This window comes from Sarcophilus harrisii, chromosome 5 (genome assembly GCF_902635505.1).
Source record: "Sarcophilus harrisii chromosome 5, mSarHar1.11, whole genome shotgun sequence".
In the NCBI taxonomy this organism is placed as follows: domain Eukaryota; kingdom Metazoa; phylum Chordata; class Mammalia; order Dasyuromorphia; family Dasyuridae; genus Sarcophilus; species Sarcophilus harrisii.
The window spans coordinates 200,508,578-200,752,370 of NC_045430.1; the positions used below are offsets into that span (position 1 = coordinate 200,508,578).

At 44.3% G+C, this 243,793-nt stretch overlaps 7 protein-coding genes across 14 annotated transcripts; 4 read left to right on the forward strand and 3 right to left on the reverse strand.

Annotated features, from left to right (window-relative positions):
* The first annotated feature begins 11,205 nt into the window (after positions 1–11,205).
* AOC1 (amine oxidase copper containing 1) lies at positions 11,206–28,776 on the forward strand. The gene is made up of 5 exons (XM_003771766.4): positions 11,206–11,316; positions 14,000–15,588; positions 18,306–18,591; positions 27,605–27,737; positions 28,350–28,776. Exons 2-5 carry the CDS (start codon positions 14,004–14,006, stop codon positions 28,617–28,619), a joined length of 2,274 nt encoding a protein of 757 aa, XP_003771814.1. The 5' UTR covers positions 11,206–11,316; positions 14,000–14,003; the 3' UTR covers positions 28,620–28,776.
* Positions 28,777–96,789: 68,013 nt separating this feature from the next.
* Positions 96,790–188,468, reverse strand: KCNH2 (potassium voltage-gated channel subfamily H member 2). 5 transcript variants are annotated; one of them, XM_031939413.1, is made up of 15 exons: positions 187,348–188,468; positions 146,835–147,065; positions 124,373–124,537; positions 122,877–123,314; positions 121,773–121,984; positions 114,675–115,097; positions 113,440–113,827; positions 112,203–112,402; positions 109,805–110,057; positions 105,575–105,768; positions 104,355–104,454; positions 101,472–101,747; positions 101,163–101,355; positions 100,647–100,824; positions 96,792–98,657 (listed from the first exon to the last, which is right to left on the reverse strand). In XM_031939413.1, exons 1-15 carry the CDS (start codon positions 187,412–187,414, stop codon positions 98,508–98,510), a joined length of 3,468 nt encoding a protein of 1,155 aa, XP_031795273.1. In that variant the 5' UTR covers positions 187,415–188,468; the 3' UTR covers positions 96,792–98,507. The 5 variants fall into 5 exon arrangements, 4 of the variants coding, with proteins under 4 accessions (XP_031795275.1, XP_031795273.1, XP_031795272.1 ...); XM_031939412.1 differs by lacking the exon at positions 187,348–188,468 and adding an exon at positions 151,021–151,563; XM_031939414.1 differs by lacking the exons at positions 146,835–147,065; positions 187,348–188,468 and adding an exon at positions 126,986–127,054.
* NOS3 (nitric oxide synthase 3) lies at positions 170,523–189,496 on the forward strand. The gene is made up of 26 exons (XM_031939411.1): positions 170,523–170,709; positions 172,492–172,594; positions 173,708–173,856; positions 174,518–174,680; positions 176,317–176,408; positions 177,051–177,192; positions 177,611–177,750; positions 178,824–178,998; positions 179,466–179,567; positions 180,519–180,713; positions 180,800–180,873; positions 181,135–181,279; positions 181,649–181,753; positions 183,050–183,117; positions 183,590–183,706; positions 183,830–184,004; positions 184,551–184,683; positions 184,803–184,881; positions 185,059–185,246; positions 186,418–186,590; positions 186,709–186,919; positions 187,043–187,130; positions 188,463–188,584; positions 188,673–188,821; positions 188,988–189,182; positions 189,281–189,496. Exons 1-26 carry the CDS (start codon positions 170,573–170,575, stop codon positions 189,440–189,442), a joined length of 3,582 nt encoding a protein of 1,193 aa, XP_031795271.1. The 5' UTR covers positions 170,523–170,572; the 3' UTR covers positions 189,443–189,496.
* Positions 189,497–190,002: 506 nt separating this feature from the next.
* On the reverse strand, positions 190,003–201,769 carry ATG9B (autophagy related 9B). 3 transcript variants are annotated; one of them, XM_031939417.1, is made up of 16 exons: positions 201,682–201,769; positions 199,123–199,185; positions 198,576–198,744; positions 198,182–198,225; positions 197,876–197,940; positions 197,445–197,633; positions 196,900–197,041; positions 194,231–194,985; positions 193,563–193,716; positions 193,124–193,303; positions 192,141–192,386; positions 191,805–191,950; positions 191,462–191,558; positions 191,154–191,277; positions 190,796–190,951; positions 190,003–190,604 (listed from the first exon to the last, which is right to left on the reverse strand). In XM_031939417.1, exons 1-15 carry the CDS (start codon positions 201,715–201,717, stop codon positions 190,812–190,814), a joined length of 2,550 nt encoding a protein of 849 aa, XP_031795277.1. In that variant the 5' UTR covers positions 201,718–201,769; the 3' UTR covers positions 190,003–190,604; positions 190,796–190,811. The 3 variants fall into 3 exon arrangements, with proteins under 3 accessions (XP_031795277.1, XP_031795278.1, XP_031795276.1); XM_031939418.1 differs by lacking the exon at positions 201,682–201,769 and having other exon boundaries at positions 199,123–200,062; XM_031939416.1 differs by lacking the exon at positions 201,682–201,769 and having other exon boundaries at positions 198,576–200,063.
* Positions 201,770–201,893: 124 nt separating this feature from the next.
* ABCB8 (ATP binding cassette subfamily B member 8) lies at positions 201,894–221,954 on the forward strand. 2 transcript variants are annotated; one of them, XM_003771769.4, is made up of 16 exons: positions 201,894–202,101; positions 203,548–203,842; positions 204,311–204,466; positions 204,678–204,772; positions 205,501–205,606; positions 206,352–206,513; positions 206,641–206,726; positions 206,808–206,905; positions 207,160–207,265; positions 209,879–209,912; positions 210,422–210,558; positions 210,872–210,966; positions 211,138–211,271; positions 212,649–212,796; positions 215,135–215,385; positions 216,602–221,954. In XM_003771769.4, exons 1-16 carry the CDS (start codon positions 202,007–202,009, stop codon positions 216,707–216,709), a joined length of 2,106 nt encoding a protein of 701 aa, XP_003771817.1. In that variant the 5' UTR covers positions 201,894–202,006; the 3' UTR covers positions 216,710–221,954. The 2 variants fall into 2 exon arrangements, with proteins under 2 accessions (XP_003771817.1, XP_031795280.1); XM_031939420.1 differs by lacking the exon at positions 201,894–202,101 and adding an exon at positions 202,137–203,201.
* Positions 221,955–225,697: 3,743 nt separating this feature from the next.
* On the forward strand, positions 225,698–232,779 carry ASIC3 (acid sensing ion channel subunit 3). The gene is made up of 11 exons (XM_031939421.1): positions 225,698–226,285; positions 228,300–228,450; positions 229,172–229,299; positions 229,671–229,869; positions 230,007–230,063; positions 230,226–230,376; positions 230,843–230,934; positions 231,108–231,187; positions 231,321–231,392; positions 232,079–232,137; positions 232,333–232,779. Exons 1-11 carry the CDS (start codon positions 225,740–225,742, stop codon positions 232,409–232,411), a joined length of 1,614 nt encoding a protein of 537 aa, XP_031795281.1. The 5' UTR covers positions 225,698–225,739; the 3' UTR covers positions 232,412–232,779.
* A 1,258-nt stretch (positions 232,780–234,037) lies between these two features.
* CDK5 (cyclin dependent kinase 5) lies at positions 234,038–242,022 on the reverse strand. Its single transcript, XM_031940236.1, has 11 exons — positions 241,931–242,022; positions 240,872–240,924; positions 240,053–240,105; positions 239,907–239,963; positions 238,945–239,040; positions 238,483–238,557; positions 238,185–238,281; positions 237,849–237,918; positions 235,619–235,679; positions 235,320–235,400; positions 234,038–235,119 (listed from the first exon to the last, which is right to left on the reverse strand). The coding sequence occupies exons 1-11, from the start codon at positions 242,020–242,022 to the stop codon at positions 235,033–235,035; spliced, it is 822 nt and encodes a 273-aa protein (XP_031796096.1). The 3' UTR covers positions 234,038–235,032.
* Positions 242,023–243,793: the final 1,771 nt, after the last annotated feature.

A 243,793-nucleotide genomic window follows, 5' to 3' on the forward strand; every position in this document is an offset into this window, starting at 1 on the left:
ATTTGAAGAGATCTCAGTGGACAAATAAGAGGGAGAGGATTGAATGATACAGAAGAGATCTTTAAAAGATTGTTATGAAAATCAAAGAAGGCTTCATCTACACCACAGGTGGAGTAAGCCTGAAGGTCCTTGGGCATTGACTCGAGAACATACCTTCTTCCCCTTCCTGCTATTCTTCCATGACATCATTTCCTTCCTATCTCAACCAAATATGGGCAGTTATCTACTTACTGGCCAATTTCCTGGGTAGTTCCTAGGTTGAGGATGAGGGTCAGTGGTGAGATGGGATTTTGTGTTACAGACTATTTAAACTGCTGATCTGTCTCTAAGGTGCCTCCTCCCTTTGATTGTTTGCTGAATCTGGAGTGATCCTCAATTCTGGGAGAATATATAATAAACCTTCATTTTGTGCCTAGAGCTATCTCCAACTTTTTTGTTATATGGTGGTCACTCACCTCTCTGAACTACCCACTTTTTTCTTTTTTTTTTTCTTTTTTTTTAATTATAGCTTTTTATTTACAAGATATATGCATGGGTAATTTTTCAGCATTGACAATTGCAAAACCTTGTTTCAATTTTTCCTCTCTTTCCCCCCACCCCCTCCCCAGATGGCAGGTAGACCAATACATGTTGGATATGTTAAATTATTTGTTAAACACAATATATGTGTATATATCCATACAGTTATTTTGCTGCACAAGAAAAATCAGACTTAGAAATAAGGTAAAATTAACCTGAGAAGGAAATCAAAAATGCAAATGGACAAAAACAGAGGGATTGGAAATGCTATGTTGTGGTTCACACTCATTTCCCAGAGTTCTTTCGCTGGGTGTAGCTGGTTCTCTTCATTATTGAACAAATAGGACTGATTTGGTTCACCTCATTGTTGAAGATGGCCACATCCATCAGAATTGATTCTCATATAGTATTGTTGTTGAAGTATATAATGATCTCCTGGTCCTGCTCATTTCACTCAGCATCAGTTCATGTAAGTCTCTCCAGGCCTTTCTGAAATCATCCTGCTCGTCATTTCTTACAGAACAATAACATTCCATCCATGCAACATGCTATAATTGAATTGTTATTGCCAGTCTCTCCTAATTCCCAGGGCGTCAGAGAAATCTCTGGTAAATATTAATATCATTCTTATCTCTTCCTGAGGCCTTCAGAAATCCTTTGGGTGCTATCTCATTCATATGGATGTGGTTTAAGCACAATAGAGCACCCAAGAGTTTTGGCAGGCAAACTTAAAGACTTTATTCACGTAGTTTACATCTTATTCTAAGACCTCCTGCACTCTCTTAGTCTCTCTTCCCCTACCAAGATCCAGGAGAAAGGGGTTGGGCGGGTTCCTCCCCCACTGAGTTTATATCGGGTACATGAGGTCACAGGAACAGCTAATCAGTGATGGAGACACTTCCTATCCCTGACATGATTTCAGAGTGTTCAGAATTCCCTCCGTGGCTGGAGATCCCACCACAAAAGTATTCCCTATGTACTCATAACCAATCATATCCAGGGATCTCCAGGCCATAGGCTTGTGTTACATCCTAATTGTGCTCACCTGGCCTCTCTAATGGACCCTTACATTCCATAACATTCATATACCACAATTTATTCAGCCATTCTCCAACTGATGGGCATTCATTCAGTTTCCAGTTTTTAGCCACTACAAAGAGGGCTGCCACAAACATTCTTGCACATACGGGTCCCTTTCCCTTCTTTAAAACCTCTGGGATATAAGCCCAGTAGAGACACTGCTGGATCAAAGGGTACACAGTTTGATAGCTTTTTGAGCATAGTTCCAGATTGCTCTCCAGAATGGTTGGATCCATTCATAACTCCACCAACAATGTATCAGTGTCCCAGTTTTCCCACATCCCCTCCAACATTCCACATTATGTTTTCCTGTCATCTTAGCCAGTTTGAGAGGTGTGTGGTGATAGTTCAGAGTAATCTTAATTTGAATTTCTCTGATCAATAATGATTTGGAGCATATTTTCATAAGGCTAGAAATAGTTTCTATTTCTTCATCTGAAAATTGCCTGTTTATATCCTTTGACCATTTATTAACTGGAGAATGGCTTGACTTCTTATAAATTAGAGACAATTCTCTATATATTTTGGAAATGAGTCCTTTATCAGAACCTTTGACTATAAAAATGTTTTCCCAGTTTATTGCTTCCCTTCTAATCTCTACACACCTTTTTCTAACAGAATCAAAAAAGAGTAACATATCAATGGGTAAGAAAATATTAACCAAAGTAGGGCTTTAAATAACTTAACCCTAGAAATAGCTAGCTGGTTTGAACAAGTTCCAAGCTGGAAATCAGAAGCAGAGGGAAAATTAGGTCAATCGAAAAGCATTTGATGGAGATGATGAGGCTGCTCTCTTCTCAGTGACCCAGGCCTCCCCTCTTCCTCAGTCAGCTAAGTCACTTAGTAGCAGGGCTATTCAGCCAGTTAAAAACACTGAATTCAGGAGGGAACAGATGGCAGAGTGGAGCACATACTACAATGTGATACAAGAGAGAGATAGTTACTCAAAGGAGGAAGCAACTTCAAGAAAAGCATCTTGGCAACAAATAAGGTTAACAAAGAATCAGCTTAGAAGAACAGACTTTGGTAAATTATCTAAGTAATCCAGCCAGCAGTGAAACTATACCCAAGAGGACCTATGTGATAACTCCACAAAGAGATAATATACTTTCAAGTCCTATCATACTAAGAAATGTATATTGTCACACATTTATCCTACACATGATATTCTAAATTTGAGCCTACTCCTCCCATGGACAGTGTGTGTGTGTGTGTAATAGTATTACAACAGGTAAATGGGAGGAGAGAATGTTTTGTATTATTCTTTCTAAACTATCTTAGAAAATGTCTTTTCTAGAGTTAATTGTATCCACTGGTTGATGTTAATTAGAAGCACACCAATTAAGGATCATTAACTTTAGTGCTAGGAATGTAGATCCAAAGAGTTACCCCTAAACATTGAGGCAGTAATATCTTCCTGAAGACCCAACCCATGGAGAACAAATTCAAATTGGGGTAGTATTCTAGAAGGTATACTACATGAGGAAAAGTTTCTATTTTTAAAAAGAAAAGAAAGAAAACTGCAACAATGAAGCCTAAAAAAATATGCAAAAGAAAACAGAAGAAAATTCAGAAGATTGTATTAAATTTAATATGTTTTTTAAAAATACTAAACACAGCAGACATTCATGAGTTTATGTAGAATCCTCTTTTTATTTTTTGTATATTAAAATATCATGCTTATTTATGGTTAAGTTCACAATAAATAAGCTAATTTTTAAAGCAAAAAAAATTGTATTTCTACAGAGCATATTGTTTCAAATTCTACTCTTTCTCTTTCTTTTCTGTTCTCAAGTGTAATCCTTGTTTGTGTCAGAATTTAAAGCCCACTTGGAAATGAGACAAGTCATATTAGGAGTGGCCAGAATCCAAAACTAGATGGAACCCTCTAGGTAACATAGAAAGATCCCATCAATGAGCACTAAGAGGATATATAAAAATTTGGGTGAAGAGTCAGGGAAATTTGGCAATATGTAATAGTAACCCAGGCAACTATAGCATCAGGAAACTCTAATCGTGGGAAGGAGGTAAAGGTCCAAGCATTTAAGTAGCTAAAATCAGTAAAAACTGGTTGTAGGAATGCAAGACTCTATTCCTAAATATTACAGCAAAACTAGTATAAAAGATGAATGGGATGACCCATTCATGCTATATAGCACATCACACCTCTAATTTTCTTTTACCTAATCTGTTCACTTCAACATACTCCCACACTAACAGATCTAGGTTAACAGAGAAGGAACATTATTACACAGTTGCATTATAATTCTCCCAGGGTCCTAAGTAATCCCGTTTAAAAGAAATACACTCCCCTTCCTCACTAATCTAGTTCTTGAACCTTCTTCAACCAGGCACTCCTAATAATAATCTTTTAGATCTTAAAAATAAGCATGTTCTTAACAATAAGACAAAAAATCACAGGTACTCATATATTAAAGTAAATATATACTTACATATATCACAATCCTCACATAAATTTGGATCATACTTTCCCCCCAATGCACTTGTTCAGAAACTTTTCATAAAAACACTTCAATGAATATAGCTTCTCCATTGAACAAGTGGTTCCACCACTAAGCTGAATACTAACACTTCACTGGACCTGAAATCGCAGACAAACTAGTTGAATCACTGAGCAACTTCTCTAATTATCTGCTTCCAATGTATTCTCTGTTCAATTAAACTTACTTATCAACAGCAAATTTAATATACATCACTTCCAACTTCAAACTTAGATGACATATTTCTGAAATGTGTCCTTTCACCTTGCTCTCTCTTATCTTATCTTTGTAAGTTCAAATTCTGAATTCTTCCTGCAAAAACCCCACCTTACCCTAGGGTTAGTAATTAAAATTTTCATTTTCTTTGCATAATCAAATAAATAACATTTTCCCATAATCATACAACCGTCATGATGCCCATGTCTCCCCAGTGCACTGCAGTTTGTTGTAGAGGCACAGGCAGTGGGGGAACTCTGGGTAAGGTATAAGACCCTTCAGCCCAGAGGGAATCTGCTGACAATATCTGGTTTGGCTCTAGTATTCCCTTGGAGACATCTCAGCCTTCCTGAGAAGTCAGGGGGCATGACCTTGAGTGCTCTACTTCAAGCAGAGATACTTGCAGCAAAGAGGTATCTACATAATAATAGCAAGATGCTTATGTGGCCCCACGTGCTCAGCATCCTATAGTTGGTACATGTCTAGCATAGTTAGCACATGCTCAGGGTGCTGTAGTGGCATATTTGTACTAAAGTATATAAGGGCTAAGAGCACTTGAAATAAATGGACTCCATGTTTGATCATCCACATGTTTGATCGTCCCCCCTTTTCACTCCTCTCCCAAGACCAAGGACTCGGACTGGTACCAAGACCCTCCAGAGAGCTAGTCCAGATGATATAGCTTGTCACATTCTAAACAACAACAACAACAAACAACTATCACAGAATTTTGGGTCAAATAGTAATTATTTCAGTTACTATTAGTTTCTTAGAAGCCCAAGCAAGCCTAACTGAGCAACAAACCTTATCAAAATCCTATACTAGATAGGATGCCATAATAAGTATTGCAGATACTCAAACTGGGGCACAAAGCAGAGGTTTGCTCATAGTGAATGAGGAAAGAAACTAGTTACTAAGACTAGAACAGAAGGTGAAAACAAAAGCCAACTTGATACTGGGTTGCTTAAGTTCTTTAGGTCCCACCTTCTTAAACTGTGGGTCAGGACCCTATATGGGGTCTCATAAATGAATGTAGAATCACAAAACTATAATTTATTATAAGTAAGTGTTTGATTTGTATACCTACATTACATATCTATCTACCCACGATCACATAAAAATCTCTTGGATGAAAAGGAGATGTTAGTGGGAAATGTTTAAGAAGCACTGCTTTAAAATATCCCTAAATGAGTGCCTGGGGTAGAACCAAAACAATTTTCTCATCTGTAAAATGAGGAGGGAAAATCTAGATAATTCCTAAGGTCCCTTTCAGTTATAAACTCTATTATTTATATTCTGTGATTTGTTGAGGGATGGAAGAAATTAAACAGCCTAACCAAGAGAATCAAAAGTTTAGACCAGAAAACCACTCCTGTACTACAAACAATTGACTTATACTCATCTAAAATTACTATTCCCTCTCCCTTCACAAATATTTCTTTTTTTTTTTTTGCTTTACTCTTTGTGCTAGGTCTTGTGTCCCCATTCCTGTCCAATTCCCTTATCACCAGATGCTTAGCCACCGTTTACATCCATGCTTCTGTACAAAAAGTATGGTAAATACTTCATAAATATCTTTTCAGTCATTTATTCATCCTTTTGTTTTGATGTCTTGGTCTCTGACTTCTTTTGAGTCTTCATTTCTATTTGCACCCATTTGTAGAAGAGCAATAGGGTGTAGTAGGAAGAGTCCTGGGGGTCATGTAGTCAAAGAACTTCAGTTTGAGTTCTGATTGTAAATTTTACTAATTTTATCATCTTAAGCTTCTACTGAAATCTTACTCCAATACCTTTCTGAGGTATAAAAGTGACCTAGGTTCTCAAAAGCTAAGCCAGCAGAGTATAAACTCTAATAGATCCATGATTACAAAAAAAAAAAAAAAAAGGCTTTCCTTATGTCTAATGATGGACTCCTCTCTTTTTCAAGTACCAACCAGCTTCTCTCTGTTTTAATTTCCTCATCTGCAAATGAAGATAAGACTTCTATTTCCCACTCCAAGATTCATTATGAAGAAAGAACTTTGTAAATTGAACTATAAAATTGTTTTCAATGTCTGAAAGACTAGCATGTAAAAGGAGGAATTAGCCTTGTTTTGCATGGTTGCAGAAGGGAAAATTAGGCACAATGAGAAACAAGTATTGATTTGTAGAGGGCTAAAATTCTTGAGTTGTTGCACTGAGGTTGGTTCAAGCACTTAAGGCTAACTACTGATTGGACAATACTCTATGGGTATATGCTTGGAAAATGGCCCTTCCCACTATTCTGTGCTGGCTCAATGGTTGGTATATACATAGGATTATAGGAGGGACTAGGAAGTGGAGTAAGACAAGCCAGAGTCACTTTTTGCGGTGGACGAGGAAGAAGGCGGTTGCAGAAATTCTCTTCCATCCCCTTCACTTCTACCCCTAAAGACCAAGAATAAAGACTAAGGACTTTTGCTTATCCTGACTCCAGCTGATTCTAAGGTATCGTGGGTGCTAGTGCAGTCATCACATTTGGCACCCACGTGTGGGACTCAAGGACCCTAACTTCATTGAAGAAGTCTCCAGTGACCAGGAAATAGGGTGAGTATTTTAATAGACAAATAGGGAACTTACTTTGTTAAGGGCTAAACTAGTAACCTTTTCTAGCTGAAATGGGGCAGATGTTAGAAAAAGATTCTCCCCTGTCCCCAGGCCCACTCCCACTTCCAACCCCAACCCCACCCCAAAGGAGATCTGCAGGAAGCATACTCAGACTGATAAAGAGACAGATGACTTGGGAGCAGATTGATAGATTCCTGGATACATTAGAACGGATAGCCCCTTGGTTCTTTGAGGAAGAAGAGATAAGCCTAGATATGGAAATTTGTAGGAGATCAACTCTGCAAATATTATGATGATAATGGTTTTCAGTCACTTTCCAAAGAAACACTATATATATATATATATACAACATAATACAATTGGCCTTTAAAAATCCTGCAAGTTATAGAAAAAAGAAAAGTTTTCAGAATGGCCAGATGAGGAAGTATCAAGAAAATGAGGAGGACAAAGGAGGGATTAAAAGTGATATCATTGGAGGGCATGGGAGTTAAGTGAGGATGAAGGGTATGGTGAATGGCGTGGTGATTCTCCCTCTCACAAAGCAGCTTCAACCCCACCTAAACTGGAACTGGTTCTTGACATGCCCCCATCAACTTCACCTTCTGGGATGGAGGGGGGAGGAATAGTGGGAAGGGCAGTGACACCACCAGCACTTCCCCCCCAAAAATCAGTTGTAGTATGCAATCATACTAGCTCTTACTTATTATCCAGGAGATATAAATATAATATTTGATTCAGCCTGTTCAATAGGTGTGGTACAAAGAATTGCCACAGCCCAAATAAAATTTGTAGCCTCTAATATATATCAACTCTTTAAGGAATTTCAAGAGCAAGTGAGAAAGCATCTAGGTAAGATTTATATCTTGTATGTCCACTCACATAGTGGACTTCCAGGTCCTATTTTTGATGATAATTCAAAGGCAGATAGCCTTCTTACTATGCTGGCCAATACTCCTTTATTTCAAGAAGCCCAAGAATCTCATTTTAAGTATCATCAGGCTGCTTGAGCTTTATGTTTGCAATTTGGAATAACAAGAGAAGAAGCTAGGAGCATAGTAAAAGCCTGTACAGTTTGTTTTCCTTTCCATGCTCCTACACTGCCTCCAGGGAAGAATCCTCATGGTTTGAGACCCAATGAAATTTGGCAAATGGATGTGATCCATTATAAATCTTTTGGTCGTCTGTCTTTTATCCATGTTGTGGTAGACACTTTTTCAGAATTCACTTTTGCAATACCAGCAGCAAAAGAGACAGTCCAAGTGGTCACTGAATTCCTTATACAAGCATTTGCAATTATGGGTGTGCCACAAGCAATAAAAACAGACAATGGATCTGCATATATATATATATATACTTCTAAACATTTTGCACACTTTTGTGCACAGTATAAGATTTTACACACCACTGGCACACCCTTTAATCCTCAAGGACAGGCAATAGTAGAGAGGAGAAACAGAGACATTAAGACGTTCCTCCAAAAACAAAAGAAAGGGGGAGTCACAGGTAACCCTGGAGAACTTCTAAATTTAGCTCTTTATACTATTAACTTCTTGATTTTTGACAAAGATGCACTGGCTCCAGCAGAAAGGTTTTATAACCCACAGTGTGAGCAGCTCCACTATCTTTAGATAATCGTCAGGTGATGTGGAGAGACTCAGAAAGTGGTGAATGGAAGGGACCAGATAAGTTAACTGCTTGGGGAAGAGGGTTTGCTTGTATCTCCACAGATGGAGAAGGAAACAGATGGGTGCCAACAAGCCGTATTCACCTTGTCCATCAGAGAGAGACGAGCAGACCCTTGAAACAAAGATGACCCAAGAAACATCGGGTGGTTCCATTGCTGACTGTGCCCACCACTGAATGAGCATAGCAGTTCTAGTGTTTGACTCATGGACATCAAAAATTGTTAGACTTCAAAACCTTCAGGAATCACTGGATTCTCTGAGACATGATAAGATTGTTGTAGGACTTGAAAACCCTCAGGAATCATTAGATTCTCTGAGACATGGTAAGATTGTTGTAGGACTTCAAAACCCTCAGGAATCATTGGATTCTCTGAGACATGATAAGACTGTTGTAGGACTTCAAAACCCTCAGGAATTATTGTATTTTCTGAGAAATGATAAGACTGTTGCAGGACTTCAGAATCTGCTGGAATCATTGGATTCCCTAACACATAAAAAGACTGTTGCAGGAGTTCAAAAACTTAGATTCCCTGACATGTAAAGCAATGGTCAATAGATTGGTTTTGGACTATCTCTTGGCTGCTGAAGAAGGTGTATGTGTGACTGTTGTTTATATATCCTCCTTCTAGGACTTCTGGAAATCTCTTATAATACCATATTGATTTGTATTGTTTGTCATATCACTACTTGCGTGTACAATTCATGTTTGTTGCACCACATTGAACCTGCACTGGTTGTGAGGAGAGTCATCACTAATAGCCTGTGTGTTATTGCTATGTGCTTGTGTAATATCTCCCATGCTGATGGGTTTGTGCATACCTATTTCTAATAAGACCCTTCAGTACAGAAACCCACTAGCAATCCCCACTTCCCTTTGGTGCTTTTCATCTTCCTTCCTGAGATGTCAGAGAGGGCATGATCATCTTTTTAGTGCTTTCACTTCCCTTTCTGAGAAGTCAGGGGAGGGGGGTTGTGATCACCTCCTTTTTGGTGTTTTCACCTCCTTTCCTGATAAATCAGGTAGGGCATGATCACCTCCTTTTGGGGACTCTCACCTCCCTGAGAAGTCAGGGATGGTGTCACAACCTGTGTTCTAAAACAAAAGAAAGCGGGAGATGTAGAGGGCTGAAACTCTTGAGTTGTTGCACTGAGATCAGTTCAAGCACTTAGGGCTAATTACTGATTGGACAATACTCTATGGGCATATGCTTAGAAAATGGTCCCTCCCACTATCCTGTGCTGGCTCAATTACTGGTGTATACAGAGGATTGTAGGAGGAACTAGGGGGTGGAATAAGACAAGCCAGGGTCACTTTAGCAGTAGACAAGGAAGAAGATGGTTGCAGAGATTTCTGCTTCCATCCTGTTCACTTCTATCCCTAAAGACCAAGAATAAAGACTAAGGACTTTTGCTTATCCTGACTCCGGCTGATTCTGGGGTGTCCTGGGTGCTAGCATGGTCACCACATTTATTAAGTGCCTACTATCTTCTAAACCCTGTGCCAAATGTCATATTTGATCTTTATGACAACTGGGAGGTCGGTGTTATTATCTCCATTTTACAATTGAGAAACTGAGGCAGAGAGAAATTAAGTGACTTTCCCAAAGAAACACTGCTAGAAAGTATGTAAGACTGGATTTGAACTCAGATTTTTCTGAATTCAGACCTATGACTCTATCCACTGCACCACCTACCTGCAGTCAGGGAAGTCAGGGAAGAGCTCCTCAGTTGACATGTTAGAAAAGGAGTTTGGACTGTGTCAGAGAAAAATGGGATCCCCTTCACTAGAGAGGGCTTCAAGCAAAGGCAACATAACCACTTAGCAGCTAGTCAAAATTCTCCATGAATTAGGAGCTATTTGAGAATTTCTATGACCAAAATATTTACTACCATTGAGCCAAACTAGTGATAAACTCCTTTGAATTTAGCTAGGATAGTCCTTGAAAAAGAGATGAGTTCATCATTAGACCTAGAAAGCTTTCTTAGCATGAATCTGTTAGTTGGTATTCTGCCAATTGTAGATATGGTAGAGAGTATTGTTATTCAGGTACAGTTTAGATTAAAGGGCATCTGGTGCACTGAGATCCTACAATTCTGATATAAATTCTAATGATGATGATAATGATGATGATGATGATGATGATGATGATGATGATGAAGTGACAATGATGACATCCATTTTAGTCAAGATTGCTCAGTAAAATGTTGACCATTACTCTAGTCTCTGAAAACTTCAGTACAACTCTATGGCACAATTCAGAAAGGGAAAAACAAGAATGCTTCTTTGAGTTGGGGCACAGCGATAGGAAAAAGAGGACAGTGAGCCATCAGGGAGGGAACAATGAAAATACAAGATGAACAAGGATATGTCTGTTGGAGAGAAATGACTGCCATTGGAAATGATGAAGTGGGAGGTGTTCTCAAAAGTAGGGCAGGTAGAAGTTTTCCAGGAGAGGGGGAAATAAGTGCCAGGAGACAGGGTGAGACTGTCTTACTTACCCTCTGACTTCCTCATTCTGCAGTGTTTGTAGACCTTGCTACCTCTTGAGCCACATGTACCCAACTTGGCCCCATGCCTCACCCTGTCCTTCTCTTCCTGGGCGGGGTCTTGTAAAGTTATATACCTCAGAGTAAGGGTGAGGATACAGGCAGGTATCAAGCATTCGGGGACAAAGATTGTCAGTAATAGCAGCAAATTCAAAAACAGAGTGTCTGAGCAGAACACCCAGGTATGTTTTAATGGGGTATAGGGCCACTATTGAGAAGAAATTTATGAGATTGAAAGTGAGAGAAAAAACCAATGAGGGTAAAAGGGATAGAGCTAAAAGAGCTGGGGAAACCAGAGGAGTAAGGAATGATCAGAAGAAAAATTAGAGAGAATTGGGGAACTAAGAGGTGTTCCTATGTTTAGGGGACTAAGAATGGGATAATATGGGGAAATAAGAGAATTGCCTGCATAGGGTGTGGGGAAGATGGAATTGGGAGTGAAAGGAAGTCCAAATTCATGTTTTCCTATTGTTTTCTTGATAACTAAGTTTTCCATATTGTATACTCACTCCCACCCTACTTGCATAATTCAACTGAGCTAGAAAGCAGAGAGGTGTGGGAGTGGGAGTGAGAGAACGTGGACAGAGTTAAGTGGCAGAGCTCAGATCCAGGGAGCGTTCAGTTGGTCAGGTTAAAGCTGCAAAGAAGACTAGAGGCTGTGAGTTTCCCAGAAGTAATAGTCAAGGTCTGGTCTCCATTGGCATGGAGGTTAGAAGTATCTGGGTTAATATTCCCAGACACTTTCTCTTGTGATTCCTTTACACCTCTCCATCCACAAAAAGAGAGATACTCCTTTGGGTCAGCTACAATCCAACATTCTGAATTGGGGAATCAAGAGCAGTAGAATCCAAATGGAATGAGGATTAGATTCTCTCAAAGTCTCTTTGTCTCTGCCTCTCTCTCTCTCTGTCTCTCTCTCTTTTTATATATGTGTGTGTGTGTGTGTGTGTGTGTGTGTGTGTATACATGTATATATAACTATATATAATACATTGTACATAATAATATTGTATATTATAATATATCATTATATATATTATATTGTATACTATATATAAAACTTTATAGATAGATATAGCATTTAAGGAAGTGTAAGACCTCTATATGAGGATCAGTTACAATATTTTGGGGGAGAGAAGGAATAGAGGACCAGACCTGCAATTTCATTAGTGTTGGGAACACCAGTGAAGAAACTCGCTCAACCAATGGTAGACTGCTGAGTCTATGAGAGTTGGCATTGAACGATAAAGTGGCCTGCCCAAAGTAAACAACCAGGAAGTGATGTTCACAGACTTGAACTCACATCTTCCTAACTATGAATCTAGCTCTCTGCTACTCTGCCCCAACTACCTTAGCCTCTCAATTCCCTAAGCAGCTTCTTAAGACCACATGTTGCAGAACAGGTGCCAACCTGCATTACTAGAGGGAATTTATTTAGCCTATTTCAGTGAGAAATGACCAAACTAGTCCCTATTCTCTACTTGAGGTAGCTGGTGCAGCAGTGGCTAGGGCACTAAACCTAGAGTAAGGAAAACCTGAGTTCAAAAACATCCTCTAGCATTCGTAGCCATGTGATCCTGGGCAAGTTACTTAGCTTCTCAGTAATGAACTGAACCAGCTACGCCCAGAGAAAAAACTCTGGGAGATGACTAAAAACCATTACATTGAATTCCCAATCCCTATATTTATGCCCAACTGCATTTTTGATTTCCTTCAAAAGCTAATTGTACAATATTTCAGAGTCTGATTCTTTTTATACAGCAAAATAATGTTTTGGTCATGTATACTTATTGTGTATCTAATTTATATTTTAATGTATTTAACATCTACTGGTCATCCTGCCATCTAGGGGAGGAGTGGGGGGTAAGAGGTGAAAAATTGGAACAAGAGGTTTGGCAATTGTTAACGCTGTAAAGTTACCCATGCATATAACCTGTAAATAAAAGACTATTAAATTTAAAAAAAAAAAGTTACTTAGCTTCTGTATAACTCAATTTCCTCCATTGTAAAAAAAGGACAATGGTATCACCCACCTCCCAGGTTTGGTGTGAGGATTAAATAAGATAATATTTGCAAAATGCTTAATAGAGGGTCTAGCACATAAATGCTTTATAAATGCTTGATCCCTCCCATCTCTTCCCATTCCTGTCCCTAATAGCAGGCATTTATATAGGTCATTTAGGTTTGGAAAGACCAAATTATTGATGGAGGATGCCAAAAATTATCTTGAGAAACTTTGGCCAAGCTTAATGGATAATAAAGAATCGGCATCAGAAAAGTCTTCTAACAAGTGAATAGCATGATTAAATGGTATTTAGGGGATTTTTTTCTTGCAATGGTAAGCAGTAATATCAAGTAGGAGACCAGCTGAGTTTAGATGACATCTTACACTGATAGAGAGGCTATGGAAATGGGAGATAGAGGCTGAACCAGGAAAACAATTACTAGGCTCTATCAGGTGATAGAGCCATTTGAATGGCAGGGAAAGTGAGGAAAGGCAATTGAAGCTGATAAAGGGAGTGGATTAGAGACAGGAGTCTTAGCAGTACAAAAAGATCAGGGTACTAGGAATGAAAATTCTAATTCTAATTCCACCTTCACTAAGTAATACTATGTGACCTTAGGCAAGTCACTCCCCCAATTAGGGCTCAGTTTCATCATTTGTAAAGTAAGGGGGTTAGACCTTTCTCCCTAAGGTCCCTTCCTAACACTCCTATGATTCAATAGAAGGGTACCAGTGGGAGTTATATTCAGGGTGGGGAATGACATCTTCAGCTTTGCAAAGCATGGCTGGGGCAGAAAATGTGATATTCTAATGATCTGACTTGATAGGAATCTATCCTTTCTACCTCTGTTATGTTTCAGAGCAATGGCACCCAGGCCCCTGGGCTTTCCCTGGCTGCTTGCAGGGCTGCTGCTGTTTCTGACAGTAGCAATGGCAGAACACTCCCACTGGAATTTGAGGAACAAGGCCAGTGTATTTGCAGACCTGAGTGCAGATGAGCTGCGGACAGTGCAGAGTTTCCTGAGGGCCAAAAAAGAGCTGAAGCTATCATCCTCTAAGGGGGGCACCATAGCCAAGAACTCCATATTCCTCATTGAGTTGCTGCTTCCCAAAAAGTACCAGGTGTTGAAATTTTTGGATGAGAACGGAAGTCGACCGGTGCGAGAGGCTCGCGCTGTCATCTTCTTTGGGGCCCAGGAATCTCCCAACATCACTGAGTTTGCTGTGGGACCCCTGCCTTGGCCCACTTACATGAGAGTGCTACCCCCCAGGCCTGACCATAATCCTTCCTGGGGATCAAGACCCATCTCATCTACTGAATATGATTTTTTGTACCACACTTTGATGGAAGCCATTGCACCCTTACATCATTTCCTCCAGGATACCAAAAGCTTCTGGCTCCCTAATTGCACTTACCACTGCCTGACCTTCACCGATGTGTCCCCCAGAGGCCTGGCTTCCGGCCAGCGCTGTTCTTGGTTTATTATGCAGCGCTTTGTGGAGGGCTACTTCTTACACCCCACAGGACTGGAGCTCCTTGTGGACCATGAGAGTTCAGATCCCCAAGAGTGGCAGGTTGAACGGGTCTGGTACAACGGGAAATTCTATGACAGCATAAAGGATTTGGCAGAAAAATATGAAGAAGGGAAGGTGGACGTGGTGGTCCTTGAAGATCTCCTTGCTAAGGAAGAGAGGAGAGGGGATTCAGAGGAACGGCCCCTCTTTTCCTCCTACCAGCCCCGAGGCGAGTTCCAAACACCCACCGCTGTGCCTGGTCCTCAACTGGTGGAACCCCGGGGCCCACGCTACCGGGTGGAGGGCAACGCTGTGCTCTATGGGGGGTGGAGCTTCGCCTTTCGGATGCGTTCCTCCACTGGGCTGCAGATTCTGAACCTGCGCTTCGGGGGCGAGCACATCGCCTATGAGGTGAGTGTGCAGGAGGCGGTGGCCCTATATGGGGGCCACACACCTGCAGGCATGCAGACCAAATACATCGATGTGGGCTGGGGCTTGGGCAGTGTCACTCACGAGCTGGCCCCCGGCATAGACTGTCCCTCCACGGCCACTTTCCTGGACGCCCACCACTTTTATGACTCCGACGCCCCCACCCACTACCCCAATGCCCTCTGCATATTTGAGATGCCCACAGGGGTGCCCCTTCGACGTCATTTTGACTCCAACTTCCGTGGTGGCTTCAACTTCTACGCGGGCCTCGAGGGCCAAGTGCTCGTCCTTCGGACAACCTCAACTGTCTACAACTATGACTACCTGTGGGACTTCATCTTTCACCACAATGGAGTGATGGAGGCCAAGATGCATGCTACAGGCTACGTCCACGCTACCTTCTTCACACCTGAAGGGCTGCGCCATGGAACCCGCCTCCATACCAACCTGCTGGGCAACATACACACTCACTTAGTGCACTACCGCGTTGACCTGGATGTAGCAGGTGGGACTTGGGGTGGGGGGAGGGGAAGTAAATAAAACATGCTAAAGGGCAATTAGCCAATCTAGTCCCTTGGACTTTTGATAATTTTTCGGTAAGAGGGAAAGCACAACAGTGGATGCTCCTAAAAAACTCTCCATAATATCCTTGAATGTAGCATTCAATTTTTTTGATCAAGATTGATCATCTCCCTGAATGACAATGAGAAAGAATATATTAATAGAATCCTCCAGTATGCTCTTTGGTGGTATACATTGTAGCCTGAGAGAATTAGATAGATTTACAAAGTATTCTCCTCACCACCATTCTGTGAAAGTTTAATTGAGGAGTTTTTAAAGGGGACCTTTTAACTGAATAGGTGATCTTTTGGTTATGGGAGAATTCCCTGGTATGGCAACTTTCTCTAATGATGAAGATCAACAAATTTTCTTTATAGTGTACAGAGTTGCCTCAAGCAAAGAAAAGTTTCCCATGATCACATAAGTAGTATGTCAAGTCAAGACAAGTCAATAAGGATTTGTTAAGTACTTACTATGTGCTACACCTTGGTTAGCTAGATAGTGCAGTAGGATACAGCACCAAGCCTGAAGTCAGGAGGAGCTGAGTTCAAATTTGACCTCAGATACTTTCTGGCCATATGACCCAGGACAATCTGAAAAAATGACCTGGAGAAGGAAATGACAAATTATTTCAGTGTTTTTGCCAAGAAAAGCCTAAATGGATTCATGAACTGAAATTCCATGATTTAATAACTAAAAAATTACTGAATACATATGCTAGGGACTGTGCTAAGCTCTGGGAATATAAAGAAAGGCAAAAACAGTCTTTGTGTCAGAGGTAAATTTGAACCCAGGACTTCCTATTCTCAAGACTAGCCTACTATTCATTACAACACACTGTCTCCCTTTTCCACATAATTACCATATTCCATTTTATACATTTGTACATGTGTTTTCTTCCCTGGTAAATTGTATGATCTTTGAGGGCAGGAATTATATATCTTATTAATCTTTGTAACTCCCTCAGAACTTAGCAAAATGCCTTGCGCCAACAGGTGCTTTACTAATGTGTAAACTGAATTAGAGCAGGAGTTTTTAATATTGTGTGTGTCTGTATATATGACAGACCACTTTGATAATCTGATGAATACTAGAGACTCCTCAGAATAATGTATGCTGATTTTAGAGATGATGAAACTGCGATTCATTGACTCCCAATGGTAGCCCAGCTCATAAGCATCAGAGTTGGATCCACACTCAAGTATCCTGATTCAAAGTTGAATAACATAGTATAGAAATAAAATCATTTCCAGATGGAGACTTCACATATAGGGAGCTTTGTTCTTCTCTTTGCTCTCTGAGTAAGCAACTAATTTTGTATCATTTTTAACACAATTTTTAACACAAAAGATGGAATCATAATCTGGCTTTTGTGCCCAGAGAAATTCAAACAAATGAAGCAATGAAACAGCTTAGTGACAATCTCAGTGCCTTGAGATGGATTTTTTGGGAGAGTTGGCCAGAATAACAGCAGAATCACTCTAGCTGAGAATCTTTAAAGAGCTGCCCTGTCCAGCCCAGATTCCTACATGGTAGAGTTAATTGTCATCCCCTGTAATAGAGCCAGGGAAGCTAAGGTCATATAAATCATATGGTACATATAGAGTTATAGAGTTCTAAACTAAAAGCTTAAAGACAGCATTGAGATTAGGCCTGAAATTAAGTAGAAATGCTAAGTGGGGAAAACTGGGGCACAAGTTTATGGAAATCAAGTTTTATTCTGTGAAAATCAGACTAATTACCTAATCTAGGTAACTAGAGAATATATATTGACAATGAAGAGGAGGAGGAGGAGTATATACATATACATGCAAGTGTGTGCATGTATTTGTGTGTATGTGAACATATGTATAGATACACACATGGCAAGGGGACGTATTGCTAGGCACTGTGCTAACTACTTTGCAAATATTCTTATTTGATCCTCATTACAACGGTGATAAGTAGATGCTATTATTAATGCTATTTTGAAAAAGAGGGAACTGCAGGAAACACATCAAAACCTTGTCCCAGGTCACAGAGCAAATAAGGATCTGAAGTAGCTTGTGATTTGAATAGGGACAATTATCTCACATAAATTGTTATTCCTCCTATATTCTGATCTCACAGTCCCCAAGAAAGGCCTCTGGACGTAGAAAATGTTCAGTTGCTGTGATCAAGCTGGTTATATTATATGCATTGTGAATGAGATCATAGGTTAAGATGGAAAGGATCTCAAAGACAGGGGGGTACTTGTAAACATTTGATCACCAGTCCTTTGAGGAAGAAAAAAAAATTGCAGAGGACACAATGAGCACTATTAACCTTTTCTCCATCACTTTTTTAAGGGTAGATAACCAGCAAGATAATAAACCAAGCTGGATTAATAGTTTTTGGTAATATTTGAGTTGTAAGTGCTCACACTGAAAATGTAACAATGGACTCCCCTAAGCCAGATCCAGTAGGCTCCTGCTTTAAAAATGTCAAAACTAGCCCCTCTCGTTCTACAAAACAAGAAAATATAGAACAACTGGGTGAGTTTCTTCAGAATTACATAATGAAGTTTTTGAAGAACTTAAAACATCATATTTCTGCCTCTAGGGAGGATTTGTAATATGCTGCACTTTAGTGAGACCAAGGATCTTCTCATGTTCCTCTTCATTTTTCTTTCACACCACCCAGGCACTAAGAATGCTTTCGAGACAATGGGGACCAAGCTAGAGAACATCACCAACCCCTGGAGCCCTGGACACCATGTGGTGCAGCCAGTTTTGGAAAGGACACACCGTCACCGGGAACGTCAAGCAGCCTTCCGCTTTGGCCGGAAGCTCCCCAAGTTCCTGCTGTTCACTAGCCCCAAGAAGAACCCTTGGGGTCATAACCGTAGTTACCGCATACAACTCCATTCCATGGCTGACCAAGTGCTCCCTCCAGACTGGCAAGAAGAACGAGCAGTCACTTGGGCCAGGTGAGAGAAGAATTTGAGCATTTGGTGATGGAAAGTTTCCCTTTTTGAGGTTTTTTCGGGGTTTGGTGCCAAGAATTTTTAAAATGGAAAAAGTTCTTTCCTTTTGGTTTTTTAATTCTTTTTTTTTTTGTTTTAAATTTTAAAATTCAAACCTTGGTCGGGGGGTTTTTTGAATTTTTTGTTTTTTGCCACTGGTAAAGTTACTTGTCGGTTTGTGTGCTTGGGGGAATTACGGTAAGTTTCCGCCCCGAGCATATAATTTATTTTTTTTTTTTTTAAAAGTTTTTTGGTTTAAAGGGGTAATTTCAGATTAAAAGCCAAATTTTTTTTTTACCTTTACCCCCCCCCAAAGGCAGGATGGTGATTTAAATAATTAAAAACGCTAATATAATAAAAAAATTATTTTGTGTAAAAAGGCTTTTTTGTTTGGCTTGTGAAGGAAATAAAGAGCGGTGTGTAAAAAGGGGATTTCAATTTGGTTTTGTTTCCCGGTTTTTTTTGGGGTAATGTTGTTTTATGCTTTAGAAATGTTTGGTTTTGTTGCTGGGGTGGTGATCCCTGGACTGGTTCTTTTTGTTGTTGAAGTTAAATATTTTGGTTCTTTTTTGCATGTTTTGGGTTTCGGTTTTTGAAATTTTTGGCTTTCCAGAAAGTTTTCCTTTTTTTTTTTTGTTTCCAATGAGGACATTTGTTTAGTTTTTAACCCTGGGTGCCACAAAATTCGTGCATAAGGTTTTTTTTTAATTTTTGGGAATTAATGTGTAACTTGGATGGATTAAGTTTGATAATTTTGAGATGTTTCAAATACCCCAAAAGGTTGGATTGTTCCAATACCCAAAATGTCAATGTTTTTTTCCCTTCAAAATATCTTTTTTTTCCTGCTTTGCCAATGCAGGTGTGTGGTTTTTAGAGTTGTTTAACTTTTTGTTTTGGGATTGGAGATTTTTATATGACTAGAAATGTTAATTTTTCATTGAGAATTGTTTTTTTTCCTTTACCATTTTTTTGGAGAAGGCTTTTTTTTTAGGGTTAACTTTATATTTTGGAAATGGGTTTTATGAACCTTTGATGTAAAAATATTTTCCCGTTTTTGTTTTTAACTTGTTTTTTTTTTTTGTGAAAATTTTTTTTTAACAATTTTTTTTTTTGTGACAGTGCCTTTTTGTTTGCTTAAAAATTTTCCCGGGTTGAGAGGTTATTTTTTTTTTATTTTTTCTTTTTGCCTTTGAAATTTTTATTTTTGGTGTTGGCGTTGGTATGGATCAATGCCTAGTTTTGTTTTTTTCCTTTTCCGGCAATTTTTCAAAATAAGTTTTATCCCAAAAGTGGGATTTTGGGTTTACAAAGACGGTTGTTATTTTTGATTTTTTTTGGCCCTACATTCCTTTTTTTAGAATCAAATAGTTTTTGGTAATTTTTTATAGTTTTAGATTTAAAGTTTAAAACTTTGATTTTTTTTTTTTTGGGGAAATTTGGTTTTTTTATATGAATTTTTTTTTTTTTTAGGTTTAAAATGTTTTTGGGAGTTGATTGGTTGGCAAATAAATAATTGGGTTTTGTTCTTTTTTAGCCGCCTTCCAGGCATTTTTTTTCTTGGGTTTCAGATTAATTTTGGGGTGGGGTTGTAATTTTGTAAAAGTTTTTTTTCCCTTGGCAATGATTTTTTTTATATTATGTGTTATTTAAATGGAATTTTTTTTAAATTGCTGTTGGATTTGTTAGTGATAAGAATGTGTGACTTTGGGTTTTTTAAAGCAATTTCAAAGTTTTGGTTTTTCAATTTTTTTAGTTTAGGGTTTTTAAAACCATGTTGGCGGTGATAATTTGGCTTCCTTTGCCTTTCTTTTTTTTTTTACTTTTTTTAAGTGCTTTTAATCAATTTAAATAAAGTGATGTGGGAAATTGTTTCCTGTTTTTTGGATGGTTGGGTTGTTCCATTAATATGATGTCTGAGGTTTTAAATAGATGCTTGATTATTTTAAAGGAAAGTTTTTTTTTATCTGTGTTTTTAATAGGGGAGGGATTTTTTTCTGCATTTTGAGATGACTTGGTTTTTTAATTTGGTTTTGGGTAAAATTTTTTTTTAAATTTTGGCCCCATTTGGTAAAACCTCTTGATTATGTTTTTTGGGATGTTTTTTGGGCTTTTTTAATATTTATTTTTTGCTAAAAAGGGTTGGCATTTTTCTTTTTTTTTCTCCTGGTTTGGTTCCCATGTTTTGTATGAAGGGAATTTGTGGGAAATTTTTTTATTTTTCAAATAATTTATATAGATTGGGGCCAATTGTTTTTAAATGTTTGGTTTCATTAAATCATTGGTCCTGGGATTTTTTTTAGGGATTGTTTTTGCCTTTTGCTTTTTTCTGAAATGGGATTTCAAAATTTTCTTTTCCTCTGTTGTTGGGAATCTGTTTTTTGGGGTGTCATCCATTTCATTGGGTTTCAAATTTTTTGGATTGTTGAGAAAATAACCCTTTTTTTCTCTTTTTCTTTTGGTGGAAAGTTTCCTTTTCTTTTTTAAGATCTAATTTATTTTTCCTCCTTTTTTAATCAGATTTATAAAGGTTATTTTTTATTGGCTTTTTTTTAGAACCAACTTTGTTTATTAATTATTCAATAGTTTTTTTATTTCAATATTTTTAATTTCCTTTTAATTTTAAATTTCAATTTAGTATTTGTTGGGGTTTTAATTTGGTTTTTTTTGTTTTTTAGTTCAACCCAATTAAACTTTTTTTTCTGTTTTATTGTAAGCCTTGGATAAAATTCTCTTATTACCCTTTGGCTGATCCCCAAATTTTGGTATGATGTCTCATCATTGTATTATCTTGGTGAAATTATTAATTGTATCATAATTTGCTTCACCCAATCATTCTTTAAATAGTTGTTGTTTCCCAATTACTTTTGGTCTATTTCCCCAACTTTTTGTTGAATGGTTTTTATTTATGATCTGAAAAGATTTCTATTTCTGCTTTCTTGATTTAATTTAGGTCTTTATGTCCCTAATATATGGTCAATTTTTTGAATAGGTTCCATGAACTGTGAGAAGAAAGTTATTCTCTTTTCCCATTAATTTTCTCCAAAGATCCAACATACCTAATTTTTCTAATATTATATTTACTTTTTAATTTTTTTCTTATTTGTTTTGGGTTTGATTTTGTCTAATTCTGAGAGTGCAATTGAGATCTCCTTTACAGTTTTTTGTTTTTTTCTTGCAATCCCTCTTCTTCCTTTAGGAAGCTAGTGATACCCTTTGGGGAATATGTTTAATTTGATACTTCGTTGTTTATTACCCTTTAGCAGGATTGTTTCCTTCCTTATCTCTTTTAATTAGATCAATTTTACTTTTGCTTGATCAGATAAGGATGGCTCCCTTTTTTGACTTCCCTGAAAGCATAATAATTTTGCTCCAGCCTTTTTACCTTTACTTATATGTATCCCTCTTTTGTGTTTTTGTAAACAACATATTTGGGTTCTGACTTTTGATCCAGTCTGCTATCTGCCTCCTCATGGGGGAGTTCATCCCATTCACATTTACGGTTAGAATTACTAAATCTTATTTCTCCATCCCCAAAACAGTTGGTTTTATTCTTGCCCCCCAACCTTTTCCCCTTTTAAACTTATTTCCCTCTTGTACGATCTTATCCTCTTTATAATCCCTCCCTCCCCCTTTGAGTTTTTTTTCCCTTATTTTTTTTCTTTTCCCTTTTTCCCTCCCCGTTTTAAGGGAGAGAGTTTTTTAAAAAATGTTTTTTTTTGGAGAACTTGATGGGTAAGATTCCACAATGTTTTTCAAATTTGATTGATAAGTTTTTAGTTTTTTGGGAGGGTTTTTTTTTTCCTTCCCACCTTTTTGCCATCTCCCTTTTCCATATTTCCCCTTTTTTTATTTATATAATTATTCAAGTTTTTTTTTTTTTTTGTTAACAAAATCAATTTCAAAAGTTTTTTTTTCTGCATTTTGGGTTTTTCTTGGAACTTTTTTTTTGTTTGTTTTTTCGAAAAAATGGAATTCTTGTTTATTAAAATCATTTTTCCTGGAAGAAATGTCGCTTAGGGGTGTTTTTTTGGCGATCCCGTTTTGTGCCTTTAATATCATTTCCATTTTTCCTTTAATGTGAGGCAGCCAGATCTTGGTATCTTTTGTACCTCCGGTTTTAAAGGTTTTTTTTTTGGCTGCTTGTAAAATTTTTTCCTTAACATAGTTCTGAAATTTTAAATATTCCTTGGTTTTTATTTTGGGTTTCTTTCGAAGGTGTTCATGAATTTTTCAATTATTTCCTTCTGATTTATTACATCGGGCAGTTTTTTGATTTCTTGTAAAATAGATTGGCTCTTTTTTTTTTCATCTAGTTTTCGGAAAGTCCAATCCTCAGATTATTCTCCTAGACTATTTTAATTTTTATTTAAAGTAGATAATTTTTTTTCAGTTTGCTTTTTTTGGTTTTGCTTGACTATTCTTGCTGTCTTTGATCATTAGTTTCAATTTGTTCGTTCAATTTTAAAAAATTATTTTCTTCTTGTTTTTACTTTTTCTATATGTCCAATTAGTTTTGTGTATTGTTTTGGTTGTGTTTTTTCCATTTCACTTTTTTTTTATGAATTATTTTTTTTCAACAAGATCCTCTTTTTCGGTTCTTTGTCTTTTTCCAAATCCACAAATCCTCTTTGTAGTGAATTCTTTATTTTTTCCATTTATTTGGAAGTTTTGCCTTTGTTTCTTTTCCTTTCCCATTTTCTTTTAACTCTCTTTTTGAGCTTTTTAATGGCCTTTCTATGAAACATTTGTAAAGGAGGAGTTATTTCTTTTTTGCTGTTTGAGGTCTCTTCAGGTTTGCTATTTTTTTCTGCATAGAAGCTGTCGATTGTTTTTTCATCTTTTTTATTCATGTTTTTAAAGCCTTTAGGGTAGGTCTCCTAGGCGGGGGCCACTTCCCTGCAGACGGGAAAGATGTAAACCCATTTCCTCAGTTGGGGTGTCGGTGAGAGTTTTCCCTTCCCCAAGAGAAGTGGGATTCAGCCCGGCCGAGCTTCAAACTTTAGACGGTGGATTATCGTTGCCTCTTTAGGTGTGGTGAAATGTCCCGGGCGGGCCTCTTTGGGGACTTGGTGCAGCTGGAGGGGGAACCACAAACCTGGTTCTGCCTGATGCAAATCGGCCCCTGGAAAAATCTATGGCCCAAGCCGAGCTCCCCTCGGTTGGGGCTAACCCGGGCTGTCTCCTGCCGTGGGATCACAACTCCCCAAAGGCCTTACTGCGGTTGGGGATGCGCTTTTGAGATCGTGCCTTCACCCTGGGTTTGAGATTCCTGGAACCAATTTCTCTGTCTGGCCAATTCTCCCCCTGGCCCGGAACCAACCTTTTTGGAGACTGCAGATTTTCTTGCCGGTGGTTGTTCTACCCTTATTTTAAATTGTAGCAGTCGACTTTTTTGATCGATATAATTTGATGGGTAAAGAAGAGCTTAGAAAACGCGGTTCTTTCCCCATCTTGTCCGCCCCTCGAGCATATAATTTATTAAGAGAAAAGTGATATGCACAAATACTGTTAATATAAAATGATAAATGGGAAAACTCCAAGGAATGAAAAGTTCTATGATGAGCCTGAAGGAGAGATTAATTCAAGCAAGGGAGGATCTGAGAAAATTCAACCTTGAAGAATAAATAACATTTCAGTAGTCCAAGATGGTAAAAGCCTTAAAAGATTTAAAATATTAAAAGCAAATTCATGGAAGCAGCAAAATGTGAAGGCAGTTAAGGAGACGGTGAACAATCCAGTTTGATAAAATCAAAAGGTATGGTCATCCTTTCCTCATCACAGGGATTAGAGGTGGTATCCCTGAAATTTGGATAATCTGCACATAATTTTTTGGTCTTCCCTTTGTACCAGCAAACCTGATTTTTCTTCTTTTTTCTTTTATGGAATATTTACAGTACCTTATTATGAAATTTGGGTTGATATTACACAAGACATATATATAGTATGTATTTCTGAGTTTCTGAATGTTTCATTATGTGAAGGATAGAAAGACAAAAATCTCCAGCCCTCAAGAACATGGTATTTGGAGAAGGTCAATATGCATATATATGTGAGTGTGTGTGTGTGTGTGTGTGTGTGTGTGTGTATACATATATATACATATACATATGGGGCTAGAGACAGGATCTGTGATTTCATTGTTGTAAAAAATTTCCTGGTGATGAAACTCCTAATCAGCATATTCTCTTCAGTTATCTTCTTGGAATACCTAGAGCATTGAGAGATTAAGAGATCAGTCCAGGATCACACAGCCTATATGTGTCAAAGATGGAACTTATACTTGAGTCTTCTTGACTTTAAGATCAGCTCTCACTCTTCTAATCATTAAAATAATGGGATGGAAGACAACCAGGAGGTGCAGTAGACTGAATACTAGACCTAGTGTTGGGAAAACCTGAATTCAAATCTAGTTTCAGAAATTTACTGTGATCCTGATTAAGTTTGTTAAGTGTTATTTTCCTGTTTCCTCAATCATAAAATGGAAATAATATAGCATCTACTTTCAGGATTATTGTGAGGAACAGATGAGATAATATTTATAAAGCACCTAGGCACAATGTCTGGCACATAAAATATTATATAAATGTTAACTGCTTTTTAAAAATTTTTCTATCATTACATAGCCACTGAGGGGATTAGAAAAAGTCTTTATGGAGAAACTAGCACTCTGAACTCTGAAGAAAGCTATGGATTCTAAGAGGCAGAAATTAGTATAGAGTACATTTCAAACATGTGCAAAAGCCCAAAGGTGGGAAATGGGGTTCTGTTTATGAACAACAATGGTAAAGACAGTTGGACTGTACTGTAGAATTATCAAGGGGAGCAATTTTTAATAAGACCTGAAAGATAAATTGGGACCAGATTTTCATGGGTTCTCAGATGCTAGAGCAATTTCTGTTTGTTCTTGGAGATAATAAGAAGCTGTTCTTTAATAAGTAGGGGAGTGATAATTAATAGTCAGGTGTGAACTTTGATTGTGGAAGGCCTTGAATGCTACTAGAAAAAGTTCTTGGATACTATTCTGGACACAATTCAAGTGAAGTTCTTGGGACAGAGAATTTATATGAGCAGAATTTCATATTTAAAAAATGATTTTTAAAATAATAGTTTAGCCTGGAAAGACTTACATGAACTGATGATAAGTGAAGTGAGCAGAATCAAAAGAACATTGTACACAGTATCAGCAAGATTATGTGATGATCAACTATGATGGACTTGGTTCTTTTCAACAATGAGATGATTCAAGGCAATTCTAATAGACTTGTGATGGAAAGTGCCATCTGCATCCAGAGAGAGAACTATAGAGATGTGAATCAAAGCATAGTATTTTCCCCTTTCTGTTGTTATTATTTATTTGCCTGGTTTTTTTTTCTTTCTCAGATTTTTTTCCCCTTTTTGACTTTTTTGCACAGTATGAAAAATATGGGAATATGTTTAGAAGAACTATACATTTTTAACCTATATTGGATTGCTTTCTGTTTTGGGGAAGGAGGAGAGAGGAAGAGAGGGAGAAAAATGTAGAACACAAAGTTTTACAAAGATGGATGTTAAAACTATCTTTATATGTATTTGCAAAAATAAAATACTATTAAAAATAAAATAAAATAGTATCTTAATTTTTTCCAATTATATATAAAGACAATTTTAGCATTCATCTTTACTAAATTTTGAGTTCGAATTTTTTCTCTCCCTCCTACCTCTCCCCTCTTCCTAAAATGGTAAGCAATTTAATACAGGTTACATATGTGCAATCATGTAAAATATAGTTCCATATCAATCATAATTGTGAAAAAAGAAACAGAACAAAAAAGGAATAAACACACACACAAATAAAGTGAAAATATAATCTTCAATCTGTATTCAGAATCCATATATTCTTTTTCTAGTTATGGATAGCATTTTCCATCATGAGTTCTTTGTAATTGACAGTACCATCTGGAAGTGTCCAGGCCAACTGTATTCACTCATCGCCCCAGGTCTTTTTCTGCCAATCCCCAAAACAAGCACTTACTCCCTTTTCCCACTTCACTTTTTTCAGCTTCCTTTTATGGTTATCTTCCCAATGGAAATATAAGCTCATTAAAGGCAAGGATAATCTTTTTTATTTTTATTTTTTTGCTTGTATTTGTATTCCTAGCTCTTAGCATAGCAACTCACACATGGTAAGTAATAAATGTTTGCTAATATGACTCTAACAATAGTAGAAAGACAAAATTGGATTAAAGAAAACCCAAAGTCAGAGAAAACAATCACAAGGAAATTGAAACATTTTTGGTTTTGTTGATTGGATTTGTTTGGGAAGCTTTTTACTTTTAATTTTAGAAATGTATTATGTTTAATCTACACACTTAGTTTAGCATTAATTTTTTTAAGCCAAGCCATTTTTAAAAAGTGAAAAACAACAAAATCTGAACCCCTCCACTTTTCAGAGTTCTGAAAATCCCATATACTAAATGGAAGAAATATAACAAGATAGTAATTAAACCACTAAAATAAAATGTAAGCCTGATCTAGAATGAGAAGGAAAGGGAATAGGAAGGAATGGACAAAGGTTAGGGACACTACAGACACTATAGAAATAGATTAACTAGGACTTGATTAGCTGATTAGAAATGAGAAATGAAAGAAAAAAAGAATTCATAAATAAATTACCTAGTTTTGAGTCTAGGTAACTTGGAAAAGAGGGGGAGACAGGTTAAGATTGTGAAGGGACTATATTATTTTGGACATGTTGGGTTAACTGAAAGACATCCAAGTAGGGCTTTCTATCAGGAAGTTAGTGGGAAAGAGAATAAGGCTGGAAATTAGGGAGGCATCTACATAGAGATGAGGGAAAGAACATGAGATTGGAGAGAAGTCCATAGCCTCAGAATGGGCATGTAGCTCTCTCATTAATAGCAGCCTCCTTGACTTAGAAGGGAATCTTAATTTGACTGGGAAACAACCTAAACTTCTTGGCTTCCCTCCTGGCTTGCAGGTACCCTTTGGCAGTGACCAAGTACCGGGAGTCTGAGCTGGTCAGTAGCAGCATCTACAACCAGAATGATCCCTGGGACCCACCTGTGGTTTTTGAAGAATTTCTTCGTAACAATGAGAACATTGAGAATGAGGTACAAATCCCATTCCATCCTTGCCTCATCCTTTATAAACCCTGCCTTGAAGTCTAACTCTTTGGCTTGAACCAGTTCCCTCTTTTTGGGTAGTAAAACCAACCAGTATGTCTGGCATCCAAAAAAGAAAAAAAAAAGCATTTTGGCTTTGGATTGAGAAAAACTTAATTCAAATCCTTCCTCAGATGCTTATTACTTGTTTGAACTTAGAAAAGTCAGACTCCATGGCCCTCAATTTCCCCATCTGTTCAAAAATGCAGATGGACTCCAATGCTCCTTTCAGCTCCAGATCTATGATCCCAAATCTCTCTCTGAAGGACTTTGGAAACTCCAATTTTATTATCAAGGCAAAGGACTGAAACAGGGTTGGGAAGAAGTGTGTTAGGCATATCTATTAACCCTGATATTTATATAAGGTCCAGAGGTCATAAAAGGTCTGACTCTTAATATAAGGTGGAGCCTAGATATCAATATAGAAAGTCCTGGATGTTAATGAGATATTTTCTGAAAGTCATGCTCATCAACGTACTATTGCCCAAATCCCATTATCCTGCTTTCTCTTTGTTGCCAACCTTAAACACCTAATTGATTCCCATTCCTTTTTCCCCACAGGACCTGGTCGCCTGGGTAACAGTGGGTTTCCTCCACATCCCCCACTCTGAGGACATCCCTAATACAGCCACACCTGGCAATTCTGTGGGCTTCCTACTCCGCCCTTTCAATTTCTTCCCTGAGGACCCATCTCTGGCTTCCCGAGGGACTGTCATCGTGCGTCCTCAAGCTAAAGGACCCAACCACATCCAACGATGGACCCCAGATAATGTGGAAGTCTGTTGGAAAGCCTCCCCATTCAACTATAATGGAACCTACAGTCCTGTGTGATGGGGTCTCTCAACTCTCATATAGAAGCCTAAGCCTCTTCCTACATCTGTCAATAAACACAGTCAGAGTTCAGCTTCATGTATGGCTTTAAGAAAAGGAGAGATGTATGCATACACATGCTCACAGAAGAAATACATATCAAATACATAAATCCAGAAAGGGAGGAGAAGGGGGAGGAAAAGAGAAAGAGAAGGAGGGAGGGAGGAAATAAGGGAGAAAGGGTAAGAAGAAGGGAGGAATGGACCGAGGAAGGGAGGAAGGAAGGGAAGGAGAGATTATAGCCTCACCTGAGACTATACAGTAGTTAACAGGAAACTCTCTGATCCCACTCTGATTGCACTCTTTTGATCTTTCTGTCGAACTTAAACTCCTTACTATGCATTTTTTCCTCACTCTCTTCTCTAGTCACTTTCACCTTTGATCTGTTCCTCTGCCTGCATCATCAATCAAATCTTCCTGGCATTTTTTGCTGATTCCTCTTTCCTCTTTACTCTCTGATCCTTCATCCATTTTGTTCTCACTTAAACAAGCTGATCTTCCCTCATATGTCAAGCTGTATTATTCTCTATTGTACAACTGGGCTCCTTCAGCCCCTTGGGGACTCTGACTAAACAGAAACCCCAATCGGAAACATACACTTAAATTTACCTCCTCCAACAAAGCAAGCCCCTTCCCCCAAATCAGTAAGTGCATATATGAGAATTGTTCCTTCCCTGTGTTAATTGTATAGTGAACAATATCTTGGAGGAAGAGGCAGGAAGAAATACTGACAGAAAAACAAAGAATTAAAGGATAAGGAAATAATTCTGCACATCAAGACACCCATTGGGTATGTTGGATATCAAATTTCATCTTATTCTGTTATTCCATGTGATCCCTTTCACAAAAGGAACTCTCCTAGACATAGTGTCTATTGTCTATTGTCATTGTTTTATTATTCCTATTATCTTCCTAATTTCTTTTAATCATGTGCTGATGAAAAGAACTGGAGGAAATCATAAATCTATATCAGGAAGTGAGTCTACTATAAATTTATATTGTCTATTTCAGTTGGACCCTCACTTCAGAAAAGCAAATATTTTATTCCTTTCTAACTAATTTGCTTTCACTCTTCAAGAAACTATTCCAAATCTTCTCTTCTTCCTTCATGACTACAAGTCCAGTATTTTGATTCACAGACCAATTCTACACCATATTTCCTCCTTCTCTCAGACATAACAAAAAACATAGACCCATCCTGAGTCCCTACTACTGTACAACTTAGATGACTATCCTATCTCTCCATTTCAAAAAGATATTTGCTCTCACCTCAATCCATGGTTCCTTGTCCTTGTTACTCAACCACTAGTTTATGTATTTAAATATCTTTCACAACTAGAAATTAGCATGCCTATATTATTTACTAGTAATTTTTCCAAATACCAAATATCCACCTTTCACTGAGCAACTACACATTCTGTAACAAATAACACTGGCTTTCTGATCATGAATCCATGTGGAAGTTCTTTTCTTGCTTCTTTGCTCAACTCTCATTGATCTCTAGCTTTATTGTCCCAAGTTTTTAACTTCCTTTCTAATACCTGACTTCTATTCCATATACTTCTTTTAATAGACTTTCATTGGACAGTCTACCATCTAAATGCAATTTTTATTCCTTCAAAAGTTTATTTGGATGGCATCTGAGTTGCAGTGACTCCAGCAAATTCCACTCCATGCTTGGGGGGTTTTTCCACTCATTGTCCTCTTCTTTATCAAAGAGTCAGTTCACCCTGAAATCCTCTTTCTCCTTCTCTTTCATTTCTTAGGACGAGGAGCTCACTTAGAGCCCAGAATTCTGACACTATATGTTAGCAGAAAACTTGTAGCCATGTATGCTTAAGAATCTACTGGCATTATTTCAGGAAGAGTGTGTTGTTCTTGGAGCTTAATAGTTCATGGTACATTTGAAAACAATACCAATTCAGCATTAGAAGACGTTTCTAGGGTACTAAATTGAAGGTTCAACAGAATAGACCTATTGATTATACAATGTGTATTCTGGGCATGCCAAAAGATATGACTCTTCCAACTCTTTCAGAAACCAAGTACTCTTAGACTAGATGAGGATGTTTCCATCTCCAAAGATAAGGGAAACATCTGTATTAAACTCATTTCAATTGACATCTAGATAGAGACTAAAACCATGCAACTAAGTCTAGATTTCAGAACAATGACCTTACTTAACCTTCATTCAGAAGCTATCAGGAAACTTCACTCATTGAGAACTATCCAAAGTACTGGAGACAGCATCTCATGATTCTAGGTCTAATTTGATTGAACCTTACCTTGTTAAAATCAATTAATCCTTAAATCAGTCATCTGCTTAAACCCATTTTGAGTCTGATCTAACATATTCTGTGTCACTGCCCTATGATAACTTATGTCTCTTTGGATTTTGGCTACTGTCTACATCTGGGTTTTTTTTCTTTTCTTGATTGCTTTTTCCCTCTCTCCCTTTAACTTGGAGAATCATTCCTTACATATGAGTGCTCTGCCCAAAGGAATATAAATTTTAATAACTTAAACCTCACAAGATATCTTGGGATATAAGGACTAGATTTTTTTCCTCTTCCCTACTTATTTATTCTATCATTTAAAAGAAAACTGGAACAATTAACTCTTTTGTCCCATGCAGTTTCATTTATGATTTCTTGAAATAGATTTGAAAATGATTTCTGAAAAGCCAGGCTTCAGTAAAGCTCATTGGGATTCAGATGGAGCTATTTGACTAGACCCAAATCATTCTGGTTCTCACTGGTCATTGTTTGGCTTTTGATGACTTAGAGTGAGTATAAAGAGCAATTGTTTTTGTTCTGGCCAAAAACCTAGAAATTTTTTCCCTCCCATAATGATTTTTTTATTTAAGTGGTAGAAAAGGGGAAAAAGTTACTAAGAATCAGAGTTTGGGGGACTGCCTATGAATTATAATTTAGCTGTTGGTAGTCTGCTTAATTTTTTGTCCAGTGCTTAAGATTTTTGTCCAGTGACAAACAAGTAGACATATACTAGACAAATTAAATCATATCAATCTTGATATTTCTCACTAAAAAATAAAACCAGATTTAAAAAGGTAGCTACGACTAAATAGAAACATGGCTCACAATTTCTCCTTATAGAGGCAAAGAATTTACAAAAAGGAATAGATGACATGTGTATAATTGTTTAACCAAAGGCAACCAGAAATACCACTTCCCAGATACTTGGCCGTTTCATATTATTGTAGGAGTGGTAGTTGTTCTTGTTGTTTAGTAGCAGTAATAGTTGAATAGTAATAGTAGCCGTAGTAGTAATAATAACACTAATTGTGATAGTAAATAATAGTAATAATAGTTAACATTTATATAACTTTACAAAGTTATATAAAGGTTTACAAAGTGCTTTACAAATAACTCATATGACCTTCATAACAACCCTGGTAGATAAGTGATATGATTATCCCATTTCACAAATGAGGAAAATAAATAAGGGACTAAGTTACTTTTCCAACATCACCCTGTTAGTTGGTGTCCCAGACCAGTTAGTGTCTGAGGTTTTGCTGACACCATGATAAGCATGAAGAAAGACCACCATGAAGACAATTACAGCTTGTGGCAATATCTGATGCATAAAATGAGATGGTAAAAGAAATTCTATGAAGAAATCAACAAGAATCTCCCCAAATATGTTAGCAATACTTTAGTACTCAATGACTTTAATTCAAAAGTGGTTATATAGGAAGATTCTAAATATATTTATAGATACATACATATATATATATATATATATATATATATATGAAACAGTTTGTGTGTGTATGTGTGTGTGTGTGTGTGTGTGTGTGTGTGTGTACAGAGAGACAAAGACAAAAAGACAGGGATAATTCAATAGTAATAAATGAGAAAGGAAAGACCAAAACATATAGACAATATATAAGTTTCACTTTATATCTATAAATGTCGAATGCTTTCTTCAAGAAGACAGTCATGGTAATATCACCAAAACAATTCTCATTTTCTAAGATAAGAAACAACTAGTTATCAATGTGGGATTTATTTCAAAGTCAGATATTTAAGTTCAGTAAGACTATCAACTTGTTAGAGTAATGATCAAAATCAATGCCAAATGAAAAGAAAAAAGAAAAAATGAGAATCAGATATGACTTGCATCTGAGACAGCTCTAACCTGAACTATATAATAAGATATAAATGCTGAAAATTGGAAAATAACTAAAAGAATGAAAGCCAATATAAACTATTACTATTTCCTTTAAAGCTTTAACTACTATAAATAAATTGCCACAAGGAAACCAAAAAAGACTAGTAACTGCTTCAGTCAGAAAATGCTTAATTTCCTAGCAAAAAAGAAATATAGTAGTCAAGATCAACAGTAGATTAGAATATAAACATGTTTACAAATTTTTACATTGATGATGACAGAAATTATGAGCAAAATAATTTTATAAAGCAGTGAGAATCTGTAAAAGAAAAAACAAATTTACCCAAAAAAACCCTTGTTGAGAGACCCAGTTAAGCAGATCAGTTAAGGGTATTTCAGGAGGAAACTAGGTAGAGAAGAAACAAGGGGAAATTGGGTGAGGGTGGAATCTGACAACAGTTTTATAAGTCTTTTCTCCAACAATTACAGTGGAGTCACTACATTTGAACCCCACATCATAGTCTCCAGTGTTTTGCATAAGCACGTAAAAATTATACAAAAGAAACAAATATGAGAAAAGTGGCTAGACCAGGCCTGTTACATAAAGAGGCAGTCAGTGTTGGTCATTTAATGGCAATGAGGAATATAAATGCCTGAAATGAGGAAAGATAGCAAATGCTTGGAAAAATCATGGAACTTATAATTACCATGCAGTGAATGCCATGAAATGCAGTGAAAAAATATCAGTCAATATTGAATCACATGCTTATTTTGCTGTCACTACAAAATCTTCAGGAAAATTATGTTTAAAAGTATCAAAGGCATTCTTGATGAAAGGAACTGTCAGAGTGATATGATGATAGTTTACATCAAAGAATGCCTTTACAGTCACTGAAGGATATAGAAAATATAAGCTCCCACTGTGCCTGTTTGCTTACTTTTTAAGAAAGACATTATTATTTATTAAAATCTCTCCTTCAACAATTCCCATGCACACATCATTAAAAATCATATAATTCATATTGTGATGTGACAACAAAGATAATTTTGTCTAATTCAAGTATGATATAAAACAGAGAAACATGCTTTGCCACTGTTGTGGAGAGTGATAAAAACAGATTCTTTATTAATCAACTAAAGAGCTATATGAATGATAATAATATATATTGGATATCTTTTGATAATGAAGAATAATAATAGACAATACATATTTTTCCACTGGTATCCACTCAAAGTCAAGATCACTAGACTGAAAGTCCCAGAATGCCAGGTGGAACTTAAGGAGGATTTATGATCATAGATAGATAAGAATGGCATATAAATGTTGATAAATTGTAATCTGATTGAAGGATTATACTAAAGAAAAATCCACCAAAATAACAATCTCCACTGACTTTGATTAATTAGGAAGGGAACCTCAGAGTTCTTTTAGTTTCCTTGTTTAATGATTTGGAGTATGTTTTCATACGATCATTGATCGCATTTTTTCCTCTGAAAATTTCTTATTCACAGAATTAAACCTCAAATTACAAAGTTGCAATTATTAAAAAATAAAAACAAAAACAAAAAGCATGATACATATTTAACCTATATTAGATTTCTTGTTGTTTGGGGGAGGAGAGGAGAAAGAGAGAAAAATTTGGAATTTTGGAAAGTTTTGCAAAAGTGAATGCTGAAAACTGCATATATTTAGAAAAATAAAATACTATAATTTGTTTTTAAACTTTACTTGCATGCATCCATGCTTTCTCAGATTCTAGAATGTAAATTCCTTCAGTGCAGGGATTGTTTTCTTTTTGTCTTTATTTCCTTAATGACTAACATATTGCCTTAAACATAAGTACATGCTTCTTGATTGGTTGACTTGAGTGGCAATCCATAATCTCTTGTTTTTGACAACTTATCTACCTTCTTTTTTTTTATCATAATTGATGGAGTAAATTTTGTGAATTCTAGTGCAAAAAATGTAATATTAGATAAGAAATACATAGGTTGATCAATAGAGCAGATTACGTATATAATATACAGAAGAAAATGAGCACAGTAACCTAGTATTTGATAAATCCAAAGATCCCAAATATTGAAGCAAAAACTCACCATGACAAAAACTGTCAGGAACGCTGAAAAGTAGTCTGTTAGAAACTAACCTAGACTAAAATCTCGCACCATATGCCAAAATAAATTGAAAATGGGTACATGATTTAACCATAAAGAGTGATTTCATAAGCAGATTGATGGAACATGGAAAAACATTACCTGTCAGATCTGTTGATAAGAGAAGAGTTCATGACCAAAGAGATAGAGAAGTTCATGAGAATTAAAACGAATAATTTTGATTACATAAAATTATAAAGTTTTTGAACACTTTTCTATTAATGATCTCTCTGATACATCACAGTTCACTACCAAGAGTTTCTTTCTTAAAGACAAATTTGATAAAAGAGAAAAAAGAAAAGTTTTTTTTAAGTAAGAAGTTGAAGTTATATTTTAGTTTGAATTTTTTATATACTGATTTAAAGATAGAGTGTCTTAGATTAGTATTTCAAAGAGGTATGATATTCTTCATTTCTGCCTTTAAATTTACAGTGTTGAAGCAATGATGACATAGAGCATGTCCTTTTGTCCCAATAAGATATCTATATATATTTGAATTTGTAGTTAAATTCAGGAAAACATTATATATACCATTGAACTCAAACATCTGCATTATTTCTTTAATTATTCAGTTAAATTAAATCTATCCTCAAAATGTAAAACAGTCTAAGACAGTTTGGAGCTTGGGAGTAGGAGAGTTTGTATTTAACAGAATTTTATTCAATATTCATGATTATTGTCTAGGGAAGATTAATAATGATATCCCATACTATCCTAGACCATGTGAATTATACTAAAGATGTTTTTTGGTTCTACATCATAATGACTTACCCCCAAATTTCTACCTTCCATCCCTCTGAGGCACATTTTTCTGTAGCAGCTGTCTCTTGAATTGTATTGTTCTGACAGTTGTAATTTGAATCAGTTCTGAAAGAGGTCCAAAATAAAATATATTTTGATATTGAAAAAAAAACTTTTTTGTACAAGCAAAAGCAATATAACTAAAATTAGAAAAAAATCAGGAAACTGGATAAAAAAATCTTTGCAACAAATTTCTCTGACAAATGTTTCATTTCTCAACTATCCAGGGAACTAAGCCAAATTTATAATTAGTTCCAACTGGTCAATAGCCAAAAGACATACATCATTTTTCAGTGAAAACAATCAAAGCTATCAATAGTCATGTGAAAAATTTCTGTAAATAACTAATAATTAAATAAATGAAATTAAAATAATTCTGACGTACCATCCGACAGATTGACAGATTAAGATGATTTTTTTTAATTACATGGTGGAAGGGATGTGGAAAAATGGTAAACTAATATACTGTGAGTAGACTTATGAACTAATCTAACCATCCTGGAAAACAATTTGAACCCATAGCTCCAAAGCTATTAAACTGTATATATCATTTGACCCAGCAATTCTACTATTAAGTCTATATCCCCAAGGAGTTAAGAAAAGAACAAAAATATGTGTACAAAAATATGTACAAAATTGTAAAAAAATGTTTATAGTGTACAAAATGTACAAAATGTTTATGTATGTACAAAAATATTTATAGTAGATCATTTTGTGGTAACAAAGAATTGGAAACTGAGGGGATGTCCCTCAGTTAGAATGGTTAACAAGTTATGATATATGAGTGTAATTGAATACTATTTTACTCTAAGAAATGATCAAGGGAATAGTTTTAGAAAAAAAAATCTGGGAAGATTTATATGAACTAAAGCAAAGTGAAATAAGCAGAACCAGAAAAAAAATCTATACAGTAACAACAGTATCATGAAGACAAAGTAATGAAAAATGCTATCCATCTCTGTGTAGAAAATTGATGGTCTCAAAGCACAGATTGAAGCTTTTTTTTCTCTTTATTTTTCTTATTTTTTTCAGAACATTGCTAATGAAGAAATTTGTTTTGCATAACTTCATATTTGTAGTAGGTTTTTGTATTTCTTGCCTTCTTAATGGATAGATGAAGGGAGAGAATTTGTAACAACATAAAACTGAATTTTAATTTTAATAAGCAATAAAAATTGATTGGAATTTTTTTTTTTTTTTTTTTTTTTTTTTTTTTTGCTGAGGCAATTGGGGTTAAGTGATTGCCCAGGGTCACACAACTAGAAAGTGTTAAGTATGATTGGAAATTTTAACAGCAACACCAAGAAAAGATACTAGATGTTATTTTCTTTCCCAGATTTAATGAGAAGTGAAACAATGGGAGTGACTTGAGAGATGTAAAAAAAAAAAAAATGTTCTTTATCACTACAGCTTGTCTATGTAGTTGGAACCACAGCAAAAGCAGGTGCTTTATGGGGAATGTGGAGGAATTCCTTCCTTATCCTCATTTCTTTTTCTCCTGAATGCTATTGTCACCTGTTTTTCAGTTTGTTTATTTTATCTACTATAAGTCCCCCACTGCCATCATAGGAACAAGTATTTATTACTTTATGACCATTTGTCTTTGCTTTGATTTTGCAGTGGCACAGCTATGGTAGTTCTAGCAATATAGTAAATGTCTCATCAATTAACTAGAAGCTTCCTTCCTGGCTCAATTCTAGGAATCTCAAGCCCTGGCCCATTGTTAGAGAATCTCTACATAGGGACATTTTCAAGGCATAGGTCCTGGATATTTATTAAAAAGTTATGAACTTTAAAAATGAAACTTTAAGGAATTCAGGCCTCTCAAGACACACTCCCCAAGACTAAAGACCCTAACTTTCCTTAGTGGTCTTTTCATGTGGTTTTAGGAAGGAAGGGGGGAAGAATAAAAGGATCTGTTCAGACTTTCAGTTTCATGGTTCACTCTGACCTCCCAATTCTTGCTATTCAATGATCTCTAATACTCCACATTTTTCTTTCTACTCTCCTTCTTCTAGGAGAAGATAATAAATTACCCTGATTCTGAAACAAAGTTTTGTCCTAGACAATCCAAAAATATTTAGAGGGAATGGGCTTTCTCCTGCCCCAAGGGGAAATAAACATCTTCTTTCCAGTTCCTAATAACTCTTAAGAATTCCTTATGTCTGTCTAACCTTAATTCATCTTGCCCCAGTATAAGCCCAGACACTCCAATTCTGACTTCACCATCTTCATCTATGGTATAGTTTCCATATCCAAGAATCATTTCAAGGTCCTGCTTATTTTTTTGTCCTACCTATGCCCATGGTTACAATCATGTCCTTTTTGGGTCCTGATTTCCAACTTCCAGTTATCTCTGCGATTTTTCTATAAGCATTCTCCAAAAATTTTTACCCTTCTGAAGAAAGAAAACTTCAACTATGACTTGTTATGGCAGAAAGAACACTGAACAGAAATTCAGAAGACCTATATCATAGTTCTGCCATTTGTTAACTGTGTCATCTATCACCCCTGAGATCACAAGGTTCCTTGTCTCATCATCTATAAAATAAAGGTGAATAAAATAATTTAAAAATCCCCTTCAACTTCTAAAAATCACAAGGTCATAAATTTAAAGCTAAAAGGGAATTTAGAGGCTCAGTCCAACCCTCTCACTTTTTCATGTATTTATCACTTATTTTTATGAGTATTATCTCCTCTCACTGGGGGATATCTTCACCACAAATATGTGCAATGCAGCAAAACTAATTCCAATACTAGCCATAACAAAAATAAAATAAAAAGATACATCTCATTTGTTTTTTTTTTTAAGTCTTCTACCTCTTTATCAGTGTGTTTCATCTTCTGTTCTCTCTAAATTTGTGCTAATCCCCTTGTTTTATAGATAAAGAAACTGAGATTGGGGGAGATTAAATGATCTGCCCAGGGTCACAGGGCAAGCAGATACCTGAGGCAGGATTTGAGCTCACTTCTATATAGACACCAAGCCTAACGTTTTATCCACTATCAATGAGGTACAACAAATCATGGTGAACTACAAATCACAAAGTAGGGGAGTTATCCAGAATAAATTTACAAGCTCACATTATCTCCAGTTCAAGGAGCCAAACTTAATTATAACACCACAAAATAGGCAAAATTCCTAATGAGCTAGCAATTAGCAAGGTGAAAAAGGACCCAAAACAAGATATGATAACTATGCTAATTGTGTACATCAGTAAATCAATTAATTGATGGTTGTGGCTGTCCTGTTTATATAAGATAGACTTGCGAGTTGACATCTTTAGTTTAATCTCCGTATGTGGTAACAAAATAGCTCTATCTATACATGATAATGTTGTTACAAGATAATTCTGCTTTTTTCTCACTGGGATTCACTCAGACTAAGAACAGATTTTCCAGATTCATGTGTGATAAATGAATAGATAAATGATATCTATAAAAAATAAATGAAATCAGGTTAGTGATTTCTCAAGCCTTCATTTAAGGCATTATTTTCATCTTCTAAGAATCTCTAGCTTTTTCCAGCTGCCTTTTTTCTAAACTCTCTCTTCCCTATGGGAGAATTACCTATGAGCCAGGGAATAACCTAAAGACAAAGAGCAGTTGGAAGAAAGAAAAGCAAAAAGCCTAGAGATATGGATGTGGATATAATTATAGATATATATACATACACAGATATATATGTATACATTTGTATGTGTATATATATATATATATATATATATGGAGAAAGAGAGAACTTGAAGTCCCTGAGTAATTGAGAACTGTTCAAAATGAACTTTTTCTTGGAATTTCCACTGGACAGACTACTCTAGATATAGAACTCTCTTCATCCTACCACTATCCTCTGTCCAAACACCATTTCTACTCCTCCTATATTTCTGTTCTTTCCTGTCTGCATAACATGTTTGCCTCTTCCTATCCCTAATGTCCTTCTCTTCCAGCTTCACTTTAGGCAATTATATGACACAGTGGATAGAGTTCTTGACCAGAGTTCAAATTTAATTTCAGATACCTACTACAAACTATATGATTCTGTGTCACTCATTTAATTGCTACTTGTTTCAGTTTCCTCAACTGTAAAATGGTGATGATAATAGCATCTATCTTCTATAGCACTACTAAGTGAATCTTTAGCACATATCATTCATCCCACTTGTAATATATATATGTAATTTATGGGAAATCATCAGGCTAATGTGAGGATCAATTAAGGTAATGTTTGTTAAGTTTGTGGCACTATACCTAACTTATAATAAACATTTGATAAATGATTCTTTCCTTTCTTCTCTCTGTGCTATGACCTCAAACTATCCAGGGCCAAGCATGAATCACACTGTCACTCTCTTTCCTTATGAGTTCTGGCAGGGTCCTAAAGATGTAGGACAAGGTCTCTGCCATTTTGCTAGTAACAGCTTCTCCTGAGAAAATCTCTCTCTCCCTTTACCACTTCATACTTCTCTCTAACTCTTCATGTCTTTTTATCTATCTATCTCCTGGCTTCTTTCAGTCCTTGTTTATCCCCGTGTATTAAGTTAGATTAGACTACCACTCAGTAAGTCTGGTTAACAATTAACTTATTTAGTCAATGTGTTCATTAATTTAGCTTATTTAGTAACATCAATTTAGCTTGGTTAATTTATTGATTTAGCTTATTTAGTTGACATTAATTTAGCTTATGTGGTTAACTTACTGATTTAGCCTATTTAGTTGATTTAGTTAATGCCTAAAGTTGCCCTAATTTTTTTGCTTGAAGATCTTCAGGTGCTCCCACAAGTTATGTATGTGGTGTGAGAGAATGATACCTATGACTGTGCTTTGTAGGACAAGTGTATTGTCCGCCCACCCTGCTCATTTCCTCTGTCTGCAATTTCATAGAGCAGAGAACAGGCTCATTCATGACTAATTGATGTGCTAAATAAGTAATTAATGAACTGAGATTATCTATTATTTGGCCACCAGATGGCACTCTGAATACTTTACAAGTAAACTATTCTTCCTTGAGAGCTTTCAACTGAGCAACTTCTCAGGTTAATAGGAACATAAATGAAGAGCTGGAAAGTTCATCTAGTCCAACCTTCTTGATTTATAGATGTAAAACTGAGGCTAAAAGAGAGCAAGTGATTTGCCTAAGATCACACAGCTATTAAGTGTCCAAGCAGGGATTTGAACCCAGCTTCTTTTACCCCAAATACAGAATTATTTCTATGTTTTAGTAGAGGTCTAGAGAGATATGATCTGGAATATATTCCCAAATATTTGTGTTCTTTAAGCCTCCGTGCTATATTTGGATTCTTCCTTCTTCAATCACAGTCCACCTGAAGGGAAAAACTCCTGAGCATTAAGTTGGAATAAAACATACTGTTGAGGTCCAAAAGAGACCTCAAAAGATTGGGGTTGCAGACCAGTATCACGCGAGGTGTCTCAAAAGAATTTGCAGGCTTTGACCCATCTCCAAGTCAAGGGCCAAGGTTTATTTATAATTATAATACCAGTTGAAGTGTGCCAAGTTACAAAAGGATTTTAGCAAAGAACCAGGAGCAAGAAGATAAATTTACAGAAAAAGATAAAGAGATTTGGTTCTTCATATCACTGATATGCTAATTTTATGGCCCAGAGGTAGAAGTGAGGAGTAGTCTGATAGGCATCTCAACATTATCACTGAACAACATCTTGTTTTCTGGCAGTCAGCAATGTTTCTAGGACTCTAATACAGGGTTCCTAAAGCCAGAAGACTTTAGGATCATTGACAAACAGATTGTTAGAACAAAAGAACTGCTAACGTCTGGGTCTTCAGGATTCCTGGTATATTTCTCCTAGAAGCTGCACCCTATCAATATCTTCATGCCTCTTGTTATAGGATTGACCCAAGTGCTTCATTTCTATCTTCACCATCCTTATCTATGATATAGTGTCCATGTATAACAGTTTCAGAGGTCTCATTGCTTTGGTTTTAATTCTATTTGTACTGATAGAAACAATCAGATCCTTCCGTGTGGGTTCTGGTTTTCTGTCTCTAGTATTTTCCTCAGAACATTTTCTAAATTAGTGATATCGAGATCAAATCCAAATGGAGAGCACGGGACCATACACTCATAGACCATAGGTAAGAATATCTGCAGGCTACATATTAACTTTAAAAACAACATATTAACATTATCTTTGCTTTATTATGTGGGAAGTTAGGTGGCATAGTGGATAAAATGCTGGGCCTGGAGTCAGGAAGACACATTGTCCTGAGTCCAAATTAGGTCTCAGACATTTATTGGCCATGTGATCCTGGACAAGTAATCCAATCCTGTTTGCTTTGGTTTCTTCATCCATAAAGCGAACTGGAGATGGAAATGGCAAACTACTCCAGTATTTCTGCCAAAAAAACCCAAATGGAGTCACAAAGAGTCAGACATGACTGAAAAATGACTAAACAATATAGGAAGTTTTACAAAGAAATATTTACTTCTGAAATGATCATTAATAACTAATGATTTGGGGAAATCTCGAATTCCCCATTATTTAATAGTTATCATTTCAAAGTTCAATTTGTTGAAGGGCATTGAATTAACTCTCCCAAATCTCCTCAAGATCCTACCCAGTCTTGCAAGGAATCTCTAAGGTGAATTCTATTTAATCAAGCTTGGTTGGAGATAGATCCTTTAGTAAAGATTGCCCAAGACTGTAACTTAGAAGTAAATGATACAAAGTTCAATAAAATAGGTCCAGTCCCCATTGCAATAATCATTGCTCATTAATTGTTTTAACTAATCAGAGTTGATTGCCACCCTTAGAAATACCACTCTTCCAAAGATATATAAACCTGTGAGGTGAAGCTATGATTGTCTTTGTCGCTTGAGAGTCCCCACTGACTTCTTTTTATTAAAATGCTAGTATTATTTAAAAATTATTAACTACCTAAAAATTATGTATCTTTAACTTTGAAACATTACACTTCAAAAGTATAATCACAAATATACAAATTTAGTACTCCTTCTCCCAACATGGGGAAGACATAATTCCCTTCCCCCTTTTTGTACCTTAGTCTCTGGGGAAGGGAAGGGGATTAAGTTCATAACTAAGGATCAGTTCCCATAAAGCCCATTTCCAGTTCTAAGTCCAAAAACTGCTCTCAGGATTGAATCCAGGCATTCTCATTTCTAAGAGCTTCCGCAACAGCCTGACTCATGAACCACTCTTTCTGTAATTCAGACTCCATGGTCACCAAGGCTAAAACTCTTGGGTCCCATGGAGATCACTTCCAGCAGTTGAAACTTGAGGACAAACAACAGAAACAGAAAAAAATAATGCCAGAATCATTCCTTTGAGCCAGGGATAAAAAAAAGAGGGAAGCAAATCCTTCTTTCATGGTTCAATTCAAGGCATCCATGCTGGGCAAAGCAGATAAGAGTGCAGTCAAAAAAGATGGCAAGAGGGAAAGCAAATGCCTCAGTCTAACCAGTTTTACAGACACAGACAGCCAAAGAAAGAAGGCTTTCCCCCCCTCCCAGATGGTGGGGGACTCTGAAAGCATCATGTAGGCAAACTGAGCAAGCTCAAAAGGTCCCTGAGAGAAACCTGGCTTACATCTCCTTCTCTCTTTTTTTCTGGACTCTTTTGAGCCCCTTGGCCAAGGATATGCTAGAGCCAGCTTCAATCTTTGAAAACTGGTTGTTGAGTTTTCAGTGTAAGTATCTATACTTTGAAAAATCAACAAGTGATATAAATTAGGGCTTAATTTATTTTTACGTTATTGTTTAGACTTAAGAAAGTGATGGAGAAAATGTTAATAATAGGCTACTATTTAAATTGTGTCCTGCATGCTTTTTTTTTTTTTTTTTTGGAGAGACAATTGTTAAACATTTACCAATACACCCCTGCCCCTTGACCCGCCGGAATAGACTAGCATCATAAATAGAAATTGCATAAATCAGTGGCAGTAACTTAAATATAAAGACTTTTCTTCCCAGGAGGAAGAATTATATCAATGCCACACCCCTTTAGGGTTTTAGGATTAAGCCTAACACATAGTTTTATTACAACATTTCCTTGAGACGTTCAGGGAGAGAACTCTCTTTGATAAATGAAGATATAAATGAATGATAGAATGAATGATTTTTTAAAGATTTCATTTATTCAGACCTGCAGATTATACTTCCCCTCCCTTACCAGGATGGTGAAGAACCTTGAGTTCATACCCTATAAGGATCTATTTTAAAAACTGGGGACAGTTAGCTCAGAAAAGAGGAGACTTGGAGGGGATATGATTTATAGCAGTCTTCAAGTCCTTGAAAGACTGTCATATGGATGAGGTATTAGATTTGTTCTGTTAGGTCCTGTTCAGCAGAACTAAGAACAGTCAGAGAGTAGCAATGAGGCAAGTCTTGGTTTCGTGTCAGGGGGAAAAATATCCTAAAATTATGATCTCTCAAAAAGTGGAATGGTCTGCCCCGCCCCAGGTATAGTGCTTCTCCATATCTGAGTGCTGCAAGCAAAGGCTGAAAAGCCACTTATTAGCTTGCTGGTGGAGATCCTTTTTTTGGATATGAGTTAAATGGTGGATGGCCCCAAGCTCTTCTAACTCTGAAATTCTGTGATTCTAATCTAAGATTCCTCTTCACTTTAAAACTTTCCCCCAGTCATCTTTGGAAATAAATCTAGCAGTGGTATTGCTAGATCCAAGGATATAGACAGTTTAACAACCCTTTGGGCATAATTCTAGATTTCTCTCCTAAACTGTTGTATCAGTTTACAATTCCACAACAATGAACTGGTGTCTCACACCTTCTACATCTCTTCCACTATTTGACTGGGGAAAAAGAAAAAGAACCTATATGTTTTAAAATATTTATAGCAGCTCTCTTTGTGGTGGCAAAGAACTGAAAATTGTGGGGATGCCCATCAACTGGGGAATGGCTGAATAAGTTGTGGTATATGATGGAGTACTATTGTGCTTAAAAAATGTTGAGCTCGATGATATTAAAAAAAAAAAAAAAACATGGATAGACTTGCACAAAATAATGAAGAGAGAAATGAGCAGAACTAAAAGAACATTGTAAACAGTTACAAAACAAGAACAATTTTGACTAAGTCACTTTGACTAATATAAATATCCAAATTAACTATAAAGGACCTATGAATGAAGGTGCTGCTTGCATTCAGAGAGAGAACAGATAAATAGAAGGATGTATAGAATGAATTATATGTATATATTGTATGTATGTGTATTTGTGTCTAATGGTGGGGTAGAGAGAGAAATTTATGTTCTAATTTTATTATATATTTAAAAGGAATAGTACTTTGTACATAATAGATTCACAGTTTCATATGCAATCATTTTATATTCCTCTATGTTATGGAAATGTCTACTAAAAATAAAATAAAACTTTTATTGCTTTTTAAAGCCTTTTATTCCCTCCTTGTAATTAGTAGAAATGATAACTTTATTTTCTTTCTTTCTCCTTGTAACTAGTAGAAATGATAACTTTATAGGAGCAAATTTATAACTTTACAGAATGGTTGCTTGAAGAAAAGAAAGTTAAAAGAAAAATCAATAAGAGTGGTTGCCTTCTTTATTTTTTTTCTCCAAGAAGAAGAAAAACCTGGGCAAGAGCTAGAAACACATTTCCAATCAAAACTGATGCCCAAATAGATTCGAATTCTTAAGTCAATTTTTCTTAAACCCATACAAGATTTTGCTGGTCTTTTCTAAAAATCCCTACTAAATTATTTTGTGTCCCAGTATCCTGATCTATCAAGATGTAAGAGGATAAAGAACTAATTTTGGTGGCAGAAAACCTGACCTTGCAATAAAGGATAAATCTCAGTTTCCTCTTTTATAAAATGGGTGCATACTATTCCACTTATTTTACAAAGTTGTTATAAGGGTAGTAGTTTGCAAACCTTAGTTTGTAGAAATGAAAGCTATTATTATACAGGAAAAGCTTTGCCTGATATTCATTAGAATGGAAATGAAGTTAAGCATGTTCTCCCTTAATTCTTCTCTTAGTTTTTTGTTTTTTGTTTTTGTTTTTTTTTTTAGTTCTTTATCTTGTTCAACTCCCTGCCCAGAATTATAACCTAGGAAGTAGTCGGGGTTTATCCCAGAGTGATGACATGAGGAGGGTTGGAAAGAGGTGCTTTCTTTCCAATGTAACTGCTGTCCCTTTGCCTTTCCTGAAGATCCCTTGCCAACTTGTACCATTACACCATGTACCCGTTCACAAGCCGCCAGTCCCAGGGTCCCTTCTCCCAAGGTATATCTTCTCCCTCCACCCTGGCTGTGGACATGAGCCAGACTCTGAGAAACACTCACCATCCCCTAGCTTAATGTCACCTGTGGTCGACTGTCATGTGTCACTGCCAATGTACCCACCCCAAATAAATTTGCCCCAGCTGTTAAGAACTCCTATAGTTACAGCTCTGTTTTTTGTTTTTTATTACCAGGGCTCATATTCCTTGGTTCTTCTTGTTGTTGTTCAGTCATGTCCTATTCTTTGTACACTGGAGTCTTTGCCATTTTCTTCCTCTGCTCATTTTGCAGATGAGGAAAATGAGGCAAACGGGCTTGAGTGACCTGTCCGGGATCATCCACCTAGCAAGTTTTGGAGAACAGGTTTGAATTGAGATCTTCCTGACTCAAGCCTAACCGGTTCTTACCCACCTTCAATAATTAAGTTTCCATCCATCAACCCTAACCCTAAATACTCTCTGCCCCCAAGCACTCCCATTCACATTAGCCCCTGTGACTATGGGTGCAACTAGTGGGTCTTTGAAAGGTGCACGAAAAACTCAAGAGGAAACTTCAGATAGTCTTTCTCTAAGTAAGCATCTTCCTGCTTCAGTGGGGAAAGTCATCTTAGGTCATTCCCTGACAATTGCTTCCTCTTCATTTAAAAATAAAGTCTCACCACTGAGTTTATTTTTAACCTTCTCTCCCTCAAAGTCAGTAGACAAAGGTCTTTAAAAGCTCTGGAAGAGGCTGCCTGGGACCATGTCGGTTGTTTAAGCACATGTTCAATATCTGTGCCCAACTCCCACAACCGCCTTTCTGCATCATAGAACTCTTCCTAATTTTCACCCAGGCCACAGTTCTATGATAAAACACAAAAAAGAGTCAGATAAGCAGCCAACCATGACTCGTTCGCTGCGGTCAGAATTTCTGTCCTCTGGGTAGCAATTTCCTCCTAAGAAACTAAGGGAAATTTCTGTCTATTTTCTCTCCCGTTCATCAGCAGACCCCCCGAGGCCATGCTCAGAGGCATCTGTGGCTACACAGAACATTGTGTTATAATCAGGTACCCTCAGAACATTGCCTCCTGGCAAGCTGGCTTTTAATTGAGCAGAACCCTCCTGACTCTGGAGAGTCCAGAGGCACTTTATGGGGCTTCCCTCAACCAAAAGATTGATTTGAAGAGAGAACTTGCTTAAAGGTTTGAGCAAATGATTTCACCATTTTTTGCCTCAGTTTCCTCATCTGAAACTGAAGATAAGAATAAATGTAAGATCTACCTCTAAGGATTGCATGAGGTTTAAGTGAAATGATGCATATAAAAGAGTTTTGCTCATTTTAAAATGCGATATAAATCTCAGTTACTATTTATTGAATGAAACTAAGTGAGTATAGCAGCTGCGGTCCACCCCACCCCAGTCAAGGAAGCCCCACCCCTACTTTTCCATCGCTGACGTTCCTCATGTTAAAATGGCCTTGAATTTATCTCAAAGGAAGACAATTCTCTTCTTCCTTACTCTTTGACCCTCAGATATTGTCATTGCCATTTCTGATCTCAGCCAGCTTGCAGAGTTGCCTGGAGAGCATCCTGTAATTGTCCCAGATGTGATTCCATATCTGTACTAAAAATAGCCATGGCATCAGCAATTGCCATTGCAGAGGATTTGATTCCAGTCTACAAACTATTGACCAGATGCTGAAAGAAAGGGAACTGGCTTCATCTCTGGGAGGGTAAAGAACACAGCTGTCTCTGGGGCTTCTTCTGGGGCTTGATATATTCTCCCCAGTTCCCTCCATAGAAGTCTCCAATGGTTTCCCGAGTTCTTGACGTGGGCCAAGTGTCCAGCCTGAGAACATTATTGTTTGGGTTTTTTCTCCTATAATCTGGATTTGACATCAATAGAGATTGTTGTTGTTGTTGTTCAGTTGAGTCCAATTCTAGGAAGGCAGGGGTGAGGAGGGTGGGGAGTGTTTCTTAGCAAAGATACTTGAATGATTTGCTCTTTCTTTCTCCAGCATTTACAGATGTGGAAACCGAGATAAATAAATTTAAGTGACTTGCCCAGGACCTGATTTGAACTCAATTTCCTAACTCCAGTCCCAGAACTCTATCCATTATGTAAGTCATTCAGGGAAGAGAAGTTCAAATCCTGTCTCCATCACTTAGTTGTGTGAGTATGACCAAGCCACAAGATCAGACTAGGAGCTAAAAGGGATCTATCTCATTTTGCAGAAGTGAAAACTGGGACTCACAGAAATTAGGTGATCCACTCAAGATCACACGGTAGTTAGCAGGAAAAATAGAAATTAAATCCAGGTCTATTGACTCTAAATCCAGTGGGTTTTTTCCCAATGCATCAAGTCACCACCTCTCTGAGACTCAGTTTTCTCATCTGCAAAATGGGAGGTCACAATACCTAGAGTGCCTCCCTCACAATATTGTGAAAATCAAAAGAACTAATGAATATGTAAAGTACTTTGCCATATGTGAAGCATTTTTTATACATCACCTATAATAATTTTTATGATGATCCACATGAAATTGTATTGTTCTATATAGACTGAGTACTCTAGGTTATGCAACTTACTACCCATGAGACAGCCAGGTGAGGCAATAGATAGACATAGAGTCAAGAAGATCTGTCTCAGGTACTTGTGAATTGTTTGACCTTGAACAACCCCTAACTTTTCTCAGCCTCATTTTCTCATCTGTACAATGGGAAAAATAACAGTACCTATCTCCCAAGTTTGTGGTGAGGGTCATATGATAGATGGTAAGTAAAATATATAGGGTTATATGAATGCTAATGGTTATTATTAACTTCTCCAAATCTCACTTTCATCATCTATAAAATGAAGGGATTATACCAGACTCAAGATCCCATGAACTACTAATGACCAAGATGGCCATGGCATGAACATTGTGGCAATTCATCCAAAATGGAAGTACCTTGATCTAGTATGTGAAAGACCAAGTCTATTTTACTTTGTTTTCCCTGAAAAACATATTGGAAGTGGATTGGTACAGTCATTAACTCTCTTCTTTATCTGCAAAATATAAGAAGCAGTCTTATGGAGAAAGGGGCCATTGCCCAGGACTCACTTCCCCGCCAATGCTTTCCTAAGGGGCCACTCTCCCAAAATTCTCCAGGAGATTTCAGATCCTCTCCCATTCATATTCCCCTCCCCTGGACAAAATTTCCTCTTCTTCTTTTGAGTCACCTGAGACAAAGACTGCATTGTTCAAAGGAAAAAAAAGAATTTTACTAGCAACTAAGAATAACAAATTAATAAAACTACTTTCATGGGGCAGAGTTGAAGAGTTACAGAGTCCAGATGGGAATCTCATACTAAGATATCTCTAAACTAACCGTATACGGCCAACAGAGCTTCTCAGGGTTCATTAACCCTATTGCCACCCACCATCTAAGCCTGGCCTCTGTGAACAGTTAAATGTCACAAATCCTCGGAAGAAAGTCTAGAATATGATCATCAGTCTGCCAAGTTTTCTTCCCTTCCATCCTTATGTCCCATCTTACCATTCTCATAAGTCTTAGCTTCAGGGCACTTTCAGCTCTCAGTTCGTTAGCTGGACTAATTAATAACTTCAATTAAACATTTCACTTAATTTATCCAAATCTACACACAGCAAGAACTGGTTAGTTGTTGTTCCTTCTTGAAGAAGACCCAAATGGCATCACTAAGTTAGAGTCAATGGTCCAACTCTGGCTCATCAGACCAGTATGAGCTCAGAATACCCTGCCAACACCCACAGTGATAATATTGTAACAGCAACAGAGGAATCATTATGTATTACTTTGCCATTACTTTTTCCATCCACTTCGTTTGCTCAAAACCATTTTTCTCTTTAACTTCAGAAATCGTGTCTGATCCCAACTTCTCCTCCCTCATTTCCTAAGCAAGATGTGATTAAGACACTAAAGTTAACAATGCATCAATAGTTTTAGGAATGTGTGTCACTGGGGGAATAAAAATCCGTGCAACTTACAGAACCTTTCTGAATTTCACTTAGAATTGGGCTGCATTGTACAGGCAAGGACAGTTTTCAAAGCCTCCTCAATGGTTCAATATATCAAGTCTAAAGTCATTCCTGAAGCCTCCTCAATGGTTCAATATATCAAGTCTAAAGTCATTCCTGAACTTCCACCTGGAACTGGAAGATTATATTCATACATCTCAGCAAGGAATTTTCTTGAAAAAATGCTCTTCTTTTCTCATATTGCAACATTCCCTAACAGGCTAACTCCAGATCAAGACTTACTTCTCCCTGTGTAACAGGGACCCTTAGTTGTATGAACCAGGTTATATAGCATATAGAGTCCTGAATTTGGAATCAAGAAGTCCCTGATTCAAATCCTACTACCCCCTTTATTAGCTGTACAAGTTATATTATCACTCTAAACCTCTATAAAATGGGAACAGAGGCACCTCATTGGATTGCCATAAGGATCAAATAAGATGTTTGTAAAGCTAAAAGCATGATATAAATTGTTTATAATTTATCATTGTGACTGGAGAAGCACAGGAGATAACATCACTTAGAAATTCATTGTCAAAGCTATTGCTCAATAGACACTGAAGGGTAAAGCAGGAGGGTACTTCCCAGCTCTTTGGTTTTGAAAGCAAAAGACTTAGTATTCAGGTAGTTCTAAATATTTTCATATATCATAGAGGATACAACATTTAGTGATGGAGTAGGAACAGTCCAGCTCACAGACAAAACTGAGGTGCCCAAAGATAAATTTTCAGAGGGCATGGGACTACTTCTGTGCCATATTCAGGGTTCTTGGGCACCTGAGCAGAGTATCTCCAAACATTGAGATCCCTGCTTCATTGGCAAGTCTGGTTTTTCCTCTCTCACATCTATGATGATGGGGCTGGAAAAGAATCACAGGGTTTTAGCATCATCCAAATTTCACTTCCTACTCCTGTTTCATACAAACCTAGTCTCAAAATCTTGGGTAGCATGGACCCATCATCTACAACTACCTCCAAGCCCTTCTTTCCCACCTAATCTAATAGTTAAGGTGAGCAGTTTTAAGGGTGACCAAATTCATCTCTCAGTTTGCTTCCATCTCCCCAACTCCTACCTCACAGGATAATTTCTTTAGACCAGTGGTTCTCAAAGTATGGTCTAGAGAATCCTGGGAATCTCTGAAACCCTTTTAGAGGGTCTACAAATTCAAAAATAGTTTGTATTTGCAATATGGTAAATGCCTATAAATATAATCCAGATAAACAAAAACTCTTTGGAGAGATCCTCAATAATTTTTAATAGGATAAAGATACAGAAAACAAAAGTTTGAGAACCACTGCTTTAGACGGCAACCAGCTTTTTCAACTTATGATACTTCTTACCTACTCATTAATTGTACTTAAATTGTAGTTAAAAACACTAAAATTCAAGTTTTGGGGGTATTGTGAAGGGTTATCTTCAGTATATCATAAAGCTTCCCCCTTCTCTTTTCTCTTTTTTATTGTTTCTCATGATATGGAATGGCTGAGATGAAGAAGATTAAATTAGTTTTGCCAGTCATGGTCTCTGCAGGGCATTTGTCTAAGTGGCACAGTGGAGTAGAGAGCTAGGATTGAAGTATGAGTTCAAATCTAATCAGTTATGTGACCCTAGGCAAGTCACTTAAGTTCTGTTTGCCTCAGTTGCCTCCTCTGTAAAATGGGGATGATAATAGCATCTGCCTCCCAGAATTATTGGGAAGACCAAGTGAGATAATAATCACAAAGCACTTAGAACAGTGGCTAGCACAGAGTAAGCTTTGTATAAATGCTGATGATTGTAGTTAGCTATTATTATTTCACATGTCCTGGTTTCTCATATCATAACATAAATACCACATTTGAATGTCCAGTTGTCTTCGTACCAGCTTTCACCACTGATGTTCCTGGTTCCTGTTCCCAAAGGATCGTCCTACCTCAATAATAAGTGTCCCATTTCCTCCCTCTCTCTTAGAAGACTGGGTTCACTTTGAACCTCCGCTGCTCTAAAAATACATGCAGGCTCCTCTCCCTGCAAGCCAGGATTGAGTTTCTAGTCAATTGTCAAATGATGCGGCTCTCAGGAGAGAAGTTGCAGATGTCAATAGCCATTTAGTCTAAAGCTTTGACCAAAGGGGTATTGCATCACTGGCATGCTGTCTCTTGCTTTTAATACCACTGATCCCCCCTCAGGGCATAGTGAGCAGCTTGCTCCAGAAATATACCTGGTTAAATGTAAACCTCCTGCACGCAGCTGTTTGGGGATTCATCTACTTTCTGGAAGGACAGCTGGAATTTTAATTCTCATGATAAGCAAGAGTTAGTGCATATGTTCTTGGATATTGTCCAAAATTCCATCTGTTCAAAGCACAGTAATACATGGGGTCATTTAAAATACATGTGGACAGCAATACAGTGATCCAGGACTACTCTGAAGGACTTATGAGGAAAATTACTATCTGTACCCAGAGAGAGAACTGATTGTGTCTAAATATAGATTAAAGCATACTTTTTTAAATTTATTTTTAAGCGGGTTTTGTTTTTTTGGTTTTTTTGGAAGGAGGAAATCTGTTTTCTTTTGCAACCTGACTTTTATGGAAATATCTTGCATAACTTCACATTTATTTCTCAATGAGGGAAGTAGTAAAGAGGGAGGAAGGGAGAGAATCTGGAACTCAAAGTTTTAAAAACAAATGTTTAAAAAATTTGTTTTACATGTAACTGGGGAAAACAAAATATCAAAATAAAATAAAATACATAAGCAGACATACTTTGTGCATGAATTTCCCCAGTTTAGCTCTTGGTTAAATTCAAGTAATCTATAGTCAGGCTCCTTCTACAATTCTATTTCTCTAGTTGTATCTTATATACAACTTTTTTCTTTTTCCCTTTATGTTTCCCTTGATGTTTTAAATTGTAACAGAACTCCTATATTTTAAGAGAATAAAGGAATGAAAAAGCATCTAATAAGTACTCGTTAAGTGCCAGGTACTGTTTAAGGGCTGGGGATACAAATATAAAAATAAAGTCCCTTATCTCATGGAACTTATGTTCTTACAGGGGAAGAGATCATATACAAGGGAATAATGAATAGGAGGAATGGTTTGGTCACAGAAGTTATAAAACAATTGATTAGCATTCTTTCCTGCAATGGCAATATTAGTTTTATTATAGTACCCAAAGTTAAAGATGGAAAACAGAATATAAGGGGGAGACAGAAGGAGATGGGAAAGGAGGGAAGGAGCTCAGAGGATCAGATTGGTAACACTAGGGATCAAGGTGTGGTATTAAATGACCAGAGAGCAAAAGCATGGTAGGGTTCAGCCAAGCTTTCATTGTTTTTATCATCGTTGTTGTTCAGTTGTTCCAATCATGTCCAACTCCTCATATTAGCAAAGATACTGGAATTTTGTCATTTCCTTCCTTTCAGAGGAGAAAACTGAGGCTAACAGTTAAGTGGTCACACGTGGCTTGTAAGAATCTGAGGCCAGATTTGAATTCAGGAAGATGAGTCTTCATGATTTCAGTCCAGCCACTCTATCCACTGGGTCAAGCCAGAAATGGCAACATTTCACTCTTCAGAAGCCTAGCTCCCCTCCATCTATCTCAAGATTAACTTGCTGGGGGCTGATGTTCAGCTAAGCTCTTGGAACTTGTCAATTAGCTGACAGCACCCCTCCAAGTGTGTTCTCCATTATCACCAGTCTATTATCCAAAGGTCCCCATTTCTCCCCTGATCTGAGGACTTCTCTGTACCCGATTTCCATGGCTGAGTAGACTTTGTTCTCCATTCCAGCCCTTTCTGTGAATGGATGGATCTTCAGACCCCTCATCAAATTCGACCTGAGAATGTCCCTTTGAAGTAGCTGGTGGTCCTCAAACTCCTGGTAAAGGCATTCCCATGTATTTTTTCACTCTAGCTATTGCTTTGACTACATGACCCCGGATTGCTTTCCCCTCTGGTTTCAGCGTGCTAGAGGGATTAACACGATGATCACTGTAACCACAGCTTTTTTCAAGTTTACAAGACACTTTAGTTATTTGATACCTTTGTGATCTCCTTAGACCCACAACATGTGGAGTAGACATTACACAAGTAGACTCAGACTCAGTAATTAAATGACCTGCCCAATGTCACAGTTAATAAGTGAAGAAAGCCAAATCTTAACTAAGATTTTCCTAAGGTCAATCCAGATCTGGAATCACTAATTCCTCTGTTCTGTCCCCCATTCTCTCTCCCATTCTCTGGAGTTGCAGACATCTCCCAGCATTCTAGTACCTCTGTTGTTTGAGATGTTGACCACTTCTCAGTCCACATCAAAGCAATTTCAACCCCGCAGTCAGATCATGTGCTCAGTATTTACTTTGTTGTCCCTTTCATTCCTCTTGCCCCCACCACCATACCACTTTGGACCATATCTACTTTCATAAAGTCTCTCCCACCCATTGCTTCCGAAAAAGGTTTTTCTCCTCCTTAGCCCACTAGGACTCTGCCTTTTCTTTACCATACTGTCTTTGAAGCACATACAGCTGGTCTATCACTTTTCTATTTCTATGGTAACTCAAGGAGCCAGGAAGTTCCCACAGAGGAAGAAAAATAGAGCAAAGTTTGCGATACATTCTCTTAGAAGTGAGACTGTTCCAATCCTCTCTAGGACAGAGAGAGGAGAGCAAAAACTCTCCTGGTCTGAGTGACCTTTGGGACAGGAAACTATGTGAAAGGAGGAAGGGGACATATCTATCTGCTACAGCATCCAGGGATGACCTCCACTCTTCCTTCCGTTGACCTTAAATCATATTTTTAGGGCCACCATGAGGTTAATAGGTACAGGCAGCAGGGTTTGGTCTTTGGGGTTTCTGAAACAGAGATATGGCTATAGTGGCCAGTCATTCCTGCTGTCATTGCAAGGAGAGATACCAGCCACCAAAGGCAATGGCAGCAGGGGAGAAGAAAAAGATTCTAACTAACTTGCTCGCTATTATAAATCCCATTGGGCTGGGGAACTGTGAAGAAACAACTGATTGATACCATCATTTCATCTCACCTACTTTCCTTTGTTTATAGTCAATGATCCTGGATGGGATGTGGATATCCCCTTCCATTATTCCTTTCAACATGCTGGAATATTGGGGGGTAAGGAATCCCCAACACCATACTTAAAGAACTTCAATGACAATGCTAGGAAATGGCTAGGGACTGATTTCACCATGCAAGAGAATTTGACCTAATTTCTCTTTTGTTAATACTATGAATAATATGTAATCACAATATGCCAAGTCTTTGAATTCACAAATGTAGGGGATGTCATAAGCTGAGGGAGAAGAATCCAAATGGGTATTGATTAAGAATTTTACATTTTACAATTTAATATTATGAGTAGGGCAGCTAGGTGGTGCAGTGAATAGAACACCAGCCCTGAAGTCAGGAGGACCTGAGTTCAAATAATGCCTCAGACACTTAACATTTCCTAGCTGTGTGACCCTGGGCAAGTCACTTAACCCCAATTGCCTCAGGGGGGAAAAAACATATATATATATATATATATATATATATATATATATATATATCCTCCATATTTTAGATCTGACTGGTGAAGGTTGAAACAAATTGCTTAACACAACCTATTTATTAAGAGCTTCCTATTACCTTTTTTTAATAAAGCTTTTTATTTTCAAAAATATATGCAGGGATAATTTGACAACATTGACCCTTGCATAGCCTTGTGTTTCAGATTTTCTCTTCCTTCTTCTCACCCCCTCCCATAGATAGCAAGCAATCCAATATATGTTGAACACATTAAAATATATGTTAAATCCAATATGTATAAACATATTTATACAATTCTCTTGCTGCATAAGAAAAATCAGATCAAAAAAAGAAAGTAAATGAATAAGAAAACAAAATGCAGACCTTCCTGTTACTACTACCATTCAGTTATGAGCTCTCTAGGTAAGACATTGTCTTTTGTCTTCCTTTGTACACCCAGCACTTAGCACAGTGCCTATTAGCACTGTTTGATAAATGCTTAATAAATGCCTGGCTCTGCACTTTAGAAATATTACCTCTTTTGATTCTCACATCTTACCTCTATGAGAGGTAAATGCTATTATTCTCCCAGGTTAAGAGACCTGGCTATGGTCACATTGATGGTGTGCAGCTTCTAGGGGAGATGTAGCAATAACCCAAGTCCCCTGACCTTGGAAGAGCTATAGCTCTACCAATATTGCTGGCTGTTAGATAACAATCTGGTCTATAATCTTGAGGTCTCTTGCCTTGGGAGTGATATAATTCCACAAACATGGCTGGTCTTCAGATAACAATCTGTTGGTTGGTGATGACAAAATTTTCTGAGACAATATTAAAGTGCATACCACACCACTCCTCAAATAGACCTGCAGGCTATAAAATTAGCATATCAATGACATGATCACCTGATCTTTCTAATTTTTTCCTACAAATTTATTTTCTTGCTCCTGGTTCTTTGCTAAATTCTTTTGAAACTCACCCCACAGTAATAAGTGTTAAAAATTATAATAATATTTGCCCCTTGACTTGGAGATGGGTTAAAGCCTGCAAATTCTTTTTTTTTTCCTTAAGCAATTGGGGTTAAGTGACTTGCCCAGGGTCACACAGCTATTGTCTTTAAGTGTCTGAGGTTAGATTTGAACTCAGGTCCTCTTGACTTCAGGGTTAGTGCTTTATCCACGGCACCACCTAACTGCCCCTTTTCTCATTAATTGTTAATTAGATAAAGGCCTCATTTCCAAAATATATAGAGCATTGACTCTAATTTATAAGAAATAAAGCTATTCTCCAGTTGATAAATTGTAAAAGGATATGAACAGACAATTTTCAGATGATGAAATTGAAACTATTTCTAGTCATATGAAAAGATTCTCCAAATCATTATTGATTAGAGAAATGCAAATTAAGACAACTCTGAGATACCACTACACACCTGTCAGACTGGCTAAGATGAAAGGAAAAAATAATGATGAATGTTGAAGGGGATGTGGGAAAACTGGGACGCTGATACATTATTGGTGGAGTTGTGAACGAATCCAATCATTCTGGAGAGCAATCTGGAATTATGCCCAAAAAATTATCAAACTGTGCATACCCTTTGACCCAGCAGTGCTACTACTGGGCTTATACCCCAAGGAGATACTAAAGAAGGGAAAGGGACCTGTATGTGCCAAAATGTTTGTGGCAGCCCTGTTTGTAGTGGCCAGAAACTGGAAACTGAGTGGATGCCCATCAATTGGAGAATGGTTGGGTAAATTGTGGCATATGAATGTTATGGAATATTATTGTTCTGTAAGAAATGACCAGCAGGATAATTTCAGAGAGGCCTGGAAAGACTTGCATGAACTGATGTTGAGTGAAATAAGCAGAACCAAGAGATCATTACACATGTCAACAATACTGTATGAGGATGTATTCTGATGGAAGTGGATTTCTTTGACAAAGAGAAGATCTAATTCAAATCCAATTGATCAATGGTGGACAGAAGCAGCTACACCCAAAGAAAGAACACTGGGAAATAAGTGTGAACTGCTTGCATTTTTGTTTTTATTCCCAGGTTATTTTTACCTTCTGAATCCAATTCTTCCTGTGCAACAAGAGAACTGTTCGGTTCTGCACACATATATTGTATCTAGGATAGACTGTAACATATTTAAGACTGCTTGCCATCTGGGGGAAGGGAGGGAAAGAGGGAAGGGAAAAGTCAGAACAGAAGTGAGTACAAGGGATAATGTTATAAAAAATTACCCAGGTGTATGTACTGTCAATAAAAAATTATAATAAAATAAAATAAAATAAAAAATTGTTCATCAGAGTTTATTTCTGTCAGTGGGGAACTCCACTCTTCCAAGGACTTATAAGCATTAAGTGGTTTCTATAATTCATCTTTATAAGAGAAAACCAAATGGTCATCATTTTATGAATTATCTGCTAGCTATAATTAATAAAACCGATTATTAATTACCCAGAAATTACTCAGACATTTCATTCACCACAGATGACGCTTAAGAAATGTTTGGCTGTCGTAACTGTAAGCACAAGGAAGGCAGCCCTCAAGTCACATAATCAGTTTAGGACTGTGTATACCACACTCACAGTATCACAGGTATCACAAAAACATGGGGTGCATCTGATGTTTTCCAAAGGCTTTTACTGCCTGTGAGAGATAGGAAAACAAAGCAGATAACAAAAACCAGCATGTGGAAAATTATAAGAACTCTTAACAATTTTCTCCAGTGTTCATGCAAATTTTAATAGATGTAAACTGGCACACCCAGGGCCCATCCTTCCTGTCAGCCTAGCTCCTATTTTATCACCAGAGCTGGTACTTTTAAGATTCATTTACATCTCAAGGGAAACTCCAATCTGTTTGTCTCTCAAAGTCTTTTCACAGAGGAAGGACATTTCCTGACGAAAAAGTAAAAGGAATCACATTTCATGTTCTGCTCATGCAGAAATTTTCCAGCCTCCAGATGCTCCTTTTCCCATCTTGCTCACTTTTCTTTTCCCAGTTTTCTCCTTCTATGACATCCCCACCCCCAGACTTATTCAATCCATTTGATCTGAGAACTGAGGTCAAATTGAGGGTCATAGGTCATAAGATCCTAGATTTAGAGTGGAAAGAGTTCATCTGATTCAACCACTGTGCAGATAAAACCCAAAGAGATAAGGCTTTTTAGTATTTTTGAGTACTTAAAATTACTAAAGTAGCAAAAACAAATAAAAAAAAAACAGCTCTAGGACTGACTTTGAAAATAGTGCTCTTTTCCACTATCCAATGCTGCAAGTCAAATGGAGCAGTTGGGAGGAACATCTGGTGCTGTTCCCCATTGCACCCATCTGATTCATGTCAAAGAAATGTGGCGCAATTTTTAGGACCTTGCCTACCCTAAATGGTCTACCTCACAAGTCATCAGGCAAGAAGAATATAATGTTGTTTCTGGAAGGCCCCAGGGTTTTCACAGTTTGATGAAGTCCCCTTCTCCCATTATTGAGTTGCTTGTGGAGCCTTCCTTTTAAGAAAGTTCCTTGCTCAGCCATCCTTCACTCTTCTCCCAATATTGCTCCTAACTCTTTAGGCTTCAGTACCTCACTCCTACACAAATTTTCATCTTTCTTTTGTGTATATATGTGTGTGCATATTATATAAGCTCCTTGAATAATAAATAAAAACATTTATTATTTTATAATTATTTTATAAAAATTTGTATATTTTATTTATCATTTATTTATATTTATAATTTATTTTAAAAAAAGAAAAGAAAAGAAAGAAAGAAACTTATTTGTAAGTATATTCCTAGAGTTTTATGCAACATCTGGCACATAGGATGTACTGAACAAATGTTTGTTGACTTGTTAACCTGCTGTTATCATTGCCAACAAAAGGTAATAAAAAAAAAAGTTCCACTCTCTAAGAAGATTGGAAATTATACGAACATAAATTTGTGGCTAGAATGGACCTTATTCCCAAATCTATCATTTTCCAGAGTAAGAAACTGTAACCAAGAACGATTGTAATTCATTCAAGGTCACACAGCATTAAGAAGCAGAGTGAAGATCTGAACCGATGTTCTCTGCTCTCCCTCTCTTTTCACTGCACCATGTCGTTCAAGACCTGAGTTCTAAGGGGCACAAAACTTCCCGTGGAGGCAGAAAGGATTGTAGCAGCTAGCAAAGCACAGCATCATAGACCAAGGCTCCCAAGATGCTGGTGTCCTGAAAGCAGCAGGCGCTGACGTTTGTGATGCCCTCCAGGAGGGGCTGGAGCTACTATCTTGTTTGAAGCTCAGCAATAGCCCAACACAAGAGTCTTCTCTGTTCGAGTGCTGTCCCCCACCCAGTCAATGCCTCCTAGAGACAGGTATGACATCTCCTAGAGAGCAAAGCAATTCCATTGTCAAGAGCCTCCTCCAGTATTATATTTCACAGGATGTGGAGAGTGACTTCTCCCTTGACAACATCATGGATGTATGATTCCACAATTGGACAGTTAGCTCTCTGACTGTCTCTCCCACACCACGAGGTTTGGGGTCTGGCAGAACCATTCTTGGTTTATCATATGACCCTTTGTAAAAGATTGCTTCTCATATCCCACAAGACTTGAGACCCCCAAGGACCATGGGAATTCAGATGCTCAGGAATGACAAGACGGTGTAAAGCAAAAATCAGGGAGAGCACAGAGAGCTGGGCAGGGTGGGCCAGTCAGTCGGTCAACACGCAGCACATACTGTGGGACCACAGGTCAACATGCCTACAAATATAAAGATGTGTACTGGAGTCTGGGCAGTATCCGCCATGACTGCCCAGAATCACCAGTTTTTTGACACTGATGGCTCCCACTTAGAATCCTCTACTTATTCCAGAGGTCCAAAGGCACCACTCCCAATTTCCTGTTGGCTCCAATCTCTGGTAGGGACTGGATGACTGAGTGATGGTGCTGCGGACAGCAGGCTACGTCTGTGCCGTATTCTCTCTACCAGGAGCTCTGCCATCTGCCAGCAAATGGTTCATTACCAAGTGGATCGGGGTCTGACAGGCAGGATTTGGAAGTAAAAACAGGGAGACACAAGGTCACAACCATACATAATCTTGTCACATGTATTATCTCACAGGGTATTAATACTGGGATGGGCCACTTCAGTGGTGGGCACATCAATACCCTTACAAGGCTGACTTCCAGCTATGGCATGAGGACCGGCGGATGGCCCCAGGATCACAATTTTTATATCTAGATGTGATCTTCTACCCCAACCATGTCATTTTTCAGATGAAGGAACTGAAGCCCAGAAAGGAGAAATTTGGACACATATAAAAAGTAGCAGAATTGGGATTTGAACCCATGTCTCCTGATTTTAATTCTAATGTTCTTTCCATTGGTTACCACATAGTCCTGCCATCTGTTGTGTTATGGCAGCATTAACATCATCAAATATTTATAGAACCACCCTTTGCTGTGATAGTCTTCAGACAGACAGAGTAGTATCCCTAGCACCCACTGGTTCCCAACCCACTCAACCACACACTTGTTCATTCTGCCATCTTCCTCTGGCTCCTTAGCTACAGCATTGATAAATTCATTGCTATCATTATACTCAGCCAGCAGGAATACCCTGGCTCCTTCACACACTCAAATAGTTAAACTTTGTAAAAAAAAATATATTTTTTTATTAAGAAGTAAAGCTTTAACTTAGGAACTCTGATCAACATAATAAGCTATCACAGTTCCAGAAGACTGATGATGAAGCATACTATCCATCTCCAGATAGAAAGGTATTGAACTCAGTGCAGATTAAAGCTTATGGGCTGAGAGGAAACAAGGCTGACAGAAATTTGTTTCTTTGACATGTTGTTTTAATGGGCTTTATTTTTCTTGCTTGCTCAATGGCAAAAGAAGAAGTGAGAGGGAAAGAATTTAGAGCTAGAAATAAAATAAAATTTAAAAAATTTAAAGTGAAAAAAGTAGGGCTTTAAAGAGCATTAAATATCAAGTTGATGAGTTTTGTTTTTCTTGCTTGCTCAATGGCAAAAGAAGAAGTGAAAGGGAAAGAATTCAGAGCTAGAAATAAAATAAAATTTAAAAAATTAAAGTGAGAAAAGTAAGGCTTTAAAGAGCATTAAATATTAAGTTGATGAGTTTTGTTTTTCTTGTTTGCTCGATGGCAAAAGAATAAGTGAGAGGGAGAGAAGTCAGAGCTAGAAATAAAATGAAATGTTAAAAATTAAGAAAAGTAAGGTTTTAAAAAAACATTGAATATTAAGTATATTAAATATTAATACATTAAATGCATTTTAAAAGGAAGTTATTTTAAAAAGCAAGTATTTTCAAGCTATCTGGATACCAAAAAAAATTTATTCCTGAGATAGTAGTTCTGCTGTCTCCAGTCTTCTATCTGAAAATAAGGATTAGGTTTGGAGTCCTGATCCAAATGGATAAACAAAAAAGGCAGCTTAATGTGCTAAAAGTTATTAACCCAGACCATAAAAGATGACAACTCACTTATATAATATCTCATCATTTTAGCAGATTTTACATCCCCCACACCATAGTGTATTTCTTTTCCCTCAACAGCCCTTTCTTGCCTGTGGGTGAAGTTCAGAGGGGAGACATCTCAACATTACTCCAAAGCTCTCCCTCTCCAATTTACCAAGTGAAGAGAAATGCCTTTCTGCTCTTCCATCTCTCTGAAAATTCCTGGCTTATCAATCCCTAGTGACTTCTGGAGAAGGAATACAGCAGACCAGTGATGAGCCCCATCTCCAGCAGGAATTCACGAAGTTTCCAGGCTTATTTCTGCAGGCTGAAGTTCAAGCTCACCCTCAGGTTTGGCTACTTCAGTGCTCTCAGATCAGTCAGCAAAATGAGCAATTATCCCCTTACATATATAAAAGCAATTTTTCCAGGACTGAAATGATATGCAAAGCCTTCTTTTCTACACTATCATTAAGTTGTATAGCTTGTGATCCCTAATTATTCAACCCTGACCAAGAGAAGGATAAGACACTCTCTCCCTTATTTTTCCATATAGTGTGCCAAGAATAGGTACTGAGGCAACAATGGTCAGACAGAACTTTTTGAATATAATCTGGAGCTCTTAGAATAGTGTTCTCACTGGTTTTCAGTGGATATTTTAACCAGTTTTATTTTAAATTAAAAACCACTTAAGTGATTAAACAAAGTTACCACCGGGAGCCCAAGTGGCTATAGTTACATATTCTATGACAATTTTATGGTATGGACTCATGTCATCCCAAGGAGATAAAGATGGATTCTTCAAACCTGGCTGGATGTGGAAGGCTGCTTGATGCCATGGGGGAGAGTTATTTTTCCATTCCCCACTAGGTGGCCCAATTACAACACTTAGGGTAATTCAAACTGTCTTCCAACAGCTGCAGCCATCATCCTCTTGCTTAATGGCATTGAGAACAGATTGCAAATGCCCAGGCTGTGATTTCATAACTGGACTAAATATAGCAAAAACAGCAATATGTGCAACCAAAGATTCCCCCATACTAGTCAAGAGATCATTCCCAAATGCGGCAAAGCGATCAGGGCATTTCTCAGTCAAAAGGGAAGGATAATCGATTCATACAGGTTCCTAGGGATAATAAAAGTCTTTTTTTTTTTTTAAGTTAATGTCTTTTTTTTTCTTTTACAAGACAGTTGCCCAGAGTCACATAGTTAGGAAGTGTTAATGTCTGAGGCCAGGTTTGGACTCAGGTCCTCCTAACTCCAAGGCTCTATCCACTGTACCATCCAGCTGTCCCCCAAGAAAAGTCTTTTTGAGGCTTCAACCAAGGTATCAATTCCATTTACTAGGATCCCTAGGATTTCCCAAAGTGTGCTCATTGTGAGTCATGTCTACAAATCTAACTTAATCATCACACCTAGAACTGATAACCTTCCGATTTCAAGGCTAGTATAGTGGATAGAAGCACCAGCCCAGAAGTCAGGAGGACATGAATTCAAATCTGACCTCAGACACTTAACATTTCCTAGCTGGGAAGTCACTTAACCCCAATTACCTCAGTTTAAAAAAAAATGTATCTCAGAGAAAATTAGGCAAAATAAACAAAATCCTACTAGTGCTAGAATTTCCTGATTTTTTTTTTTTTTTTGCTATTAGCCTGAAGAGTTCCATTTTTCTGGCAGAGAAAAGCCCTGACAGGAGTTTCTTCTCCAATGTCATCCTTCTGGATACCCAGGCAATCAATCAGGCCCCAGGTATTTATTAAGCACCACTGTGTGTGCTAGTACTAATTATATTTTACATTCACAGGTTGAAACAGAGTTACTGCTGACAAGATCCTGATTTCAATTATACATGCAAAATCTTCTAGCAGCCAGTATGATAAGGTGGCAAGAGCAATTCTGGATTCAGAAAACTTGGAGGCAAAGCTTGCTCTTAATGCTTACCTAAGTAACCTTGTCCCAACTTTCCTGGACCCTGGTTTTCTTTTTTGTAAAATAAGGGGCTAGACTAGATGGCTCCTCCGTGTCCCCTTAAAGCTCTAGGTTGATGACCTCTACAAGGAGGAAGTGGGAATCAATGATCCCTAAGTTCCCTTCCAAAGAGATTCCTCTTCTCTGCTCCTACCAGGATGTAATAAGGAAAATGCCTTCATTCAATGAACATTTATCAGCCAGCCTTGTACTGAGCATTAAAATACTATTACATTAATAACAACGATGCTAAACCACAGTGTCTTTATTCAATGTGTGTATTATTACATTACATATATAAAATATGCATGCCCAGAGATTTTTTAAGAAGCATAATATGATAACTAAATGAGAGATACAAACAAGGGGCCCCAAGTGGTACCCAGGAGGCAGTCCTTCTTGGAAGAGCTGGCATTGAATCAGAATGAAAAGATGAGTAGTATTTCTTTCTCATTTGCCAGTCCCAAATTCTTCTCCCTTCCCTTACTCAGCAGGAGGTTGCCAATGCAAACAGAAGTTGAATGACCATCTGTCATAAATTCTTAGATTTGATAAAGCAGATTGACCTCTACAGTTCCCACTTCATACAAGGCACATACACCAAAAAGGCCAAAAACAGAAAGAAAAGTTGTGATATATACCAAAATATCCAAAGCAGCACTTTTCGTGATTGCTGCGAACTGGAAGCGAAAGAAATACCCATCAATTGAGGAATGGGCTGAACAAATTGTGGTACATATAGTGCAATTTCACTGCACTGTAAGAAACAGTAAATATAAAGAATTCAAAGAAGCATTAAGAGATTATATGAACTGATGCAGAGTGAAAAAAAAGTATAACCAGAAAAGCCATATATACAATGATTACAACAGAAATGGAAAAAAAAAAGAAAGAAACTGAATGTTACATAATTATATTTAGAGGCAGCTAGATAACACAGTGGATCGCACACTGGTCCTGGAGTCAGAAGGACCTGAATTCAAATCCAGTCTTAGACACTTATTAGCTGTATGATCCTGAGCAAATCACTTAATCTCAATTGCTTGCACACACACACACACACACACACACACACACACATACACATACACATACACACACAATGACCAATATTGTCTCTGGAAAAGAAAATAACTCCTCTCTTCAAGTTGCAGGAGTGGGTTGCTAAGAATATGAAATATCACATATGTTGTCAGATTTAGTTGTCATGTTGGTCGGTTTTACTGAACTTAATTTTTTTTCTCCTTTTTAATCTTCCTTACAAAAAAAAGTTTCACTAGCTTGCAAAGGTTAGAAAAAATACTATACAAACTGCAACCATTCCCAATAAGATCTGGAGTGAAACAAGGTTCCCCACTATCACCGTTACTATTTAATATTGTATTAGAAACACTAGCTATAGCAATAAGAGCTGAGAAAAAGATTAAAGGAATAAGAATAGGCAATGAGGAAGCCAAATTATCACTCTTTGCCGATGACATGATGGTATACTTAGAGAACCCCAGAGATTCTGCTAAAAAGTTATTAGAAATAATCCACAACTTTAGCAAAGTTGCTGGTTATAAAATAAACCCACATAAGTCATCAGCATTCTTATATATCACTAACAAAATCCAACAGTCAGAGTTACAAAGAGAAATTCCATTTAAAGTAACTACTGATAATATAAAATATTTAGGAATCTATCTGCCAAGGGAAAATCAGAAACTTTATGAGCAAAATTACAGACCACTTTTCACACAAATTAAGTCTGATCTAACCAATTGGAAAAATATTAAATGCTCTTGGATAGGGCGAGCAAATATAATAAAGATGACAATATTACCTAAACTAATCTATTTATTTAGCGCTATACCAATCAGACTCCCAAAAAACTATTTTAATGACCTAGAAAAAATAACAACAAAGTTCATATGGAAAAACAAAAGGTCAAGAATTTCAAGGGAATTAATGAAAAAAAAATCAAATGATGGTGGCTTAGCTGTACCAGATCTAAAATTATATTATAGAGCAGCAGTTACCAAAACTATTTGGTATTGGCTAAGGAATAGATTAGTTGATCAGTGGAATAGATTAGGTTCAAGGGATAAAACAGTCAACAAATATAGCAACCTAGTCTTTGACAAACCCAAAGATCCCAGCTTTTGGGATAAGAACTTACTGTTTGATAAAAATTGCTGGGAAAATTGGAAACTAATATGGCAGAAACTAGGCATTGATCCATACTTAACGCCGTACACCAAGATAAGGTCAAAATGGGTTCATGACCTAGGCATAAAGAATGAAATTATTAATAAATTAGAGGAACATAGGATAGTTTACCTCTCAGACCTGTGGAAGGGGAAGGTCTTTATGACCAAAGCAGAACTAGAGATCATTACTGATCACAAAATAGAAAATTTCGATTATACCAAACTGAAAAGTTTTTGTACAAACAAAACTAATGCAGACAAGATTAGAAGGGAAGCAATAAACTGGGAAAATATTTTTACAGTCAAAGGTTCTGATAAAGGCCTCATTTCCAAAATATATAGAGAATTAACTCTAATTTATAAAAAATCAAGCCATTCTCCAATTGAAAAATGGTCAAAGGATATGAACAGACAATTCTCAGATGAAGAAATTGAAACTATTTCTAGTCATATGAAAAGATGCTCCAAGTCATTATTAATCAGAGAAATGCAAATTAAGACAACTCTAAGATACCACTACACACCTGTCAGATTGGCTAAGATGACAGGAAAAAATAATGATGATTGTTGGAGGGGATGTGGGAAAACTGGGACATTGATTCATTGTTGGTGGAGTTGTGAACGAATCCAACCATTTTGGAGAGTAGTTTGGAACTATGCTCAAAAAGTTATCAAACTGTGCATACCCTTTGATCCAGCAGTGTTACTACTGGGATTATATCCCAAAGAGATTATAAAGAAGGGAAAGGGACCTGTATGTGCACGAATGTTTGTGGCAGCCCTTTTTGTAGTGGCTAGAAACTGGAAACTGAATGGATGTCCATCAGTTGGAGAATGGCTGAATAAATTGTGGTATATGAAAATTATGGAATATTACTGTTCTGTAAGAAATGACCAACAGGATGATTTCAGAAAGGCCTGGAGAGACTTACACGAACTGATGCTGAGTGAAATGAGCAGGACCAGGAGATCATTATATACTTCAACAACAATACTAGATGATGACCAGTTCTGATGGATCAGGCCATCCTCAGCAACGAGATCAACCAAATCATTTCTAATGGAGCAGTAATGAACTGAACTAGCTATGCCCAGAAAAATAACTCTGGGAGATGACTAAAAACCATTACATTAAATTCCCAATCCCTATATTTATGCACGCATGCATTTTTTATTTCCTTCACAAGCTAATTGTACAATAATTCAGAGCCTGATTCTTTTTGTACAGCAAAATAATGTTTTGGTCATGTATACTTATTGTGTATCTAAGTTCTATTTTAATATATTTAACATCTACTGGTCATCCTGCCATCTAGGGGAGGGGGTGGGGGGGGGTAAGAGGTGAAAAATTGGAACAAGAGGTTTGGCAATTGTTAATGCTGTAAAGTTACTCATGTATATATCCTGTAAATAAAAGGCTATTAAATAAAAAAAAAAAAAAGAAAAAATACTATACTGGATGGAAGACAGGGTGAAATCACAAGTCTGGAAAATAGGAGAGCATTCAATAATTCAGTACAATACACATTTGTCAAGTACAACTTGCTAAAGCAGAATACTAGGCATTGGGGATAGAAAGACAAAAAGGAAAAATAATGCCTCTTCTTAAGGAATTTACATTCTATGAATTTTAGCCTTGGTCCTGCTACTAATTTTTGTGTTTTTTATTTTGTTTTTGTTGTTTTATTTTGCTATTTTTATTTTGTATTTTATTTAATAGCAATTATAAATTGCTATTTATTTATTTGCTATTTTTATTTTATTTTTTATTTTAGCGATCAGGATTAAGTGACTTACCCAAGATCACACAGTTTATAAGTATATGAGGTCAAATTTGAATTCAGATCCCCTTGACTCCAGAGCTGGTACTCTATCCACTGTTCACCTAGCCTTCTATTATTAACTAAATCACCCTAGGCAAATCATTTAATTCCCTGAGTCTTGTTTGTGACTAGACATAAAAATCTTTCCAAATGCTTTTTCAAATTGCTCTTGGAGGCAGCTATGCTATCACTCAGTACCCTGCCTGGAATTTCCCAGATCTGGCTGATTTACCATATCTAGGCTTTTGTTTCTCCTGGCTAGAGGCTTAATTTTCCTCTACAGATTCTATCGCTTTTGCCAAATTATATCTCATTGCCAGAACATACCCAGATTTTAACTGCTTTGAAAATGTTCCTTGAACAGAGAAATGTAGATTTCCTACAGAATATTGGTATAAAAGAGAGAAAAGTGGAAAAGCTCTGGACTGATTCTAAATATTGAAACCCTAAAGAGAAGTACTTGTCTTCCAACTGATTATAAAGATTCCATTGAAACTTTATACCCAAACTATGATTTGGGGGTTAAAAAAAAAACTATGATTGTGAGTGATGTAATTTTTTTAATTCTACAATATTATTTCAATCAATAAACAGTGCCTACTATTTTCCAAGTATTATGTTAGGCACTGAGAATATAAAGAAAAAAAGCCCCTGTTCTTTTGTTTTATTGTATTTTATTTTTGCCCAATTATATATAAAGACAATTTTAATATTCATTTTTTTATTCATTTCATTCAGATTTTGAGATCCAATTTTTTCTTCCTCCCTTCTACTCCTTTGATATAGGTTATAAATAAATATATATATATACACAACCATGTAAAACATTTCCATATTAGTCACACAATGAAAGAAGAAACAACCAAAATGAAAAAAAAGATGAAAAAAGTAAGCTTTTATCTGTATTCAAAGTCCAACAGTTCTTTCTCTGGAGATGGATAGTATTTTCCATCATGAGTCCTTTGTAACTGTCTTAGACCTTTGTATTGCTGAGAAGACTTAAGTCATCAATAGTTGCTCTTTACAAAGTGTTGTTGTTACTGTGAACAATGTTTTCCTGGTTCTGCTCATTTCACTTTGCATCAATTTATACAAGTCTTTCCATTTTTTTCTAAAATCTGTCTGCTCATCATTTCTTTTTGCACAATAATATTCCATTACATTCATACACCACAACTTGTTCAGCCATTCCCCATTTAATGAACATCCTCTCAGTTTCCAGTATTTTACCACCACAAAGAAAACTGTCATAAATATTTTTTGTACGTGTAGGTCCTTCCCTTTTTTATGATCTCTTTGGTATAAAAACAGAGTAATGGTATTGCAAGATCAAAGGCTATGCACAGTTTGCTTGTCCTTTGAACTTAGCCCATTGTTTCTAGAATGATTGGATCAATTCTCAACTCCACCAACAGGGTATTAGTGTCTCAATTTCCCCACAACCTATTTATCTTCCTTTTTTGTCATAATAGCCAATTTGATAGTTGTGAGGTAATACTTCAGAATTGTTTTAATTTGTATTTCGCTAATTAAAAGTGATTTAGAGCACTTTTTCATATGACTGTAGATAGTTTTGATTTCTTGATCTGAAACCTGCCTATTCATATCATTTGACCATTTATTACCTGGGGAATGGCTGGTATTCTTATAAATTTGACTCCATTTTCTATAGATCTGAGAAATGAGATGTCAGAGATACTTGCTGTAAATATTGTTTCCCAGCTTTCTAATTTCCTTCTAATCTTGGTAGCATTGGTTTTGTGCAAAAGCGATTTAATATAATCAAAATTATCTATTTAACATTTCAAATCCCTGATCTTAAAAAGCTTATATCCAATGGGGTGGGGAGAGGGGAAAAGGAAATAATATGCATGTATATTGTTGTTGCTGTTGTTCAGTCATTTCAATCATTTCTGACTCTTAATGACTCCATTTGTGGTTTACTTGGCAAAGAGACTGGAGTGGTTTGCCATTTCCTTCTTTAGCTCATTTTCTAGATGAGCAAACTGAGGCAAAAAGTGATCTGTCCATGTCACATATCTAATAAGTATCTGATGCCAAATTTGAATCCAAGATGATGAGTTTGATTGATTCCTGTTCGGGTACCCTATCCACTGAGCACCTACCTGCCCATTATAATAGTAGGGAATATAAATACAAGAACAAAATTTCATCAAGGAGTTTACTTTCTAATGAGGGATGATAATACATAAATGGAAGCTGAAAGGGGGGGGGGGAGAATCCACCTCAAGGCATGATCAGTCTGGACCTTTCCTCAAAATGGAAGTTCCAAAAAATACACCAGTTGGAGAAAGGGTCTTGGGGGTAGAGGGAGAAAGCAACTCATACATGCTTTCTGATTTGCTTGACTTTTCCAATTTCTGTTTATTGTTTACTTAGACAAATGTGTTACTCAATATCTAAGGTTTATTTATGACCAACGTTTGGTATGAGGCAGCTAAACCAATTGAGTAAGCTACCTGTTATCTTCCCTCCCTGTTAGAGCAACCAAGAAAATCAGCCTTTATTATGGTCCCCCTATGAATATTTGATTTGCTGTGTAGCTGCTTTTGTTTTCTTCCCTGAGTGCAAGTCAGCAATTGGCAATCCTGAGAAACTGACATCTTCAGGTTCAGAGACTACCTTATAAATTCAAGACATCCTTAAGGCAAAGGCTGGCTGCCTATAGGGGAGCAAATTCCTTAAAAGTTCATTTCTCAGTTAAGATATTAACCATCAGGATGTGCCTCCTGCAACAATGAAGATGAAGCAAATCAGTTCCAATAGAGCAGTAATGAACTGAATCAGCTATACCCAGGGAAAGAACTCTGGGAGATGACTATGAACCACTACATAAAATTCCCAATCCCTCTATTTTTGCCCACCTGCATTTTTTATTTCCTTCACAGGCTAATTGTACACTATTTCAAAGTCCAACTCTTTTTATACAGCAAAATAACTGTTTGGACATGTATACTTACATTGTATTTAACTTATACTTTAACATATTTAATATGTACTGGTCAACCTGCCATCTGGGGAAAGGGGTGGGGAGAAGGAGGGAAAAAGTTGGAACAAAAGGATTTGCAACTGTCAATGCTGAAAAATTACCCATGCATATATCTTGTAAATAAAAAGCTATATAAAATTTTTTTTAAAAAATCCTTAAAAAAAAAAAAAAAGATATTAACCATCAGGAAGATCCTACCTGGCTAGTCAGGAGATCTGAATCCTTGGTCAGATACTGTAGATCACAGGAAAATGCAAGCCCATAAAATGGCCTTTACCTTCCAGAATTTGTGGGGGGAGACAGAAAGTTGTGGGGAAAGAGATAGAAATGTGTATAATGTACTATTTGAGATTTCTAATGTTTTTCTGTATGTTTGTACATGCCTGTAAATCTTTTGTGTTTTAAATATTTTCCCTGGTTGAGAAAAGAACTGTCCTATATTATGCATGCAGTACCTTTTCTGGGGACATCAAGGTGTTATAATGAATAAAGTGCCAGGCATGAAGTCGATGCACATTTGTGAGTTCAAATCTGGCCATAGACAATTACTAGCTGTGTGACCTTGAACAAATCACTTAATCCTATTTGCCTTAGTTCCCTCTGTAAAATAAGAAGGAAATGAAAAACCACTCTGGTATCTTTGCCAAGAAAACCCCTAAAATGGAGTCTACAGAAAAAGCCTTTTGTACAAAAGACTCTTTTACCATATTTTCAGAAGATGCTATCTGTGAGCCATTCCTAAATTTTGTTTTGCAAATTTCTCCAGGACTAAATTTTGGGGAGGAGCAGAGCCAAAGAAATGAGAACCTGAGGAAGGATGGATGGATTGCTCCCCTCATGTGAACATTGCTCCCTCACCTTGTAGAGAGGTCCTTTGGTCCAAGGAGGACAATGATTAACCAAAAACAAATGAGCACAGAGTTCTTATGTCTTTCATCAAAGACTCTTTTCAAGGGGTCATCAATCTATTAATTGCCATTCTTAGGGTGCGATTATGCAACCAGTTCTAAATCAATATAACTGTAGTACCATCTAGTCCACATTTCTCCATTTTATCCAGAAGGATCAAGTGAAGAACAATCAAATTTCTTTTTGAATATAAACATAACTAACAACTGATTGCAGCAATCTTTTGCAAGCCACACATACTCAACATTTTCCTTATCTCTAAGGTGCTAAAGAAATGCAGAGGAATGGGAATTGAATTGGCCAGGTCTTTTAACCAAAAAAAAAAAAAAATACTTAAGATCATGTAATATCACAAAGTAGCAGAGCATTTACAAAACAAAGAGAATCAACTGCTTCTTAGGGAATACATCAAGGTGTCACATCACCTTGATGTGACAACATGGGAGAAACCCACAAGGCATGCCTTCCAGAGAAAGAAAGCAGGATCAGTGAACCTGAAGCATGAATTTTTAAGGGTGTGCTATCAACATCAATGGTCCTTAGGGAAAGGCAGAACTATGGCCTTGTAACCTCCTGTGACAATCATGTTGATCATCAGATTCCACCTTTCATGTAGCAGGAGACAAGAAAGTGAAAGCTCTCCCTACAGAAATAAGAATGGAATACTGTGGGAGCTCCCTTTTAATTTTTCACCCTTCTTAGTTTGATATTGGAGTAAAGAGAGAAATGATAAATGGGGCTTTCTTCATAGACCATTTGTTCCCTTGACCAAAGGAACATGCAAATATTGACAACAATGGCAGCAACTGATGAAAAGTTGATATGTCAGACTTCTTTAGGAGTGTTTCTTTAATGCTGTATCTTTTACTTTTGATTCCATTGGCTAGAATTCATTTAACCTATATGTATAAGGAATCCTGTGGGAATGAGGGAAGAAGCCATTTTGATAAAATAAAAATTGTTCCCAGTGATTGCTATTTTCCTTTCTAAGCACTCCAAAACTATCCATTTAATAGCTTCTTCTAGAATTTTTCATGGGCTTAAAGTCAGGTTCTTTGTTTCAAGAATATTCTTTTTTATTTTTATTTATATTTAATTTTATTTTTTATTAAAGCTTTTAATTTACAAAACATATGCATGGGTAATTTTTCAACACTGACCCTTACAAAACTTTCAGTTCCAAATTTTTCCCTCCTTCCCCCCATCTCCTCCCCTAGATGGCAGGTAGTCCAATACATGTTAAATATGTTTACAAATATATATGTTAAATCCAATATATATATTTATACAGTGATCTTGCTGCACAAGAAAAATTAGATCCAGAAAAAAACCTGAGAAGGAAAACAAAATGCAAGCAAACATCAAAAGAAAGTGTGAAAATGCTATGTTGTAGTCCACACTCAGTTCCCACAGGCCTCTCTCTGAGTGTAGATGACTATCTTCATCATTAAACAATTGGAACTGATTTGAATCATCTCATTGTTGAAGAGAGTCACCTCCATCAGAATTGATCATCATATAATCTTCTTGTTGCCGTGTATAAAGATCTTGTGGTTCTGCTCATTCACTTAGCATCATCTCACTTGACCCTTCTGGATAAAATGGAAAAATTGTGGACTGGATGTTACTACAATTATATTGATTCAGAATTGGTTGCACAATCAAACCCTAACTTAGCATCAGAGAAGTTTCTCCAGGCTTCTCTGTATTCATCCTGCTGGTCATTTCTTACAGAACAATAATATTCCATAATATTCATATACCATAACTTATTCAGCCATTCTCCAATTGACGGGCATCCACTCAGTTTCCAATTTCTTGCCACTGCAAAAGGGCTGCCACAAACATTTTTGCACATTCGGGTCTCTTTCCTTACTTTAAGGAAGGAAAATCCTCTTTGGGATATAATCCCAGTAATAACACTGCTGGATCAAAGGGTATGCACAGTTTGATAGCTTTTTGAGCATAGCTCCAAACTGTTCTCCAGAATGGTTGGATCCATTCACAGTTCCACCAACAATGTATCAGTGTCCCAGTTTTCCCACATCCCCTCCAAAATTTGTCATTATCTTTTCCTGACATCTTAGCCAATCTGAGAGGTATGTAGCAGTATCTCAGAGTTGTCTTAATTTGCATTTCTCTGATCAATAGTGATTTGGAACATCTTTTCATATGAGTAGAAATAGTCTCAATTTCTTCATCTGAGAATTGTCTTCATATCTTTGATCATCTGTCAATTGGAAAATGGCTTGAATTCTTATGAATTAGAGTTAATTCTCTATATATTTTAGAAATGAGGCCTTTATCAGAACCCTTGAATGTAAAAATATTTTCCCAGTTTATTGCTTCCCTTCTAATCTTGTTTGAATTAGTTTTGTTTGTACAAAAACTTTTTAACTTAATATAATCAAAATTTTCTATTTTGTGATCAATGATGAGCTTTCTAGTTCATCTTTGGTCACAAATTCCTTCCTCCTCCACAAGTCTGAGAGGTGAACTATCCTATGTTCTTCTAATCTGTTTATAATATCATGTTTTACGTCTAGATCATGAACCCATTTCTACCTTATCTTGGTATATGGTGTTAGGTGTGGGTCAGTGCCTAATTTCTGCCATATTAGTTTCCAATTTTCCAAACATTTTTTGTCAGATAGTGAATTCTTATCCCAAAAGTTGGGGTCTTTGAGTTTGTCAAATACTAGATTGTTACAATCATTGACTATTTTGTCCTGTGAACCTAACCTATGCCACTGATCAACTAATCTATTTTTTTAGCCAATACCAAATGGTTTTGATGACCACTGCTTTATAATATAGTTTTAGATCTGGTACAGCTAGGCCACTTTCTGTTGTGTCCTACTTTCTAGAGCCCCCAAGTTGGGGTGACAAAATGTACCATTGCTTTCTAGAGCCCCCATGCCAGGATGATTAAAATATACTCTCCTAGTGGAGAAGTGATGAGGTGAGACTCCCAATTGAGTCCATTTATTTCAAGGGCTTTCCCAGTTTTATAATGAAACAAAAACAACACTGAGCACGTGGGACCACATAAACAACTTGCTGTTGTATATAGTTTGTCATCTGGTTATCACTCTGCCTCAATCTCCACACAGGTTGTCACTGCCCCCTGACTTCTCAGGAAGGCCGAGAGCCCTTAGGGGAGATGGGGAGCCAAACCAGACATTGTCAACAGGTTTCCTCTGGACTAAAGGATCTTAAACCTCACCTAGAGTTCCCCCATTGACTGTGACCCTCTACAACCTTCATTTGCTTTTTTTTTTTTCATTAATTCCCTTGAAATTCTTGGCCTTTTGTTCTTTCAGATGAATTTTTTGTTGTTGTTTTTTTCTAAGTCAGTAAAACAGTTTCTTGGGAATTTGACTGGTATAGCACTAAATAAATAGATTAGTTTAGGTAGTATTGTCATCTTTATTATATTTGTTCAACCTATTCAAGAGCATTTGATGTTGTTCTGATTGTTTATATCTGACTTTATTTGTGTGGAAAGTGTTTTGTAGTTTTGCTTATATAGTTCCTGATTTTCCCTTGGCAGATAGATTCTCAAATATTTTATATTATTGACAGTTATTTTATTTTTTAAAAAATAATTATAACTTTTTATTGACAGAATCCATGCCTGGGTAATTTTTTACAACATTATCCCTTGCACTCATTTCTGTTCTGATTTTTCCCCTCCCTCCCTCCACCCCCTCCCCCAGATGGCAAGCAGTCCCATACATGTTAAATATTTGACAGTTATTTTAAATAGAATTTCCCTTTGTATCTCTTACTGTTAGATTTTGTTAATGATGTATAAAAATGCTGGTGATTTGTGTGGATTTATTTTGCATCCTGCAACTTGGCTAAAGTTGTGGATTATTTCTAATAGTTTTTTTGGTTGATTCTCTAGGGTCCTTTAAGTAAAGGATATTCTTAATGGATGAGTTTTTTCATCATCTTGTTCTTTTTTAAAATTTCATCTTATTTTGAAAATTAAATTTCTTCTGTTATTGAAAATTCTTACTCAACCTGAATTGATATTATTTGATATGTGATGCTTTTCTTTCTTGGGTGCTGGTAAAGCTACTCCTTTATCATTATGGTCTTGATATTGAGGAGAGAGAGAGAGAAAGAGAAAGTGTTGAATTTACTATCTACCCAAAATAACATCCTGTAAATTCTATCAGCTTATCATACAACATTCTTTTTCAATATTTCTGAGTAATTTTCTTATACATCCTAAAATATAATGAACCAGTTATTTTCTTCTCAGTTTTGGGAAAAGTCCGTACATCTTAAATTTTTTTTCTCTTTGACCTTAACTCTAGATCAATCACTTGTATAAATTTCCAATCTTTCTATATTTCTATAATTTTTCTAGGACTTTAGGGGGGTTGTTTTTTTCTCTATTATTTCTTTCATCTTGATCTTCAATGAACCAATTCTGTTTTTCTTTGAGTTTACAATATGGTTTCTATTTTCCACAAATATTTTAATGGATTAAAATCTTTATCATTTTGAATTGAGATTTCTTAGTCATAGTCAATTCCTTCGTTATTTTTTAAATAATATTTTTGCTAATTAAATTTCTTCTTTAATTCCTTCTGTGAGTTTCTAATCCATTTTGCTATCTTGAAAAAATTCTCATTTTACTTCTGGTGCTTCTGTTGATATTACTTAAGTATAATTTTCTCCTAAACTTTCTGTCCCTGCTTCTTTTTAATCTATCAATATATATGCTAACATATATTGGCCATATCAGGTCTTCGTAATCTTCAAGAGGGAGTAATCAATCATGGCAATAGCACGCTTCCTCTTGGGACTAATAACTAATTCAGTGTAAGACAATTTAGCTCAACAAATATTATTAATTATATACTGCATCAATGCACAGGCTAGACTCTAGCCATTTAAGTTGCAATATGATATTGGTAGCTATTTCATAGGAGTATATGGTATAGTTTAGAATTAGATGTTATATAATAGTGAACTTATAAAAAATGTAGATCTGCATTGAAGCCCCCTACCTATCCTCACCCATTCTCTAACACTATCAGACACCAAGGAAAGGTTCGAGTCTCCAGAAATGAAATTAAAGATTGCAACCAATATCTTGCTATCATAGATTATGTTCAACCTGCAGTACCAGTCAGTCTTGAGCTATACCCAAAAGTTGTCCACCACTATTCACCAGCCCAACCACTGGGGCCAAATCTACTATATGCTGCTCAGTTCTATGACCGACCAAATGATTCCAGTCTCTTTCCATTTCCAGTGTCCTAGAAGATTAGGGTAGCACTCTGGACAGATGAGGGTAGGTTTTAGGGCATACTGGAAGTATGGAATTTTTCTCAGGAGAAAAAGTTTTCAAGGACCAAAAACCTCTGATAATAGGAATACCTGAGAGGATTTAAAGGACTCCAAAGATGTTGTCAAGAAACAATTGTTATTGACTTTGTAACAGTATCAACATAGCCTAATTTCTAGGTATCCTGTTTGTACAAGACCACAGGCACAACCCCATGAACAAAATTTCTTTAGGAACAAATGCACAACAAGACCAACATAGGGAAAGCCAAGAGTCAAACTTCTCTGCCTCGAGGAGATTTTATTTGGCTTTTGTTTTTCTTCCTTCCAACATACAAACCTGCCACCGGAATATGACATGCCAGGCTAAACACTAGCTCAGAGATTTCATCTCCCCATATTAGAGAATTAGAGAAATTCTAATTACTCTAATATATCTAGAAATTAGAGAAAAGCTGATATCTTAAATGGGGTTTTTGGTCCTAACAAGGGCATTTCTCCCCAACTGATCAACTTCCTTCTTTCCATGACTAGTAACATAAATTATTATGAGTTCAAAAATTTTTTAATTTAATTGATGATTATGATTTATAATCCTTGTCTCCTCCTTCCATCTGAGCAAGAGATTCCTATTCTTTCCTAACAGTCCATGATCTAGCAACAGCATAAGGGAGAAATAACATTTTGCTAGAATAGTCAAGGGAGACTTTTTAAAAAGAGGGAGGATTTTAGTGGAGCCTTGAATGATGTATAGGATTTAGCTAAAGGGAAAGGGGAAGACATGGTATTCCAGGAGAAAGATGACAAGCAAAAACAAGTAGATGAAAAGAGAAAATGAGTAGATCAATATGGTTTAAGGTTAGGGGTATATAGAGGAATAATAAATGATAAAGCTGTAAAATTAATTTGGGAGCCCCACAACTATACAGAGATTTCAACATAAGACAAGTGGTTTGGACTTAACTTTGTAAGCAATAGGAAGCCTTAGAATTTTTGAACAAGGCAGAGAACATGATCCAAGTTATATTTTTAAAAGATTAAATCCAGACATATACAAGTGATCAGAGACTAGAAGTAGGACACCTATACAGGAGACTTTTAAAGTAGTCCAGGCATGAGGGGATCAAGACTACACTAGAGTGGTAACAAGGAGAATGGGACCATGACCTATGTTGTTGAAACAATTTGAATTTCTCACCACTGTAATTTCCTGTATCTTTTAAGTACCAAACAAAAATGGGAAATGTGGGCACAGAAATTGAATTGCCTGAAATTGTTAACCTAAAGGGAGTTGCATAAGACTGCTAATGTCCCACTAAAATGGGGTATTTAAAACAGAGGCAATTAGATGCTTTACAGTAACCATACCAGACACCCCAAGGAGAGATCCAGGATGGGTAGCATCCTAGTGAGGCTGTCATGTAGCTCAGGGTGGGGGTCACACCATCAAGGTATACACAATGACCCAAACACATGCACACACCCCTTCACATCATCACTGACTCTAGCTCTCTGCAGCCTCTTCATGGGAGTTGGCAAGCCCTGGAAGTTTTCATAGCTATTTTGGCTCACTTTCTCATTGCTCAGCCAGCAGCCTCCTCAGCAAGCTTATCAGCAGCCCTGTTCCTGGTTGGCTCCATTAGTCAGGACCCCTTGCTGTCTCTGCTGTATGGCTTAGCTTCTATTTCTCTCTCCCAACCTTCTCTATTACATTCCTGATGCAATTACTCTGTAGCACAGGGGCACGGTCACACAAGAATTGAAGTCCTGGAAACCAATAATATCAAGCTTGTCCCGAGTCACATAGGAAATATAGTCTTCTCCTTTAGTCGTATCCCAATTATAGGAGATTGGATGTTGGGAGATATTAGGCAAGTGGAGAAAGTTTGGAACAAATATGCAAGGGAATCCACACAAGATGAATAAAAGCAATTTCTAACAGTGAGGACGGAGTTGAAATTAAATGACATAAATTCCTAGGAGGTCCACTACTATGGCAGCTAGGTGACACAATGGACAGAGTATCAAGCCTGAAGTCAGAAAGACTCATCTTTTTTAGTTTAAATCTCTCCTCCAATACTTACTAGCTATGTGACCTTGAGCAAGTGACTTAATCCTTCTTGCCTCGGTTTCCTCATCTGTAAAATGAACTGAAAAAGAAATGGCAAATCACTTTGGTATCTTTGCCAAGAAAATCCCAAAGGGGATCACAAAGAATTGGACACAACAGAACAACAAGTAACTATGATTCTGTGACTTCCTCTAGCAACACTTTGTATCTTAGAACAGAGAAACCCAATGAAGATGAACAATAGTTAGAAATCAATATAAGATACTCTGATAGATGGTTAGGAGTCAAGGAAGTCCAAAGGAAGGGCTATACTACCCAGCTAAGTGACAAAGCCATCCAGGAAAGTAAAAATGAGGCCTGGGGAGCAGTAGTGATTTGAAGAGAGTGGGACAGATAAATGTGTACTTTAAATGATAGTGTTTCATTGTCCAAAATTGACTTGGAGAACAAAGGTCAACCTCCCCTACTAATTCCATTGAATGGCGAGATCTCCATAGGCAAGAACAGTATATAATGTTTTCAGAGGAGAGCCAAGTTTATTTTAGAGTAGGTTAAAGGAGAAAAAAATATGAGGAAAATAGAATTAAAGGAATTTTGCTTATCTTAGATGATAGATGAGGGAGGAATAATCAGAAACTAGTGGGAAGAAGCAATGGTGGGAAGTGGGAAGTCTAGGGGTGGGGTGGAGTGAGAGTTTGAAGATTGTGAGATTGGAGGTTCATGTCCAGAGTGGCTGTGTACTTACCACCAATTAACAATTGTAGAATGGTGGAGATGAAAATGACTAAATTATCAGCTAGCCCCTTGTTGACAGCCTGCTGTGAAAAATGAATTACAGGATAAGGCTCTAAGGGTGGAGATGAGGTACCAGAAGGAAAGGGAGGGTGAACACGTAGAGCTTCTGATAGAGACTGTAGAAGGAAAGAGTCAAAGACATAGTCGAGCACTTCTCTTCACAGTATCCAATGCTCTATGCATGGATAGCCCCAAAAAGAGACAGAGACAGAGAGATAGACAGACACAAGGAGAGACAGACATACAGAAGTGGGGGGGGTGCAGATTTGATCTCAGGAAGATGAGTCTTCCTGATTTCAGGGTCAGCACTCTATCTACTATCCACTTCAACAGCCGGCTGAACTCTCTGGGTGAGAATCTTCAAGCAACAAAATAGGCACAATTTGCCCTCAAGCTCTTTCCCTCCAAGACTACTATTTTCTATCCAGTCCCTCAACTCAGCATGTTGTTATTGTTTTGTCCTTCATTCTCAAAGAGGACCATGACATCAGGGAGGTGATATTATGACATGCAAGTAAATTGGATTTAAGTTAGGGAGGGTTGTACAAAGCCACCTGCCTCACTTTCCTCTCCAATACCTCTCATCTCAGTGGATTTCCCCTAGCTCACAATCTTTGGTCATACCTAAAGGGGCAATGTCTCAAGAACCTTGGGAATTTCCCCCCCCGGACTGAATGTCCAATTCCCTCTCCCTACCCAAAGTTCTTAGTTTATTTGTCCTCTAGGGGCAAGGCCAAAGACAGATTATAATAAGATAGTGATAGTCTTTTTTATACTTATATGAGAGAAATGAAGAGAAAGCAGAAAAAAAATTGGAGCATAATAAGGAAACTTCTATAGCATATAATACCCTGGACCATTTAGATCCTTATCCTAAATGATCCAAATCTAACCAAAAATTACTTTTGAACCTGCCTGGATTTTGGTTCTGTACAGTTCATCCTAGAGGTTTCGTTCCTCTCATTCTGTCCTCTTCAAGACCCCATTAAAAAAATTAATAATAATTAACCAATCAATAAGTAAAACATCATGATACAGTAGAAAGAATGCTGGCTCTGCAGCTATAGGGCCACTTCCTTACATTATTATTGTCTCAATCCATAAAAAAAAAAATCAAAGAACAGTCCATTCATCAGGGAAATAGGCCAAAAAGGAACTCTGACCTACAGAAGGAATCAGGAAATAGACATGATGATAGAAAGTTGACAAAGGCAGACAAGTAAAACTTGAGTTAAAGGTTGTTTGGGGGAAGGAATAGAAGAGATAAAGGGAGAGAATGGCTTGGAAGGAGGGAGAGTCACCAGAAAAAAAAAGCTGGTTGTAGGGTATAAAATGAAGGAGATTCATTTCTCCCACACATCTCAGTTCATATGCTCATGGGATATAATCACATATTACCATATATTAAATTAGAACCAGAAGAATAACACCTAATAATTTTTTCCAAAATATGAACATTTTTCTCTGATAGGATTAAGGGATTCTGAGCTATTGAACAAACAAAAAAAAATTCTTTTCTGTAGTAATTCTTAATAGTGTAAATAGTGTCAGGTTGCTTGGAAATTGGAGGCAGTATGGAGAAATTGTGGAATGTTACCCTTATACCTATGTCAGAGTCAACAGTAGGAGAAAAGAGTTTCTATCTCATCTCCCCATCCATTGTATCTAATAGGAGAGCTACTAGGAGCCTAGGAGCCTCCTCATAAAAGAGTTGGAGAAGCAGTTCAAAAGAGTTTGCGGTACAGTTAAATGAACAGAGATATACTCTACAAACAAAAATGGATGCAGAAAGATAGTCACCTGAATGAGGACCCAATAGGATTTCTGACAGCAGAAAAGAGAGCAGGCTATTGACTCAAAAGAGAGCTGACCCTGTTGGTTGAGATTTAAGCTGTGGAGAGAAATGGACCCTGGGAACTCAGTTAAATTACCTGCCTTTCAGAGATGACTTAATCCATCTTCCTGTGAACTCTACAAGAAGAGAAAGGACATGGAGGCCTTTTAATTCCAGTGGTATGTGTTTCCTTTGTTGTAAATGTTCCCTACAGCTGTGTCTCACTACCATAGTATTCTAAGTATTAAGGAATATCATTGTACTCCTGATTCCTTCAGTCATTATAGTACCAAGTTAAAGAATATCTTCATGGATTCTCATTAGTCCTGGGAAAATACCATACCTTCCTTTGGAGAAAAGATCTCTGAGAGAACTCTAAAACCACCCTGTCACTCCAAAATCTTTTATGGATAGGGAGAATAAATATTTTAACAGAAAATTCTAGAGATCTTTAAGAAAGCCCAGAAGAAAATAACCAAGGTAATTGAGGACATTAGAGAAGAAAGGATCAATAAAAGGGATAGGATTGCTGCTCACAGTAGATGGGGAAATGATAAACAACTGAGAAAAGGCAAAGCTGGTTACTTATTTTGCTTCAGTTTTCTCTGCCAAGAAGGATGATCCTTGTTTTGGAAAAAAACAAAACAAAAAAGTACTAACAGGACATTGATATCCATGATAACTTGGGAAATAGTAAGAGAGCCCCTCATTGCCCTAGATAAGTTCAGGTCAACAAGGCCAGATAAACTGAAACTTTAGCAACTGATACGAGTTACCAATAGGGTTGCTAAGCCATCATCAGTGATCTTTGAAAGATTATGGAGAATTGATACCACAAAACTGGAGAAGGGTAAATATATGTAGGAAGAAAGAAAGAAAGAAAGAAAGAAAGAAAGAAAGAAAGAAAGAAAGAAAGAAAGAAAGAAAGAAAGAAAGAAAGAAAGAAAGAAAGAAAGAAAGAAAGAAAAGAGGGAGAGAAAGAAAGGGAGGGAAAGAAAGAAAGGGAAGGAAAGAAAGAAAGAGAAAGAGGAGAGAAAAAAGGAGAGGAAAGGAAGGAAGGAAGGAAGGAAGGAAGGAAGGAAGGAAGGAAGGAAGGAAGGAAGGAAGGAAGGAAGGAAAGAAGGAAAGAAGGAAGGAAGGAAGGAAAGAAGGAAAGAAGGAAGGAAGGAAGGAAAGGAGGGAGAGAGGGAGGGAGGGAGGAAGAAAGAAAGAAAGAAAGAAAGAAAGAAAGAAAGAAAGAAAGAAAGAAAGAAAGAAAGAAAGAAAGAAAGAAAGGAAGGAAGGAAGGAAGGAAGGAAGAAAAGAGGGAGAGAAAGAAAGGGAGGGAAAGAAAGAAAGGGAAGGAAAGAAAGAAGGGAGAGAAAGAAAGGGAGGGAAAGAAAGAAAGGGAAGGAAAGAAAGAAGGGAGAGAAGGAGGGAGGGGGAGAAAGAGAGAGAGAGCAAGAATACTCACAACTTACAGTTTTAAATACCACTCTGACCATACTACTCTTTGTCTCAAAAATTGTAAGTGCTTCTCTAAAGGACAAAATACAAACTCCTCGACTTTTCATTAAAGACACACACACACACACGCACATACACACACACTAAGTGGCTCCCAATTACCTTTCCCAACTCATTTCATATTTCCTCCACACACTTCACTTTTCAGTCAATGGCTTATTTGCGATTTCTCTTACATGGCATTTCATCTCCCATCTCCAAGTCTTTGTAAAGATTGTTGCCAATGCCTATGATGCCCTGCTTCACATCTTGGAATCCCAAGCTTCCTTCAAGGTTCAGCTCAAACATTATCTCCTCCACAAGGTCTTTCCTGAATTTTCCTGGTGCTTCATCTTCTCCCAAGCACCATATACATAGAAGTTTCTTGAGGGAAATGACCATTTGTTGTCATATTTTTCCCAGCACTCAACACAGTGCATTGAACATAAATAAGATTCTAGTCACCATCAGAAGTTTATTGAATTAAAGGAGGAGGTGTCATAGAGAGTTTCTTAACACTCGAAAAGTTAAATGACTTGCCCAAGATCAAACAGCCAGTATAAGAGACAAGAGTTGAATCCAGCCAAGTCTTACTGATTATGAGCTATTCACTATCCACTATACCATGTTGTCTCTCCTAGTATATTAAAGGAATAACCAAGGAAGGAACACCTACAAAAGGAAGCTGTGTTCACAAAATAATAAGTGAATAAACCAAGAGTGGCTTCTTAAAGAACATCATGCCAAATTTTTCTTTTGTGAACAAATTAATAGGAGCTCATGGGAATTTCTATCTCAGACACCATTTAACTAGATTTTAAGCAAAACAACTGACAGGGCTCTCATGCTATTCTTAGTTGAAGCTGAAGAGTTGAAAGTTGAAGAGAATGTGTTCTAGAAGATATCAAAATTAAGTGAAGTCAAAAGTGGTTGAATGACAAAATCCAAAGAGCACATCATTAATAATTTGAGAGTAACTTAGAAGTAGATCCTTGGTGGAGTATTCTATGAATATGTACTTAGCCCTGTGCTAGTAAATATTTTTATCAGTAACTCAAATGTAGGCATCAAGTTCATCAAATTTGTACAAGATATATAGCCGGGGAGAATGCTAGCTCTGTGGGTGACAAAGTTGGGGTTCAAAAAGATCTTTAAGGGCTAGAACATATATATAAATAAATATGTTCTATATGTTTATATACATATATATACATACATACATACATAATACATATACATATATATTAATACACACATATGCATATATACATATATACATATTGTGTATTAATATATATGTGTTTGTATATGTATAAATCTAAAATTATGAAATTTAATAGAGATGAATAGAAACTTACACAGGTTTGGGTTGGGTTTTTGTTGTTATCGTTGTTTTAAATCAGTTTCATAACTAGACAACAGCTCCTCTGAAAAAAAATCTGGGAATTTTAGTGGACTACAAGTTCATTATGATTCAAAAGGGTTATACAATAGGTAAAAATGTTAATGCATCTTAGGTGAACATAGTGTCCCATAATAAGGTAATGATAATCTAGCTGGATGAAAGCTCTTCCTCCTCAGCATTTTCTGACTCTCTAAAACTAAAATCCCATTTTTTTTAACTAAAATCTTTCCCAACCACTCTTAACTCTAGTGTCTTCCCTTTCTTAACTATTTCCCATTTATGCCATATATAGCTTGCTTTTTATATGTTTGTTTACATATTGTCTCCCCTACCAGAGTATAATTTCCTTTAGGGCAAGGACTGGTTTTTTTACCTTTTTTTTTAATATCTCCATACGTGCCCCCATGGCACATAATAGAAAGGTTAATAAAAGTTTATTGATTTATTGTATTCTCCCCTGACCAAATCACATCTGGAGCATTAGCTCAGGTTCTTGGAATTACATCTTAAAGTGATCATTGATAAGCTTATCAATTATGTCTAGAAGAAAATAACCAGAATGGTGGAGGGCCTTGAATTAACATCCTATGAGAATCAGATGAAGACACTGACAGTGTTTTAGCCTGAAGAAAATACATGAGAATTGAGATATTCGATGGGAATGATTTAAGGCTGGAGACTGCTACAGAATACCTGGAGAGGGAGAAGCATTCTTAGCACACTCCCCACATCCATTTCAAATTTTCTCTGCTTTCCTCAAATCTTCAAGTATTTCAAGGGTTGTTTCAGTATTTGAAAGGCGTATGAGAGAAGAAATATTTATTAAGGTCTACTGCCATGTAAAATAAGCTACTTCTTCCTTTAAAAGGTAAGGAGGTTATCATTAAAATTTGAATGGTCCAGGGCCTAAAGCCTAGTCACCAAAAGACACCAAAAGTTCCCATGAGGTCGATACCCTTCAGATATGGGGATATGTCCTCTGAGGGCTCTCACCTCACCACACTCTGCCCTTCTAACTAAATTCTTTTTACATAAAGACAAAGAAGTAGGGGACCAATATCTACCCAAGACAAGAGCCACATTTTTGTTGAATATCCATTCCACGATATGGCTTAAGTAAACCTCATTTTGCCATCTCCTAAATGTTTCACAATGTTTCATTTCATTCCAGTTCCATGTCCAAGTTCCGTGTCAGAACTGGTCTGTTGTACACTGTCTCATGGAAAAAGGATTAGACTTATTCTGCTTGCACCCAGAGGGCAGCAGTAGGAACATTGGGAAGGAATTCACAGAGGCAAATTTAGGTTTGATTTAAGAACAAATTTCTCAATGGAGCTATCCAAGAGTAGAATAGATTGTTTCAGGGACCGATGGGTTCTCCTGTCCCTGGAAAACTTCAAGCTAAGGCTGGAGGTTCATTTGTTAGATATGTTGTAGAAAGGGATTCTTGCTCAGGCATAGGTTGAATTAAGTATCCTCTTCCAACTCTGAGATTCTGTGATAAAAGACAAAGGGGAGGGAGGGAGAAATATGTACACAAAGTCACAAGCACAGTATTAATTTTGATTCATTGTTTTGGAGTGATTATTTTGGGAGGTTAGTTTATAAAGAGGTGTTCATTGCACCTAAATAAAATTTATTAATAATTTTTTAATAAGTCAAATAGGAAGAAACTTATAAACTTGGATTGTTTGGCCTGAAAAAAAGCCCAGGGAAGGACTAATTCACTATTTCTAATGTACAAAGATTCTCTCCAGTCTCACTCCAGATGAATTAACCTTTAACAGGAAAGAATTAAGTTAAATATATATATAATTAAGTTAATCATAAAGAATCCTAATTTCCCAATACTAAATTCTATGATGGCCACTCTGGATGAAATAATCTTTAAGAGGGAGGAATTAGGGGCAGCTAGGTGGTGCAGTGGATAGAGCACCAGCCCTAAAATCAGGAGGACCTGAGTTCAAATCTGACCTTCAGACATTTAACATTTCCTACCTGTGTGACTCTGGGCAAGTCACTTAACCCCAATTGCCTCAAGAGAAAAAAAGGAGGGAGGAATTAAGTTAGTCATAAAGAAGAAAACCCCAATTAGAAAATTACAGATTTATTGCTCTTCCCTGGACATCTTAAAGAATGGGTGTGAAGAATTGATATTCCTGCCTGGAGGTAGGATGGAAGACAAGATGATTTTGTCCAATCCCTCCTAACCCTGTGATTTTTCTGGTTGAGCTGATAGCCAACCAATCAATAAGCATTTATTAAACATCAACTATAAATCATACACTCTGTTCACTGTTGGGGTTTACAAAGACAAAAGCAAAGCAACCCCTGTTCCCAAGAAACTTTCATTCTAAGGAAAGCCTCTGTAACCAGACCCAACTAGCAGTCAACCAGTGCTCAGAAAGTTTAGTTAAAATCAGTAAGAAAGGGGAAACTGGGGCAACTGGAGAAAATGAGGGTTGTTGGAAATTCTAACTACTTCCCCTCATTTACAAAGTTGTTTTTGATCACTGGTGAGAAAGGATAAGAGCGTGAACAAGTTAGCACAAGTGGGTGACTATCACCACCACTAGACTCTAAGCCATAGTAAGGGTTAGTCAGCTGCGGTCTTCACATAAAAAGAACAGGGCACTCATTCATATGTAAGGTTTTATTTGCTCACTCGGGGAGCCTTTCATAAGTGCCTTGTGGACACAGCTGGTAAAAGACTGTGGGTTAGGGAGGAAACAAAGGACATAGTTCCCTCGGGGAGCTTATGGCCTTATTGAGACCATCCATCCTTCATGACAGGAAAGAACATTCAAACTGTGTTATCCTCCCGACATTATTTGTACCTAAGGACAGCTCAGACTCACACAGACCCTGTTGGCAAATCCACCTTGGCCTTATTCCCTCCTCTCTTGTTCTACTCTATGGGTTCTAATAATAGCTGGCATTTAAGTAGGCTTACAAAAGACTTTCTCATGCATTACAGCCATTTTTACAAATGAGGGATCTGAAGTTGAGAGAGGTTAAGGCACCTGCCCCCAAATCCCATGTACAGCAAGGGGCAGAACTGGGATCCAAACATAAATCCTTAAACTCCAAGTCTCAAAGTCCTATGCCATAACCAGAGCAATAAATAACAAAGGGTTACAGATAAATGGGCACATGGGGCTGGGAATGAGGTGATTTTCCTGCAAACAATAGTTCTCCCTACACCTTGCCCCTCAGCCTTCACTTGACAGGAGACAAAGGCATCCCAAACCGCCACCCCAGGGTCTTGCCAACTGGGTGCCCTCTCTCTCTAGACATCCACCCCTCCACAATCTCCTTCCTGAAGGACTTCTCCCTTCTCCCACTATGATTTTGCCTTTGGTCAGACTGAGTTCAATATAATATTGTCCTTCCCTCTCTGCGTCATGTCCACCACCCGCCCCTGTCCCTCAACTGAATTTGTCACAGACAGAACTATAGCTAGTAGCCTCTCTGATTGCAAGTTTCTAACAGCTGATCACCAGACTTGGCTGATTTCCTAACCCATCCCCCACTGCTGCTTACCCATACTACCCATTCTCTGCTTCCCATTATCCCCTTCTCTAATATCTTCAATCAATCTCTAGTAGTCTATCAAGTGCCTACTGTATATCGAACCCCATGTCTAGAGAAGAATAAAATGTAAAAGAGTCTGCCAACAATATCTTCTGCCCTGGGGGAGATTTATTCTGAAGGTTGAATTAAGGACAAAATAAAATCACGAGGTTTCTATTTTCCATAATCAGGGAGAAAGAGTGGAGGATTTGAGCCGGAATTACTGAGACGCCTCCCTCCATTGCCCATGGCTCAGTTCCATCTCAAACAGTCTCTTTTTTTCCATTCTAATTCCAAAACCTAGTCCTCGCTGCAGCCAAACTAGATTACATGCTGTTCCCCAATCTCATCCTTCCCTCTCCTGATTCCATATATTTGTACATTTTGTCCTTGGAACAGATGCCTATCCCTGCCATATCTTTGCCTGCAGAAAGCCTTTCCTTCCTTTGAAGGAAAGATTGCCTCTGTATCCATGAAGCCTTTGTCTGTCACCAGTTAAAAGTGGCCCCTGCCTCCTGGAACTTTTTCATTCCACTTTTTTTTAACCTTTCCTATGTACTAAATCACTTTCTAACTTCTATTGCACCTGAATATAAGCTCTTTGAGATCAGGAACTAATGTCTTATCTAGCTTTATCTCCTCACTCTGCAGCCCAGAACCCTGCACACAGCAAACACTTAATAAATGTTTATTGAATTTAATTTAATTGCCCTCAAGGGGGCTATAATTTTAAGCCTTTCACATAAACTAGGAGAGCACATCAAGATAGTATCCCTCTCTTAAGATTACTTTGTGTTATTTGGATTCACTTGGAAGGCAAATAGAATGAAAGTTTCTGGAGAATAAAGACTGTTTCATTTTTGTTTTTGTATCCCAATGTAACTCAAGGCTTTTGTTACTTTGTAGGTGCTTAGTAAATATCGATTGAGCTGGATTGAATTATGCCAAATTATGTGGAGCAAATAAATTCTGTAGTTGAGAAAAGGCAGAGATCAGGGTTGGACAGTACCATGCTATAGCCCCGATGTGTGACAACTCTATTTAAACTTAGGCAAATTATTTACATTTCTTTGAGAAGTTCTCCTCTGTTGAATGTGTATGCCCATGGTTACTTTATCCCTCACTATGCAAATGAAGTCCAAGTTTTAGTGGGCTCTACCAAGCTGGAAAGGTTTTGAGGACTTGATCCAGTGACAACTTGGGTATTTGTTTTGCAAAGACCAACCTTAGCTAAACTTTAGTAGATTCATCATCTACTACTTACTACACTAGTTACAGATTGGTGCTGATATTTTTGCCCAAAGCAGTTTTCAAAGACCATCTTCTTAGGTAGGAATGGGGTTAGATCCTTGAAGGCCTGGAGGAAGTACCAACCTCACAGGGTGGTTATATGGTTGTAAGCTTTACCCATTGGGCTGTGGCTCAACACATTATAGTTTGTCAATATAATGAAAAATTATTTCTCTATAAGAAATTATGACGTCTCAGAGAACAAACTAGGAAGAGCTGCATGAACTGATGCAAAGTGAAGTGAACAGAACCAAGAGAACAATTTATACTAGAACAATACTGCAAAGACAATTTGGAAAGACTCAAGAACTCATGTTAACATGATGATCATCCAGGTTTCCAAAAGGTTTGAGATGAAAAATGCTACCCACCTCCTGACGGAGAAATAGCCAAATTAAAGAAACACCCATTTTAGGTGCATGACCAATATGGGAATTTGTTTTGCTTGACTATGCATATTTACTACAAGGTTTTGTTTCACTTTTTTTCTTTCTTTTCAAGGAGAAAATTATATATTTGATAATTTCCCCAAAAAAATATTAAATGAAAGATATGAAAATATCCTTTGTAAGTGCTAAAACACTTATAGAAACTCTGAACTACTCATCATTTCTACTCCAAACACTACCTACTACCTGTGTATGTATCATCTAGGCCTAGTTTCCTTATTTGTTGGACTAAATGAACACCAAGGTCCCAGTCAACGCCACCTCATAAGATCTGTAATCCTTTCCTGAAACTTATAATTGACAAGAATCAGACATCTTCTTGGCAGATGCAGTATCAGGTTCCTGTTAATTCCCAAGAGGGCTTTTTTATATCAATTGGTTGAGACAAGTCAATTTGGAGTATATACTTCCAAACTCTTTCACCACTATGGAGACCAGTCATGGGAACTACTGACATAAGGAGTCACAGAGTAATTATGATCTCTAAAGAAATATGATGTCATAAAGAACAAGATTATAAACAAATTGATAGGATAGTTTATCTCTCAGACTTGTGGAAGAGGAAGAAATTTGTGACTAAAGACGAACTAGAGACCATTATTGATCACAAAATACAAAATTTTGATTACATCAAATTAAAAAGCTTTTGTACAAACAAAACTAATGCAAACAAGATTAGAAGGAAAGCAACAAACTGGGAAAACATCTTCACAGTTAAAGGTTCTGATAAAGGCCTCATTTCCAAAATATATAGAGAATTGACTCTAATTTATAAAAAACCAAGCCATTCTCCAATTGATAAATGGTCAAAGGATATGAACAGACAATTTTCAGATGATGAAATTGAAATGATTACCACTTATATGAAAGTGTTCCAAATCACTATTAATCAGAGAAATGCAAATTAAGGCAACTCTGAGATACCGCTACACACCTGTCAGATTAGCTAAGATGACAGGAAAAAATAATGATGATTGTTGGAGGGGATGCAGGAAAACTGGGACACTGATACATTGTTGGTGGAGCTGTGAACGAATCCAACCATTCTGGAGAGCAATCTGGAATTATGCCCAAAAAGTTATCAAACTGTGCATACCCTTTGACCCAGCAGTGCTACTACTGGGCTTATATCCCAAAGAGATTATAAAGAAGGGAAAGGGACCAGTATGTGCCAAAATGTTTGTGGCAGCCCTGTTTGTAGTGGCTAGAAGCTAGAAACTGAGTGGATGCCCATCAATTGGAGAATGGTTGGGTAAATTGTGGTATATGAATGTTATGGAATATTATTGTTCTGTAAAAAATGACCAGCAGGATGAATACAGAGAGGCTTGGAGAGACTTACATGAACTGATGCTAAATGAAATGAGCAAAACCAAGAGATCATTATATACGTCAACAATGATACTGTATGAAGATGTATTCTGATGGAAGTGGATTTCTTTGACAAAGAGACCTAATTCAGTTTCAATTGATCAATGATAGACAGAAGCAGCTACACCCAAAGCAAAAACACTAGGAAATGAATGTAAACTGTTTGCATTTTTGTTTTTCTTCCCAGGTTATTTTTACCTTCTGAATCCAATTCTCCCTGTGCAACAAGAAAACTGTTTGGATCTACACACATACATTGTATCTAGGATATACTAGGACATATTCAACACATATAGGACAGCTTGCCATCTAGGGGAGGGGGTGGAGGGTGGGAGGGAAAAATCGGAACAGAAGTGAGTGCAAGGGACAATGTTGTAAAAAAAAATTACTCTGGCATGGATTCTGTCAATTAAAAGTTACTATAATAATAAAAAAAAAGAAATATGATGTCATCCTTCACTAGGGCAGAGCTTGTACTGACATCCATAGTAAGTGAAAACATCTGTAGACTGAAGGGATCATCAATAGTCTAAAGTAGTATTAAGGAGACTTTAATGTGGGATGGTGAAGTGTTGAAATATGCAATGAGATGCCAGAAACTTCAAAGAGCAAGAATTATAATGATGATCCTAACTGGGTCCTTCCTCTTTCCAAGTCTCTCAATCATTAATTTTCTTTGCCTCCTCAATTTATCCTATATTTAATTATAAAAATGTAGGCTCCTTGAGGGCCAGAACTGATTCAATATTTTTTTTTCTTTTTTCATATCCCAGATAGACCCTAACTTCTTGGAGACAGATGGGTGTGTGCAGGGCTAGTTTGGAAGCTCAGATCTCTTTCTGGGACTCCAGGCACAGAAAAGATGGTGTGCAATGCCCACTCTGGAAAAGCTTTATTATTACTCCTACCATGCTGAGGGACTGTCTCCCTCACTTGGCAGCTAAGAAGTAGAGGGCAAAAGGTAAGGGTAAAAATCCCTGATTGACCATAGGGTGGGGCTACATACCTGGAGCTACAGTTTCAACCAATTTATAGAAACATTATATACTGGGTTCTAGAGAGCTGGATGGTACCATGGATAGCATATCCAAACTAGAATCAGGAAGATCTGAATTCAAATTTGACCTCAGACAAGATAGACTTACTAGCTATGTGACCCTGAGTAAGTCACTTCACCTGTTTGCCTCAATTTTCTTCAGTTGTAAAATGAGCTGGAGAAGGAAATGGCCAACCAGTCCAGTATCTCCACCAAAATAAAACCAAAAATAAAATTCAGAGGGAGTTGGACATGACTGAAAAGACTGAACAACAACCAAAAATACTAGATGTTGGAGAATCATAGGATCATAAATTTTTGAATTAGAAAACATCTTAGATGTCATTGAATCTACCTCTCTCATTTTACTGATGAGAAAACTGAGACCTAAAAAGTGACTTAACTCAGATTCACACCTATTAAATGGAAGAGTCACGTTTTGGATTCTGGTTCTCTCGTCTCAAATCTTGAGACCTTTTCCATGGCTCCATGCTGTATGTTTCATCTTCTTCCCTCAGAAGCCCCATTACTTTGCTAGGGAACAATGTATTCAGCCAAAATCAGCACTTGTTCCAAAAACAAGGAGGGACTAGGGAAGCAGACGGTTTTTAACATAGGATTTTAATTTCTGAAAGCCTTTAAAAACTATCCTTTCATTTGGTCCTCATAACACCTCCATGAGGAAATAAGAATAAAACTGACTTCAGTGCTTCACCAGGGTATGGGCATTCTTCCCAAGAGTGATGGCCACAGAGCTTTCCAAGTTATCATCAGCTTAATGACTTTCTATGGCCACAAAAATGCTCTGCTTCCTTGGCTGACCCTCTGGAGACCAGCCTCTTCAAATTGAATTCCTGCCTGTCCTCAGGTGCCAGACATCATTGGGATCAAACTTCAGGCCATCTTAGAATTTGCCAGGGCTTATGCTCCCTGGCATAATCTTCAGGAACCCAGAACTACCTTTAAGCCTGACAACTTTAGAGAAGAAATAAGAACAACGGATACATTATCATTTCTAACAATTCCCATTTCTATAGTGTTTTTCAGTTTTAGTAAGCAATGGCTCTGCAGGTTATATATTATAACTATACTGCTATAGAGGTTACATACTATAACCTGGAGTCCATGAACTTTTTTTTAAATATTTAGATACCTATATTTTAATATAATTATTTCCTATCTATTTTATTCCTTTTGTTTTGCATGACTACACATGTATAATCTATGTCAAATTGCTTGTCTTCTCAATGAGGACTGAAGGAGAGAATCTGGAACTCAAATTTTAAATTCTATATGGAAAATCATTTTTACATGTAATTAAGGGGAAATAAAATACTAATTTTTTTAAAAACATTATTCTGAGTCCACAGGTTTCACCAGATTGCCAAATTCATCCCGACACCAAAGCAAACCAAGAACCTGGGCTTACAAGAAGACTGTAAGGGAAGTGTGCAAATATTTGCACACACACTTGTGTGTACAGACCACACTCACATGCACACACATCCTTGCACAGAAATGCTGTGACTTGCCTGCGGTCACAGGTCACATACACGGATATCATTATCTCTATTTGACAGAGAAAGAAATTATTCTCCAGAGAAGCTGATAGATTCATTCTAGGTGTCAGGTGTCAGGTGTCAGGATCTATATGCCAGTTCCTAGGGCCTTGCCCGCCAATTAGCTGGAAGACTAAAAGTGCCTTATATACAGTGACGTGTTTCTGCTGCTGGCATCTACCACCCCACTCCCCCCTTACCACACACATCTCTCTCTTGGCACCCCAGCTTGCTATGCCAGATCATGAGGTTTTCTAGTGGGAAAGGAAACCAGCTAGCTACCCATCTTGCTCCTTTTACAAACCAGGAAACTGAGACCCAGAGTCAGATGAAACAACTTGCCTAAGATCCCACACAAGTAGTAATTGGTATGGCAGAGATTAGAATCCAGATCCACACCAGGCTTTTTGCTCCCCTACAATTATATACCTGTCAAGTGCCTACACTGAGCTTCCAAATGATTTGCATAATAACAGTTGTAAGCAGCTCTCCTTGCCTAGACATCTGGCTCGCCCTTCCAGCTTGTGTGATTTTTCTGTGCCCTTTCTGCAGAATTGTTTCACCATTAGTCAAAGAGCCTAGAGGATTAGGGGGAGGGAGAGATAGTGCTTTAGTTTGTCCATGGTGTTACCAAGGCCTAATGGTCAGCTATCACTGATCCAGAAAGTCAAGTTGAGAGATTTGGAGATTATCCTATAGGATTCTGAAACTTCCTGCTTCTGATACACCCCACTTCCCTTTCCCTCTCCTTCACTTTTTCTCCCTCTTCCCCCCCTCCAGTCCAGTGAGTGACAGAAACAAGACTGAAAAATCACTTGAGCCCCATACCAGCCTGGATCTCAGCACCTGTGGTAATGAGCTGTTAACATAACAGAGGACCTTTGAGATCCAAACCTCTTACACTGTAAATGCCCCGAGGGTAGGTTTTGTGCCTTATTTTATTTTTGCAGCCTTAGCACCTATGCTAGAGTCTTGAATCTACTAGACATTTTAAACATTTTGGGGAATTAAATTAAGTGATTGAGACCCAGAGAGCTAAGTCTCATTCCTTCCTTATCTAGCTGCACTACTCTGGGATTTTTCCTTCATGCCTCAGGAAGCTCATTATCTGGGGGAGAATGGGGGACATCTTTATCCTTCAAGATCTCATCAGACTTGGTACTTTTCTCATCACCACTCTTCGTCCTCCAGGTTGGTGGGGGGAGCCATGAACTCCAAAACCTCCATTTAAGGAGGAAGTTAGACACCAACTCTGTTTCTCATCCCACTTTTCAGCCTCCTTTTCAGCTCCTTGGAAGCTTCCTCCATAGCCTTCAGTATGTTGTCATCTTCCTCAATTAGATTGTAAGCTCCTTAAGGGCAAGAACTGTCCCCAGCATTCAGCACAGACAAATGTTGATTGATTAAAAATCTTGAACCTTCCCCCTTCCCTCTCTCCATGCTCCCACCCCTCAATCTTTTTTAAAATTTTATTTGCAGCACAAATATTCTGGACACAGAGAGAGTAGTCCAGTCGGGTAAAAGTGGTCAAAAGAACATGAGATCGGTTCCTGAGTGAAGCTAAGACAAAATTCAGACATTTACCTCAGTTCAAATATGATGTATACTTCAAATCTTTGCTGTGTCACTTGGTAATTGGTTTCCTTCTCTGGACCTCAATTTCCTCAAGTATAAAATGGACTAGATGACCTCTAAGGTTCCTTGTAGCTTTAAATATATTCCCCTGTCTTACTTGTGCCTATAAGAATAAAGTCTTGTTTGGTGAGGTGAAGGAAAATTACATAGGCGAGGATTCCACAAAGAAACAGAGTCTCCAAGGCTGTCTTGTTCTGCCTATCTCTTTGTCTCTGTTTCTTTGTCTGTTTGTCATCACTTTATTTGGGAAACCAGCCTCTACTTCCAGAAGACAGATGTACTCAGTAGCTTGGTCCCCCTGCCCACCCCTCCGACATCTCCCTGTGAAAATGCTGTCAGGACTGCGCAGAGGCTAAGCCTCTTTGAACACGGTGAAGATGATCTGGAAAGAACACCAGCCTGGGAATCAGACAACAGAGATCCTGGTCTTTACCCTGCCCTTCATATGGCAACATCCTTGTCCTATGTCGGTGAACCTCCCCGATCTCTTATCCACATAATGGGCCAGTTTTAATGGGTTCCCTGCAAACACCAACATCTTAAGAGTCTATGAATTTCTTTCCCAACATCCTCAGGTCAGCCAGGGCTAGAGATTAGAGCCAAACAACCAGATATTAGCTCCCTCTAGTAGCCAAACCTCTCCTCAGGTTCTGGGTCCTAAAAAGATGTTACTAGTGGAGGCTCATGTTCCCAATTTTCAGCTCCCTTAACAGGAGGGACCATGGGGAAGTTCAGAGACCTTAGCCAGTGAGAATCAACCAATTCAGGTCAGCCTCACCACACACAGAAGCCCGAGACTGTATCCCTGTACCAAAGGAGCTTTCAGGCTGGTTCTCCCGAACTGAGAGGTTGAAGGGTCACAGATCTAGAGTTAATGGGGCTCTTGGAGGACATCTGACAGCATAGGAAATGAGATGTGAGCATATATATATATATATGTATGTGTATCTTACTTTGTGTAGATTTGTTTGTATATTGTCTCCCCTGTTAGAATGTAAGCCCCAGGAACTGTCTTTATCTTTTTTTTTTATCTCCCCAGCATTTAATGCCAGTATCTGGCACATAGGAAGTATTTAATAACTGTTTGTTGATTGAGAGTATAATGGGAAGGCATTATGATCCCATCAGCTCCAGCAGAAGGGATAGCTGGCAAACTGGACAAGAGCTCCTTAATCACCACTGACATCAGTCCACGTCCCTTCAGACCCTCAGGAAAACCTTCAGTTTAAGTGTTGGAGTAAAATGTTGGGTCTTCAGTCAAAGAACTCTGATTCTGCCACTTACTACCTGCAACCCACCTTGGCCATTTAATCTTTCCTTTTCTATGAAATGGGGAGGGAGGTAGGAAGAGGGGATTGGATGGACTCAATAATCACTAAACTCCCTTATAATTCTAAATTAAATTAATAATCCTATGAGTTGTTTATCCAATAGTACAAATGGACAACAATGAGCCATCTACAGTTCCTTTTAATGACCAAAGGGAAAGAATTTGTGGAGGCAGCTGGATGGGATTGGGGTCACTCAAGTGTCTAGAATTTGGGAATCATTTTCTGACCAGGGTCAGGCACCAGTAAATAGTCAGGGTCAGGGGTTTAATCTGTGTCTATTGGCAGAATTAGGTCAGTCTTTGAAGAGAGCAGGGGCTCAGCCTGTGGCCAGGCTTAAGGGTTAGTAGATGGCAGGGATTAGCAGTAAATCAGAACATCCATTAAGAATCAGCCCTAGGTAGGTAGATAGGATTAGTGAGTCAGCCAGGGGTTGGGTTAGGAGGTAAATCTCTGGTTGGAATTAGAAATCAATGCATGGAAGAAATGAAGAGTCACTTGGTGGTCAGTCACTAGCCAGAGTTAGAGGAGTGATTTCCTGGACAAGTCAGGAATCCAGCAGCAGATAAAGTGGAGAGTAGCCAGGATTACAAGGTCAGCATATGAAGAGTTAGCGTCAGTCCCTGGCTGGGCTTAGCTCCAGGCTAGCAATCAGATACTGGCTAAAGGGAAGGGGGCAGTTGGTGGCCAGTGAGATGGAAGTTTCATTAGTACCCTTCTCTAAGTCACTGAGTTATGGAGATTTCATGAAAGTCTTCAACCCAATAAAAATGGGAGAAGTGGGAGGACACTGTTAGGGATCACAGATGTCTTCTAGGGGGATCACACCAAGTCTTGCCTCCTCCCTTCTGGAACCATAGGCAGGATGCTGCCCCAGGCCGTAAATCTTGAGACATACATGTGACACCCCCGGTTTGAAAAGTCCTGAGAGTCTATATGGACATAAAGCCATGCAGACCTAATGCCCGGCAACATCACTGGTTTCTCCTCAGGATAATTATTTATTATTCATATTCATCAGCATCTTCATTAATGATTCATAATGATCCTTAATTATTATCCTTAACAATAAGAGCAGTAAATAGCAGTAGAGTCCTTGAGGTGCCTGAGGCCCCAGGGCCATATCCCTCCCGGGCAGTTAGACCAGCTAATGCCCCCAGGGCAGCCGGGGGGAGGATGGGGAGGACCAGAGACCCTCTGTCCAATGCCCCCAAGAGGGTGCCACAGCCTGGTCCCTGGGGCCCCAACCCTCTCCCTGGGGGGTGGGGGTGGGGGAGGTGGGGCAAGGGGAACCTGGTGGGAGTAAAATATCCCAAGCTTTGAGGGAAAGGAAAACGACCCCATTGCTCCCCTCAACTCCTCCCATTCTGACCTTCCCCAGTCTCCTCCCCAGGGGAGTGAAGACTGTCTAGGGGAGAGGGCCCAGAGTTGTGCAGGGCCACAGGGGCCTGGGCTGAGCCACATGTCCGCCTAGCTACCCCACTAACTGCCCGGGTCTGAGCCGTGTCTGTGCAGGGGCTGGGAGGTCAGGGCCCCCAGCTGCCCGGGCAGGGAGAGGCGTCGGGCAGGGCCGTCGTGGGGAAGCTCTGAAGCCCCTGGAGGGAGCTCCTCACACGCCAGGAACTGGGAAACCTGTAGAGAACAAAGAGAAGGGTGGGAGACAGAAAGAGGAATCAGAAGGACATAGAAGATCTGATGTCAGGAAGATTTAAGAGGAACAAAGAAAAATCAAGAATGGGAGAGGAAGATGGGAAAGAGGGTGGCTAAGAGACAGGAGGGGAATGGGGTGGGGGGAGTGAAAGGAAAGTCAGGAAGACCAGATACAGGATAAGAAGGCAAAGAGCTGAGAAGCAGAAGGGAGAATCTGGGCTAAGAAGGACAAGGGTGGGGAGGGGAGGAGGTAAGGGGCTAGCAGGAAGATGGATATCCCTGAAAGGGGAGCCACAGGCAGAAGAGTGGGTACCCACAATGATGATTTCAAGATGGTCAGGAAGGGGCTACCTGAGATAGATCTGGGGGAAAGTCTGAATACTGGAAAGCCCTAAGCAGTTTTCCCTCCATCCTCCAGGACTAGAGAGAGTCAGAATGGTATAAAGAGGAAAGTTCAGAACCAGCTTCTGGGCAAAAAAGTCACTAAACTGTGCGAGCTCTGAACCCAGCAAGATCATCACTGGGCCTATACCCTAAAAGGTCAAAGACAGAGGGAAAGGACTCACGTAAACAAAAAATATTATAGTGGCATTTTTTGTTGTTGCAAATCACTGGGAACAAAGTAGATGCCCATCAAATGGGGAATGGCTACAAATAAAATCACAATACTAAGCCTAAGGAGACTAAACGCGGGCCTCTGCCGAGGTCTGGGAGGCAGGCCGGTGAGAAGGGAGGAGTTGGGCCATGGCCGCAGCTGGTCCTGGACCAGGGTGAGCTCCGAGCAGGAATGGAGCCCTGGGGGGGACACACACTTCCCTGCTCCCTCCTCTGACCAAGAGACAAAACAGAGGGCCCAGAAGTGGCTCCCACATCCCAACAAAGGCCGCAGGGAGCTGGGAGGGCCAAGAAGAAGCAAGGGAGGAGAAAGGGGAGCGCTCTGCGGATGCAACAGGTTCCTTGGAGAGATCTCTGCGGGGGAGGCCGAGAATGGAGACTGGCACATTGGCTGATGTGGCTTCTGGTGTCGGCAAACAGACGCAGACAGCAGATGGGAGGGGAGGGAGTGGGTGCCAGCCACAGGGGAGAGGGAGGCAAGGGAGTGGGTGAGGGCTGCCTCAGGCTCCGGGTCAGAGAGACTGGCCGGGGTGGCCTGGCCTACGCTCGGGGTACCGCGGCCTGCAGCCCAGAGGGGGGATGTGGGGCTCCCTCGTTCTCCCTCAGCCCGGGGCCGGAACCAAGCCAGGCGGGCCCACCGGGTGTCCAGGGCCTCAGGGGGTTTGTGGGGAGCACCCTTCGGATGGGTTAGTCCGGCCCTCTCTGGGCATGGTTGATCAGAGGGAAAGAAACAAGGGACAGGTGCACCCTTGCCAGTGCGGGGCGGGGACAAGCCAGGGCGCAGACTATTGCCGGCGCCTTCTCCCCAGCCCTAACCAGGGCCCAGGCCCCCTTCTCTTCTCCCACCAACCCTCACACAGTCACAGTGTGATTAAGAGAAGAATGAATCAATCAGTACACACATGAGCTATCAGAAACCTGAACTGGTCAGTTGAGTTCAGGGACAAAAACACAAGCAAACAAAAGTAAAACTGGTCACTCAGATGCAAGATTGGCTTTCTGAATTCCCAGCAGCTCTGTGTCTCCCCGGCCTCCTGCAGCCCCCTCCTCTCCCTCTCCACCTTCCCCTCCCCCTTCCTTTCTGCGCCCTCCCCATTGAGGTCCTGGGCTGCTAAGGGACTGGCCGTGGCTCTGCTGCTAATGGGGTTAATGAGCCGCCCCGTCTTGGGCCAATGCACTGAGGAGGCTGCGAGCAAGGGATGGGGAGGGGGCGAGATCCCAGGGCTCAGGAAGCAGAACTAGGTGAGAACTCAGAGGCCTCCCCGGTCCCTGGCAGGTGAAGCAGCCAAAGCCTGACGGGAGATGGAAGGGGGCTCAGGAGGGAGGCCACTGCAGGCTGTGCCGAACCCAACATACCTGAGAGAGAGAGTCGAGGGTGAGAGTGGGGACAGGGCTGACGGGCAACAAGGGGGAGTCGGATGAGAGCGCGGGGGCGGGGGGAGTCACGGTGCTGTAGGCCGGGGGCACCAGCGTCATCTGTCTCTGCAGCAGCTGCAGCACCGCCGCCATGTCTGTGCTGAGGCGGGTCTCCAGCCTGGGGGTGAGAGGGGACGCGCGCCATGGGGACAGAGCGGGCAAGGGTAGGGCCCGAGGCCCAGAGAGATGGGCACCAGCCCCTAGAGGGGGCCGGCTCCCACCTCGGAGGCTGGTTCAGTGGGGAAGGGGGCCGGAGGGGAGCGCCCACTTCCACCCTGCTCTCCCTCCCCCGGATCTGCACCTGCCCCCTCATAAGAAGGGGACACACATGCTTGTCTCTGCTGGGCCAAACTCCTACCCCCACCCTCACACACACCACACAGAACATACAGAAATAAAAGCAAGTACAAGGGATGTGGGGCCTCCCGGAGGTCATGGGGACAAGGGCTGAAGTACCTGTTGAGCTGTCTCTGGAGGGCATCGAGCCTGCTGTCCACGTCGCCTCGGGGCCGGCGCCCAGGGCTGGCCAGGGGGATGTTGAGGAGCCCGGTGGTAGGTGTTGGGGTTGGACATCTCGGCAGCTCCTGGTACTGGCGACTCCGACTGTCCCCCCAGAAACTAAAGATGTTGGACACCCCTGAGAAGGCACCTGGAGTCAGAGGGACAGGACGAGGGGCCATGAGTAGGGCAGAAGCCCAGGCCTGCCCGGGGAGGACAAGAACCAAACGAGTGACCCCTCCGGTCCCTCCCCACCCCCACCCGTACCTGACAAGGGATTACAGGTGTCGCTGCCCTTCTCGGCCTCCTCAGCCACGGGCTCCCCACCCAGCAGGTCCCGGGGAGGTTGGGGGCTGGGGAAGGGCACCAGGCGGAGAGGGCTGGAACTGGGCCCTCGGGTCTCCTCTTCCTCACTGCTCTCTGGGCTGGAGGGACCGCTGGAAGGACTCTCATCCCACGGCCCCCCTGACCGTGCCCGGCCGCCGGCTCCCGCACCTTCTCGGCCCGTGCCCACCACTGAGCCTTCTCCTGACTGCTCTGCATCTGAGACAAATGGAGAACAAGAGAGAAGGATCCGTCCCATGTCCTGGAGCAGAAGTGTCAGGGGGTGTGGAGGGAGAAGTTAAAAAACAAGGGTTCGGAGTCTGGGGAGGAACTCTGGCAAGAGCAGGGCCAAGCTCCCTGGGCCCCTCCACCCTCCCTCACCCAGCCTCTGCCCCAGCCGCCCCCATACCCCCGCCCTCCTACCTACAGCACTTACAGTCTGCTTGTCACACAATCTAGCACTCGACCACACACTGTGTCGCAACCATTCGCTGTTGTTCCCTGTGTGGGAGTCTTGTGTCCCCAAGTGTAAGGAGTGTAAGCTCCCGGAGGGCAGGGCCCATGGCTTCTCCTCTTGTATCCCCCACAGCATAGCCTACCACAGGGCTGGGCACACAGCAGGCGCTCAATAAAGACTCGTTAACTGGATTTGACCCTCCAGAACCTAAACCCACCCTTCCATCTGCTCCTGCCTTGGGTCCTGGGACTGGCTCCTTCGCCCACCTCTGCCCGGCCTCCCCTACCCTGTCCTGGCTCAGTTCATCAATAAGCATCTACTATGCCTCCAGCCCTGGGGAGGATACAGAAGGAGTACAGGACAGGGTCCCTGCCCTCAGGGAGCTTACAGTCTAGCTGGGAAGACAGGACTCACACATGTAAAAACCACAGCGAACAATGTCAGACAGCGTCTAATTAAATGTTATTGTGTAACACAGACTATAAGAGCTGTAGGATTCAGAAATCAGGAGTGACCAGTGTGGGCCAGAAGAGATCAGGAGCAATCAGTATGTGCTAGAAGGGATCAGGAGCAACCAGTGTGGGCCAGAAGGGATCAGGAGCAACCAGTGTGGGCCAGAAGAGATCAGGAGTGACCAGTGTGGGCTAGAAGGGATCAGGAGCAAACAGTGTGGGCCAGAAGGGATCAGGAGCAGTCAGTGTGGGCCAGAAGGGATCAGGAGCAGTCAGTGTGGGCCAGAAGGGATCAGGAGCAACCAGTGTGGGTCAGAAGGGATCAGGAGCAACCAGTGTGGGCCAGAAGGGATCAGGAGCAGTCAGTGTGGGCCAGAAGAGATCAGGAGTGACCAGTGTGGGCTAGAAGGTATCAGGAGCGACCAGTGTAGGCCAGAAGGGATCAGGAGCAGTCAGTGTGGGCCAGAAGGGATCAGGAGTGATCAGTGTGGGCCAGAAGGGATCAGGAGCAACCAGTGTGGGCCAGAAGGGATCAGGAGCAGTCAGTGTGTGCTAGAAGGGATCAGGAGCAGTCAGTGAGTGATCAGTGTGGGCCAGAAGAGATCAGGAGCAGTCAGTGTGGGCCAAAAGGGATCAGGAGTGATCAGTGTGGGCCAGAAAAGATCAGGAGTGATCAGTGTGGGCCAGAGAAGAACAAGAGCAATCAGTGTGAGCCAGAAGAGATCAGGAGCAGTCAGTGTGCGCTAGAAGAGATCGGGAGTGATCAATGTGGGCCAGAAGAGAGCAGGAGCAACCAGTGTGGGCCAGAAGGGATCAGGAGTGATCAGTGTGGGCCAGAAGGGATCAGGAGCAACCAGTGTGGGCCAGAAGGGATCAGGAGCAATCAGTGTGGGCCAGAAGGGATCAGGAGCAGTCAGTGTGGGCCAGAAGAGATCAGGAGTGACCAGTGTGGGCTAGAAGGGATCAGGAGCAACCAGTGTGGGCCAGAAGGGATCAGGAGCAGTCAGTGTGGGCCAGAAGGGATCAGGAGTGATCAGTGTGGGCCAGAAGGGATCAGGAGCAACCAGTGTGGGCCAGAAGGGATCAGGAGCAGTCAGTGTATGCTAGAAGGGATCAGGAGCAGTCAGTGAGTGATCAGTGTGGGCCAGAAGAGATCAGGAGCAGTCAGTGTGGGCCAAAAGGGATCAGGAGTGATCAGTGTGGGCCAGAAAAGATCAGGAGTGATCAGTGTGGGCCAGAGAAGAGCAAGAACAATCAGTGTGAGCCAGAAGAGATCAGGAGCAGTCAGTGGGCGCTAGAAGAGATCGGGAGTGATCAATGTGGGCCAGAAGAGAGCAGGAGCAACCAGTGTGGGCCAGAAGGGATCAGGAGTGATCAGTGTGGGCCAGAAGGGATCAGGAGCAGTCAGTGTGCACTACAAGAGATCGGGAGTGATCAATGTAGGCCAGAAGAGATCAGGAAGGATCAGTGTGGGCCAGAAAAGAGCAGGAGTGATCAGTGTGAGCCAGAAGAGATCAGGAGCAGTCAGTGTGCACTAGAAGAGATTGGGAGCAATCAGTGTGGGCCAGAAGAGATCAGGAGCGATCAGTGTGGGCCAGAAGACAGCAGAAGCGATCAATGCGGATCAGAAGAGATTAGGAGTGCTCAGTATGGGCTAGAATAGCTAGGGAGTACTTCCTGGAACATAGAAAGACCCGAGAGGACATAGACTTTGGATGGGCAGAGGGGACTGTTCCAGGCAAGGAGTAGATGAACACAGTGAAAGGACAGAATGCTGTGATGTATGTAAGCCAGGCTGACACCTCATCAAGGCACCTTTCCCCTGGTCTCCCACAGCCTTATGCACTCCCCCTAACACAGACACCCTTCCTTCCTTCCAATCCCTGCCAGCCCCCCACCTCCACACACATCACTCACCCTTGTCTGTTCGGCGGCGGAAGGACAGCTTGCGTCTGCGCAGCCGGTTGAAGCCACCATCTAACTCGGTGCTGCCCGGGGAACCAGGGATCATATTGGTCTGGAATGAAGAGCCGGGTCAGGCCCTTCTCTCCTGCCCCTCCTACCCTCAACCCCAAAAACTGCTGGAGGGAGATGGGGACAAGATGGGGATAGGAGGGGCCAGAGGTCGTGCTCGGATCACACACACTCAAGTCTCTCCAGGACCAGTGAGGAATCAAGCCTGCAGAGCTGAGAATGCAGGTGGATCCTGGGATGTTGGAAGGACCCTGAGAGGGTGCTGGGAGGACCCTGGAAGGAGGAGATCTTCTAAGGCTGGGGAATCCCCATGGGGGAAGGACTTGGAGTTTTTGAGTTAGAAATAAGTAAGTGATGCAGTGGGAAAAAGTTCTGACTTAAAAGTTCAAATTCTGCCTTGAGACACCACTGTCTACCCTAAGCAAGCTAGTTAACCTCTCTCAATCTCAGTTTCCTTCTCTATCAAATGGGGTTAACAATTACACTTACCTCGCAGAGTTGTGAGAATCAGCTGAGATAACACTTTAACCTTAAAATGCCATATAAATACTAGTTTCTTGTTATTATTAGAAGTGCCCTCTCTAAACCAATCATCTGAACATTAAGGCCAGAATCTTAGTCACAGTAACTAACACTTTAGAGGTTCTAATGTCCATATAACTCTTCACCTAAGCCTTTCACATCCATTTTTCATTTGATCCTAAATAATATCCCTGAGAAACAAGTGAAGGAATACATTTAAGAGGTAAGCACAAGAGTGATTATTATTCTATTTGACAGTGAAGGCAGCAAAGACCCATAGAAATCTAGGGTATGGCTTAATGCTGACCAGGGACTCAGTGGCCAAAGATTAGGATTCAGGTGTAGGAGGGGCTGGACAACCAACTAGAAACCAGAAAACCCAGTCTGAATTCCAGCTCCTCTCCTGATTAGCTGTGTTAGCTTGGGAAATTCACCTGCGGACTTCAGATTTCTCAGCTCTAAAGTGGGGCCCCGGCGGCCTCTGAGAAACGGAATTGCTGGGGAAACTCTAAGGAACTGTACAGATTCAAAGAGGCCTAATTATTCTGCTGTGTCTTGGGGATGGAGGTCAAGGCTTGGAGGAAGTCATGAAGCAGGGTCAGCGTCAGCTCAGGATGTGGCTCTGGGGCCAGGGCACTCACGTCACGCAGGTTGAAGGTGATCTCCAAGCTGGACCAGAAGTGATCGGAGAACTCGGGGTACATGTCCAGTACTTCCAGAAGGTCATCACGCTGGATCTTGTGCAGGTCACAGTAAGTAAGAGCTCGGACATCCCCGTTGGACTTGCCGGGCCGTGCGTACAGATTCAGAGGCTCGCCAAAGATGTCATTCTTCCCTAGGAAAAGAAGGGGAAACTGTCAGCTCAGAATTAACGGGCCTGCCCCAGGCACTGCACAGACCACCAGGGGGCAGCAAACATGCTCCTTCCACAGTGGATCCTGCCCACCATACAGACCCCCAGAGGAGAGCAATTAATCTCCTGGTAGTGAATCCTCCCACCATGGAGACCACCAGGAGGCAGCAAACATGCTCCTTCCACTGCAGATCCTGGCCAGCACCTGCCATCGGGCTAACAGCAAGTCTAGCCCTCAAAAACCCCACCCATGGTACATATATAATATATGTACCTGTGCTCATACTGTTGGCCTTTCCCTAGGAAAACAAACTACCTCCTGCCTCAGCATACAAAGAATATAACGTATGTAATGGGAAGAATATTGAACTTGGGGTCTGGGTCCAAGGGTCAGCCAGCCAAGACTCAGTTTCCTCGACTATAAAATAGTTAGCATTTGTATAGCATCATCGAATTTTCAAGGTGTTGGATATTATCTCCTTTGTCTCTTACAATCACACTGGGATATGTGTTATCCCCACTTTACAGATGAGGAAACGGGGCACAGAGAGATTAAGTGACTTGTCCAGGGTCACACAGCTTTAAGTATCTGAGGCAGGATTAGAACTGAGCTCCTCCCAACTCCAAGTCATGAACTCTAGTGGAAATACTGTGCCACAGGGGTGCCTTATAATCCCTACTATGCCTTGCTCATAGGGTTGTTATGAGAATTAAATTCGATTAATATAAGTAAAAATGCCTGTCAAATGTGATTATCATCATGTTTTCTTTATCTTTTAAGTGGAATTCAGGTAAAAACAGTCCTCAAAAAAGTCACTATTCTATTCTATTTTCCTTATATTCAATGTTCTGTTGCATGGGCGGCTAAATCAATTGCTTTCTATAGTTAAATATGAATATTAGGATGTGAGCTCATCTTCTGTGGGCTCACTGAAGTAGCCCTTAGTACAATTCCTTAGTACAATTCCAATTGCAAAGGGGCTAACGGGTAATTTATATCTCATCCTACTTTTACATTAGTTTGATCTCCTTGGCCAGGTTTCCATATTTTAAAAGCTTTTCATTGCATGTAATATGAAGATTACGAATATTTTGGATGACAACATCTATTAAAATGTTGTTCTTGAGTTTTTATGAGCCACTGTTGCATCCTGGTATTTGTGGGCAACGGTTCAGTCTATAATAATGGTAGTTTATTGGCTGAGTTCTCCATTTTGAGGTCTTCATTGATGTCTGTTCACAAAAGAGTTCTAATATAGAGAATTCTAGCCTAGAAGTTATGTATTGGAAGAGATTCGGTAAGTATTAAACTTTTAGGGATTGCAAGCACTGCCATTTCCTTGTGTAATTTATACTAATCCTTAAGTCTACTGCTAATAATAATAGCAATAGCTATAGACTTTAAGGTTTGTGAAATGGTTTCTATGTGATCTCATTTGGCTCTTACAACAATCCTGGGAGGGTAGGAGCTATTATTATATCTATTTTACAGGTGAAGAAACTGAGTGAGAGTAAGTAATTTGCCCAGGGTAACACAGTTTGGGGGAAAGGGGAGGAAGGAGAAAGGGAAGGAGCTGGAAAGTACAAAGGATAGGAGTCAAGGCCTGGAGCAATCATCTTCTGGGTTCAAATCTGGCCTCAGAATCTTACTAGCTATGTGACTCTGAGCAAGTCACTTAACTGTGTTTGCCTCAGTTTTCTCATCTATAAAACAAGCTAGAGAAGGAAATGGCAAACCACTCCAGTATCTTTATCAAAAAAATCCCAAATGGGGTCACAAAGAATTGGACAAGATTACAATGACTGAACAAAAACACACAGCTTGTAGGCTATCTGAGGCTGGACTTAAATCTTACTGACTTCAGACTCAAAAATTCTCCAATAACTGCACCACCCAGCTGCCTACACTTCCCAATGATAGCCCTTTTATAGTAACTGGTGGCATAAACTTGGTCCTGAATTGCCACAACATAGTTCTTTATTTCTACAAACAAATCCATATAACTTAGCCATTTATTTGGTACTTTTTTGCCAATATATTGTTGGCTTAGTTCAACTAGCAGGTCCTTTTGATTTGGCTCTCAGATCTTAGTCATTTCTTAGTCATTTCATGAGCTGCATGTGAAGGTAAGTCACTTTTCATTACATTTGATAAATCCAGTGGCAGTGTATATGTCATCAAACTTTATTATTGCTCAAAAAATTGTCTACTTATTCTAGAAGTTTGTAGGCTTCTGGACTATTTATTATGTATTCTAATAATTATCTCATTCTCATCTTTTTATATCATTATTTTGCTCAGGATCCCACAACTAGTAAGGGATCTTACTGAGACTAGATTTTAACTCAGGGAGACGAGTTTTCCTGATTCCAGGGCTAGCTGCCCTAATTGTTACATTAAATTATATATACACACATAATAACACATGTGTATGTATTTATGTGTATATGTATAATTGTTGCTATTATTGCCTGTGCTACAAGTTGTCCCTCTAGTCATCTGAATGCTGAATGAGCTATTCATAAATCACACACATGCCCCAGTTGCCAAGTCCAAGAAGCAAGGAATGATCACTCATAGTTCTCCACATAGAAAAGCCATGTTCTCTACATTCCAACTGAACCAACCAGAAAGAGGTCATTACCTTGACTGATCCAACCAGGTTGACACTTCCTACATCACAACAATCTGCCTTCACTGTCCACTTTTGTGGGCCTTTTTCCACACTTTTCCACTTTTGTCAGGACCAGCCCTGAGAGTGGAATTGCCAAGGGCAAATTATACTGTGTGAACTTAAGTTTATTGAAACAAAGATGTATACAAAAGTCAGAGATGGAAGGGACCTTAAAATAATTCTATCCCATTCCCTTCATTTTATATAGAGCCCAAACTGGTAAGCACAGAATAAGTAAAGAAGCACTAGTCCTAGAATCAGATGATTTCAATTCATGTCACCTTCAAAGAAATCACTTGAGAACCAGTTTCCTCATGCATAAAATAGAGATGATGTAACTTTTTACCTCATGGGATTATGAAAAAAAGTTTTGTAGTAAATTACAGTCATAACCTAGTGTTTGATAAACCTAAAGACTCCAACTTCTGGAATAAGAACTCACTGCTAGTAAGGCAGAAACAAAGTATAGACCAGCATCTTACACTACATACCAAGATAAAGTCAAAATGGGTCATATAGCAGAGTGGATTAAAAACCAGAATCCTATAATATATCTTTACAAGAAGAAAGTATTTTGTAAACCTTAAAGTGTAGGAATTTGCATAGTATAGTGGATAGAATGTTAAACATGAAGTTAAGAAAATCCAAGTTCAATTAACTGTGTGACATTAAGAAAATCATTCAGAGAGAAATAATTGTTCTTGGTCTCATTTTCCTCATTTGTTTTAGGAGAGGGGTTGGACTACTACCTCTGAAGTATCTTCCATCTATAAATCTATGATCCTAGGGAAAAGTAAGTTGTGATTACAATTGCCCAACATCACATATCTTCAGGTTCCAGCTCTGACATCTTACTATCTGAGACTCAAATTTAAGTCTTGATGGTTGGAGGAAAGATGTATAAGTTTCACATCTTTTTTCAGTGCTTGGTCTGTTTTGATTCTTGATGGCTGCAGCCCAGTTCCCAAGACAGTACAAAGCCCCAGACAATTTGCATACTCAAGATGTTTCTAACCTCTACTCACTACCCAGTAGATCACATACTGACCATTCTCACACAGAATTAAAGGGAGTAAGGGGAACCAGAGCCCATGCACAGACACCAATCCCAGGATGCTCTGGCAGGGGACAGAGTCCCCTCAGGCTTGACCTGGCACTGGCATGAGGCTTGAGATCACTGAGAGGAATCATTCTTCATGATGCACCAGAGCCCCAAGAATCCACCCTCCCATTCCAGCTCCAAATCCAGTCCTTGCCCCGACTCCTGGTACTGATGATGAGATTCCTTCCCTCCTCCACCCTCCCCATACCTTCTCCTTCGGAGCCCCCCCTCAGGTCCATACCCAGGATAGCCACAACAACGTCACCACGTAGGATCTCGATGGAGCCTCGAGAAATGAAGTAGAGAGCCGTCAGCAGGTCCCCAGCATGGACGAGCGTGTCCCCAGGAGGTGCATGAGTGGTCTTGAATTTCATGGCCAGTGCCCGCAGGCAGCCCTTGGTGGCCCCTCGGAAAGGTTTGCAGTGTTGTAGCAAGGAACGATTCAGATGCAGGCAGATGTCAGCCTGGAGACACTCAGGGAATCCCTTCAGCACCTGACACGAGGAAGGAGGAAGGGGGGGAGACAGCACCACACAGGTACATCAGCCAGGGCCACTGCCCTCCAGATGTTCTTTCCCTACCCTCCAGACTGGCTCTTCCCTCAAAGTTCATCTTCAGACTCCCCACCTCCTAGCCTTCTAATCCCATATTCCTTTCACAAAATCACAGGCCATCCACATTGGAATCAGGCTATCTACTTCAACCTGTACCTGAATAGGAATTTCCTCTGTACATTTCTGAAAAGTGGTTCTCACATCACTACTTGAAGGCCTCCAGGAACTGGGAACCTATTCCCTCCTGCAGCAGCCTCTTACACGTTTATTGAATCACAGAGTCACCTTGGAAGGAATTTCAGAGGCTTTTGGATTACTCTCATTGTTCGATGTTTTTTTCTACACTGAGTCAAAACCTGCCTCTGCAACTTTTGCTCACTACTCTTACTTCATTCCTCTGGAGCCAAGCAGAACACATCTCCCAAGTGCCTTCTTTTCAGATATTTCAGGACAGCCATAATGTCCCATTCAAATTCCAGTGCCATATTTATAGCTACTTTCCTCTCAATCTTATCTGTGTTAATTCCTTATAAGTCAAATACGTATACTTTATATATATGTTTTATATTTATATATGACTCTTGACGCAAAGATTTTCCCCCCCAATCAACGCCTTCTCTTCTTACCCTAAGTTCTCCAATCCATGGTAATAGAAATGATCTCTTTTATCTTTGGTGACCCCCTCTAACCCTTGTTTAGTTAAGAATATTTCCCCTAGTCACAAGCGTGAAAGGCCCTCATCTTGTTCCCTTCTAACTTTTTAATGGTGTGACCTTTTATATTTAGGCCACATATCTATCCCAAGCTGATTGTAGTTTATGGTGTAATGTGATGGTCTGCATGTTCCTTTCCTTTCTTGTCACTCTCCTAACCCTACCCCACCCTCCTTGGCTTAGCCAATCTCCACAGCAGAAGCCGAGCATTTTCACGGCATGCTAGGCAGAAAGGCCAGCATCCCAGAGCCATCCTAGCTGCTCCTGCCCCAGCCAAGGGTTCAGCCTGGAAGTGTCAGAAGTGCAGATGCCCTCTCAGGATGCCGGCGAAAATAACCGAAGAAAAATCTAATGCCGAGGATGTCCTACCTATTGACCCCCCTTCCAAGACTCTGACTACTAGCTCCCAGTCATCTCCCAGACTTCCCACCAGTGAAGAAAAGACTCCTTTGGAAAAGGGAGGCCTAAATATGGGAGAGTGCCATAGCCAAGAACCCAAGGAACCCAGAATCCCCAGCAAGTTAACCGAGCCAAAAACAGGGCAAATACAAGGCTGAAAATTTCATGGACTTCTGAGGGACAGCCCCTGGGGCCAGAAATGGATACTGAGATGAAAAAAAGGCCAAGGAATCTGGGGCCACAGAGCTGGGACAGGAGCATGCGAAGGTCAGAGATCAAAGATAAGAGGAAAAACCAGGATCACCTTAGGATGAGCGACTGGAGGCTATGGGCAAGGGAAGGATCATACTTCTGCCCTAACGCTGGCATGAAGAGCTGAGAAGAGAATATAAGGACCTCCTGCTGAGCCATGCTCCTCAGCTGACAGGGGCCAACCCCTCCCGCCATGGGTCCTGTCCAAGGCTGAGGGTTGGAAAAGGCTTCTAAGGCCTTCTGGATGACAAGACAAAGAGGCAAGAACTTGTGCTTCTCCTAGCTACGCCACTGAGAGTCTGTCTGTGTCTGCTTCTGGAACCAAACAGACTCCCAGGGGATTTAAGCTATTTGGAGGGAAGGAACACTTTAGTTTTGTCTTTGCATCACAACGCCGACCACAGTGCCCGGCATACAGAAGGCATTTAATAAAGGCTTGGCAAATTTCTATCTTTCCCTATTCTCCATCACTTTCCCTCTCTAGCCATGTTCATGATGCCCTAGATAGGACAAAGGGTGTCAAGCCACCAGACCCTCCAAATCCTGGTCTCTCCAGACTTCCCAATCAGTGTGTTTCTTCAAATTCTGGTCTAAGGGCTCTCTCCCACCCCTCTCTTTCAGGTCTCTATAAGTCAGTCATTTGATTGTGACCCTCATCCTTCTCCCTTCTGATCTCTCCAGAGCCCCATTCCCAGGAGCCAGTGTCTCCTGCCCTCCTCACCGCATTCATATCGATGCCATTGGTGTAGGACCACGCGTGCTGGAAATACTCCTCCAGGCGCTGTCGCAGGGGGTTGGGGATCTGGTGAAAGCGGATGAACTCACGGACTCGGAGCATCTGGGTGTGGTATCGGGCAGTGCCCGAGTACAGTCGTTGTATGATAGCAGATACATTGCCAAAGATGCTGGCATACATCAGAGCTAGGGGACACGGGGGCGAGAGCATCAGTCAACAAGGAGACTCCCTTTGTCAGTGAGAACCCTGCATATGGTGTTCTCTGGTCTGTCTCTCTGTCTCTGTCTCTGTCTCTCTGTCTGACTCTCTCTCTATCGTTCCATGTCTCTGTCTCTCTTATATTTTCTCTTTGTCTCTATCACTCTCTTTTTCTCTCCCTCTCTCCATATCTGTCTCCTTCATATTCTGTCTCTTTGTCTCTGTCTCTGTTTCTCTGTCTGACTTTCTCTCTCCATCGTTCCATGTCTCTGTCTCTCTCACATTTTGTCTTTGTCTCTATCACTCTCTTTTTCTCTCCCTTTCTCCATATCTGTCTCTCTCTTTCATATTCTCTGTTTCTCTGCCTCTGTCTCTATCTGTCTCTGTCTATCTGTTTGTCTGACTCTCTCTCCCCATATTTCCATGTCTCTATCTCTCTTATATTCTCTCTTTGTCTCTATCACTCTCTTTTTCTCTCTCTCTCTCTCCTTATCTGTCTCCTTCATATTCTGTCTCTCTGTCTCTGTCTCTGTGTCTCTGTGTCTCTCTCTCTCTCCCTCCCCCCTGCCCCCTCTCTCTGTTTCTCTCTTACATGCATACTCACACTCTCTCTCCCTCCCCAAACCACTACTCCTGAATGCCAAGGCTTCTCCCGGCTCTCTCTTCATCCCTCACAGCACAGAGCGGCTTTTCTGCCCTCCCAAATGATTGTGCTTTCTGTTTGTTCCTCTACTCAATAGAGCCAAGCCCTCTCATTTCTAAGCCCTGTGTAAACTCCGCTGGCTCCAAGACCAACTGGTCCTCTTAACTCCCTACAATTTCCCATCTCTTTTTCTAAACCATCCTCTCTTCCCTGAAGCCCATCCTCAGAAAAGCCAGCCTTGAGTCACCCATCCCTCATCTCTGCACAATTGCCAGCGATCTCTTCTCCCCATCCCGAGCCCCAAACCCACTGCTCAGTCTGGGCCCCCAAACCTTCTTCCTCCCCTCATCCCCATCTCCCCACCCCTGGGCTGGCACTCACAGCCAATGAGCATGACACATATGGAGAAGATCTTCTCAGAATTGGTGTTGGGGGAGACATTGCCAAAGCCCACACTGGTCAGGCTGCTGAAGGTGAAGTAGAGAGCAGTGACATACTTGTCCTTGATGGAGGGGCCCCCCGAGCCGCTGCCATTGTAGGGCTTGCCGATCTGGTCACCCAGGTTGTGAAGCCAGCCGATGCGGGAGTCCATGAACGGCTGCTCCATGTTGCCGATGGCGTACCAGATGCAGGCCAGCCAGTGCGCGATGAGGGCGAAGGTGCACATGAGCAGGAAGAGCACGGCAGCCCCATACTCTGAGTAGCGGTCCAGCTTCCTTGCCACCCTCACCAGTCGCAGCAGCCGTGCTGTCTTCAGCAGCCCGATCAGCTGCGAGGCACGGGGCCAGGGGGAAGGGTAGGGTTAGCTCCAAAGGCCCAGTAGGAAGGGGAAGTAAGATAAGGATGAGGTCCAAGGGGGGGAGGGGGGAATGAGACATCCTGGAATGGGGCAAAACTGGGGTAGGCTAAAAGGTTTGGGGTGCTATGGACTAATGAGGGCACTAAGGTCCTAAGGGAATACCATGCTAGAAGGGTTAACAGGCATCCAGATATAAACCCCAGAGCCTTCTGATTCTCCTTTTTCCCATTCCTCTTCCCTCTGCCTCTTTATCCATCTATCTCCACCTCTTTTCCTCCACCTATGACCCATCTTTCCTACTCCTCCATCTCTCTCCTTCCTATTTCTTCCATCCTTTCTTTCCTTTTTCCTCCATTCCTTTCTCCCTCCACTCATTCAATTCTCTATTCCCTCCCTTTCCATCTCATCCTCCCTTTCCACTCCTCCCTTCAAATTTCCCTTCCTCTTTTCATTCCTTTCTCCTTTCCTCTCTCTTCATGGTTTTCTCCATTTCCCTCTTAATCCTCCTCATCTCTCTCTCTCTCTCTTTACTCCTCTCTTTTTCTTTCATCCCTTTCTCCCTCTCTTCCTCTTTATGATTTCTTTCCATACACACCTTCCCCATCCTGCTTTTCTCATCCTTCTTTCCCTCTTTCTATCCTCTCCCTCTTTCTCTCATGATTTCTCTTGGTTCTTCTCTCCTTCCCCTCCATCCCTCACTTCCTCCCTCTAACTTACCAGTGCATGTCTCTCTCCTTACATCCCACCTGTCTCATCCTTTTCTCCCTCTCTCCTTCCACTCCTCTCCCTCCCTCCCTCCCATTCTCCCTGTCCCCACCTCCTCAGAGCCGGAGCCAAAGATGAGTAGGTCAAAAGGGATGGCTGCCACCATGTCGATGAGGAACCAGCCCTTGAAGTAGTGGACAGCGATTCGGCCAGGGTGGCTGACCACCTCCTCATTGGCGTTGACATAGGTGGTTCGGAAGTTGATGAGGATGTCCACAATGAACATGATGTCCACGATGAGGTCCACCACCGCCAAGGGCTGACAGGCATAGCCACAGTCAGGGGCCGGTGGGGTCTCCTCGCTCAGCAGGAAGGCTGCCGAGTACGGTGTGAAGACGGCGGTGTAGATGACCAGCAGGAGGATAAGCCAGTCCCACACAGCTTTGAAAGGACTGTAGTGCAAAATGGTCCAGCGGTGAATCCTGGGAGCCTGCAGCTTGTACTCGGGCAACACGTCTGCACCCAGGGACAGGACCTGGGAGAGGGTCAGCAAAGAAAGGAGTGTGGGTATGAAGAAGTGGGGTCCCTGAGGAGTTCCAAGGACCAGGACCCAAGAATGGGTATTGGGGGGTGATTCAGTAGAAATAAGAGCCCCAACCGGCAGGAGGGTAAGGAAATCTAACCTATTTCTCTGAATGTCATACAGTGAGAGAACTACAGCTCCTATCATGCAGTGCACTGCTTCCCCCAGGAATGACCCAAGGGCTACAAGTCATAGGTTCATGTGATGTAAATATGAAAAAGATCATCCAATATGAATATATCATTTTACAGATGAGAAAACTGAGGTTCAGCAAGGAGAAGTAGGCACAAAAGGTGGTCAGAGCCCAAAGCAGGATTTGCATCTGGGACCTCCGTCTCCAAATCCAATAGCCTTTCCACTATACTAAGCTGTCTCTGGCTACAGAGTAACCCCCAGAGATTATATTTTCACCATTCTTTCTGAAACACTCAAGTTCCACCTTATTGGGTGGCAAGTATAATATACCACATGCAAACCTGGATCCTACCAGGTCCAGCTTTATAGAATCCTAAATTTGGGGCCCATGTCAGACATTGCTGGTACCTGCAGATCCCTGGACCTTCCACCTGGGAATCTAAGTGCCCCAGCCAACCTAGACTGGCCCCAATGCAGAGAAAGTGAAGGTACAGCTACAGCCAGTAGCCATGGCCCCTCCATATACTCAGCATGTGGGCCCAGTTCCGTTACCCTGGCAGAAGAAACAGTCATCTGTATTTCTTCCATCCAGAGTAATAACTGCACACACACACACACACACACACACACAGTGTGTACACTCAAACATACACATCTGTACCTTCTGAGAAGAGATTCAGAGAACAGCTTCCAAAACAGAGGTACATGAAAAGTAAGGAGCAGGCTAAGAGCTAGGGAATGAAGCCTAGGATTGAGAAAGAACAGCCAAACCTCCACATCACTGCAGCAGTGACATCCACACGCCGCCTGAACACACACAAAGGCTGATCTCCCTTGGAGTTCGGGGAAGTACGAAATTCTGAAGGTGGAGGTTCCATGAATCCCATCCCACCCACCACTTACCCCATCTCTCCAATTCTCCAACATACCACAATGCCCTAGCACCAGATTCACCTAAGATTTAATCACTCCAAGATTCCCACATCAGAGTGCCCCATTTACTCTAGCCACAAAAGTTTTTATCTGTCAGTCATGGCTCCCATCCCCTTGTTCCTCAATTTCCCTGGTCACTCCTCACAGGTGGCAACACGGGGATGAAGGAATTGGGGAGGGGAAAGGGCATGACCTGGCCAGGTCACACAGCTAAATTAGCGCTGTGACTCAGAAGGCTACCCTGCCCACACCCCCTGGCCCCCTGAAGCCTCCCCAAATTAGGGATAAGCAGCTTAATGAAGAAGGAAGATGGGTCTATGTATCTAAGGCAGAGTTACTTATCTGAATGCTAAGATACCAACCAGAAACCAGCTTGAATCTACTGCCTAAAGAGGAAAGGTGGGGAGACAGGCTTCAGTACTTCCCAGCATCCCGAGACCCAGTTTCCTCCAGTTAATTAAAGAACATCATTTTTCCATATTCCCAGCAGCCTAAAGAAAACAGCGGTAGGAATAACTATGAGTCTAAGCCAGGCTCCCTTGGGGGGGGGGGAGCAGGGAGAACAGGAAGGGGACAGAGAATTGAGAGGACATGGAAAAGATGTCACCAGATAGATAGCTTTATGGGAATATAAGGACTCAAAGACCCAAGCATTCTCTGGAGTTATAGACTTTCCCACTTTACTCCAGCTTCATGTCCTCAGTCACTCTGGGTCTCTCCATAGATGGCATAAGTCACAAAGTTGGGGGGAGGGGAAGAATATACAAAAGAGGAAAGTTCTCGGGGAAATGGGGTTTGAGGGCAGTCAAATGACAAAAAACTCATAGCCAGTTTCTTAACCTGAGATCCATACAGCTCCAAGGAGTATACCGAGAGATTTCAGGGGGTCCTGAACTTGAATGGGAAAAAATTACATCTTTATTTTCACTAATCTTTGGATTTCTTTATAATAACTAATTATTTTTTTAAATGTTAAGCATTTAGAAAGGGTCTGTGACACTCACAAATAGATTGAGACACCTAATTCATAGACTAAGGGAGAATTAGCCAGGGCTCGTTTGGCAAGCAATGAGGAAAGCAAGAGATCAGTGTAGACACCTAGACAGATTCCTGTGATTGACTGCCCCTGGGCCTCCCACCACAGATACTGCAAGACACGGCGCTCACAAAGGGCCCTGACCTCTGCATTTTGACTTCATTCACAAAGGCCCTGAATTACAACCCAACAGCCATTGTCATTCCCACCAGCTCATCCATTACTCTCATCCCTGCCGCCATAATATAAACATATGCTCACACAAGACACACAATAGAAAACCAGCTGGGGTGGAAAGAGCCCTGGACCAAAAACCTGGGTCTGAGACTGAGATCAATCACCTCCGCATGTGTGACCTATGGCATTTAATTTTACTTTCCTGATCTTCCTGCATCGATCAAACAAGGATAGAGTCAGCTGCCTGGTCCACCTTACCCATATTCTTATTCTACCCACTTACCTATATTTGTAAAGAGAATATAGTAGGATGTATTGAAAAGCAATAAATTAGCACAAAAAATGCAACATATTATTTACCATTATTGCCAGTCCCAGATTTTTCTAGCCATCCCAAATCTTCCTACTTTGCTACCACCCTTTGACCATCCTAGAACAGGTTAAGAGCTGGAAGAGACCTTGTAAATCATTGTAAATCATTATGGATAGATTTCACAGGGTCAGTGAACTTGTTTTTTTTTAAGACATTTTGATAACTGTATTTCAGTGTGATTGGCTCCACTTATATTTCATGGTATTTTTCACACTATCCTCTGTAAATTTATTTTATGCATTTAAAAACCTGATTCTGAGAAGCCCAAGGGCTTCACCCACCTGCCAGAGGTATCCAAATGGTTGTGAGCTTAATTTAAGCTCTAGCCCAACCTGCTTTTTTTTAATAGATCAGGAAACTGAAACCTCACTGTCGGGCGCTTTGCTTATAGCCTTTGTGTTAGCTAACAGTAGACCAGATAATAAACTCCAGATCTCTTGGCCCCTAGAACAAGGTCCTTCCCACCAGAGCTCACTGCATTGGTGATCTCAGCCTCTGTGCAGGATTCTGTGTGATGTGAAATATGGGAAGGTGGAGAAAGGAAGCTCCCCCCTCCCACCCATTCAAGAGTGTTCGTGAAGCAAAAAGATTGGGAACCCAAGGCATGGTCAAAAAACCAAGGGTCTCCACCACTCAATCCCTGGGGGCTTCAGCTGCAAATGCTACGGAGGGCTCCATGCCTGACTGAGGGACAAGCAAAAGCCAATCTTGCCTCCCGAGTCTGAGGCCATGTGCAAGGCTGGCTGAGGTTCTGGGGTTCAGTTGAGTCTTGGATCTCTTCCCTCCCACCCACCCTAATCCCACCTGGACTGAAAAATGTGTCATCTGTCCCTCCCCACAATGTCACAACTGCTCCCGAAATGCTTCCTGGCCACCCCCAAAGGGTCGCCCGCCCAGCCAGGGGTAGCCTAGTGTCTGTTGCTGCTGCCCCAGGAAGAGAAATCATGGCTAGGGAAGGTGTCTTGGGCCTAAGCAACTAGGGGCCCTGTTACTTACCTGTCAAGACCCTGTCACATTAAGAATCTTTCACATCCCCATCCTCCAGCCTTGGCCATTTCCCTAACAGCCAGTTCCTCTAAGACACTGTCCCATATCCACCTCATCCTCCGACTACTCTCAAAGCCCACCCAAAAACTACGCATCCTACTAGAGAGCCGGGAAAGACCCCGGCACAGGAAACTGCTTGCGTCTCCTCTGGGCAAAGTGAAGGAGGCAAAGGCCTGTCTGAGAGCAGGCTCTCCCCTTGGACAGCCCGGCAGGGCTCCAGTCCTGAGCTTTCCTCTCTCCTTCCTTGGGGGAGTGGATCTGGGCCTAACAATGCTACTTAGAATCGTCTCATATCTTGATAACCAGCTCTTCCCATCTCTCCAGCCCTCGGACCGCCCCGTATCTGGAGGCCCCAGAGCCAAGACGCCCAGTCAGAAGCTCTGTTGGGATACACGACTTCAGGGGCAGGGGTAAGAAGATGGCGGCTTCCAGGGGAGGAGCACCGGGCCCCTCATACAATCCATCCGAGCTCTGCTGCCAGCCAGGCGGAGCGAAGCAACCCTGTGCCAGAGCTAGGGGCCATCCTTCTCCCTTTCTCGGCCCTCTGGTCGGACTCCCTTCCATCTTGGAAGACTGGTAGTCATGGAGGGGTGGGGGCAGGGAGGTTCGGTGTAAGGGGGAATTCCTTGAATTGAGGGACCTGGGGAATTCCCCAAAGCCTGGCCAAAGGGCTGAGAAGAGAGGAGGGACGGACTGGCACTCCTCTACCTCACCCGGTGTCCCCAGTGCCATTATTCTGTTCCCTGGGACATCACGGGCTCCCCTGCTCTCTCATCCCACCTTGGCCCCATGCGTCCCTAAGGACCCGCCTCAGCGTCCATCAGTGGAGGGGAAGGGAGAGGTGTGGGTCACCTACCTCCTGGGCCACGAGGCTGGAGATGCGCACAGCACGCCGCACCCGGGCATTCCTGGGCCTGGGCAGTAGAGCCCCGGCCTCTGCCCCCGCCCCATTCAACTTCCTGGCTGTGGACATGGTGGACTCTACCCCCCCCAGCCCACCAATCCAAAGGCCTGGGCTTGTTCCCCCACGGCACCTCAGGATCCCCTGGGTCAGGTGGGGCCAGGGGCAACGGGGACCCAGGGGGCGGGGGCCGGCTTCCCTGGCAGGGCCAGGTGGGGGATCGGCCTCCCCCGCTGGCTCCCCTGGCAGGCACAGGCAACAGTGGTCAGCCCCGCTCATGCCATCCGGTGCCCGGCGAGCCCCAGCCCCCAGTGGGCTCGCTCCAGGGGCCTGCCTCCCCCTGCCCGCCCGCAGCAGATGGGCCTTGTCCTCCTCCTCCCCCTCCTCAGTCTCCCCCCCCCTGCTTGTTGGGCTCCCCTCACCCCCCCCCCCCCCTGTGCCCTGGACCACCCCTCCCCCCCAGGCCCGGCTCCCGGCCAGGCCCTCTTGCTGCAGATGCTCCCGCAGCCCTCTCCCCTCCCCCAGCCGCCGGCCCGGCCTGTCACCGCAGATTAATGGTCTCCCCTACACCCCCCTCCCAGGGTAAGGGGAAGGAACACCCCCGTACACAAATGGACACCCCGCCCTCCGTGGGCCCCGACACAAGCACCCGTAAAAAAATTGTTTTTAATCACAGAAAAGTGGGAGTTTGGGAAAAAGGCTGGGACCGGAGGCAGGAAAGGGAGAGGGGGGGGGAAATGCCAGGTAGACCGGAGGGAGGGAAAGGCCCCGAAGAAAGGGCCAGGAGAGGGCGGGGAGGGGCTGTCCCTGCAGAACCCAAAACCCAGTCAGGAGGGGGAACCCAGAGTGGGACTCTGGCAAAGTGGGGAAGAGCTGCTCAAGCCTCGGATGCCCTCTGTGCCCGGGAGGGAACAAACAGCTCCCAGAGAGTGGGGTGCAAGTCTGGGGAACCCACAGCCAAAAGAAGGGGACACAGGACTGGCCTCCGGATACTCCTGCTCCTGCCCTCATCTTACCCCTCCCCACCTCTCTCTGCCGAAATGGCCCATCAAGGAACTGTGGGCAGGAGGAATGGGGGTCGCATGGGGGGGCGGGCGGAAAACTGCAGCCATAAGAAAACAGTGGAAGATGGAAGGAAAGCGGCCTGACCAGCAGGAAACTTTTAGCCCTGCCCACCTCACCCCACAGGGATGGGGCCCTCTTAACCTAGCACCCCAGGGCAGGAAGAACCCCTCTTACCCTAGGCCCCAGGGAAAGCCCCTTCCCCCTGCCCACAGAGCATGGAGAACCCTGCTGTAACCTAGCACTACCCATGGGGCAGGAGGGGATACCTGCTGTAACCCACCTGCCCCACGTGGGAAACCCTTTTATTGCCTGCCCATGGAGTAGGAAGGAAGCCTGCTTTAGGCCCTTTCTGCCTTTTTTCAGGGACCCATCTGCTCTTTTCTTATCCCTTCCAAAACCCAACCCCTCCTCTCCCACATCCCCAAACAAAGGCCCCCGTGGCCCAGGAGAGTCAGGCACCTCCCACTGGGACTACAGCGGGTCCCCCCCCCCCCCTGGTCTCCGTCTCCTTCCCAGGTGAGGGCCTCTTCCTCTGACCCACATCCCTCCTTCCCAGTTCCTCCCCCCTTTCTCTTTTCTGCTCTTGGGGACCCCAAAGTCATTCCCTCTTCCTGTCTCCTTCACCCTCCAGGCCCCCATGCCTTCCTCCCTCATATCCTCTCTAATCTACTGGATTTTCTCATTATTCCCCTAAAGCCGTTTCCTCTCCCAGCTCTGACTGACCTTTTGCCCTAGACCATCCCTGCCAAAGTGACCTGGAAGTGGCCAAGTCCCAGCCCCTCTGCTCTGGACACTCTGCCCCTCGCTCCCCGGCTCTCTTGGAAGGCCCATCCGGTCTCCTCAGCCCCACGCCTGCCTTTCCCCTCCAGGAAAGGCCTTTCCCGGGTCCTCCTCAGTGGAGAGCCAGGCCCTTTGGCGGGAGGGAGGCCTGGGGTGGGACCAGAGCGCCCGGGCCCTTACCTGGGTGACTTTCTCGGTGACGTTGTGGGTCCTCTCCTTGATCTTTGGGGCAATGATCTCGCGGTCACTGGCAGGTGAGGCCAGGAAAGGATCACCCTTCAGATCCACGAAGTTCAGGGTGATCTGAGGAATCTTACTGATGGTGCGATAACGGACCAGGTCCGAGTCTGAGGTGGAGTTCAGGAGGCTGCTGCGTAGGGGGTGCATGGCCCCTGGGTTGGGCAGGGGAAGGAAGAGAGCGGTCAAGGGCTCAGGCCGCAAGGGCCCAGGTCAGAAACATGGGGGATGGCTGAGTTGGGAACATGGAGACACAGACAGGTGCAGGTCTTAGAGGGACAGCTGGGTCGGCAACGTGGTGGGACGGTTAGCAAGTTAGACACATGGAAGCACCCACTGGCTGGGGATCCCCGTGGACAGGCGAATGACAGTAAGAAAGGGGGACCGCTAGGTCAGGAACAGAGCAGGATAGGTAGCTCTAAGGGGTCGAGGGACCAGATCAGTGCACGGATCCAGAAACAAGACAAGAGCCAGAGCTCAGAGCACTGGCCAGCAAAGAAAGGGCCAGGAGCATGTGCGCACAGAAAAGTTTTTGAGTTCTATGGATGGGGAGCTAGAGGGGCACCCAGGGGAACCTGCTGTAGTGGGGGGGGGGGCAGGCCAGGCCAAGGAAAGAGAGCAAAAGGTCCAGAATTAAGGACCTAAAAGATGGGTCACTCAGTGAAAGAAGCCGGCAGCTGTACCTGCAGAAAGCTACCACTGCTGAGACCAGCAAGTTCTGGAGATCCAGATGCCAGAAACGGTCTTTTGAGTTGGAGAATATAATGGTTTGGGCATTAAATGGGATGAATGGACACTTAATGGGATTAAATAAGTGCTAATGGGATTTCCCATCTCATTGACAGGGAAGGGGAATCTGTGGAGATCCAGGAAGCAGGAGAGCAGGAGTAGAGGGAGCAAGGGGAAGGATGAGCAACAGAAGAAAGGGTTTGGACAAAGGGAGGCAGGAATCTGTCTGGCCACAGGCTTCCTGCTGCCCCGAGCACCCTTTTCACTGCCCTCTCGGCCCCCCCACCCCAGCCTTCAAGCCCCGGCCAGCCCCCTCACCAGTGCTGGCGTGGCGGGGGGGTGGGGGCATCGTGCCAGCCCTCATGGCCTCGATGTCATCGGCGGAAGATGCTCGTCGGACACTGGCACAGCTCTCGCGGGAGCGGGTCCGGGCCAGGCTGCAGCTGGAGCCTGAGGCATCAGGGTTGAGGTTTCGCGTCCGAGGGGAGGAGTGCGTAAGAGGTACACTACTCGGGGAGCCAGGCCCCACCAGGGCCCGGCGCTCCTCAGCCAGGCCAGGAGGGCCTGACACATGGTTATCTAGGGAGGAGGTCACCTCATCCAGGGCCAGAGACTCGCTGCTGGGCGGTGCCGGAGTCAAGTCCACGTCCACCACAACTGCCCCTGGAGCCCTCGGGCCACCAGGTCGCAGGGAGGGTTCCCGGGCTGTCAGGGCCAGAAGTGCTGGAAGCTTCAGTCGAAAGGTCCGGCCACGGCCTGTGGGGGGAAACAGCAGATGGGCATAATCACGGCGTCCACACGCCCCCAGGAGTCCTGCCCTGCCTCAGGAAGCCCTCCTTCCCAGACCTCCCCAGCCAGGGAGAGCACATCCCAGTGCTGCCTCATGGGAGCACAGAACTTCAGCGTCCCGAGACACCTAAAACACAATCTGAGCCAAAGGGGAAGCAGAGGCCCTCAGAGCTGTAGAGCAAGGGAAGGGGAGAAAGTCAGAAAGAGCACAAAAATGAAGTCAGTAGAGCAGAGTGGACAGCATTGAACTTGGAATCAGCAACCACCCCGCTCTGCTTTAGTTACAGCCCTGGACAGGTCACTTAATCTGTCCAATGATGTGAACTCCAATAATTCCCTAATATTCATCCACCAAGTCACAGAGCAGTTGTTTGAGGGGGGGGGGGGTGTTGGTTGTTTTTTGGTTTTTTTGTTGCTTTATTTTTTGAGGCGGCTGGGATTGCCCAGGGTCACACATCTAGGAAGTCTTAAGTGTCTGAGGCCTCATTTGAACTCAGGTCCAACTGGCTCCAGGGCTGTGGGCCCCAAAATCACACATCAGTTGCGATCTGCCTTGATAGAAAGATTTCCCATGGATGGCTGTTCCCTAAGCCAATGAATCACAAATCCTTTGAGTATCTGTATAATCTTCTAGAAATAAACAATCCTTCCCCAAACACTTTCCCATTAGGCAGTTCCCTGGATCATCCCTCTGTGAGGCAGATGGGGTATCACCCCCATTTATGGTCCCCATTTCCTAGATGAGAAGGCAGAGCTCCAAAGCAGTCAGATGACTCCCCTACAGTCATACGGTCTGTCAGTGGCAGAGCTGGGTCTCAAACCCAGGTCTCCTGACTCCTGGTCTGAAGTTCTTTTGGGGCAATCTCAAAGGAGCCAAGTAAAGAGAACTCACTAGCTGGCCCCTCACCTCACCCTGACTCCACAAGTCCAGTGACAAGGCTATCTGACAATCTGTCCCAGGGTTCCAGGACCTAGAGCTACAAGGGGGTGAGCAGATCGTTTAGGTGAGGAAAACAGACACCTACCTGGGGCCAGCCAACTGGTGGGAGGGCCTCGGTGGTTCGTGTCGTGGGCCAGGGACCCCGCCAACTCCGTCTCCATCACCACTTCAAAGTTGAGGATGAACATGATGACAGCCCCATCCTCGTTCTTCACGGGAACTACGTCCACCAAGCACAGAAAGCAGCTGCCTGAGGGGCAGACCCAGAGCATTGGGAAGGGAAGGAATGAGCAAACCTCCCTCCCGCTCTGATTAGCAGTCACCAGTGCTAGGGAGTCAGCACTAATAAGAACAAAGAAATGCCCCCGAGCTAAAAGGGCCCCAGCCAGGATCCACTCTTTCTGTCTCTCTACCCCCACTGCCCTTTTTAGTTCATGTTTTGCTGCCCATCTCTCTCCTGTCCAGCCTGTCTCTTCACATCCCTTATCTTTCTTTCCATTCCTCCCTTACTTTGTCTTTGTTTCTGTATCTTTGTTTATATGTTTCTTTATATTATGAATTCTTCTAGGACAGGACAGTCCTTGAGGACTTTTGCCTTTTTTTGGATTCCCAACACTTAGTGCAGTGCCTGGTACAGAATAGGTATTTAACATATATTTATTGATTGATTGATCTCTCCCTCCATCCCTATATTTATTTCACTATTCAAGATCTGTTCAGTCACTGAAACCCTCAATAGGTAACTGAAAACTTGTAAAAGAGAAAATTACTCACCCCCTTACATTTACCAACCATAACTAGGGTTTTCTCCATATTGTTTGCCCCTAAAATGGCTTCTTTCATTATCCTGACTTTCTGTTGAATTGACCTGTCAGGAACAATCACATTCCCACATCTGGTGTCTCCCACTGGTTCTCCCTTGTAATACTTAGCAGAGTATCAAGCATACTGGAGATCAATTTTAAGTGATAACTCCTGTAAAAGGCATTATGGGATAGCGCATAGAGATCTGACTTCACAATCCTACCTCTGACCCCAAGAGACATTAGATGAGTCACTAATTCTCTCAGAAGTTCAGGTAATGCTCTAAGCCCCTTAAGTTGAGCTGCTGATCTGCATGGATGGAGGGAATTTTCTTGCTCAAGAATTCCCAATGAAATCACAGATGTGAACAACATTGCTCAATGTTGATGATCACAAAGGTGATGAAGATAACAGCAATCGTGATGAAAATGTGAGTCATACCAGTAGTGACGATTGGAAGTGATGTTGATGGTGACTCTAATAGCAGTGATGACAGTGGACAACGTGGTCCTACTATGTAAATAGCCCTTTCTCCCATATTCAGATCCCCCTCCAATTTCCTGCTCTCTTTTCCCACTCCTTGCACCCCACTCCCTTACTTAATGCCTGGCTCCAAATTCACAAAGACTGAGGGGAGAATCCTTTGAAATCACATGGGAAGGGCCGAGCAAACTAAGCAAGTCACTGTTCAGGGACTATAAGCCCTGCTTATCTCTCCACCATAGCACTCCTGAGATTGATGGGAGTTTGCTTCAGGATCCGTGTAAAGGGACCAGACAGGAATAGGCAGTGTCTCCTCTACCCTACTCCTTTGAAGGTGGGAGGAGAAAATGGAAGGGGATGGGGACACTAATCAGATTAGGTTTTCTGACAGCTGAGGCTAATCCTATGGAATGAGATCCATTGAAGCCAAATGGGAATGGTAGACAGGGAAAAGATGTTAAAAATAAGGGGGATGGCCAAAGGAAGTGGCTGGCTAAGGGTACCATCCCCCCCAAAAGCCTCCCACTCACCCTCTCTCCCTGGCCTTCAGGGCCACCCCAGGAGAAACAGGTCAGGATGAATCTTCCTTCTATCTGCTTGTCTCTCCTGCCCCAAACCCTGTGTTTTCTTACCCCCCCCCCACCAGACCCAAAGCACAGCTGTGGAGTTGGGAGGCGCTGGGGGTTGGGCCAGGAGACTGCCTGGAACTCCGACAGTCTGCCTGAAGTTTATGCCCAAATATGGCTGTGGCCAGCAGCAGCTGGAGTGGGGACTGGCCCTGGCCAGTGGCCCAACAGAATGGCCAGAGACCCAGGGGACCTCCAGCCCACAGGTTCTAGAGACCCTTGAAATCTATAGATAGTGAATGTTCTAGCAACCTGATCTAAGATTTCTCAAGCCTGGAAGAGAGAAACCTTTGACAGGTTATCTGAAAAATCATACCTCCCCAGCCCAGTACTAGGAGTCCAGACCCCGTGAGCCCCACACAGCCCAGGCACTCCAATATGAAAACACAGCGCCTGGAAGTGAGAAACCCCCGCCCCAATGCCCCTTGCCCAAAGTCCTGGTGCTTTTGCTTCCCCACCCAATAGCAGTGGCCGCCATCCCTAAGCAGCCTTGCTCCTTTCCATCCCTGCACCCCAGGGCCCTAGCCCTCTTAGTTTGACTGAATTATTTGAAGGAAAATATTTTCTGAATGTGTCCAAAGTCCCGGTTATTCCAAAAATGTAAGTTGGAGCAGTGCCTGATGGCTGAGGGAGATAGAACTTAAGAGGAAGAAGAATCGGCTGCTCTAAAGGGAAAGGGAAGGGAAAGGAGGGCTTTCCTTATCTTTTTTTCTCTTATTCCCGCTCATCTTCTCCAAGGTGCCCCCCATCCTCCAGCCCCCCATGATGAGTCAGTTAAAACCTACCTGTAAGCCTACAGTCAGCTCCCTCTCATCTATGAGCCAGACAAGACAGGCCGTTCTGCAAACAAGTTCTCTGGGTTGAAGCTAGGGCAGGTGGGAAGGGGAGGGGTGTGCATAGGGTCCCCCGGGGACCAAAGTGGGGGAAGTGGCAGGGATGCCTGCCAGACAAAAAGGGCGGGACATGGGGACAGCCAAGATGTGGGTATCACAGGCAACTTCCAGCTACTCCCAATCCCTGGAAGCACTGAGGGCGGCAGAACCAGGAAAGCTAGATGTATTACCTAAAAATCAGTGGAAGCCATGGATTGGGGTGGACTATATTTGCAAGTCAGTGGGAATAATGGGCTCAGTGTCTCAAGAAGCAATGGGCTAAGGATTCAATAGGGATTTAGGAATCAGTAAGCATGGTGGACTCAAGGTAAAAGACTCAGTGATGGATGTCAGCTGAAGATCCACGGACTGGGGGAAGGGTTGAGGGGTGGCAGTAATAACCTAAGGGTCTGGAAGGTCATTAATGATGATGGCCTTAGTATCCAGGGATCAATGGAGGTGATGGCTTTATTGGGAGTTAGTGTGACTAATAGGTTCAGTCTCTGGGGCTCCGTGACAGACTTGAGGATCCAGGGATCAATAAGGATAAAAGGTTGATAGTCTCAGGAACCAGTGAAAGTGATATATTTATTATATGGGATCGGGAAAAGTAATGGATTCAGTGTCAAGAGGTCAGTAAAGAGTAATGACTAACCAGGTCATATAGTAGATAGAGTGTTGGACCTGGAATCAGAAATTCAAAAACTTGATTCAGACATGTATTAGTTGTGTAACTCTGGGCAAATCATTTACTCTCATCTGGCCTCAGTTTACTCATCTGTCAAATGGGAATAATACCATTTATTTTATAGAATTGTTGTGAAAATTCAATGAAATAATACAAGCTTTAAAGCATTATATAAATATTGGATATGATCATGAACTTAGAGGACAAGAGGCTGAGGGAATCAAGGGTCTTTGAACCACTGAAGATAGATCCAGTGTTTTCATGCCATTTGGAGGTAGAGCTGAAGGCCCCCTAATTAGCACAGGCTTTGAGTCACAGCGTCAGGAGGGATGATGGGACCAAAGTTTAGTGTTAAGCGTGGGTGACATCCATTTGTGTCAGGGAGTCCTTGACTGAGGTATCATTGGAGATGGTGAGCTGAGGGTGTGAGGAGAAGTGTCTGTGGGTCAATAAGGGTAATGAACTCAGTGACAAGAATTCAATGAGGATTATGAACCAGGCGTCCATGGTGGTGATAGGCTTGGTGAAGATGAGAGATTCAGTGCTTAGCATTCAGACGGAGTGATGGACTTAGTGTCCAGGGGTTCAGTTGGGTAAGTACAGAATCTCAGAATTGGAAAGGATCCTAAAGACAATAAAATCCACTCTGTATCTATTTAGGAGTAATGCCCCCAAAAGTTTGAAGATTTCCCGTGATAAGGAACACAATACTCTAATAATCCCATTGTACTTTGGGGCAGCTCTAGTTATTTTTTTTTAATTTTCCCCTTACATTACATTACATTGCCCTACAATTTCCAATCAGTATAAAAAACTGCTGACTCCTTCTGCTGATGAAGCTCAGCAACCTACCTATAACTTAGGTTCTCAGAGTTTTTGAGGGCTAACCCTCAAGTCAGAGGCAGAACACAAGCCTTAGATTTCCAGAATGGTTCTCTATCCAACAATGCTGACTCTCCCTCACATTATATCTAAATATAATAGATGGAAAACTGAGAAAGGAGCAAACACTACCAATTAGGAGAATGGGGGGAGGCTTCCTGGAGGAGGGGGAAACTAAGCTGAGCTTTGCAAGAAGTCAAGGAGTCTAAGAAATAAAGATGGGAGGGAAGTGCATTTCAGATATAAATAACAAAGGCACATTAATGATGAAAATAGTGATTGGTTCTGTTTTTAAATATGGTTTCGAGGTACTCGGAACTATGCTAAGAAAGTGGTGATAAACATCCACGTACTTTGACCTAGAAAAGCCACAGCTAAGCAAAGACAACCCCCCAAAGAGCAATAATAAAAAGAAAGTTTCCCTATACATCAAAATATTTATATCATCATTTTTGTAGTAGCAAGAGTAAAGTAAATGCTCATCAATTGAAGAAATATGACAAAGGATGATTCATTAAATGTAATAGAATATTACTGTGCTGTAAGAAACTATGAGAATGAAAAATACAGAAAAGTATGCTAAGAGTTCGATGAACTGACACAAGGTAAAGCAAGCAGAAGCCAGAAAATAACATATACAATGACAACAATGATGTAAATTAAAAGAACAAAACAGCCCAAAATCGAATGCCATAGAATTATAATGACCAAGCTTTGTCCAAAAAACAAAAATGAGAATATACCTCTTTCTCTTCTCTGCACAGCTGGACAACTTTGGGTATGGAACACTGCTATAACACTGGACTTGCTGTTGTGTTGGTTAGTTTGGATGAGCTTTTTGTTTTTCCTCTTTTTAAAAATTCTTTATTATGAGATGTATTTCTGAGAAGGATGAAATGTAATGCAAAACGAAGACAATATAAAAATACAGCAAAAAAAAAATTTAAATTAAATATATGTATGAATGCGGATGTGGTTGCAAGGTATAGCAATGCCCCAGGTCCCAGCTTCTATATACCATCTCTCCTGAGTCTTCTTATTCCTTTCCTTCCTCATACCCCCTAGCCTCATATGGCTCCAGTCAGCCTGGCTCCCCTGGGAACTAGAGGAAACAGAGTCGAGTATGGGATCACAGTAAATGGAGAAGAGCATCAAGCCTTGGCAAAGCCTGGGCTGGCATTCTGCCACCTGGGTTGGAACCTCCCCAGCACTCAGAGCTGTAGTACCACCGATAGCCACTTCATGGCAGCCTCAGTCCAACAATGTTGAGCTCTTCTTGGGAGAACAGAGGGGTGGGGAATGGACACTGACAAGGAGCAGGATTAGACATCAGGATAAAGCAGGGATAAATATGGGGTCAGGGATCACGTGCCACCCGCTACTACAGAATGAGCCTCAGCCCCAGTCACCAGAAGAGAACAGGCTGAGGAGACCCAGGAGGTGGAGGGCTGAGCAGAGACCAAGAGCTACCTATAGGATCCAATACCATCTGGTCCCTGGAATTCCCCAGGGCAGGGCCCTTAATAAGCATTATTGCCCAGCTCCTCTCTGCCACAGGGTAGGTAGGTGGTAATACTAAAAATAAAAGACTTGGCATCTAAGAGCTTGAGCTGAGCAGCTCTAAAGTCTACCATGTTACTCTTAGCTGATCCAGTTTTAAGAAAGGGCCTTGAGAGCCCCTCATATTCAGAACATTTTTTTCCAAAACCCAAAGGGTCTGAACATAAGAAAAAACCCAATATGGTCTCAACAGAAAGTGCCGAGGGGCACAGCTCCAGAAGACAGGCTTCCTTCCCCTCCCAATCCCCCTCAACACAAACATACCAGCTAGGCCAGGGTTTCTTGGTTACAGATTCAGAGCATCAATAAATTTGGTTGCTCAACCCAGCTGCCCTTACATATACTCCTCCCCTTACCATCCCCTAGAGTTGAAGGCATCATCCTTTCCCAGAAATCAGGCTCCAGGGTGAAGAGAGAGACTTGGAAAAGGAGACAATAAGGAAAGGAGTAGGGATAGCAGATAGGTTAGGATTAATAGGAACTCACAAGAATAATTCACTTACATAGCACTCAACAGGTTACAAAGGGCTTTCCTCACACCAGTGAAGCGGATAATGCATTGCCCTCTGTTCTCTGAGACCATTAACCTCAATGACCACAGAACACTAGGCCCATTATTCCCACTGCTGTCCACTTTCACAAATGAGGAAATTGAGACCTAAAGAAGTGATTTGCCAAGGACCAAGGGTAAAACTAGGAACAGGTTCAAATCCCAGATCCACATGCTCCTAGGCAAGTTGCCTCATATCTACAGGACTCGGTTTCCTCCTCAGCAAAAAGAAGGGGTTGAAGGTGATGATCCCTAAGAGGCCTTTCCAGCTCTAAATCCTGTGGAGCCTGTTTACCTCCAAATCTCACAGTCTCCAGTCTCCCGGTCCAAGGTTGTTTCCTCAAACTACCCAAGAGTTAGGGAAGGAGATGGAGACAGACTTGGAGGTGGGGGCAGCAATGACAATTAGATGTAAGGAAAGGGATGGAGAGGTCACGTGGGACCAGAGGGCAGCAATGTAGGCAACAGCCTCGGGCATGATTTGAAATGGATTATTTTTTGAGTTTTGGTGGAAGTAGAACAAGGAAGAACAAGTATATTCAACATTCCATTTTGTAAATGCATATATTTTAATGCCAAACAATCTCAGTCTCCGTGGCACACAGGTATTTATTTTGTGATCTTGAATCTCATGTGTCACAATGAAGGCTTAGAGCCTCTGGTGGACAGTAATACATGGAAGATAAAATTTTCAAATCTTGACTTAGGCTCAGAAATCCCTAACTCTGGCTCTAAGGGCATGGATTAAGCAAAAAGTGGAAAAGGAAGAATAGGAGAAGAACAGAAGCAGGTAAGGAAAGAGAGGGGGAAAGATGGGGAGGGAGAGAGGAGGGCGAAGGGGGCAAGAAAGAGAAGGAACTAATTAAAGAGAAGTGGAGAAACACAACCGAAATCAGGAAGAGTTGGCAAACACAATCCAGTTGCAGAAAGTGGCTGAGCTGCAGGCTTCCAAATACTATGTGTTAATTCATCAGCACATAATCTGTCGTTTTTATTTAATGCCAACACACACACAGCCATCCACCCTGCAGCTGCTCATTTCTCCAAACCCTGATTCCCTTTCAGCGCTTCTGGGCCCTGCCGCATCAGTTGGGTCTTGCCCAGTTGGGGATAACTCTTAAGTAAGCAGTGCTCCATTGTACTGCATATGTATTCCATAACCTTTCAGAGCCAGGGGAGGGCAGGGTCAATAATGATTCCAGGGTTTGCAGGGGCAGATGGTGCAGATGACCTTGAGAAGGGAAGGAAATAGAGGAAGGAGGGGAAAGCAAGGCTGTAATTCAGGTCTTTAATGGTTTGCTGAACTGAATTTCCCCCAGGAGAAACAGCATGGGCTGATGGTCAAAGAGCTGAACTTGTAGTCTGGAGACCTGAGTTCAAGTTCCAGCTCTGACACTGACTTGTATGTGACCTTGAACAAGTTATTTACCCCTCTCTCCAGGAGGCATCTGTAAGAGGCAGGGAAGGGAGAGAGATCATCCCACCCCTATCTACCTCACAGGTTCGCTGTGAAGATTTAATAAGAGAAAGTCCAGGAAAATACTTGGGAAAACATCAGCTGCTATATAAATAGAAGTAGATGTTAGCCCTGCAGGTAGAAGGCAGAAGTTGTTGCCCTTTGCCCCATGCCAGTCCCTGGTAGGTAGGACACACCATCCTGGGGACAATCTTAGAGCCAGGCTGAGATGGGAGAGCAGGGGCTCAACCCCGGTCCCTGTCCGCCCCCAGCAAAAGATGCTGTCTCCGGCTCAGGGCTGGCTGTGTAGTGTCAGGTTATATTTAGCTTGGTGGCGGCGACAGGAAGAGGCAAAAGAAACAGCAGCTCCTGGTCTGGGGCCATAGTGTTGCTGACATCCCACTTACGGCAGAGGCAAGGGTGGAAAAGGAGTGAGGGGGAGGGAGGGAGGAAGGTCAAAGAGGCTCTGTGCCACCCCCCCAGGTCGGCAAAGCCTACATAGAGAGCAAAAACAGAAAAAGCTCCAGGATTTGGGTAACGAGGGAATCCAAGGGCCCGATGGGGACCCCAGGGGCCCAAGACCTTGTGAATAGTGAAGGCAAAGGCCAGAGGGATAACAACAGCCTTCCACAGTGTCAAGAGCCCATGCCCCACTAGGCAGCTCAGAGAGCTGGAGAGGTGTGGAAAAGACAGAAAGTGAGACAGCAGGAAGATAAGAAGTCATGAGCATCCCACTCCTCAATTTCCAGACATTTGTTTTAGACTTGTGATAACACTTGTGAGCTTGCCATCACAGCAGCTCATGAAGAACCCTTGTCTTACTATAGACCAATCTCTCTCTCCAACCTCAAGCTCCCAGATACATTTTTTTGGGTTTCCAGTTTTCACATCACTGGTGGATAGACTTTCATCACTTCACACCTGGATTACAATAATGACTACCAACTGATCTTCCTGACTCTCTTCCCTTCCCCCCAGCAATCCTTTCTGCATATCGCTGCCAAAACAATCTTCCTAAACCTGCTGTGTCCTCACATCACCACCTCTTGATCAAAAACTACATTTTTCTTTCCTACCACAATACAAATTCCTCAAAACTCTCAATAATTCATTGAGGGGGAAATAGATAGGAATGAGGAGACCTGGATTTGAATCTTAGCTCCAAAGGGAGTTAGATGGTGCTGGACTTAGAATCAGGAAGATGTTAGTTCAAACCAGATAACTTACTAGGTGTGTGGACCCCAGGCCAGTCAATGCACCTCTGTCTGTCAGTTTCCTCATTTGTCAAATAAGGTAGGACTTGATGCCCTCCTAATTTCTTCTAGGTTTTTTTTAAGAAGCAGCTAGGGGCAGTTGGATGGTGCAGTGGTTAGAACACCAACCCTGAAGTCAGAGGTCCTGAGTTCAAATCTGCCCTTAGACACTTAACACTTCCTAGCAGTGTGACCCTGGGCAAGTCACTTAACCCCAATTGCCTCAGCAAAAAAAACAAAACAAAAGTTTTTAAAAGCAGCTTACATATCACAGAGAAGCATTGGACTTGGAATTAAGAAAACCTGAGATCAAAAACTGTTTCAAATGCTTAAAAGCTATATGATCCTGGGCAAGTCACCTAAGCAATTTGAGCCTTAGTTTGCTTTTCTGTGATATAAGAAAATTGAACTGGATGACCTGTTGCTTCCAACTCCAAGTCTATGATCCCAGGATCTGAGATAAAATCGATTAGTTGGGTGACCATGCACAAATCAGTCAACCTCTATGAGCTTCATCTGTAAAATGAGAATAAAAAAATACACTATCTATGTGATAGGATTGTTGTTAGAAAAGAAATGTGTAAAGATTAAAACTCTTGTAAAAACCGTTATTACTACCAAATCTTACTATCTGCTTTTTCCCAAGTCACACCCTAGAGCTCCACTCAAGACAGTTTTCTCACTCTCCTCCAAACTCATATGGGCATTTCCACCTCTGTATTTTCCATCCTATTTTCTTTTTTCTCTATTCAAATCCTTGTCATCCTTCAAAAGCCAGCTTCCATCCCACCTTCTGCTTGAAGCCTTCCCTAACTAACAGCCCCAATTCATACTTATTTCTTTTTCTAGGACCACCTATTGTATTTTCTATGTGAAATACCCAACTTGTCACTCACAGAATATGGAATGGTTAGTAGACAATCAATATTTACTTGCTAATTGGCTGGGGGATCAGTGTAGCCTCTGAACTATAGTTCTCAGTCAGTACAATAACATATCCTTGTAACTGAAATTCCAAGGATCAAATAGCACTAAATTTATTTTTTGCATTATTTAGAAAAGATACCTATTTAAAAAACAATCAACTTGATTTGTTGGAGTCTAAGCTTCCATTAGTATATACTAGTTAGCCTGACCATAAATTCAGTGAACTGGAACAATTATTTTCCCTGATCTTCTTAGTTTGTTGATGTTGTTAATCAATCATTTCAGTTGTGACTCTTTGTGACCCCATTTGGAGTTTTCTTGGTAAAGATATTGGAATAGTTTGCCATTTTCTTCTCCAGTTAATTTTACAGATGAGGAAACTGAGACAAACAGACTTGCCCAGGATCATACAGCTAGGAAGTCTGAGACCAAATCTAAAATCAGATCCTCCTATGTCTAGGTCTATGAATTGAGCTTTCTAGCTACTCCCCTCCGCCATATTTAAAAATCCTCAGTTGATCTGACCATCTCTGGTAGCCAACATTCTATAGTTCTCTTCCCTTCATGGCAGCAGTCCAAAAAGAGTGCCTTCACTTCTCCTTCACTTTCTTCTAAACTCCCAGCAATCTTACTTCTGATTTCATTCAACTAAAACTGCCTTCTCCAAAATTATCAGTGATCTGTTAATTATCAAATCTAGTCCCTGGCTGCACTGATCTTTGTAGATCCTTTGCAACATCTGATCTTGTCTGCTTCTGAATTCTCCTCTCTGGGTTTTTGTGACACTGCTCTCTCTCCATTCTTTGCCTATTTCCCCCAACTGCTCCTTCTCAGTCTCTTTATCCCCATCATGCCAGCTAATCTTAGCTGTTTCTCCAAGGATCTAGCCTGCCCCCCACTTTCCCTTTTTGCTTAAGACTACCTCACTTGGTGATCTCATTATCTCCCATGGGTTCAATTATCATCTCTATGCAGATGATTCCCAGATCCTTATATTCCGCCCTAACATCTCTGTTGAGCCTCTTGGATAGGAAAAGTCAAACTAGACGTTACATAGGTGTCCCAATTTTTTTTTTTCCAGAACAGAACTCATTATCTTTTCCCACAAAATTCTCTGGGTTGCCATTCCACCAAGGATCTGAGTTCACAGCACTGGTGTCATCCTTCACTTCTCATGCTCACCCTCCCCAGGTTGGTCAACACATTGTTTAATCTCGTTTCTGTCTCCCCACAGCTCTCACGTACATCCCCTTCTCTCCACTCACACAACCACAATCCTAATTCAGGTTCTCTTCACCTCTTGCCTCTATTATTGCAATAATTTTCTAACTAGTTTCTCTGCCTCAGGTCTTTGTCCCTTTCTATAACATACTTCTCAACTGCTGAAATGATTTTTCTAAAAATGAACATCTGACCATTTCACCCCTCTCCTCATCTCACACTAGATATGCTCCATCAGCTATCTATTATCTCCAGTTTTCTATCTGGCATCTAAGGCTCTCCATGATTTGCCTCCTTTCCAGACTCCTCACATCTTATTTCCCTCCACAGTCTTTACAATTCAACTACACCAGTCTACTTCAGTTTCTTGAACTAGAGAAGTCACGTCCTATTTCCATGTACCAGTGTCCCTCACTAAATGCATTCCTCCTTATTTCTGCTTCATGGTTTCCCAGAATTCCTTCAAGACAGCTCAAATCCCACCTTCTGTAGGAAACCTTTCTCGTTCAGATCATCTCCATCTCTTCTGTATATATTTTTGGACAGTTGCTTCAGTAAAACTGAGACCTATTAAAACCCTTAGCTTAAAAAGGCCAAGTTGTATCCAGGACCATCTTCAGTCATCCTGATCTCTATCTGGGCCCTGGATCCAGAAGGTCCCAGAGGAGAAAATGAAGTTGGTTACCTTGCACAGCCTTCCCTCACTCAAATCCAACTGAATTTCAGGTCATGGCATTACCTCCCCAGTTTCATTGTTATCTTGGAGAACAAAGGACACGCTACAATATATCTAATATGTATACATAGTTATTTACATTAATTCACATTCCTGGGAGAAAAATCTCCCATTAAAATGTGAGTTACTTACAGGAAGGAGCCAGGTTGTTACTTTTCTTTGTATCAGTCCATAGTACATAGTAAGCATTTAATAGATCTTTTTTCCATGTGTTGATGTTATGCTAATTTATTCTTCTTCCTTTTTTATTATTTTAAAAATACTCTTTGTTATATGGGTTGGCTTTCTGAGAGGAGGAGAGGAGAAGGGATTATGGGGAAAATATCAATAAAAACTTATTTTAAAAAATAAATCCTTGTTGACTGACTGAGACCTATTAGAGTTGTAAGATCAAATGATACAATTGATGTAAATAATACCAATCCACATTTCTACAGGGCTTTAACCATCCTCACAACAATCCCTATGAAATTGGTATTGCTAGTATTATCTCCATTATGTAGATAATGAACAAATAAATGAATTATTAAATGCTTGCTATATGCAAAGCACTATTCTGAGTGTTGTACCTACAAATAGAAAAGTAAGACAGTTCTTGCTCTTATTTGGAAATAATGTGTCCAGTGTCGCATAACAAATAAGTCTTTGAGTTAGATCTTGAATCCTGACTCAGTTAGGTGAATGGAGCAATGAGCCTAGAATCAGGAAGAGCACAGTTCAATCAGGCATCAAACATATATTAGCTGTTTGACCCTGGAAAAGTCACTTCATCTCTGTCTCATTTTCCTCAGTTATAAAGCGGACACAGCATATTCCTCCCAAATTCGTTGTGAGGATTAAATAATAATATTTATAAAGAAGTTAGCATAATGCCAACCACATAGGAGGTAGTAAATACGTGCTTATTTTAAAATGTCATTAAAAACAGATCTCACAGAAAGTAAAATAGATAATTTTGATGACATGAAGTTAAAAAAGCTTTTATATGAACAGAACTAATGCAGCCAAAATTAAATTGAAGACAGGAAACTAAGAGGGAAATTTTACAGCATACTACTCTGAAAAATGCCTCATTTCTTAAATATATAAAGAACTGAACCAGTTTATAAAAGTAAGAGTCATTCCCCAGTTGATAAATGGTCAAAAAAGATGAATAGGCAGTTTTCAGAAGAAGAAATCAAAGCTATCAATAATCACATAAAAAATGCTCTAAATCATTACTGATAAGACAAATGCAAGTTAAACTAACTCTGAGATATTATATAAGGTTAGCTAACATGATAGAAAAGGAAAATAACAAATGCTGGAAGGTTTGAGGAAAAATTAGGACACTGGTATACTGGTGGTAGAAATATGAACTTCACCATTCTGAAGAACAACTTGAAACCATGACCAAAGATTTACAAAACTGTGTATATCCTTTGACCCAATAATACCACTACTAGATTTGTATCCCAAAGAGATTTTTTTTTTAAAAAAGAAAAACTGCTCTTTTTTATGGTAGCAAAGAATTGAAAATTGAGGGAATGTCCATCAACTGGCAATGAATGAACAAATTATGGTATATGATTGAGATGGAATACTATCATGCTATAAGAAATGATAAGCAAGGTGATTTTAGAAAAATTTGGGAAGACTGACATGAATTCATACAAAGTCCTTAATGAGAACAGGACCCATGTCTTATCTAAACTCTATTAAACATATATGGCATTTTACACTTCTACAATGCATGTGCATTTACATTAATGTACTCAAAATCTCTAGTGAAGACATTGTCCCACTTTTCAGATAGGAAAAAAGGTTGAAAGGATTAAGTATCTTGTTATCAAATCTAATCCACTTATTTTACAGATAAGGAAACTGAGAGACAAAATGGTTAAGTGGGTTTGTCCAGAATCATGAAGCTAACAAGTGTCAAAGTCAGGATTTGAATCCAGGTCTTCCTGGTCCCAAGTGCTCTAACTACTACACTATGCTGTCTCTTGGAAAATACAAGGTTGGTATTACCTGGTGGTACTGCTAAAGTTAGACTAAAGTTCTCCTAAAATCTACACCTTTCATGGCATCATTCTGCCTTTCCCTTTAAATAAGAGAAAAGGAAAGAAATGGGATAAAGCATCCCTAGCCAAAACAAGAAGAAGGGGGAAAAAAACAGAATAGGAGTCTTATTTCCAAACTAATCTGTACGCTCTTATTCCCCAGTTTATTTCACCAGTCCAGTTACACGAATGTTAATTGACCTTCTCCAAAGAACTCTTAAAAGTCTTATGTGAAATGAGCAGGAGAATATTGTACTTAACAACAATATTGTATGATGATCAACTATGACTGACTTAGATATTCTGATCAATACAATGATCAAAGACAATGGAATCTGAATGCAGATCAAAGAATACTTTTTTAACTTTATGTTTCTCCCTTTTTATTTTTACAATATGGCTAATATGGAAATATATTTTGCATGATTTTACATGTATAATATCACATTTGTTGCCTTCTCAATGGGAGGGAGTTGGAGGGAGGGAGAAAATTCAGAACTCAAAATTGTTTTTAAATACATGTTAAAAATATGAATAATAATTTTTTTAAATAAAGAAATCCTGAAGGATGCACTCCTTCCTCTTTGACCCATTCACCCCAACTCTCCCACTATAAAGAAAACTGCTGAACAAGCTCCAAATGAATCCTCCGTCTGTGCTGTCCTTCTCTCAACCCAACTCTCTCACTGGCCTCACACTGAGCCATAGCCCAAACATCACAGGAAGAATGAGCAGAATTTTCTCAGCCCTCTTCATCTTGATCCTGCTCCTTCCTGCATCAAGTTCTGTCACAAACCTGACAACATCCGCCTGTTGGTCTCAGAATTACAGAAACAAAAATGTTAGAGTCAGACGTTCTTCAAGGAAGAATGGTATGGTGGAAAGAGCACTTGACTAAGAGTGAAGAGTCCTTCATAGCAATTCTCTTTCTACTGTTAAGTGAGTGTATGACCTGAGCAGGCTATCAGTAATGTTCCTTCCAGGTCTAGTACTCTATGGTTCTATGATTCACCCTCTTAGGATAGTGAGGTATAGAAATGACTTGTCCAATATCACATTGCAAGTTAGATGCATCTGAACTTGCCCCTCCTTATCCCTTCAGCTTCTCACAACTCAGGCCCCTCCACATCCTCTACAATCTGGCATGTTGATGACTTTGTGCAACTCTGCTTCATTTAAATCCAATTCATGTGCAAGTCAAAACATCCCCCTATGATGCCACTGGTCCTCTTCAAAAAAAGTCCAACAAAACTGGAAATTCCTTGAACTAGACACGTCACCTCACATCTTGATTTCCAGTTCAGTATTCTTCCCGTTATACAACACAGTCTCCTTCAAAGTGGAATAGCCACCAGATCAAGGAAGGAGGAGAGAAAAGATCAAGAGGAGATCCGGAGGAAGGAAAAATGCTGTCTCTGACCTAAAAGTCCTTACAATCTAATGAGTTCAGAACAGAAAACCAGAACCATTAAGTATAATATAACCAAATGACAACAGCTCAAACAACCTCCCTCAAGGGGATTTTCAGGTTAAAGTAGTGAGGCCAGTCCCTGCTCTTCTCCATTCCAGCAGGTGCCCCCAACATCTCCTTCCCCCAGCATTCAATGTTCCATTCTTGTCCCTGGTTCCTCTATTTCTTAAGCAGCACTGTAGGAGCTCCTTCACAAAGTATCATGGTACAGAAAGACTCATAGAACTGAAGACTAGGCCTGAAATGCTGGTTCTATCACTAACTTAGCTGTGTGGCTCTGGGTAATAAAGTCACTTGACCCTGAAGGTCTAAGGCAAGGTAGTGTAGTAAAAAATGTCTTGGATTGAGAGTCCAAGAGGCCTGGGTTTGACTCTCTCTTACTATCTAACTAATCTTAATTAAATCTCTTAGCCTCTTTGGGTCTCAGCTTCCTTATCAGTAAAATCAAGGAGTAGGACTGAATATCCTCTGTCACTTTCAGCTCAAAATCTATGATCCTCTCCAGCTCTAGAAAATCTATATTTTACAAAAGATCCCTAGGAAAAAGGGCATACCTAATTCCAAAGAACAAACCTCAAGTTGCAGGATTTCATATATTCATAATAAGGCTGAAACAGTTAATGGAATCTGGAAAAAGATCCAGGCTCTAGTATCACAGCTACTAGCTCTAGCATCCTTACCCCCACGCCCTGTCCTCCATCATCAATGGCTTCCTATCTCACCCTCCTCCACTCCTATCTTCTTCTCCAGTACATCCCAAGGCCATGGTCAGACTCCCAGCTCTCTGGCTCCTGCATCCCTAGCCTGGGCTTCATTCCGTACAAATATTTACATAGCTTTTCTCTGGGGGATACGGAAGACACAACATCTAGGAGCCTCCCTCCAGACACTCTCCAGATCCCACAGGAGGAAGGAAAGAAAGGGGAGGAGATGACACCCCCAAAATCAGGTCATGTCTGCCACACTCCCTCTGGGGAAATAGCATAGAAGAAAGAGCCTTGGAACCCCAAGAGAGGCAGAATTCCCCCACCCTGTTCAGGAACAGGGAGACTGCGCAAGCTGTCTGCCTGTCCTTCTCACCAAGTCAACATCTTTCCAGACCTGGACTGGGGAAAACTCTTCAGAGCTGTAGAGGGAAGCAGTCCTCATATGCCCTAGCCCAAAGCAGAGCCTGCTGGAGACCGTGTTATTTTTTGTGTTGTTGTGGTGGTGATTTGTTGTTGTTGTTGTTGCTGTTTTTAATACTCAAGACCCTTATTACTCATCACCCACTCTGCTGAATTCAATGGTTTGGGGAAAATTACCAGATTCCCTCAGGCACAACAACATAGCCCAGTCCCTCAGGCACAACAACATAGCCCAGTCCCTCAGGCACAACAACATAGCCCAGTCCGATTCCAAGCCCAGTCCCTCAGGCACAACAACATAGCCCAGTTCAATTCCAAGCCCAGTCCCTCAGGCACAACAACAGCCCAGTACGATTCCAAGCCCAGTCCCTCAGGCACAACAACATAGCCCAGTTCAATTCCAAGCCCAGTCCCTCAGGCACAACAACAGCCCAGTCCGATTCCAAGCCCAGTCCCTCAGGCACAGCAACAGCCCAGTCGAATCCATAGTCAGTCCAACAACAAGCATTTATTAAGCAATTACAAAGCATCAATAACTGTGCTAAGTGCTGAGGATACAAAGAAAGGAAAAAATCAGTTGTCTGCAAGGAACATCTATTTTAATGGGGGAGACAACCTGTAAATATCTAGGTATACACAGGAAAAATTCTGAATAAACTAAAAATCTGAAAGGCATTCACAGCAGAAAGTGAGATTTGAGCTGAGTCTTAAAGGAAAACAGTCAGAACCAAGAGGGCAGGGCATTCCAGGAATGAAGGGTCAGCTGTGCAAAAAGACATGCAGTTAAGAGATGGATGATGTGTCCAATGAACATAGTTCTCTCTGAAATTTTCTCCACTTAGCCAGTCATCCCAACCCTTCAGTTTCATAAGTTCTGCTTTGTGTTCAATATCAACCTCTCCTAGGATCTTTTTTTTTAAACCTATTTTTCTTCTCAGGAAAGATAGAAAGGATGTCTTGGTCACTCAGCATCATCTGAATGCTAACCTTTCTCTTCTACAAAACTCTTTTCTCATTTACTGCTCATTGTTTTCTTCTCCATAGTAAAGATTCTCAACCCCTTCACCTTTATTGCCTCGGATCGTTGGGATCTTAGAGGGTGAAAAAGGATTGACCACCCAGAGGATGTTTAGTGGAGGGGGGGGGGAGACAGAGGATCTGACCCCCAGGAGGAGGGAAGCAGAAACTGTGGCTGGAGGTCAGTGGGTCATGGAGGAGAGAGTTGAGAAATGGATCTAGGAGCACCAGTAATGAAGAGGAGTCCAGTGAAGAATGGGGAAACAACTACAGAGGATTGCCTGGAGAAAGGATCCTCTCCCACTGCACTCACAGCCCCAAGGAGGGAGCTGGGGGATGGAGGGAAGCAGGACTGGGCCAAAGGCAGAAGGGTAGATGGGCAATGGAGTTCAAGTCCAAGTCACCTACCCCCTCCCCCCAACAGCCCCGGATCAGCCCCTCCCCTTCACACCCCAGCAGCTGAAGCTGCTGCAGTGGGGGCCCTCTGACCCTGTTCCCATGGCAACGGGCCTGCAGCTGGAGCCGAGAAACCGACAGGATCTCCTCCAGAGACACCCCCATCTCCACCCACACACAGGCTCCTGGGGACAAGGGGACAGGGAGACTACCCAGACAGACAGAGTCTCAGGGAGCCAGAGGCAGACAAAAGAAGGCAACTTGAGGATAAGGAAGATGGCAGCTGGTCCAAGAGGTAGAGGAGGATGAAAAAAGGAAGGATCCCAGATACAAAGAGAAGTGAAGAAAGATACTAAGAGGGCCGACAGGAGACACAGACCCAAGGACCAGAGGGGGACAGGAGACACAGACTGAGGGAATCAGAGGGGGAGGGGAGACACAGACCCAGAGGGGGAGGGGAGACATCGACCCCAGGGACCCAAGGGATCCAGAGGGGGAGGGGAAGCAGAGACTGGGATATAGAAGAGATGAGACACAGACCTAGAAAAGGAAGGGGAGACAGACCCAGGGAATCAAAGACACAGGAACCCAGAGGGGGAGGGGAAGACAGACACAAAGAGGGAGGGAAGGGAGACAGGGAAGGGGAGACAAAGACAGGGACTCAGAGAGGGAGCATAGACACAGAAAGGCAAGGAATACACAGGCACAGGGTTAGGGAGAAAAAGAAAAACAGGGATAAAAATACAGAGTTAGGGTTTTCAAGAAACAAAGGGACAAAGATAAAAATCACTGGGGAAAAGAGAGAGAGCCAGACTTTTGATCAGAGAGAGTCAGAGACAACGAACTACATGATGAACAAGAAGAGGCTGAGACAGGGATATAGACCAAGACCTAGAAACAGGGAGGCAGAAAGATAAGGCCAGAGAGATGAGGACAAAGATAGATGGTCAACAAGAGAAGGATGGAGTCATGGAAAGACAAAGTCACAGAGACAGCCATGCAAGGAGACAGAAACGGTTAAGAAGAAACCGTGAGATGAAATCATACTCTGGAGGTGAGAGACAAAAAAACCTTAAAAACACAACCCACTGGGAACACACTTCTAGTAGTGAGTCAGACCCAGGCCAGGCACACCACCCAGAGATGAGCCACCTCCAACCTTCCCCTGCCCCCACAGGCATCAGCTCAAGGGCAGACCAGGCCTGGGCAGCAGCCCATCCACCCTGGGCCCACTCCCTCCGGGCACAAAACCCAGAAACAAAGAGAATCTCCAGGAGCTGGTCAGATGCTCACTGCCTTCCCTTACCCAAAGCCCTGGGCCGGGACCTTCCCCGCAGAGATTTGGTGTGGAGGACCCCATTTACCAGGCCATTCACCAACTGAATTCTGAGTCTCACATATGCACCCCCTTCTCTATCTGGACCCAGGTGAACATGGACCTTTGAGTAGATTAACTCATGGGAAACATACGCACAATTTATACACTCAAAAGTGTCACTCTCCTTTGCGGCTCGGGAGGTATCAAGAAATCACCACCAGGATATAGCCTACTTTTGATTCTGTCCCTGATTCCAGTTTGACATTCCTTAACTGATACTACTGAAAGCCCCAGCTTATGGTGTCTGGCACACAGTAGGCACTTAAAAAATAAATGTAGCCAGGATTTTCCTCAAACTCATAATGTCCCAGGCTTTCAATTACTTAGAGGTCCAGGTGCCCAAGCCCAATACTGCCAGCCCTCATCTCCACCCCTCCACCAGCACAGCCCCAGCCCCACCTCCCCCACCCCCTGCCCGGGGCAGCTGATTCATGGGACTGTCTGGCTTAAGGCCCTGATACTGCGCAGAGCTGAAGCTGGAGACACGGACACTGCACAGCTGTCGATGGCGGCGCCTGCCAGCTAGCAGCCCCTCCTCCTCCCCAGATCCTCCTGCCCCTGCTTCTTCTCCACTCCGGGGCCTCGAGGGCAAAGCCTTGACTGCCCTTAGATGGAGACCCCCAAGGGATTAAGATAAAGAAGAAAAGGTGGTAGGAGCACCTCAAAACACTCCTAAGGCCTCTCCTTCCCAGACTTGTGTCTATCCACCAGCACAGACACCCTAAGACAAGCATCTTGGGAATCAGACATCTTAATGTCAGACAAAGGGGAAATGGAGAAAATCTTTCATCATGCTAGGATTAGGATAAGGAAGCCAGAAATGGCGGGATACACAGGAAAGGCTGGCTGGCAGCAGACACCTGATCCTTAGGGAAACTAGGTAAGAGCCAGGAAGGGCCACAAAGAGAAAGCAGGTGTGGGGTTTATCTGGGTCAGAGTTCCATTTGGAATAGCAACCTGGTCTAATGGAAAAGCACTAGAACAGAGCCAGGAGCTCCAGGGTACAGTTTCCCCCCTTTTTTTCCTTCCTCTGAGATTCCTTTAAGTCCACAGTGATGTTTCCCTACAGAATTTTTACAAATGGGCTGGCTGGGTCTATATCTAGCCCAAGTCAAAGATGGATTAGCTGAGAACCACGTCTCCAAAGCATTATAGACTGGAGACAGAGCCCCATCATATATAATAGGCTTTGTCTATAGCTATATGGTAATACAAAAATCAAAACACATGCCAAAACATGACTGCAGACATTAAAAGTCTGACAGAGGCCAGGCCACTAAGCCCGAGGCTCTAAAAGGCTTCCATCAAAGTGCATTCATCAATATTGATACTGACAAGATATCAATTGCCCCACGTACTACAATGCTACTGATTCGGATCAAATTCAGAGGAAGCATCATTGGTTTTGGAATCAAGAGGACCTCAGTTCAAAGTGGTCTCCTTACTAGCTATATAAGATACTCTCTGAAACTCGATTTCTTTATCTTTAAGATAAGGGAGATAATTCAACTAGATGATCTCAAAGATCCTAGGAGACCAACTTTCTAAATCCACTGACAAGTATCAACAAGATCAAATATACCAACATGGTTTTGATCATGGAAACGATCATGTCTAATAATAATCATAATAATGCTTTAAGGCTGGCAAAGTCATTTACATCTATTAGGTTTTGTTCACAGCAACCCTAAGATATGAGAGCTATTTTTTCTAGTAAATTTATTTATTTTTAATACACATTGCTTTATGAATCATGTTGGGAAAGAAAAATCAGAGCAAAAAGGGAAAATCATAGGAGAGATTAAAAAAAAACAAAGAAGTGAAATAGCATGTGTTGATTTACATTCAGTCTCCTTTGTTCTGTATGGGAGACATTCTTATCCCCATGTCACAAATAACAAGACTGAGGCAGAGAGAAGTTAAGTGATTGGCCCAGTATCATACAGCTAGTATCTCAGGTAGGATTTGAACTCAGGCCTTCCTAACTTCAGGTCCAGCACTATCCACTTCAGCACCTAATCTTTGTACAAATACATGTGATCACACGGGTAGAACCATTCCTACCAAAGTATGGGCCCAGAGAAAATCACAGTGCATGAAGTGTCCCCAATCTTTCATTTGTCCACACAGATGGCAGGTTGAAATGAGCAAGGGTCCTCTCACATAGGAAAAGAAGTCATGCAGGTATAAGAGTATATGGTGCATGACTTAGTATAGATGCATTTTGCTTAATTGTTAGGGAAAGGCTACAAGCCAGCGTATGCACGGAAGCCTCCCATCTTTTTTAGCAACAGGAGACAGCTCTCCTTCTGGCTTGCCTTCTCCTCCCGCACCCTTCTCCAAGGCTGTCTTCCGGAGTCACACCCCGTGGTCCACACCTACAGCAGTCCTGGGGATAAACCCAGCCCTACACGGAGATCCTATGGCCACCACTCCACCAGCCTTGGGTGGAAAGATTTCCTTCCTCCCCTTTCCCCCAAACCCCCGGGCTGTTTATCTGGTCTCCGGAAGTGAGGAGCAGCTAAGCCTGGAAGCTGCAACTGAGCAGAGACACCTGGTGCCAGAGTGGACAGAGCCCTGCACAGGGCAGGATGAAGATGCAGAACTCCAAGGGAGGCAGTGCAGGGCTTTGTCAGGGGACAGGCTAAAGACTGAAGGTGGGATGGCACGGACGGGGGGATCCTAGGACCCCCTCCCTCTCTGTCGATGACATTTTTCAGAAACTCTCAATGGAGAGAAGAGCTAGCCAGGACTAAGGTCTCATCACATGTCACTGACCCACGGCAAGCCCTTAATCGCAAAGAGCCCACAGCTGCCCAAAGCCACAAATGAAATTTAAAATTGGGGGGAAGGAGAGTTGGGACTTAGTCCTAAAGAAACCCTCCCTCTACTTTAAACCAGGAACACAATCTCATCCTGCTAGACTTCGGAAGCCTCCGTTCCAGATCATGCCATAAGGCAAGTTTCATTTCAGTACAAATCCTCACTCCATCCATCTTCCTGACAGCCCCGGGTCCCATCCTGCCCACCTTCCCACGCTCCCGGCCAGGCTCCTTACCATCCTTCCTGTAGAAAGCAATCTCCACCTTGCGCTCCTCGGCCCCCAGCAGAGCCTGAGCGATCTGGGCGGCGGCCCGGCGCTGGGTCCTAGGGCCATGCAGGAAGTCGCAGGTGCAGGGCCGCTGCATCACCTCTGCCCGGGAGTAGCCACACAGCTCGCAGAAGCCATCATTGCAGTAGATGACGGCACAGTTTTCCACCCGAGCATTAGCAATGATGAACTTTCGGCCTGAGTTGGAAAAGAAGGACATGAAGGAGTGGAGGGAGGAGTGGGGGGGATGCCTCATCCCTTGAGGAAACCCTTGCCCCCGTCTCAAGACTCATTCCCATAACAGAAACTCTGCCTAGGAAAAAACGAGAAGAAGTGATAGGGGATAGTAGAAAGAGCACAGAATTTGGGGTCAACCCTGTTGCTCTTCATCTGGGGGGCTGTAGGCAAGTCACCTCCCCTACTATGACCTTATCTCTAAAATCCCCATCTGTAAAATGAAGGGATGGCTAGGATTAAGGTTCCATCTATCTCTGGCATTAGAGGACCCATTTTTAAACATTCTGACTTAGGGGGTAAAATTCTCCAAAATTCCCTTTTGGAGGGAGAGAAGAAGGGAGATGTGGTCACCTAGATGCCTTCTCTAGCAACCTTTGGAAGCAGGAATTCTGGGAGTCTGCTGTCAGCCCCAAAGGGCCCAGTCCTGATCATCGGACCCCAGAGGCCCCAGGCCTGATCACCCATGCCCACAGGTTGGCACCACAGCTCCTCTGGGCAGCAGGCCAATCCCTCTGCCCCCCTCCTGCTCCTTTACCCTGAGCCGAGGCCAGCCGGGGCGGGTGTTAGCAACGTGTGTCAGCAGCCTCATCAAAGGCATAAACATCAGGCTAGAGATGGCCATGAATGTGCACCCTGCACCCCCGCCCCATCACACAAGGCTGTGTTTCATCCACCACCCCTCCTTCCCAGACTGACAGCTTGGGGAGAGGGGTGCAAACCAGTCTTCTCCCTCCCACAGCCCGCTTTCTGGCTAAGCGGCTCCCGTTTCTTACTGCCCACCCCTCACTATTCAAATACCAGCACTTCAGCTCCAGGGGGCATCCCTCTCCCTGGGGATTCCCTCATAGCCAAGGAATCTCTCTCTGGGGATCCCCCAACTCTCCCTCTGCATGTGCTGGGGCCTTCCTACTTTAGGTGCTCACTCAAACAGAGGAACATTGCAAACCATCCCCACCCCATAGCTAACACAACAAAGGAGTCAAATCTGAGGTTGGGGAATGGGTAAAGCTAGAGATTAAAGGGAATATTAAGACCTGGGAGAAACTATGAGGTCATAGGCAGGGGGGAGCAGGGCGGGCGTTGAAGTGAGCCTCGGGATTGGATCTCTAGGAGTTACAAGAGCACAAATAATAAGGCTAGTATAGAGCAATGGAAATGAAGGGAGGGAGGGGGTGAGAAGGGCTCTGTCAAGGTCAGGCCGGCCCACAGGGAGCAGGAATATGCATTCTTGGTGTTCATCTAGGGATTGTTGTGGGGGTACTTTTCAAAATCTAAGCTTCCCACTATGGAAGGGAAGCTCCTTTGGGCTAGTTCCAACTACGGACACGTCACTCACACACACACACACACACACACACACACACACTATACCATCTCCTGTCCCCTCCTCCCATGAAAAGCCAGGCTGGTCAGAGAAAAGGATAGCTTACTATCCCTGGAGGTGCCAGGGAAGACGCTCTCAGGGATAAGTGCTTTTTATAAACAGAGGTTTCCAGCCAAGCTAGTTTTTAATGCTAAGTGTCGACATAAAGGGCTTTCTCCCTTTCTCCTTCCCTATCCCCTTCCTCCCACAGTCCCTGGGGCTGCTGCAGTGAGATATACACCACTGTACCCCCTTCTCAACCCTGTGGAGGTGCCATATCACCCCATCCCACTTCTAACTGTGGCCCTGGAATGAGACAAAGAGAGTTTCTCCCTAGCAGCAAATCCCAAGGTCCTTTTCACATGGCAGAAACCCTAAGGTTTATGTTCAGAACAGCCCAAGGGAGACTACCTGGTTCCTGGATCTGACAAGGATTCTTCTTCCCTTAAGGTTAAACTGCTCTCCTCTCCAAGGAGCCTATTCCCATCAACTGGAATAACTTTTAGTTATTTCCCCCAGATTGTCCTCATTTTCTCCCCTTCCTTTTTCTTCCTCTCTCCTCAAAGTCAGGATCTACAGTCATTGCAAGGATTTCAATGTTTTCTCTAAGCTATCAAGTCCATCCATGGCTCAGCCAAGGCCCAATGGGAAAACAAAATATTGGGAATACCCAGTACCAACTACCCATGGTATAGTTAAAAAAAAAAAAGTGATTCCCCAGAACTGGAAGTAGAATGGAAGTTTTAATTATTCCTTTTCCTAAATGGGAGAATCTCAGATATTTACCTCGACAAACTCTCTCACTCCATAAGAGAAGAAACTAAAACTCATCGAGGGGATATAACTTTGCCAGCATCACATAACTAGTTTTAGAGTTGTAGTTTATAATGATTTGAGTCCTGTTTTTTTTTTTTCTAAGAAAGATTTGAGGCAAGCACACTGGTAGAACTGGAACTAAAACTCTGATCTCCAGACTTCCGGTCCAGTACCTTTCTCTGCTCTTCTTACAAAAAGGAAAACCCTCCAAACCTGCCCCCGCATTGTCCACCAAAATCCTTTTCCTCCACCCAGAGATCATCCTGTTCCTTTATCTCTGGACAATGCTTCTTTTCCCCTCCCTGCCCCCATCCCTGAAGGACAGACACCCCCGCTGATACAAGCACTCAGTGTGCCTGTCCTGCCCTCCTCGAAGGGTCATGAACAAAGAATGTCATACTCTCCCAGTTGTTCTCACTGTCACAGGTTTTCACATCAATGGTATCAGCAACACATGTGCTCCACATATACACATGAATTTCTAAGTGAAGTCTCTTCTGGTCAGCAAAATTTCCCCTTCCTCACCTCTGCCCCCCCCCCCCCCCCCCCCCCCCCCCCCCCCCCCCCCCCCCCCCCCCCCCCCCCCCCCCTCTCTCTCTCTCTTTCACACACACACACACACACACACACACACACACAAACATATATCTCACACTCCACCAGGTAGACACATACCCTCCCAAAACCCAGTATCTCACACTATTTTTCCCTCCCAGCCCAGTCTTTCCTAAGTCCTAGTGCTCACATGACAACTGGACAGCAAGCACCTTTAATCCCTTCCAGGGAAGCTGCTGTGCCTGACAAACCTAGCATAGTCTGTGAATGGCCCTTGAACCACGACACAAATGTTCTACACATTCAGGGTTCCATACATAGCTTCTGCACACCCTGAACCACGACACAAATGTTCTACACATTCAGGGTTACATACATAGCTTCTGCACACCCTGAATGTCTTCACTCAGTTTTCTTGGAGCCTCACACTCACCCACATGCAACACAGGAAGGATCACTAAATACTCTAGGTCATTCTCATTTACCCACTCTCAGAGCTGCTTACATCTTGTGCACTTAGTCACACACCTCTGTAAAATGGGATAATATCTATGGTCCCTGAACACCAGGAGACTCTTACACCTGCACACAGATATACATCCTTTACACTAAGGGTTACACACCACACACAGAGAATCTCTCTCTGTGTGTCTCTCTCTGTCTCTCTCTGTGTCTCTCTGTCTCTCTTTTTCTCTCTCTCTCACACACACACATATCACAGACCTAGTTATACATCCCACAGGTTTAGAATCATACATGAGCCCCCAGTACTTTAGATCTCTCACATAATCAGATGTGCACTGTTAAGTTCTCCCACAGCAATTTTAGGGTCACACACACTGTGACCAAGCGGTGAAAGGCACACAACCCCTCCCCCACCCCCACCCATATGCGGCTTTGCACCAAACTTGGCACACACCCAATCCCATGCTCTTGTTCTCCATCCAAAGCCCCCCTCCCACTTGGCGCTGGCTTCTGCCCCCATTTTACACGTTTCCTTGCACACTCCCTAAGGTACAGCTCGGGCACGCCCCCCTATATCCCCCATCCCCACCAGCACTCCCTTGCACAATCCGGGGCCACCGCCCCCCTCCCCCCACCCCCGCCCGGTCTCTCCTCGCATTCCCAGCCCCGGAGCCCCTTGAGCGCGCCCCCACCCTAGCCCGCCCACCCCGCACTCACTCTGGCCCTCAAACTTGCGAATGATGGTGTCCAGGAAGGTGTTCTGCGGCGCGACGTGGCCCCTCCGGACCGGCATCCTGAGCCCATGGGGCGGGCCGGGCGGGGCCGGCGCTGCGGCTCCTCGGCCCCCTGCACCCTACCCCACCCCTCGCCGGCCCGGCCCGGCCCCGGACACCAAGCTCGGGACAGCCCGGCCCGGCCCGGCCCGGGCTCAGGGTTCGGGCGCCCTTCGCCCAAGCCAAGGACGGGCTGGGCGAGGCCGGGTCTCCGAGCGTGTTGCGGGGGCCCAGCCTGGAGCCGCCCGGGCTCCCGAGGCCAACGCGCCCGCACACACCTGTCCGCTACCGGCGCCCGCCCGCCCTCCCGCCGGTCTCGCTCGCCCCGCAGCAGGAGCCCGCCCTGCTTCCCCCGGTCCGGCCGACCGTGGAGGGCAGCCCAGCTCCCGGCCAGCAACACGGCCAGCTGGCTCCCGCGCTGGAGGTGCCGATGGCTCGAGGCTGCGGCTCCGGCTGCTGCTCCGGACTTGGAGGGGTTAACGCGCTGCGCCCCCCCACACACCCTCGAGCTCCCTCCTGATCCCCCACCCTCGCCTCTCCTCCCGCCGCACGCCCGCAGCTGCCATTGGCTGAGCCCGGCAGAGCGCTCCCCCCGCCACCTCCCCTCTCCAGCAGCCCCGCTCCCTCCCCTCGCCATACTTAGGAACCCCGGAGACTCAGTGCGCAGGGAAAGGGGGAGGAGACCCGCGAACTGGGAGGACTAGGGGACAGGTGCGAGAGGATCGCCACACGCTGCAGGGTCCCGGGGGTGGACTGGGGGTGGGGCGGCCGAGGGGGATGGTGAGAGAACCGGCGTATAGGGATAGGGACCAGAAGCGGGTCTGTACTTTCTTTCTTTATGGTGCTGAACACATAGTAGGGACTGAATAAATAATACTGAATGATTTGAAGGGCCGGAGGAGACGGTTAGGGAGAAAATCCAGCGAATAGAAGGAGCCAGAGTCGTTCGAGAACCCGTGGAGGTGAAATTGGCACCAAAATGTCCGGAAATGTCAGTGTCTTGAAGAAGGCAAAAAGCCAAAGGATAATGAACGGGAGCAGGGTTTGTGGGTCAGGGTCTCAAGAGGAGGGGACTGGAGGAATAGATGCCCGGCCCTTCCCCTCCATTCCAAGCCCAAGAGGTACAGAACGGAGTACCCTGAGACTGCTGGTCATCGAAGGCCTACTAGACGCAAAGCAAGCAATGGGGGGAGGGACAGAGTCCAACTGACCGAGGTTGCAGCCTAAGGAAATAGAAAAGGGGAGAATGGAACTGGTTTAAAGAATGACGTTCTTTGGTGGGGGGGAACACATCTGCCCGGCCCTGACTCCTTCCTGGAAGTAGCGGTGGATTGAACCTTACTTCTACATCTTCACCAATAGCCCGTGCCTTAGAGCCCCAGTACTGCCCAATCCAGAGGGAGAACCCCATCTCCCTCTCTTCCCCTTAAGCCCCTCCCCCTAAGCCAGCCAGCTGGTTCCCTCCAGCTGCAGCTCCCTTATTTAGGCAAGGAGGCAGGGAGGATGCTGAAGGGCAGAATGTCTGCATGCTTAGCCTGTGGTCTGAGTGGGGGGCTGTCATAATGGAAAGGCATGCTGGCTACTACACTGGCTAAAGCAGGGGGCCCTAATGGAGGGCCAGAGAATGGTAAGACTGAAGTGTTGACAGCTGAGGGGAGCTCTGGGGGAGGGGAGGAGGAGCCAGCAGCTGAGGACATCCAGGCCCCCTCCCTTAGAGCTGAGATACTGAACCTGTCTGGGATGGATGGGGCCATGTGGGGGACCCTGAGGTCTTGCAGCTGCCTCCGGCCTTGGAAAGAGAGAGGGCCAAAGGACAAAGGGAGCCCCAGATCCCGAAATTCCCATCTAGTCATCAGGCAGGACTGCATTGAGAAGAAAGGGGGAGGAGAGAGAAAGGAAGCATGAAGGAGAAAAGCCTAGAAAAAAGTAATTATGAGTCCCTTTTTTTCCAAACCATCCTTAGGAACTGGATGACTAGTGGTTTAGGAAGACTGAAATGGAACAAAGAGGAAAGAGGAAGATCTAGTCAATTAGTGCTTTTTAAAAACTAAATAAATAAATCAAACACCCGAACTGTTGTGTTCACTGCATTGAAAACCAGAATCAATGCAAATGTAATGGGATTGCACCTCCTACCCTCAATAAATCCTCCCATTTCAGGTTGCCTTTTTGCCCTTTTGTGACTGCCTGTTCCTTCCTAGGCTACTTCTGATGATTTTTTAAAACCTTATTTCAACCATTTGAAGGGAAAAGAGGCAGAGAATATATCCAACATATCCTAGTCCCCACATCCCATTAGGGCCAGCCTGAATCCTAAAGCCAAACTCAGAGTGATCAAGGGAAAGGATAGATTGCTGAGCCAAGACTATTCAGTTTATTGAAATCCCCCTCCATCCAACTGTGGAGAAATTGAGAGAAAAACCACTCCCCCTTGCACTTGAGGGTGGTAATGGAAAGAGAAAAATGCTGCCTCGAGCAAGAGACAAAGATTTTTGAGCCTTGACTAGTTCCTAAGGGATCTGAGGAGAGAGAAGAACCAGGCACTAAGGGCAAGACAGAAACTAATTTACATGAGATTCCCTGTCCCTAGCCTGGCAATATTTAAAGGAGGAGCTCTCCCCCATCTCTTCCCCCCAGAAAAGTGAGGCAGAGAAATCCTGCTCTAGTCTCGATCCCTTAGAAATATACTGAACAAAGAAAACTGAGAATCACAGGGAAATTCTTCTGCCCCCTGCCCCCCAAACCAAGTTTAAAAAATGACCCCTTGACTTAGAATCTAAGGAGATGAGGGTGGGGAAAGGGGGAGAGGAAGGGCAAAAACAGATGGAAACAGAGGCAGAGAAAAAATTTCCACCATAGCTCCACACACTTTTACTTAAAAGAACCTAAGAGCCTTTCCAGTTGGCCTCCCCCGCAGACATGGCCTAAGGCCCCAGGATAATACCAGCTCTTCCCAAGAGACACCTTCACTGGAACAATCTAACTGACACCAGAGGATAAAAGGAAACAAACAGACGGTTTTTATTGAGACACTTTCACCCTCCCATTCCTCTACCAACTTCCCGTCTTCCCTGGTCTCAGGTTGTTATTTTTCAGTCAATTCTGACTCTGCCCATTTTCTTGGCAGAGATACTGAAGTGGTTTGCCATTTCCTTCTCCAGCTCATTTTACATTTGGGAAAACTGAGGCAAACAGGATAAAATGACTTGTCCCAGATCACAGTAAAGTGTCAGAGGCACCTGAACTCAGGAAGTGGAGCCTCCCTGATTCCAGGAACAGCACTCTATCCACTATGCCATCTAGTTTCGCAGGTATAAAAAAAGAAAAATATATCGAACAAAGCTTAATTCTAAAAACTGAAAAGGATATAACAAGAAAGAGATATTTGAACCTCAACACACATATTCTTCCTTCCCTAGTCTCAAGAGCCTATCATGGAATAAATTTTAAAAGGAAGCAGATGTCCCTTCCCCAGTTGCCTCCAAAAAAGGTAGATGGGCAGTGAAGCCCTATACCTTATCATGATTATAGCAAGAACTACCTCCCACTCACCAAAAATAAAAAATCTAGAGATTTAGAAAGAAGCCACCCCTGACACTGCCCTCACCTCAATCTTGACTATCCTGGGAAGTGATGGGGAGAGGGGAAAAAGACTGAGAAGCCTTTCCCTTTCCCTGTTCTTGAGGGAACAAGAAGAGAAGAAGCAATTATAGTGAAGGGCCCTGAAGAGAATGAAAACAAGTTATAGTCAAAGAGAATCCCCAGAGACAGTTATCGTCAGAGGGGAAGAACAAGCACATAGACAGGTGGGACTAGGAGAAACAGTTTGCAGGGAAACTCAAAAACCATAAGGGAAGAAGAGATTTCGAAAAACCTCTATCCCAAATACCCTCAAATCGGAGAAGGAGATGACACTGTCTGAAGGATGATTCTGTACAGTGGATCTTGAAAAAAAAAAATTAAGATGGGGGTAGGAAGGTGATAGAAACTATTTTGAGTTCTAACAGTCTGAGTTCTCTAGATGCCAATCCTCATTCATACAGAGGCCAAGGATTCATTTTGCTTATTGCCTTTTTTCAATTAATTGCATGCATGCTGCTACTTTACATATTCCTCATTCCAGAATCAAACCCACGACCCAGTCCCACTAGGCTCACCTTTATCACTGCTAGGGAGATTTCCCTCACTTGGTCATAGGACCATATGCTAAGGGATTATAGTTCATCTAATCTAAACCCCTCATTTTACAGAAACTGAAGCCTAGAAAGGTTAATTGAGTTGCTTCACTTCATAGAGATAGCCTAGCTTCTTAATTCATCAATCTGCTCAATTCCCATGGCCTGTGCCTTTACTCCACCTCAACCACAAAGAGGAATGGTCATTGATTCCTTTGTCTCTACTTACATCGCAAACCACCTGGTTCATACCATCATCATCTCTTTCCAGAACTATTACAATAAGTGCCTGATTCATCTCCCTGATTCTGATCTGTTCCAACTCTAATCCTTCTCCCACACAGAGCTGCCAAATTGATATTCCTAAAACAGATCCGACTATGTTAATCACCAGTTCAAAAAGGTCCTTCCATAAGAAAAGTTTATTTATGCAAGTTTTTGTTTTTTCCCATGACCAAAAGCTCTTTTGCTAAAATAAAGACAAATCCCTGGATAATGGTCAAGAAAAAGAGCACCCCAGTTCTGTTTCACCTGTTTTGTCTTGTTTTTAATCTATCCTGTCCCCATGTAACAATATATTAAGAATAGTGAACTTGGAGGCTGAAGGATTGAGTTCAATCGCAATGTTGCATAATTTGGGCAAAGCTCTTCATTTCTTTGAATCGATTTCTTCATTTGGATGGTGGGGATCATAATACATTTTCCCAGGTTGTGAGTAAAATATAAGGCTATGTAAATGAGAATTGTTACTGTTCTGCCTAGCCTAGTTTTTTTGAAACTAAGGATGAGGGACTTCTCTGACCTTTGGAGATAAGTAAAAAAAGGCTTCAAAATGAGACAATCAATAAATATTTACTGAGTCCCTGATGTAGGCTGTTCTGTAGGGGATATATTAAGTTCTGTAGGGGATATAGAAAAAGGGAGAGAAGGGAACATAGTCTCTTAACATTTGGAAGCTTACAGTCTAAACTGAGAGATGATAGATAGATAGATGGATGGATAGAGGGATAAATAAGTAGACAAAGCTGAATATATATGGAATATATATATTTAGTTACAAGATAACTAAATCATAAGCTATGTGGTAACTATGATTAGAAATATAGTGAGAATTCAAAGAATGGAAAGAGAGACTGTCTCATTAAGACTAGAGAAGTTAAGGAAGTCTTTATGGAAGAAATGGACCATTAAAGATAAGTACAATTTACAAAGGAAGGAGAGGAAGGAAATCATTGATGGTATAAAAACAGCTTGAACTAAGGCAGGGTGGCAATAATACTCTCCTCCTCTACTCAGAGCAAGGTCCCAATTATCAAGCCAGTGAGGCTTGGGAAGAAATTGTGAAACCTTCTTCATTCGTTCCCTTAAACCTTGAAATCCTTTTTCATCTGGTTTAGAGACTGGAATTGGCCTTTTGGAAGCTTCAAAAGGGATATATATGGGTCCAAATCCATAAAGGATTAAACCAGGAAAATTAACTAATCACAAAGGAAGTGGGGCAAGGCAGGGTCAGAAAGGGCAGGAAGGTGTGCCAAGGCTGAAGGTTCCAGATTTGCTCCAGTTTGCTACCTCTGTCCAAGGTTCTGAACACCCCTTCATGCCCAGTTGGGCAAGAAGTAAAGGGAAGGCGTCCCAGGCCAGAAGAATCAGAGTCTTCACTAGTATAGATTAAATTAGGAAAACCACACAAGGCCCAACTTTGAAGGGAGATTCTGCTTTCTGGATCTGGGCAAATGATTCATTGAGATTGAGGCAAAAAAAAAAAAAAAAAAAAAAAAAAAAAGGGCGGTAGCTCTAGTAGCAGGTGCTTTAAAAAATGAACAAAGTTACATACATATATGTATGTGCATTTCGGATTTCCAGGCAATGTTCTATTGATTACAACAAATCAGGTACCCAAGGTTTGAACATACACAGAACAAAATGAAAAGAGAGTTAGAGTTCAGTAGAACCAGAAACACAGGACTCAAATTCCCAGGGAGTTTGAAGATTAGATGCTGGGGGTCCAACCTGGCTATTAGTCCCCAAAATTTATAGTTACTCCAGCCATTGTTCCTGCTTGAAGGCTGAGACTTAAAGATGAAACTTTAGCTATGACTTACAATGACAAGGACAAGAACACAAAAGTGATCATATGCTAATGACTCAGTGACATCTTGGGTTCTCCACCACCAGTGATCCTATTGCTGCCTCCATAAATTCATTAAGTAACCCACAAATCTATCAAGCAAAGTGCTGTGCATGATGTGGGAGTCACAAAGAAGTATAGGGCACAGTTTCCTTAAGGAACTACAATTACACACTCAGCAACTCTATGAGGGGGAATTTGGAAATAGAATATTTTAATAAATACTAAATAATAAATTAGATAATATAAATAATAAATTAGATAATAGATATTAGAAATAGAAATAGTTAAGGAAACTCAGAAAAATCACTGGATCCTAGATTTAGAGCTGTAAGAGTACTCCGAGGCTATATTAGTCCAATCCTCAACCCCATTTTACCGATGAGGAATCTGAAATGCACAAACCTAGTAAGTGCCAGCATTGATATTCAAACCTATGACAAAGTCTTAGAATGTTATAGTTGAGAAGAACCTCAGAGTCATTTAGTCCAGCTTTCCTTTCTACTGTGACCTCAAAAGCAGTGGGGGACCACTGCTCCCTTCTCTATCAACCACATAAAAGCTGTCACAGTAGATGACACTAGATGATTCAAGTGTCAAATGAGTAGAAGACCCCAAGTTCCATGAAATCAAAGGAAATAGAAATCACTTTAAAACTCAAGGGCTCTGAGATCATAAAATCATAGATTTTATGGAAGAGCTCTAAAAAGCCACCCAGTCCAACACAATTTACATATGAGGAAACTAAGGTTTAGTGATTTTCATAGAACTACATAGCTGGCTTGAATCAGGAAGCCACCCTAAGTCTTTCTAACTCCAAGTTCTAGCTCTTTATTCACTATTCCACAGTGTCTAAGGATTCAGAGAGGAGGAGGAGAGGCTTGAGTAGAGCCCTGAAGAATAAGTATGCAAAGGCTTCTTCTCAGGACTGAAGCCCAGCAATAAGCCTTCTTATATGGGAGCTGGTAGAAATTATAGAATGGTAATAATACAACTGATATATTAATGACCAAGAAACAATAACCAACATTTATTTGAATCCTTAGAGTTTTCAACATGCCCTCTAAATTTATGAGGTGGGTGTACATGATTATCCCTATTTTGCACATGAAGAAATCGAGGCAGAGGTTAAGTGACACAGGTAGTAAGTGTCTAAGGTATGATTTGAATTCTGTTCTTCCTTATTCTATCCATTATGCCATATAGGGACTCCAACACCAACAGCACATATATTCTGTATCCCTAAACCAGGACTCCTGTAATATCTGCTCCATTCTCTACCCCACCCCCAACCCAAACACTGGTCTGTAGAGATAGGGAAATAAGCTTGTACAATTCAGACAGCACCCGACTGGATCTGACCACAATTCTCATTGTCACTGATTTCCCCAATTCTATAATATGCTCTGTATGGAGTCTGCATGAAGAGGACACAGACCTCCATGGACACCAACTATCCATCAAAATGATGAGCCAAAGGAAGGAGACCCAATCTCCCTCCCGGCCAGCACTACTGCCTCCCAGGTTTAACCTAATCTCTCTCCTGCACACACAACCCTGCCCCTCCCCAAATTCTCTTTTGTCATAACAAAGCATAGCCTGCTTTCCGCAGGAGCCATCATTCACCAGCTCTCTTCTGAGTCTCCAGCATCCTTAAATGCCCTGGAGGAAAGTGTAGAGCTTTAGCTGCTCCTTGCATCACAGGACTGATTCAAGAGGAGCCTTTCCTGCCCTGCACAGAGCCCTGCCCACACTCCCTTCTGCCTTTGAGCACCACAACATCATAAAGCCCATAAAACCTGTGCCCTGGATTTATAGTCCAAGTCTGGGAGCCAAGTCTGAATCCTGTTTCTGCTGCTGAGAGGTTTTGAGCAAGCCATTTAACCTCCTTAGGCCACAGGTTTGTAAAATGACTGTGTTAAGAGATGGTCTCTAAGGCCTCTTCCAAGGCTAGAGAATAGGACTTTTGCAGACTTGGTTCCTGCAGGGACTGGTGTTGGCCCGGAGTCATAGAAGACCCAGGCAGAAGTCCAGGAGGGCAACTGGGGAAGCCTAGGACATCACTGCTAATTTCACACATTTACTGAACCCCTGCTGTGTCTGCGGCACTGTGCTAAGTGCTGGGAAAACAGGAATATAGACATGGTTCCTGCCCTCAAGGGACTTATAGTCTAGGTGAAGAAATACATCATGAAAAGGCAAAAATACAATACAAGCTTGGGGAGACACTTTAGAGGCTAAAGCCTCCATTCCCATGTCTTCTTGCCCAGAAACAGGGAAGGTTCTGTTTCACAATGCCCTAACCCACCCCACCCACTTTCCTCCAATGGAAGCCCCTGGGAAGTGGGAAAGGGGCTGTTCCCTGGCTAATTGCCCAGTGATGGTTGCTAAGGAGCTTCCCTGCCCAGCCACACTCCCAGCACCCAGAGGCCCCAGCACCACGGCAACCACACCAGGAAACTGGGGCAACCTGAGGGAGGGAATGGAGGAGGGTGGGAAGTGGGAAGGGCCATGGCAGGGTGTGGACAGGTAAGGTAGGAGAGGGTTTTCTCTAACCTCAAAGTCTAAAACCCACCCACCATCTGACCTGGGCATAGAAACACCTGCAGCAAAATATTCAGGTGGAGATCACAGTATTGACAGATGGAAGGCACCCTAGAGACCGTCTCATCTTAACCTCTCTATTTTATAATGAGGAAGCTAAAGGGAAAGGATTTGCCTACTACAGTCACACAGGTAGTCAGTAAGGGGAATTCAGCTCCAAGTCCTAAGATTCCATAATTAATGTTATTCTCGCTCTGCTGCACAACTGACCTATCATTAGAGAGGCACTTGGTAGGATACCTAGAACGTGATTTGACCTGCCACATGAAAACTTTCATACTGCATACCCTGCTCTTAGGAAATGTCTCTTTTTCCTTTTAGGACCCAGGGTTTATACAATACTTTGTTTCCCTGTGAAGGTGTTACAACATCCCTACATCCAACTCGAGGGGCTCTAGCTCTAACAGGGGTCTTCAAACTTTTAACAGGGGGCCAGTTCACTGTCCCTCAGACTGTTGGAGGGCCGGACTATAGGAAAAACAAAAACTTTGTTTTGTGGGCCTTTAAATAAAGAAACTTTATAGCCCTGGGTGAGGGGGCTAAACGTCCTCAGCTGCCGCACCTGGCCCGGGAAGCAGTCTGAGGACCCCTGCAATGGAAACCCTGGCAGCAAAAGGATTAACAAAGGCCAGGAATCCTCTTTCCCTCCCCTCAGTTTGCCTCTCCTTCACTACACACACGCGGAGATAAAGAAAAAGGAATCATTACAGGTCTGCGCGTGTCTAAGTGAGTCATTCGGGTCCCCAAAAGCTCCGCGGGGCCACCCTTCTGGCCCGAAGGCTTGGAGTCCTCAAAGATTAATAACCTCAGTTAATACTCATGCAAAGTTCCGGGGTCCCCGGAGTAACCATCCGGCCCTAAACGTTCACACCCCGTAACCCGGTGGGGAAGGAAGGAGGCGGCCTAGAGCGGGGAGAAGCAGTTCCACAGCCGGCCGGCCACACGATTTGGCTCCAGCGTCTAGCTCCCGGGTGGCCGCGGCTCCCTGCTGCGTCCCGGTGAAGTGGCGGGCTCCAAGCCCCCTGCCCAGACGTGGCCTCGGGCGCTCCCGGGGACCCCCGCCCCTCGGCCCGGCTTCCTCCCTCCGCCCGCTGGCTCCAGCCCCGTGTCTGGGGCCGGGAAGTTTCTCAGAAGCAGCATCACCGCGAGAGAGCCGCTGGAGGGGAGGGCCGCTCTCCAGCAAAAGGGTCACTGCCAGGCTCCCCAAAGGCACGCGGCTGCGCCCGGGCTTGGCTGGGTCCCCCACGGCGTCATCGTCCCCGGTTTGGGGAGAAAACTCTCTAGCCTTCCACTGCCCCCTCGTGGGCTTCCCAAGAAGGGCCTGGGCTAGTCCGGGCTTTGCCCGGGCCCTCCCAGAGCTCGGGCCCTTTCCCGGTCAGCGAGGCTCACAGACCTCCTTCCGCACCTTTCCCACACAGTGCTCCAGTTCCCCCGCACACACAGCCCACTCGCTGGGGGCTAACGCTCCATCCTCCTCACCAAGGGAAGAGCGGGCCGGCTCGGACCGAGGAAGGCCTCCCCCTCCCCCTTCCCCACCCCACAGCTCCCCACTTCCCTTCCCTCCTTTCCCCTCCGCCGGCCACCCCGCCCGCCCGCGCCGCGGCAGCAGGAAGGAAGCCGCTCATAGACGGCAGGGTGGGGCACTTCCAGCTCACACACAAGGCTCCGCGTCCTGGCCCCCTCCCCGGGGGGCCGAGGCCCAGGGCACCTCGGGGGCCCAGTCATCCCCGGCCTCATCCCCTCCCCGTCCCTGCCGCAGTTTCGGGAACCGAGGAGGGAAGACCCGTAAAAGACAGGAAGAGGGTGGGCAGGGCAGGGTCCCGTCAAGGAATGGGAAATAAGTCACAGGCTCTGCAACCTGAAGGGAGATATGTGCACACACACATATGTGTCTATATACTACACGCACACTTTACTGTGCACACGCAAGCATAAATAAATATGGAGACGCACATACTGTGCACACACACACATAACGGTACACACATGGATGCACACACACATATACTGTACACACACAAACTATCTACAATCACATGCATGTATACATATACTATATACACGTGTGTGCTGTATTCACACAAAAACCGTACATACACATAGTGTACATACACACACATGTATGCACATAGACTACACACATAAATCATACACAAAACCACATACTGTATACACACAAAAACTGTACATACACATAGTGTACACACACACACATGTATGCACATATACTACACACATAAATCATACACAAAACCACATACTGTATAGACACAAAAACTGTACATACACATAGTGTACACACACACACATGTATGCACATATACTACACACATAAATCATACACAAAACCACATACTGTATACACACAAAAACTGTACATACACATAGTGTACACACACATGTATGCACATATACTACACACATAAATCATACACAAAAACACATACTATATACACACAAAAACTATACATACACATGGTGAACATACACACACATGTATGCACATATACTACACACATAAATCATACACAAAAACACATACTGTATAGACACAAAAAACTGTATGCATATACATAGACTACACAGATAAATTATACACAAAAACACATACTGTATACACACACACACAAACTGTTCATACACACATACACATATATCCCTGTATCTATATAATTTAGTCTAATATCTTCGTTTCCCAGATGAGGAAACTGAGGAGCAGAGAAATAAAGGGATTTTGTCAGTGTCACAAAAGGAACAAACAGCAGGTTTGCATTCCTCTGATACCAAATTAAGTGATCAAGTTGACATCTCTCTCTCTCTAAATCTCTGATTCAATGACGTCAACCTTCTTGTCGTTCTTCTGACAAGATGATATTTTCATTAACTTCCTTATCTTTTCTGAATTTCATCTTCTACAAGAAGGCTTTCCCAGTCCTTACCAATTTTAGTGCCTTCTCTGTGTTGGTTATTTCTATTTATCATGCACGTGATAAATCATGTCTATGGTAAATAGAATTACACAAACACACACATATAACTTGTTTGAACATAATTGTTTGCATGTTGTCTTCCTCATTGCATTATGAGCTTCCCGAAAGTACATAACTATCTTTGTTTTTTTACTAAAGCTTTTTTATTTTCAAAACATATGCATAAATAATTATCAACATTCACCTTGCAAAATCTTGTATTCCAGATTTCCCCCTCCTTTCCCCCATCCTCTCCCCTAGGTGGCAAGTAATCCAATATGTTAAACATGTGCAATTCTTCTATACATATTTCCACAATTATCATGAGTAGCTATCTTTGTATCCCTAAAATTTAGCACAGTGTCTGGCACATAATTATTTCTTACTACCCCCAGACTATCCCTGAGGCCCTCAAACTGGCTTCTTTCATTGAATGAGATCACTGCTTTTAAAAGAAGTGAAGGTCTCAGAATTAGAGACCTAAAAGGGCCCTTATATTAAAGATCAGGAAACTGACACTTAGAAGGGTTTAGGTTTTACAGATGTACATTTTGAACATCATCAAAATCCAAATACAATGTTTTTTCCACTAAGCCGTATTTCCTGTATAAAGTTACTCATTCATCCCACATAGACTTGAATAAGCTGTGATCGAAGATAAGGGATGAATGACCTCAGAGAAAAGAGAGTAGTCCAACCTCTTAATGGTATTTAGAAAGCCTGGACAATTCTGACTCTCAATAGCTGTGATTCTATAATTATTGCTTAATTTCTTGGCATCTGGAGAGTTTTTTGGTCTTTAAGGATTCTTTTAAAATTCAAATAACTTCAAGAGGAGTCACACCTTAAACCCATTATCAGCTAACACTTTAATTACAATTTAACACCTTTGCTGGGATTAGTTGGCAGCCCATGAGTATAAGAATTGAATGCAAGTTGAAGGGTTGGGTCAGAGGTCCTGAGGTAGAGTACTTTGGAAGAAAGGAAATAGTCCCTACTCTGGGATAGGGAATGAAAGGAAAGAAAGGCTAGAGAGAGTCTTAGAAGATCTCTTCGTTTTCTTCAGACCACTTGATTCAGTTTGGGACTACAGGAAAACTGGGAAGTCTTTCTAACCTGATCCCTCAGAGATAAGGAAGAAAGCTAAATTGCGATAGGTTTCATCTCCCTGATTTTTTTCTCACTGGCTTTTTTTTTTTTTTTAATGTTTTTCAACCTCTTGGTATATACTCTGTTCCTGAAGCATTCCCAAAGTTATCAGTGTCCCTAAAAGTCAAATGCAAATTCTAAATCTAAAGGTACTCTCTTTTCCTCTTTGCCAAACCTATCCCTTTCAACCTCTATCTAAAAATCCATTATTCTCCAAGAATTCTTAGTCCTATAGTCCAAGACTATTCAACATTCCAAAATCAAATCCACAATTTAGTCCTACAATTAACTAGCATCCATTGAATGTCTACTGTATTTAAGATACTAAACTATATTCAAGATAATTTGTATTTGTCAGATATAAAGAAATACAAGATTTATACAGCCCTTCCAGGAATTTATCATCTAGTTAGGACACAAGACACATAAAAATGAAATAAAATACAAGATAACAATAAAACAGATGACAAATAATAAATATAAGGGAACATATGACAAAGATGAGTAAGAGATAAACCTAGAAAATAAAGTTGGTCTTGTTTATTGATTGATAAAGAAAATTGGAACCAGATTATGGAAGTCCTTGAGGGTCGTATTGAAGAGTTTGGACTTGATTTTATAGGTATAGGGAGGTATTGAAAGTTGTTTAATCTGAAAGCAATGTTCATAATGGACTAGAAAAACTAACACTATCTTAACAGTCCAAGTATGAACATGTATTGATATGTTCTTAAAACAATGATTTGTACATAACATTATCATATATATGTATGTGTGTGTATATAGTTTAATCTTTAATAACTGGAGTGTTTGAGGAATAAGACAGTCTTAGAAATTTAATATTGTAGGTGTGATAGAAGAGTTCATTTCTGTGTATATAAAAAGAATACAAATGGGGGGGGGGTATACCTGAAGGGAAAAACAACAGTGGAGGAAAACCCTCTAAATGTTACATAAGTATACTGACCAAGTTCTTTCCTGGAAAAAAAAAAAAAAGAGTGAGTACCTCTTTGCAAAAGTGGAAAACAATAAATGGGGAAAATCACATCCTCAGTTGATGGATTGATTAGGTTTCTCCCCTCCCCCCTCCCCCGGACTTTCTCTGTCTCTCTCTCTGTCTGTGTGTGTTACAATGAGTGACTCTTTTGCAAAGGGAGATATAAAAATAAGAAGAAGTATGAGACTGATTAGTTTTCCTTTGCATTTCTAATTATCTTACTATGTATTATTTCCAAATTTATATATTCTCTTTCCCTTTGTAAGTAAATCCTGGAAAACCCACTCTCACTTGGGGTCTTTAGAAAGCGATCAACAGAGTTAAGGAGAGAAAGGGGAAGTTGATGCCATACTCAGATATTTTATGGCAACATCAAGAGAAGAGAAAAGTAATTAGAGATTCTCTTGGGCATAAGCAAGAACATTTCTTTGCAAGGGAAAAGGGAATATCAATTCGAAAGCAATACACCTGGGTAAGTTAATTAGAAGAGAGACAACATGAGATAATGGAAAAAGTCCTGGCTCTGCCATTTAGTAACTATGTGATCTTGGGCAAATCTTGACCTCACTTTTCTCATGTTTAAAATGAATGAGGTTAAACTGGATAACCTCTGATGTCTCCATTTAATGTTCCATACATCTGTAAGTGCCCATAAAAGACTCTTTCTTCCTGATCAACGGTGATGGACTTGACTCTTTTCAACAATGTGGTATTTCAGGCAATTCTAATAGACTTGTAATGGAGAGAGCCTTCTACATCTATATCCTACTGTGGGGACTGAATGTGGATCACAATATAGTATTTTCACCTTTGTTGTTATTTGTTTGCGGAGGCGGGGGGTTCTTATATTTTTTTTCCTTTTTGTTCTAATTTTTCTCATGCAGCATGGTAAATGTGGAAATATGTCTATAAAAGTTGTACATGTTTAACCTATTGGATTATTTGCTGTCTAGGGAAGGGGAGCGGTGGGGAGAGAGGGAGAAAATGGGGAACACAAGGTTTTGCAAAGGTGAATTATCTTTGCATGTATTTTGAAAAATAAAGTTACCATAAAAAACCATCCTGTTTAGATTGACATTTGACAAAGTAGGAATCCACGCTAAAGCATTTGCCCGCAGGAGCCCTAACAAAAAGAACATCTTTCGGTTACAGGGCAGTCCTTCTCAAACTATATCCCAAAGAAAGGAGACCCTTTTCCCAATTTCATTCATCTGTTCTATGATCACAAGTTCACTCTTAGGGAAACAAGAAGCCTCCTCAATATAAGGTGGACTATTTGGACATTCAATTTATGCATTCCTACTTCAATTAACTAATCAAATATTTCTTCTTCTTCCCTCCAGAGCTAAGGGATAAGGGAGTAAAAATCCAGAAAGAGCAATCCTCTACCACTAAAGTCCTCCACATCACCAAGAAACAAAAACAATTTTCCTGACACCTAGTTTATCCCCAAAGTTAGTTCACTAAGGATAATAAGCCTTGCTGCTGCAGAGTCCGGTGGCTGTGGTGCAATGAATGACTCATTGATGGTCAAAACTCCTACACCATCATGGTTCAGAACATCAACAGTCTTAGAAAGGGACTGCAACGGAAGGTGGGGAAGGTGTGGGCATGAATGTGGTCTGAATCCCGAACAAGTCTCTGTTGTGCTTTGTTCTTTAAAGAAAATATACAACCCATACAACCTCCTTTTCTTGGCAACAGCTTATCTGTCTTAAAGGCAGAATGTCACACAACATCCTGGTTAAAACTTGGCTACAGAGCAGAGTTGAGAAAATGCACCTCCCTCCCTCCATTGCAGAGGTGGGGTACTGAGGGTTTGGAATACTGAATATACTGTCAAGCACAGTTCCTTTCTGCATAGATGATTGTTCTATAAAATGTTGGGGTTAGGGGAGGAAGAGAATGAATATCCTTCCAGCTCTGGACCTATAATCCTATGCTTTGTCTGGTTTTTGCCAAAATGCATTTTTCTTCTTTTTCATTCTTTCTCGAAAGAGATAGCTTTTTGGGGGGGAGGGGAGATACTCAAAAATGAAGTCGACATCCCAATCACAATTGTGTGAACATACTGATTTACATCAAGTCTGACTAGTGAAGAAGTTCTTTGTATATGTTATTAATGCTACATCTATGCCCTGGGTCCCTCCTGATTTCAGGCTTTTTAAGGGAACAGATCAAGGGCAATCTGGTCCCACTTAGACGTCAATGTAGGCTATGGATGAATTGATAATGATCTCTGACTATTGAAAAAGTGAAATCAAAACTCCTTTCTATCCTTTACCTTTTTTCTTTTTTTGGAGGTAATCAGGCTTTAGTTTTTTACCCAGGGTCTTTATAGCTAGTATCTCACTTCAGATTTGAACTCAGGTCCTCCTGACTCCAGAACCCATACTCTATCCCTTGTGCCATCTAGTTTCCCCTTCTCTACCTTTCAATATCCAGGCTGAACTTTGAGCTTTTAATCCTAATCCATTTATTTTTATCATACCCCTACATGTTCTCCCAACCTACTTAGTCTGGCCTTGGCTAGGCCCCATTCCTAGCTCATTTCCAATCTTAATTGCATCATTCTTCCCTTCCTTTCCTAGAGATAGCGTGGTGTGGCAGAATTTCTGGCCAGAAGTCTTGGCTCTGCCCTTCTTAGATAAATCACAAAATGTCCTGGGATCTCATTTTTCTCACCCATAAAATAGGAATAATAAAAATAACATGTATATCATTCTTCAAAGTTTTCAAAGCCCTTTCCCTATATTATCTCATTTGGTCCTCAAAATAATCCTAGTGGGGTGGTAATTATCCCCATAGAAGTTGGGTGATTGCCCAGGATCACCCAACTACTAAGACTTTGTGACAAAATATAAGATCTGATCTTCCTAATTTCAGGTACACTATTCTATCCACTCTGCCACTTGGCTATATGTTTAATTAGTATGAAAGGAATCCAGTGCCCTCTAAATCTTAGGGTCCTATATTATTCTGAATTGCTCTCCAAACACATTTCCCTCCATCTTCTTAACATCAAATCCAACTATCCAACTTGTCACTATTCCCTCCGATTTTAATGTCCCATCAACCCTTGCCCTTCAAGGAGAGAGACAGAGAGAAGAGAGAGAGAGAGAGAGAGAGAGAGAGAGAGAGAGAGAGAGAGAGAGAGGAGGAGGGAGGGAGAGAGAGAAGGAGGGATGGAGGGAGGAAGAGGGAGAGACAGAGGAGGAAGGAAGGAAGGAAGGAAGGAAGGAAGGAAGGAAGGAAGGAAGGAAGGAAGGAAGGAAGGACGGAAGGGAGGAAGAGAAAGAAAGAAAGAAAGTCACTAACAATTTTTTTAATGTACAAAAGAGAATTTTTTTAAAAGTCCAAAGGAAATATAGACAAGCAGGACAGCTTTGAAAGCTACAAGTTTAAATTGTTCAAGTTCTCCTGGAAAGCATTTTGGAACTGTTCCCCAAAGATTACTCAACTTTGTATTCCCTTTGACCCAACAATACGCCTGGTAGGCCTATACTCACAAGAGGTCAAAGAAAGAGGAAATATTTGTAGAATGCTAGTCACCTCGTGACAGAGGTGATGCACTCAGGGTGCAGAAGGAGACATGCTTTTTGGACCTGGCCAAATGAAAATTCGTATTGTTTGACAACACATAATTGTTATAAGAATTGCATTTTTTTTTCTTTTTTTTAAGGAGAGAGGAAAAGGGAAGTGAAAGGGAGAAAAAATAGATTTTTGTTAATTGAACAAAATAAATTTAAATTTTAAAAAGAAAGTTATACGTCTAATTCATTATATACTTAAAAGGAAAAACAAACTATATCCAATATGAAATATATAGTTTCATCTACAAATCTTTTTATTTTACCTTGTATATCGGAATGTTCATTTTATTTGGTGTTATGTTCAGAATAAAAAACAAATAAAAATTTTGAAAGTTAACGTCCTCTTAAATTCACCAAAAGTTTACCCTATCATTCTTCCTATACATTGACTTCCACTGATTTTCAACAATGCATCCAATAAAAAATGTTTCAGTTCCTGCTTCTGCTTGTCTTTTCCTGTCCCAGACTAAAATCTTTTTCCACACATCCTTTTTTTTTTAAACTCTCTCTCTCTCTGTCTCTCTCTCTCTCTTTTTCTCTCTCTGTCTCTCTATCTCTGTGTGTGTGTCTCTGTCTCTCTGTGTCTCTCTCTGTCTCTCTTTCTATCTCACTCCCTCCTTCCTTCTGTCATCCATCTATCTCTGAAGCCAGATGCTTAGAGAAAAAGAAGCTTCCTTGCTCACGGACCAAGATTCCTCCAGAACTAGGAGTCCTTACATGCTATATCACCTGGGAAGCATCAAGATAACCTATATGTACAACTAGGTATTCTGGGGATTGTAGTCTATCCACATCATCCTGTGTCCACACTATCAAAGGGATTTTAGGTCTTCCCCAATGGGCAGTTTCCATCTCACTCTACTCTGGTCCTGCTCCCTTGAGACCACATGCACCAGAGGCCAAGGAAGCTTCCTGCTTCTTTGTGTCCCCACCTTGATTCATAGGAGGTGGGAAGGGGGAGTGCCAGGAAATTGGGGCTGGAAAGGGAAGGTGGGGTTTCCCTGAACCTAAGTCAAGGGGCAGCATCTTTGAATGATTCTATGGCCCCAGATTGAGCTTCCATATTGCTACAATCCCAGGCTCCTGAAGCCCCTGAAAAAGTAAATTTGAGCAACACAGTAAAGATGGTCCCAGATCTCAAGTCCCTTCCATCAGCCTCATTCTATTTTACTTGCTGCTAACTCTTAAGCTCAGACTAACATCTTTGATCCTCTGTTTAATCAGGGCTGGGGGGAAAAAAAAAAACAACTAAGATGTACATGAAGGGGCAAACCAAGCCCTAGCTCTGGAGCCCAGTTGGCATTTACTCAAGGATTCTGCATCTCATTTTTTATCATCCATAAATGAGAGTGAGGGATAAGATTATCTTCAAGTTTCCTCCTGAATTTTTCAATCCTATGTTCCTAAACTTATGTCAAGGCTTGATTTCCAAGTTCAAAGCCAGGAACCCGGTTATCTGATTCCTATTGTGGAACTGCGTTTATCTTTAAGGGCCTGGATCCTAACTCTGATCCACCATTCTTCTGGGCACCCTCCCCGCCCAGGACCCCATCCCTATGCTCAGTGCTTGTTCCAGTTCCCAAGGTCAGGACACCTGGGTTCCCACTTATCAGCCAGCAAGGCTAACAGGCTCCAAACGGAACCTCAGTGTCCGGGTCCCCCACCCCTCTCGGAGGGTGTGGGGCCTGTGGCCTTTACTGCCTCCCAGCTGAGCTGTTCCTGTCCCATTGTGTGTGGGGGCGGGGGTGGGGCCCAGGGCCTAGCTGCCAACCCCCGGTTCCCCCCACGCCAGTCTCCTCCCCGCCGTCCCCCTCCCTTCTCTGTTTCCTAAGGAAAAGGCCGGTCCTTAGCTCAGAGCTGCCTAGTCTCCAAACGGCCAACATGGGCAATTTGAAGAGTGTGGGTCAGGAGCCCGGACCACCCTGCGGACTGGGGCTGGGACTGGGGCTGGGACTATGCAGCAAACAGAGTGGGAGCCCAGGACCTGAGAATGGGGGTCCAGCCGTGGCGGACGTCAGGTGAGGGCCGTGTGCGATATGGTGTGGGAGGGCTGCAGGAGGGACCACCATCGGGCTGAGGGTGCTGGAAACTTGGGAGTTATCGTGGCAGGGACACAGCCAGGACTCACAGACAAAGGAGACGAATATGCTCATAGAAAGCTAGAAAACGGGTTAGGGAAAGAAGAATAAGGGTTTTATAATATCCAAAGGACGAATATTACACAAAGAGAGTAGTCAGCCCCCGAGGAGAGATTAGGAAGCCATCAGAGAGGGCTCAGCAAGAGTCTAGGGATTTCCAAAATCTGGTGAGGAGAAAGAGGAAAAGTCAGAGAGCCAGGGTAGTAGAGATGGTTAATTGGGGGGAGGGCTTGGTGCACTCCTCTCTTCCACCGTCCCCATCAGCAAACAAGCCTCTGCCCTCCGCCCCAGAAGACACGGGTGACAATTATTTTCTCTAGAGTCCTCCTAAGGAGATCATTCTGGAGTAAGAAACACTGATTTGGCCACAGACTTCCAGACTCAATCTCTAATCTAAGGATCCTTAACCATTTTGTTGCATGATGTTTTTTTTAGCAATCCAATAAAACCTGTAGACCTCATCTCACAGTAACCTTTTTAATTAATTGAAAGAAATGCTCAATTTTAGTTAGTTAGTGAAGTTTAGAATTTAGTGAAAATAGAGATAATTTTTTTTCTGATCTAAATTCAGACTCACTTGTAATTCATCCTCAGACCCCAGATTAAGAACCCCTACTCTAGTCTTATCTATATTAGCAGCTCCTAGTTTCATCCTAAGAAATAAATCAGTGCTAGTAAGAGGTGGGAGAGGGAAAAAGATTTGATTGGGGGGGCTGCCAAGAGAAGGCACCCAGGGGACAGCATATATACCCAAGGAGAAGGACGTTGGACTTTTAGGCAAAAATGGGGAGTTTGAAATCAAAGAAGCAATGGGACTGAGACACAGGAGTACAGGTCATCTCTGGTCCAAAGAAGCAGCCCAGAGCTGCCTGGGCCCCCTCCCTTCCTCCCCCACAGTGGCAGCTCTGGGAGGAAATGATAACGCTCCTGAGGCTTCCCTTCACACGATCTCCAGTCCTAAACCAGCCCCTAGCAGCCCCTGATGAGGAAGGGGTCCAAGCAGGAATCTGGGAAATCTGGGCAGAAAAATGCTGGCTGAAGATATCATAAGGACCTCTGTCCAATCCCATCCCCCTGAGGTTTTGGTTACATCCCTGAGCACCAAAGCTAGTTCTTAGCAATAAGTAATAGGATCTTAGGGAACAGGACCCTACAGAGGGTATTGTGGGTAAAACAAAACTCAAGTTTTCAGCCTCAGGCCTGTCCAAGACTTGACCCTCAATTGAGAGGGTCCTAGACAAAGCAAGAACGAGGATTACTGGTACCTGGGATAAAATTAAGTCAGAGGGAGGCAGGAGGAGACAGTTCTCCCCATTTGGGATGCAATTAAGCAGAGAAAAGGAGAAGTTTTTTACCCAGAAAACTCAGCTTGAGCCCCTGAGGCAAAAACAAAGATTCCTAACTCCAGAGCTGGCAGTTAGGAGTATGGCAAGGGAGGAAGGCAGACATTGAGAAAGAAGCACAATGGAATGGGAACCTTAAGGGTAATGGTACAGGGCTGAGTGATACATTTAGGAGGATTAGTGTCCCAGTCAGTTATCTTCAGTGCCCTGGGGCAAAGTCCTAGTTGCCCCACTCTAATTATAGCTCTGGTCCTAGAGATATATCTTAGGGGAAATTAAGAGAAGTCTAGAACACCCATAATTCTTCAATCCTCAACAGCCCCCCAGTAGCCCGGCCACCGGAGGGGCCCAAATTCTCCAGAATAAAGAACTGGGAAGTAGGAAGTATCACCTACGACACTCTGAGTGCCCAAGCCCAGCAGGTAAGTTTCTTGGAACTTCTCCCTCCTCCTACCTCGATCTTTTCCTCTGGAGAGTAGAAAACCATTTGCCAGAAGGCTTTTGCTCTTTTACAAATCCAACAATTTAGAAAGAATCCTTGGCACTTCCCAACCTTTCTTCCCCCAAATATGACTCAGATCTCCAATCCTAACAGTAATCCCAAACACCCCACTCACCACTCCCTGTCAATACCCTTCAAATTGCAGAAGAGAAAAAAGACTGGATTATGAGTCACGAGATAGGAGGGTTTTAGCTCCAGTTCTGGTGAGTGACTGTCTCAGATTGTCCATCAAAGGGAGACTTTTGTCCCCACCTAACCCATATGGGTCTGTTATAATATTCAATAATTAAATAAATATTAGGTAGACAAGAAGGTGGATGGATAAATAGAGAAAAAGATAGACAAGTAGACAGACAAATGGACAAGTAGATAGAAAGATAGAAGACAAGTAAATAGAAGACAAATAGATAGAAAGATGGACAGATAGACAAGCAGATTGAGAGATAGACAAATACACAGAAAAACAAGTAGACAGACAGGGCATGTGCCAGACATAGTGCTAAGACTATATATGGGAGCAAAAGTTACTGCCCTTTGAGCTTATATTTTAATGGAAGAAGGCAAAAAATGAACGTAAAATAGGAAAGAGAGGATGGGTGTGAAAAGAGAGAGATGGCAGGATGTGGAGAAGACGGCTCTAAAGGCACAATTCTGACCAAGGGAGGGAAAAGTTTACTATCACAGCTGGCAGCCATGAGCACATGCAACATGGTCTGTAAATGGCTGGGAAGAAACAATGGAGAAAATCAAAAGATGTAAAAGGACTTGGGAAAGTACAGGGGATCGGAGCGAGAATGCAAACACCTCAACCTTAGCCTCCGCATGCCCTTACCTTAGCCTTAACTTTGCTCATCCCTCTGATTCTGATGCTGACACCAAGTGCTCCCACTAATCTCCAGAATCCCTCTTAAACCTCACCGATCCACCTCAAAATCTTGAACCTACTCTGCTTTCAACTCCCCTCCCTGCAGAGTCCTGCCACCCCCACCGGCTTTCCGTCCTTAGTCACTGATCACCCTGTTCTCACCCTCAGGATGGGCCCTGTACCCCAAGGCGTTGCCTGGGCTCCCTTGTGTTTCCAAAGCAACTGCAAAGCCGCCCCACGGAGGGGCCCCCGTCCCCCGGCCAGCTACTCATCCAGGCCCGAGATTTCATTAACCAATACTACAGCTCTATCAAGAGGTGAGACCCCCACAGCCCAAACCCATCCCTTTCCTCTCTTCTGAAATCCCTAATACCAACCCCCTTCAAATTCCATCCACTGGAATGACCTCACCACTATATTTTTTAAAAAAGCACAGTGTAATAGAGAAAGAGGAAACAAGTATTAATCAGTGTCTGCTCATTGGGCTGTGATTTATCCACATTATTCCATTTGATCCTCACTGCTCTGAGAGAGATCCAATTATTATTCCCATTTTACAGTTGAAGGGACTGAGGCAAGCAGAATTTAAATGTCCTGCCACCCAAGTGGTCACATTTGAACCCTTCCTTCCCTCCAGGCTAGAACTCTAAAACTACACCTTGCAGCTGCCTTTCTCAAAAGGGATTCAGACTCTCTGAGGTCCCGCCTTTAAAGGCTTTCCTTTACCGGCTGGTGCTGGTGACTTCTGAGGGCCCAGCCAGCTCTAGAGCCCATGAAAGCGGCCCACTAAGATCCCTCAGACCCTGCTCAGACTTCTGCCCATTTCCCACCCACCCCCACCCCTCAGACCCTTCAATCCCTGCAAGCAGCAGGACCTCCCAATCCTAAATCCCCGAGGAACTTTCCCGAGTTCCCCGAGGAGCTATCATGGAACATTCACAAAGCTCCCCCAACTTTGTGAAATCATTCCTTCCCCAGGAGCGGCTCCCCAGCCCATGGACAACGGCTTCGGGAAGTGGAAGCTGAAGTGGCGGCCACAGGCACCTACCAGCTCCGGGAGAGTGAGCTTGTATTTGGGGCTAAGCAGGCCTGGAGAAATGCCCCTCGGTGTGTGGGCAGGATACAGTGGGGAAAGCTGCAGGTAAGGTGTGAAGAATGGAGGAACAGGCCATGCATCCAAGGGAAAAAGACTAAAGGGGAGCAGTGGGGTTGGAAAAAAGATCCATTCTTTGGCTTGCTGGAAAGTGCTCAATGGGAATTACTGGAGGAGCTGTCCCCAAGATCTCATCTCCTATGGCCCGCAGCCCATTAGTCAACATTCTTAATTTTGTCCCGGTGGAAGGGCTGGAACACTTAACAACTAAGATAAACAGACTCTAAGCCCTACAAGTGCCCTTACAAGGCAATATTCAATACATTTGTGAAATGTTTGTTCTGTGAAAAGCACCAGGAGAAACACTGAATGAAGAACATGATGGAGGGAAGAGAGAGAGCTCTCTCTTTCCCTCACTGGCCCGGTAACCAGTTCCTGGCCCTCAGGTGTCTCACCTGTAGAACAAGAGAAGGAGGTTGGATGGGATGATCAATTCCAACTGTAAATCTCTGCTCCTAGAAATAATGTTCCAAGCTGTTCTAACAGAGACTGAGCAGGAAGGACAATCAAGGAGAGGTTGCCTGGAAAAAATTAATAAAGCGAAGGCTTCTGGGATGAGGATCTCCTCTTTCTTTCTCTGCCTACCAAAGGGGGCATGGAGGTCAGCGTACTCTCAGGAGAGGGTGACGGCCTTCACACCCAAAGGGAACAAAAATAATAAGAAAAACATTTAGCATTTATACTGCCCATAAGTCTTACAAAGTGCTCTGTATATGTTATCCTAATTATCTTCATGACCCTGGGAGGCAGGGGTTTTGATTACCCCTGTTTTATAGATGAGAAAAGCTTACTTTCCCAGGGACACCCAGGTAGAGGAAAGATTATGAATTCAGTGCCCCGATCCCAAGTCGAACACTCTCTACTGTGCTTCCTAGCTGGATCATGCTTCAGGCTCCCCATCAGTAGGGCCTATACCTGCCTTTGAGGAGTTTACAATCCAATTGGAAAGAGTGTTAGAAAGGAGAGGGATCACTAATGATGACAAACTGCTCCTTCTCAACTACAAGGATAACAAATTAGGAAAAGGACATAGGAGCCTTTGGGAAAGTAGACAGGGAAAATGTGCCTTATTCAGCTCATGGTGGGGGAATTAAGGCCTATTACTCATGAGACATTAGTGTTGAGAGGTAGCTGTGATATAACAAAGGACATTATTTTTAAGTCCTGGCTCTGACATTTACTTTTTGTAAATAATCTTGGATAAAAAACAAATTTAAACTTTCTGAACCTCTGGTTCTTCATTTATGAGTCCTTATACTGCCTACTTTAAAGAGTTGTTATGAAAATCAAGTGAGCTAAGAAAGCTGATATTTTTACAATAATATAAGACTTACAAAATACTTTCCTTATGGCAGTCCTCTGAGATACATAGTGAAGATGTCATTACCCCCATTTTGCTAAATAGGAACTGAGGCTGAATACCAGAGAATTTCTGGGACTTCTCCATTTACACAGCTGCAATGAGGGAGGATTTGGACTAAAACATTAGCCTGGGTCTTCTGATTCTGAGTCCATTTCTCTTGCTTCCAACCCCTAAGAAAACCATAAAATATCATATATAAATATAAGCCATCATTGTTTTAGTCATGTGTTCCAACCATCTGACGCTATCCTTCCACTGCAGGTGTTTGATGCCCGAGATTGCAGCTCTGCTCAGGAGATGTTCACCTATATCTGCAATCACATCAAATATGCTACCAACAAAGGCAACCTTCGGTGAGTGGCAGGCTATGGGGCCCCTTTCCCCAACCCTGTTTTGCTAAGAACTGCCCTACCGCCTACTCACACCCTTCCCAGCCAAAGATTTGGTATTCTCACTCACTCCAACTCCAGTGCCCATCAGACCCTCTCCCCTCAATCACCCGCTCTATTCTGGGACCCCTCTTAGCCCATTCTGGAACTCTTCCCACACCAGAGCCTTAACTAGCCTAGGACCACTGGGGCTTTGTCCTGGGGTGCTTTGACATAGATAACCGCTATCCCTGGGTCTCCCCAAACCACCACAAAGTGTGATTGTCCCTCTGAGACCACTTCCAGAATCCTCTTGCCATGGTGTACTTCTCCCTTTAGCCTCTGTGGGAGCAGAGTGTACCTGTGGTCAGACTGGACTTAGGGTCATTACCATGTCTCATCCCACCCCCAGTTAAATTTGGTTTGGGGTAAAAAGAATTCCAAGTTACAATGCCATCTCCTACGACACCCAAGGACCTTCCCTTCCTCAGTCTATTCCCTTCAGAGACACCCCCCCCCCGCCATTATCAGCCCCAGGTGTTCCTCAAGGCCCTTCAACAGGTTTGTATAGGACCACCGTAAGTATGGAGCATCTATGGGAAGGTCTCGTGTCACCTTGTTCCCCAGCTCAGCCATCACAGTGTTCCCACAGCGCTCCCAAGGCAAGGGGGACTTCCGTATCTGGAACAGCCAGCTGATCCGATACGCGGGCTACCGGCAGCAAGATGGCTCTGTCTTGGGGGACCCTGCCAACGTGGAGATCACTGAGGTGGGTGATGGAGCCAGAGACCTGGCTAACATGAGACGGAAAAGGGGAGGGTGACTGCCATGGAGATAAGGGCTGGGGGACCCCTGCTATGGAGACCATGGAGGGAGGAGATGAGGTGCTTGTTCAACATGGGGATCACGGGGCTACAGAAGATAAGGAGTCGTAGGGATCACTGATGTGATAGAAATAGGGTGGTCGTATCATCAAGGTAGGAAACGGGGGACAGTCCTGGTGGGGACCACCGAGGTAAGATGCTTGGTCCTAAGGAAGATCAGTATGGTGGGAAGGTTGCATAGGGGACCACTGACATGAGAGAAAAGGGCTCCTGGCCAATGTGAAGGTTGCTAAAGTGGGCAACGCAGGATGGCTGACGCTGCAATCTGACATAAGGGTCACTACCTGGGATCTCTCCCCTCAGCTCTGCATCCAGCATGGCTGGACCCCCAAGAACGGGCGCTTTGATGTGCTGCCGCTGCTGCTCCAGGCCTCTGATGAGCCGCCTGAACTCTTCCCTCTGCCTCCTGAACTTGTGCTCGAGGTGCCGTTGCAACATCCCACGTGAGTGGTGGTGGGGAAGAGGGGGCAGTGGCCGGGTGTGGTGGTCTGGGCTGGAGGGGCCCCTTCCCAGATGCACTCCCTGAGCAGGACATTGTCCTGGGCCAATGGATAGGGACACGAGGAAGCACAGGGCAGGGTCCCCGACCTCCTGGGATTAATGGCGCAGCAGAGGGAATAAGGCGAGTCTGCAAATAACTGTAATACAAAGTAGGGTCATGGAAATTCAATAGAGAATAAGGCTCAGGAAGGAAAGACAATGAGTTCTGGTTTGGATACGCCGAGTCTGGAGTAAACCCAGAGGTCCAGAATGCATGACTGCAGTTCAGCTGAGAGACTGGACCTAGATCAGGGAATTGTAGACAGAGCCATCAAACACGCAAGGATTGATGAGATCAGCAAATGAGATATCACAGAATTGGGGAGGAAAAGGTCCAGAATGAGCCTCAGGGAAACACCCAAGGGAGGCAGAACATAGATGAAGAACCGGCAAAGAAGATGGAGGAGAAGTCAGATAGGAGAGAACTGAGATAGTGCCTCAAAAACCTAGTGAGGAGAGTGTCCAAGAGGACATGGCCCAAAGGCTGCAGGGAGAGCAGGGACTAGGGCTGGGAGAAGCTCATTCGATTTTGCACGGCATGGAGGTGGCCTTGTTTTTCCAAAAGCTAGGCTAGTGGAGCACAAATTCTACTAGGTCTTCCAAAGCTGGGAAGACTTCCTACACGGTCCCAAAATAGAAAGCGAAGAGCTGTGTCAAGAGGTTTGTCACAGGAGACAGCCAGGTAAGGAACAGACACACCTGATAGCTGTGTACTACCCTACTGGGCCCTGCAAAGCATTCACCTAGTGCCTTAGAAGATGCTTTCCTCACCAAGGCGTTCAATAAACGCTTGTTGACCTGACTGTGGATGGATGAAAGTTCTAGGACGGAAATGAGATTTAAGCCTCAAAAGAAGGGATGATTTAGGCCAGCGGAGACTGGGATATGGGGAGGAACGCCCCTCAGAGCTGGCACTCCGACTCCTCAGCCATGTGCCCATGTCGTTCTCTTCCGCCTGGGTCCCACCCCCCCGCAGGCTGGAGTGGTTTGAGTCCTTGGGCCTTCGCTGGTACGCCCTCCCGGCTGTGTCCAACATGCTGCTGGAGATCGGGGGGCTGGAGTTCCCCGCAGTGCCCTTCAGCGGCTGGTACATGAGCAGTGAGATTGGGATGCGCAACCTGTGTGACCCCCACCGCTACAACATCCTAGAGGTGAGAGCCTGGAGGGCCAGCCACAGCCCCGGGGCATCACAGTGACCCCAATGAGGAGGAAGGCTAGGAAGGGGGGCCCAGCCCCCGGACCTCCTCACGCTTACTTGGCGTTTCTGTCCAGAAGCAAGGAAGGAGTTCAGAACTGGAAGAAAAGTGGGGACCAGATTGTGGAGGGGGAAAGAGGATCAAAGTAATCTCCCCTTCCTATGCTTCCTTTACAGAGAAAAAGCCAAGCCAACCTCAAACCTTCCCAGGCTGCCCCTTAGCTAGATAGCACCCTGATGGGTGCTGCCATTTTCCTTTTGAAGGGATTTGACAAAATGACCCCTAAGGAGCCCAGATAGCTGAGAATTCTGGGGGGTATCTGTAGGGTCTCCCCCATTAAGAGCGCAAGGTCCTAGAGACTGAGGCAGACTGTCTTCCTGCCCTGCCCCCTACCAAACTCTCCTGTTCACCCCTGCTCCCAGGACGTGGCCGTCTGCATGGACCTGGACACAAGGACAACCTCATCTCTGTGGAAGGACAAGGCAGCAGTGGAGATCAACCTGGCCGTGCTGCACAGCTACCAAGTAGGGAGCGGAAGGGACTGGGGACGGAAGGGTGGGCGTGGGAGGGGCTGAGCCAGGGTGCTCAGGGCCTCCTGGGTGGTGTAGCCACAGTGCTATGAGGGGCACAGGGGGGCGAGGAGCAAGGAACTAGGGGCCGAGGAGCAAGGAACTGGGGGGCCGAAAAGCAAGGAACTGGGAGGCCAAGGCGCAAGGAACTGGGGGGCCGAGGAGCAAGGAATTGGGGGGCTGAGGAGCAAGGAACTGGGGGGCCGAAAAGCAAGGAACTGGGAGGCCAAGGCGCAAGGAACTGGGGGGCCGAGGAGCAAGGAACTGGGGGCCAAGGAGAACTGTGGCCATCATGTCCTAGTGCATCCTGGGAGCAGCCGTCCAAAGCTCAGTGCTGAGCACCTACATCATCTGCAAGTTAGAGCTCCCAGAGCCCACTGCTCTGCAGACACTCAGCTCTATGAGGGCCCAATGCCTGCTGGTTAGGGTTGGATGGAGTTCATTCCAGGCAGCACATGACAGTTCACATTGATCTTGGGTGTCGTTTACGTGGCACTTTGAGATTTCTAAAATACTGTTCAAATGGTACCTTACTTGAGCCTCATGATAACCTTGTGGGAAGGTGCTATTATTATTCCCATTTTACAGATGAGGAAACTAAGGGTAGGAGAGGTTGAGTCACAGGTTACTGTGTCTGAAATAGGATTTAAGCTCAGGCCCTCCCATTTCCAAGTCCAATGCTGTATTATTCACCTACTTTGGCACTTTGCTCTCCGGGAGGACACATGCTAAATGACAGGCGCAGAGGCTGCATGAGGCTATCCTGGGGGTCACCTTGTTGGTGGTTACACTGCAGTAAGGGATGTGGGGAGCAGAGACAGAGATGACAGAGACTGCCAGTCCGGTTGGGCCCCCGCCACATGCTCCTGCCTCAGGGTGAATGCGAGGCCCTTCCTTCCCCCGCAGCTGGCCAAAGTGACCATCGTGGATCACCACGCGGCCACGGCCTCCTTCATGAAGCACCTGGAGAACGAGCAGCGGGCGCGGGGCGGCTGCCCTGCAGACTGGGTCTGGATTGTCCCACCAATCTCCGGCAGCCTCACCCCCGTCTTTCACCAGGAAATGGTCAACTACTTCCTGTCGCCTGCGTTCCACTACCAGGTGCCTATGTCTTCCCCCCGACCCCCTGTATCAGAGTCCCCACTCATGTGGGTCACCTGCATTGACCTTTGATACTTCTGCTCTAGCCTGATCCATGGAAGGGGACAGCAACAAAAGGAACTGGAATCACCCGGAAAAAAACATTTAAGGAAGTGGCCAAGTAAGCAATCCCTGACCTCCTTCCTCAGGCCTCAGATGCCACTAGGCAAACCCATACCCAGCTCTCCTAATGATCCCTTCCCCCAAGCCCCCTGCCCACCCCCATGCTCCCCAGCTCTGGGGCCTCCCTCCCATCCCACAGCGGCCCCTCCAACCCGGGCCCCCTGTTCTGTGACATCTCTCCCTCCCTTCATCACCATGCTTCCGAGGACTCTGCTCACTCCTCTTCCAATTCCTTCCCCCCCCCACCCCCCGCCATCAGCGCAGTGAAGATCTCGGCTTCCCTGATGGGCACAGTGATGGCCAAGCGGGTGAAGGCGACGATTCTGTACGGCTCAGAAACTGGCCGTGCCCAAAGCTACGCTCAGCAGCTGGGGAGGCTGTTCCGGAAGGCCTTCGATCCCCGGGTACCAAGTGGGGATGCAGGATAGAAGAGAGGCAACCTAGAGCAGGGGAGGGAGGCTGGGCAGAGTGAGGACAGGTGTCAAGGGGAATGCACTCAGGAGGCCGACTAGCCAGGACTGGGGTGGGCAGGGGTGGAGGGAGCTGAAGGGGGAGGAAGACTGCGTGAGTCCAGGCAAAGTCAAACCCCACGGGCATCGGTACAGTCCCGAAGTCTTGGAAGTCAGGGAGGAAATACTCAAACATAGCTCAGGTCAATATTCAGGAGGCAGAAGAGATCAAGATAGGAAGAGGTGGGAGAAGGGGAGCAGCGGGGATTCTGGCGTAGGAAGATACCTCTCCCGTAACACACACCCCTTTCCCCACCCTCACAGGTCCTCTGCATGGATGAGTATGACGTAGTGTCCCTGGAGCATGAGACCCTGGTCCTGGTGGTAACTAGCACATTCGGGAATGGAGACCCTCCAGAAAATGGAGAGGTGAGGAACAAAAGCAAGAGGGCCCTTAGGGGAATGGAGGAGGATAGGGTACTCAGGACTGGCCAGCTCACTGGAAATGAACGTCCAAGAAAAAGATAAGAATATTGTGGTAGTTTCCTTACACGTATACATCATTTGGGAGAGAGAGAGAGAGGGAGGGAGAGAGAGACAGACAGACAGAGAGAGAAAGAGAGACAGAGAGAAAGAGAGACAGAGACAGAGTCAGAGACAGAGAGAGACAGAGAGACAGACACAGAGAGAGACAGACAGAGAGAAGGAGGGAGGGGGACAGAGAGACACAGAGAGAGAGAGGGAGGGAGGGAGAGAAAGAACTGATTCTCATTATGATTTTACCATGACTTAAAAGAAATTAATGCTTCAGATCAAAACCTAGGGAAGCTTTGAAATTCATCGCTGGTATCCTACTTGCCCTCTAATAGCTATGTTTTAAGATAATTAATGTACCACATTTGGGGAGTAGAGACCTAGATTTACTTCAAGCACAGATAACCAAGGAAATCAAAGACATGGATATCTCATGCTTGTTTGGAAAAGAAAAAACTGTTTATTGAATAAGACATACATTACATGCTACTTCCTACCATGAAATATCCCTGTGGTTTAAATATTTTTTTAAAAGATGCCCAAGTACCAATTTGGATTATTTGATACTAACTTAATTGTTATCAATTCTTTCTCTAGCATCCTGCAATCCACAGGACTTTCCCCTCCCCAGTCATTTCCATTTCTTCTGACTCCTAGATCCTGTGGCCACTGACTAAAAGGCTGGTGTTCCAGCCAGTTCATTGGCATATGTCTCCTATTTATTCTATGCAACAGATAATCTTAACATACTCAAGTGTCAAGTTGATACTTATTAGCCTCTTCTTATACAAGTTACCACTTCTCCAAACCTCAGTTTCCTTATTTGTACAATAAGGATAATAACACTTGTGCTACTTACTTTGTGGGGCTACGAGAAAAGTGTTTTGTAAGCTGTGAAGCGCCTATAAATGTGGCTCGTCACCACCGTTATTATTTGTTAAATTCTGAGTACAAGTCATCCTCACCAGCTAATTCTGTATCTGCTCTCAGCTCTCTCCTTTTTCCGTCCTTTCAACTGCTTTTCAAAGCAATACCGGGTCATGTGCTGTTTCTCATTTGGAACTTCTTCCTTTACCAGAGGATGACTGAATACAACCTTTGAAAAGGACCAGATCTTTATTCCTTCTGCATAATTTTAAACAGAACAAAAACATAGCTTTTAAAGTTCAATGATTGTCTTCCTATCCCCAGAGATTTGCAGCCGCCCTGATGGAAATGTCTGGCCCCTACAACAGCTCTCCCAGACCAGAGCAGCACAAGTGAGAACCCCCCAGGGGTGTATGGGAGGAAAGGGGGGCCTCCATCTCCCTCTCTTCTGTGTCGGTTTCCTGTTGTTCATTTGATGGCGTGCTACTTACTGGAAATGAGCCATCGGCTCTGGAAAGCAGACCAAGATGGCCCCAACCCATGGGAAGCCCAACCCATTCCAGTCCCAAGCGTAAAGGCCCTGGGAGATCAGGTCAATGCAGAGACCACCTTCAAAGAGCGGAAAGGGGGTGCTCTGGGGCCAAGCCCACTAGGGGCCAGAGCTCTCTGCCCCGGGCCTGCCCTTCCGAGGGCTCAGGCAGGCAGGCGGGGGCTCCCCGGGTCTCTTCCTCTGCGCATGTTCTGTGTCTGTCACCCTTCTCTGTGTCTGTCACCCTCCGGCTGGGTCTCTGGGCTCAGGCTGTGTCACCCATCGGGCTGTCAGGCCCTCTGTGACGTCTTCCCCTCTTGGGCTGCCTTTTCCAGAAGCTACAAGATTCGCTTCAACAGCGTCTCCTGCTCAGACACGCTGGTGTCCTCGTGGCGGCGGAAGAGGAAGGAATCCAGTAACACCGACAGTGCGGGAGCCTTAGGGACCCTGAGGTCAGAGAGCTGGGGGCCCTTTTCCGTGGGAGTGTCTGAAGTGGGTTGGACCTGCTGCGATCCTCAGGACCACAGACAGGGCTTCCCGGGAGGGAGGGACCTTTGACACCCCGGTCCTTCCAGGTTCTGTGTGTTTGGGCTCGGCTCCCGTGCCTACCCCCACTTCTGTGCTTTTGCCCGGGCTGTGGATACCCGTCTGGAAGAGCTGGGGGGAGAGAGGCTACTGCAGCTGGGCCAGGGGGACGAGTTATGTGGCCAGGAAGAGGCTTTCCAGGGCTGGGCCCAAGCTGCATTCCAGGTGAGCCCCCCCAAACTGATCCAAATCTGAACTAACCCCCTGACAACCACGGGCCATGGACGGCCCTGTCTAACCCTGTCTGCCCCACTCCACACTCGGCCCATCTTACCTCCTTTACAAATTACTGTGTTCCTGCCCCTGTGTTATGGGAGCCAGAGAAGACAAGGGCTCTGTGCTCTAGGATCTTACGTTAAAATTCACCAGTAAAGGGAGGAGAACTGAAGAAACAGATAAAAGCCAGAAAATCCAAAACAATTCCAGCCCCCAAAGCCGAGCCCCAAGATGCATCCTAGAAGAGCCGGACCCTAAGCTCTCAGCCACTCCCTTCTTTTCCACAGCCTTTTTTCCTAAAGGAAGTCTTTAGAGACTTCCTACTTCAAGAAGGGGTCGGGGCCATGAGATGAATGCGAAATTCCAACAAATATAATTCTTCCCCTCCACCATCCCTCCTTCTTCTCCAGGAGCTCCCTTTCTGAGCCACAGAGCCTTAGTTCAGGAGGAGAGCTTCTCCCCGAACTCCCCCCCTCTCTTTCTCTGTCCAACAAGGCCTCCTGTGAGACCTTCTGTGTGGGGGACGATGCCAAAGCTGCTGCCCGGGACATATTCAGCCCCAAGAGAAGTTGGAAACGCCAAAGATACCGCCTGAGTGCCCAGCCAGAGGGGCTCCAGCTGCTGCCGGGTAATGCCCATCCTTCCGTAGGTTCCCTAATCTCTCTTGGCAACATCGCCCCCCTAAGTCTCCCCAATACCCCATGTCCCTGGGCCCTGACTCAAGCCCTGTCTCTCTCTGCCCTCCAGGCCTGATACATGTACACAGGAGGAAGATGTTCCCAGCCACCGTCCTCTCGGTGGAAAACCTACAGAGCAGCAAGTCAACGTAATAGCTAACCCCATCCCACTGTTCCCTTCCCCCTCTTTTCTAACCCTCTAGATTTCCTCCCATGTTCCTCCAGGAATCCTCCAAGCAGCCCCACCACTCAAAAGCATTCCTCTCCCTGCTGCATCCCCCCTCCTACAACTGCCCCCCATCACGCTCTCCTCTTTCCCCCATCAGTCGGGCCACAATCCTGGTTCGTCTGGCCACAGGGGGGCAGGAGGGCCTGCAGTATCAGCCTGGCGACCACATTGGGATCTGCCCCCCCAACCGGCCTGGCCTGGTGGAGGCCCTGTTGAGCCGAGTAGAGGATCCACCCCTGCCCAGTGAGCCTATTGCTGTGGAGCAGCTGGAGAAGGGGAGCCCAGGTAAGGAGTCCCCTCTTGAAGTATTCCTAGAGACACGTCATGTAGCAAACCCCACCATGTGGCCAGGTGCCCAGGTAGATGGTTCCCACCTCCTTCATCCAGCATCCTCTGGCCGTTCCAGGGGTACAGCTGAAAACTTGCTGCTACCCTTCTCTGACCAGTGTAAGTAAGCCATTCTCTTAATCACATGCAAAAGCACAAGAGGGAAGTTACAGAGCCTGAGCTTGAGGAAAGTGTCCAGGATGAGGGAAGGGGAAAGGGGAAAGAAGGTCCGGGGGCCTTGCCCACAGTATGGACAATGTTTGGATGATTGTGCTGAATTGGGCACCAAACCAAGCAAATGTAGTCTGACTTCAGGCGTCCTGAACAGTGTAACTTCTAGAATTAAAGGGATTTCTTTCCCAAAAATTGTCTTGAGGGATGCCTCCCACCCCACCCCCCTCCAAAAAAAGGCAACCCAAGTTTAGTAGTCTGAGGTGGCTGTCCTTTCCTGGAGCCTTCTGCCAAAGGGTCTTGTGGTCTAGTTCCCAAGGCCCCGGCCACCAACTGCCACCTACATTGGGTACCATGGTCAGTTATGGAAAACAAGGTCAGGGAAGAAAGAATCAGAAAAACATTGCCTGTGGACACTACTAGGAACTGAGTATTTCACTGAAGATGTCACATATGTCACAGGACCCTTGAGGCAGAGACCCCTCTCCCTGTCCCTGGTAAAGGTGACTGAGACCTTTAGTATACTGGAAAAAGATAAGGATTTGGAATCAAGAGTAGACAAATTCAAATCCACCCTTCATGTTTATGCCATAATGGGCAAGTTATCTAACTTTCAGGGGCTTGCTTTTCTAATCAATAAAATGGGAATAATAATGCCTCCTTCAGAGGGTCAGTGGGAGAATCAAATAAGATATGGAATGGACTTTGTAAATTGGAGTACTGTAGAAATGTATCACGGTGGTCCAAAAAGCTTCTTCCATTTGTGCTCCCTGTCCCTTCACTGAATATCAAACCTGGGGCTACTTGATTCAAGAGCCAACTTTCTATTACTCCATGATGATTCTCAAGTCTAAATTTCCATCTTAATGGCCCCTGATTGTTGCTTAGCCCTTCATCCCTGCACCCTAAGGACACTAGAAAAGGCAAGCCAGCTAACATCTGCCTGTGCTCTCCCCAGGCAGCCCACCCCCAGGCTGGGTCCGGGACCCCCGGCTGCCCTCATGCACATTACAGCAGGCCCTCACCTTTTTCCTGGACATCACCTCCCCCCCGGGGCCTCAGCTCCTTCGCCTGCTCAGCACCCTGGCAGAGGAGCCCAGCGAGCAGCAAGAGCTGGAGGCTCTCAGCAAGGTAAGAGGGGGGAAGCCCAGTCATGGAAGGTGGATGGCGGGGGGACGTGTCACCCGGCAGGGCTGAGGCGTTCCCAGTGTGCCGGGCTCCCCAGCCTCTCCATCCATCCCCCACGCAGGATGCTCGGCGCTATGAGGAATGGAAATGGTTCCGCTGCCCCACGCTTCTGGAGGTGCTGGAGCAGTTCCCGTCGGTGGCCCTGCCAGCGCCTCTGCTCCTCACCCAGCTGCCTCTGCTCCAGCCACGGTACTACTCAGTCAGCTCTGCCCCCAGTGCCCACCCCGGGGAGATCCACCTCACAGTGGCTGTGCTGGCCTACAGGACCCAGGGTGAGCCCCCCACAGGGGGAGGGGGAGGGGTGCTGGGGCACACAAGGAGGGACTGGGAAGAGGCACCTGGCGCCTCTGGCCCGGCCCTTTTACCACTTTACCAATACCGTCTTCTCCCCCCAGATGGGCTCGGCCCCCTGCACTATGGGGTCTGCTCCTCGTGGTTAAGTCAGCTCAAGGCTGGAGACGTAGTTCCCTGCTTCATCAGGGGGTAAGACTCACAGGCCCCGTCCAACCCCCTCGTTTTATGGGATTTGGGCTTGGATCTTCTGATTCAAAAAGGGGGAAGAGGGAAGGATGCTGAAGGGAGGAACCGAAGGTTACACACCGGGGAGGAAAGCTGGGGTGGGGGGCTGACCTTTTTGAGCCAGTCCAAGACAAGAACACAGATAGCCCGATTCCCTTCCCCGTGTGTGGCGCCCACTTACCACCCAAAGACGCAGCTCCCGAGAAGCACATTTCTGGAGACAGTCTAAAACCGGGACGGCAAAACATATTGTCTCCTGGAAATGACCATCTCCTCCCTCCCACTGCATTCTGGAAACTCCAGTCTGGGCTGGCTATTTTCCGTGACAGTTTCAGCTAGTGCCCAGGGACGGGCAGCACAAACTTTTATTCTGCCCGGCAGTGAGGAATGCTGTCCCATTCTGCGGCTCCCAGAAATGCGTGTTTGAAAGCGAGGCCTAAGATGACTCCGGCTAGCGCAGTGGATAGAGCGGCAGCTTAGAGACAGGAGGACCGGGGCTCAAGTCCAACCGCACACATTTGATTCTTACAAGTTGTCTGACTCTAGGCAGGTGATAAAAACAAACAAACCTAGGCCAGCTCCCAGAGTAGCAGATGCAAGGCACACCACCCAAGACCGATGGATGAGCTAGTCCAACAACAACAAATACAGATAGTACGGGCTTCGCTGCACCGAACTCTTGAAAAGGGATAACACTAAATCAGGCCCTCAAACTGCGGCCCTCAGACGCGGCAGCTGAGGACGGTCATCCCCTCACCCAGGGCCATGGAGGTTCTCCATTCAAAGGCCCACAGAACAAAGGTTTTGTTGTTACTCTAGTGCGCCCTGCGACAGTCTGAGGGACAGGCCCCCTATTTAAAAGTTCGAGGACCCCTGCACTGCACATTCAGGGGGCCACTGCGAATGGCTCTGAGCCCTGGAACTCAAGCCTTGAGCTAACACGGAACCAGAATGTTTCGGCACTCTCCAAGTCAAGTCAGGTGATCCATGGCTCCATCCATCAGCACACGGGAACTTAGCGGATGGGGAAACGTCAGAAATCACTTGGTGCAACTGGTCTCACAGACTCGCAACCCGGCGTAGGGGCGGCCGGCTCCTCGCTTCCTTGTCCCGCACGGCTCCCCCAGACCCCTTGGCGCTGCGTCCCCGAGGAGGCAGCGGCCGGCCCAAGGCCTGCGTCCTGGCGGCCCCCCCCCCGCCCTGCGGCCGCTGCAGGCTGGCCTGCAAGGGACTCCGGGGGCGGGCAGGGCCCCGCCGGGCCGGGAAGCAGAGATGAGACGCTGCTCTTTCCCTCAGAGCTCCATCCTTCCGGCTGCCGTCCGACCCCAGCGTGCCCTGCATCCTGGTGGGGCCGGGCACGGGCATCGCCCCCTTCCGCGGGTTTTGGCAGGAGCGGCTACACGACCTGGAGCACAAAGGTGGGCCTGTGGGGGCGGGGCTGGGGGCGGGGCTGGGGCGGGGCGGCGAGGACGGAGAGGGGCCCTGGCTAACGCCCGTCACCCCCAGGACTGCGTCCCGCCCCCATGACCCTGGTCTTCGGGTGCCGCTGCTCCCAGCTGGACCACCTGTACCGAGAGGAGGTGCACGAGGCGCAGCGTCGAGGGGTCTTCGGCCGCGTGCTCACAGCCTTTTCCAGGGAGCCCGACAGCCCCAAGGTTGGCCAAGGGGCCGGGGGGAGGGGGCACAGAAAGGGGAAGGAAAGGGAGGGGAGGAAACAAGAAGGGGAGGGGGAGGCGGTGGGGGGCGGGGAGTGGAAGGGAAAGATAAGCGGGAGGGCGGGGGAAGGGCTGGAAACAGCTCCCTCTGCGCCCCCTCCCCCAGACCTACGTGCAGGACGTCCTGCGGGCAGAGCTGGCCCCCGAGGTGCACCGCGTGCTGTGCCTCGAGGGCGGCCACATGTTCGTCTGCGGCGACGTCACTATGGCGACCAGCGTGCTGCAGACGGTGCAGCGGATCCTGGCCACGGAGGGCGGGATGGAGTTGAGCGAGGCCGGAGACGTCATCGGGGTGCTGCGGGTAAGGGGCGGGGCGGGGGCGGGGCGGAGGAGGAGGGATGCGCGGCGGATGCACCGCCGGCCCCGCCCGGCCCGGGCTGAGCGCGCGACCTCCCGCAGGACCAGCAGCGCTACCACGAGGACATCTTCGGGCTGACGCTGCGCACGCAGGAGGTGACGAACCGCATTCGCACGCAGAGCTTCTCCCTGCAGGAGCGGCAGGCGCGGAGCGCCGTGCCCTGGGCTCTGGCCGATCCCACCCCGGAGACCCCGGAGTCCTGAGGGCCCGGAGCCCGCTGGGGCCGCCCGCTCCCATTAAAGTCTCTAGTTTTGATAGCTGCGCCTCGGCTTTACTCCCGAACGCCGGCTTAAGGGGGGCCTGACCTGGAAACGCCGGCTCTGTTGGGGGCGGGGGGGGGGGTCCCGGTGCAGCCCGTGGCGCGGCTGCCTCCCCTCCTTTCCACTCCCAGCCCCAAGGCCCGGCTCTTCCGCTTCCCTGCCACGGACCCGGGTGCTGGTTCTCCACCGCGAGGGGCTGTCCTCAGAGGGCCGTATTCTGTTCCCTTCCGGCTTAGGCTGGCCCACACCTGGAGACCCCGGGCCTCGCCCTCCCTTTCTCCAGGCACATTCTTCTTCTCAGCCCCAGCCTGTCTCCCGAGAAATGCCCACAAGGCGGGAGATAGGCGGGAAGCATTCAGGGCCGCATAAAAGCCCCGGAGCCGGAGCCGCCCCAGCGCCCTGACCCAGCCTTCGCTACCACAAGGCTTCTGGCCCACGGGGCCCACTAAGCTCCGCGGGCTTCCTTTCCGGGCTGGGCATGGGGACACAGAGTCACAGACAGGTAACAGCCATCTTTGGTGCTTTATTCCAGGGGCAGCCCCCTGCCCCTCACACTGTCACAGACTTCCAAGATCAGGGGTCTGCCCAAAACCAATTCTCCCCTTCCCACCTACCCCCCACTCTGCGTGCCTTCCGACTCAGAGGGAACTAAAAGAAAAGGTGGCTCCTTAGCTTGATTTCCCTTCCCTTATGGCTAGCGTCTGACTGCTGCCAGACAATTTAATTCCGGTCACCCATACCATCATGAATGACCCTGCTCTGTTGTCCCCCCTTCAAAGAGGGGCTGATGGTAATGAAAATGGGGCTTCCCCTGTCTCGCTGCTGGTGTTAGGGTGTCATTGGCCTGGTGCTGATGAGGTATCAACTGCTCCCCCTCCTTTCATCTTGTGTAAAGGGATGCCCCCAGTTTTTCCCCATGGGCCCACCCCCCACACATCCTCACTTCGGTTCTCTGGGGCTAGCTCAAGACTTCCCACCCCCCCAAGGGCCTGCCAGCTTCCACTAAGGCTCAGCCCCTGGTCTGAATTATGATGACTTGCATAAGAGCCAGCAGATGAAGGCTAATTGTCTTCCCAACCTCAACCAGCCAACTGGGATGGAGCATCTGGAAAAGGAAAAGATGGTGTGTGGCAGGTTTCCAGTTGCCCCAAATCCAAAGAAAACCTCCCTTGTCCTATCCCCCTTCCCTGTACACACCATTTAGTCTGCCTACCCTGGTCCTCTTAATCCTCACCACACCACCCTCTTTCCATTAACTATTCATTTCTCATCTTTCCCACCCCAGACAATACTGACCACATTGGTTGACTTCTCAACCACTGCTGGGATTGAGCTCTGCCTCCTTCTGAACACTGCCCTCTTCTTGCCACCCCCCAAGGGGTAGATTACTGGCTCCCTTGGGCCCCCATTGTTGTCTGGGGCTGGAGCTGGAGCTAGAGGCAGGGCTGGTACCTGGAAAGAGAAACCACCAGTCCTACAGAATTCAGAAGTGATCTCAGAATCAACCTAGTCTTCATTGCACAGACAGGGAAACAGACCCATAGAGGTGATGTAATAAGCAACAGACAGGATTAGAAGCCAGAGCCTCAGACTCTTTCCACTGTCTCATGACACTTCCTCCTTTCCCATCCCTTCCCAATGGCTGGGTTCTTACCATCACTGTGCCAGGTCAGGGTCTCATCTTCAGGGGTGAGTAGCCTCTGGGGACTGGGCCAGAGCCTTGGGAGCGGCGTGGCTGAAGTTTCCCCCCACTGCTCTTGCTGCTGCTGCTCATGGAGCTGAATGATGGGGGGAAGCTGTGAGCACCACCACCAGTGGTCCCTTTCCTTACCCCCACCCTTTAAGTCCAGAAGCTCAATTCTTCAGGGTAGAGGGCAATGGAGATTCCCCACCTCCTTCATCAATGTTAGTCATCCCCACACACACATACACACACATGCCCTGCTCCCTGGACCAGCTCACCTGATGCAGGTAGATGGCATGAAGACTCATCTCAGCAGAGGCAAGCTCAGAAAGCAGGGCGGGGTTCCGGACCCCAGCACCTCCTGGAGAGACACAACTACAACAAGCAGCCGGGCAGGTCAGAAGTACGCTCTGCCACCTCCAAACAGCATCCCCAGCACAGTGGGCTTTGACCTTCCCACAGTTTCAAGGTCACATCTTTCCCGGAGCAGACCCTCAATCACTGCCCTCCTCCCCAGGCTCTTCCCCAAAGATCAGGATTTCCCCTAGGTGTCTCTGTGCCCCTCTCAATGATTCCACCCTGATTCCCCCAACGCACCCCATCCTTTGCACCCATTCCCACCTTGGGTCGTGGCCAGCCTGTGATGTGGAACCTGAGAGAGAGGCCAAGAGGCTGGCAGTTGCAGCAGCTGGGCAGGGAGCAACTGGACTCAGATCCCGGGGTGGCAGAAGGGGATGTAGCATCAGGCTGGCCAGGAGCGCCTCGGGCTGCAGGCAAGAGGAAAGGGAGAGTGCTTGGGGGAGGTCAGGGTCATAAAGTCAATGAATTTCCACATGAGAGGACAGGCTAACAGGCTCCAGGGCACAAGGGGCAAGGAGGGAGCTGGTGGGTTGGGGACAGTCACTGGCTGTGAAGACCATGAGGGTGAGGAAGATTCTGGGGGTGGGAGGGACTCACTGAAGACGTGGAGTCACTGAGAAAGCTGGGACCGTGACCGGGTGTGGGGGGAGACCGGACTGGAGTAGTAGCCCAGAGAGCAGCATCCTGCTGTACTCGGCCCCGAAGCTGCTCCAAGAATCGCGAGCTGTGCCCAGGTGGACGCCAGCGGGGGTGGGCCAGTGAAAAACGCATCAAGGAGAGCTCTGTCTTCCCCCCTTCCGCACGCTGGGACACCGAGGCCTCTGTCTGTCCTGCCGAGAGCCACTGGGGAAATCATAAGCCATTACATTAGCGCCGTTCTTTGGCAGACACAGACTTCCCTGGGCTCCACGATTCACAGCTAACCCGAGATAGGGGCCTGGGGCGCTCACCCGGGTCATGTACATGTCAGAAGCAATAGCAGTAGATCTTCCAGACTGGGAAAGCCAGCTCTCTACCCACTATATTGCACTTACAATCTCCTGAATGCTTCTCAAAACACTTTGATAATCATCATTTGATCGTCACAAGAATCTTGTGAAGTAGGCTGGACAAAGACTATACTATACAGCCATATACACAGTGGATAAGACACCAGATGTGGAATAAGGAAGACCCAAGTTCAAATCACTTAACTTGTGTGCCTCAGTTTTCTCAACTGTAAAATGGGTATAATAATAGCGCCTACCTCCATAGTCATTACTATTATTATACAAATCAAGATATTGGTTCTAGAAGAGATTAAGTGACCTGCTCCAACTCACACAATTAGAGCCCAGGACTACTGTCTTGATTAGGTCCACTACATCACCACGCTTCTAAATATGGAATTTGTTTCTGCCTCACACACACCCCCACCTTGGAAGTGACTCTGCTCCTATCCCAAAACCCCTGACAATAACATTATTGCCTGTATTTGCTCCCCATTCTTGGATACTACCTTGGCCCCCTAGGGCCCCTATCTCCTAAGTCTAACAGAGAGAAAGGAAGAATCAGGAAGGAAGGGGGAGAGGGGATCTAACCTGGGGATGGCCGTGGCGTCTCACATCCATGAGAGCAAAGGAACACACATCCCCAACCCCAGCTACATCCACAGTGAAGTGCCGAAAAAAATCAATGAACTCCAAGGCACGAGGGCGAAACCAGAAGAGGAGGGCGAGCGGGGTGAGGACTGGAGAGAGGAGCTCCTCTAGGAGAGAGACCTGGGGGAAATAAAATGGGGGAAACCCCACAGAAGGGCTGTCTGGGGAGAGAATGGCTTAAGTTCTATGGATAAAAGAATTCCCCAACCCAGTCCAAGATGGCACTGCAGAGTAGAACCCACTAACTCCCCAGCCAGAGAGCCCCTGAGAAGCCTGGGATGCCCTTACAGTGTCAGGTCCCACAGCTGCTCCCCACAGATCCTGGCCTTGACCAGCCCCGTGGGCTGACCAAGTTCCAGAGCCAGCTGCTCTCACTCACTGCCTTGTACTGCAAGAGCTGCGACATCTGGTGGTGAGTGCTGGCTTCCCGGGTGAGTCCTGGCTCTTCCGGGAGGTAATGCATGTGAGCAAGAGCGGCCTGCAGCAGGGACTTTGGGGAGCGACCCACGAGCTCCTCCTCCGGGATGAAGCACCTGGAGGAAGAGGAGAGCGATGGGGCAAAAAGCACTGTCTGGAGAGGGGTTTTCTGCTTCTGGCTGTCCCTCACCAGCTGTTTGTCCTTGAGCCAGCACCTCACTTCCCTCTTCTATAAAATTAGGGGATTGGATAGTTTTCCAGGTCCCTGTCAGCTCAGAATTTTAATTATCTGTGAGAGTTAAGCAGTAAGATGATGGGGAGAGAGCTGGCCTTCAAGACAAGAGATTTATGTCCTGGTCCTAACACTGTTGCTCACTCCCTCTGGGGTCATGAGCAGGTGAGTCATTTTCCCTTTCTGGGTCTTTATTCCCTCCCTTTAAAATAGGGAGACTAGATGCTCTCTAAAGTCCCTTCCAAGCTCTAAAACGGTATGACACTTAGAAGTTGAGAGAACAGAATGAATGGATGGACGTTTCCCTGGGTATTTATCTAAAAAGGTGAAGTGAAGATTCCTGCCCTGGGACCCAAGTGTCCCCCCCAAGGCAGGAGGGAGGTACCCCACGTGCTGACCTGGCCACAGTCAGCGCCACCCCCAGCCCTGTCATGGTGGTCAGCACATGTTCTACAGCCAGCACATCCTCATCATACACTGTGAGCACCAACAGGACAGCCAGCAAGGCACCGGCAAAGAAACCAGCATGGCGGGCCAGCAGAGCCAAGAGTGGGGCTGGGGGGGCGGCAGCCCGCAAATAGCGGGCAGCAGGGCGGTAGGCACGGGCCAAACGGGCGCGGAGCTCATGGGGCAGCTCGTTAAAGTGGCGCAGTTGCAGGCGGGCCAGGCGGGACCAGCGCCGCGTTCCCAGCGCCCCCGGCTCCCGGCGCAGCAGTTCCGCGTGGCTGAAGAAGGCGTGCAAGCCCTGCCAAGCCAGCACCAGCGGACAGAGAGCCAGGTTGGCCAGTGCCAGCAGCAGCAGAGTTCGGCGGAGGCGGGTGGCAAGCGTCCGCCTCTGACAGTTCCGCTTGTAGGGACTGGACAATGCCCAGCCCCCACGGAAGAGAGAGATTGGTCCCCGGAACAAGAGCAGGTCAAGATTGAGGGCCAGTCCCTGGCTGAGGAAAGTGGCGCTGCCTCCCCAGGGCAGTGGGCAGCGGGCTGGCAACAGGCCCTTGTTGGCCAGGGCCACCAGGTAGTTGGGGTAGCGCAGGATGCGGTGGTGAACATCGAGCTCGGTCAAGGGCCGCGGCAGCACGCACAGGCCCCCCCCACGCTGCAGGGACAGGAGGCGAGACTGGACCTCAGCCCAGGACACCTTGCTGAGGTCCTCCTGAAGGAAGAGGGAAAAGGAGTGATTCCTGGGAAGGACCGTACCCCAAAAGCTCCCTCCTCTTGATGACCACTACGTAAATGTGAACCCCCGCCCCCTGTGGGAGACCGTGGCTTGAGAGGGACTCGTGGCCTCTTGCTGCCCCAAGCTTCAGCTCTGTGTCTTGGAGCTTGGTCTCCTCTCTGCCCCTCAGGCTCATAGCTTCAGGCACCAGAATTCTCTTTTTCTGTAACCCTTACTTCCAGTCTACATCAGACCTGCCATATCATCCTTCCTTTCCATCCTCTTCTGAACTCTTACAACCCTCATTGTCTATGCAGCTCATCAAACTATAAATCACATCAGACTGTTTGACCCTTTGCACTTTTTGTTTTTAGGTGAACTTCTCATACCTGTCATGTTCTGTCCAACCCAGACTGAGTCCCAAGAGCACAAGGGATCACCATAGTACCTGGCTCATTGATTACAGGTCAATATAGAAAGGAGGCCTCAGGACCAAGAAGTTCTGGATTCAAGTGCTGTCTTTTAACACATCCTGGTTGTGCGACTCTGGGCAGTTAAATTGACCTCTTAATGCCCTAGTCTTTGATAAAGGAAATGAAGCACTTCCTCCTAATACCAAGGGAGTCAAAAATTTTATTTCCTCTTCCTCCTCCCCCCCCCCCAAAAAAAAACACTCAGAGAAATAGTTTCTTGACTTCTTGAAAAAGAAGAGACGCTCCCTTCCACATTAATCCAAATCTTCATGTGGGACCATTTCAACAGCCATAAAATTGGCTTTTTCTTTCCAGTCTCTTGTTCCTCAAATTCCATTCAGCAAATGACCCCCAGACTGACCTTCCTAAAACACCCCTCCCATCAGGTCCTATTCTGAAACCAGCAAGGATTTCTCAAACTCAGATAAGAATCCATTCATTCAACAAATATTTATTAAATGCCTACTATTTGCCCAACCCAGTATTTAGAGCTATGAGAAATACAAAAAAGGACCATTCAAGAGCTGGCTATCTAGGGGAGGAGCAAGTGGTAGTTAAGACCTGTGAATTCATCAGTGTGAGGAACTCCCAGAATAGAAACTCCTCCCATCAAGGAAAATAGCTAAACTTCTGTAACTTCAAGTCATTCAGAGTTCTCTGGGTACATAGAGAGATTAAGTGACTTGCCTATGAGAACACAGTGCATGTCCAAGGCAGGCCTTGAACCCAGACCTTTCCCAGCTCCAAAGTTACTGTCTACTTAGGAGAGCCAGATAATACAGGGCAGTATTGAGGACCGATTCCTAATTCTAGGATTTATCAAACCTTAGGCAAACCTCTCTTCTTCATGGGCCCCAAATGCCCTACCTGTAAAGTAAGAAGCTGAGTCTAGGAGACTTCTAACACTTCTTCCAGCTCCAACATTCTGTGATTCTATGAATCCAGATGTGGATATGATTGACCCCAGAGGGCAGAAAGAGGAGAAATGAACAGAAGTTGCAAAAAGGTAACCTTTCTATCCAAATTCTATCCAACCATTCCTCTTCTTTTCAAACTATTCTTTCTGCCTATCTGTTCCTTCCTTTTACAGAGCTCCTGATGTCTGCACCATACAGATCTGATTATAAGCCATCTGGCATTATCTAGTGTCCTGAGACACAGGTACCAGTCTTGTTTTTTCACCTCAATTGTGAGCTCTTCAAAGGCAAGCACCATGTCTCGTCTTTCCTGTCTCCCACAAAGCCAAGCGTATAGTAGATGTCAAGGAAGATTTGAAAACTTGACAATATCCTTATTCTCAACCTGAATGTCTCAGACCTCTGTGATGCCTGTGGAAAACGGTTTCCCTCAGCTTCTGCTTTGACCTATTATCTCGTTCCCTCCTTCCCCTAACTCCAATTTGACCTATTTTCACAGCACCCTGCCACCTCCAACTCACAGGGGGGATGTGCAGGGCTTCTCTATAAAATGTTCGGATATCCCAATAGTTCAGAAGGTTGCAGAGGGAGCGTAGAAGACGGAATAGCCAAAACCCAGTGGCCAGGAATAAAAGGAAGATCAGGAGTGAGCTGGAATGTACCCTGTATTAAACAGACAGATTGGTGGCCTGGATTAGAGTTTGATTACCTAAAGAGATTAGAGTTAGGGAACATAGCAGAACTAGTAAGCCCCTAATCAAAGGCCATGGGGTTGGGATGGAGGAAAGAGCAGATGAGACAAATGGGCTCATGGATCTAGGACGAGGGCCTGGCTCTGAGAACTGAGACAGGGCCAGAATAGGTGAGATTCCCGGGTCCCTTTCCTCTCACCAGTCTGACTGTCTCTGTTCAGCCTTACTCCCCTAGCCCTCTGCTCATCCTTGCCTGCACTTCTGCTGTAGCTGGAACAGAGGATGAGGAGGATGGCAGTGTCTCTGATCTCAATCCCGGAACCATCCAGGCTCCCAAGCCCCGCTGCCCTTACCCCTTCTCTGCTTTCACTCACCGCTGGGCACACTGGGCGGCAGGCAGGATAGCATCAGACAGGGTCACCTTGCTGGGAAGGACTCCAGGGGTCTGGTGGGAGCCAGGGGCTCCAGGCCGTGTATGGTTAACAGGTCGGTTGGCAAAGAGAACATCATAATCAACGCAGCGGAGCAGGAAAGTAGTGAAGGCAACAATGAAAACGAACTGTCTGTGGGTGGAATGGGATAAGGATGAAGGCAGAACCAGAGGCATCCCAGGGTGACAGGGCTGGGAGCAAAGCTGGGGTCAGGCCAGCAGATCCCAGGGAAACAACCCCAGGCCTGCCAAGGTTTGCTGAGGGATGGGAAATGAGAGAGGGAAAGAGGAAGGTGGCGGCTATGTGGGGAGCTGAGAAGAGGGACTGCTGTTTGCTGGGAGGATGAAGACAGGAACTAAATATAAAGGACTTACCCTAACTGGAAGGCATCCTCCAGAAACATACAGGCAAAGCCATTCCGCTGATGGTAATTGTAGAGGTACCAAACTTATCAAGGAATAAGACCAAGTCATCAAAGATCTCCCCCAAGCTCCAGCGCCCATCCACTTAACCCCCTCCCTTCAAGTACCCCCAACCAGACTATTCATTCCTGAAGCCCAGCCCCCGCCAGTTCTCAGGCACCCATTCCTTTCCAAGGAATGCCCTAGTCTTCGCCCTCAGCCCTGCTCATCTTACAGCTGCCCACTACAGCTGCCCTCAACAGTGGGCACACAAGATATCTTGGTGAAGAAGCTGTCCAAGTTTTGGATGTGATGCCAAGAGCCTGGATGGAAAAAAGGCATGGAAGACAATTACTCCCATTTCTTTTTACAATCTCACAGTCACCCTGCGACTCAGCAGCAGAGGAGACCAACACTGTGAGATGAAGTTACTTACCCAGGAGCACCCGGCTAGTAAAATGTAAGAGATGGAACTCTGCATGCAGAAGTCTAAGCCATCATTCGGGTGGTCTCCATTCCCTTAGCCTGTTACCTCCAACCCCTTTGTCTTCATGCCCCTGCCCCCTTGAACTTTCTAAATGTGGGGGCTGCTACTTGTGCCCCTCCCTCTCTGAGCTGTGTCCCACTCCACACCAGAACCTGTTTCATTTGGACTTCCTGTATCCCCACTTACCCTTGAGCCCCTCTGGCACATGGAGCAGGGGTTCCTGGTCATCCCCTGGGAGGGGTGAGTCTTGGCTGTTGTCACAGTCCCTCTCAGGGTCACAGTCTTCCAGTCGTTCGTAATCCTGTTCTGGGATTAGGGGGCCCATCCGCAGCCCAGAGGAAGTCTGGAGAGACCACTGTGAGGGAAGGGGAGTCACCGAGGCCAGGCATGGGGTGGAGTAGGATCTTAGGCCAGATGGAGCAGAGCAAGGGGTCCCAGAAGACTCCCCATGAGGTGAAGAGGTTTCTGGGGCCTGGAGGTCACTGCTGTGGGGATGAGTTACCCCAGAAGTCCTGGCTGGGCTAAGGGGCCTCGGGATGGAAGCAAGAAATGGGGAAGGAGAGCTTCTTGTGTAGGGGGTTGGAGACATAGAAAAGACAGAGATCCTACCCCTTCCAGGCCCCAGACATTGAGGAGGAGGAGGGAGCAAAGGGGATAATAACATAGCTCCTGGCCCCAGCTCCCCCCATCTTTCTTGCTGCCCCTTTGTCCCCCCCCATCCCATCCGTCTCACCATCGGGCTGGTTCCTCCAACAGAAACACTGCTGTTGTTTTCTGGGGAGCAGAGCTTGTGGTTCTTCAAACGACAACAACAGAGTGACTCAGCCATAAGCAGGCCCTGGGCGTCCTGACTCCCAATCACCTGTTTGACCACTCATGGCCCCTCCCAAGACTCCTGGGGGAACCACAAGGTCTCCCGCGCCTCTGGATTCCTTCTCTCTCCCACCAGCTGGATGATGTTCAAACAGACCCTGTTCCCCACCTACACCTCTCCCAGTGCCCTGCCTCATGGCATTCTGCCTGTGCCTCTTGCCCATCTCTGACTCAGTCGGGCTCAAACAGTTCCTCGAGACTTCCAAGAAGCAGACTCGGGTGACTGGGGAGGAAAAGAGACTGCTCGGTTTGGAGGGAACGTCTCAAAATCCCAAGGGTGAGATACCGAGCAGAGATCTTGCTGGCCTTCCACCCGGAGAGGGGAACCAGGGAGGCCAGCCCGTCCGGCCTCATTCCTGCAGAGCTGACTCTTCAGGAAAGGCAGGTGGCACTCAGGCACCCAGCCTCCTCCCTCAGTTGCTGACTCAGCCACCCAGGGCCACGCCCGGGAGCTACGAGAGGCCGGGTGCCCTGGGAGACGGTGAGACAAACATGGCTTCTCTGGTTCCTGGAGGGTCGCGTCAGCTAAAGGGCTGTCTGCGCACTATGGACTTTGGTCTAACAGACCTGGGGACCGGACAGGAACGGATGACAGGATTTAGGGTTTAAAATAACCTTAAAAGTTTTCTAGTCCAAACTATCCTTTTAGATGAGGAGGCCGTGGGTCAGGGACATAGGGTGTTGCCTCAAACTCTAACCTACACTTGCCCAGGATGAATCCAACAGATCCACGCTCATGATGGAAGCGCTCAGTCTGCCTCAGTTCTAGAGTCAAGATAGGAAACTTTGTCACTGAGTGATGCACTAGGTGAGTTAGGGCAGTTCTCAGTGCCTGCTGAAATATATATATATATATATATATATATATATATATATATATGTATATATATGTTATATATGTGTGTGTATATATACATGTATATATACGTTATAAATATGTTATATATGTGTGTATATATACACATATACATGTATATATATACGTTACATGTGTGTGTATATATATACACACACATATATATATATATACACGTTATATATGTGTGTGTGTATATATACACATATATATGTATATATATACGTTATATATGTGTGTAAATATATATACACATATACATGTATATATACATTATATATATATACGTTATATATGTGTGTATCTATATATACACATATATATGTACATATACGTTATATGTATGTGTATATATACGCATATACATATATATACATTATATACATACGTTATATATATGTGTGTATATATACACATATATGTATATATACGTTATATATGTGTGTATATATACATATACACATATACATGTATATATACGTTATATATACATTATATATGTTTGTGTATATATATACACATATATATGCATATATATGTTTTATACACATATATACGTTATATATACACATTATATATGTTTGTGTATATATATACACATATATATGCATATATATGTTTTATACACATATATACGTTATATATACATTATATATGTTTGTGTATATATATACACATATATATGCATATATATGTTTTATACACATATATACGTTATATATATGTGTATATATATGCATATATATGTATATATATACGTTATATATGTGTGTGCATATATATATACACATATATATGTATATATATATATGTTATATGTATACACATACATATACACACACACACATATATATATAGCTTCCAGGAGAGTGTACCAACACACTGAAGCTCCTCACTTACCCTGTCCCTCATCAGCTCAGGAACGCCTCCCCTAACTCACCCTCTTATTCCAATCCCTCCTTGCTGTCTTCTCTAAGAAACTCCCCTCCATGGGAATTCCAGAAGACTAAGACCCCTTCCTTCTCCCCCCTGCTCATCCCAGCTCCTTCCTCCTCTGAGAATCCTGCTCCATCCCAAGAACCTCTCCTTCCCCCCACTACCCAAAACTTCCCCTCCCCTGTGACCCCCAACTCCCGCAGAATCCCCCTCCTCACTTTTCCTGATCCCTTTCCCTTCCACCCCGAATAATAAATTATTATTTATTATTAATGTAAATTACTCATTAATAATTAATTTAATTAATTACTAAATTATTATTATTTATTATTAAATAAGCTTATTTATATTAATAATAAGTAAATAAATTGCAAGATTTAGTGAATAAGCCCAAAGGGAGGGTCTAAGAGCAGGACAGCTTTCCCCTCGCCATCCCCAATTTCTTGACAGCTCAGATCAAGGTGTGGAGGTCAGGCCGGCTGGGGCTCCACCCCCGTCTCTCCATCACTTCCCCGCCCCCTTGCTGGGCCCTTTCGGATCCCTTGACAGGATCCGGACAGAGACGCGGCCCCGTCGCGCCACGCCCACACCCACCCCTCGGCTACCCGAAGAGGGCCAGTGACTAACCCTGAGCCCTCGGGTCATCCCTTCGCCCCGCCCCATCCTCCGCCTGGCTCCGCCCCCGAGGGGGGAGCGCTAAGGGAGCCTGGAGCCTTTTCCGAGTCTTGGAGGGGGAAGGGCTCCAACCGATTGTCCAGTCACAGCTCTGGGCAGATACGGTCGGAGAGATTTTCTCCAATCACCACTCAGAAGGGCGGAGGTCAAGACCTTTCCACCAATCCTAGCTGAGCCTCGTGAGGCTCGTCGGGAAGGGGGCTGAATCAACATGGCGCCTTCAGCGGGACAAGGGTGAAACCGCCACTGCCGGCTGCTTCCATTCTCCCGCTCCAACATGTTGGTTCACTTATTTCGGGTCGGGACTCGGGGCTGCCCGGTCCGGGGAGCCCTGCTACTGCCGCTCCGGCCCCGAACGTTTACGGCCGTCAGGTAAAAAGAAGCGTCTGGCTTGGAGCGGGCCAGTGGCTCGCCGGTTCCGCGAGGGCTCCCCCTGGGAAATGTAGTTCCGGTCTCGCGCGAGGCTGCTGGGAGATGTAGGCTCCCTCGGGTCTGGGTGTAACGTATCGAGGATAATAATTTATTGACTGGTCCGAGGCAGAAGTCCAAGTGTTCAGAGAACAGGCCTCCGCTGTCCCCTGCCCCGGCTGCCGGAGTCATGTTCTCCTCAGGTCAAAGGCCAGGTCTAAGGTGATGCTGACGAGCCCCTGGTCACTTAGCTCGCCCCCAGTGAGGGAGATCCCGAGGAAGGCGGGCACCCACCCAAAAGTACTCGGAGAAAAAGTGGCCGAGTCGGGCGCCCGGCCACCTGCTCAGCCCGCAGCAGCACGTGGCCGGCTTCCGGAAGCCGCCTTGCGGAAGCCGCCTTGATGCCGGATCGGACAAGCGGGCGCATGATGCTCAAGCGCCGGAAAGGGACCCTTCCGCCTCCTTGGCGGCGTGAACCCTCTAGAGCCCCAAGTCCGGCCTTCGGGGAGGCGAGATGAGCGGGAAGGGAGCCCGGGTGAATCGGGAACAACGGGATCCGCGCCTGGTCCAGCGAGGAAAGAGCAAGAGTCCGGCTTGTTTAAATACCTAAAGAACACGCGCGCTTAAAGAGAAAAGGCTCAGGAGCAGAGTGCAGACGTGGGGGAGTTATCAGTTAGTGAATAAAGTCAGTCCCTTCAGCAGCTCTCCCAAAAGTGTCAGTGAGAGTTTCCGCTGTGTAGCCGCAGCTCCAATGGCAAGCGCGGTACGGGGGCGGAATCACTGCGTCAGAAACCGAACTGGCCACGGCCGGTCAGCGTTAGGTGGGAGACAAGTTTGCCTGTGGACTGGCTGGGCGGGATGCAAGTCTGTGACAGTTAGTCAGCACTTCCCACGTGATAGTGTTTTCCAAGGTGCTCCGAGTCCATCATCTCCCAACCTCCCAGAGCTCGCGAGGTAGCTGGGCCGGCTGGTCACCGACTCTAGTTGTATGGTGTCATGTAGCTCGCTCAGCCTCTCTGGGCTGAGTTTCTTCAGTTGAGGTGCTGTTGGACTTTATGACCCAGGTAACTGAGCGCTAAGGTCTTCTAAAATTATGGGGGGCCCAGAGGCTGAAGGCTACATAGTCATCCACATGCTCAGAAAGAGCAGGGGGTTGGGAAAGAGAACACCAGAGAACATGATTGGCTCTCTTGAAATTCTCGAGTTGTGTTCATATGTGTGTTTTATCATCAGTTGGGATCATCTCTCATGCTCCTTGATGGAAGGGGCCGGATTTTCTCTTTCTCTTCTTTCATCCTCACAAAAGTGCCAACTAGTACTGGAGTGAAGCCCAGGGCTGGGGACACAGCAGAGACCAAATCTGTACTCCTATAGTAAATTGACTAATTTAAGACCACTTTCTCCTCACAGGCATTTGGAGAGTCGCACTGGCTCCTACATTCTGCGGGCTCTGGCCCGGCTCCGGCTGTGCCTACCCAGAAGCCCCCCAGCTAGCCGTCAAGGATCCTCTCTCTGGGTTGGGGGGCTACTCCTGGGTCCTATGATATGGAGCAAGGGCTGCCACTTCTATCTTGTGGGGCGGTGTGAGGTGGAGGAGCTGCCCCTTGTGGAATGCAAGTCCCAACCAGAGGAGCCCTGCTTCAACTGGTCTGTCTTCTGGTGCTTTCTGCGACCCCACTTGCTGGCCCTGGGGACAGCCATTGTGGTGAGGTCATCCCCTCCATCCCCCACATTATTCCATCTTTGCCACAGACAGGGATAGGGTCTTAAGAAGATGTGAATGGAGAGGTGGCCCAGAGAGAAGATAAATAAGTCTATTACATCCCACCACTACTACTCCAAAAGAGGTTCAGGGAGAATGGTAGGGATGAGCCCATTTTGAAGGAATAGAAGGGAAAGAGATAGAGTAAGGAGTCTCGTCTAGGGAGGCTAGACTTCAGTCACTTGGGAGGAGTGCTAAAAACCTTATTGGGTCTTTCAAGAAGTGTGTTCAGTATATATGATTCCCATAGAAATAGTGAGAGCAAGGGCTGTGCATGGAGCAGGAGGAAGAGTTAGGGATACCCAGAAGCCACCTAGTGGTGCCATAGGGTTAAAGAGACAATCATTGCTAAGGCCATCGAAGTATAGATTCCCTTTTTCTAACTCTTCTTTTCCCCCTCCCCAACCACAGCTAGCATTGGGATCTGCCTTGGTGAATGTGCAAATTCCCCTGCTCCTGGGCCAGTTTGTGGAGATTGTGGGGAAATACACCCACGATCATTTGGGGAACTTCATGATGGAGGCCCGAAGCCTTGGTCTTCATCTACTCACCCTCTACACTGTCCAGGTATTATAGTAGGAAGTGTGTGGGGGGAAGAATCTGAGGAATATTTGTGATCATCTATCAATTTTATAGTATATTGCCTTAATTAGGAATTCAAGTCCTGGCAATTTTGGGGAGGTTGGGAATAGCAAGGGATCTAATGCTATGCTTAGACAAGAATCAGTTAGAGAAGCCTCAGTGGAACTCTGTGGATCTCTTTTATCACTCTCCTTAGGGGGTGCTGACCTTTGGCTACCTGGTACTGTTGTCAAGACTTGGGGAGCGCATAGCCAAAGATATTCGGCAACAACTGTTTGGCTGCCTGCTTCGGTAATGCCGGGTGGAAAGAAGGGTGATTGTGGACTGGGGTGGAAGAGCAGGCCTGGGAAGAGAGAAAAGGTCTGCTTCCCTAAGGACACTCAGAGAGTAAAGGAAGTAGACTTTGGGAGATAGTCAAGAGCATAATTAGTGATGGTAGGGGTGGAGTTGGGGGGGAGGTGATATAGAAACTGTGATTCTGATATTCCTATATCCACTTTACAGCAAATAGAACTTCAGAGATCCCTGTCAAATTGAGTCTTGGGGCTGAAGCCTTTTCTTCCTCTCCCAGGCTCTGATAATCACATTTCTGGCCCAAAGAGGCAGTTCCTCCAGACCATAGACATGAGAGGTATCATGATCTGGAAAGACGAACTTACTGGGATCCAGAAGAGCAGGGCTTTAATTCTGGCTCTGGCATGTATTATTAGCTACATGGTCTTGATTAAATTATATAATCTTTCCCTTTGCTTCAGTTGCCTCATGTCTAAAATAAAAACTTTATCTCTCTGAGATGGAACGATTAAGCTAGGAGACCTCTCGAATCCTTTCCTGCTCTAGGATCTCTTCATCTATCCCCCTTCCAACCCTGTTACTGTGTCCCTCATCAATCCCTTAAAGAGAATCTGAGTACCCTGATGATCATGGAGCCCAAGCCCCAGGGTTCTGTACTTTGGGACATCAGTGTGGGATGTGATCATCTGGGTGACACCCCACTCCCCCCCGCCTCCTTCCTCCAGACAGGACATTGGCTTCTTTGACACCAAAAAGACAGGGCAGCTGGTGGCACGACTAACAGCTGATGTGCAAGAATTCAAGTCGTCCTTCAAACTTGTCATCTCTCAGGTCAGGGGGCTCCTGATTGCCCTTTTTTAGGGAGACTAGGCAGATCTAGGGGTGAACTGGTAACATCATAGGTTATCTGGGGGGGAAGGAAGGGGAGAGACCAAAAATAAGGATAGACAGGGATATGGACATTCTCCTCCTTACTGCTTCTGAAATCCCACCACCAGGAAATCTACCTGATGGAACAGAGAGGACTGGCTTTCCTCGTCCCTGCTCTTCTGCAGCAGGAGCTTCTGCTGATTCTCCCCACCCTCTCCCTTCTCTAGACTTAGCACGTCAGGGAGTCTCTTGGTCCCTAGCTCTGTGGTGCTCCATAGACTGTGAGCTCCCAAGGGCCGCTGCCCGCTGCTCTGCAGCAGGGACCACATCCTGGTCTGGTGGTTAGCATCTCGGAGAGGGACACAGGAAATGTGGGCTGGCAGTCGAGTGGGATGTTGGTTTGGCTGAACCCCTATTCATAGACCGTACGTGGGGTTGTTTTCCCATTTAGGGGGTTGGTTTTCACCACTTTATCTATATTCTTGTGTATCCATCAACAAGTTCTTTTGCCCAGTGGCAGATGATTGCAGGGCAGCCGGCAGAGAATTTTAGGTGCAGCTCATGGCTGCACAACTGGAGAAGCTTAACTAATTGGCCCGTCCTTGGGAGCAGCGTTTTGATCAGCTCAGCGGGCCAGCCGACCCTTGACCTGATAAAGACTTTTGGCCAATAGCCCTGATTCTGGTCATTCTCTCCTTCCCCTCAGGGCCTCCGCAGCTGTACCCAGATGGCTGGCTGCCTGGTGTCCCTGAGCGTGCTGTCCCCACGTCTCACGGTTATATTGTTGATGGTCACGCCTGCCCTGGTTGGGGCGGGTTCCCTGCTGGGCGCCCTCCTCCGCAAGCTCTCTCGACAGGCTCAGGAGCAGGTACCAGTGCCACCTTCGCTCTCCCTAACTCCCATTCCTCCTGGCTTCCTTTACCTTTAGCTTCCCCACTAACCCACTTTAAATATTAGCCCCCCCCCCCATTTGCTAATTCCTGGGTCCCCTGCAGATCTCTAAGGCAACAGGTGTGGCAGATGAGGCCCTGGGCAACGTGCGGACCGTGAGAGCCTTTGCCATGGAGCCACAGGAGGAACAGTGAGTCCTGGAGGGGTGGGGCGGGGCGGGCGGAGGGGGGCGGGCGGCTTCCCTCAATGCCCAGCATTCACCCCATGGCAGGCACTATGGAGAGGAGCTGGAGAAGTCGTGTGAGCTGTCCGAGAAACTGGGCAGAGGCATCGCCATCTTCCAGGGGCTCTCCAACATCGCTCTCAACTGTGAGTGACGCCTTAAGGGCAGGAGTGGGTATGGGTGGTCCCAGAACCGTCAGAATCAGGGGGTCCGGGGGGCATCCATAGACAGTCTCTTTACTCATAGGATCAGAGAACTTGCAGTGTTCCTTGTGTGGCGGATAAGGGAACCAAGATCTGGTCAAGACAGGTCACTTGCCACTTGCCCCAAATTAGGAGCAGAGCTCAGACGTCCCTGGCCCCCCGCCCTGGTGACATCTCCCCCCATGTTCCCCACGCAGGCATGGTTCTAGGCACGCTGTTCATAGGAGGCACCCTGGTGGCGGGACAAGAGCTGTCAGGCGGGGACCTCATGTCTTTCCTGGTGGCGTCCCAGACCGTGCAGAGGTGAGCGAGGACCGGCTGGGGTGCAGGGTGTTTGGGCCCGGAGCCTCTGCGTTTTGTCCGGTGCCCAGGCGCACACACATCTGTCACATGCAGTTGGCCTTTTAGAGCCAGCTGGGTCTTGTCGTACTTTACTGCGTTAGTGCCATGTACTCCTTTTCAGCTGAGCAGCCAAGTTTTTTCCAGAAGAGCTCCCATCTAGGCCCTATCCAGGCAGAATCATAACAACTCAACCTTCTAATCTAGTCTCTCATTCAGGGCCAGAAACCACCTCCGTGTAAGCCCTCCAGGGCTGGAAAGATCATTGCCTTTTAGATGTTCTGTTTTACTGTTGGACATTTCTTCCTCACATTGATCCCAAGACCAACTCCTTCTGATGTCCACCAATGATCCCACAACTTTGCCACCCAGAATAACACAGAACAAGATCATTCTCCTTTTTTGTAATCATTCTTCAATCATATAAAACCACCAGTTGTGTCTCCTTCAGGTTATCTTTTCTCCAGGAAATAATCAGTTCCTTTGTCTTTTGTAGGTCAGGATTTTTTATCCTGATCCTTCCCATGCAGATAAACTCCGTTTTCTTCATTATCTCCCTTAAAATGGAACCTACCAAAAACATGCATTCAAAAGACTTGTTTTCTCCCCTTATCTTCCCAACCCAGCCTGTTTGTATTTCCCTCCTGTACTACAGCCTCAGTTCACATCTCTACTCCTTCACATACCTCCTTCATCCTCCCCCCTCACACACATCTTCTTTCTTTCCCTCACATACTTTGGTTTTCTTCCAAGGCTCAGATCAGTGAAGAAGCATTAGATGGATGAATGCAGTAAATTGACTCATGTTTCCAGGACTGGCTTATTCTCCCCAGCACCCTAGACACTAGTGACTTCTAGAGTCCTTGATTTCCTTCCACCTGCTCTGTTTCTGATCTCCATGGGACTGTACAGTACTTGGATATCGTGGACAGAACTGTGGTCCTAGCACAGGTTACTTCTCTTTAGTCACCCTCCTAGCTATCATTTAAACACTCCAGACAGACCAAAAGAATCCCTGGAAACTGACTTTGAGAGCAGGTGAGAGTTTGGTGGTGGAGAGGGGCCACCTGGTCTCCAATCACCTGGAACACCCATGGGCCTCCTCCTAAGTGGACTGGTACAGGGAGGAGAGGATGGAACCATAGAGAGGCTCAGAGGCCCGGTAAGGGGAAGACAGAATTGGGGTCTTGGCTGGAGGAGCAGGACTAAGGAATTTTCTCTTAACTCCACCTTCTAAAAGAATGCACTGAAGCTTTGTATCTGGGTCCTCCAAGAGGATCATGACATTGGGGAGGGGATGCCATGACATGCAGGTGAATTGGATTGAAGGGAGGGAGGGCTGGGCAATGTCACCTGCCTTACTTTCCCCTCCAGAGCCTTCTGGGTCCAGGGACAAGAAAATATTATCTGTTGAATAAATGAGACTACGGGACTGGCAGCGGGAAGCTTACTCCCCCTGCTGGGCAGCAGTGGGATATTTCCTTTCGTATCTCAATTAGCTTATTAGAGAAGCAAAGTCTTTCATTGAGATGCTCAAGAGACAAGAGCCCCGGACCTTTTGCCAAGTCCCTAATAGTTTACTAATAGTCTGGAAGACAGTGTTTTTCCTCCTTATTCTTCTCCCTCATTCCCCCGACCCCAAATTTTCCTCATTTATTCAAGAAGCTGTTCTCTTCCCATGACCAGCTAAAACATGGACAAATTGTCTGTCTAGCCTATTCTGGAGCCATTTTTCCAGCTTTCCCCTCCCATGGAAGAATCACCTATCTCTCTGCCAGTAATGAAGTCAGGCCTTCCCTTGGAAATTTGGACCTGTCATTCTTCATGAATAGGAACACCCGTATTCTAGTCCACAGTGACTTCTGATTTATGACTAATTGTTTACCACCTCCCACTCACATAGCCAAGTCAACCTCCTATTCCAGCTCCTTAATATCCCCACCCATCTATCTATGGGGTCAGTTTTACTCACTTCCTCCCCATTTCCTCTTTCCCCCTAATATATAGCTTCTAGCTTACAACCTCTGTGTCCTAACTTTTCAATGCCCAGGCAATATGGAAGAAGCACACAATAGTAGGCAAAACACAGGACAGAGCAAAATCATGGGGCCTATTTGGAGGGCATCCTAATACCTATTCCTTTCCCTTACAATTTTTTGCCTTTTTTTTTTTTTTAACAATTATTTTCTTTTCAGTTTTTAACCCTTCCTCTCTGCAATCCAGACAAGGGCTGAAATTCTCTGATTTGTGTTTATCCTTTTGTTCTGTGCCTTGGCTCTTTATGAAACAGTTAGGTGGTGCAAGGGAGAAAGCACTGAGCTTAGCATTAGGAAGACCTAACTTCAAATGTGGCCTCGGAAACTCACTACCTGTGAGACATGAGCAAAGTATTAAACCTTGGTTTGCCTCAGTTTCCTCATCTGTAAAATGGAGATAATAAGAGCATTGACTTCCTAGGATTGTTGTAAGAATCAAATGGGATACTAATCGTAAAGCATTTAGCACAATGCCTGGCACATAGATGTGATAGATGTTCCACTTCATAGCCATTCTCTGTTTCCTTTTCTCTCCTTTCAGATCCATGGCCAACCTCTCTGTTCTGTTTGGTCAGGTGAGTTGAAGTGGGATCACAGAGGTCTTCAGATGTAAGGTTATCATTGAATGCTGGGAAGCTTGGATCATTTCTGTAAAGCTCTGGCATGGGTTGGGGGAGGAGCAAAGCTTACTGGTCTGCTGGGAAAAGGGAAAAGTAAGGAACCCCCAATTTAACTAAAGTTAATCTTGTAGACCCTCTCCCCCCCCCAAAAAAAAAGCTTTAAAATCTCTGAGATATGGAGTTAATATGGACTCCTTGCCTCTTTTTTTCTGCCCAGATTTCATTTTGTGTGTTCGCTCTTGCACATTCTCCATGAAATCTCAAGGCTCCTTTTTTCTGTCAGTGGCACAAGTTCTGGGTTTACACTGAGACCTACCTGTTGGGGCCCCTCCCCTTAACTGTACTTAGCCCCATAACCCTCAGCACTGGCATCTTCCTCCCTGTCACTTCCAGGTGTGGTACAAATTGTGGGTCCTGAGTTTGGTGGCCCCTGCCCACCCCCATCTCCTGGTCTCTTCCTCTAGGTGGTTCGAGGGCTTAGTGCTGGGGCCCGGGTCTTTGAGTATATGGCTGTGATCCCCGACATTCCACTGCAAGGGGGCCACTGCATTCCACACACTGAGCTCCAAGGCGCTGTCAGTTTTCACAATGTCTGCTTCAGGTCAGCCCAGGGGACACTTGTGGCTGGGTATGGGGAAATGGTCAATGGGTGAGGTCTTTTCCATGCAGAGCTTCTCTTAGAAGGGACTCTCTTGATTGGGGAGTAAGAGGTTCAGTTATTCATGGTGATTTTTTGGTAAAAGAGATTATTTTCTGCATCCCTTTAACCCCCTTGAATAGCAGGAAGTACTGGAAGAAGAGAGAAATCTTGTTTCCATCACTAGCCTCTGCTTCCTAAAACTGATGAGAGTTTTCAAGGAAATTCTTGAGTCCCTGCCTATCTTAGACTTTTCTCCCACATGCCCTTCTTCTAGCTATCCCAGCCGGCCAGGTTTCCCAGTACTCAAGAACTTCAATCTGAGATTGCCTCCTGGAAAGATAGTGGCCCTGGTGGGACTGTCTGGGGGAGGTGAGTAGAACCTTGTCCCAAGCCATCCTGAAACTTCTCCAGGAGGAAGAATGCGGTGTCCCGCATCCTCCTCCTGAGACACGGGGCTCCACAGCTCTCTTAGTAGCGACGTCTTTCCAAGAAGGGCCTTCTGAAGTCCTGGTCTCTTTCCCGACACCTGTCTCTCCTCAGGAAAGTCTACAGTGGCTGCCCTGCTTGAACGGTTCTATGACCCCACCGAAGGAACGGTGTGCTTGGATGGGCAGGATCTTCGAAACCTGGACCCCTCTTGGCTCCGGGGTGAAGTCATTGGCTTCATAAGCCAGGTGAAAGGGAGGATAAGCAGTAGGGCTGAGAGTAAGAACCTGGGAGGGTGGAAGCAAGTAGTCCTCGGCTGTGGCCCCAACAGTGAGACAGGCCATCCCCAAAGTGCAAAATCTTGGTTTGGCTAGTCTCTTCTGCAGTCTTTTTACCCTCCCCCCATCTCTGAATGTAGGTGATGTTGCCTAAATATTCTTAGGGAAACTTCAGGTTCAGTCATTTACTCCTTAAAGCAAATGGACTATAGGTATGTTCAGTCTTCTCTCTCATTGTGAAATGAAAAGTTTCATCCCATTCAGTCTGTGGGGAACAAGTGTTTTGGAGGAAAGGAAGGCTTTCTGGGCCTCTTGAAATTATATCACAAAATAGCCAGTTCTAGCCAGGAGTTTTGGAAAAGCTATGTTGTAAATATGAATTATATTTCACTTTAGTCCTGCCCTGACATTTATGCTTGTGATTCTGGGCAAACCACTTAATCTCTTGATGCTCTAGACCAACAGTGTCAAATTGAGCTAGAAGTAAGGGCCACTAAAGCAGATAAAAGGATCCCTGCAAGCCACATATTGACTTAGAAAACTACATAGTCATAAATATATGTTGCATATATTTTGTGGACTCTTTCCCAATTACATCTTAATCTGGTTTGGGCAGTGCCATTTGGGGGCCTTGGGGTAGGCCAGGTGTTTGACACCATCATTTAGGCAATTCTCTAGGATGATAAGTCACAGAGGAGCTGCCAGCCTGCATTGGGAAAGGGAATTTCTGCATCTGGGACTTACCCCTGCTCCAGGCTTTTAGCCTATATTTGCTATTAACTTGCCATTCAAGGCCTTAGCCTTGTTCCCAAAGTCTCCTTTCTGTTCATGTCCACAGGGCACTGATTTGGTTTTAAACTGCTAGAATCAGGGCATGGAGTTCTCTCATCCTGGTATCTTGTGATTCTCTGGTGAAGAGCTGCCTGCCAGCACATTAGTAAGGGGTCCTAGAGAGTGCAGACAGGCAGAAAGGATCACGCAATTGAAGTTTGCAAGGCCAGGTAGCCTTGCTCAGTCCCCATTCCCACCCGTCAGCGTGGCCCCCCTCAGAGGGGTCCCAGCACGCCCTTACAGGCCATTCCTCTACTCCATCATTTTCCAAAGACTTCTTTTTCCACCTGCAGACCTTTACAATTCTGACACTAACCATCCTCTTTCTTCCCAAAATTGCTATCTCAAGATTTCCTGCATCCCTTCTTAGCCAAAGTATGTTTCCTTTACTGGCAGTGACAACCTCAACAATTCTAGGGAAATTATTGGGGGTTGAGGAGCTAGAAAGGCAGGATTGGGTGAGTCTTGAGGAAGGAGGGATGATGATAAACTCATTGATCCTTCATCCTCCTCTAGGAGCCTGTCCTTTTTGGCACAACCATCATGGAGAACATCCGCCTAGGAAAGCTAGATGCCTCTGATGAAGAAGTCTATGCAGCTGCCCAGGAGGCTAATGCCCATAATTTCATTTGCAGTTTCCCCGAGGGCTATGACACCGTTGTGGGTAAGTGAGACCTTATCCAGCTGCCGTGCTTGCATACAGACGCCCTCCTGTCTCAGGGTCACAATGCCAGTCCCAGAACCATGTGAAGAGATTTGAAGGGCCAAGGAAAGAGGAGAATATCTGAAGAAGAAAATCTTAATTCTACCACAGATGGCAGCTGACCTATGAGTTGCTATATTGAGAAAAGATCAAAGGGGCCAAATGAATCCCAAGCTATGTAAGGCTATTATTGAAGAAGTCATACATTTTAAAAAAAAAAAAAAAAGGTAAATCTTGTATAAGTTGAACGGTCAAATCCTGTCAGACAGAAGTAGAGGGAAACATTTCAAGTCTTTCACCATCCCCAGAGTGGCTCTTGTTGCTCTCAGTCCACTAGAACACCTGGTCTTTTCTCAGTCCCTTTCTAATCTTGTTTCAGCTCTTTGGCCTTGTCTTCAGGTGGGATGAAGGTCCCATTTAAATTCTTGTGGTGGTTCCAATTGTGTTCCCAAACTACTTTTAATCTCTTAGTCTCCCTTACTTCAAGATCAGTAACCTCATTTCTTTCAGTCATTTTTTTTAGTCTTAATCTGATGTCCATTTTTGCAGAAGTCCTCTGAACCTTCTTTGAAGATCTCCCTCTACTTTGGTTTTTTTTTTTTTTTTGGTCTGTTTACCTAGGGGGAGGAGCGGCCTTGCCCACTGATGAAAGAAGTAGAACTTTGAGGAGTTTGCTTCTTCCTTCTCCTAATTCCCCAAGGTCGGGGGGACCAACAGTTTCCCGTTGGTACATCCGTGCCCATGCTTAAAAAGTTTCTTTGTGCTCATCTTCGGGGCTCAAACTTGTTTCTTTCAATTTTGCCTGAGGATGTTCCAGTTCCTCCTTGACTCCTGGTATCATGAGGAGGGTGGGTTACCAGTGCTGCAGCAGGCTTACACAGTGCAGGAGGTCCAGGTTTGAAGCTCACTGCTGAAACTCAGCAGCTGGAGGACTATCTGACCACTGGGCCTAATGCCTATTGTGTTAGAATTGTTATAAGGTTCAAATGAGCCGACCTCTGTGAAGTATTTTACAGACTTAACCTGCTGCATAAATACTACTGAATTTTGTTTTTGTTTTTGATGGATAGGGAAGTAGTGGATAAAGAGCTGGCTTTGGGGCCAGAAAAACCTGGGATCGAGTCTCACCTCACACACTGTGACCCCAGCAAATTACCTGTCAGCGCTCTAGACAGCTCTAAGGATAGAAGATACAGAGCAGGTGCTGACCTGCATGGGCCAGTTCCTCACTGGGAACTCCTTAAGCCATTGGAATCATGGGACTGTTTCTCATGCTCAGCTCTACTATTTTTATATCTTTAAAAAGATTTTTTTATTGATAACTTTAGTTTTTACATTAGAGCCATTCATTAGATGCTTTATTCCTCCCCCTGCACACACACATACCCTTTGACATACATAGGTACAGTCAGTGTAACCTCCCTCCTTTATAACAAAAATCAGACAGAACCAATCAGCCAATCCAGTGTCCAACCCTGACACAGTGAAATTACATAACTATCAGTAGGAGTGAAATGAGATTCCTGCTCCCTTCTTCAGGGCTGACTGATCATTAAAGTCCTCCCCTTTCAGCTTCTTTGTAAAATATTTTTCATTTATGTTATTGCAATCAATGTACATATTGTTTTTCTCATTAACTTCCTGCCTCTGCTCGATTCATACAGGCCTTTTGTGTTTCTCTTAAGCCCCTCATATTTTTTTCTCATCACTAAGTAACATTCTGTTCTATTTGGAGACCCTAATTTGTTTGGCCATTCCCTAATTACTGCGAAGCTTTCTTACCAAAAAATGTTGCCACGGGATATTTTGACTTTCCTTTGCCTTTGACTTTCTTGGGGCAGGAGCCCAGTAATGACATGACCCAGTTCAGTGTCTTCTTGTAGCCATTGTAAAACTGTTCTTGCCATCAGCACTAGCATATCCCTAGGCGTGCGTGTTCACACACATCTCTTTATATTATGTGATATTATGAAGAAGCTTACACAGTTTTGATTAATGTTTCTGAAGACCAAGCAGAAGGCAGAACATTTCAGAACCGAATAAAAACTGAAACATGACCGGGTCTGGGACCAGAACAGTTATTTGGAATTAGATCACCAGAAGACTCATACAGCCACATGACAGGGTGCCCCACCTTGGACTAGCCGCTGTTGGAGCCAGGAACAGAGAAGGAAGGCAGTCTGATTGGGGAGAGCACCGGGGAGGAGCCCCCTCCCGGGCTGTCTTTGGTGGGGGAACAGTCACAAGCTGTACCCACTGATGTTTTCGACTTTACTCTCTCCTCCCTCCCATCCCACAGGCGAGCGAGGCGTCACCCTCTCAGGGGGCCAGAAGCAGCGTTTGGCCATTGCCCGGGCTCTCATCAAGCAGCCCAAAGTGCTGATCCTGGACGAGGCCACGAGTGCGCTGGATGGGGAATCGGAGCGAGTCGTTCAGGAGGCCCTGGACCGGGCCAGCTCCGGCCGCACCGTGCTGGTCATCGCCCACCGCCTCAGCACAGTCCGGGCGGCCCACCAGATCGTCGTGATGTCTAAAGGCTGTATCAAGGAGGTCAGCTGCGAGCTGGTGTGGGGAGGCTGGAGGGAAGGACAGAATGGTAGGGAAGGCATCAGAGGCTCTGGCTTGGCCCCGACCCAGGAGAACCAGAGTTAGAAAGCTAGAGCTGCGCCTCCAGTAGCTGGCAATAGGGAGGGACAAGGGAACACCAGATAACGAGAGAGTGCAGATGCGGCCTTGAGATTTCTATGGTGTGGATCAGTGGGAGGAGGACTGCAGTGGGAACCGGGAGCTCAGATCTCTAGTCTTAGCTCTATTTCTAGCTAGCTGAAAGACCTTTTTATTATAATAACCCACCCTGATCTTCAGACAGATTATAAGAAGCAGTATGTCCCGCATGCTACCATCTATAAGTCCTTTTGAATCTCGTTTCTCAGAGATGGCTTTAAGACTGACGAGATAATAGATAAGAAGGAAGTTTTTTTAAATCTGCAAATGCAAGGTGTTGAGGCAGACAGATGAGAATGGGACGCTGAATCTGGATAACCATAGAAGCAGATGTCATAGGATCAGAGCTGGCAAGAGATTATCTCACTCTGCTTCCCAGATTTTACAGATGAGGAAACTGAGGCCTGAAGATAATGAAGTAATTTGTCCTAGAGTTTGGAATCTTGGACCTCTGACCCCAAATTCATCATGTTTTCACTTTTTCCACACTAGCTCACCAGGTCTAGGAAAGCTGAAAGAAATACCAAGACCACCTGGAGCCCAAAAGTATTAAATCAGGGCTACAGAATCGAAGCCTCAGGGCTAAGAGTGGAATAGTGACCATTCATCCCCAACCAAAAGGTGGCTCTGAACCAATCCCTTCCCTTCCTGCCATTGGAATTAATACTTTTTAAAAAGGAGGGAGATTAACAGAATTTAAAGGACTTTGAAGTCTGCTTTGAGCCAAAGCTCCGAACCTGAAGGTTAGGTCCAAAGGTCAGAGGAGGAGAGTGCTGTGTGTGCAAGTAGTGGGTAGACCCTGGGTTTTCTTTAGGTTTGGAGTCTTGCAGGATCATTATGAGGACTCAGTGTTTGCTTCAGGTGATCCTTTTGTTTTGCCTTCCCAATCACTTCCAAGCAAACAGCCCATTGTCTTGAGTCCCCTAGTGTCAACAGACTTTGAAGGCGATTGAAGGTGGTTTATAGTCTAGTTCCCCAGAGCTTCAGGACTAAGGGTCAGAGTGACCTATTATATACACCTCTGTATTTCTGCTTCTTTCAGATTGGAACCCACTCGGAGCTCATGAGGAGAGGTGGGCTGTACGCAGAGCTCGTCAGGAGTCAGACCTTAATGCCGCCAGGCTATAAAAACTACAACCCCAGGTTCTGAAAATTGGCCTCTTGGGGGTCCACCTGACCCAGGAGCCTGAACACTCCCAAGGTTCCAGAACTCAGAGCAGAGTTCAAAGTGGTGACGAAACCCCAGAAAAGGAGTAATAGGAAAAGGGGACTGTCAGCAGGGGCGGAGGGAGTACAGAATGCTACTGTTATGGCTGTACTCAAAATAAACCCTGGGCTGGAGCCAGCTGGAGGGTTGGAAAGGAGCTAGGGCCCAGCCTCCTTCTTCTTAGCCAGGCATCCTCCCTTCCCCCCATCCGACCCAAAGGAGCACTATTGGCATGAGATGGGGTCATTGTGGCACCCCATTATCCTGCCCCTTCTTCCCTGCCTTCCCTCTTAGCACCTTCTGTCCTCCATGTTCTCCTGCCTACTTCCCTTTGTTCCCCTCTTCTCCATTCCCAGCTACTTTCGTGAGTATCTTGCTGCTCTTCTAACTCAAAGTGTCCATGCCCGAAGTCTTGGGGAGTTTCTGCAATTTGTTGAGTTCCATTGGCTGTCCTTTCTCCCACCTTTACCTCCTCCATAGCCCGTATTGTGGGAGAAAAGGGATCTAGTCCTATAATTTCTCTCCAATTTGCCTCTGACCACTACCTTACATGCCCCCTACTAAAGAACACTTGGCAGGGCAGAGGGCAGTCTTGTTCGTACCAGCTGGGCCTTCCTCCACTGTCCCATCCTAAGTTTCCTGAAGAGGCCTCAGAAAGCCTAGAGGGCCAGCATGCATTCCAGTAATTTAAAACCAGTATGGGGACAGCTAGGTGGCACAGTGGATAGAGCACTGGTCCTGATGTCAGGGGGACCCAGCTTCAAATTTAACTAACCATGTGATTCCGGGCAAGTCACCTGACATCAGTTGCCCCTCCAAAAAATCAGCATAATTTTTCCTTCCTTGAAATCATCCCTACCTCCTGTATTCATTTTACCCTTTAACAGTTCTGACCCCAAGTCTGTGCCCATTTTTATCAACCAATGGCACCTTCAGCTAAACGCCCAGCATCCAGAAAGTCTGTTGGAGGATCCCTTTACCTTCTTCACTCCAAGCAGAACCCTTTTTACCTCCCTTCTACCAACAATCCCTTTCATCACCAATTATTGGATACTTATTCAATACCAGAAGCTGTGTTGATAATTCTGGGCCCTCACAAAAGAATGAGAGAGGCCCTCCCATAAAGAAACTCACTGCAAGATGAGGGACAAAAGGACAACTAGCAACACAAGGTTCTGCCTCGTTAGGCTGGAGTGGCCCCCATAGGGATTCAGGCGAGGGAGAAAGGATGTTCTGGACCTGGAGGACTCAAGGAAGTACATATGAAGAAAGTGGGATGGTTGAGGTAGATTTAGATGCAAGAGGCCAGGTATTATAGCCTAGGGGAATAGTGCATTAGGGAGACAGAAGATCCGTCTGCCCACAGTGGAGGCTTTTACACATGGCAACAATAGGAATGTGCAGGTGATAGGTGTAAGCTAAGGATTCCTTTTCCCAACCCACACACGTCTATGGCCCCCACTCCAAACCAAGTTTACTGGGTGGCCCCCAAGACTAGCAGACCTTCATCTAAGTCTCCTCAGCACCCAGGTGCCCTTTACATCATCAGATTGCATAGCTGTGAGACTCGGGAGGATCTGGCTGGTCCCCCAGCACACTTCTGCCATCCTCCATGTTGGCAGGTGGTGCAACAGTGCTTGTTAGCCAAGTGGACGTGGTTAAAAATTAGTAACGCTTTTAGCCGTACACATCTACAAAGGTGCCTCTTCCACAAGCTTCAAGTCACCGAGCCACTTCAGACCCTTGTTTCTGCAGAGTCTGCTCTGGAGGCACCCTGCACCCGCAGAGCCGCCACTAGGCTTTTGTGATGGGTTCTCCACTGGGCCCATGATCCTCCACTCATGTTCAGGAAACCCTTAAAGTGGTTATGTCCTTTTTGTTGGATCGCCCTGGCCTTGTGCCCTGCCTCAGGCCCTCTTTTCTAGGGCTTGATTTTGGTAAGGACAATGTTCCCTTGAAATACTGTAGTCTTTTGTCTTTTACATGGACACATATATGCATATATTTTTACATATATGTACACGTCTTTTACATAACCTGTAATTTTTAATAAAAAGTGGAAAAATAATCAGGAAAACTAAACACAGCCTTTTAAGTGAGCTTCATAATCACTCAAAAAGAGTTCATTGTAAGTTCATTAAAAGATTTTGCATAATTGCATGCACAACATTGAGCTTGTTCATTAGGATACCCTAAACACACTGTAAGAATGATAAACTAGGTTTAGAATTAAGCAGGAAGAATAATAAGTGAGGCTATCTTTGGGAAAATCTGAAGTGTTTGTAATGACCCCCCCAGTCTTGAAACAAAAGCCCATTAAAAAAATTTTTAAACATGATAGCAATACATAGAATGAAATTTTTAAGTTGGAGGTTCCTTATTCAACTGAAATCGGTGGGCTTGAGTAAGCTACACCTTATCAACCACAGATTATTATGAAAGTGTACAAATGACATCAGAAAGGTCTCTGAAAAGAAAGATGGACTGACTGTATTCAGATTCAGATTTAGAGACAACTTTTGTGTTCTACTGATAGTTCCATTGACAAAACCATAGGAAAACAGTGAGCATGCTAAGTGGACCTCTAGCCTGTCACCATCTACAGGTGGTAGTTTCTCCAATGATAAGAGCCAAAAGATCTATCAAGTATCCTGCTTTGTCAGGAGCATCTCTGAAAAATTGGATCGGAGTTACTAAATCACCCAGCTAACATTCAGTGAGTATACTAGGTATTGTGGGGGGATTTAAAAGTTCAGTATAAACCCATGTCCACCTCACATCAACAGTTGGAGACAGACAAGATTAATATATAGGGAACAAGTACTAAATTGTGACCAAGTTGAGGGGAGGAGGGAGTGTAATTACAGAAGGCATCTTTAATAAAGTCAGGACAGAATAGAGTTTGAAGGATGGACAAGAATTAGTTGAAGAGAGTTTCTTTTTTCCCTTCCTGAGCCAATTGGGGTTAAGTGACTTGCCCAGGGTCACACAGCTAGGAAGTGTTAAATGTCTGAGGCCAGATTTGAACTCGGGTTCTGACTTCAGGGCTGGTGCTCTATCCACCTAGCTGCCTCTCAGAAGAGACATTTCTTAATAGGGAAAATAATCCTGCATTAAGGCAGGACTCGGTACAGAAGCTGAAGAGTTCTGGTTGCTGCAGTGTTCAGCTTCTGCCTGACTTGGGGCCCAGACAGGTCCTAGGGCCAGGGAGCCACATCACTCCCAGTCAGATGATGGGACACTCTCCAAACCAAAGATCATCAGCCTCCTGCCCTCCTAGGTGCTCAGCCAGGCCCAAAATCATTGACCGATCTCTCCCTAGGCCTTGAGAGAGCTGGTTCTATGCTGGCAACCTTTATCTTACTGGCTTTGCGACCACGATTTGGTCCCTGCCCTTAAAATGGGAGGCTTCTACAAATGATTCTTGAGGTCTCAACTTCACAATGTGTAATCCTTTGTGTTCCTATCATTTAAAATGGGAAAATAAAGATGTCTTCATGGCGGGGGGAGGGGGGGGAAGGGGGGCAGCATAAGGAAAAGTACAAGCCTGGCATAGAGATCTTTAGGAAAGGGCAATGAGGAGGAAGAAGAGGACTTGAAACTAAATACATAGTGGGTGGGAAGGACCAGAAGAGTCCGAAAGCCATGCAGAGGGGAGGATGGGATGCAGCTATAAGGAAAGCTCAGCTTGCCAGCAGATTAATCTGAAGCTCAGGAGATGCTGCAGCCAGGGGCTGAGGCAGTAAGAATCTGGATAAGGACAAGAGCAGAATGGGAGGAGAGGAAGGGATGGGTGCAAGAGACGTTACCCAGTGATGCCTGATGATAGAAGATACAAGCAACCAACCCCACACACTGCAAAGCAAATTAAAGGTTGGCCATAGTTCGTTTTTCCTCTGATTTCAATGTTAGTTTTTTTGACCTCCTCACTGATCTGCAGAGCCATATGTGCACGAATAGCAGAATTCTGAGATGGCTTTGGGCTGGGCTGCTACAAAAGTATTTTGGTTCTTTTTGAGACCAAGGTGTGTCCTCTAAACATCTTGGGCCTGTTAGTGATCTTAATGGTACACGAGAAATGTCTCGTGTGATATACACAAGATACGTGTATCTCGAAATACATGATATAGGGAAGAACACTGGACTAGGAATTTAGAGGCCCTCAAAGCTGCAGATCTGGCCCTGAGTAATAATGTGATTTTGGACAACAATAACTGATATTTACATAACACTTTAAAGTTTGCAAAGCATTTACTTACATGATTTTATCTGAAGCGGGAACTATTATTCTCAACTCAAAATTTGCCTGTGGTCATCCAACATATCTCTGTAGCCTCTCGGCAAGTCACTTCCTCTAAATTAGCTTCCTCACCTTTTTTTCTAAAAGGTGAGGTTGGGTCAGAAGGTCTTTAAGGTTCCTTTCTAGATTTTAACAGTCTAGGAATCTGGGAAACCTGTTAAACTGACTAGAATTGTCTTTTTACCATCTTTTTACCTTCTCCTTTTTTCCTCTTTGAGTCTCCTTGATTATAATTGTGATTGTTCCAAGAATGCAGCTGTCAGCAGCTCCTCGATTTCCAGCTTCAGCAATGAGGTTTTCAGTCTATGAGCTATGAACTGGACATTTTCCAGCAGATAGAAGTGTATTTTGACACTAGATTGCTTCTAGGTCTCTTGTTGCATCCTCCAGTGGGATTGAGTGGAATAGATTTAATTAGGTTGGATCTGTTACAAAGTCTTGCTTGTCACTCCATTTCATCAGTGAAGCCAGTATGAATCAATAGAAAAAGCTACTTTTTCCCTGCCACTAATTTGCTTTTGTCAAATCACTGAAAGTCTCTAAGCCTTGCTTTTTCCTAGATGTTAAATGGGTTAGCAAGAACCTTCCTCACAAAATTGTTATGAAAATCAGTCAAACCTTAATTAAGCACCTATTAGTGTCAAGCCATGGGGCTACAGAGCAAAAATCAAATGGTCCCATTTAATAAAAGTCAAAGTCCCTTAGAAAAAAAATCCCGCACAAGTAATCTTTAGTGGTAGGTTTGAAAATCATTGTGAATTAGCCTTGACTCCTCAAAGCTGCCAGCCTTACTCAAGGTAGACTCAAGATTTGCCATTAGAAAGAAATAGCATTCTGAAGAAGCAAAAAAAAAAAAAATTTATCACCCTTTCCCTACAACAGAACCTGGCCTCATTCCACTAACCACAATCCTCTGCTTCTAGGTCTTGTCCCCAAAACCCATTTCCCACTGACTTGGTGAGGACAGTCCTGCTCTAATCAATGCTTAGAGGGTCAGTACTGTGTGTGTAATGGGGAGTGGGAATAGGACTTTTGTATAAAGTCCTAAGGACTGAGGACTTTCAGGAGTCTGGTGGAGAGAGAATTGATAGGTTGGTTGATATGTGCTGGAGGACTTGACTCAGAGACTGACTTGCTAATGTGTCAAAAGTGGGATTTAAATGGAAGCCTTTCTGATTCCAAATTCAGCCCTCTCCTTAGTGCTTTTTTCAGTGCTCTCTTTCCCCAGCACTTGATAAGGTTCCCTGACCCCATCATTAAATTTGTCCTTAGAGTACACCCCAAACCTCTTCCTGAAAGGTTCATCTCTCCAAAGCTACTACTACTACTACTACTTTCCCTCCCTGTCCCTCCTACCCCACCTAGTCTCATCTACAGGTTCATCCCCATCCTTACAATCTCAGTCTAATAGTTCCTGTTCACTTCCATCTGGGGAAATATCCCAGGCAGAAGTTCAAGAGACAACAGCAGGATGATTTCAGAGAGGCCTGGAGAGACTTACATGAACTGATGCTGAGTGAAATGAGCAGGACCAGGAGATCATTGTACACTTCAACAACAATACTATATGATGATCAATTCTGATGGACTGGCTCTCTTCAATAATGATTGAGGCCAGTTTCTATTTCTTCCACCCTGAGGTAATTGGGGTTGAATGACTTGCCCAAGATCACACAGCTAGGAAGTATTAAGTGTCTGAGACTGGATTTTAACTTGGGTCCTCCTGACTTCAGGACTGGTGCTCTATCCACTGCACCACCTAGCTGTCCCAATTGAGGCCAATTTTAATGATTTCGTGATGAAGAGAGCCATCTGCACTAAGAGAGACTGTGGGAACTTTGGGTGGATCACAATGTAGCATTTTCACTCTTTGTTGTGATTTGCTTGCATTTTGTTTTCTTTCTCATTTTGTCCCTTTTTTGATCTGGTTTTTCTTGTACAGAGAGATAACTGTATAAATTTGTATACATATATTGGATTTAACATATTTAACATATATTGTATTACTTGTCATCTAGGAAAGGGGGTAGGGGGAAGGAGGGGAAAATTTGGAACACAAGGCTTTACAAGGGTCAATGTTGAAAAATTGTCCACCACTATGTTTTGCAAATAAGTTTTAACTAAAAAAAGGGGGAGGGGGAGCCAACAGAATAGCACATTCAGACTGCTTGCCCTGCTTGAGCCTGACCCCCCCAAACCAGCCCCCACCCAGGGGTTCAGTCCTTGTGGAGCTGGGACCTGGCAGTTCCCTGTCTGCCATGCTGCTGCCCTTGCCTCCTAGTCACAGCTGCTGGAGACTCAGAAAGTCCTCCCCACCAAAGTCCTTGGGACCATTAAATGGCTGGATATTAGAAACGGATATGGTTTTATCAATGAGCAATACACTTAAGAAGATGAATTGCCATAGACTTTGATGCACCCTAAGGACCACAAGGCCTTTCCTCTGGACCTGCAGCCGAAACCACCTGTATGTGTATTGTTTTCCCCTAATGGATTATGAGTACTTGGAAAGCTTCTTGTTTTTCTGGGTGTGTCGCCATTGTTGTGCTAATTTGTTCAGTCACTTTTCAATCATGTCAGACTCTTTTTTACCCCATTTAGGGTTTTCTTGGCAAAGATACTAGAATGGTTTGCCATTTCCTTCTCCAGCTCATTTTACAGAGGAGGAAACTGAGGCAAACAGAATTGCATGATTTGCCCAGGGTCACCCAACTGGTGTCTGAGACTATATTTGAACCCAGGTCTCTCTGACTCCAGCCAGTGTTCTATCCCCTGGACCACTTAACTATCTTATTATGCACAGAAGTGCTTTAAAGTATGTGTGTTTTAATTCATTCACTCGCTCATTCATCTTCCATAGTTCCACTGCTCAAGTACCCAGAGCAGATTGAAGGGGCCCTGATGTCCCCATATTTTCTTCCCAACTTTGTCTGAAGGCTTGGCATAGGATTCTGTAAAGATGTTAGAGTTAGAAGGAACCTCTGACCTCATTTTACAGATAAGGAAACTGAAGCTGGGAAAATTAAATGACTTGTTCCCATAAGGTCACATAACTAGTAAATAGCTGGGCCAGAGTTTGAACCCAGATTTTCCTGACTCCAAATCCCACATGATTTCAGTTATGTCAGGCTACCTTTAAATCAGAGGATTTCAAGCGAGAAGGAAGACATTGCAGGTGATCTCATCCACCTCATTTTACACACGAAGTGCCCGAATTTCTGCCCTCTGCCACAGGCATCCACCTGTGTCACTGACGGTCTGATGATCTGGAAGGAGACAATCCAGAATCTCTTCTCCTCCACCTCCCGACCTTCCTCAGGCCTTCGGATTCCCACAGTGACGGGGTGTTCCTTTGGGGTCCGGCGTTCGTGGCCTTCCACAATGCAGGTTGTCTCCGTCACCATTACCTGCGCTTGTACTAGTGCTGTGAGTCTGGACCAGCTGGCTATCCCGCAGCAGAGGAACATGAAGAGGTAGGCGCGTGAATCTGGTCAAGGACAAGGGGGGAGGAAGCAGCAGGAAGGAAGGGGGCGAAGACCAGCCGCAGATCTGGCCACGGTGGGGAGCGTTGAGAGGATGCTAGATTTCTGGCTGCTCCCTGGCAGGTCAGGGCCCAGCTCTGCTTCTGGCAATGGAAACTGTGTTCCTGGTGCCTGAAGAAAAGAGACCAGGGAGTGGGATGTTGGAGAGGGGAAGCTTTCCTGGATCGGGGGTCCCCGTGTGGCCCTAGGGTTTCCCCTTCCTTTTGTGAGTGGCTGACCCCAAGGCGGGAGGTATCCCAGAGGCCCTCATCCGCCTCCTTCCATCCTGGCTCAGAGTTTCCCTCACACTACCCTGCCTGGCCTCCTGTGGTTTCTTGTTGGCGCCTCTGGTCTCTAACAGCTATCCCCCCTCTTGCTTTTCCCACTCCGGGCCCCACTAATGGCTGTCTGTGGCCCCAGGGACCTTCCCTGCCTTCCCCCAAGCTGCCCTTATCTGGGCCTCCCTCACCCCCCTTGATGCTGAAACCCAATCCTCTGCGGCGGGCACCTCCCACCCCGGCAGGCCTGCAGAGCGCCCCGGCCCTCCCACAGCCAGCTCCGCTCTTACATCAGCAGCATCCGACGGGACCCAGCCCGGAGCCACAGCCAGCCGGCAGCCCTCTTGCTGGAGCTCCGGCCAGACCCCAGCCAGAGCCTCAGGATCTACTTCCCACCCCTCGCCCTCATGGAGCCTTGGGCCGAGCCCCTTCTCCCCCTCCTCCATCCCACTCCCCACCATCCCCTCTGCTGACCCTTCTGTCCCCCACACTGATCCATTTCTCCTCCAGCCCTCCCCGTCCTCTGTCCTTCTTCCACCTCCCCTCAAAGCTTTCCTTGCTGACTTTTCTTTGTCACTCCTCTCCTCCCTCCCTTTGGTCCTTTTCCCTCCTCTCCTCCCTCCCTTTGGTCCTTTTCCCTCCTCTCCTTCCTCTCTAGTCCTTTTCCCTCCTCTCCTCCCTCCCTTTGGTCCTTTTCTCTCTCCTCCCTCCCTTTGGTCCTTTTCCCTTCTCTTCTCCCTCCCTTTGGTCCTTTTCCCTTCTCTCCTCTCTCCCTTTGGTCCTTTTTTCCCCTCTCCTCCCTCCCTCTGGTCTTTTCCTCTCCTCTCCTGGGCTCTCCTCTCCTGCCTCAGCCTCCTTCCCTCTGGGCTCAGCCATGAAGCCTCTCCCTGCCCCGCAGGAGGAGGACAGAGAAGCCAGGCAGCCCACCTCGGACATCTGTGTGTTTGCCAGCAGCTGCACCCTGCATGGCCTGAGCCACGTCTTTGGGGCCGGAGGCCTGACGCTGCGCAGGGGGCTGTGGGCGGGGGCCATGCTGCTCTCCCTGACCGCCTTCCTCTACCAGGTGGCAGAGCGGATTGAGTACTATGGACAGTTCCACCACGTGACGGTGCTGGACGAGCACGAGAGCCACCACCTCGTCTTCCCAGCTGTCACCCTGTGCAACATCAACCCACTCCGGCGGTCCCGGATCACACCCAACGACCTGCACTGGGCCGGACCCGCCCTCCTGGGCCTCGAGTCTGGAGAGCACGCTGCCTATCTGAAAGAGCTGGGCCAGCCCCCGGCACCCCAGGGCTTCATGCCCAGTGCCACTTACGACCTGGCCGAACTCTTCGCCAGGGCCGGCCACACCATGGACGACATGTTGCTGGACTGTCGCTACCGAGGACGGCCTTGTGGCCCAAGCAACTTCACCAGGGTGAGCAGTGCCCCCAGTTTTCTCCTTCTCTCACTTCAGTCCCAGCCCAAACCCTGTTCTGGGTCAGAAAACCTCCTAACACTAGCCTGGCACCCTTCCCGACCCCTTAAGAATGTCGGCCCCTATGGTATCCCACCCTTGCTCAACCTTCTACCCCAAACAACCTCACCCACCTGACCCTTGAGCATCTGAGCCCAAGTCCTAGGAAATCTCACCTCTACCCCAAGACTGTATGTTGCGGGGTGGAAGGAGGGAGTGTTGATGCTCCCAAGTGTACTTGGTGATGGCACTGTCAGGAAGTGGATTCTCACCCCATCACTCTTTCCAGGACTGAGGTACAGGGATAAGAAGACAAAGTTTCCCCAAACTGTTTTTCTAATATTCTGTACCACACCTGTAGACAAATACAGCCACCTTCCTTTCCTTGCCAATTGTAGTTTTAGCTCAATCTGACCTCAGTTTCTCATAACCACCTATTTCCACACATACTTCAATTCCACCTTACTCCTCTCTTCTCACCTTGGTCTGCACAACAGCCTTCCTGACAATTCTCCCTAATGTAAGCTCATGTCCCTGCCCAAGGCCCTAAGTGGTAGAGCCTACACTATTCCTTGAAGGGTTAGTGATCACCCATATGATATAATTTGAGAGACACCAGGAAGATCTCCATTCCCCCAAATATCTTCTCCACTGGCCTGCACAGTACCTGAAGTAAGAGACAAAATCGTGATTGTGATCATGTTCTTTTTCCTTCAGATTAAGTAATACCCTGTTTGGGGAGGGTAGAGGGTACTCTTACTTTATAAACATCCCTGGCACAGATAAATTAAAATGCAAGCTCCAAATATAGTGATAATAGCCAAACCATTTCTATAGCATTTTAAAGTTTACATAGAGCTTTCTTCATTACAAGTCTATATAAGAGGGTATGATCACCATTTTGCAGATGATGAAACAGTCTCAGAGAACTTAGATGATTTCCCTAAGGTGATAAGTGTATTAATCTAGTAAATGTCTAGTGTCTACTACACATATAAGACACCATGCTGAACTGTGACACATGAAGCCTCTGATCTTATAATGAAAATGAGTGTATTAGATGCTCTAACCCTACCCCTGCTAGACAAATAGCTTGAGAGTGCAGGGTACCTGGTGAGTAAAAGAAAGGAAATACTGGAAAAGTGGGGGGGGGGCGGGAATAACAGGATAGGGAGTGATCACCAAAGGTTCTATACCCAGAGTTTTTCAGAGATCAACATTGGAGCAGTTCCTACCCCTTTTCCTACTTATCCAGGCTGGCTTGTTGGTATCACTTGGTTTTGCTGGAAAGGAGTAGAATTCAGGACTAGAGAGATTTGGAGAATTATGAGATCATCTGTTTGGACTCTGCCACACTGGGCACAGTGAGATGAGGGCAGGATCATTTGGCATCTAGGAAATGCTTTCCCTATCCCCAAGGGAGGGAGTTTTCAGGGGAATGGAATAGTTCCTTTCAGTCCAAAAGACTACTTTCTCATTCTACCTCCATCGTCCCCACAAAACCCATATAAAGATTTTAGTGGCTATTGAACCACTTCCTGCTTTTGTTCTTCTACCTCCAAAACAATATTGATAACACAACTTCACATTGATTTAGTGCTTTTGTTTATAACAACCACCAAGAAGGTTGTACACCTGCAAGAATTATTTTCTTTATTTTATAAATGCCTCAAAGAGGGAAAATGACCCTCAGAATCACAAACTTTGTTGTATAAATATTATTTAAAGAGACAAGATCCCTGGAGGCACTAACCCAGCCTTCTCAGGGATAGGGGATAATGGTAGGCATCTGAAGGTCAAATGGCATCTTATCAACTAAAACTCTGGAAACAACATAGTTAGTACACACATTGGGGTTAAGGGGTGTGGGGGGTAGGATTCAGAAGTTGGGCCCCCTCTAGGCTTTTCTTGTTCCCCAATATCACTCTGGCACCTTCCCTATTCCTGCTGTCCTTGTCTTCCCTTTCCTCCTCAGATCTTCACCAGAATGGGTCAGTGTTTCATCTTTAACTCAGGATTTGACGGAGCTGAGCTCCTCAGTACTCCCAAAGGAGGTTCTGGAAATGGACTGGAGTTAATGATGACAGTGCAGCAGGATGAATACCTGCCAGTGTGGAAGGACACAGGTATGTGGCGCAGGGGCCAAGAGAGAGGGGAGATAAGTATGGAAGCTCTGAGACAGAAGGACTAGGAGTTTGGGAAGGAGAGGATGGATACGGTGGAAGAGAAATGGGGATGATGCATCAGTAATAGGGGAAGGAGAACAGGTCCCAGGTGTGGGAGGGAGGTGAGACATGAAAGTATGGGACTGTACACAATAAGGGGAAAGGACAAAGAATGGAGGACTGAGGCCATGGGGAAAGAAGAGGTATGGGCTGTCAGGTTTGTTCCTAACCTGTGAGATTGAAATGAGAGGGGTCAAGCATACCAATTTCCAGCTTTATCCTTGATGACCCTCTTAAAGGCAGAATCTTAAGCTGATGGGAAACAGAGTATGGAGGAGGAAGTAAGGGAAGCAATAGTATCTTGGATTGGAATAGGAGGATAATGTAAAGCTGACTGAATGGCAATTCTTAAGCCATGTTTTAATAAAAGTGTTGGGGAAACAGGTGAAGGAGACAAGACTCCTGCACAACTCACTGCCTGCTGAGGAAGGAAGAGGTTGGGTGGGTGGGTGGGGGAGCACATATTAGAGCATGGGGACTAGAGCCAAAGCTTTCCCTCTCCTTAGATAAGACAGTGATTCAAAACAGAAGCGTCCTTAGGAGGAATCCAAAGGATTCCAATGGGGATAAAGTCTCAGGAGAGAGATAAGCTTCTATTCCTCCCATCTTCTCCCTATTCCAGAACAAACTCCATTTGAAGCAGGAATTCGGGTGCAGATTCATAGTCAAGATGAGCCACCCACGATTGATCAGCTCGGTTTTGGGGTTGCCCCAGGCTACCAGACCTTTGTGTCCTGCCAAAAGCAGCAAGTATCCTATGTCCTGCTTCCTTCTGCCCAGTCTTCAATCTCCAGCACCTCAGACCCACCCTTCCAAATCCCCCCTTCCAATGTTCTCTGATTCCTTAAATCTTTCCCAATCCTCTTACTCTTCATGAGTTCTTCCTTACTTCCCTGTTTCGTCCCCATCTTTGTCTCTGTCTCTTTTTCATTACTGTGTCTTTGTGTGTCTCTTTCTGTCTGTCTTTCCCTCCCTTCTTCTCTCTCCTTCTCTCTGTCCCTCTCTCTTTTTCTCTCTGTCTCTGTCTCTTCTCTGTCTCTCTCTCTCTCTCCTTCTCACTCCGTCTCTGTCTGTCATTCCATCCCTTTCCCAGCTCCTCCTTAACTCCTTTTCTGCTGTAGCTGTTCTTCCTGCCACAGCCCTGGGGGAACTGTAGCTCTGTGCTCCTAGACCCTGACTTTGACATGGGTCCTCCTGATGTCAGCCCCTCCAACCCCAACCCAAGCCCCTGGTTAACCTACAGCCTCTCGGGCTGCCGCCAGATCTGTGAGACTCGCTTCTTGTCTCGGAAGTGCGGCTGCCGGATGATGTACATGCCCGGTAAGGGGCCGTGGTCGGGGGCTGGAAGTCGGAGACAGGAGGGGCTCGGGGGCCAGCTTTGGGGCCGGGGAAGGCGGAGAAAGCTGAGACGGCGCTCCGGGGGACCCGATACAGTCACCTTTCCCTCCTCACTCCAGGCAGCGCCCCCATTTGCAGCCCCCAACAGTACAAGGACTGTGCCAGACCTTCCCTGGGTAAGGAGCCCCCCGGCCAGCCAGCCCCGTTGGGAGATAGCGGGGAACCGCCCGCCCCAGCGCGCTTCCCCAAACGGCCCCGCCCGCCCCCACTTCCCGAGCCCCCTTCGGGGATCTCCCCGGGCCCGCCCCAGCCCCGCGTTCCCGTGGCTCTCCCCCCAGACAGCATGATGAGGAAGGACACGGCCTGCCTCTGCCCCAGCCCCTGCGCCAGCACGCGCTTCGAAAAGGAGCTCTCCATGGTGCGGATCCCCAGCCGCGCGTCCGCCAGCTTCCTGGCCCAGAAATACAACCGCAGCAAGCAGTACATAGCGTGAGTCGCCGCCCACCCCAAGCGCACAAGTGCGGACCCCCGCGTCCCCCCCACCCAGTCCCACAGCATTCACGGCCCCCACACACGAGGGACGGGCGCCCGGCGGGGCAGGACGGAGCGGACCTGGGAACCTGCTCTCCGCGCGCACAGGGACCGGGGGTACCACACACAGTGGGGGGGGGGGAGGGTGAAGGGGGGGAGCAGTGACACAGCCAGGACACCTTCCAACTTACACACCTGGGGAGGAGGGACGGATACCCGCGGGCTCAGGGAGAGCCTGACTCCCTATCCCTTCCTTCCTCCAGCAGTCACTCTCTCACACACACACTCACACTCACACTCACTCACACTCACCCACGCGGCCTGGTCTCTCCATGCTGGGGGCTGCACGGAGGGAGAGAGGCAGAAGTCGCTGGTCCTGGCCCCAAGCCCTGGGAATCAGCCCCGCGGTCCCTTCTCCCCTCAGGGATAACGTTCTGGTGCTAGACATCTTCTTTGAGGCGCTTAATTATGAGACGGTGGAGCAGAAGAAAGCCTATGAAGTGGCCGATCTGTTGGGTGAGGGATGAGCCTTGGGGAGGGGGAACAGAATCTAGGCTCCAGAGCCAGGGTAAGGGTCCCGGAAGTGGACGGGTCCCGGGCAGAGGTTGGGCCAAAGGAGTCTGGGGGTGGAGGCGAGGCTGGCGCGCCTGGAACAGAGGGAAGAGCGGGCTGTTCTTGCTCCTTCCCAGGTGACATTGGAGGCCAGATGGGGCTCTTCATTGGTGCCAGCCTGCTGACCATTCTGGAGATCTTGGACTTTCTCTTTGAGGTAGGATGGGAGCCCATTGTTAAGTTCTGGGGGGGGGGGGAGGGAGGGAGGCTTGTAGGGACCCAATAGAGAATGTGGACAACAAATGGGCAAACTAGGGAGTATCTCACACATTCCTCTCCTCTCCTCTCAGGTTTTCCAAGATAGGGTTCTTGGTTACTTCCACAATAGGAGGAGGTCACAGAAGGCACCCAGGAACAGCCTGGTAATGCTGCTAATTACTAATTTTTCTAGTAATCTAAGTTTACAGAATTTTCTCTCAATAAACCCGAGGCAAGTAGAACAAATATCGCTGCCCATACTTTAGGAAGAACTGAGGCTCAGAAAAGTTAGATAACTTGTCCACAGTAGAGCAAGTCTAGTACTTTTTTCACCCATCCTGCCCTGAGCACACATCCATCTTCATACAAACATAGACACGTTTGGTGTTGAGCTGTCTTTTCCTGGCTCCCTGATTAGAACTCATCTTAGTCTACCTTTCAGATCTTCCCTTCTCCTAGGCAAGAGCCAGAGAAAAATCCTTGAGCTATCTGCTGCTCTGGATTTAGGGGAATTGGGATGCAAGAAAGACAATGAGCTGACCCCAAGAGGCTGATTCTTCAGCAATCAGCACCAAGCAAGCAGAGGAAATCCTGGGGAAAGGGGGGCAGAGAGCATCGTAAGCTGCTCCAGCCTGGAAACCAAGAACCAGGAGATCTTGCCTTGGGCACTTACTAGTTTTGTGACCTGGTCAAGACATTTCATTTCTCCAGGTCTGTTTCCCCATTAGTGAAATGAAAGGTCTCTAACCAGATAGATGGTCTCTAAGACCCCCTTTGGCTCTGACAGTTGATTTCTTTCCAATATCTGGCTGCCATTCCTGTTTACGGCTTCCTATATCCCACGTGATAGCTCCAACAAGGGATTGACATCCACCGAAGTCCGGGACCCCACCTCACTGCTAAACCCAGGTAATGAGAGATCACCTCATCCCACCCTCCTGAACCCCTGATCAAGACAAGGGGACCCTGACTAGTGCTTCTCCTTCCCTTCCAAGGAAGTACGTGAGCAAAGGGAAGTCTAGGAGGCAAGCCCGAGCCGGGGATGGATGCGGTGTTTGTAAAGGTCTGAAGTCACCCGACTCTGATCTCCTTCCCCTCTCCTAGGTCTTCCACTCCCCCCTGTGGGGTCACCAGGACTGTTTCCACTTCTCACCGGACCTGCTACCTGGTCACTCGCCTCTAGACTCAGGTCCGATCTGTTGCCCCCAGGGACTCCCTGTCCTGCATGCACTAGCCTGCTAGCCCCTCTCCAAATAAAGCTACTGATTGGCAAGAGCCCAGGATGGCTGTTTGAAAAGAGTGACTTTTGCTAGAGATGAAAAACAATAGGAGATGGCTTAGACAGGTCTTAAATATCACAAGAATATGTTTGGGTTTTTTTTTTTTGGGGGGGGGGGGAGAGAAAAATCCTTCTGTTCAGAAATCTCTCTCGATGTCCTGACACACTGCCCGAAATTCTCCCACCAAAGCTTAATGGGTTCAGGCTAAGTACTGCTAAACAGCATTCTTGCCCTTTCCTCCCCGATTCCCGACCCATCATGAGGTTTCATATTACACTGACTACAAATGGATGGAGAGCTTTGAGTGCTGCAGGGGTACAGTCCGATCATCCCAATGATGGAGTGAGAACTGGGGGAGAAATGCTGCTGCATATTCCTCTTCTTTATTGCTAACAGCGGCAAGGATCCTCTCCTCCAGCTACTTTTTCTCTTAGCTGGAAGCTAGGCTTACCAGCCGCAGAGCCAAGTGCTGGAAAGCAGAGCTCCAAGGGGCGGTTGGGTGGCCGAGTGGACAGGTGGGTAACCAGCCCTGAAGTCAGGAGGCCCCCAGTTCAAAGGTGTCCTCAGACACTTGACGCTCAGGAGCTGTGCGTAAATCAAGAAAAGAGGGAGGGAAACAAAGCCCAGAAACTGGCCATCATCTGTCATTTCCTCCCCCAAAACGACACCAGAAATGCAGTATCTCTTCCTCTTGCCTTACAGCCTCCCTAGTAGAAGCCTCTTACATGACGACTCTAGTCAAAATAACGGGGGTGGCCAGGGAGAATACATTATCATCATTTTACAGATAAAGAAACAGACCCTGAAAAGTGAAGGGGAATTGCCCAGTCACATGGCTGGAAGTTATCAGAGCTGAGATCTGTAGGAGGGCAGAAAACAATACCGCAATGTTGCAATGCATTTAGAAATGCGAAGTTTGGAACAGGTCATGAGCTCCTTAAGAGCAGGGACTGTCTCTTAGCTCTTTGTACACCCCTGGCACTGACTGGTTTACTGACTGACTGCAGGGAGGGGAAGAAAGAGCACTGGACAGTGAGCCAGAGACCCAGGTTCCCCATCTTAGCCCTGCCATTTGATGAACAACTTACTATCCTGTCTGGGAGGATTTCACCCTGTTGTTAATACTTAGTCCTAAACACCCTCTCAGTGAGAGAACTTACACTGGATTCTTTTTGGAAATGGAAATATAATCTGTCCACTTCCCAAACCATTTACTGACTTCAGTGAGGCATGCTGTGCTCATAGCTGGCTGCTCTAGCACAAAAACGCTCTAGGAAAAATGAAAAACAACTAGAAAGCTAGACTCGGCTCTCCACATTCCTACTTAGACTTGACTTGGCCACAGACTCCTGCCAGTGGGTCAAAGAGCTCTCACTTACCGGATATCCAGGACTCTCCTGGCACTGGATTGCTCTGGCAATGCTGGATAGTAATAGTTGGGGAACAGGGGAATCATGTCTGATTTTTTGATCTCAGGGTCCTCCTACCTTGAGCTACGTTATGGAGTGAATGGGAGAGGGCAGAGCACAAAGCAGTCAAAGCCACACTATTTATTAATAAATGACAACTCTCATTTTCTAGTCCTAATTCCCCCTCCCTGCCCCCAATCAGTACTCAGAATAAGCCCCTACATCTCCCAGCCTTTGGGCAGAAGTCAAGCATAAAGGTTCACCCTCAAGTCAGGTTCCACAGATGCCTACAAGTGGAGGGGGCTCAGGAACCAGTTCATCCTCTGCAGGAGACCCCCCAGCACAGCAACTCGCCCAGCTGAAGACCCCCAGGGAGGGACCTCCCAGGGAGGCCCATATGCCATTTCTGGCTAGTTCTAATTGTCTAGGAAGACTTTCCTCTGGATGATCCAAAACTGAGCCCTAATTTCTACCTAGTGTTGACTTCTGCCCTCTGGTGGGCAGAGCAGGCAGGTTTCACTGGGTTCCTAAGAAACTGAACCGTGGGCCAAAAAGGGGACATGAGAGTGAGTTGGGGGAGATGATGGCTGGTCATGTTAGTAAGTGGAGGCAGGTCAGTCTTCAGGCCTCTGCTACCATGTCTCAGAACATAAAGACACACACACCTTCCCTCATGACAAAAGCCTAGATTGTGGGAAAGAAGCCAATTTATGAAATTAAATAAAGTCCATACATAAGGGGGGGAGCGCAGGAAGTGGGGGGACAGGGGCTCCGGCTGGCATCCATCCTTCACACCCCTAACCCCACCACGGCTGACCCCAAACATCTGGCCCAAGTAGCAGAGCTTAAGTGCATAGCACCATCCCCACCCCTACCCCTTTTCCAATGGGGTGGGGGAGTCTAGGGAAGGGCCAGGGAAGAAAAACAGGCAAAGGAGGCCCCAACCCCTTAGCTCCCAGGGGCTATTTCTCCTGCCCAGGGTCCCTGGGTAGGTAGGGAAGAGGGTGGGCCAGCAAGGCGAGAGCGCATCGAGCAGCTCCCAATCTGAGGGCCTAGAGGGGTCGAGGGTAGTGGACTCGGTTCTCTGGACATGGAAAGGGCAAAGGAGACCCTGGCTAGGGAGGGCAGAAGTCGGAGAAGTAGGGATGCTGCAAAGCTTCTTCCGCTGAGATGCGCTGAACTGGGTTACACTTGAGCAGGTTCTGGGGGAGAGGGAGAAATTGGAATGGGGCTAGACAGGACGGGGACCCGGTTCTTTCCCTTCTCCCGACTCCCAGAGCACCTCCGGCCATCCCCTCCCCCAGTACAAAAAGCACATGCACTCCCCCTGCCTTCCCTTCTCCCCCATCCACAATCAACCTGACCCTTCCTCCTCTCAGTCCAGGAACAGCTGGCCCTTTACCTGCAATAGGTCCCTCCCTGTGGCGTTGAGCTTGGGGACAACATTGACAAGTGATGTCGTTGCTGGATACATGGGGTAAGGCTAGAGAGGGAAACAGGGGCTCAGATACACAGCAGTGTCCATGGGAACTGGGGAGAGGGGGGTATTAAGGCTTCAACGGAGGCTGAGCTTGGGGATAGTACAAGGGGGAGACACATGGGTCACACGAGGGCGGCCAAGGGAGCAGGAAGGAGAAGCTAGAGAAGACTCGGCTCTCAGACATCAAAGGAGCTTGTGTCCTTGGCTGAACTCACGCCTACCTTGTAGTCTGGAAGCTTGGTCATGGCAGGCCACTGCTCTTCAGTTGGAGTCCCCAGCAGCGTGAGAGCCGAGGTTAAGGGTCGTGATGCGAACCGAGGGAAGGCTGGTAGGCCTGAGATCTGGGACCCTCACTTTGGCCTCTGCTACTCCCCCAGCTAGTGAGCCCCCAGAAAAGTGGCTGTGTGTGTAAATGTGTGTGTGAGTGCATGTGTGTGAGAGTGTGAGGGAGACCAGTTTGAGGACCTGTCTGAAGCCCCAGAGCCCGTCTGCAGCAGAGCCACGGGTGGAATCCAACACTCTCAGAGCGGCGCTTCTGTCCTTGGTTCCCCTTTGCCTTCCATCTCTGTGACCAAGCCCTGTAGGTCTCTGCATCCACTCCACCTTGATCCATGCTGACGGACAGATCCCTCCGCTTCTCCTCCTCCCTCCTGAATTCTTCCAGCACAGAACATTACTTTGACCCCAGCTCTTATGGTCTGAGGTTCTTTTCTACTCTCAACTCCCACCCCAAAATCTTCTTAATTTGTCATATTAATCATCCTTTCCTTCACTTCCAAGTTAAAACCTCTATAGTTCCACCTCTTAAGGCATCCTACCTCTCACCCCTCCAGGGAGCGTTCCTTGAATAATCCAAGCCCTCTATTACTCCTACTGCTACTCTGTTTTCCTGGGGGCCCAAAACTGAACTTAAGGGTCGTCTATGGAAGCATTTAATAAGAACATTTTTTTTAGTTTTTAATTAAAAAAAAAAAAAGCTTTTTAACTAGCTCTTCAAAAGTTTATAAAGCACTCCAGGGGCCCATTTGCTCCTAACAACAATCCCATGAGGTAGAAAGATCTTAAGATTACAGATCTAGTGGTGAACTAAGAGATCTGCTAGTCCAGTGATTTCCATTTAGTGGGAATTCTCCAGTGGCACTGTAATTATCAAACCACGGTCAAGAATATCACAAACAGTATATTCATTTACTCTAGAAGTTCACAACACTTGGTTGTTGCTGCTGAAAGGGGTTTGTGGACCAAAAACAAAAAAGCAGAAAACCAAAAGCAGAAACTACTGATGTAGTCCAATCCCTTCATTTACATGACGATACTGAATCCCAGGCAAATGGGATCACTCATCCAAGGTAATAGCAAGCAGCAAGCAGAGCTAGGCCCTTGGTCTCCCAATGCTGCAGCACACTGCCCCTCCCTTTATTAATAAGGGTTTTCTTTATTAATAAGAAAACCAATGCCCAGAGAAGCCACAATGGCCTAGCAGGAGCTGAACTCAACCGACCTCCCGCCTCCAATCCTAGTGTTCTCACCAACAAACCCTAGTCTCTCATTCCAGGGATTGAAATTGGAGTCATCCTCACCCCTTTCCACTCCTCTTCTCCTCTATACAGCCGGCTGTTGAGTCTTCTCAAGTCTACACCCATAATATTTTAACACGCATCCCCTTGTCCTGACCCAGCTACTCATCCCCTCTGACTTAGCTGCCTGGCCTTTTCACTCTCCAATCCATCCTCCATATGGATGCCAAATGGACATCCTTAAAACACGGCCTGAAGCTTCAGTGGGTCGTTTCTTGGGTCTCTCTAAAATAAACTTCAAATTTTCCTTGGCATTTAATGCCTTTCATGGGTCTGACTTCAATCTGTTCTTCCCGACTAACTTAACATTAGTTCCCCATACTCTACATTCTAGCTATACTGGGTATCTCGTATATCTCCTATAGATGTACTCCATCTCCTGCCTCCAAACCTCTGCAGAGGCTACTTCCCACATCTGGAACACTTTCCCTCTTTACCTCTAGGGAACTCCTACTACTGTTAAGTCTCAGCCCAAGTGCAACCTGCTCCATTAGGCTTGATCCAATTGCTGATGTCTCCTCAACCCTCAAGTTACTTCATTTATTTATCTATACCTAATTTTTTTCCTCCCTGTAGAATATAAGCTCCTAAGGGCAGGGAGTGTATTCCCTCATCCCCAACACCTGGCATAAAAATGTTGAATTGAATTCTTCACACTGAAGAACTGTCTTTTGTTCATATAACATGACAAATGTGTTTGTATTTCATCAGAGTCCTCGTCCTGCTTCTCAAAGATTCCTGCTGTACTTCTCCAACTCTACCCTGTCCCTAGTCCAATTAATGTCCATATTCTATTTCCTACAGGCTCAGGAACTATAGTTCAGCCCCAGGATCTGGGGAGGGGGATTCTCTAATTCAAAGGTTGGAAGGATATCGAAAGATTCTTTTCAGTTGATCATCTACATCATTCCCAGGGAAGAGAGGCCGCCCGGCATTGGCCAGTTCTGTGGAAGACAGAAAGTCAGTAAGAGACTGTGGATGGTTCATGCTTCAGAAGGGCTCCCAGTCCCCAGTCCCCTCCACCACTGCCTCAGACCACCCTCGTGCTTAATGTGCTTCTCCCTACCCAAGTGTTCTCATCCCCATCTCCCCTGCCTCCCCCCCAATCAACTGTCCACAAACTCCTTTTCCCTGAGAATATAACTAACAGATTTGGCTGACTCTGATAGGAAAGCAAAACAGCCAGATCTAGCCTCCCCCATTTTGTTACCTGCAAAGATGCATCCAGCTGACCACATGTCAATGGATGTGGAGTATAGTTTGGCCCCGAACAGGACATCTGGTGGACGGTACCACAAAGTGACCACCTGGGGGAGATGGAAAGGACCCAAGCCTACAGTGACCCTCCGAGATAGGATAACAGAGTTGGGAGAAGATTCCCTCACAGAGAAGGGAACAGAAATGAGGAAGCAAGAATGAGGTTCCAAGGAACTGGACTGGGGACAATGAGAAGGGCTCCCCACCCCACCCCCCAACTTCCTTCTGGATACCTAACTACCAAGGCTCACCTCTGCAGAGTAACATCGAACAGGGATCCCAAAGGCTCGCGCCAAGCCAAAATCAGCCAGCTTGAGCTCCCCATTCTGAAGGCAGAGGAATGAGAAGTAAAAAGGGAGAATGTCTATCAGTGAGAATCAGAGGAGATGGCAATGATAAAACAAGGACATGTCTACAGCTTACATAGTGCATCCCTCACAACCACCCAAATACTAACATCTACTTTACAGAGTAAGAGACTGAGGTTCATAAAAGGAAAATAATTTGCCCAGTCATACAAGTGAACCCAGGTCTACTGACTTCAGGCCCAGTGGAACTTTTTTTACTCCGTTATTCTTTCCCATTTAGAGAAGATCTAACTGATCCCAGGGAAAGCTTCTCCTTCTCAGCCTGAGCTCTCAGACCTAGACACAGGCACCCTCTTCCTAGTCCCAGCCCTTGCCACCCTCTCTCTCTTCTCCCTGACACAATACCCGGTTAATTAGAAGGTTCTGGGGCTTCAGGTCTCGGTGCAGAACATTACGGCTGTGGCAGAATCCAAGGCCTTTAAGCAGTTGAAAAAGGAATGACTACAGGGGGAATGGGAGAAGTGGAGAAAAACATCAGATATTCTCATATATTTTCCTAACTAGCCCTAGATTAGACTGTTCCCCCGTACTGTTCCAACCCCAGTAAGTTGGTCTATATGCCTTTCCCCTGCAGTACATCTCTCTCTCCTTTGGTTCTCTGGTTCTGTCAACCTCCCCACTCCCATCCAACAATCCCTGCTGGCTAAAACAAATTCATCCTTCATGGCTCAGTTCAAATCCCATCTCATCCAACAAAGCCATTCTCAGCCACTCCAATCCACACTCTCTCTCTCTTTCCTGACCTCATTAGTCTTCCTGAATACATCCTGACCCTTAATCACATACTATCTTAAATAATCCTCCAGCTACAGTTTTTCATTCCTATTTTTTTCTGTGAAAACATATTACACCCTGTCTTTATCTTGAGCAGCCCTAGCACTCATAAACCACAAACAGGTTTCTAATAATCTGATTAGATTGTGTTTAATTGTTGTAATTGAGTCATGAGCCACTCTCCATGAGTCCATTTGGGGTTTTCCTGGCAGAGATACTGGGGGTTGGCCATTTCCTTCTCCGCCTCATTTTACAGATGAGGAAGCTGAGGCAAACGGGATGAAGTGACTTGCACACAACTAGTAAGTCTGAGGCCCGTTTTGAACCCACAAAGATCTTCCTTCTCTGTCCTCTGAAACGCAGCTGCCTGTGCTTACCTGGATCGTGTTAAATTCCCACCTTTGGCTCCCTAGTGCTGAGCACCATACTTTTTTTTTAATACGTTTGTGGAACTAAGTCAATGTCTCTTTTGGGGAATACTAAGTTCGCAAAGATCGAAGTTCAGCCCTTGTTTTCCCCAATTATCACCTCACCTTCACAATCTCGGGGTCCAGGTCTCCATTGCAACTGTCAAAATATTTCTTCAAATCCTGGGGGAAGGGGAAGAAAGAGGGCTTGTCTCAGCCTCCCTCTTTGCACATCAGGGCTGCCCCTCCCCTGGGCTGCCCCCTCTCCTTACTTGGTCACAGAACTCAAAACAAATCATTTCTTTCACTTGCAAAACATCTAAACCTTTTGGGGGAGGAAGAGAAAGGGAAGGGAGAAAGGAGAAATCAGGCTGGGCAGAACGAGTTCTCACCCTTAAGTTAGACCCTTTGGGTCTTTAGTTCCAGCTGTAACCGGGATGCCCAGTTGTAACCCCTCGGCCTCCACCTGGCCCCAAAGCCTTCCCCCCAACACGCTTTATAAAGGGCATCCCATTCCTCCCAATTTCCCCCCCCTTCTAATCTGTACCACCCCCCCAATTACCTAGACAGGTCCTCAGAGCCCAGGTAAAGAGCAGTCACTTCTGTTTGGGCGGGAGACCCTGGGGATCTTCCCTCTCTGAGTGACTTATTCAGATTTTTTTTGACTAGGTCGTGCTTTGCCTCAATTGCTCCCTAATTAGCTTTAATTTAATTAATTAATTTAATTAATGGCTGAGTGGATGAAGCCTAGCTGAGCTGAGACCTGAGATGGGCTTAAAAAAGGGCCAGGGTCTCCCATTGCATCCGGGCCACCTCCAGGCCTGCCACTGAGCACGGAGGGCCGGCCCCGAGGGGAAAGGGAGGACCCGATGCCCTAGAGGGTCCTCTCCCCATGGGGTGGTCCCATACAGCCAGTGAGCCCCCCTCCCCAAACAGACCTGACGATGTTCTTGTGCTTCAGTTCCTTAAGCAGGCAGATCTCTCTCAGGGGGGCTCAGTCCCCTGGGGGCCGAAGGGGGAGAATGGGAACCAGGCACCCGACCCCCCGCCCCTCCCCGGTAAGCCCAGGCCCCCATGTCCCATTCAGCAACCGTTTCGCCCTCTCGTGGGTTCTCGGTTCTTGGCCTTGAAACGGTTCTGGTGCCTGGGGGAAGGGAAGGAAAAAGGGGAAGGGGAGGGAAGGGAGGAGGGGGGAAAGAGGGGGGGAAGAGGAGAGAGGAAGGAGAGGGGGAAGGAAGGAGGGGAGGGGAGGGAGGAAGGAGGGAGGAGGAGGGGAGGGGAGGAGGGAGGAGGGAGGAGGAGGGAAGGAGGGTCAAGGCCTTTCCACCCTACCCCCCAGTCAGCGGTGGGTGGCTGCGGGGCTGGGTTTTGTTTGTTTGGGGGGTGCGGGAAGATGGAGGGAAGGGAGTGGGCAGTCGGGCAGCTTTACGGTCCAGGAGGAGGGGCTGGAAAGGGGTCATTGAAGGCGGAAGGAAGCAGAAGCCGGGGCAGGGATTAGAAGCGCCGGGACGATTTCTGGGGGGGATGGACTAGGAAGGCCGGTCCTAGGCGAGGGAGGCCAGTGAGAAAGCAGGAGAGCGATACGCGGACGGGGGCCTGGCGCTGGTCTGCGGAGGGAGGAGAGCCGGGAAACGCCGGGAAGACTGGAGGAAGCAGGGGGAGGGGAACCAGCGTTCGCCGGGCTAGGGGCATCTTCTGCAGGATGGGGTTGGGGGGACGGGGCTTCATGCAGGAGGATGGCAGTTTTGCAAGAGAGGGCGCCTGCCGGGGGCCGAGGTCCATTCCCAAACCAGGTGGCCGCCGCGGCGGGGAGGTCGGAAGGAGGTGGGGTTTGCAGAGGGAGGGGCAGGGCAAGGGGAGGCAGTGGGGGGAGGGCCTTTGCAGGAGGATTTTCCAGCCGGTTCCCGCCGTCTTCTCCAGTTTCCCCCTTCTGTCCCGCGGCCGCAGGGCCCGGCCAGGGGTTCCCAAGGCTGGGACCCCCGGCCAGCTGGGGGGGGGTCCCCCCAGGCCCGCCACCCGCCGCCTGCCCCCCTCCTGCTCGGCGGGATTATGGGAGCTGGAGTCCTCGAGGCTTCCCGGCCTCCGGAAAAGCTCGAGCGAGAGGAAGCCGGAGGACTACAATCCCCGGCGTGCTCTTCTCCGGGACTCGCCTGTCTCCCGCTCCAGGACCACCGGAGGTGGAGACACCTCGACTAGTAAAAGCCCTTTTCCGGGCCGTCGCCTGCCGCACCGCGTCTCCCATCATGCACCGCGAGGCTCTTTCTAACGGCCATCAGACTACATGTCCCAGAATGCAGCGGGGGATCCAGAAGGGATGGTCCGGATCCTGCGCAGAAGCTGCCCCCGCAATTCCCGGGACGGGCTGCTGGGGACCTCCAACTCATCCCACTATGCCCCCCTTCCTCCGGACCCCTTGTAGTGGGAGTGACTGATGATGATGTCCCTATCTGACCCCAAAGCTGATCGCAGGAATGGACTAAACACGAATGACTCCCCTTCTCCAAAAATCCCCCCCTCCAGGGGTCTCTTGAGACCCTCGGGTCAATGTTCTACCAACTTCACTCCTTGTACGTCAGCAGTTCCGCCGAGGGACCGGGCCTTTAAGAACCCGGATCACCCAGGCTGTCCCGGGCCATTTCAGGCTTCTAGAATAACCTTAGATCAAGAGCCCAACCCCCTTATTTTATAGACGGGATGCCTTGAGAGAGGTCCGTCTGGGGGTGAAATAGGGTGTGAGACAGAGAGGAGGAAGCCCAGGGAGAGAAGCACAGGCAGCTATTACACGAAATTAAAACAGCCAGCATTTATTTATGTGGCGTTTTACACACATATCCCCCAATCCTCATAGCAACCCTGAGAGGGGGGTGCTTTTAGTACCCCAGTTTTACAACGGGGAAATTTTAGGAAACAAAGGCTAATTTGTCCAGGGTCTCACCACTAAGGTTAAATTTGAACTCGGGTCTTGACTCCACTCAGGCTCTCTGGCTACTACTTAACTGACCCCCATATTCGCTAATTGTAGGTTCCTTATGGGCAGCACTGTTTCTTATTTCATTCTGTGTAAATCTCCCAGGGTCTAATACAATGCCTTGTACATAACAGTTCTTAATCTGATAAAATATTGAACCATGTGTAAGCTATAGTATCTGTACAACTTAATAATATGTATGTGGCCTTATAATTTCTTCAATTCTTCCAAAACTTGGTTTTCACATCCATTATGAAATTTAATCAACAACCCTGCCAAGGTCAAATAATGGCAGATAATACCCTCATTTTACAAATGAGTAAACTGAGGGATGTGGAAGGGAAAGCGGTATGTTTGGAATCAGAAAATCTGAGAGTTCCAGATTGTGGGGCTTTGATGAAATTATACCACCTCAGGGGTTCCCTGAAAAGAAGTTTGAGTTTGGAAATATCTTTGATCTTTAAAATCTTTAAAATCCTGTTATCTTAAATGATATAATTACTAAATCATAGGTATTCTGACTGGCAGTCCAGTACTCTCCCCATTATAACATATGCTCATTATACATAGATTGATACATGACTCCTTTCCTTTGTTCTTTTCTTCAACAAATATGTAATAATAACTAACCCTTTGCAATTTACAAAGTGATTCATTACATGTATTTCATTTTATCCTTTCCACAGTTTTGGGATATAAGCAAGAACAGATGTAACACTTATTTTACAGATGAGGAAGATGAATATAAGAGAGTCCCGCAGGACAAGGAATCTCTCGACTCCCAAAAATAGGTGTTGAGTTGTAAGGGACCTTAGGGGTCATCTAGTGTAACCTTTACATTATAAAGATTTAAAAAAAGAAAAAAAAAAGTCCATACATTTGGGACTGGTTTTAACACTAAATTCAGTTGTCTTTGCATCAAAACAAGCTGATTCAGTTACCAACCATGTGCACAGCACTATGCTGGGCCTTATTGAGGATACAAGACAAGCAAATGACAGTTATGTTCTTGATGAATATGCAAAACGGCTGGTTAAGTTACATA

Coding starts and splice junctions, on each gene's coding strand:
- AOC1 (XM_003771766.4), top strand. CDS start 14,004: ATGGCACCCAGGCCCCTGGGCTTTCCCTGGCTGCTTGCAGGGCTGCTG. Junction 15,589..18,305: donor CGTTGACCTGGATGTAGCAG/GTGGGACTTGGG, acceptor CACACCACCCAG/GCACTAAGAATGCTTTCGAG. Junction 18,592..27,604: donor CGAGCAGTCACTTGGGCCAG/GTGAGAGAAGAA, acceptor CCTGGCTTGCAG/GTACCCTTTGGCAGTGACCA.
- KCNH2 (XM_031939412.1), bottom strand. CDS start 151,096: ATGCCGGTCCGGAGGGGCCACGTCGCGCCGCAGAACACCTTCCTGGAC. Junction 112,403..113,439: donor ATGTGTCATGCTCATTGGCT/GTGAGTGCCAGC, acceptor CGTGTCCCCTAG/CTCTGATGTATGCCAGCATC. Junction 110,058..112,202: donor ATGGCATCGATATGAATGCG/GTGAGGAGGGCA, acceptor TCCTCGTGTCAG/GTGCTGAAGGGATTCCCTGA.
- NOS3 (XM_031939411.1), top strand. CDS start 170,573: ATGGGCAATTTGAAGAGTGTGGGTCAGGAGCCCGGACCACCCTGCGGA. Junction 186,920..187,042: donor GCTGGCCTACAGGACCCAGG/GTGAGCCCCCCA, acceptor TTCTCCCCCCAG/ATGGGCTCGGCCCCCTGCAC. Junction 188,822..188,987: donor GGGAGCCCGACAGCCCCAAG/GTTGGCCAAGGG, acceptor CCCCTCCCCCAG/ACCTACGTGCAGGACGTCCT.
- ATG9B (XM_031939416.1), bottom strand. CDS start 199,218: ATGGCTGAGTCACTCTGTTGTTGTCGTTTGAAGAACCACAAGCTCTGC. Junction 198,226..198,575: donor TGTGCCAGAGGGGCTCAAGG/GTAAGTGGGGAT, acceptor TTTTCCATCCAG/GCTCTTGGCATCACATCCAA. Junction 193,717..194,230: donor GTGGCGCTGACTGTGGCCAG/GTCAGCACGTGG, acceptor CTCTTCCTCCAG/GTGCTTCATCCCGGAGGAGG.
- ABCB8 (XM_003771769.4), top strand. CDS start 202,007: ATGTTGGTTCACTTATTTCGGGTCGGGACTCGGGGCTGCCCGGTCCGG. Junction 209,913..210,421: donor TCTCTGTTCTGTTTGGTCAG/GTGAGTTGAAGT, acceptor CTCTTCCTCTAG/GTGGTTCGAGGGCTTAGTGC. Junction 212,797..215,134: donor GGGCTATGACACCGTTGTGG/GTAAGTGAGACC, acceptor CCCATCCCACAG/GCGAGCGAGGCGTCACCCTC.
- ASIC3 (XM_031939421.1), top strand. CDS start 225,740: ATGAAGCCTCTCCCTGCCCCGCAGGAGGAGGACAGAGAAGCCAGGCAG. Junction 229,300..229,670: donor TGTCCTGCCAAAAGCAGCAA/GTATCCTATGTC, acceptor TTTCTGCTGTAG/CTGTTCTTCCTGCCACAGCC. Junction 231,393..232,078: donor AGGCACCCAGGAACAGCCTG/GTAATGCTGCTA, acceptor CCCACGTGATAG/CTCCAACAAGGGATTGACAT.
- CDK5 (XM_031940236.1), bottom strand. CDS start 242,022: ATGGGAGACGCGGTGCGGCAGGCGACGGCCCGGAAAAGGGCTTTTACT. Junction 235,680..237,848: donor CAACTGAAAAGAATCTTTCG/ATATCCTTCCAA, acceptor CTCGGCTCTCAC/GCTGCTGGGGACTCCAACTG. Junction 235,401..235,618: donor CCAAGCTTCCAGACTACAAG/GTAGGCGTGAGT, acceptor TTCCCTCTCTAG/CCTTACCCCATGTATCCAGC.